The sequence below is a fragment of the Perca fluviatilis genome, chromosome 21, assembly GCF_010015445.1.
Source record: "Perca fluviatilis chromosome 21, GENO_Pfluv_1.0, whole genome shotgun sequence".
Classification (NCBI taxonomy): Eukaryota; Metazoa; Chordata; class Actinopteri; order Perciformes; family Percidae; genus Perca; species Perca fluviatilis.
In genome coordinates, this window is record NC_053132.1 from 29877703 (window position 1) to 30121495 (window position 243793).

The 243793-nt window shown below is 40.8% G+C and overlaps 5 protein-coding genes across 14 annotated transcripts; 1 reads left to right on the forward strand and 4 right to left on the reverse strand.

Moving 5' to 3' along the window:
• Positions 1–4111: 4111 nt before the first annotated feature.
• On the forward strand, positions 4112–12353 carry LOC120551450 (nucleoside diphosphate kinase A1-like). 2 transcript variants are annotated; one of them, XM_039788885.1, is made up of 5 exons: positions 4112–4260; positions 7425–7557; positions 8629–8730; positions 11291–11403; positions 11932–12352. In XM_039788885.1, exons 2-5 carry the CDS (start codon positions 7429–7431, stop codon positions 12044–12046), a joined length of 459 nt encoding a protein of 152 aa, XP_039644819.1. In that variant the 5' UTR covers positions 4112–4260; positions 7425–7428; the 3' UTR covers positions 12047–12352. The 2 variants fall into 2 exon arrangements, with proteins under 2 accessions (XP_039644819.1, XP_039644818.1); XM_039788884.1 differs by lacking the exon at positions 4112–4260 and adding an exon at positions 7223–7340 and having other exon boundaries at positions 11932–12353.
• A 15824-nt stretch (positions 12354–28177) lies between these two features.
• Positions 28178–55223, reverse strand: mbtd1 (mbt domain containing 1). Of its 3 annotated transcripts, XM_039788887.1 has the most exons (18): positions 55038–55221; positions 53885–53925; positions 52952–53156; positions 51792–51925; positions 51565–51679; positions 51367–51449; positions 51171–51288; positions 49187–49321; positions 48983–49071; positions 47794–48028; positions 45714–45769; positions 43484–43588; positions 43189–43336; positions 41919–42001; positions 40917–41151; positions 31716–31787; positions 30116–30271; positions 28179–28855 (listed from the first exon to the last, which is right to left on the reverse strand). In XM_039788887.1, exons 3-18 carry the CDS (start codon positions 53106–53108, stop codon positions 28737–28739), a joined length of 2040 nt encoding a protein of 679 aa, XP_039644821.1. In that variant the 5' UTR covers positions 53109–53156; positions 53885–53925; positions 55038–55221; the 3' UTR covers positions 28179–28736. The 3 variants fall into 3 exon arrangements, with proteins under 3 accessions (XP_039644822.1, XP_039644821.1, XP_039644820.1); XM_039788886.1 differs by lacking the exon at positions 53885–53925 and having other exon boundaries at positions 55038–55222; XM_039788888.1 differs by lacking the exons at positions 30116–30271; positions 53885–53925 and having other exon boundaries at positions 28178–28855; positions 55038–55223.
• Positions 55224–55653: 430 nt separating this feature from the next.
• On the reverse strand, positions 55654–84115 carry tdrkh (tudor and KH domain containing). 4 transcript variants are annotated; one of them, XM_039788892.1, is made up of 14 exons: positions 83993–84115; positions 76570–76730; positions 74368–74459; positions 73976–74177; positions 72199–72338; positions 71177–71507; positions 67070–67236; positions 66058–66233; positions 64560–64624; positions 64237–64388; positions 61584–61694; positions 59848–59902; positions 56323–56404; positions 55654–56211 (listed from the first exon to the last, which is right to left on the reverse strand). In XM_039788892.1, exons 2-13 carry the CDS (start codon positions 76697–76699, stop codon positions 56349–56351), a joined length of 1677 nt encoding a protein of 558 aa, XP_039644826.1. In that variant the 5' UTR covers positions 76700–76730; positions 83993–84115; the 3' UTR covers positions 55654–56211; positions 56323–56348. The 4 variants fall into 4 exon arrangements, with proteins under 4 accessions (XP_039644826.1, XP_039644825.1, XP_039644824.1 ...); XM_039788891.1 differs by lacking the exon at positions 83993–84115 and adding an exon at positions 80445–80551; XM_039788890.1 differs by lacking the exon at positions 83993–84115 and adding an exon at positions 80151–80287 and having other exon boundaries at positions 56323–56401.
• Positions 84116–88543: 4428 nt separating this feature from the next.
• On the reverse strand, positions 88544–142113 carry tmem94 (transmembrane protein 94). 4 transcript variants are annotated; one of them, XM_039788895.1, is made up of 32 exons: positions 142053–142113; positions 138294–138691; positions 130315–130434; positions 127841–127968; positions 125776–125912; positions 123471–123676; positions 121677–121828; positions 119937–120039; positions 119717–119803; positions 119287–119403; positions 118557–118613; positions 116652–116756; positions 115237–115410; positions 114888–115103; positions 114437–114749; positions 113073–113246; positions 111231–111333; positions 110850–111058; positions 110125–110306; positions 105834–105954; positions 104423–104538; positions 103000–103099; positions 102236–102344; positions 101088–101280; positions 100152–100229; positions 99272–99357; positions 99031–99112; positions 97647–97810; positions 95088–95182; positions 94880–94973; positions 93402–93572; positions 88544–89369 (listed from the first exon to the last, which is right to left on the reverse strand). In XM_039788895.1, exons 2-32 carry the CDS (start codon positions 138315–138317, stop codon positions 89297–89299), a joined length of 4089 nt encoding a protein of 1362 aa, XP_039644829.1. In that variant the 5' UTR covers positions 138318–138691; positions 142053–142113; the 3' UTR covers positions 88544–89296. The 4 variants fall into 4 exon arrangements, with proteins under 4 accessions (XP_039644829.1, XP_039644827.1, XP_039644830.1 ...); XM_039788893.1 differs by lacking the exon at positions 142053–142113 and adding an exon at positions 141435–141571; XM_039788896.1 differs by lacking the exons at positions 118557–118613; positions 142053–142113 and adding an exon at positions 141435–141571.
• Positions 142114–146830: 4717 nt separating this feature from the next.
• On the reverse strand, positions 146831–243050 carry myo15b (myosin XVB). The gene is made up of 61 exons (XM_039787626.1): positions 242956–243050; positions 242455–242548; positions 242212–242315; positions 242045–242108; positions 240726–240839; positions 240440–240601; positions 240176–240289; positions 240023–240081; positions 237883–238006; positions 237042–237137; positions 231749–231880; positions 230667–230792; positions 229952–230029; positions 228412–228560; positions 226589–226634; positions 226367–226491; positions 225909–226023; positions 225644–225819; positions 218962–219055; positions 210921–210983; positions 210720–210777; positions 209219–209343; positions 204907–205002; positions 204575–204810; positions 202021–202190; positions 201804–201876; positions 200207–200389; positions 199996–200105; positions 194582–194649; positions 194200–194272; positions 192477–192509; positions 192281–192343; positions 191046–191152; positions 189887–190189; positions 185685–185763; positions 184432–184560; positions 180499–180667; positions 177972–178062; positions 177312–177573; positions 176400–176512; positions 172000–172059; positions 171770–171845; positions 170514–170632; positions 167459–167574; positions 166497–166638; positions 166268–166379; positions 161989–162319; positions 161826–161889; positions 161095–161167; positions 160928–161004; positions 160742–160818; positions 160002–160132; positions 159160–159254; positions 158964–159041; positions 156862–156958; positions 155280–155428; positions 153848–153978; positions 151211–151344; positions 150377–150510; positions 148112–148252; positions 146831–147025 (listed from the first exon to the last, which is right to left on the reverse strand). Exons 1-61 carry the CDS (start codon positions 243048–243050, stop codon positions 146939–146941), a joined length of 7095 nt encoding a protein of 2364 aa, XP_039643560.1. The 3' UTR covers positions 146831–146938.
• Positions 243051–243793: the final 743 nt, after the last annotated feature.

Consider the following 243793-nt stretch of genomic DNA (forward strand, 5'->3'; position numbering starts at 1 on the left):
CGCATGCGCACGATGTTCACACGCTAGCCTCCAGCTGACGTTAGTTAGCTAATAGCTAATTCGGCGGACCGCTAGGTGATTATAGCGGTAGCTAATGGTTAATACGGAGCCTCCCCCGGGAAGCTAACGTTAGTTTAGCTAACGGTTAATTCGGCGGACCGCTAGGTGATTATAGCGGTCTGCCGTTAGCCTCCACAGTTAAGCTAACGTTGGTTTAGCTAACAGCTAATTCGGCTAACCGCTAGCTGAGACAGCATGTAAACTTTAAAAGACCCTCAAAATAAAACTTGAAAATAAACGTTAACATATATAACAGCTGTTACGTCAGTTCTACTTTACTTGTGCTCATTTAAAATACAATCACTCAATACTTGTCTTTATTGTTATTACTGTAATGTCTTAATTTAGCTGTAGCCTGCTTTTCCCATTAAGTTTGACTTAACGTTATTTTAGACTGAATCTAGCTGCAGAAACAACGTAACCAGTGGGGCGGTGCCTGTTATTTCGAGGTGGAATGAACGCAGCATTATCATCTGCGCCTACGTCATGGCATACGTGTCATCTTGCACATGCGCAGAACGGATTGTGCAGGTGGAACGGATCGGGTACTGACAACCCCCCCCCTCCTCACCAGCATGAGTTCCACCAATCAGAGGCATCACTGTGGGATTGTGGGATTGTTCAGGATTGTGGGTAATGGAGTACTTATCCAAGACATCGCGAATAAAAGACGTTTATCTCAAAACAAGGTTGGTGCCCCATGATTTTTGGCATCTATATGAGCATATACAATCGCTTAGTCACATCGGCATGCTGGTTTTAAGTCTATCATCGACGGTTAAGATTTTATGGCTTATAATCCTATTTTTACTTCTGGAACCCGGTGTGGGCGGGTTGAGCTCTATTAACAGTATGCAACTAAATCTTTTTTTTTTTTTTTTTTGATCAAACCTTTATTTAACCAGGTAAATCCTAAATAGATGAGATAATCTCTTTTTAAAGATACAGTGGTTCCAAACAACATGCACGCCAATGTTTAAAACAGTATCAGCTGACAGACTCATATGTCTAAGAAGACAGACAGGAGGAAACAGATCTAGCTAAGGAAGCAATTAATTCCAATAAGCCTCCAAAGCCTACATTTTTAAATGCCCTAATTGGGATCAGCCTATCTAGCGACACATCTGTCTGCAAGTGGTTTAAAATTGCGGTACAGAGAAGATGAAGGCCTGTTTGCCCATTTACAAACTATACATATACCTTAGGGGTGGTCATTTGAGCGCAAACAAAAGTACATGTACCAACCCCCTGAACCAATTCTGCTGAAATAAAAGCACACTTCCTGCTTTACACTCTGCAGGCTGCAGTTCTAAATGCACAATTCTTTTAAAACACTCCACACAATTCTCTACATGTGGCCCAATCTTCATGAATAAAATCTTTTGTGCTCACATGGAACAGACTGCTAATCAAAATGCTAAACTCAGATGTTCTCCTATCCACTCAGTTCAATTAAATTTAATTCAATTTTATTTATAGTATCAAATCATAACAAGAGCTATCTCAAGACACTTTACAGATAAAGTAGGTCTAGACCACAGTCTATAATTTAAAAATCCCAACAATTCCAGTAATTCCCCCAAGAGCAAGCATTTAGTGCGACAGTGGCGAGGAAAAACTTCCTTTTAGGAAAAAACCTGGGACAGACCCAGGCAAGAGCCTATCAAGAGGTAGGCGGTGTCTGACGGTGCTGGTTGGGAGTGTGATGAATAGTGGCAATAATAGTCACAATAAAGATAATGGAACTATGACTAGAAATAGTAGTTGTAGTAGTTCATGGTGTAGCAGGGCACTGCAAGGTGTAGCAGGGCGTAGCAGGACGTAGCAGGGCACTGCAGGGCGTAGCAGGACGTAGCAGGGCACTGCAGAGCGTAGCAGGACACTGCAGGGCGTAGCAGGGTGTAGCGGGGCATAGCAGGGCGCGGAGCAGGACCACGGCGATAGCTGCAACCATGATTTAGGGGCCACCCTAGTCCAAGGAAAACTTCTGGGCGACAAAAAAACATAAGGGCTCCGGGGAATAAGCTCCCCAGAGCCAGTGGTGGTGCCAGAGATGTTCTTTTGCTAGTGCTTTGGGGTTGCTGGACGTTTCAGTGAGGGTGCTCTGAAATTGTGAGTTTCCAGTGCGCTGTATAACTTTAGATTCGGTGATCCATTTATTCACATTTCTGTAAAACACATGTTTACTATAATGCTCTTCTACAATAAGAGTAAAGTTCTTGCATGAACCCCTATCAGCTGACTCACCCACTGTGGCCTGGCTGTGCGATCCCCCTGGTCTATTCTTTGTGAATACGTTACTGCGGAAGTAAGGTCAAAAGTTCAATGTGTGCTGCACCCTTTGGCCGAATACGATCACCTGTGTTTTTTAGCCTAAAAATAATTGGTTTGTTTTATTAATGTATTTATTCATTTTTCAAATATAAATTATACTATTTACACATTAATGATTTTTTATTTATTTATAAATCAACCACAGCAATTTCTTGGGGGTGCTATGGCAAACCTAGGGGAAGCTACAGCACCCCCTAGCCCCTCCTTGGCGCCGCAGCTGCCCAGAGCTAGGTTAGTGACAAGCATTTCTGGAACATGGATGGACACAGATGGAAAGAGAGAGGAGAGAGGAGCTCAGTGTGTCAAAGGAAGTCCCGGGTGTTATCGGGTGATGACTCAGAAATGATGTTGGGAGACTTCGCAGATGACGACCAGTCCGATGAATTCAAATCAAATGCAGCTTTATTCAAACAGTGAACAAACTCTCATGACAATGAGACAACCATGAGCATACAGACGTGTCTGCCCAAGGGTGACCCGCATGCACATCAAAATGGATCCTTTTTAAACTCTTTTTGTGCTCACACAACCCAAGATATCTATTTCAGTGCACCAGTTTACTCTTAACCTGTAGCCTACCTTTTATGGCAGATGCTCCTAATAGATTCCCACATTCCTGGCTCCAATTCCTCTGTGTGAAGGTTTGTACCCAAACTCATAATATATTTACACATGAGCTCTTCTGTTTTAGAGCAATGAATGCCAACATAGGAGAGAGGCATAGCAAAAGGAGTGAGAGTAAAAGGAGGAGGACAGGGAAGAGAAAGACAAAGAATCAGAAAAGGAAGGGAAAGGTAGCACTTATGAGGAATTTGCCTTGGTTGTTGATGCATACATCAACATTAATAAGAAATAAACAAACAATAAATACAGAAAAAATAGGCCTACCACATACATATAACTATTTAACATAAAAAGAGGCCGTATGGAATTTTCAGGATATGCAAATGTCAAGGGATGAGCAAAAGTTCAGGATATATAGAATGTGCAGAGGACAGGATGTAGGATTGAGAGTCAATGTCATTGGGGGCAAGGGCGTAGCGGACGATGGGTATGCAGAGAACATGCCCCCCGCACTTTACATGACGGTGCCCTCTGTCCCCCACACTTACAACAGTCTGAGTTGATTTCAACGCACCATAAGTAGCAGACATGCACGTTAATTAGGTTGCGTCAGTTGATTGATTGACTCATATCATCATCATAGGCAATAATAAAATAATATAATACAAATTTATACAAAAATGTAGGGAGGAAAACTAAATCTACTAAATATGCAATAATTAAGATCAGTGTATATGATGGAATAGTGGCATACTGTACATACAGCAGCCTATGTAGTAAGTGTGACACTGAACAAGCAAAAGGCATAAGTATCCTGATAAGGCATTCACACTTTTGTTTTACATTGAGCACATCAGTGTTCAATTGGTTCTTAGAAAGACATGTTTGTATCATTTGTTGAGATTGTTGTTGAGAGTTTGTGTGTTTTCGGATTTCTGTGTTTTGTAGGCTGTCAGAAACTTTCTTTAAAAAATTGACTGTAATAGGCAGCACTGCAGCATTAGGCTACAGATATTCTCGCAACACCAGAACTAAAGTTTGGGACTCATATGGTGCAGTCTCGCTGCTCTCGCATTGCCAGACCTATCTCTACAGCGCTGATGCAGTGTAGGCAATAACCTCTTTGCTGTAGGGTGGGGACTAAACTGATTTTCATTTTTGGCTCCAGTGTCTTGCCGTAGCGCCAGTCTCCGCCTCCAAGGATAAAAAGCGGCTGCGCAAACTCTGTCGGTCTTCTCCCACGTCAACCAGGGCAACAGCTACCAGAAATCCACCACTCAAGCCTCAACCGAGTTTCATAATGTGAGCATGCTATTCCTCTTTTTTACGTCTATATTGATATAGGCCTATGTCTAATTCCCCCTGTTGTTTAAACGCCCGAGTTTGAAGCTAGCGTTCAAGTTTTCCGAGGTCGGTATTTTCCAGCATGTGTGGTCTAACGAAAAGTTATTATGTCCGATACGTTCTCCGTAATGCTGTGATTTCAGTAGTTACGTTAACTGACGGTATAATGGGGTGCCTCTGTATTGGTGATGCTGCAGTCCTGGCGGATTGAGGCTGCGCCGCTGTCCTGACATGGCAAGTCAGTGCAGCAGCGCGAACAAAAGACCATGCGGATGTGCGTGAGGCCTAGGCCTGTGCTGCTATCCCCTTAGAACAGGGTGGAACAGTTACTCGCTCTGTGGCAAAAATGAATTGGCTACTTGGGCAGTAACGAGGGGTCGCTCAGCAAGGTGAAACTCCCTTCTTTGGCAGGAGTTAATTGTTATCAGGGTTGAAGCCCGGCTGTCAAGTGCAGCCGGCCGCAGACCAAACGTCATTGACTCCAGTGAGCTGTCGGCTGAACGAGCGCACGTGCAGTGCAATGTCTTTCAGACAGGCACAGATGTGCTTATGAATAAGCGTGCAGGGCTGACTGAACACGAATTATGACCCCACATGCTATGCTAATGTCGCTATGCCTCAATTTGGCCAAGCGACTAGTAACATTAACGTTGCACCCAACTTATTTGAGTAAATGTTAACTGTAGCGACTAACGTTTGTGTCATAATTGTTGTACAGTAACGTTATAGTTGCTCCTAACACGACATAGCTAGTCGTTCAGGAGTTGTGCTAATGCTCGTGATACAGCAGTCCATTAGACATGTGTTCTTTCATGTAGGCCGGTTTTGCAGATGTGTCTGGAACCTCTTTTTGTTCCAAGGGAGGAGGTAGACCTAACTTTACGTGTCGGCCATTAAAAAGTGCACTTCCTTAATGTGCAAGCTCACAGTAGTCGTGTATTGTAGGCCGTTACATCAGCCTGCTGCATGTGTGACTGTGATTTGGAATAACGTTATCGGTCTGTCTGCATTAGCTGTGGGCAGTGATATGATTTGACCTGCATCAGAAAGCCGGCGGTGACGTTTCGAAAATCTGTTTCCTCTACTGTTAGAATCAGCGTCGCGCCCACCTTAGTAGTCGGGTATGGTTCAGATGGGGGAACTGAATTCTATGCTAAACCGGTATTGTTGGAAACCCAACAACTTGTATCTACTCTTTCTGGGGCTTTGTCATTGTCAGGCTTTATTGGCCTTTTGATATTCGATCTTAAAGGACAATGATGCTTCTGCCAGTGGATATAATTCTCAAAGGCTTATTTTCATGTTAATCTGTAGTGTCCCCGTGTCCTCTGTGGCTTAATTTTTGTTTATTCCTTTTGTGGGAATAACTTTAGTTAATGCTCCCCTTAGCTGCACAAAATGACAAATCAAGTTTTCTGGAAAACTATAATTGAATCAAAAGTGAACTTCTTTCTTTTAAGATATTTCTTTTTTTGGGGGGGGGGATTTTCTACCTTTTAATGAACAGCTAGCTAGGCGAGAGTAGGAAGACATGCAGGAAATAATCACAGGTTAGACTCAAACCCTGGACCTCTGTGTCGAGGCATAAACCTCTGTATATGTGCGCCTGCTCTACCCACTCAGCCACAACTTACTTAATTCTAATGTTTTGAATGCTTATCTGTAGACGAGATAAATTTACTCCGCACTAAGAGTGGCTGCTACTATCAATAATTTTCATTATCAGCCATATGTTCCCTTTATAATTTAGTCTGTAAAATGTTACACCCTATAATTTCCCAGAGCTCAAGTAGATGACTTGAAACTATTTGTTTTTATTAGACCAGCCGTTAAAAACAAGCTTATGAAAAAGAACCTTAAATGTTCAGATTTTAGCAGCTGGAACCAATGTCTAGCTTTTTCCCTCAAAGTTGCTGATGTTTCTGTCAACTGACACAAATAATTGACTTATTGTTTTAACTCTAGACTTTCTGTGGTTCACCAGTGATTGATTGGAAATTTGTGTACCAACTAAGCACTATCACCTATAATTGGTACAAAATTACACTATGGGAAACTTCAGTTAGACCTGTAACTATTGACATAATTGTGTAATTGTCAATTTGTTTAATTGCTAACATTAACTAAGGTCTGAAGATGTAGACTGCTAAGTTTTTGTTTAGAAAAACAATCTATTACAAACTATACTATGAATTTTTATCCATTTTTTCCAACATGCTAAACTGACTTTTTGACATGCTATGACTTGACTTTTTTTATCACTTTTTTTCAACGTACTATACTGTCCTTTTTTATTTTAATATTTCTTGGGGGCTTTTCCATTTATTGTGAAGGGACAGTGGATAGACAGGAGAGAGAGATGGGGGGGGGGGTGGGGTTGACACGCAGCAAGACTCGGCCAACATGGGGCAAACGTTCATACTGGGTGAGCTAGAGGCTGCCCCATACTATAAATGACGTGCTATACTATATGCCAAATTGTACTTGTATGTGATAATTGGTGGGACTATATTTCAATTGTCAGTTGTTTGCATTTGACCCTATACAAGTCATAACATAAATGACAAGGGGATACATTGACAAAACATGTCTTAAGGATAATGTAGAGGTGTGGTTTAGTCGAAATTTGACTGAAGGAGACAATCGTATGAATTGGAATTATTTCTGAGACAATTAATTGTAAAAAAAAAAAAAAAAAAAATTTTGAATTGTTACAGCTCTATTCCCAGTAAATTTATATGGAATTGGTAGTGAAGTAAATATTTGTGAAAATGAAGCGTTCCCTTAGATTCTAGTCTCTTGACTTGGTGAAACTGACAGTAGAGTTGGTCCAGTGCACCATAGAAACGGTGAGGATAAAAGTCTTTACTGTGTAGGCGGGGCTGGAAGCCAAAGTCACAGTAGTTCACTTTAGGTGATCTGGCTGTCAGATCCACACTGACCGGAGCTGCGTGTTGTCTATGTGTTCGCTGTACAATGGGGTCGGGGGCCTCTACAGCCCGCCCCACCGCTGACTGTGCCAAATGCAACCAAGACCCGTGAGTGACTCTCCAGCTGTGTTCCTCCTACAGAGTTTTTTATATTTCATTAATCTGTTTTTTTTTTTTTCTGCTTTGTTGTAGAATCATGGCCGAGCAGAAGGAGCGCACATTCATTGCCATCAAGCCCGATGGTGTGCAGAGGGGCATCATTGGAGAGGTCATCAAGAGGTTTGAGACCAAAGGCTTCAAACTTGTGGCCATGAAGATGCAACATGTAAGTAAACTATTATTTTTCTTAAGGCTTTGGCTTAGATTTACATTATGACAAAGTTTAAATTGGCAGCTTTCATAAGTCAGTGGTATTTTTAACCATCTACAGTGTATGCACTTGATCTTGTGAGTGTGCCGACTGACCGACCTCCGGTGAGCTTAACCTGCTGCGTGTCTATTCCTGACTGCAGCATAGATTAGCACAGTTTAAGGGTCTCCTGATCCTCTAACACTTACCATGAAGCATGCTTCATTTATAAACCTGCATTATGTGAGAACTCATACAAAAAATGTTGTATAATGGTGGTGAAGTAGATTAACCGTAATTGCTCAAATTAGCTCCCGGTGTTAGTGGAGAAGTCGGAAGTGAAATGAGAAAGGGAGCCAAGTGCAGTCTGGAAGAAGAGCACAGCCTGAGAAACTGCAGATTATTCAATGTAGAGCAGCAAGTTTATTTCATTAGTTACCAGAGCCCCAAATGTCCTCACTTATTGGCTGACATCAGAACAGAAAGCGCTTCACTAAAATGACTCCTACTGAATTGGTCAGATTTGACTTTGAGTAGTTGGATGTGTGCCTGTTTTGGTCCTGCCGTGTCGGAGCAGTCAGATCAGGATTTCTGCTTATTCAACTTGAGGGACTAGAGTTTAGTATTGGAGTAGAATGGATTGACCATGTTCCAACGGTAAACAAACGGTAGGGGAAATCGATACAGCATAGTATAGCAATACTTTTGTGCTGATACACGGGCGCCAAGCATTATATAAATTGCACATGAAAATCTCGGTTTTTGGAACTAATGGCGTGGACAGGTTTTTTTTCAATGAAACGGATGTAAGGTCATTGAATGCATCACAAGACTGTAGCATCGCAGTAGTCAGTCTACATTCTGACACTTATCAAGGCAGCTGCTGCAGTGTACTGATCGGATGCCAGTGCCCCACCCTCAATTGATGTTAGCATGGGGTCAGGATTTGCTGTAGTAGTTTAAATTTTACAATATGGACCAATAATTGGTGAAATGGTTTCACATGTCCAATGCTTGATGTCTGTCCACGCTGTCTCCCTGCTGCAGGCCTCTGAGGACCTCCTGACGCAGCACTACCTTGACCTGAAGGACCGGCCCTTCTTTCCTACCCTCATGAAATACATGACCTCTGGTCCAGTTGTTGCCATGGTAAGAGGAGAGACAACAGATAAAATAAATTCCTATTTCACACTTTTTTTCTTTTTTTTCAATTCTAACCGTGCCAGTCAACGCGGGTTGATCCCTGGTTATGACATTCAGATACGACATGGTCACAACCCGGCAACGACGCGGACCAAAACACTAACCTGCTGGTAACGGGCGCGGGGTTTACACTCATTCAGTAAACGGCTAACTTTGCAAACTCCAGTCCAGCTAGAGTTGGAACTAGGGATGGGCATTCGATTACATTTTCTTAGTAGATTGTCGGTCGACTATCGCTTAATCATTCATATTTTTATATTAAAATTCATTATTTAACTTTTAATATATTAAAAATGCAAAAATACAGTTTTTTTCCTCCTGAGATCTTAATTACAAGAACAACTTGTGGCAGTGAAACTGGAGTTTATAGATGTATGCGGTGCTCTGAAGCAGCAGAACCTGCAGCTGCGAGCCGGTGTTCTTAAACATAGCCTCTCGTTTGTTCCAAAATAATAAATAAAAAGAATCATGTTGAATAATAACTTAACCAAAAACGTAATACTTGGATCTGACTCAAAACTATCAAAGGCACGGACAAAGCCTAATAAAAATAACCAGTAGGCTAATTCACATACAACTTCTGCACCTGTCTACTGAGGTTTGTTGAAAGATAAGCATGTTGACATGATCTGGGGTAGGGCTTTGACTCCGAACTTCGTTATTCAAATATTTAAAAAAATAATGATATTCAAACGAATATTAGCCAGCCCTTGATATTCAAAGCTGTTATGGCCATTATTTTTTGTAAATGAGTTTGCTTGTAAACGTTTTCAGTTCAGATTCCGAGGCTTTTTCACGCATTTCAAAATGTAACTACTGCTCGGTAGCGTTGCATTTCCCCCTTCTTCTCAAAGAAGGCTGGCTCTCCCAGCGCCAGGCCAGCGCCAGGCCAGCTCAGCGGCGTCTTTCTCCCGTCGCGTTCCGCTGTCTCTCCTACCTACACCGGCGCCGCACCCTGTCCCTTCTCCCCTTCCTACCTGCCTGCTCAGTGCTGCTGCACATGAGAGAGCACCGAGGGGAGGGGGGGGCTGCTCCTCACTCACACAACAGAAGAGAAAGTTGACCGTTTTGGCGGCCACAGGAAAGAAATGCATTGCGTGCTCGCTGGACAATACTGGCGACTCTTTTTATTTTTTTATTTTACAGAAAGTCGCGGTCTTTTCTACAGAAAGTCGCCAGATTTGTCGCTAGTCGCTTTTGTAAAAAGTCTCTAAGTTGGCAGCACACGAGTATAAACATCAGACCACTTATGTAGGCTACGGTGAAAGCTCTGAACTTCCTGTTGAAAGCCTACGGTTGGTTTAATCCACGGTCTGACTTTTTTTTTTTTTTTTAAACTGAAGGCATTTAATGGTCAAAATTACTAAATTATTATTTTCAAATATGTTCGAATATTAATATACAAACGAACTTCAAATATGATTTTTGGGCAAAAATCAAAGCCCTAATCTGGGGTCAGACAAGACCGCTACCTGGTGACAGTCAGTCCAGCCACCCTAAACAGCCGCGTTGCCGGGATGCACAGGTACCTCCGCGCTAACTGGGCCAGCCCGGGGAACCTTACTCCGTCCTTCGTAGTGAGTTTCTACCAGTCTGACGGTACATCGTGACCAAATGCTGGTTCCATTATCCATGTCAATGAACTTGCAGGTCCCTTGGGTCATTTCTCTGCTCGTTGTGCATCGCAGCTCCTCTGTGCTAACGCTGAGTTGATGCTAGGTTGAGACTGAGAGCAGGATGCACCGCGGCCGCCACGTCATTAACCAGGGTCGGGTGCACTTTGTTTAGTGGTAGGCTACATCATTTGAGTCGTGGCCGCGTTGTACTTATACACGGCATCTCAGTATTTGCAGTGATCGAAGTCTTTTAAAATAAATCAAAATCGTCCCACGCCACACTTCGCCGTGTCCTCTTCATGATTACTTTTGAATTCAAAACAGAAACTCTCAGCCAGGTAACTGAGTATGGAGTCAAATATTGCCCCCGGGTGGTCAAATGTTTAATTGCTGCCACACTGTGAAGTTAATTTCATTGCTTCAAGACTCTCACTACACAACGCAACCAGCATTAGTTTAATCTAACAAATTAACATGATTGAAATTCTTAATCAATTATCGATCGTCGAGTAATCATGCCCATCCCTAGTTGGAACTGCTGCAGAGATGTTGCGAGCTTGTGCGACAAGAGCAAGGCGGACCTGTGAATTGGAGAAATAAGTGTGTGTGTGTCCCTCTGGACCCAGATCGCGACGCGGAGTCGGTCAATGTGGTCAATGTGGTTCACCCATCAAACGCAAAGTGAACCCTGGTTAAACCCTCAGTGTGGAAGGGGTACAAGACTGGTGTTTTTGCCCAGAAGACAATTTATGGAACATTAAACCTGCTCTGCTGTTGTACAAAATAATACCTGTAATTTGTCAGCTGTTTGGAGAAATGTGTTCCTTCGAGGAGTACTGGGACAGGGCTAACAAAGCAGCTGGCTTCATCCCTCGGTTATTTTATTCCAGGTGTGGGAGGGCAAAGGTGTGGTGAAGACCGGCAGGGTGATGCTGGGTGAGACCAACCCTGCCGATTCCAAGCCCGGGACCATCAGAGGAGACTTTTGCATCGACGTCAGCAAGTGAGTGATTTTTGACCTCGGAGGAGCCCTTAATCAGTGGTTCCCAACCTGGGGTCCGGGGGGGCGGCAAAGATCACAGGGGGGGGGGGGTGGTGGTGCAAGTCTTTATCTGGTTTGAGGTTGGGGTAAAAAACATTTTTGCACATGTTAAATTATGATAATACACTAGAATATATATATATATATAATGTATACAAAAGTCTGTATGAAAACTATATATTTTGTTGTATCCTCGTTTTTCCATCACTATTTTATAAATGAAACATTACAGTGCTGATAACTCCTCTGTATCAAAAAAGTAAGGATCTAGCTTGAGAGTTACCTCAACTTCGGTTTCGGGGGGGCTCAGCTTTTCTTAGACATGAGTAGGGGAGCGCCAAGGAAAAAAGGTTGGGAACCACTGCCCTAAAACATCAACTCTGTAGTCGGGACAGAACTTTGTGGGATATTAAGTTTGTTTCTTTGGACCAAATTCTCTCTGATGCGTTCTAGTCATTCCTCACGGTTTGCTTTGTCCTTTTTCCACAGGAACATCATCCACGGCAGTGACTCCGTCGAGAGTGCCAACAAGGAGATTGCCCTGTGGTTTAAAGATGACGAGCTGGTCCACTACACCAGCTGTGCCGTCAGCTGGCTCTACTGAGCACTCTGGGTCCTGCAGCAGTCCTTGCGCTGGTTGGAGACCAGTAAAACATTTGCCTCAGATTTCCCTCTTTTCATCCATAGCCTAGAGGAGAAGAACTGAAGTTCTCATGCCTCAGTTGTCCATTCCCCCTGCCCCCCCTACTCATCATACTGTACTTGGATCTGGTCCCTGCAGAGATCTATGTCTAGTCTGAATTCATTCCTCAGTCCCATTCCTTTAGGGAACATTCCATCAATCCTTACATGTACAGTTAATGACTTTGGCTGTTGGTTTTGTTAAAGGTGATCTGCTTTCCAATAAAATGCACACAATACCCACGGCCTCTTCATTCATGAATCCTATGTGACCCTCTGAACTCCAATGGAAGGGTCTAGTTATGATAGAATGTATAATGTGGTGGTTCATATCTGATGCCTGGCAGGATTGGAGGGAGCATGATTTTTTTTTTTTTTTTAAAAGTCTGTTCTCAGAATCCACTTTTTGTTATTTACTAAATCTAATATCTAATCTAATATTTAGCAGTCCAAATGATTAAATAAAGGGAACTTGATTTGACCGCAGCCAATAAACGTGCATATGTGCAGTGGTATTACTGACTTAAGTAGAAGTAAAAGTACTACAGTGTAGATCTTTTACATATAAAAGTCCTGCAGGTCAAAGTATTGGCAAGTACTCCTGAAGAATGAATTATTGTATCACTTTAATGTTGCAGCTGGTAAAGGGGCGGCACAAAAAATGTTAAAGTACTTAGATTTTTTTTTTTTTTTTAAACTGGTTCCCAACCTTCCACGTCGGGGGGTCCACCCCCCTCCCCCCAAAAGCCTTGTGTGAAACTCACACACCCCTTCATCAAATGTCAAATGTATAAAACTATTATATAGAGGACTTTTTTATTTTATTTTTTTTATTTTTAAGTTTCTCATTCCATTGAACTGTAAACTTTTTTTTACATTTAGCTAAGTATTTCTAATCGTTGCATTACTTTTAGCTACCAGTTTAACTTCTGTTCACTTGCTAACTAGTTTTCACACTCTTACATAACTGCAACATTTAGGTGTTAACTTAATGTTAACGTGGATATATTTTCTTCAAATTAGTTAAGCTACTCCACAATCTTTCCAAGTACCCCTGTTTTGGAATCCCTGCTTCACACCACTGCATATAACCCAACCGGGGGTACTGCTGCATATGTTTGAGGAAAATAAAGATGCAATAGAACTATACAATGTGTGATACTGACACAGGTTAAATGAACTAACTACATTTACTCAGGTATCGTACTTAAGTACAAATTTTAGGTTATTTGTACTTTTCTTTTCATGCCACTGTTTACTTCGCTTCATTTCAGAGAGAAATATCGTACTTTTTACTCCACTACGTTCATCTGTTACAGCTTTAGTTACTTTACACATTAAGATTCCCGCACACAGAACACATGTAGTTTTATAAAATCTGAAGTTTTATTCTAAAGTAAACTAGCCAACAATATAACTGCTACAAGTCCAGCTGACATGATTAGACCATTAAACACACAACTGTTTGGATCCTTTACACTTTCTAAAATAGGATTCTTCTGCATTAAGTACTTTTAACTACATGTTCCTGATGTTGAAGGTGAAGTAGTGAGAATAGTTGGAAAAATGGGAGTGGTTTTAATTAGTATGAATATCATTGAAATGTTGAATTATGCCAATAATGTATAAAAAGTGGAGTATTGTTTTTTTTTGGAAAATCTTAAAATGTGTATGAAGAAAGATGTGAAACACTTTAAGGTTTGAATGGAGTATGCAGTAGATACAGTTGAACATGCATGAAAAAGCAGCTGAAGCGGTATGACATGATATATATTTGAAAGTGGGAAATGGATGAAGGATGAAAAATATAGAGTAAACAATGAAAGAAGTTCAAATGGGAGCTTCACTTAAGCTATGAGCTTAAGTGTACTAACAAGAAGTCAAGGTGTCCTTATTTTGTCTTTGTGAAGATAAGGATAAAACATAAGATGAGGTCCAAGCCCTGACAAGAGTTTAACTATTACCACTTTGAAAAACTAAGTCCATCCGTAGTTTTCTGTTAACACATTGGGGGCTTTTATTTTGAAAAAGGAAGCCTCATCTGAGCTTCCTGTAAGGATACAGTTACTTTCTAGTAACTGGAATATCAGAAATGACAGTGTGTGTGTGTGTGTGTGTGTGTGTGTGTGTGTGTGTGTGTGTGTGTGTGTGTGTGTGTGTGTGTGTGTGTGTGTGTGTGTGTGTGTGTATGAAATTGCACTATTTTTTTTTTTAAAGATTATTTTTTGGGGCTTTTCTGCCTTTGTTTGACAGGACAGCTAGGTGAGAAAGGGGGGGGAAGACATGCAGGAAATCGTCACAGGTCAGATTTGAACCCTGGTATAAACCTCTCAGTATATGTGCGCCTGCTCAACCCACTGAGCCAACCCGGCCACAAACTGCACTATTTTGCTCATATCGATAAACTCCGTTAATGGTTGCCATGATGTTTTATAATCCACCCATCTGCACATTTTAAGGTTTGAATGGAGTATGAATCACTAGAAACAGTTGAACATGATGAAAAAAGCAACCGAAGCAGTAGGTATAGTCGAAAAAGTGGAAAAGTGATCAAGGATGCACAATATAGATTAAGCCAGGGATCTTCAACAGGGGGTCCGGGACCATTAGGGGGTCATCAGCATCACTGCAGAGAGGCCTCTAAATTATTGTTAAGTTTTTTCAAAAATTAAAAAGTCCTAAAATGAATCCTACATGTTATTGTCAAATATAACTCCCCACTGATGATAGGCTTACTGCCCTATGGGTAAGGTAGTCACTAAGGCCATCCACAGATACAGTTCATCCTGAGGATTCCCTGTGCCACATGTATGTTTAACATTAAAACATGATTTATAAAATCATAACAATTATTAGGCTTTTTTAATAGCTTAGTATTCTATGCAAAAAAGGTATGTATAAAGGCTTTAGGCCGCCCTACACCTTATTGTAGGCCCAGTTTAATATGCAACTACATTTCATACAATATATGTAGTAGGGGGTCCCTGCTCCATCTCTCCTTCAGTTCATTGACTTAAAAACGTTGAAGACCCCTGGACTAAGCAATGAAAGAAGTTCAAATGGGAAAATGAGCTCAAGTGTGCTCAAGAGAAGTCAAGGTTTCCTTAAATTATCTTGGAATGTGTTGGAATAAGGATAAAACATCCGATGAGGTCTAAACCCTGACAAGAGTTGAATTATAAGCACTTTCATTTGAAAAAGTAAGTCCATCCCTAGTATTCTGTTACAGTTTTTCTCAATTGTTTACACACAATTACTGGTACTTGAGACACAATGACCACAACATGTAACTCATGCACCAACCCCCTTAACCAATTCTGCTGAACTACAAGCACAATTCCTGCTTTACACTCAAATTGCTGTTCTAAAACACACTTTTTTCAAAACACTACACACAATTTCTCTGCATTTGGCACAATTTTCATGCAGAAAATCTCTTGTTTTCACAAGAAACACACTGACATTCAAATATGAACACTGACTCATCACATGGGCAAACACCCATCACACAGTTTTACAATTAGCAATCAGAGCTTTAGCATAAAAGGGCAACAGGTGTGCTCTTCTGTTTTGGAGCAATGGATGCCAACATTGGAAACAGAGGCAGAGCCAGAGGAGTGAGAGTAAGAGGAGGACGGGGAGGACGGGGAGGACGAGGAAGGGGAAGGCCAAGGACCGTAATCTCTGATGAGATCCGAGCCACTTTGGTTGATCATGTGGTCAACCATGGTCTAACAATGAGGGAAGCTGGGCAAAGAGTACAGCCAAATTTGAGCAGGTACACTGTAGCATCCATCATCCAGACTTTCCGAAATGAGAATAGGTAAGAAATACTCTCACCAGAAAATTGCAATACTACATATCAATACAGTACTCAGTGAGTACAGTAGTACAGTATTGCCTGTGGACTGTTCTGTAGGACTGTAAAAATAAAGTATGTTTCAAGTATTTGGGAAATGTATTCCTACTTTGTTTGGCAGAACTGAAAGATTACCAACACAAGGTGGTCGGGAACGTCTTCTGTCTCCTGAACAGGAAACTGAAATAATCAACATGGTCCTAGAAAATAACGCCATAACATTACGGCAAATACAAAGAGAAATCCTAGAAAACAATGAGATGTTTCAAAATATTGATAGGGTAAGCTTATCAACACTGGACCGTGTCTTGCGCAGAAATAATCTGAGGATGAAGCAGGTCTACAGGGTGCCATTTGAACGCAATTCAGAAAGAGTCAAAGAATTGCGACATTACTATGTGCAAGTGAGTCCTATACAATCCCACAATTGATGCATACTCTCAACACTGTATAAATTATACATATTTCAGTATTGTAATCATAATGATTGTGCTCCACAATAGTGACCACTCCATGTCTATTTCTGATATTGTCATGTGTGTTACAGAGAGTCCTCGAGCTGGAGGTGGCTGCAGTGGAGCACCAGTTCATCTTCATTGATGAGATTCAACCTCACAAAAAGACGGAGGGGAAGGAATATCATCGGCCAGCGTGCCATTGTTGAAGTCCCTGGCCAGCGCGGAGGGAACATCCCAATGTGTGCAGCGACTACCCACCAAGGCGTCATCCATCACCATGCTACCCTTGGCCCCTACAACACTGCCCATCTGATCACGTTCCTGGACACCCTACACCACACACTCATTCCACCAGATCAGGTAGATGGCCCAGAGCAGCTCAGGTATGTTGTCATTTGGGACAACGTAAGTTTCCACAGGGCTGCTCTGGTTCATAACTGGTTCACTGCCCACCCACGCTTTTTAGTCCTTTATCTCCTTCCATATTCTCCATTCCTCAATCCTATTGAGGAATTTTTTTCTGCCTGGAGATGGAAAGTATATGACAGAAATCCACAAATGTGTATACCTCTTCTCCAAGCTATGGAAGACGCATGTGGAGATATAGCAGCTGATGCTTTTCATGGCTGGATTCGCCATGCTAGGCGATATTTCCCCCGCTGCTTGGCCAGGGAAAACATTGCTTGTGACGTGGATGAGGTGCTGTGGCCAGACCGAAACAGAAGAGAGGATGCAGCATAGTTTTTTTTGTTTTTTTTTACGGTATTATTTTATGTAACTGTATACAGTAAATTCTTCTGTTTTGTATGTAGACCACTGTATGTGAAACTTTGTGTTGGTTTGGAATGGGATGTACACGGTGTACATTGTTTTTGTGGGAAAAATATATTTGTTACCGTGTATTTGTGTTTTGAGTATAAGAACAATATTCTCAAATTCTTTTACAACACACTTATGTACTGTCTGTAGCAAGTGTAACACTGAACCAAAAAAAAAGGCCTAAGTCATTATGATGAATGGAGAAGTGTTTTCAGTGTTTTACATTGAGCACATCAGTGTTCAACTGGTTCTTATAAATGTCTATTCATATGATGGTTTGTGTGTGTCATTTGAAAACAAAATACCCTTTTGAGAAGAAATGACATTATTTTGAATGTAAAGTTTAATTTTGCAGGAGCATTGAGGAGTTTTGCCCATTGTGTGTGTGTTTTTTGGAATTGTGTGTAGAGTTCTGAGAATATGAGGCATGCTTTCAGAAAATGTGTGTAAACAATCGAGAAAAACTGTAACATACTGTGGCTGTTGGTTTTTTTTTATTTTTTTTAAAAACACAAAAAAAAAAAAAACCTCATCCTTAGCTTCCTGTAAGGATACCATTCATACGTGTGTAATTATAGGCTGGGACAATAGGGTAGAAATAACACAGGAGTCAATGACAAGTTAAGAAGGGTATGTTGTTGCTCTGAGGCAGATAATTCAAAAACTCAAAAAAGTCATATTGCTGAAATGAGCACATTGGCTGAAAATAGACAAGAATATCATATATTCATATAAATTGTGTGTGAGAGCCAGTTATAGAGAAGGTTTTAAGATGACTTTTCCAAGGCTCCCCATTCTAGTGATGTCATCGCCCACTCTAAAACCAGCTCCATCAGGGTGTAACCCAGGTTGACTGTTAACCCTCCTCCAGCTTCTCGGCTTCGCGACCCAGATCGCCAGGTGGGTTTGATCAGGGTGGGCTGGCGTCGATTTCAATGTGAATTGCGCACGACCTGGGTCGCTAGCAGCCGGGGCGGGATGAATTATGGGATTGGTTGGAAATGACAGTGGGGCAGTCGTCACATTTTGTCTCAGTGTTCTTTACGCTGGGTTTTCCCTGTACGCTGTATAAAACTAGGATCGCCACAGTTAGCTTCAACAACAGCAAGCGGGGCGCTTCACTTTATATCCGAACAGTCTGCTGGCAGCGGGTGCCTGGATGGTCACTAGTCTGGGTGGTCACTAGTCTGGGTGGTCACTAGTCTGGATGGTCACTAGTCTGGGTGGTCACTAGTCTGGATGGTCACTAGTCTGGGTGGTCACTAGTCTGGGTGGTCACTAGTCTGGGTGGTCACTAGTCTGGGTGGTCACTAGTCTGGATGGTCACTAGTCTGGGTGGTCACTAGTCTGGATGGTCACTAGTCTGGATGGTCACTAGTCTGGATGGTCACTAGTCTGGGTGGTCACTAGTCTGGATGGTCACTAGTCTGGGTGGTCACTAGTCTGGATGGTCACTAGTCTGGGTGGTCACTAGTCTGGATGGTCACTAGTCTGGGTGGTCACTAGTCTGGGTGGTCACTAGTCTGCCTATCAGAGCGGTAGCCGAGTTCTGTTAAACCCAGCATTTGAACGTAAACGTATGAACATTAGTTTTGGTTAGTTCTATCAGCACCTCTCTTAGGCCCTCTCTCTGGCACCAGACACCCGTCTGCAGACTGCGGTTGAGTGATCACTTTTTTCGACCTGATATACTATAACTTTTTTCGACAAACTATACTATTACTTTTATATAATTTTTTTCGACATACTATACTATGACTTTTTAATATCTTTTTTCGGCATACTATACTATGACTTCTTCGACATACTATACTATGACCTTTTTATCACTTTTTTCAGCTTACTATACTATGATTTTTGATCACTTTTTTGAACGAGCTATGCTGTGTCTTTTTTTACATACTATACTATAACTTTTTATTCACTTTATTCGACATACTATACTATGATTTTTTTAATTACTTTTCATCATATTTTACTATAACTCTTCATCACCTATTTTGACATACTATACTTTTACTTTTGACATGCTACACTATGGCTTTTTTCGATATACTATACTATGACGTTTATCACTTTTTTCCTCATACTATACTATCACTTTTATATACATTTTTTTCAACATACTATACTATGACTTTTTATCTCTATTTTTGACATGCTGTTCTATGACTTTTTTTTAACACTATACTATGACTAATTCATAACTTTTTCTATACTATAATATACAATTAACACTTTTGCATTTTCCGCATACTATAAATATGCCTTTTTATTACTTTTTTTGACTTGTTATACTATGAGACTCTTTTACAAAAAATAAATTTAAAATTAAAAAAAAAAAAAATTTAAAAAAAAAAATTATTTTATTTTAAAATAATAAATAATAATATTTTTAATAATTTTAATACACTATAGCTATGACTTTTGAAACATATATGACTTTTTTCGACATACTATACTAAGACTTTTTATCACTTTTTTGAACATGCTATACTATGACATTTTTGGACATACTACTGTATACTATGACTTTTTTATCACCTTTTTCATCATACTATACTCTTACTCTTCATCACTGTTTTTCTTCATAAATTTGTTTATTGGAACACACCCAATCAAATGACAAATTGTGTATGTTTACATGCTGACCATCATCAGTGAAGAAAGAAGACAACAACAATAATAACAATCAAAAAAAGAAAACATACAAAACTCAAAATTTCTGTTTACTAAATTCAGAATGGTTCAGGGGAACTCCAAATATGGCAATAAGTGGACAGGGAGTGATACCTGTATCTAGAACCTCAGATATTATCTTGAAAAAGTTCTTCCAGAATCCTGTTAGCTTTGAGCATAGCCAGAAGGTATGGCCTAGGTCGGATGGGACAAAGGCACATCTATTACAGGCCTCGCTGGTGCCAGGGAAAAACTTCGCTAATTTGGCTTTGCTGAAATGCATTCTGTGTTGTACTGCCCAGTAACAGAACATGAAATTAGCTAGGCCCAGGCCACCCTCTTGTCTTGCTGCCTGCAGAGCATTTTTGTTAATCCTGGCAACCTTGCCTGCCCACAAGAATGGGAGGATAATTTGGTCAAGCTTCCTGAAAAATGATTTTGTCAAGACATTCTTTTTTATAATTTGTACTCTGCTTGCTAATGACATTGGAAACCTGGACCATTTCTCTAGGTCGGCTTTCACTTTAGTAAATTTTTATGTAACCCCTGAAATGAATCGGTAATGTTAATCCCTAGATATTGAACACTTTCTGGTGAAAGATTGAAAGGAATTTGTTCCTGTGTGAGTGTTTTGGCTTTAGAGTTTATTAAGAAGCACACTGTTTTTTGGACATTGATTTTGTAGCTTAAAAATGTACCAAATTCCTCTAGTAGCTGTATGATTTTAGCACAGATGATGGGATCTGTTATATAAATGAATAGATCATATGCATATAGGGAAACACAATGCTCAATATTTCCCCGTCTGATACCCTGCAGATGTGTTGATGTTCTCACCAGAATGGCAAACGGTTCGATAGCAAGGGCGAACAGAAGAGGTGACAGTGGACACCCTTGGCGGGTTCCACGAGACAGAGGAAAGTATGTATAGGCAGTACGCCTGTTTGTGTTAACACGGGCAAAGGGCGATGAATAAAGAAAGCGTATCCATGCTATCAATTGTTTCCCAAACCCACATTTTTCCAGCACCTTAAACAAGTACCCCCATTCTACCCTGTCAAAGGCTTTTTCTGCATCTAATGAGAGCACTATTTCAGGCTTTATCGCATTGGATGGGGCAGAGATAATATTTAATAGACATCTTGTATTGGATAACTGATGACCTCTGAAGCCAGTTTGGTCCTCAGAGAATATTTACGGGAGACATGTTTCCAATCTTCTCGCCAATGTTTTTGCTAGTATTTTTACATCAACATTTAGAAGTGATATAGGTCAATAGGAACTGCATTCAGCAGGATTCTTATCCTTTTTAAGGATAACTGAAATCGACACCTCCGTCAAAGTTTTTGGCAATGTTCCTATAGACAGGGAATGGTTAAACATATCTAGTAATAAAGGGGCTAAAAGAATGGAGAATTATTTGTAAAACTCAGACAGCAGACTGTCAGGCCCTGGTGTTTTTCCACTGTTCATTTCCCTAATTTTTTTTTAATGTTCACTTTTTTTCAACATTATACTATGACTTTTTTATCACTTTTTTCAACATACCATACTAAGACTTTTTTATCACTCTTTTTCGACATACTAAACTATCACTTTTTTCGACATACTATACTACGACTTTTTTTGCTCCTTCCAGGCAGCGCTGCAACCGCTGCCTTCAAGGCACCTAACCGTAACCTTAACCCTAACCCTAACCATAACCCGTTGCCCCCAAAGGTGCCAAAAATCACTGATAAACGACTTTTTTCAACATACTTTACCATGGCTTTTTAAATCACTTTTTTCAACATACTATGTGAGTCTGAGTAAACACATATTTATTGATGAAGAATTGTATGAAGAAGCTCAGGTATGCCCACTGGTCCTTCAAATCCCCCTGTCTGGTACTGCCTCCACTTGTCCTTTAAATGCCTGGATTAGAGCCAAGCTGCCTGTGTTCATAGGACAAAGTGTCTTTGAAAAACTCAAGTGCTGACACTGAAAAAACGATTTCCACAGTGTTTGAAGTCATAAGCCTTTTTATTCAGTGTAAAAGTCAGATCTTACAAAAACCACCAGATAAACTTTCACAGCCATGCGGAAACAGTTTGCAACGCTTGTAAACAAAGAAGCCATCCATTACAACCAATATATGATCCAAACATTTGGCTTTATTTACAAAGTCTATCAAAGCTTGATCACAGCACAAATTTACCATATGAAAGGAAAATGGTATACACTATCAAAAAGATGTACAAACTTTAAACTGCAATCTAATAATGTACCTCAGGGGTCAGTGTTAATATCAATAGATTTATAACTATTAACATAGATTTTTTTTCATTTGTATCCAAAATAAATTTTGCACCATAACCCTCTAAACTCACAATTATTTTCAGACAATAGTAATCCCAATACATTAAGTCATTTTTATCAAATATATATAGCACCACAATATAATGGTTTAATATAATCAGGGGGGCTATCACATACAAAAGACCCGTGTTAGTATCCAAGAAAACAAAAAACAAATATCCAACTCCAGCCTGCTCCTCACCACTGCGCACATCTGGCAGAACCAGTTCAGGTGCAGGAGGAACTCTGCAACCACAACAGAGTCCTTCTACGGAAGCCCATTACTCCCAGGGAAAGAAAAAAAAAAAATACTCATGGTGAGTCAAAATCATGAGAGAGCAAAGTCAAAATATAGTTTTCAGTTATGAGATACCTCAACTCTTGACACCGAAATTATGATAATACATACATCATGAAATCATCAAATGTATGATAGTCAAAATTGTGAGGTACTATGTCAAAATTCTGACCTACTAAGCCACAATTTTGACTTACTATGCCAAAATTAAGTTAAATATGAAAATTTGGTCAACATTGAAAATAGTGAAAAATGTTTAATTGTGTTTGAATGTTTCATTTAAGTAGACACTATTTTGACTGTTATACTTTTGCATTAGCAAGTCAGAATTTTTAATTAGTATCTCATACCTTTTCTTAAAAGTGTGGGTTTTGCATGAGTATTTTATATCAAGCCCAACTTTAATATATTTTCTTTCTATTTTTGGCGGAAATGGGCTTCCACACATTGATTACAGCGGAAGAGGAAAAACACAGACTGAAGAACAACCAATGACGGTCACAACAAAAACAAGCTCAGCACAACATCGGCACAACGTGTTCTGTTCTACATGCATTAAGTTGATCAGTGCACCCACTCTCACATCAACTCATCGCTTCGACCTCCAGCTACTGATGCCCAAACACTTAAAATACACAGCTACCCGTGGATGGAGGACAAACTTGTTCCATTTTTTAGATTTTGGGGATCAAGGTGAAACAATAAAGTTCAATATCTACAAGGAAACATGAGAAACAGATCCAAAACAGTGTTGATTGTGCATTTGATTATTTAGGGTTAATATAGAAGAGGGTAGCAGCAGTTAGTCCATAGAACAGTCTTCTTTTTCTTTTTTGTACTAAGATATTAATGCAGTTTGGTCATGAAGTACTTTTATGTGTCTTTCTGCCTCCAACATCAGAAGAAAAGAACTCCTGTGACAGATCCTAACCTGAAACCGGTCTGCTTCAAATGATTGTGAGACACTGTCTTTTATTGCTCATTTGGTCTTAGAAGCTTAGCGTTTCAGCTGAGCTTTGTATCCAATCTGATCAGGAGACAAATTAAAAAGGAAAACTGGTAGAAAACAAATCTTATATCCCGTTAAGAAATAAAAGAAAAACCGGAAGCCACAAAAAAAAAAAAAAAAAAAACAAGCTACAAAAAGCAACAAACATCCATGTGTTTGTGACTCATTTAAATGTAGAATTTAACATGAAGACAGATTAAAAAAACTACAAAACATGGACAAAAATACACGAAGTAGCTAGTGAGATAAGACCTTTGTTGTTTGAACAGTATGGAAGTAAAAAATGGGCCTAATAATTAGTCTTGAAAGCAAACGAATACCTTAATGTGAAATGTAACCACTACAGGATACTTAATTTTAAATACCACTGAATTGAGAGTATTAATATATACATACATACACACACGGTGCTGCTCATGAGTATAGGAACCCATGCTAAAAAGAGGAATAAAAATATCATCTTTTAGAAATTGATCTTAATGCCTTAATTGAAAAAATTAGGAAAATCCAACCTTTGAGAACACCAATTTTCTTTGTGAATGAATAAATAAATGTTCTTCCTTAAAATACAGGGGGCATAAGTATACACACCCCTATGTTAAATTCCCATAGAGGCAGGCAGAAGGTTGGATTTTTCCTCATTTTTGTAATTAAGGCATTAAGATCAATTTCCAAAAGATGATTTTTTTTTTTTATTCCTTTTTAGTCAAATTTAGCATGGGTTCCTATACTCATGAGCAGCACTGCAACTCTGAAAACTATCCATTTGAATTGCTGTGATTTGAATTGTTGTCTTTAAAATGTATTTCAGGTTCATTTAAAATGGTGCAAACATTTTTTTATTGATTTTGAAAGAGTCGAATGCATGTCTAAAACAATAGGAAGAAATCCTCATAGTCAGGATGAGATATATAATTAACTTGTTCAAGATGATAATAATTGCACACAGGACTTCAGATAAAAATGAACTAAACTATGTATCATTTTAAAGGAATTTCTATCTGAATTTGTGCATTCAACAATTGAAAAAAAAATATGCACCACTTGAAATGACCTACTGGAAATGTCAAAGATGGAAATTAAAACCACCAGCTGATTAAATAGCTCCTATGAATTCAATGGTATTTATATTATATTTCAGTTGCTTAACAGGTTTCTAGTTATTACGACACGTATTTTCTTTCACCATAAAGATGCACATGATGCAAACGCCTTTGAGCTTTTCAAACCCAGCTAATTCAGACTTGCAGTTACGACCCTTACAACCAAAACAGAAAAAAAAGAAGAAAAAGAAAGAAACAAACTTCCTGAGAATCTAATCATGAACCTTACTGGTAGAAAGAGAAATGATGGATCTTTTACCGTCACTGAGAAGTTTTAAATCTGCTCTGCATTTCAATACAGCCTTTGGCCATACAGTGAGTATTCTGTATGTGAACCCATGCTCACAAAAATCACAGTTATACAATACCATTTTGTTAAATTATCTCATCTGTTAATTATATTAATGTAGTGATCATGACATTTGAGGGTGCTATACGATTTATTTAACATAGCAAAATAATATGGGATCTATTATTATTGCATATCATTCTAATTAGAAGACTACCTCATGTGCTGTGATAAAATTCTTTCCATGTTTGGTGTCTAGTCTTCAAGTGGATTGTTTTAGGTAATCATCTTCATTTGCATATGCTAACACAATGCCATAGTCTATTTCACACTGTTTTTATTTTTTCTCGTTTTAGCTAAACGTGGCTAGCATCAGGAGGTAGTAGATAAACAGCTGCAAAGATTTAGCTCTAAGAAGAATGAAAGGAGTCTAGTCTTTTCCACAGCCAAGCATGGATTTCTGACTAATCAGGATTTGTAACTCCATACCATCATAGTTATGAAGCATATATATATAGAATCTATGTATTTATGCCACTTTTAGATGCTGTCGTGTTATGTGAATGCTGCCCTCAAAGACTATTGGAAAAGCAGTGCATTTTCATGTTTCATTATTGACAACAAACCTGTTATTCTGTGGCTCAGGTGAAACATAAACTAGCTTGCATACATATGGCTCTGACATGAAAACAACCTAAGCAATAAAAAAAAAAAAAAATCATGAATGCTTTGCATATTACCCTAACACAATATTTAACATTCTTTTTAGCAGATGGACAACTAAACTGTTTGATGAGTCCAACCTCTTATTTTCAATAACAGAAACCAAAGTCTGACGCTACACTTGCTGAAGTATGGAGTCTTAAGTGTGCCACTTTTTAATTGTTTAATTATATTCATCAATAAGTTAAAAAAAAATTTGAAAAGCAATTATATATTAATTGAATTTGAATTTAAGTAATGCATTAAAAAAAGAAATCACAAAATGATTTCTCAATTTTACTTTGCTTACACATCTTTAAATTACTTATTATAAGTAACTAGAATAACAGTGTTACTTCAATATTACATATGGACCTCAAATCCACAGGCCGTCCAGCAAACAGCTGGCTGTAGAGAAAGGCACTATGTGGGTTGTATGTTGGGATTTCTTTAAATAAAAATGTTTTCTGCCATTGCATTTTAAAATCCAACTATCAATACATCATTTACAGACAAAATAAGGATATTTTTATGTAATGTTCCTTTTTTTTCAATTTCAATTTGTAATGCATTATCAAAATAAAAAATGAACTATTTCTATTTGCTTTTCTAAAATGTATTAATTGACTATAATTTAATACTGAATAAGTCTATAAATCTGATGGCATACTTCAGACTCCATAGAGGTGAGGAGGAGTTCCAGATGGAACTTTGAGCTTTGTCCTCCTCTGGGTATATATATACAGCAGACATGGTCCAAAAGACAACAGAAACACACGCATCTGCAGTCTCAAACACTGCTGTAGTAAAACCTTTGACAGTATGTAAGTGAAGTACCTGCCAGCATCTACAATATTTGAATATACTGTACTGTACGGTTTGGCTGACACTTGAAGCCAACATCGGTCAGTGCGTCTGTCTGTCCGATAAGACTGAGGTTCGTCCCTGACAGCAGCTACATCCAAACTGTAAAAGGTCAAAGTACATATTGTAGGGTTGGACAGTGACAGTGAGAATAACATGTCAGAGTGTACCCTATCATACCAGTAAGGTTTCGCTTTTATACAACATACCCTGCAGCTCACTTACAGTCACCCAATGCCATTTGTTTCTCATTTAGCATTTCTTTAAAACTAAGATGATTTCTTTTTTTTTTTTTAAATGGAAAAAAGCTCATCTCCACAGCTTCATCATTTCTGTTCAAAATTACAGCACAAAGATAGTGAAATACTCCCAATGACTCATACATTTCAGCGAGGGCCACTCCAGGGCTCATAAGCACGGCTGAATTCTTGCTACAGCAAGTTAGTTGCATTGTGGGAGCTCTGATTTCTGTGATAGGTCCCTATAAAACTCCACATTAAGGTATCAAGCCACCGTACACTGTTGCCACATTAGATATGTGCTCTCCTGATTAAGCTTATCCTAATGCAATCTACTAGAGTAATCTACAGGCAGGTTTACCAGCTGGACAGTAAAGGAAATGTTGTGCGAAGGTCACAGTTTTGTGACATATAAGTAGTTGTAGTAACAAAAACCAGATCTTCCCCACGATGCACACTTAATATAGCTGAAGGATATTCAGATATTCAAAAGGGCAGTGTTAGTGAAAGCCCAATGGAATGTGCGAGAGGATTTCTGTAATTAAATAAAACAATGGTCATGGATTACTATTTAAAGCTGCACCATGTCCATTTAAATTTTTCATATATACACACACGCCATAAAATCAAATTGGTTCTACAATAGAGAGAGAATGTTAATGTCACCCCTCAGACGCTGTCTGAGAAATGCCACATAACTATATATTTCAAAGTATTAATCAACATATAAACAATTAGTTGCAGAATCTATTTAATTACGGTGACTTTGATTAATCATAGGTGGTAATATATATATATATATATAAAAAAATAATTAAAAAAAAAGCCCTAATATGAATGATATTGTTGAAACTGAATAAGATTTTGCCTCTGTAATGGTTGAATCAGAAATGACTGCAGCTGTGGAAATCTTCTGGCCAATATTGGAAGAAAAATAAGCAACTAAAAAATGTCAGTAATGCTGAGCAGCACTGTACTAAGATCTCTCTTCAAATCACAATCCTTTATAATTATACTCTGTAGTTCTATCTGAATAGGTCTCCACATTCTATATGAATATAATCACTTTTATGGAACAAAGCACATTATGTTTTCCACACAGCCACCAAAAATGTAAATGAAAAAAAAAGAAAAAAAGTACATTAAGACAAAAACAAGTCCAAAATCATTACAAAATAAAAAAAAAAAAAAAACTTCAAGTACTATTAACAAAGTATAAGTCCACCTGGCAATATTGTTCAGAAGAAAATAATCAAAATATACACAACTGTGTTCCTCTTACTCCCAGCCTCTCTTTTCTCCTCAGGCCGTTCGTTCAGTGGCTGACTCTCTGACCTGAAAACAAAAAAAAACACACACAAAAAAAACAAAAAACAAAACACACACACACACACACACACACACACACACACACACACACACACACACACACACACACACACACACACACACACACACACACACACACACACACACACACACACACGACCTGGCTCAATAAATGGTTCTCACAGTTTCTACAGGTCTCTGTGCGCGGCCCAGATTGTGGCAGGGTGGGCTGGTGTCGACTTGCAGGACTCCCGTTTCTGTGAGAGAAAGGGTTGATTTTTGTTTTTTTAATCCATCCAAATATATCGTCTGATTGGAAGTTCCAGACAGGAGAGGAGAGAATGATGTTGCGTCATCCATGGGTGGTAGGAAAGAAAATGCCCAGGTTTTGCGAGTGATTATGTGCACACACAGCTACAAGGTTAGAAAATGGTTCAGAGGGATGTTCCCTTCAGGATTTTTCAGAAGCATGAAAGTGCCCCCTTCTGCTCGTCATCGGCATTTCTCCTGTACTGACTCCGTAGAAGGCCTGTGGCGTTGGTCTGAGTGAGATTTGAGACTAGTTTGACTCTCCGAGTTCCTGACCTTGCTGGGGTTTTCCAGAGGTGTGTCCTGTTCCGCCCCGACCTCAGGGCTCCTGTTTGATGTAGTAGCTGCCGGAGCCGTTGCTTTCCTGGTCGGAGGTGCCCTGTGAGAAGGTGAACTCGTCCACCTCAGCCGTCTCCTCCTTCATTCGCAGGAGAGACTCTACAGACAGGGCAGAGACAGATGAGAGACAACAGCGGCACAGGTGAGACAGTTGTGTTTGCGTACTTGGGAGTAAAATCCTGGATGGGCCTGTCTTTGTTCCAGGTGTTAATGTTAACTTCCCATGCACGATTAGCATCAAGATAACTACTTCAACAAATATCAAATGAAACAAAACATGCCATATGACTGCTTGAAACTTAAAGTGCTCATATTATGCTCATTTTCAGGTTCATAATTGTATTTAGAGGTTGGACCAGAATAGGTTTACATGATTTCATTTTCAAAAAACACCATATTTTTGTTCCTCTTTTCCCCCTGTGTGTTGAGCTCTCTGTTTTAGCTACAGAGTGAGACATCTTAATTCTGTTCCATCTTTGTTGGGAGTCACACATGCTCAGTACCTAGGTAAGGACTACTAGCCAATCAGAAGCAGAGTATGAGTGCGTGCCCTGACAGTACCTAGGTAAGGACTACTAGCCAGTCAGAAGCAGAGTATGAGGGCGTGCCCTGACAGTACCTAGGTAAGGACTACTAGCCAGTCAGAAGCAGAGTATGAGGGCATGCCCTGACAGTACCTAGGTAAGGACTACTAGCCAGTCAGAAGCAGAGTATGAGGGCGTGCCCTGACAGTACCTAGGTAAGGACTACTAGCCAGTCAGAAGCAGAGTATGAGGGCGTGCCCCTGACAGTACCTAGGTAAGGACTACTAGCCAGTCAGAAGCAGAGTATGAGGGCTGCCCTGACAGTACCTAGGTAAGGACTACTAGCCAGTCAGAAGCAGAGTATGAGGGCGTGCCACGCTAGCAGCTAGGCGAGCATTATAACGTGTGTTCCAAAGTGACCACGTTTGTCTCTGAAGTAAAGGCTGGACTACAATAGAGCTGTTTGGAGCAGTTTGTGAACAGTGTTTTCTGTTGGAGATGGTAAGTCCCTTTGGGGGGGACTTTGGGCTTTTTCACTTTGTAAACCTATAATGTGCATAAAAAAGATATATAACAAAATAAAGGAAAGGGAAAAAGCCAAAAAGCATAATATGAGCACTTTAAACGAACAGACCTTCACCGACACAAGGAAATATTCATGTGAAAAACAACGACAACGAGGTTGGTTTAAGAGTAGAACATGCAGCATCAGCAGCATCCAGCTCCACGGCGAGGCCCTGTGCGCTGGACTCAAGAGGACGGTCTTCTGTTAAAAATGCTGCCGAGCTTCAGAAGGCTCGGCGCCGTGCTGGTTTTATCGTTAGTGTGACGTTACCTGATTTGTGGGTTTGGTGGAGGTGGGTTCGGGGTCGGGGCCGAGAGGGCCCCTGGGCAGGATAAGGGGGCGGACTCTGTTCTTCGTCCCCCGAGAAGCTGCTCCTCCTCCTGCCTGCCTGACTGAAGGGCCGTCGACCAACCGGAATCTTCCTCTCTAAACACCAAGCCAGACTCGGGTAAGCTACCAGGGGCTTATTACACACAGGGGTTCAATTCAACCGTTCTTGTTGTTTAGAATATGTATTGTTAAAAAAGGTTAGGGTGATATTTTTTTTATTTAACCTCACACTGTTATTACTTGCATCGATATGCCCATCTGAATAAGCCCCTGGTTAGCTGTAATCAGACTGCCAAGCCCAAGTAAGCAAATACACTGTTAGCTACCAAGAACAAGGCTAAAGCAACTATAACAAATGTATGAAAGTCTGTGGCTGCCAATATTTAAATAATTAATAATTCAATTAGCATTTTCCATTTGCATGGCCATGAGGTATGGCAACATAAAAATCTAAATTTCCATTTTCATGTCTTAAAAAATAAATAAATAAATCACAATTAGTGCCAATTAAAAATTTAAAAAAAAAAAAAAAAAAAAACTTCTTAGTGTACACCTAAGCATAACATTGCCAAAAGAAAAATCTAATTGAACAAGAGAGATAATTTTTATTTTTAAATTGAAAGCGTAATGTGCAACCTAAACTATATGCAAATTACACTGTTATATTATCTCCTGATGTTTGAGTGACTTCTAGTAAAATTGAAATGGAAATGGCCGTCAGTGGTTATTTTCATTATGATCATCTTCATAATGCTGGACTTCCACAGATTTGACAAAAGAGACCTGGGAGGATCCTTCTATTACAGAAAAGTCATTTTCATTTGTACATTTTGTAATGGCAGTTCTCCCAAGTATCTTCAAAAAATAAATGAAAAAGGTTACATTTGAATGAGCCAAAATCATAATTCCTTATAACTCAAAAGTTCAGTTTGCAATAATATTTTCAAGTTTAGCTTGCACAAGTCCATTCCACATGCAAATGCATTATCATTATTGGGAATGGTAAGCTTACGAGTACACATGAAACTATTTGTCAGTGAAGTTTTCATTAATTCATTTGGATTTTGTCATACATTCTGTACACACAAATGGCATTTTAATTTGATCAAAGTACTTCATTTTTATATTGGCAGCCATAGACTTCCATATTACTGCTTAAGTTCAGTAAAAAATGTACCAATTTAGCATTAGCATCGACTTTTGTGTGTGAAAATGTGGACCTCGTTGGGATGCAACACCAGGCCTTCTGCTCTTAAATACCTGAAGTATCTCAAACACTTTGCACCCAAGTGTGCAGGCACTGTTAAAAACTATCCCACTCAAAAGGGAAAAGACAGAACTTTCGTCTCTCTACAACACCCAGCAATGTGACACAAGAGGTCCGATGAAAATACCCCTGACACGCCGAGCAGATGGCCAATCTGACAGCAGCAGAGTTTCTACCACGAGTGTAGCCAGTGGCAGTTAGAGGAACAGGATAAGGAGAAGGAAGGAGTGAAGCGAAACAAATCGACAGTGCATGATTATGCAGATTACTCACTTTTCTTTTGTCCTTTATACTGCTGGGCCTTTTTCTTCTGCTTGGGTACAGATTGAGGCAATTCTCTGTTACCTGAAAGAAGACCATCAGACAGGAATCTATAGCACATTTGTGGACAGTGAGGTAAAGTGAGGTGAGGCACAAACCAAGTAAACAAATTGTATCATAAATAGAGCATATACTAGCACAACCTACAATTAGGGACGCCTCGATCCAATATGTCGGATCGGTATCGACGCGGATACTGGCCTTATCATCGTAAATGATTACTTGATTGTCCCAATAGTTGCCATAAAATTTACTGGTGGACTAATCGATGAAACGTTGTAGCTCTACTCCTCAACAGCTCAAGACTGGCTCATTCACAGTAACTATTGTTTTAAACAGATTTTCCTTTCTTTGTGTAGCTATAACAAACAATAAATCATACATGACATGCATTTTATACATTATCTCTCTCTGTGTATTTAACCTTTTCTGGTAATGTGACCATGTTGGTAGTATTAAGAACAGTTATCTAGAGACATTGCCATTGCAATTTCTACAGAAAACCGACTAGAAGACATGCTCAGACACAAGACTGACATGGAAAATAGTAGGGATGCACCGATATGAAAATTTTGGCCAATAACAAAGATTACAAGGTATTTACCGATGGCGATATGATCTGTATAAAACAGGTTTCTATGATAATCATGTTATAAATACTGAAACATGTGTAAACACTGTACATTTAGAAAAGCAATGTCTTTCTTTATTTGCACAACATTTGGAGAAGCCCATAAATCATAGATTCACCGCATTGTTTCCTCTCAACAAGTTATAGCCAGCATTAAAAACACAAAGCTTTAGGCTACTTTTACAACTCATAGAAGTGTATAACTGAATGAAAGTCTAGTTCAACTGCAGCAATTAAACCACTGTTGAATAATCTCACCATGACATTAGGGCATTATTGTGTAGAAGAAAGTGATTTAACACAAGGCTCAACACCTAGACAGTTTCAATACACTATTGCAGAGACATGAATACACAGTGACTGAAACCATCACTTTTATGCAGTATGGAAGGATGCTGCATCACATAATGCTACTCCAAATTCATGTAAAACAATAGAAACTCACAACAACCAGTCACATTCACTCTAGTCTCGCTTTGCCAGACCTTCCTCCACAGCGCTGCGGAGGAGGGTCTGGCTAGTCCACACAGCATTACATGATGGAAAAATGTGTTCTGGTTTATTGTCATTTCTATAAACCAATCACAATCGTCATGGGCGGTGCTAAGCACCCAACAAGCCTCGCAAAATAGTCTCGGGAAGGAACTTGTTTCAGTGGAACGTGTACGTTTAAAAGTAGTTTTAGTCGTGCAACAGAAAACTCTGATTGGACAGACAGGCTAGCTAGCTGTCTGGATTTACCGTGCAGAGATCTGAGGTGCAGTTAACCATAGTCGTCACAAATCCACAGGAGTTTAGAACGGCAACACAGAGAAAGAGGAAGGTGGCGGATATCCGGGCGAAAAGAGCGTGATCTGGTGGAATTTCCAACAGCACAGGAGCAAACCAGGAAGGGGAACATTGTGGTTTTAGACTACATCCACTCATACAACGACCACAAAGCAATCAAAAATTCCCGGTAAACACAAATTACACAATCAGGAATCAAACAGGCTTAAAATGCATAAAAATCCCTTAAACTTGCTCATCTTGCCCATCATTTGAAGAAAGAGTCCATTCTCCTTTCTTTCAATAACTTTACATCTAAACAAACTTGAAGTAACGTTACTGCCTACGGTATTGTGAAGCTAGCTAGTCTTGCTTCAGTTGGCTAACTGGCCCAAAAAATGCTGACATTGTTGGCTAGGCCAGCTAGAAGGCTCCTGACTGTCAAAGAATACGCCCAACATAGCAAACATGAAATTAGATATGACAATCAACAACACTGTCCCTATTTGCTTAAACAGGAGAGGGGTTTAATCGAAATTCTTGAAGGCCTTAGAGTAGATTTTCACTCTGAGGCAGCACACAGCTAATCTGATTGGATAAAAGGTCTAATTTATCAAATGCACTGGAAGCAGCACAACCGAGAGAGTAGCAATGAAATTACAGCACTCAGACTCATGGGTACAGACATACAAATATGATATTTTATATATATATATATATATATATATATATATATATATATATATATATATATATAATAAAAATAAATAAACTTATACAAATATAGTTGCTGATTCTGACAACCTCTGACGGCCCACCTCTGTTTAACTCGCATCTGTGAAAAAAGTTTGAATCATAAATCAATAACTAAGGAACATAAAACAAAACATCCTGTTTAGGTTTGATGACTACTGTTTTCTTTTCCTGGATTGGCGAGGGAGAGATCACTAAAGCAAAACTTGGAGGAGCAGCTTAAAGGACAATTCCGGCGCAAAATGAACCTAGGGGTTAATAACACGTGTACCGAGTCGACCATTCTCTGGGATATGTTTTCATGCTAATCAAATGTGACCAGTTTTAATCGCAAACCGCTAATTAGCTTATAACGCTAGTCGTCGGGGCAGAGGGTAAAGTAAAAAGAAATCTCTATTTCTACACCACTAACAAGGCTCAAAGGGGAAGCATGTCGGTCCCACGCAGGCAGGTTTTGAGTTCACTTACGCAGCGTAATGCGGTTAAAGTAGCCGCTGCAGTGAGTGTGGAGGAATGTTGTCTTGCTATTGGTGAGGTTGTGGGGCATGAGAGCGTGTTATCCGCCTCCAGAATGAATGGTGCCGTTGTGGTGTTTCTTAATAGCGTTGATAAAGTCAATGAAGTAGTCGAACATGGAATAGTCATTGGTGGTGATTTTGTCTCTGTTCTTCCGCTTTCATTGCCAGCTAAGAGAGTCACTTTATCAAATGTTCCACCGTTCGTAAGTGATGAAATGTTGACGCAAGCTTTATCTCGCTATGGAAAATTGGTATCTCCGATCATAAAGATCCCAATCAATTGCGGATCACCGTTGTTGAAACACATTGTTTCGTTTATTGATTTTTCGAAAATTGAGCATCATATCTAGCTAGATATGACGCTCAATTTTCGATTTGACAACTTTGAATATGTTATTTTTGTCACTACCGCGAAATCAAAGTGTTTTGGTTGCGGTAGAACTGGACATTTAATTCGCAACTGTCCTGACAAAGTTTCAGACAGGGAAGCAAACGCAGTGAATGGGAACACTAAAGGCGATGGTGGTGCGGACATAGTTGAGGAGGTTTTGCCGGGGCCGAGCTCGGCTGTGGCGGTGACGGCTGCGGGTGTTCTCGGTGAGAGTGTGGTTGCGTCGACTTCGCTGCACTGTGAGCACTCGGAGACGACACACACCACTACACTTTCAGAGGCTAGTGTTGAGGATTTACCGAGCGTGGCACCGGTTTCTAAACGTGATGAACAAATAGAAAGTGAGAATAGTTCAGTGACTCTGAAGGAGGCAGGTGGAATGGATGGTGTGGAGAAAGAACTTTTTTTTAAAAGTACCTTCTAATAAAAGGAAGATCATTGATAAAATGGTTGATGCCAAAATAAGTAAAAAGGAGTGAAGTGCAAGAAGATGTGGATCAGGAAACGGAAAGTGATGGTGGGTCTTCTGACTCTAGTATGACACTTTCTCAGGGGGATCTTAGTGGTCGGGATTATGAACTTGATATTAAGTTATTCCTTAGATCAACAAAAAATAAAAGATGTGCGTGTGCAGGAATATTTCCCTGATGTTAAGCAGTTCGCTGAAAAGGCAAGAAGCCTAATGGCAGAGAGTTGCTTTACTAATAAAGAAGTCTATCGACTTAAGAAAATTGTGAGGAGTCTCAGTACTGATTTAAACAACGATGTCGGTTAAATGTGAAAGTAGAATGGCTGATGTTTTTTTTTACCTATTTGGGTGGCTTTTCTTTTCCTTTTTATTATGAGTGAAGTTCATGTAGCTACTTTGAATGTTAAAGGGGTGATAGAATGATTATATAGGGTATTTTACACTGTTCCTTAAGGTCTCCTAATGGGGTATGTAACATTGGTTGGGCTGAAAATTGCCCGAATGCTATTTTATTAGGCCCTTAACTACCCTGTGAATATGGCTCTATTTGGAACAAGAGCTTTTCTTCCAAATATGGTATGCTAATGAATATTCAGAATGAGCTACGCGCTGATTGGTTTGAGCAAACTACATAGAAACACATGGGAGACTCGGCAGCAGGCCTCATATTTCAGACACTGCAAAGTTATACATTGTTTGTCGGGCTATTTCATTATTAAATTCACTTCTGAGACTTTTTTAAGCGAGAAATCAACTATATAAAGCTCAAATATGGGCCATTTTACGAAAATTGATGGCTAATTGCAAATTTGGTAAGACTGTGTGTCGGAGTTCAGCCGCTGGTGCTGCCTCGCCGCCCCCCGGTGCTGCCTCGCCGCCCGGCCTGCCTTCCTTCACTGACCCCGGCCTGCTATGAGGTACTTGGAGCTCCGTCACGGCTGGCAGCCCACAGCAGGGACTACCAACACCGCTGCCCTGACAGAGCTCCAGGGCCTTCAACTCCCCTCTTCCTGCTAGCGCGTTGTCACTCTCACACCGTTGTGTGAGAGTGAGAACGCGGTCAGCGAGCTTGTTACACCAGCAATCTCTTACCACATGTTACACACATGTCACGCCACTTATACAAAATCTAACTAAATGTCTTATAAACCTAACAATGGTGTCCGATTTCAAGTTAATTAATATTTGTGAAGACTAGGTGTTTCGTTAGCTGCGACTGTCCCTTCAATCCTAGCTACAAATCACGGATAGTTAGCTTCCTTTTCGCCTTAATTTGAGTATATTTACAGTTTGAATTTCGTCACGCCACTTACACAACATTTAACTAAATGTCTTATAAAGCTAACAACGGTGTCAGATTTCATGTTAATGAATTTTTTTGAATTCCAGAGGAATTCTAAGAGGAGGCTAGCTAGCTAGCTCTCATTGATAGAGCTCCATCCAGCCACAGGCTCTATCAATGAGACTCACGGACAAGCGGCGTTTATTTCCCCAATCGTTTGTTTAAATAACTCAACACATTATAATTACACACATTAAAAGAGTAACTGGAACCTGTGGTAAGAGAATGCTGGCGTAACAAGCTCACTGACCGCGCTTTCACTCACATACACCGGGCATTTAGCTAGCAGGAAGAGGGGAGTTGGAGGCCCTGGAACTCTGTCAGAGCAGCGGCGTTTCGTAGTTCATTAGCCCAAAACGGTGACTTTGCGCGGGTATGAAGTGCTGTGGGTTGCCAGCCGTGACTGAGCTCCATCTACCTCACAGCAGGCCGGGGTCTGTGAAGGAAGGCAGGCCAGGCGGCGAGGCAGCTACACAGGCAGCACCGGCCTCTGAACTCCGACACACAGTCGGACAAAATTTGCAATTAGACATCAATTTTCTTAAAACGGCCCATATTTGACCTCTACATAGTTGATTTCTCGCATAAAAAAGTCTCAGAAGTGAATTTAATGGTAAAATAGCATATGAACAATGTATACAATTTCTGAGATCTGCACGACCTAGATTCAGAAGACTAACTGATCTCAGGTGGGTTGTGTAGCCTATGCAAATGTTGGGGCGTGACAAAGAGAGAGACTAGAGCCAAATGAGGAGGAGCCGCAATAGTTGACGTCAACTATGGGCCTCGTTGAGATTCGCCCGTTTTCAGAGGCAGTTTCAAATAGTGAGATTTGCAGAGAAAAGAGGTGTCAATGGGATTTAGAGGTTCTATGTATGTCCTAGTTACCCACTAAACTGTCATTATTCAACTATGACAAGGTAAAATCAGTTTTGCATTATATCACCCCTTGAATGGGGCAAGGGATTCTAGAAAAAGAGCTACTATATATGAAGTAATTAAGCAAAAGAAAATCAATGTTTTGTTACAAGAAACTCATAGTGACTTGAAAAATGCTGCCGACTGGGCGAGGGAGTTTGATGGCATCCCTGTGTTAAGCCATAACACTTCAATAAGTGGGGGAGTTGCCATTTTATTCACAAAGAATTTTAGTCCTATCTCTTATGATGTTGATGAAATAGTAAAAAGTAGGCTTCTAAAAGTAAGAGCTGTTGTTGAAAGTTATGTGTTTATTTTTATTTGTGTATATGTTCCAACTGCACCAGTTGAAAGAATGTTTTTTTTTTTAGACATATGTTCAACTCTACAAAACTGTTGCTCTGAAGATTTCTTGTTCCTAGGTGGTGATTTCAATTGTACTGAGCATAATCTAGATCGGAATCACATGGAGCCTCATTTGGCTTCGCGTAAACGCTTAATTCATATTAGTAAAAATAATGATTTATGTGATATTTGGAGATCTTTAAATGGTAATGATAGGCCGTACACTTGGCTTCACACACGTGATAATGTTATGTCATTAGCTAGGCTGGACACACTTTATAGTTTTAATCACCATCTTAGTATTTTCAATAAATGTTATATAACACCAGTAAGTTTTTCAGATCACAGTATGGTGCATTGTAAGCTTATTTTAAGCTCAATAAAACCAAAAAGCGCATACTGGCATTTTAATACTAATTTGTTAAGTGATAATTTTTTTAAGGAATCATTTAAGTACTTTTGGGAAGTTCACAGAGAAAAGAAGTCTTCTTTTTATTCATTGCAACAGTGGTGGGATATTGGTAAGATAAAATCAGACAGTTTACTCAACAGTATACTCATAACGTTACTAAGGAGTTGACTCGTTCTTTAGAGCTTTTGGAGGGAGAGATAATTGAATTTCAAAATCTGGCACAATCTACCGGCGAGACTCATTATTTAGAAGCCTGTTCAAAGAAGAAAGCTCAGTTAGCTGATCTACTGAGCCATAAAATACAGGGGGCTCTGGTTCGTTCACGCTTTCAAAGCATTGATCAGATGGATGCACCGTCCCAATACTTTTTCAATTTGGAAAAAAAGAATGGTCAGAAACGGCTTATTCATGGATTGTGCTCCGAAGATGGAGTATTAGTATCAGATCCTGCTGGTATTCGGGGAAGAGCAGTTAATTTTTATCAAAAATCAATCTGGGGTAGCATAGAGGGATACATGATGGTTTTTGAGCATTTCGGTGAGGAAATAAGTTCTTGGTAGTGGTGCGAAGTCCAATAAGAGATGCCGTTTTAGTCTGCTCAGATCTGAACGCTATGCGGAAAACGAAGTGGTTACAGATTCTGAAACGCTGGAGTTCATAAGGAGCTACGAGCCGGAGGGTACGAAGAAATGATGGTGAAACGAAGAGCGGGTGATCTTCTGAGCCGCCGTATCCTGTTGGTTATGCGCAGTTTCAGCAACGCCCGGTACGTTTGTCTTTTGAAGAAATGAGTTCCAAATCTTTTATCGTCCTGATCCGATCTTGAAGATTAAATATCTCCCATTTAGATGAGAGTGATGAAAGAAACTTTGAGAGTTCCGGAACCTGTTGATCCATGTTCTCGAAGATCCGAAACGATCCGTTTGGTCCTCGATAACGTAACGCCGGTTAACGCCAACCTGACGATCTGACGAAGTCGGTGAAATATGCGCAGTCTGGTATGGCTGGTGGAAACGGTATCAGCCGCGTTATTTCGTCTTCAATTCCAGAGAAACGGTTGGTCCTGAAGAATAACGTTAATTTGCGGAAATGCATTTTCGTTTTGGTTAAGATGAATGCGAAATAACGAAAGTTGAGGGGAGATATTGGTTTTGGCTGGTTGCGGCAGCGATGCGAAGATTTGTTCGAAATTAGTCCTGTTAATTAATTCGCCGGAAATAATACGACCATCTGAACAGTACGCCAGACGCATTGTTGACTGTTGAAGGCGATAAATATGTTTTTTCGCCGCCAGATGCCGCATCATCTTGTGGTTCTCCTTTTATCTTCCAGTATTTCCATCCAGCGTCCGGTGGTTCGATTGAAGCGTTACGCGTTTTGGAGCGTCTGATGAAACCAACTGGTTATCTTCCATGCAATCCGGCATGAATCTTTATGCCGTCATCTTCGGTATTTTGGTAGAAGATTTCGGTATTTTGTATTCCTTTTCGGAAAGCGCAGTAGCGGGTTTTAGTGAAACCTTCCACCGCCTTCAGTGGCGCGGATGATGGAAAGAATGGCGAAGCGAAAGATTTGTTGATGAAGGATTTTGGTATTCGATTTATGAAAATATTTTGAGTAATGGAGCCGATTCAACGCCCATAGATTCTGACGAATTTGAAACGGATTCGAACGTTTGAAGTATGATTCTGAATTGAAAGCCCGCGAAGAAATCGATATTTCGCCGGATATTGTTCGAAGTTTCGTTTCTGGCGAATCATTTATAATCCATTTTATTTCAGTAATTATTCGAAGATCATTGGATTTGAAGGTATCATGGATCGATTTTCATCGATTTGATTGAATGATCGTCCCACCTTCCATTCTAAATCATCCCTCGCCCCAATTTTCACGTCCCAGAACCCGGTATCGCTGGTCTGAAGATCCATCAACACGCCCATGATCCTGTCGGTGAAACACGCGACGAGTTAGCGGCTTCCTGTTTTACGCCCGGAAGCGAGATTCAGCGCAGCGAAATGCCGCTGGCGGATGGCGCGAGCTGAAGCAACCCGCCTTTGCGCTTATTTTACTGGTGTCTCGAATGCGATGTGCGGAGCGAAAGTTATTTAGTATTTTGTGCGGGGTTGGCGGCGGTATTGTAGGAAGAAGTAATTGCCGCAGCGAGGTATATCCGCCCAGCGTTTACCGAACTTTTTTATTGGCTGAAGCCGGATGGAGTGCGGAAGCGGAGGGGGATGCGCATATCAGACGAAGAGAATGTCGGCATTAGATGAACGGGATAGATGATGATGACGCTCTGGCGCCACCTCCCGCATCGAAGGATCGGCTTCGCGAAGGTTCGAATTGTTCGTTCATCACGACGCGATCCCAGAGATAGGTTCATGACCACGCCCAGCGAATCCCTCCCTGCCCGAACGTCGCCCCATCTTACCGATGCCGCCAATGTATAAAAAAATAAATAAAAAGACTAACATCGTCCGATACCGATGGGATTGCCGATATATTGTGCATCCCTTGAAAATAAGCATTAAAATTACGTGAGTGTTATCTAAAATGCAATAGAAATAAATTCTGCTACCCAGTTGAAAGTGTGTTCGTGTTCTTACTCTGTGAGGCGGGGGGTTGGAGCTGGTAGTCAGTCAGCTGACACCAGCCCACGGGGTAGAGGTCAGGTGACTCGCAGTCCACCCACTGGTCATACTCATCCTCCCAGCCGTCAAAGTGGATCCTCAGTAGCCGGTGCACAATCCTCGTCACCGTGGCAACACACACCAGCCGCGGCTCCATCAGATCAACAGCCTCCAGCTTCATGCCTTGCCGGAAACCGTGATTGGGAATCTCCTAGAAGACGCGGGACAGTAAATAACTTACAATTTTACTAATTTACATCGAATCAAAGCACAAACATTAGTAAGCACTAAGCTACTGGTGAAAATATATGTTCCTGCAAACAGTGGAGGAGCACTCATAAATCCTGAATCCCATTAATCAGACGGAACAATGGAAAGAAATATGGGGCTATATGAAAAGGAGAGGGTGAACACAATAGCTTTCAGCAATAAGAACTCTAGAGGTACCTTTCAAAGACCCTACCAGTGGTTTTATTAACTTTGACATCAATTTCCCAATTCATGCGAGGGACTAGTTGTTACAAGTGTCATTTTTGAATGTGTTTCCCTACCAAAGGCCCATCGGTTTCAATTAATTTTATGCCAATAAAGAGGTCGGAAGTGTGGTTACACTTCCTCTAAGATGTGCACAACAGCGTTCTCTATGCCCTGGTGACAGACTGGAGGTTGTAGGGATGGGTTTGGAAGGTAAGAAGGGTGTAAGGAGGAGTTTTATTTTGTGTGGTGTGTTAAATGTTCTAAATAAATTGACTGAAATCCCTAATCATAAAGATTTCATCCAATGCAACTAATCATGGTACTCTGTTAAAGCTGCTACTTTTGGTTTTGAGATGTAGTGGTATAATACCCTGTTGCTTTTTTTGATTTCTTTATCTGTTGCTGTTATTAATAACCAGAAAAATAATACCAAACACATTAAAACTCAGAATGATAAGAGCTTAACACAAATACAGTGGAGAAACCATCAATGAAGCCTACCTTGTTAAAGAGCTTGACAGGAGCAGCTATTGAACCTGTTTCTCTGAGGTAGTCAAACCATTTAAATGGCAGTTTAGTGTACCCTGGGGAAGAGAACCAGTGTTGAGACCAGAACATTACAAAACCATATGCAAGAAGATGTTATCAAACTACTTCTAACCATAACAAATTCACCTAAAAGAGAAATGTAGTACAGTGTAGAGGCTATGTATGAATGCCTAAATAAAATTTGTTTTCTGCCTAAATATCATTAGTTTTCATCAGGAGATGCAAGGGAACATGTTCCTTTTTGAGATGGAGACACATTGTTCATGCCAAAATCAACTGTCCAATCACAGCTTGGGGGCGGAACGATGGACAAAGCTTTTCATCGCCAACACAATCGGTTTGAAGCCATGGCAGACAGCTTCTCACATTCAAACTGTTTCCTGTGGCTAGCCAGCTGGAGGGACATTACTTTTAACTGGACATTTAATTACATTTGTGATTGGCCCTTTTAAGGAATATCAATAAGGCTTGGTGCGAGTATACTGTGAAAAAGAGAAAGCTCCCTTGCATCTCCTTATGAAAACTAATGCTAGTGTCTAATAAACTTTTATTTATTTGTTGTTATTAGATTTTATTATGGCATGAAAACTTATATCATTTAGTTATTAATAGGGTTGGGTACCAAAACCCGGTCCCATATACGACCGAATAGCAACGCACTTAAATGCCTGCGCTGTCCTCTGGTGCTGACAGCTAAACTGTGGCTGTATTTCACTCAAAAGGATTCCAACACTGGGGCGTTCAACGATCTGCAGCTAAAGACACAGTTTAGCCTAGCTCCACTTTGAAACACCAAGGCCACTGCCAGAGTCACAGAAACAACACTGACGGGACTCCATGGTGCATTCAAGTTCACCTCTTAAACTTAAGGTGCTTTCACACCTGCCTCATTTAGTTCTGGTGAATCCCACAAGAGTTTGTTTACCCCCATTGCGCGGTTTTGTTGGCAAGTGGGAATGCGGCAATTGCACTCAGATGCGCACCAAAATTGGTAGGCTTTCAATCGAACTCTGGAGCGGTTCGTTTGTGGCGAGAACGTGATTGGACCTTGAACTGCACCAACTGTGTGGACTGAGCTAGACAAGTTTACAAACTCCTTAAGTGATTTAGACACATTTAGGCACTTTAAATCTTCCATACCTCTGTGGTCCTCTCAATAGGATCAAATGCTTATTTTCATTCATGAAGAGCTTAAAGAAACAAAGACATGAGTGTCAAGTACCTCTAGGGGGCGTAAGATCAATGTTGTTGATTTCACAGAAGCCGACGGGGTAGATGGAAGGGGAGGTGCCGTGGTAGCAGAACCAGTCTGATCCATCCACTGCCTCCGAACCATCGATCCCGATCATGAGGTACCCGTCTGCCAACACCTACAGAAAACCAAAATGGCTGAAGTCAGTCTGGAGCAGTCGAGTGAAAGACATTTTAACATAAACAACAAGAACTAATCCTTCTTTTACTCCACAAAGCAAGATTTCATCACATTTCATTAATGTGGAGTCCCTAAACACACGTACCTTTCTTACAGTGGCTACACATATAGCTGAGAGGTTTAGGGGGTCAATGGCTTCTAACTTCATTCCATCTTTAAACCAATCACCACTCTGGTCCACATCTTTTACCTGAAACACATTCAGATAGAAAAAATTCAAATTGGGGATATTTATTAAAATATGGTTTAATCAGGCATTGTATTAGCATGCCATAATAATGACATCAGTTGGACATGTTTAAAAAGTGTAACATTGGGGAAGTCTTGCGTTTTTTAAGGACAGTGGAAACCTGTCATTTAGATGCATCAATTGTCACTCAATATTAGATCTAAAAGCCCACCAGGCCTTCTCCCTCAGACACTGTTACGTAAATTACAACAGATGGAGGTGAACCCCCTTCATTATTAGATGGTATGGTTCTTTTCTGACAGACTGGAAGCAGCAGGTAAGAGTCAACTCTACTCTTTCTGATACTCTGAACATAAGAACAGGTGCCCCTCGAGGCTGTGTAAGCTTTCCTTTACTTTTTACGATATACACAAATGATTGCAGAAACATCTATAGAAATAACCACATTATTACATTTTCAGCTGACACGGCCATACTCAGTCTACTTACAAAAGATTCAGACATTGCTATCTACAAACAGGAGATAGAGGAGGTAGTGAAGGGGTGCAACATGCATAACCTGCCACTTAATGTAAATAAAACCAAAGAAATGATTTTTGACCCCAGGTCTATAGGAGATCAATGCACACTCCAAATTGAAGGTGTACTTGTTGAGCAGGTAACAACATATAAGTATTTAGACATACAATTAGACTGTCAGTTGCAGTGGTCCCATCAAGTGGAGTATGTTTGCTCAAATATAAGTCAGCTTCTATATTTTTTAAGACGACTTAGAGTTTATGGAGTGGACAAAGATATCACGCAACCGTTTTAGAAGGCAGCCATTGAATCCATTGTTCGTTATGGCATTATAGCTTGGTTCGGTAACCTGTCCATTAAATTCAAATCACAGCTCCAAAACTTGATAAAAGGGCTGTAAAAATATTGGCCATATATAATATTATGCAATTGAAGTTACTGACCACAGCACGAGTTAACGGGATATGTGCAATCATTATCAAAATTAAGTGCAATACAAGGGGGAGGATGTGTTGTGGGTTCTCTTCTGTGATTGTGAGGAAAGGTAGGGGGGTATGGTATGAGGTTTATTAGATGTTCATTGAAGCACTGGATGAGATAATGTATGATCATTTTTCTATGTAGGTTAACTGTATGTTTATTGTGTGTTTATGCGCGATGTGTCGCCATTTCGTTTCTCTCGAATGCCCAAGATGAATTTCTCCTATAGGAGACAATAAAGGCTTATCTTATATTATCTTGTACATGATCATGAAAAGCAACACAGCATCAGTTGAATATCAGGCCCTGTTGGCCCAAATGTGGTTTAACTAATCCAGACTAACATGCTGTTATCAGGCTAAAATAATCCTGTTGATTCTGATCAATATTAGGTTGTTCTTTGAACACAGTTTGAAGATTGATTTGTTAATCCTGGATAAAGGATATCTATTGAAGGTTATTTTGAATAACCGTGTGCTCTTATTTTGAAATAAAGGCAACATGTGATTGCAATACATAAAGTAGGGTAGTGTCTAGATGGTAACCCAAGATTGGAGAATCTCTCCCGAGATGGTGGAGGTTAGTCACTGACCTCGAACCATTAAGGTTAGAATAGGTTGCCGTGTGGCCCCATTAGTCTTAACAGTCAATGTTTTTGGTCTTTTTGCAGTATCTCAATCTGCAGTAACTACATCCGAATTGGTTCTTTTATCATGTATAGTATAGGTAACTTCATTTATGAAAATTTAATTGTGATAGTACACCAATGGATCATAATGACTTTTCAATGACCTACATGTTGGCAAGCCATTAATATCAATTCATGTAAGGGGGTCGCCGTAAAACGCCGGGGTCATGATCCAGCTAACTGTCAACAAGTCTGCCACCTTTTCAAGTTCTGGGGTTAAGAAATTGTTGCTCTGACAACAGTTGCTGATGAACTTTAAGTAGCTTTGAAGAACCGAAAAATCCTCAATTTTCTATTCAGGATAAATTAGCTATCCATGTACGAATAACAGGGCCCAGGTCTGCAATGACTGATTATCAATTTAAAAACAACAGCTGTAGGACGGTTTCTAAAGAAAGGCTTTTAGGATTGCAAAAGGAAAAAAATGTTTTGTTTTACCTTATGGAAGAACAGTGCAGGAGCATCAACTTGACCCTCAATTTTCTTTGTAACATCTGAAAAAAATTAATTGATACCAAAATTACTTGCCTGAGCTGAAGATGCTTCAGCAATATAAACCCTAAAAAAAAGAACTCCATGACCATTAAATGGTTTAGAGAATACAGACAGATGAAGCTGAGAATGAGCTGGGCTTCAGGGAAGTGGCCAGTGTGAACACAACATTTTAAGAGTAACTTTCATTAATGGACAGCATCCACATTGCTTTTTAGTTACAGTACAGATTTAAAACTGCAGCTAAAAATAAAGTTTTTTTTAGAAGCCAGTCAGTTTACTCATCTGTACTACTCAGAGTAGGGTTGCAGCTATCGATTATTTTAGTAATCGAGTATTCTACCGATTATTTCATCGATTAATCGGATAAGAAATACTTTTGTTTTATTGAAGAGCAATAATATACAATAGTTTGGTTTAATTTTTGGAAAAAGCAACATTTTTATTGCCTACATTGTTTACAAAATCATCTCTCAAAAGACTTAATGCATTTAAGTGCCATATTACATTGTTTTTAAGGAAAACATTTTCTGAAATGCAATAACAACCTCAAACTAAGGCATTAAACATACATAAACATTACCCCAAGTTGTGCAACTTAACTTTCAGAACTAAAAGTTTCAACCTGAGACTGATCTGTATATAGGCCTATATGTAAATATTAGTTATACTCAACCTATTTTCATTTATATATTTGATTACAATGTCACACAGCTCTGTTACACTTATGCTATTAGATCGTTGATCAGCTGTTTCTCCGTGAAGACCGAGAGTGAGAGAAAATGGTGCGCAACAGATCAGCTGTTTTTCCGGCTCTTTAGATCAAACTGTGGTCACCACTACGTATTTTCTTGTCTTTGATTTTGGTAGTTGTGTTTGGTGTAGTTTCATCGTCCATATGACTCTGTGATTCACTTTTGTCTGGTCCGCTTCGTGGAATGGAGGATTCATTTAGACTCAATGTTTTTCTGTTGAGATGGTGAAGCATTGACGTTGTGCTATTATTGTGGTAAGCTAGTTTGATTTTGCAGTAGACACACTGTACAGTTTTCTCGTTTTAATTACGTTTCAACTGATTCCATACTTTGGACCCTTTCTGTTGTTTTCTCCAGCCTGTCTCTTCTCTTAGCCCCTTACGCTCTTTCTTCCTATTGTAATCAGTCTTCATGGCATGTGTCGCCAGCAGCGACAGTAATAATCCTCCTTGTGGAAACACTGAGCGATACAACGTTGGTAACATTAATTAAAACGGAGCTTCGAGGCAAATCATTTCTTTTAAGATTGAATGATACTACAGTAGTGACTAAAAGTTAGGATAAAGGCCTCTGCTGCTTTGATTTTGCCCATACTTTTTAAAATCTGTCTCCCAAGTCCCCCCAGCTTTATGAAAGTGCAAAACTAAATTAGTTCAAGTAAAATCTTTCACCATTTTCCATAGCTTTTTTATCTAAAAGAGTCTGACAAAATATATTTCTATACATTTTCTTCAACAAGTCTCATTATTATTAAACAACTCAATGTAAACCATCCTGCTACCTGAAAGCAACCCCCAACAAATGCACTATTTCCTCCTTTTTGAGTAAGGTTTGTTAAAAAACGAATCGATTTTAAAAGGTTTATGTCTTGGTACATTTTCTGCTGTGGCTGAGAGCCACAGGGTAGGGAAGTCGGGAAGCATTGACCGACAGATTAACACACTCTTGGTTTTGGTTTATGGGATTTGTTGACAATAGCAAAAATATAGAATGTTACCAGGATTATCCTTTAAAGCTTTTCAGTATTAAACTTGTTACATGCTGGGTGATCAACACATTAAAAGCCCTCAAATAGCAAAAGATAGAAAACAATACAGATTTTAGATATAGTATACAACATCTTCAATGTTTTGCATCCTCAGTGTTTATCACACCCTGCTTATACCAGTTATCCTGAAAAAGGAAATCTTTTTTTTTTTTTTTTTTTACACAATACTGTACACACACAGACCACCTAAACTTAAGTGTAACTGGATTTTTTCCAAACTCACCGGATCGTTTGAAGCGGTGTCCGATGCTGCGCGACCAGCCTATATTATGGATGAGGGGGCTGTACATGTGGCACCAGAAGTCATCCGACCCGTCCTGGCTCTCCTCATAGACCAGCCTGAGGCGACCTCCGATTACCTGCTCCACCAGCGCCACCCGTGTCCGGCACAGGTAGTTCTTATCAACCACCTCTACCCGCATTAGCTTCTTGAAGGGGTACTGCAAGTTCTCGTGTACCTATGGTGACAAATCGTACATTGATTTAACAAAGGCAAAACCACTGTTCCATCATACCCACTGCTATAATTACTATGAATCATATTTCTCTATATCTGTATATCCAGGGTGCCATTTGTGAAAAAAGTTCTTTTTTTTGATCATGCACAACAAAACAAAACATGCAAGAATGAAATCCCCCCCTTGCAATACAATGGATATAGTGCCAGGTATTCCAAACACTTAAATTTGCACTTCAATAGTTAATGGAAAATACAGCGCTTTCAAGCCAAAGTCACTTCGCGTCGGGAAAAAAATACTTACGCCGCATGACGCTCACTTTTTCTGGCTAAACTCCACTACCACGGCCCCTGAAAGGAGCGTCATCTGGCGGTGCCTGTAGCCGGCTCACAGTCACCTATTGGCGGCTAAAGAACTGCTGCTGGTAGCAGCTAAATACAACCAGCAACTGCTGCTCAGATTTTATCTTTCTATGGCACTATAGACTGTTCACGTTACTGCACTTTACTTAGTTTTAAATACTTCTATTTTAGGTATATAATATAATGGTCTATTGGTGAAGTAGCATTGATGGGGGATTGTTGGGTCTTTGTAAGTTACAGTGTGTGGTCTAGACCTACTCTATCTGTAAAGTGTATGTAAAGATAACTACTCTTATGATTTGACACTATAAATTAAATTGAAAACCAGAAGATGGAAATATGTAACTGATTCATTGTTGTTCATAGTTGTTATATTTATTATGTATAGAGTGAGTTTTAGAGTAATGCCATGTCCAACACAAATGAACATTAAGAGTAAGTACTTTTGTCCAATCATTCCTGAAATCCTTATCAAATTTGGAGAGGTTTAATTAACATAAAAACATCAGCTTCCAGATTGTTCTGATTTAAAGATATTGGCACTGGCCATCAAAAACAGTCTCATTAAAACAAAGGCATTTGTGAGTCTCACCTTGGCGTTAAAGTCAGGTGGCAGTGTTTTAGCTCCAGTGAGACGCTTCACAAGAAAGGCTTTCCAGTTAGAGTATTTATGATGTATGCCTGTAAAGGAGATTACAAAAATAACAGTAACAACTGGTTACAGCAACAACACCGACCATCTAAAAACACAGGCATTCAAGAACAAGACTGTGAACAAATTTGGCACAAGACTCACTTTTTGGAGGTACAAGGGGTTTGCCACTTGAAGCGCACCATCCCACCGGGTGCACTTCAGGGATGCAGAGATTACACCAGAAGTCCTTACTGTTGTCGTTGTCAAAGCCCTCATACCGCAGGAGAGCCTTGAACCCTGCATGACGACACACAGCAATGCCCATTGGCCATTTACAGTACTTGCTTCTTCCAGACTTTTAACTCTAGCACATGGTCTTCATCATCAAATGAAGTGTGCTCTGTTGTCATGGAACTTTAGACATAATGGAGAGCAGCCTGCACGGCTCTAAATCTCAGACAGTGCATCGGGTGCAGGGCAGTGACAAGGATAAAAGAAAACAAAAAAAAAACTCCGGCACTCACAGATAAGTACATTAATCGTATTAATTGTGGGTATATATATATATATATATATATATATATATCCAAGATTGAAAACACATGTCAAAAGAGTATAAGGAACAATAACCTCCAGATTATTAAATTAAAAAGCACATAAATACTGACTAACTTCCTAACTTTCATATAAACCGACTTGTGGAATGTCTCGGAGGTGAGGTTTTGCAGTAACGGCCAAACGAGCAGTGAAGTAGTATCGTTACGAGGCACAGAGAGCCAGCCGCTAAATTAGTGAAATTTAACAACTTCATGCTTCATCCAAACACTCCGACAACTTTGTTCGGCTCCCTTTTTGTGACCAGTGTGGCACGGGGGCATAGAGGAGTTAGCAAGCTAGCAACTAGCCAGCCACCCATTGGTTGGCCGCCTGGCTTTCTGGTTCCGACATGCTTTCATGCTGCATTGGTTACATAAAATGAGTCGAACAGTGGGCTGGTTCGGCTGTGTTTTCACATGAACCTTCCATAGCGGTATGAGCGGAGTCTGCTGACAGCGGCGAAGGTGCCTGGAGTTCAATGCACTGCATAGTTGCAGTTGGAAAAACGGGGGTGCGTCAGGAACAAAACACCAGCAACAAATACACACAAAACTGCCAATACAAAGAAACCGATGTGATTTGGCTTGGTTGATTCGTATTCATTTCAGCTGAATTTAAGAATGCTTTTCACACAGGATGACGACTGTGGACTTTGTCTCCCATCTCTAACAGTGTAGTTGCACTTGGAATTGGATCACCTCACGGCGAGTATGAACAGGAGGAATGATGAAAGCTACCAATAACTCTTACAATGAGCATAAAGCACTTTGAATTGCCCTGAAATGTGCTATACAAATATAGCACAACTAAATAAAGCTGCCTTGCCTTGTCTTAAATGTGCATGTGACTATTGTATTAAGGTAGAAATCCTAACCTGTTCTTTAATGATTTATGTCTGAACAGTAGGGATGGGTACCGAAACCCCTAAACGACCGGTATCTATCTACTGGACTGAATAGCAACGATTTCGGTGCCAATTAAATTCTCTGATGCTCTGAAACGGACGTTAGAGGCAACAGGAGCATCGCTGCATGTGATGCTAGTTAAGACTTCACTTGACAGCAGGTAAAGTTAGCCTACCGTTAGCTAGCAGCTGGATTAAACACGGTTAAAATGCTGAAAGCTAAACGGTGTAAAGTATGACTGTATTTCCCTGTAGAGGATTCCAACAGCAGGACGTTAAGCAACCTGCAGCTGCCGTTGTCGGAAAAACAACACAGACGGTGCGTTCACTTGAAACTAGTAAGCCTCATGGTGCATTCACGGTTATTGTAAAATACCCTATTTATCGGTTCAGGCACCTTTTTAGCACCAGTATCGTAAAAAAAAAAAAAAACGATACCCAACCCTATTGAACAGTGGGGGGGCAGCTCACTGTATTGCACCTCAGTGGGATTATTTTACATGCGAGTTTCTATGCATTTGCTATATTGTGATACATCCGTATTGGAACAAAAGTACTGTGATACTCATTTCAACCAGATCAGCTACTCCCACCAATGTTTTACAGAAATGATAAATAAATAAAAATTGGGAGAAGTAGTCTTACCTGCTAGCTTAATGATTTCTGCTATCCAGTACACCTTAGTGGAGAGGTTGGAATCAGTGTTGACCACTTCAATCCTCACTCCTTCTTCTATGTCTCCCCAGCATTTCCCCATAGGGGCCTGAAGTAGAACAGAGGAAGCAGTGAAGTGATTCAGTCAAGAAAGGTCCCTACCTACTCAACTCCAGTTTTTACTTACATGCTTGAAACAGCTAACTGGAGCTCCAATCGTGTTTTTGCTACAGATATACCGACCCCATTCAAAGGTTTCTGCAGGGACCACTGGCGGGCACAAAAAAAAAAAAAAAAAAAAAATGAGTGTAAAGCAGGAGTATATCTAAACCGAGAGCAGCACAGTTACCCTATTAATCTTCGTTACTGCTTTTTGATAACATACCAGCTTTCGATTTGGCCTGGTTCTGCTGGCTTGCTTGGTACTGGGCGTAAGCGGCCAACTTTGCCATAAGAGGTTGTTTCTGCAAGACTTTCGCCTTTTTTGTTGGTGGCTTGCCCTTGCAAAACAAAGCACAAATCAATATTTCTACAATAATATAGGTTTGATCTTAAATAATTTGTTGTAGAGTAAAACAAAAAGAAAACATTTGTTGTAGTAGGCATACTTACCTGGAGTCTTGCCAAGATGCTAGCTTTCTTGGAATTTGAGGAATAACTCCTAGAACAGGACACACTGCAGAAGCGCTTGGTTTTGGAATAAAAAGCATCTCGTACTCCAACCATCCCACACATCTCACAAGTGGCTGTGGAACCACAAAACAGACACATATACTCCGTTAAAATGATCAGACTACATCATGCTGGCAAATCATTCTTATCCTCACACACAGGGTTATATTCCAGAGTAGGGCTGGGTATCGTTCGAAAAATGTTCGATTCCAATACCGTGACTTTGTTCACAAACGATACCTATTTCGATACCAATTTTGGAGAACAAAAAGAAATTACAACATTACGGCACGAATCGTTTTATATATTTTTACTTGAGCTCCGTCTCTGTGTAACGTAGAGTTTTTCCTGCATGTCTCTACAACGTGTAACATTAGACAGCCAATCACAGACATTATCAGATCTTGGTAGAAGCATGCTGCATGCTGATTGGCTCACGGACTAGCTGATGAGATTTACTCCTTAGGGATTGAATGACGAGGCATTTTTCGATACTTTTGAGGCAATTCGGTAGGTGCCTAAAAAGTATTGAATTCGGCACCCAACCCTAGGGCTGGGCGATATGGAGAAAATCAGGTATTACAATATTCTTGACCAAATAGAGTGCTAAACATAAGTGAACATACCCATGCTTAAGTTGACAACTTTAGCATGGGTGTATTCACTTATGCTTAGCACTGTACATCGATATCAACATTGCGACGATATTGTAGGGTTGACAATGGGTGCTTTCACAAAATATTTTTTACAATAACATTTTAGATAAATAATCCATCAATAATGTGGTTTCAAGTTAAATTATAGAGGACAAATTTATATATTTTTTCCAGCTATGTAAATGCATGCACAAAAATAGTGTTAAAAAAAAAAATCTGAAATTCTTCAAATGATATTCCCTCAAAATGTTTCACAACAGATTTTCTGAGACAATTTAGTTAGTATGTGCTTGTTATCAATTTAGGCAATGTATTGTATATCACGATAAATGATTTAATCACGAAAGGATTCCATTGAAATGATCATATTGAATTATTGCTACCCAGCCCTATTCCTGAGCACCACAGGAAGCATACATTTCAAACACATTTCCATGTACTAACCCATTCCAGCCTTGCCATCAGGGTAAGTGTAGACTTGACCATTGTTCTTGATGATGGGCAGGCTGGCAGGGATGGAGGGCACTACCTCATCCTCGCTGTCATCCGAGCTGGAGCTGCTGGTAGACTCCTCGCTGCAGCTGTCATAGCCATCAAACATCCCGAACGAGTCTCTCCGCTTTCGCTCTGAACGCGGGGTGCGTTCAGCCTTTACAATCAAGGAAATGACAAAAAGGCATTAGAGTCCAAATGAACGGAATACTTTAAAAAGGCAGCAACTAACAATTTTCTTCGTCAACAATTCACCTTTTGGTTATGTTCTGATGTAATTTATTGTTGGGTCAATTAGGGCTGCACAATTAATCGCAATTTTATCAAAATCGCAATATGAACTAGTGCAATATCCAAATCGCAGAGGGGGGCGCAATATTTGTTAAAGGCAAAATATGTGTCAAACCATTCTAAAATAAAGTATTGTGGTGCTGCAGAAACGTCCCGGCCAACAAACCCTATCCTACAGACTAGAGAAAAATATTTTGTTTGGTACAGATCCTCACAAAAAAAAAAAAATCACACTGTTTTTAAATTATATTTTTCAATGAAAATGAGAATAATGACACAAAAATGATAATTCCCTCCAATATTGTGAATCATATCGCAATATCAGTCAAAATAATCACAATTAGATATTCTCCGAATATCGTGCAGCCCTAGGGTCAATACAATGTCGTAAAACTGTGAAACGTCCATCACAGTTTCCCAAAACCAAAAGGGACATCAAATCTTTAAATGTCTCCTTGTGTCCGAAGACCATCCAAAGCCCAAATATATTCAGTTTACTTTCATCGAACTCAAAAGGTAATCAGCCCATATTTGCATTTGAGAAGCAGGGACCAGTGACTTTTTTTTGCAATTTTTGCTTAAAAATTTACTTACACTCTTGTTTCAGCTCTCAGATGGTTGTTGTTTTTTTAATTCTGTTTATTAAATTTTTTTAAAGACAAATGTACAAACAAAACATAGTAAACAAGCAATTAACAGACAGTAGTGCTGCAAGACCAGTTGATATTGTAAAGGAAAATGTGATATTAATAACAAATTAGGGCACTGTATTGCTTTTGCAACAATTACAACAACAATAATAATAATAATAATAATAATAATAATAATAAATCTTTATTTCAGACTCACAAGTAGGTCCATAGCAGGAAATACACAAACAAAATATATACAAATATACATACAAACTACAATTCATCTGTCATTTTAAGAATGTGTGCATGCTGTCATGCCAATAGCCCATATATATATATATAAGTCAACCATTGTAGTTATTTTCAATTCACAATTGTTCCCTAGATGATATTCTGGTCTCGTTAAAATGTTTTGCAATGTGACCGGGGAAGCTGGCTGTAGAAGCCTATGAGAAATTGCTATAAAAAAATAAAAAAAGATGCTCTGCAAAGCTAAATCTAATTATAGTTATTGCCGTGAATACCTGAAAATTCAAATACCTCTTACTCATTAGGTGTGCATGATCCTAACCAGTGTTAAAATGTTTGTTGACATCACATAGCCTGTCTAGCGCTACTTCCTCCTCAGAGCATCACAGGTGACACCCGAACTGGCTGCGCTAACAAAAATCATTTAGCCAGCAAGAAGGCTGAAAGAAAAAAAACACAATGCACCAGCCAGCAAAGATTTAACGTTACTATGCTGTATGTAAGATATACAATATACATACAAAGCTAATACATAAGATAAAATAAGGGGGCGGCCTTATTGGAAATAGCTCTTAATGCTAACTAGCCTTAGCACAGCTTGCTAGCGGAAACCTGTTTTTCCAATTTTAATTAGCAAAAGCATACCACAACTGTCCAGCAAACTACACATATGCAGTATAATCAGTGTATGCTTATTTTATTTATATACCGGTTTTGTTCTTTTTGAAAACTTGCTAATATTTAACGCTGGCTGATCCACTAGCTAGCTAATGTTACCATAAACATAACAACAAAGGAGCAGCGCTAGCCTTAGCAAATCCTCTGTAACAGGAGTCGCGGCCCTAAAATGTTTCAAATGTACTCACCAAATCCCTTGTGTCTTCCATTAGCCCTTCATATAGATAACGTTCTAGTTAACTTTGCTGCCAAATGCAAATAATTAAAACCCCGAGGCTGGGGATAAATTCGGCTTTGAAAAACCAAAGTCTAGCTAAATGAATACTACCAAGAAGGATATCAACAAATTACTCTGCTGCATCTGCGCATGTGCGACGTAACCTACTTTCATGTGATTGGTCAATCCGGAATGGAGGTCATCGACCCCCACAGAAACAAAACAGTAGGCTCGGCAATGGAAATGAATGAATGGCCACTTCAGTTTAATAGGCTACAACATAATACATTCAAATTTGTCCATATCACTGGTGTCAAACCAACACCCATATAAATAGAGTTAATATTCATTTTAGAACTAGTTGTTTTACATTAACCTCAGTCGTATCAGTTTGATATCGCTCAATAACATGCATGCTATAACTTTAAGGTTGGTACGCCTGAGAATCTGCCCTTCTCTAAGTACAAAGGTAGCGCCCGGGGAAAATGAGCTTAATTTTTTCTCATTGCTCCTCTTAATGCACTATAATTCTGAAATAAATATTTATAGTATGAATAGCATTTCAAAGTAAAAGACACAGAAAATCCTTGACATAAAATAAATCCTTTATTATATATTGTGCAGTCTATTACACCCCTGAAGACAAACTATTATTTTCCTTCGTCCTTAGTTAATTATACAGTAGATGCCACATTTGTTTATACTGGACATAATCTGCAGACCTCATTCAATACTACTATGGTTTTTATTTCCAAAATATAATAACTTGTGAAGCCCAATATTTAGGCCATTAAATCTCAATAAGCATACAGGTAGAAAACAAAAGTAGACATTAGCTTAACAGCTGCCTTCTCAATCCACTGACTCAACACAGTGCTTCAAAAATAATACTGGCAATTTGTTTTTTTTGTTCCTCTCTTCATGTCTTGAACACAAAATATAGTAACAACACATTTAAGCAAAGCAGCATTGGGTACAGAACGGAACAGCTTAAAGTTAAAACATAAGAATTGTACTCAACAATAAAATTTATATGGCTGAAAGAACTGTTGGTAAGGCTTCACGATGAGGATTTATGCGGTTGAGTTTGGGTCAGACAAGGAAACATCTTATTTGAGCTAATGCTGAGGAGTGGGTGGTCAGTGCTGGAAGAAAAAAAAGAGGAGAGGTCAGTGCTTTCACAGACATAACGGTTCATAAATACATTCTTCAGAGAATGTTAAAACTCATTCAGTCATCAAGCCAGGAAACAATACCTTGATATTTATGTACATCTTTGGACTCAGAGCAGCTCATCATCTATGACATCATCAACGCTTCCTGAGATTGAAGCAGCTTCTGAGGTACAAAAAAAAAATCAAAAAAAGAAAATCATTCTACCAACAACATTACAACTGGACTTTCTTTTTTATATTTATTGGCACAGAATCACAATGTAATGACTTACAGAAAGAAGACATGCCGTTATTTATTCCGCAAGGGGAAATTCACAATTTTCACTGTTAGTACAGTTGCACACACACTAAACACACTGAATTACACACATGCTCAGGACCTATACATGCTATACACACTAATAGAGAGATGTCAGAGTGACGGGGCTGCTCCTTGGAGGAGCGCCCCGTGCAGTTGGGCGTACGATGCCTTGCTCAAGGGCATCTTGGTAGTGCCCAGGAGCTGAAATGGCACCTCTCCAGCTACCAGTCCACACTCTGTATTTTGGGGACTTGAACTGGCGCCCCTCCGGTTCCCAACCCAACACGGACTGAGCTACTACCACCCCAGATAAGTAATAACAAAGCCCCTCTAATTTGACTGAAAATGTAATACAATGAGATAATGTTCCTTTTAGCTCTTACTTCCCAGTTTAAGTCTCCACCAACTCCTCTGTCTCTCTGGCTGCGAAATGTTCCACTCTGTTCACCAGCTGGTCTCTAACTGTGTCTGTCTGCTGTTTGCTGCTGAACAGGTAGAGTACAGAGGGTTTATCAGAGCCTTTTCACTGAAAACAGCTGCCTGGAAATGAGGTCGATAAGCGCTGTCAGACTGAACCACAACAGTAAAAGTGAAGGCGTTAAAACCAAAACTATGAGCTAAGCGATGCTAAAACGCTCCGTGGAGCTGAGGGGAACTGCAGGGTCAAGTGGAGAGCTTCCTTGTTTTCTGCCCAAATCATGGTAATTAAAAAAAACTGATATTCAAACTTGCACCAATAACTTATGTGGCAGGTCTGCCTTATTTTAACGTCTTCATTCACCCAAAGCATGTTAATTAAGTATAATTTGATGTAAATGGGCAAGGGTTAATGCTGAAATCTGTTGTCTGTCCTGTTTGCCTCTTGTCTGTAAAAGTGTTAGTCACACGTTTCTGTTCCGTTAAGAGTCTTGGCTGGATGTCCCATCACGCTCAGATGAACGATCCATTTCCTCTTCTGGTTCTGTATGAAATGTTTTACCTGCTGTGTCAGAACAGGGTGGTTTTTATCTTTATCCAACATTTTCCCCAAAAAAACATTGTTTTCTCATCCAATCTAGCTCTATTCAGGTCATCATTTGCCTCCCACGCCTTCTAGCATCTTCATTTCTGCTGTGAGCACACAGCAGTGGTTCAGTGTTTTTTTTCCCCAGCTCATCCTGCTCTCCGTCATTGGGCTGAAATATGTCTCCACGAGTATTACTGAGTCCCATGTAAATAAGATCACAGCAGCTTCCTTACTGACAACAGCGGATGCAGCAAGCACTCGACACAATCACATTGTTATCTCTGCCGTCATCTCTTCCTTTATCCTCCTCATCTCCTGGTTCACAAATGTTCTCTCCGTACTCCTCACTTTGACAGTCCCAGCTAGTGTGGGCGTGGGCAGATGTGGAGGTTGTGCTGATGCAGAACTGTCAGGATAGGAGTGAAAGCTTTCTGTGGTTCTGTCTGGACTCAACATTTCATTCTCGGGGTCTCCTTTAAGCCCAAAGATTCGCGATGAGACGAAAGCGTTTCACAACGTCGCAGAGAAAAGTTTCAGCGGTCCGATGGTGACGCTGCGACTCAGCTGGTCGAGTCTCCAGAGGCTGGTTTTAGAACGTAACGCCACTTGTTTCAACAGCCAATAGAGAAGTCAGCTGGTAAAGTCAGCTATAATAAAATGATCCATAATCCACTTTATTTCTGTTACAAACTGTTAACGGAGGCTCAACGTGCGCCAGCGAGCACGTACAGTGGAGCGAGCTAGAGAGGGACTGAAGAGAGGGAGTGCCTAGGACAAAGCTGTGAATCAGAAAAATAAAATGTATTTCGCCGATTCATCACTAGAAATGTAACTCTAGCGAGCATCTCACTATCACAAACGTCATCCACATTCATATTTTGGCGCAACAAATATTATATTTTGCTACAAAAAGCATGGAAGTCGGAAGTTAGGACCATAGACAGTTAAATAAATGGTCACACCGACACCATATACTTCGACGGAGACCAGTGAAGTCACTTTCCCGGTGCTGGCTGAGCGTTACTGCGCAGCCTCAAACTGAGCTTGACAACATAGATGTGATGTGAGCAACCTGTCTGAAAGTTGTAAGTCTTCTGGTAGCTGTGCCAAGAGAAATCTCAATCATTCCCAATAAATGTTACTTCATATGAATTCACTTGCCACATACCGAAGTACTTCCAATCCATCAAAACGTTGCTGAAATATTTTGTTCCGATGCTTTCATGGACTCTCTATGGACTTCCACGCTGCTGCTTCCTCAAATCCATTCCACTTGGCTCAAAAAAGTCCATATTAACTAAACTCAATTCCGTGTTTTTTTTTTTTTTTTGTGCCTTCTGCACTCCTGCTGTTGTACCAGTGCTATGTGTTGATATTAGGCCTGTAACAGGCTTCTCCCTTCCCCCGATCGCCTGCGAGCTTCTCCGGACTATACGGTAATTTCTCTACTGTGCGACAGAAAGTCGTGTGGTTATGACACAAACCTATTTTTACAACAACGGTTGCTACGGAGCCATAACGTGAGATACAAGGTAATGGAGCCTTTTATACATTGTCGTGTTTCTTTAGAAATAAACAACGGACAAACAGAATCTTTAAACGCTTCAGATGTAAAGTTATTCGCTGTCAAAGTGACGCCAAAATGAATGGGAGTCAATGGGATGCTAATGGGAGGTGATGGTTTGTTAGCCTCAGAATCTTCCCTTAGGAGATACGCTTTCCAGATGCTCGCTTACCCCCTTGGTTAGGACGGAAGTACAAAGAGCCGTTGCTATGAAGATGATACACCGTCTCGTCGCATTGGTGTGAACTGGCAGGTTTCAGAACGCCGCAGGCCGACACGTTGCAAGTATTTGCAAGTTTACAGTCGTCTCGTCGCAAATCTTCGGTCTTGACTGGGTTTCATAACTACTGCCTTCTAAAATGGTGTTGTCCCCAATCATCTTCTCACTGGTTAAGAACTCACCAAATATGAAGTTAGGAGGGAAAGGGAAGTTGTGAGTTTGTGAGCTGCAGCACTGGCACAGCGACATCAGAATTAGGGCAGCTGGTGGTGTGGGTTAGTGTGAGTGATGACTCAATAATGTGAATAATTTTTTGGCTGGGCCTGAGTGGGCAAAGCTGAGGGACTGTGTTTCACGCTGACTTCATGTTGCTCTTCAGATCTCAGGATATGTGGATAACATGAAGATGACACTGATCTGCTCAGACAACCAATCCTCACTGTGTTGCCAAGCGCCTTTTAAATATTTGCATTGATTTAGTCACTTCTTGGCTAATTTCCCGATACTGTGCTTACCTGATAAGCTAATACAGGAGAGACTTTTCTCTGATGATGCTCCTATCACGTCATCCTATAGGAGGACAAGAAACAAAGATGTTGGAGTGTTAAGAGCATGTTGTAGTGACAGTATTGAGTAAGCGACATTGTGTTTGGTAGGGACAACATCAAAAATGATCCATTTCTAAATTTCAACTACGAAGATCATTACAAGATCCTCTTAAGTGAAGTGAAGTTCATCTGTTCATGCTGTAAGGTGTTTTAATACACCATATAAGAGTTACTGTGCTGCCCTCATAACTTCAGATAAGATCTAGCTAATAGTTAACTTTGTTATGTTTCAAACCATCGTCAGTGAAAAGTAGTGACTGGATGACAGGCTCACTTCAGTTTAGAGAAAATGAATAATAGTCTTCCCATTGATGGAAGTTATATGAGGCTCTGCAGCCATCTTTACTCTAGCTCTACTTTTTGATAACATAATTTCATAATGGCCATCTTATTTCAGAATGCAGCACATTTTTCATTTTTTGTTTTTAAAAGAACCACTTTTTTACTGCTTAGGGTTGACCTTTTGCTCAAATGTGTTAAAGATCCAGTCTGGCTATTTACCTTTGTGCTGATGTTTCAGATTCCATACCACAATGTGTGGTCTGAGAGTAAAATAAAATCTGAACCACAGATGTCATTGTAAGGATGTTAGCATGTCGACATTAGCATTTGGCTCAAAGCATCACTGCCTCAGTTCCAGAGCTGCTAGCATGGCTGTAGACTCTTGTATGTTTATGTATGCTCTGCGCAATTTTTAGCATCTTCATTCACCTGAGAAACATACTTTGATTTTGCTTGAACTATTCAGCATAAAAATACTGTAGTCATACCCTTCTGTCCAGTTTTCATTTTCACATCTTCTAAGTATAATTGTCTTGGTTTGATAAACGTTTAAAACAGCTGTTTCACTAACTGCAATAAAAACAGTTAATTAAAAAGCAATTAGAGGATATTTTCAAATTGTTCAGTCTAGGTTTAAACTGATTTAGGAGGCCAATTCACCATTCAGATAAAACCTTTTGTCTGATATGACATAATGTGGTTAGTTGTACACATAGAGAGAAAGAGAGAGAGAGAGAGAGAGAGAGAGAGAGAGAGAGAGAGAGAGAGATATTCATTGCCAATTCTCATAATTTGCAATCATTCTTATGTAAAATTTTGATCAGATGAAACTTGCAGATGAAAATTATTTTCATCATTGGTTTACTGTTGATTACTTTTTTGATAAATCAATGTATCGTTAGTGAAAAAATCAATTGAAAGTTCTCGGAGCCCAATGTGATGTCACATGCCCTTTTTGTCCAAATAACTATATAATATAACATTTAAACATTTAAATGCCATAAATCAGCAAAAAAGCAGCAAATCCTCACATTGGAGTCTTGACTTATAGGAATATCAAAATTCTTGCCAAATAATTTTCTGTCAATAGATGAAGCGTTTCAGCTCTATATAAAATTCTGCATAAACATTTAGGGTAAAAATGATTCTACTTATTATAACTCTGGTTTTAAATAAAAATAATAAGTGTTTCTTAAATCTAGATTAAAACCTGACCAGAATGAAAATCTGGTTAAAAGATATTAAACAGTGGCATAAAATATTGTCCAGAAATAAAACTATAGTCAACAGTTTTTCGTTGATCCTTTTCGTCCCTAGTGTTAATGAAGCCAATAGAAATGTCGCTGTGTTGAGTGACTCACCAGCATCCTCTGTAGACAGTCCAGATTGTCACCCTCAGTCTTCCCGTTCACCACTTCCTGGAAGCTGACAGCGTGGCCCAGGCGTACGAGCTCCTCGCCAATATCTACAGTCTAGAAAAGACAGTTGTTTTATAAGGGTGTGACGAGATCTCGCGTGACGAGATTTCTCGTCGAGGTGAAAAGAGTGAAAGAGTGACAGACAAGACGAACACAATATGTAAACATTGTAAGAAAGAAATGCCGTACTACTAACTACTGTAGTTAGTAGAGAGCTGTGGTGGTGCTGTAAGTGTTTTTGCATAGTGCTCATGTTAGCCGCGGTATACGGCATTTCTTTCTTACAATGTTTACATATTGTGTTCGTCTTGTCTGTCACTCTTTCGCCGTTTATTATTTCCGCAGGAAAACCAAAATGTTGCCACACAAATGATTTAAAAGTGGCAGGGGGATTTTCAATAGTAATTCCACGCTCCATCACGCTGACATCACATCGCCTCACGAGACAACTTTTCACCTCGACGAGAAATCTCGTCTCGTTCTCATGAACCCAATCTCGTGATGTGTTTCGTCTCGTGGAGTAAGCGTCTCGTCACACCCCTAGCTTGTAACCTTGGTTCTCTGAGTAAAGACTATTTTTCCCAGTCATATTTCTTAACTGAAGTTTTCTTTAAATTAGTGGTAAAATCGCGTCTCGCTCTCGTGACCCCAATCTCGTGTCTCGTCTTGTCTCGTGAGCGAGTGTCTCGTCACACCCCTATTGTTTTACAAGATGGCAAGATGGCAAGGGCCATGGGCGTCGGAACCATTTTACGTGGGTGGGACAAGACCAGGGCTTTACATTGACACCCAGCAACCTGCCAAAGGCGAGTAAAAATGAACTTTGGCGGGTACCATTTTAAAGTTACTAGCCAATTTGGCCGGTGATGAATGAAGCGAAGCGTCTGTTTGAATCGGCCGGCTGCAGAAATGATGCGACAAGTCAGTGTTTCCAGATCGGCCTGTTTTCTGCCAAAACATTTGGGCAGTTTTGTGTGTCTTTGGCTTGGAAATCTTTATCTGGAAATAGGGCTGCATGATATGAGGAAAATATGCGTTCATCGTTGTTGAATATCACGATAATGATATTACTTGCAATAAATAAACAGATATTATGGTATACTCAGTTCTGCATTTCTGCTGCTTTCAGTATTCTTCTAAAATACAACCAATTGCTGGTTGATTTTGAAACCAACAAAAGGAAATCATTTCTAACATTCTTTTATTGAACAAATTGAACATCGAATTAAACATAAAAGGCAGAACTAAAAAAAGAACGACCGTAACATTTTAAAATGTTCTTTCAACTAACACAAAAACTCTCTGAGTGTCTTTTGCGATATGTTGCAGCCTTTTGCGATACGTATATTGCGCCAGTTGATATCGCGATGACGATAAAAAACACAATATATATTGTGCAGCTCTATCTGGCAACACAGCTTGTAGCACTAATCCTACATTTCCCATGAACACTTAAGTCGTGACGCATCAGACAACCGTCGGCTACGTGCCTAGTGTGCATGGTACTGATTACGAGCTACGCTAGACGAACGGAGCCAAACAAACCGGAGGAGCTGAAATTAAGACATAAAGTTAGTTAGGAAAGAAAAACAACATGGCTAGTGGAAAATCTGATTGGCTGGTAACTTTAAAAATCTACTAGCCATGTTGGCTAGTGATCAAAAAAGTTAATTTAAAGCCCTGGACAAGACCCACACACTTTTTAAGACCGATGATATCAGACCCACTCCCTTTTACCGTCTCTAATCCAGCGCATCTGTCTGTTCACTTTTCAGAGCACCGTCAGTCAGATCCATTCCACTTAAGGAATGCCCAAATAAATTAAGCTCCATTCCGCGTTTCAGCTACAGCCTTGACTTCCATGCTGCTGCTTCCTCAAATCCATTCCACTTGGCAAAAAAGTCCATATTAACTAAACTCTATTCCGTGATTTTTTTTGTGTGCCTGCTGCACTCCTGCTGTTGTACCAGTGCTATGTGTTGATATTAGGCCTGTAACAGTTATTTCATAATTGTCATTTTTTTAAACATAATCGCAGTTTCTTTGTTTAACTGCAATTAATTGCTAACATTAGTTTAGCTGTTAAAGCGTATGACTGGTAATTGTTGCTTTTGTTAAGATATACAGATAGATATACAAATTGTAATTATATAAGTGATTATTGGTCGGACTATATATTTTTATTATTATTTCAACTGTTAGTTGTTGGCAAATGTCCCCAAACATGCTCATAGCAACAAAAATGACGATAGGGGAATACAGTTAGAAACAATGCTTTATGATAATAAAGAGAGGTGGTTTACTTCATAGGCTGTGTACCTCTGTTACTACATTATCTGTGTCACATAGCAGCGATATAACCAAAAGCTGTATCCTGGGATCCATTTAAAACTTTATTTTGTTTAAAAATGAATTATAAATAAAGAAATATTTTTAAATTTGACTGAAAGAGACAATTAAATTGTTATTCGCAAATACTTCTGAGACAATTAATTGTACAGACATAGCAGACAGGATGAGAAACAATCCAAACAGATAATATAATATAAAACAACTCCAACACAATATAATATTAACAGATAGAACGCTAGCTGACCTTGCCCTCAGTGTTGTTGTAGAGCTTGACAGTGGGCCAGGAGGAGACCTCAGAGTGGGAGTAGCTGCAGAGTTTGGCCTGCAGGGGTCTCCAGGAGGCACAGCACGTCAGCTGCTCAAACTCATCCAGGGCTGCCTCGGTCCACACCTCTCCTGAGGGAACAGGACATTTAGAGAATTAAAAAAAAATTAAGGGAAAAAAAGGCCATCAATCAATCAATATCAATCAACATTATCAATCAATCAACATTTTTTGACTTTCACCTCTGTCTTAGTTATATGCCTTTGTGCTGTGTGATCAAGTTTTTAAGAAAAGAGCTTTACCTTTTGGTCTCACTCCTGCTAAGTTGCACTCAATAGCTTGGAATGGTAAGCTGAGGAAGTCACTCCTGAAATATTCATGCAGAAAAAGCAAAAGCTGTTAATAACATAGCTGTGCTATTTCATAACTGGTGCCACATTCAATAATATGCACTCTGTATGTCAGAACCATACATTTCCTAAAGACACAGATATCTTCTTCAAAGGTAAACACAGTACGATTCTCTGATTAGCAGAAAAGCTTATAATTTTTATTTATTTAAGTTTATTGTTAACGTAAGGAGGTTATCTTTTTGAACTTTATTTTGGTTTACATATTTAGTTTAAAATGAAGTGTTCAGATTTGTTAAGTCTCTCTTATCCTCTTTGTGACCTCAATCAACTGTGTTTTCTGTGCCATCTGAGCTCTTGCCACACGTTTTGTTGGACAGTGAAACTGTATACTAAGTGTGAATATCCAACGAGGACTGATTACTTTGTTTCTTTAATAATTGTTTGTGAACCACACCCTGCTTGTTTACATTGTTTTGCTGGCAATACATTTCCCCTTTGATTTAAAACTGAAACAGATTTCTGTATGCGGTATTTTATTGCGGTGGCATGTGTGACAATCAAGTATTGGGTACATCCTTTGTGTGGGCGACTCTGTGACAACTATTTTGTCAGACTAATCCCTGGCTGGCACGAACTAAGATGAGCACGAACTAAGAAAAAAAAACAAATCTCTGAAAACTAAGTTGCACAAGGATTGGCCACACAAGTGGCTCCTTTTGTATTGTTCTCACATTGTCATTTGATGCATTGTCATCCCAAACATATCGTTATATAGCCACTTGAAGCACTCAATGCTGTGGTGTGGTACTTTCCACATATTAATCAATGTGTGATGCTGTAGATCTTCTACTGAAACCAGAGTTTGTCTTCTGACTGACTGGATCTTCATTATATACATGTTACAATAGTTACGACAGGAACATCTAATGGAAAGAAAATGCAGTGGAGGGATTAAGCGGGATTTATGGTTGTGCGGAGGCTCCACGCAGAGCTTTCTCCATAGTCTACGTAAGTGGTCTGAAGTTCGTTACTTGTGCGTTGATCTCTTTAAGAGAATAGCAGGGCCGGCATGTGTGTCTGTGTATGTGGTAGAGCGAGGGAGAGAGTGACTGATTATCTTCAGAGCGAGTAGCGACTCTAGAGTCATAGTGAGAGAAACAAAGTGTCTCCCTTGTGTTTTCTGACCACGGTGGGAAATCTGGAGCAGTTAAAGTGAACCCTCTCCTTGATTTCATGTTGTTATGGAGAAGGAGAACCAGGAAATGCAACGCTACCAAGCCACGGCCCAGTCACAGTTGTTGCGGTCTGCGTCAGCAGGGGTGAGAGGTGCACGTCAGGCTACGGCGTAGGGTCGGTATCTCCATGTACCTACGTACGTACCCACGGCGACGATTTAACGCAGAAGCATAAATTGGCCTTTACTGTCATCTATGGACTTGTCTCTTACCTCATACGACAGAGGCTTTCTCTGGGCAGCTCCCCGTTGTCCCCAAAGTCGACATAGTAAAGGTCCACCAGTCCAGAGGCCAGGACTCCCAGCACCCTGGCCCTGTTCCATGTGCCATGGTCGTGGTACGGAGCCGCCACAATGTCCCCCACCACAATGGACTCCACCCTGTGTTCCTAGAGACGAGAGAAGTGACTTATTTCTAAAAAATGTGGGGTCCAAGAGGGACATGTTGTTTTTACTTTGACATCATAAAGCAGGGGGTTTTAAACTCTGACACGGTCTGACTTTGTTTTATAGATCTATTATTGAGTCCATTTTAACTTTTTCCTTCATCTGTTGGTTTGCTTTTCTCAATTTAAAACAGAAAAAATGCATGAACAAAAGGGACCAAGGTCTGTAGCATTATCACAGGAACCCAACAGAAAAGTCTAAGTTGCTTAAAGGTGCTCTAAGCGATGTCACGTGTTTTTTAGGCTACAACATTTTTTGTCACATACAGTAAACATCTCCTCACTATCTGCTAGCTGCCTGTCCCCTGAACACAATGTAAAAAAAAGCCCAGGCTCCACAAACAGCAACAAAAACAAACTGCTCCAACCTGCACCACCAAACATAACAAACAGTGTTCCAGCCTTCCAGCCAATAACCAACAAGGATATTGGGGGTGGGGACGGGATGAGGAGGAGGGAGGGGCGAGCTAGTCTCGTTTTGTTTGAAAATACTTTGAACGTCAACAAGAAGTGACATCACCCAACATCGCTTAGAGCACCTTTAAGAATGCAGAATCCATCCATGTCTGACAGCACCCACCCCCTGAGTTTCAGACCTTGTCTTCTGGTTCCTAGTCAAAACCAACAGATATAAAAAGTCCTTCATACCCTCACATTGCTGAATTGCTGTATGTTTTCACTACTTTTTTTATCATTATATGTTGTATTTAATTGATCTTGTGGTATTTTCTGTTAACCGATTGCCCCTCTTGGGACAAATAAAGTTCCCCTTGACTTACGGTTGGGTTGCCACTGTTGTAGAAGCGGCTCATCTCCTCTGTCAGTTTGTCCAGCTGAAGGGAACGAACACCCAGGATCTGGATCCAGAAGTGGTTTGGGTTCTCCGATGCAGAAACATAAACCTCCAGATGTTCATCAGGCTGGAAGCTCAGGTCTGGGCTGGGAACTTGACGACAGAGAGAAATAAAACCTTCAGTATAATCTGACTGTGATTAAAAACAGATTGCACTGAGGCAGTTGCAGTGTGATAGGGTTGGGTACCGAAACCCCGGTGCTAATATGGCACCGGGGCCTAAACGGCCGAATAGCAGCATGGATTTCGGTGTCTTATTTAGGTGCCACTGAAATGCCTGCGCTGCTCTCTGATGCTCCGAAACGGACGTTAGAGGCAACAGAAGCATCGCTGCATGTCACTCTAGTTAACATTACACTTAACAGCAGGTAACGTTAGCCTACCGTTAGCTAGCAGCTGGATTAAACACAGTTAAAATGCTGACAGCTAAAAGGTGTAAAGTGTGACTGTATTTCACTGAAGACAGGGTGGCTACAGGTATAAACAAGTTAAATTTAAGACTTTTTAAGACCACTTCTAAATGAAATTTAAGACTTGAATGCGGTGCGTTTGTAATTATGTTCAACGAGACACTGAACCGGACAACCAAAAGCAAACAACTGGACTTGCATGTGCATTATTGGTTAAATGACCATGTCCAGTCAAGATTATATGGAGCAGTTCATGGGCCATGCAACTGCCCAGGATCTACTTCAGCATTTCAAAGTAAGTGTGCCATAAATATATTTATTAACTAACCTCTTGTATGTTGTGTATCATATAGTTAAGCTTTACTGATTTGTCAAGTGAATAACAACTATGGATAGGGCACTACATGTTAATTAGACAAATTAAAATGAATGAAGTAAAAACAGCCAAATTGAATTTTAGAATGGTATTAGAGTGTGCTGTTTACCTGCCAATATTTATAAATAGTATACAGTGCTGCTCATAAAAATAGCCCCACATCATCACATACCCTTCACCACACCTAGAGATTAGAATGGTTTTATTTCAGTTAGCCTCATAGCTGGTTTGATTGATTGAGAGATGATTTTATTGAAAGTGCCCCATATCTAGGTATGGTGAAGGGTATGTGAGGATGTGGGGCTATTTTAATTCTAAAGGCCAAGGGAACTTTATCAGGATGCATTGTATCTGTAGCCCCCTGTATTTTAAGGAAGGGCATTTATTTATTTACGATACATTATTTATTCACCAAGAAAATTGGTGTCCTTAAAGGTTGGACTTTTCCTACTTTTTTTAATTAAGGAATTAAGATCAATTTCCAAAAGATGATTTTTGTATTCCTCTTTTTAGTCAACTTATCATGGGTTCACAGACTTATGAGCACCACTTGTCATTTAACCAATAATGCACATGCATGTCCAGTTGTTTGCTTTTGGTTGTCTGGTTCAGTGTCTTGTCGAACATAATTACAAACGCACCGCATTTTTGGACTTAGGTGATGAGTTATTTTTTGATATATGGCGCCAGTCCAAATTTAGCGTAACGTATCTGGTCTTGTCCTTTCCACAGGTAAATGACTGTACAAGCCCCGAATCTGGAAACATTGCTTTGAACACTTCTTCAATCCTGTCATTATACCTGTAGGAATTGTGGCTTGTCACAGTCCTCAGCACCCAAATCACCTCTGCTCGGAGAGTTGGCATAGAGCCACAATTTCTCGGCGGTCAGCTGGCATTGTTGGCTGTGGATTTCCCATCCTAACATCCAGCGTTGTAGCGTTGACATCGTTGCTAGCGGTAGAAATGGTGTAGCAGAAACTAGCAATTACGGGCTGCTGGCGAGCCTTTACGTAGTACGTAGTTTACCAAATTTGAAATTCTTCCGACGCATAACGCAGTTCGCTTCATAAACATTCCCAGGCACCGACCTTAACCAATAATACTCGTTCTTTTCAAGCAATTTGTAATTGAACAATTATCAACCATTGCTGTATTACCTGTATGCGGCGAAATTGCAAATCCCACTGACTATGGCCACGCCAAGACCCGCCCACGAAGCAGCTCGATTGGTAGGGGTTAGGCATTTGACCTCGGTTAAGGTTAAGGTTAGGATAGCCGATTGGTGAGGGGATAGGTCATGTACAAATGGGGTTACCTTGCGTAAAAAATATTCGACCTGGCTGGCAGAACAGATTGCCTGCATTTTCGCGGTTGCATGACACAAACATATTTAAGACCTATCCAATCTGAATTTAAGACAATTTAATACTTTTTAAGGCCTTATTTTTAGGGAAAGTGATTTAAGACTTTTTAAAACTTTTTAAGGACCCGCGGCCACCCTGGAAGAGGATTCCAACAGCGGGACGTCCAACAGTCTGCAGCTGCCTTTGGCTGAAGAACAACACAGCCGATGCGTTCACTTGAAACTGGTAGCCTCGTGGTGCATTCAAAGTTATTGTAATATACCCTTTTCCCTTCTGGTGGTTGTTTTTGTCGTTTAATAGCAATTCACTGATGAAATAAGTTATTGTTATAAGTTATTCTTATTTTTATTATTTTATTATTATTACTTTGTGGTCGGCATGAAGCTGGACTCACTGATGACGGTGGCAGAGAGGTGGACACTGGACAAACTGCTGGACATTACTGACAATGCCAGCCACCCCCTGCACACCGTCATCAGCAACCAGAGGAGCGTGTTCAGTGTAGGACCAACAGACTCAAGAACTCCTTTGTCCCTCATGCCATCATACTCTACAACTCCTCACTCGGGGGGAGGAGGAAATAGAGTATAAAGTAAAGAGGACAGAACAGAACAGGAAGGAAGGGAAGGAGTGGTAGCCACTCATTCACTGTGCAATTAATTAATAATCTACTCACATACATACCCGGACACTAACTGCTCTTAACTGCTAATTTATGTATGCTAAATGTCATTTATTCACTATATAATAACACAATGCCATACACAGTCCTATATATATTTATATTTATTTATCTGTAGTTTGTTTTTTTACTGTTTATTTACTTTTTGTTTACTTCCTATATTTAGCTACAAGTTTTATTGTTATTCTTATACTGTATTTTCTATTCTGTTTTTTTTTATATACCTCTTTATTTTCTAAGTGTTTTGTAAGCCGAAATCTGCTGCTGGAAATCTAATTTCCTTGCGGGAGTCATCCCAAAAGGATTAGACTATTAGATTATTAATAAATAATTTCATTTTGACCATATGGCCTTAGCAATAAACAAGCCGCTCTTTAAAGTGCTCATATTATGCTCATCTTCAGGTTCATAATTGTATTTAGAGGTTATATCAGAAGAGGTTTGCATGGTTTCATTTTAAAAAAAAAACAATATTTTTGTCGTTCTGCACATTGCTGCAGCTCCTCTTTTCACCCTGAGCTCTCTGTTTTAGCTACAGAGTATGAGGGTGTGCCCTGACTGTACCTGGTAAGGACTACTAGCCAGTCAGAAGCAGAGTATGAGGGTGTGCCCTGACAGTACCTAGGTAAGGACTACTAGCCAGTCAGAAGCAGAGTATGAGGGCGTGCCCTGACAGTACCTAGGTAAGGACTACTAGCCAGTCAGAAGCAGAGTATGAGGGTGTGCCCTGACAGTACCTAGGTAAGGACTACTAGCCAGTCAGAAGCAGAGTATGAGGGGGCGCCCTGACAGTACCTAGGTAAGGACTACTAGCCAGTCAGAAGCAGAGTATGAGGGCGCGCCTGACAGTACCTAGGTAAGGACTACTAGCCAGTCAGAAGCAGAGTATGAGGGCGTGCCCTGACAGTACCTAGGTAAGGACTACTAGCCAGTCAGAAGCAGAGTATGAGGGCGTGTCCTGACAGTACCTAGGTAAGGACTACTAGCCAGTCAGAAGCAGAGTATGAGGGCGTGCCCTGACAGTACCTAGGTAAGGACGTTGTTTTGTGCTTCTCTTTTTATTTTAATTTATTTTAAGTATCGGTTCAGGCACTGGCACGGTTTTAAAAGTAGCGTTTTAGTATCGGAAACCCAAACAATACCCAACCCTAAGTGTGGTTAGTCTTTTTAAGAATCAATTATAGAGAAAGCAAACTCACTTTCAAACTTGGAAATTTCAGAGAGAGAATCTGTGGAGACACTCTCCTCTTCCTCCTCCTCCTCCTTGTGGTGTGTGTTGGTGATTTTCAACTCCACAATCTTGTCAAACTGATTTTCAGGTTGTCCTCTGGTCCCATTGACATGGATGAGCCCGTTTTTCTCTGTCTGGGAGTAGGGGCCGTTGTTGTTCAAGCCCACTGGCGCCTCAGTCTCTGTGCCGCCCGGCCTCTGATTCGCAGCCGTTTGGCCACGTTTCTGCCGCAGGGCAGAGGACTGGGAGATCTTTGCTCTCACCATCATGTCCTCGCGGACCTTTTCTAGAATCAGCTCCTGCAAACAGATCATGAAAGTTACATTTATTCTCAACAGCATTTAAATAAGTGGACTGACCACCACGGGTAATCAAAATTAGTACTCAACGATTTGAGGAAAGAATCTAATTGCGATTTTTCTGCCAGATATTGCAATTACAATTCAAAAAGCGATAATTAAAAAAAAAGTTTAGCTTAAGTTCAATATTGTTTGTTTAACAGATAAAAATGTCATGGAACATTATAACATGACACCATCAAAACTGCTCTATATCTTATGCGAAGAACACAGATATGAATTAGTGATATGTAACATTATTCCAGCATTTATCTTATAAAAAAGAAAACGTAATTATAATAATAAAAAGAGGATTAAATAATGTTAAAGCAAATGTTAGACCATTCAACTAAATATTGCACATTATTGGTAGAAGCATGCTGTGTGCTGATTGGCTTACAGACACTGATGAGATTTACTATGCCTAACCCCTACCAATCGAGCTGCTTCGTGGGCGGGTCTTGGCGTGGCCATAGTCAGTGGGATTTGCAATTTTGCCGCATACAGGTAATACTTATTGAAATTGGGTACTGAATGATGAGGCATTTTTCGATACTCGATACTAAAGAGGCAATTCGGTCGGTGCCTAAAAAGTGTTGAATTCAGTAACCAACCCTATCATCCCTAATCGAAGTGACTCAGTCCTACTCACCTTGGCCTGTTCCACCTCCTGTCTGGTCCCTGTGATTGTCACGCTGCCCTTGGCCCCAGGGCCGAGCGTCTTCTCTTTGGAACAAGCCACTTTGGCCCCTGTGGTCCTGGTGATCAGTTTCAAACTTTCTCCACCACGGCCTGCAACATTAGCCACACAAAACCAGTTCTAGATTTTTCTCACCGTCAACAAATTCTGAGTGCAGAGCCAAACCAAACATTGAATTTATCCTACTGTGTACTTTGTGTGCATCTAAAGCTTCTGGGCCCTATTTTAACGATCTAAGCGCACGGCGTAAAGCGCCTGGTGCAGGTGCGTTTAAGGCGTGTCCAAATCCACTTTTGCTAGTTTGACGGCAGACAAAAGGGTCCGTGCGCCGGGTTCAAAAGGGTTGTACTTAGTGTCTTCATTAACCATAGGTGTGTTTTGGGCGTAACATGCAATAAACCAATCAGAGATCATCTCCCATTCCCTTTAAAAGCCAGGCACGTTTGGACCTTGGAGCACTGCTATTATGATGGAGGATTTGCACCGTCATTTTTTTATTTGTAATCTTCTGCATGTGTGTGTGCTGCTGCGCTTCCCTGTGTGTGTGTGTGTAACAAGCATAGTGTGCGTGCGCTGTGCACAAGCCTAGGCACATTTGACTAATTTGCGGTTAAAATAACAATGAAATGCTACGTTATTGACTTTAGACCAGGTTTTTCTTGGTCAATGGCGCGATCACTTCCCGCTGCCTCAAGATAGCAATATGCCAAAAGTGCACCTGAACACACCTCCGTGTAAGACCAGCACGCCCATGGGCGCAGGTGCATTTGCTATTTAAACGACGCGGGCGCTGAATGGGAAACTGACAACTGCGTTGTCTTAAACTAGCAAAGATACGGGTGAAAGATAGGGCCCTCTATATATCTATTGTATTCCTCTGTGCCATTGAACTTCATTATTGTCCTAAAACTATTCAGAACACATCAATGACCATCATTGCCACTCAAATCTTAAAGCTGCATGAACAGACTTTTTGGGACAGTTGGAACGATTGGAAAACACAAAATCACCAATGTCATCACCTTGTAAAGTTGATATGGCCAGCATGTTAGCAAACAGTTGTTAACACATCTAGCCCCCTCTCTTGGCATGCTTCTGACATGAATGACAATGCGTGGCGCTTTTCACATATTATCACATATTAGTTCTTGTTAGCTGAGCGAAGACGTCTCTCCCTCAGTTTCTGTAGGATCCGATCTGTTGAGTTGTGTTTGTGTCCACCTGATGAATGTTCACTCTCCTTTTATCTCCGTTTTAGTTTCCACTAACCGTTAGGGAGAGATATCTGTCGCTTTAGCTGCTAAATGCTCCACTATGTTTACCAGCAGATGTCTAACTGAGTCCGTCTGTTGCTGTGCACTGTGTTTATCAGAACTTATTTACTGAAAACAGCTACCTGCTGCTGCTGAGAGTAGAGCTTACAGCCCAGAAAATGAAAACAATGAGCTAAAAGAGGCTAAAAAGCAGTGAAGGGCAGAGGGGAACTGCAGAGCTGGGTGATAAATCTCTGGAAGATCTTCACTACATGTATAAATGACATCTTTCACATTGCCATTTGATCCACTGCTCATAATGTATTGATTAGTGGAGCTTTTAGCATGCAAATGAATGCATGCTAATGTGACGAATATGCTAAAAATCAGTCTACAGCACTAGCTCAACACCAGTGTTGAAAGCAAAAAGCTTGCGAGGGCAAATGAATAAGGTCTAGGAAACATTTCGAAGCTACCTATTATACGTCCAAAGGCGGTCTGGGGAACTTCCAAAGCTTCGGTCACCGGCTCACAGTCAGTGACCAGGTTCTCCAAGACACAGCGGGCCAGCAAGACCTGCTCCTTAGAGCCCTGCAGCAGGAAACATACAGTCGTCTTACATCCAGGCTCCCCGGAGTCTGGCAAAACCCTCACATGAGCGCCAGACTTCTGGGTCACCTGAGAGAGAGAGAGAGAGAGAGAGAGAGAGAGAGAGAGAGAGAGAGAGAGAGAGAGAGAGAGAGAGAGCAGGAGAGCAGAGCCTGAAATTACTATTTTTATTACTATTTTAGAATCCCATTATATAATACTGCACACTACTTTGACTATGAGCAGATGAAGAGTCATTATCTAGTATTGAGTTACTCACCATGTCCAAAAACTTGGCTTGGTATCTGGATATGTTCCTATAAACTTCTACTGGAAGGGTCATCTTGGACACCTCAGCGTTGGGCTCCTGACCTGTTAATGGCAAAATGGACACAAAGTCAGTCGCAGATAAGGTCATCAGAGAAAGAACTAAAACTCTTAGTTTGTCACATACACGCAAATATCAACAAAACTGGCAAGGGTTCAAATTAGGGATAGACCGATTATCGACCCGGCTGATTATCGGGCCTTTTTTTGGGCAGTTTGCAGATCATCTGTATCAGCGTTTTATTTGCCTGATAACCGATAGAGTTAATGAATTAAAAAGTGTTCTACTTTGGGTCTGCTACAGCTCTGTGTCTGTCCCTCTGCTTCGGTTTCACTCACCACTGAGTCCGACTTAATGTCCTGCCCATTGACTCTCTGTTACTGGGTATTATAGAGTTGGGCAATATATCGATATTATATTGATATTGTGATATGAGACTAGATATCATCTTAGATTTTGGATATCGTAATATGGCAGGGTTCTAAAGGCTGCATTACAGTAAAGTGATGTCCATTTTAAAGTGCAGTTTTCTACTGATAATCTATTTCAACTAACAGAAAAAAATCTCTGAGTGTCTATCGCGATATGTCGCAGCCTTTCTTGATGTGTATATTGCGCCAGTTGATATCGCGATGACGATAAAAAAACAAAATATATATATTGTGCAGCCCTAGTGAACAGTTAACAAATTAGGGCTGGGCAATATATCATTATAATCAAGATCATGATATGAGACTAGATATCGTCTTAGATTTTGGATATCGTAAAATGGTGATATGATATGACACAAGGCTGCATTACAGTAATGTCATTTTCTGAACTTACCAGACTGTTGTAGCTGTTCTATTATTTGCCTTTACCCACTTAGTCATTGTATTCACATTACTGATGATTATTTATCACAAATCTCATTGTGTAAATATTTTGTGAAAGCACCAATAGTCAACACTACAATATCGTTGCAGTATCGATATCGAGGTATTTGGTCAAAAATATTTTGAGATTTGATTTTTTCCATATCGCCCAGCCCTAGGGTATTATGTGTAACGTTTCTCATTAATTAAATAATTGCTTAAAGCATTTAAACAAAGTTTTGTGTTGGAGTTTGTAACATTCCAAAATCTTAATTTTGACTTTAAGATAGTGATGCACCGAAATGAAAATTCTTGGCCGAAACCGAAAACCGAAAAAAGAGGAAACCAAGACCGAAAACCGAAACCGAAACACCGAAAGAAATTAAGCCAATTATTAGTACCATTGCATTTATGGCTATGACTGTGTACTAACTTTACTAAAATCAAGGCATTGCAATTGTATAAATTAATATTAAAGTTTAATTAAAAAATATCTAGCAGAAATATGGCTACAATCTGATAGTCACATACAGTATACAGTAGCCTAAGAACAGAATAGCTTACCTATTGTTATTATTATTATTATATTATTATTAATTGAGGCACTTTCTTGCAGGATTTCACTGAACATATCAGACAACGAGGGTGCATGCCCCTCATCTGGTGCAGAGAGAGCGTCTTTTTTTCTGCGCTCTGATCTCCTCCTGCGCTTGGCGCTCCGCTTCGTCTCCGTCACGCGGGTTCTCCGCATCCATCGCGGCCTGGATCATTTCCTCGTGCGCCCCCCGCTTTATTTCCGCATCCAAGTAATGGTCTTTATAACGCGGATCAAGTACAGTCGCGATGAAGTGCAGAGGATCCGAATAGATCTCAGTGAAACGTGTGCTGACAGACTCTAAGAGCACTTTTCATTGTTTTCACTCCGTGGTCCGTCTCAACCTCTTTGTTTAGGAGACGCTTTGCAGGTGGAACGGATCGGGTACTGACACACGTGCAGGTCGCGTTTTCTGTTTGCGTCATCACAACATTTTCGGCCGTATTGTTTCGGTGATAAAGGTATTTCGGCCGAAAACCGAAAATGCCCTTTTGGGCCATTTTCGGCCGAAGATTTTCGGTGGCCGAATATTCGGTGCATCCCTACTTTAAGATTTTCATTTTCACTGTAAATGCATATCGATTCCAAATATCGATTATCGGTTTCACTAATCGGTATCGGCCTTGAAAAAAACAGTATCGGTCGGTCCCTAATGGAAATAGTTGTGAACACTGGCACAATAACTTTTCCACGCCAGATACTCACTGGTGTTGGTGCTGCTTATGTGGCGATAGACGATGTAGCCCACTGTGGCCCCGACGGAAAGCCCCGCAGCCAGAGCCACCATTTTGCCCGAGCTCAGGGTGCTCTTGTGACCCTCCTTCACTGCGTCCATGACACCCCGTGCACCCAGCGGGATGCTCCACCTAAACACAGACACAATGAGTCTCCTTCCCAGTTGTCCTGCAAGTTACGGCTCGTTTTCCAGTCCTGTTTCTCAACTCCTGTCTATGAAAAATGTCTTCACAACAAATCAGGCCTCTGTTATTGCTTTTGCAAAAAACGTGTTATGCAATCAGAATGTATTAGCTGGTGTTATGTACAATCCTGTATGTAAAAGTGGGCAACTGTACAGTCATGCAGCACAAAGCTTAAAGCATTAGCCAGCCTCAATTCAAAACAGCACATCAGTGTTCTCAAACATCCACATTACAGACCACTTATAAATTAGATTTCTCTGTGGAAACCCAAATAGGTTGGCTTCGGTCCCACCGTTTAACTGTCTTGGTAACCGCATAGGGTAGATGGCAGTTTACAGGGAGGTTCCTTTTTGACCTTGGGAACAGTTGCTTGGCAAAACAAATTAGCCTAATACATTTTGAATCAAGATCCACTTACTCGCTTTTTTTTTCCCCATGAAGCTTTCAACCATGAGCGGACCTTGGGATACATTTTTTGTCAAACTAGATGATAAAGTTAATTCCTAACCTTGAAAACAGAAGCTGAAAAAACATTTCACCCAATAGTCCATTTAGTAGCTGTTCCGGGGCTCAAGTTGTGGTGAGCACTTAAAGGGTAACTACCGTTATTTTTTCAACCTGGACCCTATGTTCCTGTGTTTTTGTGTCTAAGTGACTGATGGGAAAAACAATCTTTGACATCGGTCCAGTATTAAGAGAGATCTCTGCAGTCGGCAGTCAGCGAAACAAGCTACAATGTAAGTTAATAGGGCAGTTGTCCAGCTTGTATTTACCTTCCCAAATGTTTCTCGTTTTGCCGCTGACAGACTCAGATTAATATTCTAAGTGTCTGACAACATTATGGAAAGGATTTCTAAGGAGGTCGACCTTTCTGTTAAAGAGTAAGATCCTTTTTTTAAACATAAAAACATCCGCGAAATTGCAGACTCCATGTAAATAAACAGTAATTTCAGCATCGTAAAATACACTACATTTAAAGTCGACAGAAACAAAATAAAACTATGAAAAACTAGTTTTGGTTGAAATAAACACATAGTTTACAGATTTGCATGTGAAAATATGTTGGCTCTATACACACTAAAAATATTGTTTATATTGTTTTTTAGTCTGGTGGGTTTAGCATTGCTGTTTCTGGTTAAACAGAAATGTCTCAAAGAGGTTTTAAAAAGGTCTATCTCTGTAGGGATCCTTTCCATAATGCTGTCAGACACTTAGAATAATAATCTGAACCTGTCAGCGGCAACATGAAGCACTTTAAGTGGACCAAATTGACGATGCACATTTGCCCCATAGGGTTACATTGCAGCCCGGTCTGTGGCTGCCGGTTACAGCGTCCACGCTTAAGAATGGACCAGTTTCAAAGATTGTTGTTCCTATTAGTCACTTTCACACAAAAACAAATAAAAATAGGGTCCAGGTTTAAAAAAAAAAAAAAAAGGTAGTTACCCTTTAAGGACTTAACATCCATGTTGCTGGGGCTCAAAGACCATTGCTGATCTCAGAAACAGCAGTTGAGAAACCATCAGCACAAAAACATCTCCATCTTTTAATGAAGATCATGTGATAAGGCTGAAAGTTACAGAGCAGCTACTAAACTGACCTTGTGGTGAGATTGTTTTCTCAACTGCATGGTAGTTGGAGAGAGTGAAACTCATTATTTCAGTAGTATATAGTTATATAACTGAGACACTTTCCAATTAAGTAGCCTAAATTTTAGTGAACTGTAAGTGTTCCTTGTTTTTGTTAGGGACCTCCATGAGCGTACTCAAAAGGTACCCCGGGAGATCCCCAGACCCCACTTTGAGAACCACTGCAAGAGATTCTTGTGATGTAGCCCTTCACTATCTCAGACTACATCACTTGCCAAAAATAGATAGCCTGCAAAAACATGCAGAAGCAGTCACATACACCCAATAAAGTCCCCTAAATGATTGAATATTTAGTGTATATACTGTACATTAGGGCTGCACGATAAGAGGAAAATATTCAATATGCAATAACACTGTTAAATATTGCGATAATGATATTACTTGCCATAAATAAACAGATATTAAAGTGTACTGTTCAGTGTAAGTAGGGTTGAGCATCGTTTTGATTTTAAAAATAGTGATTCCAATTCAGATTCCTCCTTTCGATTCCGGTTCTTATCGATTCTCGATTCTGATTCTTTGAGGGGTGGAGTTGAAACAGGTCACATGCCTATTTTCACAAATAAGAGGAACGTTTTATGGTGGTTTGCAGTTTGACGGGGCTTTTTCAACAGAAAATAAAGCCACACTAGAGCGCTGCTTACTGTGCTCCAAGGCTGCAACACAACAAGCGCCTGGCAACGGAAACCAAAACTTGCACATATTAAATTGGGAAGTGATGATCGGATCTGAAACCAAATCCTCTGAACGATTCCAATAAAGAAACGGTTCTACTGGAATCGAAATTTTTGAAACGATTCCAAGTAGGAATCTGTTCTAGATGCCCAATCCTAAGTGTAAGGCATGACTAAAAAAAGAATGACCGTTCCATTTTAAAGTGCAGTTTTCTACTGATAATCTATTTCAACTAACTAAATCTCTGAGTGTCTATCGCGATATGTCGCAGCCTTTCTTGATGTGTATATTGCGCCAGTTGATATCGCGATGATGATAAAAAAAACAAATATATATATTGTGCAGCCCTAGTGAACGGTTAACAAATTAGGGCTGGGCAATATATCATTATAATCAAGATCATGATATGAGACTAGATATCGTCTTGGATTTTGGATATCGTAAAATGGTGATATGATATGACACAAGGCTGCATTACAGTAGAGAAATGTCATTTTCTGAACTTTCCAGACTGTTCTAGCTGTTCTATTATTTGCCTTTACCCACTTAGTCATTGTATTCACATTACTGATGATTACTTATCACAAATCTCATTGTGTAAATATTTTGTGAAAGCACAAATTGTCAACCCTACAATATCGTCGCAATATCAATATCGAGGTATTTGGTCAAAGATATTGTGATATTTGTTTGGTTTTTCCACATCGCCCAGCCCTATGTGCAGCCCTACTGTACATACACAAACAGCACTGAGCCAAACTGCAGCGGCTGTTACCCTGGCTGCAGGACGCAATGCACTGAAAGCTGCTGCTCCTGCTGCGCATACTGCATATCATTTAGTGTAATTGGGCGACCTCCAGCCATTCCATTACCACCAAACACTTGCAGCCAAATTTCTTCGGAGGCTTTTTAGTGTCACACTGCTAAAACTACCACTCACACACAGAAACAGAATGCACTGGAGGTAAGCCAACAATCGAGAGGATCGGGACAACGCAGGGCCGAGGAGCACACAGCACCACCATGCCGATGCGTGTCTCACTGGGAGAAGAGGGCTCTGGGGCTGTAGTTGAGAAACACATGGGACTTGGACACCCCAACGTCCATCTCAGAAGAACCGCGACTATAAGACGCAAATCTTCTCCAATCCTGGCTCAGTTTGTTTTTTGTGTTTATATCCACGTTCAAGACTACTGACAGACAGGTAAAAGGAGAGGAAAGTTTCAGCATTTCAAGTCACTACATGACAGCAACTGGTCAGTCTCTTTGCACTTTGATGTCATTTTTTGGAGAGCAAAAAAAATCATCAATTCATCAGAAATCATCAACAACTTACTTAATGCAGTTCTTCGCTGTGGTATGCTTTGCAAACGGACATAAAGTGGCCCTAACAATACAGGCTGTACAAATAGCGGGAAACATAAACATAACTTCTAAAATTGTAAAAGGACAAATCCGGCGCCAAATGAACCTAGGGGTTAATAACACACGTGTACCGAGTTTGACCGTTCTCTGGAATATGTTTTCATGCTAATCGGATGTGACCAGTTTTATCGCAAACCGCTAATTAGCTTATAACGCTAGTCGTCGGGGCATGGGTAGGCCTGTCACGATAGTCAAATCAATGAATCGCACGATAAAAAAAATGAGCTCAATAATTTTTATGGCCGCGATAATTTCCATTTGCATGCTTGTTTGTTTTCCTTCTCTCTCTCTCTCTCTCTCTTTTCTTTTTCTCTCTTTTTTTTTTTTTTTTTTTTTTTCTCTCTCTCTCTCTCTCTCTCTCTCTCTCTCTCCCAGAGAGACTGGAGGACCACTCTCGGTTCCTTAGCGTAACGAGGAGTCAACCCTTTTTGTCAGGCGCATGGTCTTTGTGTGGGCGGGACTCCGGACGGAGAGAGAGAGAGAGAGAGAGAGAGAGAGACAGAGAGAAACACTAGTTGAGAGTTGGAGCAGGGTCACTTTGCAGTTAAGGCGCCGTCAAAAAAAAATAAAAGTATATGAGCGATATCAACTGTGTTACTCGGCGTCCCGTTTTCTCCCTTTCATTCCAAACCACACAGCTGACAACCTGCAGGTGGAGGTGGGGGGGGGGACAGGCTCGGATAAATATCGGGTACTAGGCTCGGACATACACACCGCTGTGGACTTGTGTCAGTCTCGCAAGCGGTTTCAGGAAAGTGGCTGCATGTGTTCGACAATGCACAGAACATTAACCGGTACAAGCCTACAGCTGTCCGCGGACACGGAGTGTGGAAAGTATGTCAGAGTTGCGCTATTGTGTGTGTGTGTGTGTGTGTCGGCCCGCCCCCACGAACCTCCGACCTGCAGAGGAGCAGAAGCCGCACCTTCGCCAAAATGAAGACTGAAAAACAGAACTATTTTGCTACAAACATTTACTCGCCGTGTGGCAGATAGCCATATAGATAGATTTAATTTATTAATTATATATTATTTAAATGTAATATTTAGTGTTAAATAATTGTTAAATGTAGTACAGAGTCTGAGGTCTATCGCACACAACACTCGAGGAATGCAGCAAACTTTTGACAGCCAGTAGGCTATGAATTGCCTGGGAGAACATACGGGTCACAAACGGCAAACAACAGCGTGAAAGACGACATACTAAAGAGATCAGAGACATATTGTGGATATTTAAAATGTCTTCCAGTTCCAGTGTTAAATATTCTTTAGAAATAAAAGTTTATTGATCTTTAAAAAGGTGTACCTGCATTATTATGCCATTATCATTATATTAGATGAAAATGGTCTCTCAACGACAATATTATAGTTTATCGCAATAATTTCTGGGACAATTTATCGTCCAGCAAAATTTCTTATCGTGACAGGCCTAGACACTAACACTACTACTACTAAAACCACTAACAAGGGTCAAATTAGCACCACACTTCCACGGTAGCATAATGAGGGTCCCTACATGTAAACCCAAGCATTGAGAACTTTGTAAGTGGACAGTTTATTAAAAAGATAGTTTATAAACACTGTACCGTTCACGTATACATGCAGGCGCCATCATGGGAAAACAGTCATGACCGACGAACGCCGTGCAACGTGAGCTGAACCGTCACTTGAAATCTCCCATGGTCCGTGGTTTCCCAATGGGTCGATCGGAATTACGTTTGTGAAATGTAATTACATGGAAATGCATGAATTATATCGGTTTATTAAAATATATGCACGGCGTTCAACGTTCGACTGGTCGTGACTGTTTTCCCAAGATGGCGCCCGCCTGTATACGTGAACGGTACTGTCTTTCTAAACTATCGTTTTAATAAACTGTCTGTCCACTTACAAAGTTCTCAATGCTTCGGTTTACACGTAGGGACCCTCATTATGCTACCGTGGAAGTGCGGTGCTATCTTTACCCGTGCCCCGACGACTAGCGTTATAAGCTAATTAGCGGTTTGCGCTAAAACTGGTCACATTCGATTAGCATGAAAACATATCCCAGAGAATGGTCAACTTGGTACACGTGTTATTAACCCCTAGGTTCATTTTGTGCCGGATTTCTCCTTTAAGATATAAGTGGATTTTGGCATTTAATAGATATGTCAAACAGCAAATTGTTTTAATAAAAAAGGCCAAATGTCATAAATGGTTATGCTGCTTGGTATCGCCGCCAACAAGTTGTGGTTTAGTGGAAATAGCTGGATAGCTGATAGATTTTTAGCCAAACCATAATGAAACCGAATGGACAAGCTCTCCCACTCATACGTACAGCGGCTTCAGTCCTAGATCAAGAAGCTATGTTTGAGGATAACCAAAGCAACTTTAGAGTAAATGTTGAGATATTTTAACTGAGGTTGGCATCACGTCAACATTTTATTACATTTTAATGGTCACTAAAGAAAAAAAAATCTTGAATAGGTTATATGACATTTTTTTAAGAAATCCTGTTAAGGATGAGCCTGACTGTGTCCATGTAAAATGTTGTGAGATTTTACTGTACAGGTTTTAAGAAAAATATGAAATGGAAAGTTTACCGAAACCACGTAGCTTGTTTCACTCCTGTGAATATATATATATATATATATATATATATATATATATATATATATATACACATATATACACACACATATTAATTCACCCATCACTAAACACATTAAAAACACTTATAAATTCCTAATAGTATAATTTTAATCAAAAACTCTTTAATAGGTTTCTAATATGAGGAAATTATAAATGTTACATAATGTAATTTGAGGTGACTTTCCCTTTACATTTCTCAAATACTGTATACTAGACAGTAAAGTAGAAGAACTTCAAAATGTATTATTTTTGTTTTTATTGAATGTTATATAACGTGCAATATGTTGTGTTTGATTTTTACTTGGTATATTAAATGTGAGAAATTACTGAATACAGGTCTTTCGTCCTTTTTGGCCGCTCCAAGCACCCGTACCGTAACATCACGAATAGACTAGCATCATCAAAACCCAAGCGGGCGGCTGGCTTGACCAGTTTTCTTTGATAACGACCGCAGTGCGACAGGCTGGCTAACCTTGGCTTTTTAAACTCTTTAAGGCATATAATTGTGGACTTATTAATGGTATTGCGTCAACACAAAACCACGAACCAGTATAGCTTAACCTCCAAATGGCCCAAATGTAGCTATTCTCTTTCTAACGAGCTGTCAAAACGACCGCAGATACACTTTCTCCTTTGAGCTAGCTAGCGGTTAGCCAAGCTAACAATAGCTAGCTGCGGGTTGACACATGCAAGCAAGTCATAGATTTAGAAAAGTGAACCAAACGTCCTTATCACTCGCACATATTCTGATAATGCAGCTTTTGTATGTTTTGAAGGTCTAACCTAATTCAAAATAAACAGTAATTAAGTGTTATAATGTATGACACTTACAGATACACCCTCGCTCTTTTTCGAATTCGTAACACCCGTCAAGCTCGCCGGAGGAAGCGTTAAGTACTAACGTAACGTCCCACCGGAAACTACATTTACGTTTAGGGTTACAACCACAACCTATGGTTACAACAATATGTCTGTAAGACTAATAACAATGTGAAACAGAAATAGGGTTAATGCCACTAAACAGACTATTCTCGAAACAATGTACATAGATTTATTTATGGAGCCTACAACTTAACATTTACTTTGAAAGGTCAACCGGAACTCTACTTCTTTGTTCTACCTTGACGCGCTTATCCCAATCACGCTTGGGACGTAAACATCCATGTCGGCTGCGATTGGTTTAAGTGTACACTACACTAGGCTAGACTCGCCCCTTCCTCGTGGAGTTTTATCCGAGTCTTCCATGAATATTTTATGATAATATAAACCTAGAACAACCGCGGTGTGTGTGTGTGTGTGTGTGTGTGTGTGTGTGTGTGTGTGTGTGTGTGTGTGTGTGTGTGTGTGTGTGTGTGCGTGAGATGAAAACACAAATTTGTCTGGTATTGAGACTTACTCTTCCTTAAAAATTATAGAATTTTTTATTTTTCTTCCATTCATTCCTTCTTGGAACTTACTGTACCGAATTGCTGTGTGCAACAATATTTCAACAAAACAATCTCATAAATAAAAGAGCGTCTTTATTAACATGGCATAATCAATACACAAACATTTGTCAAAAGTCCTGAACATAGACACTTTAAAAAATACAAAATATACATTTACGTATCTTGTGAACAACTGTATCACAGTCCATCACCCCCATCCCACCCTACAAATCAACTGACAGAGGCTTCAAGCTCAGAGCATGTGCGTGATAATGTTCTCAAAATGCCGAGCGTCAACCGGTTGTACCAGAGGCCTGCTGACATACAGCACACAAGTCCATGCTTGGCTGAGTCCATTTGGGTTATGAACAGAACAGTAGAACTATAGATAACATGTACATTGATCAAGACAGAGCATTCACTGGATCTTATTCATGCAGCATAGTCCATATGTGTGTCATGATATAAAACACAAGTATGAAACGAGGCCAATAAAAATAAAACCCTAAATGCTTTCCTTTCCTGCATTGTTGACGTTTGTCTCAAAACCATCTTCAGTAGTTCCATGCGGATTATTTTTGTGCCGCGAAACTAAATTGTGCTATTGCACTTCTTTGCTTGTACCTTTTCACATACGCACCCCACTTTAAAATGTGAAACTGAAAAAAAGCATTTGTAGCAATGGAATCACTAAAACAGGCACACATAAAAAAAAAAGTTTAAAAAAAAAAAGTGAACAAAGGTTAAACAGGGCCGTAGCCAGGATATCAAAGATACTGAGGCTACGAGCCCCCCTTCCCCATCATGTTTGATGCACTCTTTAGAAGATGAAGACTACAAGTGGACGAGTATCGAGGCTGAATAACCAAGCAACAGATCTCAGAACCTTAGGGTCCCAAAAAGCCCCGGGTCCACTTTGGCCGTCATTTCATCGGCTGCAAATTTGTTTTTCGAATAGGGGATAAGCGATGTGGGAAAAAAATCTTTCAGAAGAAAAGATTCTAAAAATTGAGTAAAAATTGTAACGCAATATGTAAATGTGACTTAATTCCCACATAAATAAAATCTGGGGGGAAAAAATAGAAAAGAATCCTATATTACAGTATATATATTTTTATATTACAATATCAATATAAATATCAAGATGTAATTAATTTTCTGGAAAATTAATTGGCTCATTTTTGCCCCAGGACCTCCTAGCAGTTAATCCAGCACTGACAAGACTGACTTTCACTGTTCCATATTTTACAAGTGACATGAAAGCGTGGTATTTCGCTCTGAAGTCATGGGTTACCAACAAATGCCATCATCCCACTTGTATACAGCAGCAATATTAATATTATGTCCATCTGAAAGAATGACAGCACCACAAAGAAGGCTGGTCTGATTGAAAAAGACCATCAGTGATACAGACGTCTGCTGCTGATGCTGCACATTAACTGTAGGAATCCAAAAGGCCTGGACATAGCAGATCAATGGGGACACTTGAGGATGATCAGGAAATAAATCCAAATCTCTGGATTATGATGGTCAGCAGATCAAATTATGAAAATCTGGTCTAACTATTCATTTTCTATACTTTAAAACAAACAGTACCCTGAGCTCCTGTCTGTCGAGGTGTTGCGAGCTGAAACAGCCAGGCAGGCTGAGAAGAAAAGGCAACTGAATGTCATGAAGCACCCTTCAGAAGACTCTGGTATGTTAACACACCAGAATAATCATCATTATATATATATATATATATATATATATATATATATATATATATATATATATATATATATATATATTTTCAGTAAAAATCCATCGCTTAGGGAGGGACTGCACAGCTGCGTGAGTTCAAAGTGGCATGCTGGCACATTCTTCAGTTAGATAGTAGCATACATTTAAATGTAGACGTGTGTGTAGAAAATGTGACCGATCCAATTGAATCAACAGGATCGGCTTCACTCAGGAATTTAGTATAACAACAAAGAACATTTAATTTAGTAACAACAAAGAACATTTGTTGCCAAACACAATTAAATATTAAGGAACGTTGTCTTGCAGGCTATCACAGTGAATATTACATGTGGCTCAAAGGTTGAATGACAGAATGGTTCAGAAAGCAAGCAAAGAAAAGTGTCTGTCACATTCTTTCAGAGGTAGTGTTACACCCTATTCTGTAGATGCCAAGTAATGGCCAAACACCCTGTTACATATGGAGCCCAGAAGTGTTTAATATTAAATCAATAAAAAGGCAATATGAAATAACCATGAATAAATTGTGTAAAATATATAAATGAACCAACAATTTGTGAATAATAAAAAAAATATATATAATTTTTATGGTAATAACAGTTTCATTTGAAATGTTATATATAGAAATGGCCCTATTCAAAAGTCTGTTGTTACTCCATAATGGCATTTTCCCTAATAGTATTCTTATTTCATGTCAAGTTTTTATTCTTTTCGGTCACTTTTCAGACAGTGGTGTGGTCACTACCCGATGTGAGTCCAGTGCAGATGTGAGTTGCGCATGTGTCACTTTGCGACAATGACGCGGCGACATCTACACGCTTGGAGCAGGTGTTGGAGCCTCGCAAAGGACTACTTGTGAGGCTTGTTCAAGTTATACAGATATAACGGTTGGATAATAATCTTTGAATAATATTTACATAATTAAAGACATTATTTTATTAGCACAAGCAGCATATGAGAACATTATATAATTGCAACTAATTAAAAAACATTATTTTCCAGACAAGTGTGGTGGTGTTTCGGTAAAAAGAAAAGCTGGAGGATGCGGGCATCGATCCTGCTACCTCTCGCTGTATCCCGTCATCTTCGCTAAAGTAAGCCCAAAAGAAGCCCACATTAGCCAATCACGTTTCTCCCCTGTGACTTACTTTTGACCAATCACATTCTTCCCCTGTGGCTTACTTTTCAGCCGTAAACCGTTTAAATCTGAGCATGCACAACTCACATCTGCACTCGACTCGCATCGGGTAGTGACAGTGTTCACCTTTTAGGTAGCCCCCCTGCCGCTTAAACTAGCAAACTCAACAACTGCTACCAAATCATGCCTGTTGTCAATGTGAATCGATTTACTAGCTGCTGCTGTAAAATAAATAAATAAAAAAAAAAAACACAGTACACAGAAACTAAACCTCTTTAGCCTCTTCAGCTCTTAAGCCGCTCATAGTACTTTTTTGTGTGTGCTCATGCTACCTAGCTAGCTGGCTAACCAGCTAGGACTCCGTGTGTGAGTGGAAAGCCATGGTTAGCTGTAGCAGCTAGCTCCTGTGAGACTGCCTGCCATTCTGTGCTTTTTCTCAGGACCACCTTTCGAACTAAAATGTGGCAGAAGTTCCTCTGAATTAACCGGCTAACGTTGGCTGCTGCCGTTAACACCGTCTCATGCACAGTAATAAAACAAAGCTCACAACCCCACCTAGCTAGTTAGCCAATGCAGCCAGTAGCATGAGCAGCTATGGATGAGCCAAATACAGACCATTCTGAAAAACCGATGGAGTCTGCAAAGACCTGAGACTGGGGAATTTGTCTTCCAACAAGACAACCAAACTAACAAAATCTACAATGGAATGGTTCACAAATAAACATATCCAGGTGTTAGAAGGCCAAGCAAAGTCCAGACCTGAACAATCTAGAATCTGTGAAAGACGGAAAACTGCTGTTCACAAACGCCTCCCCAACCTCACTGAGCTCGAGCTGTTTTGCAAGGAGATGGGCAAAATGTCAGCCTTGCACGACACCCCAAGCACTTCAGCTGTAATGCAGCAAAGTGGCTCAAGTCTAAGGGGCTGAATAATTTTCCCATCGTTTTTATTTGAATGCTAAATTCGTTCCACTTCATGATTGTGTCCCACTTGTTGGTGACCACAAAATTACAGTAATTATGTTTGAGGCCTGAATGGCAAAGGCAAAAGCAGGGGCGAATACTTAAGGCACTGTAAATAAAAGGAGATGGTAGTTAATGTGTCTGTGTATTTTACAGCAGCTAGATAATTTATTCAGAATTACTTTGTTGTTGCTTTAGCTAACAGGAGCTAACTGGCTACATCTGGTAGCTGTTGTTGAGCTTGCCAGCTTAAGAGGCCGGGGGGCCTTGTTTATTTCATATTGAATACTTTGGGGCTCCGCAGTTACTATGTGCTTTTCCTGTGAATGAAGGCTGGACTGCTCAAATGATATGACAATTTTATTTGTGTCTCACTGGGTGACATTAAAAAAGGAACTCCACTAAAACATCCTTTGTGTGTGGGCCTGGGGTGTTCCTGGAGATGAGAGTGTTGAACAGAAGTGTTCGTGAGAAAGCATAAACCTCTTTAGAAAACATTCCTCATGCCATTAAAACGAACATAACCAGACAATTAATATTTGCCTATTTTTTGACTCTTTTCTATTACGGTAAATGGAAATGAATGCTTTGGAATTTACCCTGTCCTTCAGATAACTGATTTATTTGTGTCTCATTGGGTGACTGTTTTCAACTGTTAGAAGAAAACAGACCCAGGAGCTTAAACAGTTGTGTCATAAAGCCCCCACCGTGACCTCTGGTTGATATCTGCTCCAGCTGATGGTTGCTGTGCTGTTGGGTTGAAGTGTTAACAGAGGGTTCTGCAGGGTTTGCACCCTGCCCTACCCTGGTTCCAGAACCAGTGGTTCCCAGTATTGCCACGTCACCAGTTTCCTCAGAGGGAACGCATCAGAATGGAGAATTCATCCCCAGCTTTGTTTCAAACTGCAGCTTCTGTCTCTTCTGGTAGCGAACTCGCACCCTGAAAGTGACAAGAGGTGACAAATCGGAGGTCACGATCAAGACAGGGATACAAACTGCTGCATTTTTCCTGCTTCACAATACAGTCCCGTTCTGCCTAACGAGAGAAAATCAAAGACTGGTCTGATTACTAAATAATCCTGAATAATCCACACTGATCCCCTGCTTCTTACTGCTATTTGTTGCTCAAGAATCTCCCACGAGTCCAAGTCATTGAGTGAACGGGTTCAACCCATTTCCAATATTCCACTTTAATTCCTCTTTTCCATCCCTATTCACCCATCTAGAACTGCTTAAGGCCAATTTATGCTTCTGCGTTAAATCGACGCCGTTGGTACCTACGTGGAGATACTGACCCTACGCCGTAGCCTGACATCACCTCTCCAGAAATGTAACTACACATCGCGGTGACGCACGTTGCTCGGCCGTGGCTTGGTAGCATTGCATTTCTCCCTACTCATTCCCTGGTTCTCCTTCTCCATAAACAACATCAAATCAAGGAGCGGGTAATCTTTTCCTGCTACAGATTTCCCACCACGGTCAGAAAGAACCGCCTCTAGAGTCGGTACTCGCTCCGAAGCTAATCCCTGTCACTATCTCACCTCCACAGCGAGCAATCACAGCCATTCAAGTCAATGCTTGATATGCCACCAGCCGTGCCGCAGATCCTTTTTATCAGGACAACGCCAGAAAAGAGAAGGCATGGAGTCTAACTGCAGGAGTACTTGGAGTGGAAGGTAGATACTAGCTTAAAGCTACAGTGCGTAGTTTCTGTCGCCCCCATGAGGAATTCTAAGTAATGACAACAACACTGTTGGCGCGTCCACATGATACAAGCCTTCCGTTAACGCGCACCGACCCTCCACAACGCAGTTGCTAGTAGCCAAGGAGGACACGGAGAATTAAAACAACATGATGGACTCTTCAGAAGAGGTCATAATCTTCACTCGAGTTTCTGCGCGGGAAAGTCGCCGGACGCCACAATCTTCTGAACATAGTCCTACTGAGAGATCCAGAGAGAGTTGTGTGGAGCTGATAGTCTTCATTAGCTTTGTAGCAACTCGTTTGGAAACAGCTTGAATGTAACGGACGTTCATTAACCCTCATGCCCTCCTTAAAAAAACTTACTCTCGACACCTTCGAGGCAAAAATGTCCACGCACACAAAAACTGTTATTAAATCATCATATATCAATATTTTTTTCTGCTTTTTTTTCATAAATCACTTAAAGAACTTGTAACCTAATCAAAACTACCAAACATTCAATCATTTTCAGGATTTTAACCCTTTAAATGCCAGTTTATGTATTTGAAGTATTTCATTTTTTATTACAAAAAAGATTTTTTTTCCATATAATGAATAATATCTAGATTTGGCTTTGGTGGGGATTAGAGGCTTGGATATGTCAAAGATAAGCAACAAAATTAATTTGATTGCATTAGTATATTTTACATAGTTCCAGATACTCCCTTTGGACACCTTCGAGGCAAAAATGTACATGTCCAAAAAACTGTTATTAAATCATCATATATCAATATTTTTTTCTGCTTTTTTTTTCATAAATCACTTAAACAACTTCTAAATTGCTCAAAACTATCAAACATTTAATCATTTTCTGGATTTTAACCCTTTAAATGCCAGTTTTAAATCTTTGAAGTAACAATTATTTATGAAAAACCCAACAAAACATTAATTATTTTCCATAAAATAAATCGTAGGGGAATGGGGCTTTGGTGGTGATTAGAGGCTTCGATATGTCAAAGATAAGCAACAAAACTGATTTGATTGCATTAGTATTTTTTATGTAGTTCCAGATACTCCCTCTGGACACCTCGAGGCAAAATGGCCCCATTGACTTCCATTATAACCACATGTTTTGATCTCACTGCCTTTACAGTATAAAACCATGCATTCTGTAATGTCAGCATTTCATTTGGAAGAAAACTAGTCATATTTGACATTTTTACAGTATTTCACCAGATTCAACCATTTTGCCCCTTGTAGGCCGATGCATGAAATTATAGTTATATTATGGAGCGGTGTGTGTGTGTGTGTGTGTGTGTGTGTGTGTGTGTGTGTGTGTGTGTGTGTGTGTGTGTGTGTGTGTGAGTTTGCGGGAACCTGTAAGCAAGCAATGATCTTTTTAGGGATGAAAAAGGCATCTTTTGAAGGATGCATTTCATGTGTCTTTGAAGACGTGCTTGAATAAAAACATTGTCTCCTGCATTTGCTGTAAACTGGCGCTTATCATTTCAAATCGTTTGTGGGACATGGTGGCCCTGAAGACGGGTCTCCCACTATGGACAACAAATGCAGGAGACAATGTTTTTATTGCAATCACCCAAAGAACTAAATGCATCCTTCAAAAGAAGCCCTTTTTTTCACCCAGATTTACACAAACTCTCTCACACACAGACACGCACACACACACACACACACACACACACACACACACACACACACACACACACACACACACGGCTCCATAATATAACTGGCAAAAGTAAGGGGCTTTTTTCACCACTAAAATTATCATTGTTTGTTTACAGATTTACACAAACTCTCTCTCACACACATGCATGCGCACACACACACACACACACACACACACACACACAAATATACATATATACACAGACACACACACAAATATACATATATACACAGACACACACACACACACACACACACACACACACACACAACACAGACACACACTCACACATATACACACACACACACACACACATATACACACACACACACACACAAGCACGACTTGATGCTGGCACACACACACACACACACACACACACACACACACACACACACACACACACACACACACACACACACACACACACACACACACACACACACACACACACACACACACACACACACACACACACACACACACAGAGAGCTCCATAATATAACTATAATTTCATGCATCGGCCTACAAGGGCAAAATGGTTGAATCTGGTGAAATACTGTAAAAATGTCAAATATGACTAGTTTTCTTCCAAATGAAATGCTGACATTACAGAATGCATGGTTTTATACTGTAAAGGCAGTGAGATCAAAACATGTGGTTATAATGGAAGTCAATGGGGCCATTTTCCCCCGCGGTGTCCAGAGGGAGTATCTGGAACTACATAAAAAATACTAATGCAATCAAATCAGTTTTGTTGCTTATCTTTGACATATCCAAGCCTCTAATCACCACCAAAGCCCCATCTACATATTATTCATTATATGGGAAAGAAATCATTTTTTGTGTTTTTTTTTTTATAAATAATGACATACTTCAAATACATAAACTGGCATTTAAAGGGTTAACATCCTGAAAATGATTGAATGTTTGGTGGTTTTGATTAGGTAAGAAGTTGTTTAAGTGATTTATGAAAAAAAGCAGAAAATAATATTGATATATGATGATTTAATAACAGTTTTTGTGTGCGTGGACATTTTTGCCTCGAAGGTGTCCAGAGGGTACAAAATGAATCATTTAAGTATAAAAGACATGTAAGAGTAAAAAACACTGGATTTAAAAAAGTTGACTGAAAAGAAGGATTCCTACAAAATCTCATGCCATAAGAAGTAACACAGCAAAAATTATCACAAAATGAAAAAAAAAACTTGAGAAAAATGTACAAAAATGACCGAAGAGGGCATGAGGGTTAATATAAAAAAGTTACGCACTAAAGCGTTAATAAACATGTGATTGTCCTGTAAAGTACTCGTAGAGACAATATAATCTGCGAATCGGGCAGGCAAGACGCTCTGCTTCTGAGTGTGGTATGGCGCGTGGCGGAGGACGGAACAAAATCGGAACGCAGCACAGACGTGCCCACACACTCCCCATGCACACAACCATGCCGGCCATGCTATTCTCTTAAAGAGCTCAACGCGCACACAAGTATAAACTTCAGGCCACTTACGTAGGCTACGGCGAAAGCTCTGCATGGAGCCTCCGCACAACCATATATCAAACTTTAGTTGCTTCAGTTCCCCGTGTCTGGGTTCCTACCGTATCTCGTGTAGCTTCACCACTTCGTTGACCACCACCACCAGAAGCGGGGACAGAGAGACCAGCAGCCAGGCCAGCAGGGGTATGTCACCCAGGTTAAAGGTCAGGAGGCTGCTCCGGTCGCACCACAACTGGTAATCCACTGTGGCCTGAACAACCTGACTGAGCAGACTGCAGGGGAGAAAAGACAGTGAGGGTTGAGGCAAGGTTATTTGATTTATCGTATATATATATATTTTTTTTTTAATATGTATATGTTGTAGTGTATATATTTTATATTCTATTTTATTTGACTCTATTTTATAATATTGTCGCTGTCGGGCAGAAACTTCATATCTCCATATTTCGTCATTTTAATTTTCTTCTTTTTTCAGCAGTCTGTTTGAGGGGTTAATAAATATTTAAAACCTGAAGAGACAATTTTGTCTGAGGTAAACAGCTCAATGAAATGTTTTCAAATTAGCTTTTTTTTTTATTTAATTTTACTGAAAAACAACGGTTTTGGGTTAGCGACACTATTCTATTTTATTCATTTATTAGTTTAGTCTTAGATTCTCATTAGTTTTACCGGTGTGATTTTCTTTTTATACATTAACAGCATTGTTGGACGAGACTGAGAACTAAGTATTTTATTGCCAACGACTGCTTCACTGTAATTGTTGTGCACATGAAAAACAAAGGACTTCGAACTTGATCCTCTGTGGTGACGACTGTAAGATTATTAGTATAAATACAGTTTCCGTTACATATCCAGCAGGACTGTCCACGTGCACCTATATAGTGTGTTGGCGCATGAAATTGCATTGAATTGCGTAAAATGTTGAGCCAAGTTCAAGGCTTTTGTTGGAGCCCTCTGTGTCACCACCGCTGCTGCATCAACACAGTGGTCTTATTGAAATTAATAAGGAGGTTGCAGATTCAGAGCTGCAGGTTAAGTGCTTTTAGTGTAGCTATGGAGCTAGTCTATATCCATGACACTCCACTTCCAGGATTGCTCCGGTGCCACCAGAAATTCCGCCGGATGTCCCTGTTTTCGGCCGGATGTCCGCTACCTTCCTCTTTCTTTGTGTTGGCGTTCTAAACTCTGGTGGATTTATGAGGACTATGGTTAACTGCTCCTCAGATCTCTGCAGGGTAAATCCAGACAGCTAGCTAGACTATCTGTCCAATCTGAGTGCTATGTTGCACGACTAAAACAACCTTTGAAAAACAAGTTCCTTCCCAAAGCTTTTTTTGCAAAGGAACTGTGGCTCCATCCAGTGTTTAGCGCTACCAAGACGCCAATAGAACGCCAATAGAATGCCAATAAACGAGAGCACGTTTTTGGACATTGATGATCGTTTGAAATTTTAGCAGCGGCGCTCACCATTCCGTGCCGGCGATGCGCCGTTGTAGAATGAATATGTGGGGCAAACTGATATATACGCACAGATGAACTCTAAATCTGTAGAGCATACAAATGACCAATGATCACTTACACCACAGGAACAGTGAGACACCACCAGGTATTGCTGAGGGGACTCTTTCTCCACAGAGGTTGAGAGCGGTGCACATAGCTGAGGGAGATCACCACTGAGAACATGAGACCAACGACACACAGAAAAAAGGGATTGATTTTTTGGTCAAAAGATGGGTGACGTGGACAATCATTTATGCTGCATACTGTATGTTAGAGTGGATTCCTACCCGTGTGTAAGACAAGGAACCCTGTCATGACCTTCTGAGTCAGCAGCAGGCCATTGGACAGCTCACTGTACCAGTGAGGAGAGTCAACCGAAGAGCTGCAGTCACACAGAAAGACAATTGATTTAATGGATTAATAAAGTCTGGATTTTCTCCACTATGTCTTCTCCGGTGTTTGGTGTTTTAAGCCCCCAACGTTGTCTTGATTCAAGAATCTTGAAGTTGACGTTGGGGGCTTAAAACACCATCGAGCGTCTTCTCCATTAGATGTGACTTTCAGTGAGCTGTACACAACCATTTCATCATTTTCATAATCAAATCATCCTGAAATTAACTATTAACATTAGAGCTGTGAGAATTCCAAACTTTTCTATACAATTAATTGTCTCAGAAATAATTGCAATTAACAATATACAGTCATTGTCTCTTTCTGCCAAATCAAAGAAATTTAAGTTTTTAATGAATAATGAATAAAATATGTATCCCAGAATATACAGTGCCTTGCGAAAGTATTCGGCCCCCTTGAACGTTTCGACCTTTTGCCACATTTCAGGCCTCAAACATAAAGATATAAAACTGTAATTTTTTGTGAAGAATCAACAACAAGTGGGTCCCAATTATGAAGTGGAACGAAATTCATTGGCTATTTCAAACTTTTTTAACAAATAAAAAACTGAAAAAGTGGGCGTGCAAATTATTCAGCCCCTTTACTTTCAGTGCAGCAAACTCTCTCCAGAAGTTCAGTGAGGATTTCTGAATGATCCAATGTTGACCTAAATGACTAATGATGATAAATAGAATCCAGCTGTGTTGTAATCAAGTCTCCGTATAAATGCACCTGCTCTGTGATAGTCTCAGAGGTCCGTGTAAAGCCGCAGAGCATCATGAAGAACAAGGAACACACCAGGCAGGTCCGAGATACTGTTGTTGGGAGAAGTTTAAAGCCGGATTTGATACAAAAAGATTTCCCAAGCTTTAAACATCCCAAGGAGCACTGTGCAAGCGATAATATTGAAATGGAAGGAGTATCAGACCACTACAAATCTAAACTTTCAGCTCATACAATGAGAAGACTGATCAGAGATGCAGCCAAGAGGCCCATGATCACTCTGGATGAACTGCAGAGATCTACAGCTGAGGTGGGAGACTCTGTCCATAGGACAACAATCAGTCGTATACTGCACAAATCTGGCCTTTATGGAAGAGTGGCAAGAAGAAAGCCATTTCTTAAAGATATCCATAAAAGTGTCGTTTAAAGTTTGCCAAAAGCCACCTGGGAGACACACCAAACATGTGGAAGAAGGGGCTCTGGTCAGATGAAACCAAAATCGAACTTTTTGGCAACAATGCAAAACGTTATGTTTGGCTTAAAAGCAACACAGCTCATCACCCTGAACACACCATCCCCACTGTCAAACATGGTGGTGGCAGCATCATGGTTTGGGCCTGCTTTTCTTCAGCAGGGACAGGGAAGATGGTTAAAATTGATGGGAAGATGGATGGAGCCAAATACAGGACCATTCTGGAAGAAAACCTGATGGAGTCTGCAAAAGACCTGAGACTGGGACGGAGATTTGTCTTCCAACAAGACAATGATCCAAAACATAAAGCAAAATCTACAATGGAATGGTTCACAAATAAACATATCCAGGTGTTAGAATGGCCAAGTCAAAGTCCAGACCTGAATCCAATCGAGAATCTGTGGAAAGAACTGAAAACTGCTGTTCACAAACGCTCTCCATCCAACCTCACTGAGCTCGAGCTGTTTTGCAAGGAGGAATGGGCAAAAATGTCAGTCTCGATGTGCAAAACTGATAGAGACATACCCCAAGCGGCTTACGCTCGTAATGCGGCAGCAAAGGTGCGCTACAAAGTATTAACTTAAGAGGGCTGAATAATTTTGCACGCCCAATATTTCAGTTTTTTATTTGTTTAAAAGGTTTGAAATATCCAATAAATTTCGTTCCACTTCATGATTGTGTCCCACTTGTTGTTGATTCTTCACGAAAAATTACAGTTTTATATCTTTATGTTTGAGGCCTGAAATGTGGCAAAAGGTCGAAAAGTTCAAGGGGGCCGAATACTTTCGCAAGGCACTGTATATTTTGGTTATATCATTGTCATGTGACCCATATAATGTAATAACACAGGTACACGCCTATGAAGTAAACCATGCCTCTTTATTATCACAAAACATTGTTTCTAACTGTATCCCCCCCCCCTTGTCATTTTTGTTGTTATCAATGTGTATTGGGTCAAGTGCCAACAACTATCATAGCTTTAGCTCAACAGTCCAACCAATAATCACTTATATAATTACAATTTGGCAAATCTAAACAACATCAACAATTACCATCAACAGTCATACCTCTTAAGAACTTAGCTAATGTTAGCAATTAATTGCGATTAAACAAAGACCGCAATTATGTAAAACAAAAAAACTGACAATTAGATAATTATGTCATAATTGTTACAGGCCGAGATACCATTAAATGGCTGTCAACAAATGAGCCCGTGAAAGGAAAAAATGGTGGCCTTATGACAGCGGACTGCTTCTCCTACCTGGCTGAGAGTATATAAAGGCAGTTGACAGTGCTGTTGTCAGCTAAAGTGGAGTTGCTGCTCCTGAGGCAGATCTCCTGCAGGGTGAACCCAAAGGCCAGCAGGTAGGCACACGCTGTCAGGCCAAACTTCAACAGGAAACAGCCAAGGAAGTAGTTCTGGGTCTGGTCAAAGAGGAAAACATGATGAGTAAGTCAGACTAATTCAAATTACAGGCTTTCAGATTGTCCAGCCTCCTAGTCTATATCGACGACGATTAATTTACGGGATTGCTCCGGTGCCGCCAGATGTGCGTCACTTTCGGCCGGATGTCTGTCACCTTTAGCTTTCTTTGTGTTAGCATTCTCAACTCCAGTCGATTTATGGGGACTATGGTTAACCAGACTATCTGTCCAATCTGAGTTTTCTGTTGCACAACTATAACTACCTTGGAACGTACACGTTCTACTAAAACAAGTTCCTTCCCGAGGCTATTTTGCAGAGGCACCGCTATTGCGTCCGACGCTTAGTGCCGCCCAAGACGACTGTAGTCGGTTTAAAGAAATGCCAACAAACCAGAGCATGTCCCATCCCGGAATGCTGTGTGGACTAGCCAGACCTTCCTGGAGGTGGAGGAAGGTGTGGCAATGCGAGACTACCAGCCTCCAATCTATTTAGTCAAAGATCCATCAGTGGCATTAGCTTCTTATTTATTCACATCCAAGTCAAATCCCTTGTTGTCCTTTGCATTAAAATGAATGTTAATGATTCCTCCTGATAGATTTTATTACTGTTGTGTTTATCAGCTGCGCTTTACACTGAGTATGGTTTTATATTATTGTAATTGCAACACCAAAGCAATAGACCTTTTTCCCAGCAGACATTTTGACTTTGTCATAGTACAAAAAGCACAGGTGTTAATAATAGCATTAGCAATGTCTCTGTTCCATTAGGTGTCCCAGTAAGCAAAGCCAGTGAGCCATCATGTGTAATATCAAAGCCCTGAAAGCTGCACACCTAAAAAGGAACACAGCCGTGATTAATGTTTTTAATAACACCTGTGCTTTTCCTGTCAAAATGTATGCTGGATACAAAGGTCTATGAACTGAGGTGTCACACAAATCAAGTAAAGAAAGAATCTTGTGGATTATCATTTTGTAATCATCACCACTTAATGTCCTTTTCATTAGATAACCCTGTACAGTCTAATGAGATCTAATACAAAAGCTCTGCCATAAATTCCACCTTTAATGAATCTTGTGTTTTATTGACACCGTCCACTACTATAAAGGTTGTGGTTAGTATTAGTATGTACTAGGTAACCCATCCACCGCTGAATGACAGACTAAAAAATGTTTACACATCAGTAAGTAGTGTGAAAGATGTGACTGATATGTGACCCTACCTTCCTTGGAATTGCATCTAGGTTCTTCCCTGTTGCAACGTTCATGACTGAACTGTCTGGTGGCTTCCCCAAAAATGACACACTGTCAACACAACAAAAACCGACCATAAGCGTGACATGCTGTATGGCACAGCAACATTGTATTATTAGTGTCTAGATTCCTACTATGTTCTGTGTGTGTGTGTGTGTGTGTGTGTGTGTGTGTGTGTGTGTGTGTGTGTGTGTGTGTGTGTGTGTGTACCTTAGCAGTGGGCAGCTGAAGCAGGACAGCCAGAGGATGTCAGTGGTGTTCATGGGAGGAGGAAGTTGAGCTAGACAGGCTAAGAACTGCAGAAAAAAAACCAGGGTACCATTTATTTATACAATATAATAAATGTGTGTTAATAACTAGTGCTGTCAAACGATTAAAATATTTAATCGCAATTAATCGCATTAATGTCATAGTTAACTCGCAATTAATCGCACATTTTTATCTATTCTAAATGTCCCTTGATTTCTTTTTGTCCCATTATTTTTTCTCATTTTAATGCTCTTATCAACGTGGAAAAGTGGATCGCTGTGTGCTTGGCCATCAGCTGTGTGCTTGGCCATCAGCTGTGTGCTGCCATCAAGTGGCATTTCAGACTGGACGTGCTGCGATGATAGCTCAGTTCACAAACGACAAAACACACACATCACTTTGGTCTTGTCAATGGAACCATTTGGCAACTTTTTAAAAAGTAAACTTACCATTCAGAATCTTATTGGCATCCATTTCGGCTTCTCACGCTCGCCATCCACTCAAAACGTAACGTTAGCCTGCTACTCTTTGGCCGGCTCCAAGCCCAAACAAGTGTGTGCGGCGTGCCTGTTGTGTTTCCGGTCTAGCTAGATCCGGTGTGGTGTTGTAGTTTTTCTAACGTTACTAGTTGTTGCAACAGCATGTGAAAAAAACTACAAAGTTTGCTAGGCCAAAAAGAACGTTAATCTCGCAATCAAATAAATTGACGCTGTTAAAATGGGTTTGCGTTAACGCCGTTAATAACGCGTTTAACTCACAGTACCATTAATAACACATGTATTTTTACATAAAATGTTAGCCTAGTGCAGTGTAAACATCCATATGAGGTCTCCTCCCTCACCTGGATGATGACCAGACTGAGCTGACACTGGAGCAGGAACAGGAAGCACTTGCGGATCCCGTAGATTGTGTGTCGTGCCTGAAACAGATTCACCCAAAGGCAGAATAATTAAAGAGCACCTATTATGCTTTTCTTTTGTGTATGTAATAGATGTATAAAGAACAAAAAAAACACATTTCACTCCAAATGGAACTTTCTCTCCCACAGACAGCACTTTTTCTCAACTGTCTAAAATCTGCCTGTTTAACATTCTTTAATTAGTGAGGTTTGTTTGTTTATTTATTTGATTAGGACAATGCACATTAATGAACATTTCTGTAAATGTGCCAGTGTTAGCCAGTCGGCTAATTTTCAACTGTAGTCCTAGTTGCCTAGCATGCATGTCTTTATGGTGGGAAGAAACCGGAGCACCCGGAGGAAACCCACGCAAACACGGGGGAACATGCAAACTCCACCCAGAAAGGCCGAGACGACCTGGGTTCAAACCCAGAACCTTCTTGCTGTGAGCCAGAAGTGCTAACCACTGAGCCACCGTGCTGCATGTCATTAATTGAGAATGCCAGCCCAGTTTATCAAATGTGCTGCCTGAGCAAGCACATCCCACCCAGTGGCTTGTTTGAATCTGGTTAACCAATCACAACAGAGTGGGCCAGCTGACCAATCACAACAGGGTGGATCAGCTTCCCAATCAGAGCAGACTGGGTTTTTCAGGAAGGCGGGCTAAGAGCTCAGACATAGTGTTTCAGACAGAGGAGCTGTAGTAATGGGCAGTATGGGAAACATAATATGTTTTTTGAACATCAAAGCATGTAAACCTATTCTATTAGACCCCCAAGAGTACAAATATGATGCTGAAAATGAGTATAATATGGGCTCTTTAATACATTTGAATACTCTCTCTGACTTAACGAGTGTGCGAGTGCTTGCGTGTCTAACCTGCTCTATGAGCTTGACCATGCTGACACTCTCTCCTTGGTGGAAGGTGACGGAGCAGCCCAGACTGTTGAGCTGTCCGGAGAGCCTCAGAGGAGACAGGCCTTCAGCGTCTCGGTCGTTAAATCCTCCTCCAGTGGCATAGCCGAACGTCTCCCAAGAACACTGAGAGGGGTACAGAGGGTCCAGAGCGATGCTGTGGAGGAAGGAAGTTGAAAGTTCACATATGGGCCAATCAGGATCATAATACTGCGCCCACAAAGGGTCAATATAGCCAAGTTACAAGAAGCGTTTCTTCACTAACTTCTTGTAGAATCTAACCGTGAAGATGTTTTTTAACCAGGTTCTGTCTCCGCACAAGTGCAATGGAGGCAAATGTAGTATCATTTGTACTGAAAAATGACACTGCATATTTTCTATAGCTACATTTCTAAAAAATTATATGAAGCCACGCTTGTATATTAATAAAATAAAAAAATAAAAAAAAGATGAACGTGCAAGTGGGGTAAGTGTGATAGTGGCTACAAGCCTGTGAAACTTACTTAAACTTATTTACTGACTTGCAGGATTTGTTGTAAAGATTTAAATTTCTATCCTTAAAAGAAGACCAAATTGACTGGGATCCAGTACTTGCTAACGTGAATGTGGATCTGCACTGAACACTTAACTGTTCCTTATTCCTTCTATTTTTCAATACTAATTGGTGACAACTAATTCCCTATGTAATGAACTGTACCTGTAAATTGTGTGATCAGTGTTTAATGAACGACCTTAAGCCACTGACGTTCTGTGGATCGTCCAAAATGGGGACACTGACTTAATTGAGATGTGGCTGTTGTATTTTTGAATGTCACTCTTCAGTGCTGTGAGTGTATTGGGTAGGTAGAAATCTCAGAGAGAGATATATCTCAAAACCTGAATAAGTCAAACTAAAACTAACTGCATGGCTAGATACCACAAGAGGTAGCATTTAGCTGGATTCCACAAATTCTACATGCTGCTTCAGTCTTTCCCAATCCGCTAAGAATAAACATTTAGTGGTTCTAATTTTTTTGGTGATAAAAAAAATCAAACATTAACATTACAAATCAACACCGGTCGAACCCCTTAATCCAAAGAACATCAATTTACACATAAAAAAAAAAAAGTACCTGAGGTTACTCTGTAGAAACAGGCGGCTGTTGCGGAAATTGGCGGAGCTTCCCAGACAGCATGTAACCTCCCTGTTCTCCTGCATGATCTTTATCATCTCACACATGGCTGTCAAGAAAATAAACATTAGTATAAATATTACTATCATGTTAATCTTACATTGCCAGACCTTCCTCCACAGCGCTGCGGAGGAAGGTCTGGCTAGTCCACACAGCATTCCTGGATGGGAGAAAACGTGCTCTGGTTTATTGACTTTTCTTTAAACAAATCACAATCGTCTTGGGCGGGGCTAAGCGGCGAGTGGAGCCACGGTGCCTCTGCTAAATAGTCTCAGGAAGGAACTTGTTTTGGTGGAACATGTGTACGTTCAAAAGTCGTTTTAGTCATGCAACAGAAAACTCAGATTGGACAGATAGTCTAGCTAGCTGTCTGGATTTACCCTGCAGAGATCTGAGGAGCAGTTAACCATAGTCCTCACAAATCCACTGGAGGTTAGAACGCCAACACAAAGAAAGAGGAAGGCAATGGGACATGCGAAAACAGACATCCAGCAGAACAAGAGCAGTCCCAGAAGTGGAACGTTGTGGATATAGCCTATCATATCATATCATATTATTGCCATCACTACTTTTCCTCATTAGAATCTAAATCACTCTTGAGGGGCAAATGAAGACAATGGGGACAAAGGACAACTTGAAAAAGAAATACAAAAAGTGTAGAAAACAAAGTGGAATTACGCATTGTGAGTGTGAAAAAAACTCACTGTCAGGGGTGCAGTCAGTGAAGAGTGGCACCAAAAGAGGCACATTATCAATGTTCTTCAGATGAGGACGAACCTGGTGAATGCCACGAGGTAGCTTGGCCTAAGAAAGAGCAGGGACAGAAAAACAGGAACAGTCAAAAATTGGAAATTGAAATAGACAAAAAAAAAAAAAAACATGTTTAGACTAAATGTCAATAATTTGAGTTCTTTATTAGACAAAATATCAGCAGTGCATCTTTCTAATAAATCAGGGAATCTCTGTATGTGTGTGCGTGCATGAGTGTGTGCGTCTGTCTTTGAAATATCTCATAAACTGTTCATCCGATCTACTTCAAAGTTGGTTTCCTGGGTACCCAATGAACTTTGGGGTTTGGAATTTGGAGCAGTTTGGATAGCGTTGGATATCGGATATTAATAAAATGTGAATTGAACTAAACAAGCTTTACATGAATGAACTGTGAATTGAACTAAACAACCGAACAATAAAGGTTGAGGAAAAAGTTTGATAAAAAACGCGCTGCCATAACTGGCTCTTGCTTCTGTGCAGTTTAAGCACAGCTTAAATTCACTCAGCATTTTGCTAAGAGGAAACTCGATAAAAAAAGCTGTCTACCCTTCACAATAAAAGCCCAACTTAATTTCACTCCGATCATTCTCACTCCCTTATTGGGAGTGTGAGTTTGTCTGCCCGGTTCTGGTGGTTGATTAACGCAGATTTTGTCATAACGGGCCAGATAAGTGTCACATGGCGCAGCGCCATGAGTCAATAAGGCAAATGTCTGCGATTACTCCACATTTTAATTGTGATATTTAGTAGTACAATGTTTTCCTCTGAATTAGAAGTACAATGTAAGTCAGTAGTAGACAACACAGTGTGGTTGCATATAAAGTGCTTTGGGGTCCTTCTGTAAGTATTTTGGGCTACAATGGATTTGGAGTAAGCTACAAGCAGCAATACCATGGCTATGTCCTCCGGGATGTTATGAGCCACCTGGAAGGCTCTGGTAACGGCTGTGTTGTATCGTAGTCCTATTGATTAGTTCAGTGTGGCTGTACTTGTATAAATATACACCGACAGGAGACCTAGTAGACGCTGCACAATCGCGCGCCACCATCTTTGTTGACATTAGTGAATGTGTAGCGTTCCAATGCGTGTTTTGAAGTGTTTTTTTCTAAGTAATTTAAATACTCGCTAATGTCAATTTGCACATCGTTAACACAACAATGACGATATTATTGTAAACAATATATATCGTCCACCCCTTATCTCCTGCTGGTTCAGAAAGCAAAGGACAGAGAAATCCATCTGTAATGTAGGGGTTGACATCAAACAGATAGTGATCCTTCCTCTTTTGTAAAGAGAACTGAGCAATAGTTTCATTGGTTTTAATAAATACCCTTAATACCCTTTTATTAAAATTACCCTGTTGCAGTCCTCCAGAAAGCTGGGCACGTCGCTGTCTGTGGGCTGGAAACTGGCCAGGTCAGAGTGGGCTTCCTCCTCTGGCAGCAGTGGGCCTTCGGCTTCATCCCGGGAATCTGGATCACATATGAAGAGAGACTGTCAAACACTCACACATTTTAGAACTAGCTTTCACAGGGTTCACTTGTTGAGCCTTAATTTAAGGAACATGTTTTTGACTGGAACACACACCGTACGTAATTAGGAAGTCTAATTAAAACAACCCAGAGGCTTAGCAAACATGGAGGGGAGGATTTGGATTTTTCTTTTGGCTCCAGTCTCTGCTCACATCTGATCTGATAGCCAGCTCACTGGACAGGGAAATGTCATGATTTGACAAGATGTGATTTAAAATGTACATGGGTTTGAAAACTCTCCAACTGATACTATTACTGGTATTTATATGTGTATTGAAGAGCATCTCCAAATGCACCAGTGTTTTACCATGCTCTACCCTACAGATGCACATAATAACCATGTATTAATTAGTCTATATCCTTGATGTTACACTTGTGGGATTGCTCCGGTTACCTTCCACTCTCTTTGTGTTGGAGTTTTAAACTCTGGTGGATTTGTGAGGACTATGGTTAACTGCTCCTCAGATCTCTGCAGGGTAAATCCAGACAGCTAGCTAGACTATCTGTCCAATCTGAGTTTTCTCTCGCACGACTATTTTGCAGCGGCTCCTTGGGGAGCTTAGAGTCGCCCATGACGATTGTGATTGGTTTAAAGAAATGCCAATAAACCGGACTATCCAGACCCTCCTTTGCTCTGCAGCGTGTGGATGGTCTGGCAAAGCGAGACTTTTATTAATAAGCACGAGACTTTAAAAGACTACTCCACTGATTTAGCATTGCACTCCTATAAGATTGTCATACTCAGGATCAAAATGAATGCAGCTGAACCAGAGAACTGTTTTTATTCCACACATGCTTCTTTCTCGTCATAACCTAGTGCCTACATTACCTACAATGCAATTCACCTGCCTACAGTTGGTTCTGAGATTTGGGTGCGTTATGCTAGCAGCAGCCTCGAGCTGCGATGAGGAGCGAGCTACAGGTCTGGTAAACCCTTAGATTTTTTCAATTTTCAAACTTGTAGTCTTCGCAAAATGCTTTACATTTATTTTTTTCATGTATGCTGTAGTACTCCCCCACACCTGTAAACACACTTTGATGCATAAAATTGGTGAAGGTTCCCTTTAAGAATTTAATTCCTGAGGCCACACAAAATATAAACAGTAACTCTAAAAATCCATACTGATGTACAAATCAAACCTGCAGTCAGTAGAAGAGACATGTAGTGCATCCCTAATGTAAATTGAATACAAAGAATATTAAGCTGAGTTTGTACGAATACGTGTGGTACCTACCTTCATGCAGGGAGCCGTGACTGGGGCTGGATGGAGCTCCATCACAAGGACCGTCTCCGTTTGGAGTCAAAGAGATGTGACAGTTCCAGCCTGTCTCTAAACCCATCTTCTCTGCAAAAACCTGCATAGACACAAAAGTAGCCATTTAACTCAAGCACTCACACTTTTCTTCTGATGTGCAGTACACTGCTTGTGACATCTTATATCTTTTGTGTATTTTCTTCATGCACACATTTTTCATTTATTTATTTGTCCTAATATGTGCCATTGATGATTTTTAGACTACGTCTGAGGAGTTGCTGAGACAATGTAATGTCTATTCTTTTTGAAGGATGGGATTTTGTCATTTTTTGCTAAGAATAATAGTTCTACTGCTAAGAATTATTGTAGTGTTATGTAGCAGTTACTGCAACGACAACAACAAAAACAAAGACGGGCCCTTGGTGTGTCACAGAGTGTGGACTGGAATCAAATGCATGCTGGGATATACATTATATACATTTATTGGATGACCATGATGCTGCCGGCAGAGACATCGAGAGACAAAAGATAAGAGTAATTTCATTTCCTGAGGAAAGAGTATCATACTCATACCCAGGGCCTGAAATTAACACCCGACCACCAGCCAAATGCGGGTGAATTTTTCAATTGGCGGGTAACACTGTCAATCTACCTGCCACATTGGCAGCAGCAGTCCCACGTGCAGCCACTGACCAAGCGGGAGTGAGAACGGGTCAAATTAATTTCCTTGTTTCGGTTATGAAGACGAGGTGTGTGTGACTCGAATATCTCACATTTACCAACAAAGCGTACAGCGAAAGACAACATTTCAGACAGTCCTGCCAACATGTATACATTTTTACATCACTGTACGCTCTAACGATTTTTCACTATAAATTGCTGTTTCCATCCTGTCGGCTCTCTGCAGCGGGCGGGTCTGCTGCTCCGTTCTCCCCGCGATATGACACACACACACACACACACACACACACACACACACACACACACACACACACACACACACACACACACACACACACACACACACACACACACACACACACACACACACACACACACACACACACACACACACAGTGTGAGACGTACAGGACGACTTAAATTGAGGACAGCTACGTTATTGTAAGTGCAATGATAAGTTAAAGTCCAATAAGTACTTTATCAAACCGTATGAATCAGGGATGGGACGATTCGTCGACGTAGTCGACTACGTAAATGCGTCGACACAAAGCAAGTTTGGCAAAACTTCGAGACTGTATGGCTGCAGCCTGGTGCCGACCCCGCCTCGAAAACGTCGGTCTTCGGGTCAGTTCCAGTAGTAGGCTACAGTTGTTCAGCAGTTGTTGGGTATGTGAGTGGAAATACATCTAACATGCTAACGCATATCCGACGCCATCACCTAGATGTCCCAATTACTGGAACGAGACAAAAAAAACAGTCCAACTTCTCCTCCCTACAGTGCTTAACCAGCCTTTAGATACAAATAATTAGTAAAATTAAAGTGAGTAGAGCTTTGATGTTAAACAAGAGCTTATTCGTTATTTTACCTACTGTTAAAAAAAGCAAATACAGGCCACTCTTTTTGCACTTGCTCTGTTTACTTTAAGTTTTTATTTTTGTATTCCTCCTAAGTGACTTTATTTTGTGGTTGGATTGATAGCCTACATCTGGCTTCAGTTTGCACTACAAATTCATTTTACTTGAACAGTGCAGTGTTAAACAATTTTAATAAATAGAGATTTGAACCTTATTGAAATTTGCAGTGTTTCCTCTATGCTGATTTGACTGTGGCGGCCCCCCACGGCAACATTTCTGCCCCCCACGGTATCAGAAATAAGGCTGCATTGTTAGAGTGCATGTCGGAGAATAGCGTGGACACACAAGGATAACTAGCCAGTTGAGATTGTGTGTGTGTGTGTCCTTGAGAACTGTAAGTCGTATAACTTCTGTTGTCAGTTCATTTAAGCCTGGTCTTGCGAATGTAAATTAAGTTAGCTGGTGATTTTCGTTGTTTGTGTTCTTCACCTGCGAGCTAAATTACACGTGGCTGTTGATTCGTTAGCGATTGCTGAACGCCCTCGCCCACGTTTGTATTTTAGGTGCATTATTTATATGCTGAAGTAGTTGCACTGCATTAAGATAATGTAATTGTGTGTGTGTGTGTGTGTGTGTGTGTGTGTGTGTGTGTGTGTGTGTGTGTGTGTGTGTGTGTGTGTGTGTGTCAGGCCAGGATAGGAAATTAACAATGTCAAGATCAACAAGCCACTGACAGATATGTTCATATTTGATTTATTCAATAAATTATAATTTTTCTTGTCTTAAATCCACCAGCCATTTTCATATTATACCAACATTTGCAGCATCCTGAGCCTTTTTTGGTAGGGTTCCTAGGAAATCTCAGCCAGAGTAATTCATAATGTAATAAAGTAATAATTATTTGCCCCAAAACAAGTTTCCTTTTCATTTTTAAAGAACTATACAATTTATTTTTTTACTTTTTGCAACTTTCACTGTCTATGTGAATCCTATGCAGGATTATCAGTAGTAGGCTACCATGAATAGGACAGGATGGGATCATATCGACACAGCAAGTCCTGTTTTTCACCTTTATAAAGGCAAAAAAAAAAACTGGCTGGTAAAAAGTCACTGTGGCAGGTGGTGAAAAAAGTTAACTTCAGGCCCTGCTCATACTCATTATAAAGAACATGATTTATCTGTGTGCCATGTAAACATCATATCCCAAATATTATTAAAAAAAATGGTATAAGGGCCCTATCTTGCACTCAGCGCAATTGCCTTTGTACACCGACGCATGTATCATTCCTATTTTGCACCCGACGCACAGCGGACTTTTCCCTCCACAGACGCACGTCGGTAAATTAGGGAATGTATTCGCGCTCCCGGGGGCGGTTCTGCGAAAAGAGGAGGAGTTTTCCGGCACAAACATTACGTGGTGCTATTTTGCAGTTTCAGAAAACAATTCCGCCACTGACCAGGAAAAACCTGGTCTAAAGTCAGTGGTGCTAGTCTAAAGTCAGTGGTGCTAGTCTAAAGTCAGTAGCGCGTTATTCAGATGCTATTTTAGGGGCACATGCTTGGCCATAATGTAGCGTGTGCACAAGGTGCATACACTTTGCTTCCCTCATCTACACTGACGCAGCAGTTCCCATTTTTGCAAACCATACATAATTACAAGGAAAAATTTTACTGAAAATGCGCTTCAGGTGTTTGGAGGCACTTTACAGTACAGTCCTCAAAAAGTCCCAGCATTCTTTGTGGCTTGTTGTGTTTTACACAACATTTCCATGAATCATGGATGTGTTGATGACATAAATGAGGAAATATTAGAGGACTTAAGGAGACGTGATGTTGAACTACGGTGGGATTGGACACTCCGGCGGAATCTGGTCCGGGAGTAATGCGCGATGCGCTCCTGGTGGAGCGGGTGGACGGAGATGGAGTGGGGGGAGGAGGAAGGGGCACAACAGGAGCAGGTGGTGGGTTTGGAGGCCCACGCTCCATGGTTGCAGCAATCCTCTCCAGACTTGAGGAGACGCGCCCGAGAGGCCGCAGCAACATCGCCACCCAGCCAAGACAGGCATTTATTACTTTGCCGCATCCCGGACAGCTCCTGCTGGCGTGCGCCAGGCAGATCAGCCATCATAATCGCAATCCACCATGGAACAAGCGCGCCTGCTCTTAAAGGGAATGCGAGATGACGCTCTGATTGGTTATTTTCACGTTACGCCCAAACCACACCTAGCTACTTCAGACCAACCCATTTTAGATTCATTTATCCCGCCGGTATAATAGCAACAGCGCCCGAGATCCGCCCACAAAGCTACTTGCATTTTGCGTTTCATACTTGCGTTTCAGATCGTTAAAATAAGGCCCTAAGCCTCATAACTGCAATATTCATGTCCATGTTGACACACATGATTCAAACAACATGCTAGCTCCATCCGTGGGTTTAGCGATACTCAGCATCCAGTTTATCTACGGATCGAGTCATAAAAATTAACTTTATGATTAATAGTGGATGGGTTGTTGGTGAAATAATGCATATTTAATGGAAAAAAATAGCACTGTGAACAGAGCAGAGAGGAGAACATAGTTGCTGTTGGCTGCTGCTCCTGTGCGCATTTAGGCATTGTTACGCATTAGATGCGTTGCATGTCTCACAGTGCGTACAGGATTACGGCTGCCAGCGCCACCGTAACCAACTAGATAGTGTACTATCGAATGTTCATTCAAGCTCATGAGTCTTCACCTTGCTGCGGAGCTCGTCCTCCATGGAAAAGTAAACAAACCGGATACAGGCGGTGACGAGGGCATCGATGAGCCGGACGGTGTCCAGCCTCGCCTGGAACTGGGACGATACCATGCCCATGAAGATCTGCCCACTGAGGGCCTGAACACAGTCGTCGCGCTCCACACCCTCACCTATACCCTCTGTAGACGTGAAGGGAAAAGACATCGAAAGGAAAACAGAATGAGAAAAAAGTTGTATCATTACTTTAACTATACGTCCTTCTAGGGGTGGCTATAGTGTACATATTCGATACCTGTACCGATACCAACACTGTGACTTCGATAATGGTTCCTGAACAATGTTTTTTTTCTATGCTAATTTTACTAAATCCATTTTAACAAAAAGAATTTTAAACATTAACACATTACGGTACAAATCTTTTTTTATTTATTTTTCAGCTCCTACTATGTGAGGCCCGTCTCTGTGCGTGACATAGCGTTTTTCCTGCGTGCCTCTACGCCATCTAACACTAAACAGCCAATCACAAGCATTGTTAGAGCTTGGTAGAAGCATGCTGCGTGTTTATTGGCTCACTGATGAGATTTACTCCATAGGGATTGAAACTGGGTATTGAATGACACTGTCATTTTTCAATACTCGATACTAAGGAGGCAATTCGGTCAGTGCCTAAAAAGTATTGAATTCGGTACCCAGACCTATGTCCCTCTGTCAATAAGTCGTACCGTCGGAGCTCCAGCTGTTCCTGCAGGAGTTGTGTTTGATGGGGGTGGTGGAGGGCAGCTCCACTCCAGAGAAGAGGCAGGGACCACAGGTCAGCTCCACACACTTCCCATTCAGTTGGCTGGACAAGGATACCTGCATGGGCTTATAGGCAAATGCAGAGCAGTAACCTGACAGACAGGCACGCTGGTAGAAGTCCAGAACCTTCTTTCTGTAACAGGCAAAGGGACGGGTTAAACAAACAATAGGCGGAAGACTGGACAGACTGCTAGAAATATGGATGATATCGGCTTGTGATTAATATTGTGAACTCTTTTTTTATACTTTATGTTTGACTTAAGATTTACAGCAAAGTGAGAATGATCAGTGTGACTGTACTGCACCTGTCTGAGCCTGAGAGGGGATAGATATCAGTTCCATCCCAGAAGTCAGTGCAGGACTCCAGGATAAGGTCGGCCGAGCCATGAGACAGCATCTGGACGTTATCTGCAACAGAAAGGTCAGAGGTCATGACACAGAGTGAATAATGCTAGCAATGGACCTTTTTCACAGCAGACATTTTGACTTCAAAGTAGGAAAAGCACAGCTGAAATTGATAACCTTAACGATGCCTCAATTCCATCAAGTGTCCCAGTAAGCTATTTCAGTGAGTCAGCATGCACAATACCAGGACCTCTCCTAAGTGGAATGCAGCCATCAGTAATGGTTTTGAATACAACTGTGCTTTTCCTACTATGACAAGTCAACATGTCTGCCGTGAAAAAGGTCTATTAAACAAAGAAATGAATTCTCTTTTTAACTTACTCTGCTCTTTGGGCAAATTCGAAGAGAAAGGGAAAGGACAATTAACACAGTAAAATGCAACAAATACATTTAAGTAAAAAAGGGCTTACCACTATTTTCCACCAGGCGCGTCTGCGCTGCGTTCCAGAGGTGCCGCGACCCCCGCGAGCATTAGCGGCCATTCAAGTCAATGCTTGATATTCCACCAGCTGCGCCACGGCACGTCCCAGAAGTGTGCGCGAAGCGGGTCCCCGCTACGCTAAAGATACGCACCAGGTCTATTCTTACGCAAGCCGCGGGGCGTTCAGCCAGCCGGGCAGGAAGATAAACAAGCGACTTTATCCAAAACACATCCCCCAGTATTGTATACGTCTCCTCTACAACACCACGGACGACAAAAGATTCATCTTAGAGGTGAAAAACATAATAGACATCACAGATGCTTTTTATAAGGACAACGCCTGAAAAGAGAAGGCATGGAGTTTAATTACAGGAGTGCTTAGAGTAGAAGGTAGTAGGGATGTCCTGATCAGTATCTATAGTATCTGTATTTGCTCAGATAATAGAGCTGCACACCGTGTTTTGTTTACAAAAGAAAACAAGGTAAGCAAAGTAACTGAAATATGTCTTAAGCTTAATGCATTTAACTTTAACACCAAAACAGTTCTCTTTAGGATCCCAGAAAACCTCAAGTCTCAAGTTCCCCACTGGACAACGAAAACTAACTTGTGCTTAACAGTTAATAGTTTGATTTTCTTCTTGTGTTTACCGATGTCGGCTCCAGGGAATAACGGCATGAAAGCGTGGTTTCCTGGTGGAATCACGGAAGAAGTGTGGAGAATTACCATAATCCACTTCTGTAAAAAACGGGTGACTAAAAAAGACAGACTTTTTAAAATTGTTGCCAAGGGTTGGCAAGCTACAAGACAGCGACAGAGACTCTGAACAGACACTGGTGAGTGGCCGCGCCCATCTTGGTTTGAAAGTGCCAGCATCCAGGCAGTCTGGCGGTGCGTTTGTGGAGCAGGGCGTGTGTGACTAAAGGCAGCGATTGTTACAAGCTGATGTACATGATTGGGGTAAGGTAACTTGAGTGAATGCCGATCCCCGATCAGGTAAAAAAAAATGCCAAAATCAGCTCCGATCCGATCCGGTGATCGGGACATCCCTAGAAGATAGATACTAGTTAATAAATACGTGATTGTTTTTTCAAGTAGTTGTAGAGACAATAAAATCTGCAAGTCGTGCAGGCAAGATGCTCTGCTTCTGAGACGCTCCAGGTGTGGTACGGTGCGTGGCGCAGCCGGAACGCAGCACAGACGTGCCCGGTGGAAAATCAGGGTTAGCTTTTATCATTTCATTAAAAAATCTAAATCAAACAAACCAGACTAGTGGGACAGAAACCTGGGTAGATTGAAGGGTGTGTGTGTGTGTGGACTCACTGGAGGAAGAGTCTCGGACAAACAGGGAGATAAGGTGGGAGATGGGAGGCTGGCGTTTGGTGAAGTAATGAAGGCGGCGGGAAGTGAACTCCTTTGTCTTTTCTCCAGATGGCAGTTGGTACAGAGCCAAGTGGTTCTCCTGTTTAAACAGCTCCCTCGCACCAGGAGTGAACCCTGAGACAGACACACACACACACACACACACACACACACACACACACACACACACACACACACACACACACACACACACACACACACACACACACACACACACACACACACACACACACACACAAACACACACACCCAGAAGTTCAGTTGATATAAAACATTTTTAAGGATGTACATCCATTTTAGTTGGACTTTTATTAGAATTATATTCTATTAGTTAGGCTCTTATCAGTCAATAATCCCACTGAACAATAAATCGGTTTACCACAATTAACAGGTTTTACATCATGGAAAGCCCTTTCATTTATTACCTTTCTGACCAGAGAAGAAATTTTTGCTCCCAAGTGACTTCATAAAAGGATTATGGTTCTCTTGCCATTTTGCCAGATGAAATACTCCCATTCCAGTACAACAATTCAACAGCTTGTGGGCTTACTCTAACTTATTAAAACCATATAGGGGTAGATCTTTGCTCATAGTTGCTCAGACATTTACTCTATGGATAGGACTTTCTTCTCGGATACAGTCCTCTTTAAACGAACCAAACTCAGTCCTCTTAAAGTTAACCAAAAAGTGGACCAACAAAAAAAGAGACTTCTTTTTGCATTCACACTCAGTTTACTTGAAAGAGGACTCAGTTCTCAGAGCGTGCCGCAAACAACAAACTGCGTCATGGAGCCGGCTCATAATTTGGTCATAAACAACCAAGTCTCTTGCCGTTCCAGGAATTTGTCTGACGATTTGGGCCTCAGCCCTTACCGACAGAAGTTCCTGAACGTTGTCGTCTCTCCAGTAAGACATTTTAACTGGCGTTTTCGTGTAAATCCCCCTCCTTCTTCACCCTCGGATGTTTGTTTTTGTTGTGGGTTTGCGCGCGCCAATTGAAAACGTCATCAACACTCCCACTCGCTTGCTGTTAATTCTCACAGTTTTGGCTCAATCAGAGATAACACAGACTTTGTACAAGGGAGCTGACAGAGTAACGACCATTTGATATCCGATTGGACTGATTTGGATGTTTGCGTTCTCACATACAGCTCTGCCAGGTAATGTCTAGATAATTTCAGGTTTGCAAAGCTTGTGTGAAAGGGGCTTAAGGGGGAAAACCAGGCCATGGTATAAAACGCTTGCTCTACATTAACTAGATGCAAAAGCAGCCCTAAAAAAAAACACCATCATTGCATGCTCACCTATGAGCCTGGAGAGCTCACAGAGCCCCCAGGGGACGCAGACGGGCAGCACGGTGCCATGGCTCTCCTGCAGAGCCAGGTTGGACAGGTGGTCAGAGAAGCGGCAGAGCTGCTGGGTGACGCTGGCGTTGCAGAGGTTCAGCATGATGTTGAGGCCCAGCGGCTTGAGGGACGGCAGGTGGCACTGCCAGGAGAGGTCATCGAACTGGATGCTGGCTGGGTTCTGCTGGTCCTGCGACAGGCTCAGCATCTCCAGGTGGTAGTCGCACACAAAGTCATCGGCCTCCGCCTCCGGGCAGCCCATTGCAAAGTCCTGGAGACATATGGGACAGAAATGACACAAAGAAAACAACATCACAACACAGCAGAGATTGGGAAGTCAAAGAAGTCTTTAATTTGAACTTTTTTATAACTATTTCATACAGTTGATAGGTTCAGTTCCAGTCTTTACCTGGGCCTGGTCATCCTCGCCTCCCTCGACGTCATGGCTGAAGCTCACATTGGATCCCGAGTGGTGTTTGGTGCGAGTGTGTGCAGGCTGGCAGGTGCGCCGCAGCCGGAATGTGTCAGACGAGCGAGCAGTGTCATGGGACGTCTCACTGGGCTCCGGCCCGTCCCCCAGACGGGGTTCTGCTGGTAGACAGAGCAGAGCCTCCGCCTCCTGGGCCTGTGCAGCAGTCACGAGGAGTCAGGGATGGATACAATACTGTGCATTATCAGGTAAAGGATTCTTGACTACAAAATAACACCATCAGGCTGCTACACTGTATAAGAGAACACACAAACACACACATACACACCTCATCCCTGTCGTCATCTGTCTCCATTCGGCAGTAGGAGCTGACAGACAGGTCGTCTCGGAGATCATCCTGGCTGTTGTGAGGTGGCTCCACTCGTCCACTGAAGAACAGCACAGTCTCTGGACTGGGGTTAGGCCATGACAGGATCCCCTGCTTGTCCACACAACACAGCACCTACATACACACAAATACGTACACGCATGAAATAGTTTCTAATGTAAGTACATAGATAGTTGGTATATTCATGTTTGTCGTTTGTAACTGAGCAGCTACTTTAGAAGAACTACTTAAGAAACAGAGGAGCAGCTCGCGTATCTGTTTCCAGTGCAGCCAGACAAACACTGTAAGAAGTCAGTCAAAAATAATTGCATCCTCCTTCTGATTTCATGCTGCGAGTAGTTTTCCCACATAGGACACCGCAGATAGGGCACAGTAAAAGAAGCTAGTTAGCTCGCTGAAGAGTTGGAGGTGTGCAGCCCTTTAAAGGGTAATTTCGTTTTTTGTCAACCTGTACCCTATTTTCCGATGTTTTTGTGTGTAAGTGACTGATGGGAGCAACAATCTTTATTATTCTTAGTGTCTGAAAACATTATGGAAAGGATCCCTACAGCCGTTTTAAAACCTCTTTAAGACCTTTTTGATTAAGCAGAAACAGCTCTGAAGTCGCTAGCGCTAAACCCACCAAACTCCATTCAAAAAGACAATACTTTTAGCGTGTATAGAGCCAACATATTTTCTATGTGTTTATTTCAACCAAAACTAGAGTTGTGATGGTTGGAAAAGTGGAAAGACGACCCAAAACGGCTTTTCATAGTTTTATTTTGTTTCTGTCGACTTTGAATGAAGTGTATTTTACGATGCTAAAATTACTGTTTATTTACATGCGGTCTGTTGGCTTTAGCAAACGCAATTTCGCGGATGTTTTTATGTTTAAATAAAGGACCTTACTCTTTAACAGAAAGGTCGAGCTCCTTAGAAATCCTTTCCATAATGTTGTCAGACACTTAGAATATTAATCTAAGTCTGTCAGCGGCAAAACGAGCACTTCTGTGAACATAAATACAAGCTGGACAACTGCCCTATTAACTTACATTGTAGCTTGTTTCGCTGACTGCCGACGGCAGAGATCTCTCTTAATACTGGACCGATGTCAAAGATTGTTTTTCCCATCAGTCACTTAGACACAAAAACACAGGAACATAGGGTCCAGGTTGAAAAAATAACGGTAGTTACCCTTTAAGTGCTTACCCTTAAAAACAACATTTTTACTTGGTACAAGCTTATGTTCTTTAATGTATTATGTAACAGTCAACGTGGACCTGGATTTTAAGTTACGGAAAAAAATAAAAAAAATAAAAGTCACAATTGAAAATTGCCATTAGATATCTGTCCCCTATCTCCCCCATAATACTCACAGTGACAGATCCTAGAGTGTGTAAAAGGCTGGAAGTATAACAGAGTGTCTGCGACTCTCCCTTCAGGACGCCGAGCAGGTGTCTCCACACACAACGCAGCAACTCCTGCACAAATAAACACACACACACAAATTAAGTTAAAGGATTGCTTTCTATTACGTACTAGAAGACAGAAATGTGTCAATACATACAAATTATGAAAATAAAATTCAAAAGTAATATTTAAGTCATAAATATAGTGATTCAGTAAGTAAAATAGACATTTAACAAAAAAAAAAAGAAAGTAGATTGAGCAAACCAGCTATAAAAAACAAGCTCTGTGATTGGGCTGTAAAGAGAGATAAAGATTCTATACTACAATGCTAGTGGCACAAGGCGAGGAGGGGAGTGGTGCTAGTGCAAGCTGCAGCTATTTGTGAGTGGTCTGAAATAATCCATGCATTTTGATTCTTTTGGATGGAATCCATGACGACCGCTTCAGAGAGGTACAAACTGAAAACAATCCCAGCTTGCCCTTCATTGCCTCCTTTGTTTATCATCAGGCAGCTTCCAAAATGAACTTTTCGGATCTTTGGCCGAGGGCTGGTTAACCAAGGAAACATGTACATTAGGGGTCTAACACAGAGCTAGTATCTGTATCCAACAATCACTTTGGTTAGTTTGATGCTAAAAATGTCAACTGTATATATTTGTATTCAGTTACATCCTGTACATACATGAGACCAACCAGCTAAAATTATCAATTTCAAAATCACACAGCAATACCACTTTCCTCAGTCATCCAACTCTGAAATTCCCATGAAGGGCCTGGAAATAATGTGACAAATAACTGAGATAAATTAACCAACTCGACACAAATGTTGCACACTACTATTAGAGTATTGCAACAGGCATCAATGAGGAGCATGTTGGATATGATTGGCTCAGTCCAGTCGGAGTGTACAGCAGGGACAATGTCTTAAAATAGGTCAAAATCTGTTCAAACCAAAAGCATTCGCAATACTAGCAACAGCAGTATGGTGAGTGACTATTACGAATTGATCTGCCAAATAGAGATTTCAATCATCATTTGATGCTGTGACCAAGTCAAAAATAGTTTCATTATAATATCAAAAGGAGATAAGGAAGGGAAACTAGGAGAGGAAACCATAGAGAACTACCACCATAGGGCCATATTTGGGCTGATGTCCAGACATGCAGTGCAGGCAGACAAGCAGAGGTGGAAGATCAGGCACAGATTCAAGTAAAAGTCCATCCCAGATCATCTTCCCTACATCTAACACTTGCTCTGTATTCATTTGGAGCAACGCCAAAGCCAGAAATAAAACACTGATGTTTTCATAAAGGCAGATCGGTGGTAATCTGCTGATGACTTTTCCTTTGAGCACTAAGCCCGGCAACAATGGAGGACAATGATTAGGTTTGGTCAGGAACTGTGAGAGTTCGTGGGATTATAAAGTGGTATCCATGAGGTGAGAAAATGATCTTAAAGAGACAGGATTGACTGTTGAGATAACATGTCAAAGATGACCGGAGACATCTGAGTGTAAACTTACATCCAGAGGTGCTCGGTCAAGACATGTTGACGAGATGAATAAAAAAACAGAAAGCAAAGCAAAGGGCTCGTACTAAAGCAAAAAAAAAAGGTTATGAATATACATGGAAAATCAGAGAGGTGGTCTGATCAGAAGATGTCCATGAAGATTTCAATGGCGAAGAAATCAAAGATGTAATGGAGACTGAGGGTGAGAGGGTGGAGGTGGGAGGCTAGCGAGGGCTGTATACGGGAGTTCCAAAGAGGGAGTTGCAAAAGGGCAAGGACAGCAAGCGAGTGAAGACAGGCAGGTTCAGGTGGGAGAGCCAAGCGAGTGGAGGAGGGGAGAGCGAGACAGCGAGAGGTTATACCTGGGAGGAAACCACTTCGGTGTAGCTGCTTAGAGTGTCCTCAGAGAACTTAGCAAGCTGGAGCAAGAGAAGAGTCTAGTTAAAACCCAGAGGGAGGCCTTCGCTGTGTCTCCTCTGTGTGTTTGTGTGTTTGTGTGTGTTACAGTTAGACCCATATGGGTTTCAGGATCTCTATCATTATTTTTTAAATGGAAGGTGCCAATAGCCAGCATGGAAAAACATATGAAACAGCATCAAGTGTAGTCAGTAAACATTAAGTTCTAAAAACAAATATTCTGTTCTTTTGTCTCTGTACTCAAACCCATAGCATGTGACTAAAAGGGAAATTAGCACAAAAACACTGTAAAAACTACTGGCAATGGTTGACCACTGACTGATTGTAGTATTTCTAAATGTTATACCTGTGTAACATTTATAATGGTAATGTTTAACATGCAATTCTTAATCACACTGTTTAGCAGCATATCACAGATGGGAGTACACTACTGTTGGTATTTACCTTGTAAAATATCAGATGTCACATATCAGTCTAACCTTACAGCATGTGTGTCTGCAGTTATTAATTAAAACATAGAACACAATCCTCCATGTTAGTAACTACATCTGTCTTTTCCGCCATTTGTGTGTGTGTGTGTGTGTGTGTGTGTGTGTGTGTGTGTGTGTGTGTGTGTGTGTGTGTGTGTGTGTGTGTGTGTGTGTGTGTGTGTGTGTGTGTGTGTGTGTCCCTCACCAGACCAGCTGGTGTTGCGCGGCTGAACTCCGCGAGGACCCTGGCCTCTCCGAAGGCATTCAACAGCACCCACATAACAGGGAAGAGCAAGGGCAAGATGGGCAAAACACCCATCAACTGCAAATACAATTTCACACAATTATATCTCTGTCCAGTCATCTCCTTTTCATGTAATGATCCCTTTTGAACCACTGTGCAAAATGTGTCATTCAGTAGGTTTATTACCATTAAGAAGTGTGTGTGTGTGTGTGTGTGTGTGTGTGTGTGTGTGTGTGTGTGTGTGTGTGTGTGTGTGTGTGTGTGTGTGTGTGTGTGTCACAGCTGATTATAATTCAAATATCACATTACTAATGCCAACCCAGGAAACGTGATGGAAAAAATACTGTATACACTCCTTGGTTAGCTGCACACTTATAGTTTTGAATTGTACCTGAAGCTGAAAGAAATTGAAGCAGGCGGGGGTGAGGCTGGGTGCATCACAAAAGTAGCGGACAGTATTCACTAGCAGGAATGCCACCTAAGGGGAAAGATTATTAAGATACCAGAGCGGCAAAGGTGGCATACATTACATCTGGGTTGTTTTAAGTAGAGAAACGGTGATTCCAAATACAATGCAGAGACAAATTAGAAACTCCATGTTAATTGCTCACCAGAACGACTGGACAGACCAGCTTGGCGATAACTGACTGCACTGTAAACCTCTCATTATCTAGCACTGTGATTGGTCGAGCCAACGCCAACTCCAAACTGTTCCTGTTGGAAAAAAAGACATGGGACAAAAACGTTATTTTATACCATCTTCATAAGGAGCTGATAACGTCTAGGTGTTGCCATTTAGTGCCTCAACTCTAGTCAAATAACTAGAGATTTATTTTATTTTAAACTAGATATGTTTTCTTGTCATGTAACTATGTAGCATTCTCTACCTGTAAGAAAACTATTCATCAATATACTCTCTCTGGTCTGAGAACGGATGTCTGTATACAGGAAATATATAGAGATAATATAGAGCCTTCACTGTGTTATCTTTGTAAACCCTGTGTGCAAACCACATGTCAAACAAACTTTAATGAAGCTTAGCCAAAGTTCAGTCATGAAGACTCTTTACGCTCTCGTTCATTCACAATCTCTCTGTCTCCCGCTGTCCAGCTTCTACTTCATCAGCCGACTATGGGCGTTCACTCTTAGTTTAACCAACCAGATTCTCCCTAACCCTATCGTACCATCTCTGTCAAACTTTAAAGTGCTCATATTATGCTTTTTGGCTTTTTCCCTTTTCCTTTATTGTGTTATATATCTTTTTTTCTGCACATTATAGGTTTACAAAGTGAAAAAGCCCAAAGTCCATCTCCAACAGAAAACACTGTTCACAAACTGCTCCAAACAGCTCTATTGTAGTCCAGCCTTTACTTCAGAGACAAACGTGGTCACTTTGGAACACACGTTATAATGCTCACCTAGCTGCTAGCATGGCACGCCCTCATACTCTGCAACTGACAAGCTAGCAGTGCTTACTGGGTATGTGCGACTCCCAACAAAGATGGAACAGAAGTGAGATGTCTCACTCTGTAGCTAAAACAGAGAACTCAACACACAGGGTGAAAAGAGGAGCTGCAGCAATGTGCAGTACAACAAATTGATGGTGTTTTCTGAAAATTAAACCACATAAACCTATTCTGGTACAACCTCTAAACACAATTATGAACCTGAAAATGAGCATAATATGAGCACTTCAAATCCTCTTATCCTCTCTGCTGCTGTCAGTTGTCTTTTCACTATGAACCGATGCAACCCTCCTCCTAATCACATCATCCCTACCCCCCTAAATATACCACTATTGGGGTCTAGTCGCCAGACTCTTCACAGTTCACTTTATTTTGCACAATGTAATACACTTATTTTTCATTCTAATAAAGTCTCTCCTGATTGAAATGATTTAAGGTAGTTGTCATCTGTGGAATAGGTGACAAAGGCCAGCTGTTCCCAAATGTTTTCATATCAAGGAACCCTAAACTGACACATTAAAACCACGGATCCCCATTTGATTAGATTTTGTCCCAGGCTGCCTCATCGGATAGGATTTTTGCTTTAAGATGTTTTATTACAGTAAGTGTATGAAACCCATTACTAACATAGTCATACATTCTGCCATTGTGTTATTTATAATGGATTTTAGTGGAAAAAAAAAAAAAAGTATTCCCCTTTTTGCTAGGGACCTCCTAGAACCTCTCAACAACCCCACTTTGAAAACTGGTTTAGGCAATTGCTTAAGACGGAAATTCATAGGGGGCGCATTTTCTAAATGAATTTGCCTCTCATAGATAACACACCCAGGTAAGCCACACAATCCATTTCTCAACCACCAGGCCCACTGTGGGCAGGTTCCCTACCTGACTATGTCCAGTACTGGAGTCCGTACCACTCTGAAGAGACGGTGCTGCTGGGGGCTCTGGGGTCCTCTCTTCTCATTGGCCAGTGGGGAAGGAGGAGGGGAGAAAGGGGGGAATAAATCTCCTGGCTCCAACACAATGTGCTCATCATCCTGAGGAGAGAAGAGTAGATTAAAAGGTAAAGTAAGGGATGTTAATCCAATACACTTTTTGTCAATATCAGTGAATATCTCCTCACGGTCACCGCTCTCTTTATTTTCTGTGTGCGCTGAAAAGAATCTGCTGTTAATACCCAGCCCCGGCTGTGTAAGAGACAAATAAACCTTAACCGATTCTGGCTCAGTGGGATTTTATTTTGAAACAACTGTCTCATGTGTAACTATTCTTATTATCAACCATTTCCCTCAGCAGTGAGTGTTAATGCATGTACGTGCTAGCAGGGCCGAGGACAGCATGTTTCCTGCCTGCCAGTGTGAAGCTGTGAGCTGTAGGACAACAACACAGGATTGGGAGTGTGTCCATGCGTTTGTGTTGTCGATACCTAAATATTGGCTTTCTGTACCAATAGCAGTTCTGGTATTTGGTACCTTGATATCAATTTCAACAGAATATCTAGGACAAATAACGGATAACATTGTACTTTGTTATTTCCCAAAAGATACATTTATAAAACATTGTACAGAACAATAGGGTTTTTTAGGTTTTTGTTTTCTAGGATTAATATTTCATAAATCAAAATTCAACTCAGTCTATAAAAGGTCACGTCAGTATACATTTCTGAATAAAGAACATCCTAAAGTGAATTTTAAATGAATGAGAAAGTTGAATTAGGTGTATATAAAAAAAGGTTGTTGTTGTTGTTGTTGAATATCACTGTTCAAGCTCATTTCAACATACACACAATACGACCAGAGGAGTACTGACGTTGGGCGAGAGGGGGGATCTTGTGTATCGACATAATTATTGGGCTTTTAAATGAAATTTTGGGCACTCAACTGACGTTTTCTCCAGATTACATATAAATCCCACCCTCCTTCTTTCCCAACTCCCCTCAAACCACTCCATGCCAAAATAGTGACAGACAGTTGAGCTAGAGTGGCATGACACAAGTGTTATTCTTGTAATCCTTGTACATGAAGACATTATAGTAGAGTAAATGGGATTTACTTTTTTTTTTTTTTTAACCATGGTGTCGAATTGGGAATCAAGAAGTGTGGAATTTCACGGTTGTTGGTATCGACTACTAAATTCCTGGTATAGTGTATTCCCTAAGCTGTAGTGGAATCAAATTCAGTTAATCCAATACAAACCATTATGCACATTTCCCTCGTGTACCAAATTATACTTCCTCTGCATCTCAAAACACACGTGCACATACAGTACACCGGGGTTTCCCCCAGTGTATTAGAAACCTGGTGGCCCACCTGGCCTAAGTTGCCCCCACCAGGCAGGCCTAAGCAACTGGGAATTATTTTAAAGATGTTTTTTTTAAACTACAGTTATAGTGGGGCTGCTCGGTTGAAAACTTAGATGTAGTCATATTTTCTAATTTTTTTATGTAGGGCCCTGTGGAATCTGTCTAATAGCTTTTTTAAATTCTCAATATCGCGATTCCGTCCATGATTCAGCGATCACAGAAACTACTGGGCTCTACATGAATGCTGCCATCAGGTTGGGACTGGCCCCAGCCGGACCCTCGTCGGAAAATAAAACAAAGACACTTGCCACCGGGCTAAACAATTTTTCATGGGGAAACCCTGGCACATATATATGTGTGTCTACACACAGACTAACCTTAATGCCTCTGAGGGATGCAAACGCCTCTTGGCCAGGTCTCAGAGCGATGATGTCTCCCTCCACCAGCAGACTGACAGGCAGGTTAACCAACTGGGAGTCACGGTAGGTCCAGTGCAGGGACCATGATGTGGACGAGGGTGTGTACAGATCAGGGTACATAGATGGAGACCACCGCACGTCAGCCACACACCCTGATAGATAGTCTGGAGTAACAGGCAAAGAAAGTGAGGATGCAATTAGAAAGAGGAAGAGAAGAGGGGAGGGGAGCATGACAAGTTTGAATATAAAGACAGCGAATGTCATGTAATTATGATCTATAAATGTCAGTAAGAAATATGTTTTACGAAAAAATGCGGAGCCCTCCTTGAACTGATCAGGGTTATTTTGGAAATGTACAATCAGGGTTCATATGCATTTTAACCAATACTTTTCCATGACTTTTTCGGCAAATTTCCATGACTATGTGTTCCTGAAAATGTCAGTCGACATTATACAATAAGAATAAAAATCTGTGTTAAAGTTTACCCTCAGAGGTTTAACAATAAAATGAATGACAATTTATGTGGTTCATAGTGGGATTCGTAATATCGCTCCCCGAATAGAACGTTGAGGTTAAGATGACGTGAAAATACATAGGACATATTATTATGCTGTGTTAAAAAAAAATCCATGACTTTTCCAAAACTTTTTGGGTCTTTTTATGTTTCCAAAACCTTTCCAGGCCTGGAATTTGCATTTTTCAAATTCCATAACTTTTCCAGGTTTTTTCAAAACATATGAACCCTGTACAATACTGTAGTGAGATGCATCATCTCTTAATTATCAGTGGTGCTTTAGATACAGCACCCCACAGTCTAGTATTGTCACACTGCCAAACCAATCAGTACTAAAGACTGACATTTGTATTGAGTGAGGTTGCTGGTGGCTGGAATTTATTATTTGTTCACGCTGCTCCATGGTTCATTGGCTTGCAACACTAGTAACTGTATCGGAATCAAAGCAGCCGTATTGATACTGGTATCATTAATAGTGGGACGATTCCCAGCCCAAGTGAGAACTGGAATAGAAACAACAGTAGAATGTGTTTGTTTGTTTGTTAGCCAACTGTTGCGTATATTCACAGGAAGATTAGCCCCATTGCACAAAGTACTGTGGACCCGTAGTGCTGAATTTGACAATCCGACTAACAAACAACAGGCCAGCAAGGATGTTGCAACAGATTTCATTGTGGATGTCAACATGAATAAGAAAAGGGATTATCTTGTATAGGAAGTACAAATTGGACTTAATTGCACTACCACCATGACACATACAGTACAGGCCAAAAGTTTGGACACACCTTCTTTCACACTTTTTAGTTAAGTACATAATTCCATATGTGTTCATTCATAGTTTTGATGCCTTCAGTGAGAATCTACAATGTAAATAGTCATGAAAATAAAAAGGAAACGCATTGAATGAGAAGGTGTGTCCAAACTTTTGGACTGTACTGTACTCTTATAGAGCACCTTACCATGCAGACTGAATCACAGGGTCAGTCAGTCCCTGCCCTGTCATCATCTTGTTTATGATGTATGTGATGTCTTTAAGCTACTGGGATCTTGAATTTCCCCTTTGGGATTCTCTCTCTCTCTCTCTCTCTCGTTTGTTGTTTGGTACTTCTTTCGGGTAGGCCTTCATTGATGTGGTCTGTGATCAGGCCTACCACAGCTCTGTCATCAGCAAACTTGATGATGCTGTTGGAGTCGAAAGTGGTTACACAGTCGCGTGTGTGTACAGGGAGTACTGGGGGGGTCCTCGGAACATAGCCCTGTTGTGCTCCAGTGTTAAGGAAGAGGTGGGTCCACCCACCCTTACCACCTGGGGGTCTGCCTGTCAGGTAGTCAAGGATCCACAGTGAGGTGTTTAATCCCAGGTCCTTGAGCTTTGGGACGAGCTTGGAGAGAACTATGGTGTTAAACACTGAACTGTAATCAATGAGCAGTAATCTCACAGCTTTCTTCCAGGTGGGATAGGGTGGTGTGGAGGATGTGTGCTATGCTGCTTCCATTGATGGGTCCACTCACTGTGCTGGGTAGTGAGGAGCAGACGTAATCCTTGACCAGTCGTTCATAGCATTTCAACACTACAGAGGTGAGTGCCACTGAGTAGTCATTCAGGCAGGCTGGTCTTGTTTTCTTGTGCACAGGAATGATGGTGGACTTCTTGAAGCACGTTGGCATGACACACTGAGCCAGTGACAGGTTAAATATAATTAATTAATACCAGCGCTAGTAGGACCCGTTCAACAAGCCCAACTCACCGCTCAGCTGTGTGATGATGCCTTTGAGACGCCGAACCATCTCGCACCTCTTCAGCCGCTCCTGGCGCCCGACCAGCAGCACGTTCAGCATCAAGAGAAGGAGGAGGGCTGCAGCGTTCACCAGCTCTATACCAGAACTGTGGAGGTGCAAAGGAGATCGGCAGACATATATGTGACAAATTAAAAAGAAATGCAAGCATTCAGTCTTCAACAGGTCCAGCACACTCAGAGACACATTTCTAAACTATCTTGCACTGATGAAGTGGTGAAGTTACACCAAATATTACAACAAGAATTTGGTGGCCCACCGGGCCTAAATTGCCCCCCACCAGGTCTAAGCCACTGGAAATTATTTGTTTTATGTATTTTTAAACTACAGTTCCAATGGGGCAGCTCGGTTGAAAACTTAGACTTAGTCATATTTTCAAATCTCCAGGTCAGCTTTTAGCAAAGACTTTATGTAGGGCCCTAAGATATCTGTTGAACAGCTCTCTCAATTTCCCGATTCCATCTATGATCCTGTTATGAACACAGAAACTATTGGGCTTGCCATCAGTCTTGTGACTGGCCTGAGCCGGACCGACGTCGACACGTGCCACCGGGCTTAACAACTTTTTTGGGGGAAACCCTCTACAGTTGTAGCAAATGCATATATCCAATTTTAAAAGCAAATCAGTGTTTAATTGGTCAGTCAGTATTGGTCAGTTAGTACACATAAAATAAAATACTTCAAGTTCATGCAAAGATATAAACCATTAAAAAATAAAAAATAAACTTTTCCCTGTTGACCAATCAAATGGTATTAGACAGGAAGGAGAACAGTCCAGGCAAATGTAAGATGGCCTGGCACAGAGCAACAAAGACAGCTGGTGTTTGTGTAGCTGCTAATTCATTACAGTTTCTCACTTTTGTTCATCTTGAACATGTTCAACATGTACTTTTACTTTTTTGCAAAAAATAAGTTACATTTGTTCCTGAGTTTGTTGTATATATTTCCGGTATGTTAAAAAAACAAAAAAAAACATTTAAGATGCGTTTTGAACTCAAATGTGTAGCAAACAGTAGCATGTGTACAGTATATGCTATTTGTCAGTAAATAAATGCTACAACTCCTTAAGAACCAAGCCGAGTTCCTGTGTCTTGCTAGCCACGTAAATTCAAGCAAAGGGGTTAGCCCCGAAGTTAGCAATAACTCGCTTACTGGTTCACTTAAGGAGGAGTGACCTTTTAAAGGTGCTGTAGGTAGGATTGTGAAGATCCAGGACTTAGCCAAAAATGTTTAACATCGACAAGTTCTCAGTCCCTCCCCCCTTTCTGTTAAAGCCCAAAACGGTCTCCTAAGCCCCTCCCCCCACAAGGGAGAATAAATGTGTGTGCATGAGCAGTGATTGACACGCAGTTAGACACCCCCCCTGGCCATGATTGGTGCATCTGAACAGGGAGCGGTGGATTTTTGCAAATCGCACTACAGGCTGTAGGTGGAGCCAGAGGAGCTGGATTTATTTTAAATGACCTGCTTCATGTAGTTCTACTGGAACATAGGGTCAGTTTCAGCAAATATGACAGAAAGTTAGTTTTATAAGTCTTACCTACTGCACCTTTAAGTGGACCAACAATTCTCAGTTTAGTGACCAGCCACTCCCCCAAGATTCGCTTAGCACCATTTATCTCCGACTGACGGCTATAACCTATAGACTGACACGCGTATTCGGTCAAAAATTATCTTGGAGGTTCTGGTGACATCCCTAATTTGACATCAGAATTTAATATGTGGCATTTCAAGAATTTCCTAATTTTCAGATTTCGTCTATAGTGTCCTCTGAAAATAATTTACTTTTACAACAATGGTGGTGTGACTGTTGGATAATGTAGCCTCAGACACGATGGTAGTGGGGAAACTGTAGACAGGGCAAGGCCTTCTCAAATATTCTAATAATTGCCTAAGCATAAGACTTTCCTAACCAAAATAATAAATGACTGTACAAACATTTTTATTGATGCTGCGCGTACATCATCATCATAGATGTTCCAGAACAGGACTGTTCAGCTAAAAAGGGGCACCTACCTGCCCTTTGGCTGGCTGCCATGGCAACAAAAGAGTCCCAGCACCACCAGTAGAGTGAGGGCAGCTCCTGGCCAATGGAGACAGGAGTGACGGTTGCCATGGTAAAGGAAGCTATTCACCCACTGTTCCTATAAAAACCATGACAAATCAACAATGCAAAACAATATGCAGTGTGTTATGTAAGCCTTTTAACATGTGACAGATAAATATATATATATAAAAAAATAAGAAGTAAAATAAAAGTCTGAAAAGTGGCTGGACGCACATCTACCCTTTCTCCCTCATTGAGAAATCCTGGATCTGGCCTCGCCCAGCCGATCCTGCTTGTGGGTGGTTGAATCTCGTTCGGTTACTACATTCTAGCATCTACCTTAGGTTGTCCGTTAAAAGAGCGCCGCACATCTAGATGACTAGAAAACATTGTAAAGATTCAGCCTTGATTCTCATGCTGGGTTCAGACAGGAGGCAGCAGAACAGCAGTGTTGCGACATGGCCGCCTGCTCGGTGAGCCCGCTTGCTCAGGTTCACGAGCTCACATTCTGCAACAGTAGTTTGGGCGTCTGAACCTCCCCGTCAGACCCAGACTCAGATGAGGAGTCTGTTGTGCATTAATATTGCACAACAGTAGCAGAATGGTAAGAGTAGTTAGCATCTTTTCTGTTGTTTTTTTAGCTTGTAACTGGCAGTGGCTGAGAGTCCGCTTTGCGATGGAGGTTTCAGGTTTCTTTGCTGGCTTTTAAGTACTAGACAGCGATTGGTTTATGGATTGGTGACGTACCTAATCAAGCTCGCCCCGGATATGTTTGAATCTCAGATTTCAGAGAAGTGCACAGACATGTCCACCTTTAGAAGAGGAATGTGAAAGCACCTCTCTAGTTACAAACTTTTCAGATACCAGTATTTAATCCAGTGTTTTTAAATTAAAGCTTTGTTGAAATTTTCACAGATACAATTCAGTATAGTAAAGTTCAGACATAAACATAAGAAAATCACATGTTGGAGTGGAGGGGGGCTTTAAATAATGATCAAGGAACTGTGTTGCTATTAGGGGATGGGATCAAGGCCATGTGGAGCACATACAGTATCTCACAAAAGTGAGTAAACCCCTCACATTTTAGTAAATATTTCATTATATCTTTTAATGGGACAACACTGAAGAAATGACACTTTGCTACAATGTAAAGTATTAAGTGTACAGCTTGTATAACAGTGTAATTGTGCTGTCCCCTCAAAACTCAACATACAGCCATTAATGTCTAACAAAAGTCAGTACACCTCTATGTTAAATTCCCATAGAGGCAGGCAGATTTTTATTTTTAAAGGCCAGTTATTTCATGGATCCAGGATACTATCCATCCTGATAAAGTTCCCTTGGCCTTTGGAATTAAAATAGCCCCCACCACATCATCACATGCCCTTCACCATACCTAGAGATTGGCATGGGGTACTTTCCATAAAATCATCTCTTTATCAGGATGCATAGTATCCAGGATACTATGCATCCTGATAAAGTTCCCTTGGCCTTTGGAATTAAAATAGCCCCCCACATCATCACATACCCTTCACAATACCTAGAGATTGGCATGGTTTTATGTCAGTTAGCCTAATAGCTAGTTTGATTTGCATTGAGAGATGATTTTATGGAAAGTACCCCATGCCAGTCTCTAGGTATGGTGCACATTTACACTGTTATACAAGCTGTAAACTTAATACTTTACATTGTAGCAAAGTGTCATTTCTTCAGTGTTGTCCCATTAAAAGATATAATGAAATATTTACTAAAATGTGAGGGGTGTACTCACTTTTGTGAGATGCTGTAGCTTTCTGTATGTCTTGTGTTTTCACACTCATGAGGAGCAAACATCCTCACAAGTAGGTCATGATGACAAAACTCTTATTTTGTCAGTCCTCACTTTGCTAATTTGGGTTTAGGTTTAATAATAATAAATATAATTTTTAGATCAGGGTAATTTGAATTAGGATTTAGATTTAGTTTAGGGAGTAATTGTACCTAATTGAAGACCACTGATATAAATGTGTATACATGTGTATGTGTACTAGGGCTGTGCAATTAACTGAATTTTGATTGCGATTTCGGCTCGATGTAATTGAGAAAAACTATTATTCTGCACATTCAGTTTTGCAAGTAAAACTCTTATTTTGTCGTGTGTTCTGAATGACAAGCACACTTTCACCCCTCCCAAAGGCTAAACTCACTCGGCCAACGTTTGAATATATTTTTTATTTATTTATTTTAAGGGGAAATCAAAAAGTTCAACAGGAAAAGTATGAAGGGAAACTTCACAGTTCAAGGTGTTTCCACTGTTGACTTGTTTAACTGTTTTCAAGTTTAATAAATGCAACATCTTTCCAAAAGTCAACGAGCAATCGTGTTAAAGAATCGGGATTTCAATGTGGTCCAAAACGATTGTGATTATGATTTTTTTCCATAGTCGCGCAGCCCAAATGTTTACCTGCGCAGAGGCTCGTCTGCGCGCAGCCCTTTGGTGCTGCTCCAGCAGGCTGCTGAGCTGGTCCCGGAGTTTGACCAGAGCCTGGCCTGTCGACAGGCCCAGAGTCCCAGCATCCTCTTCCTACAAACACACACAAAACAACCCTTTCAGAGCCTTGGCTGACCCACACAAAAAAAGAGTCATCAACAATTTGGCTGGCAAGATAATGACAAGTACTTTGCTCAATAATGAATAGTGAATAAAATCCCCATGATTTGAAGACTTAATATTCGATTATTTCTTTGACTCATTTTTAATTAAAAAAAAAATTATTAGATTTTAACAGCATTGTTCTATGACCTGGGCCACTGACACAAGCTGTCCTTGCATAACATGGGTGACAGCTGTCTGTATTCAAGGATTCTGCAGAGTTATTAAGACCACATATTAATACCACTTTGAAGGCAAAATAAAGATTATTTTTTTGGGGCTTTTTCTGCCTTTATTTTGATACGACAGCTAGGTGAGAAAGGGGCGAGAGAGGGGGAAGACATGCAGGAAATCGTCACAGGTCGGACCCGAACCCTGGACCTCTGCGTCGAGGCATAAACCTCTCAGTACATGTGCGCCTACTCCACCACTGAGCCAACCCGGCCACAAATGCAATTTGACACCTGTTCCACTGTATGAACGTATGGTGGAAAACCAGTGATGATGATATGACCTAGAATTATTCATTATTATATCACATGCAACCCCTCCGTCCCAGCAGTATGTAACAATAGTTTTTAATTCAACACAACCTGGATGTAGATAAACAGCATCAAATGGATAGATAACAGGGCTGCACAACATATCGTTTTTTTAATCGTCATTGCATTATCAACTGGCGCAATAAACACACTGCGACATATCGCAAAAGACACTCAGATTTCTTGTGTTAGTTGAAAGAAAATATGAGTTGAGAACTGCACTTTAAAATGGAACGGTCATTCTTTTTCTTAGTTCTGCCTTTTGTATTTAGTTCAATTTGTTCAATAAAAGAATGTTGGAAATGATTTCCTTTTATTTGTTTTAAGCCCAGTTCAGATCAAAGATTTGTGACGAGATTACTGTAAACTTGCAACTTCTTGCAACGCGTCGGTCTGCAGCGTTCTGAAACCTGCCAGTTCACACCAATGAGACGAGGCGAGACGGTGTGTCACCTCAATAGCAACGACTCTTTGTACTTCCGTTCTAACTTCCGACTTTTAGGCTTCTTTGTAGCTGGATATATCATTCGTTTCATCTAAATACGAATGTGGATAACGTTAGTGATAGTGAGATGCTTGCTACAGTTGCATTGCTAGTGATGAATCAGCAAAAACACGTTTTATTTCTCTGATTCACTGCTTTGTTCTAACGCCGCTGGGCACTCCCTCTGGTCAGTCTCGCTTGACCATAAAACGTTACCGTGCTTTCGGCCGGTCGTTGAGGCTCTGTCTGAAACTCTACCACTTCGACCAGCTGTTTGTAGCATTAAAATAAAAATGTTATGGATAATTTTATTTCTAGAGTTTATAGCTGACTTTACCAGTGACTTCTCTATTGGCTGTTGAAACAGGTGACGTCCCTTACGTTCTTTTTATTTTTTAAAGATTATTTTTTGGGGCTTTTCCCTTTATTGGACAGTGGATAGACATGAAAGGGGGAGAGAGATGGGGGATGAAACGCAGCAAAGGGAAGCAGGTCGGATTCGAACCCTGCACCGCTGCAGGACTCAGCCAACATGGGGCGAACACTCTTACTGGGTGAGCTAGAGGCCACCCTGTCCCTTACGTTCTAAAAGCAGCCTCTCGAGACTCGACCAGCTGAGTCGCAGCGTCACCTTCAGCTGGTTTGACGGGCCGGTTCAGACCGCTGAAACTTTCCCCGTCTCGTCGCAAATCTTTGGTCTGAACTGGGCTTTAAATTCAACGCTACAGCGACATTGTTTGCTACCAGGACTGAAAAGTAATTAAACAGCATCCTGCAGCACAATATTGTGACATGTAGGTGTATATCACGTACCGACTCATCTCATAACTACCATCACTGCCTACAGCAAGCAATCAATCAATCAATTCTAAGACTGATATTGTTGTGCTATATTTGCTTTTTTGAGCAAACTGAATTCAACCCATTTTTTTAAGTTTAACCTACAAATACACTGGTTTTGTCAGCAATAAATCAGGCATGTTCTCTCATGTTCTCTCTGTTCAACACGGCTGATTGAGATTCTTCAGCTGCTTCTTACACAATTCAGTGTAGCATCAAGCTTTTTCAGCATTCACAACGCAATACCTTCAGAAATTGGGTTTTCTAGTTTGTTTATGGTAGGGATGCACCGAATATTCGGCCACCGAAAACTTTCGGCCGAAAATGGCCCAAAAGGGCATTTTGGGTTTTCGGCCGAAATACTTTTATCACCGAAACAATACGGCCGAAATGTTGGGATGACGCAAACAGAAACTGCGACCTGCACGTGTGTCAGTACCCGATCCGTTCCACCTGCAAAGCGTCTCCTCAGCAAAGAGGTTGAGACGGACCACGGAGTGAAAACAATGAAAAGTGCTCTTAGAGTCTGTCAGCACACGTTTCACTGAGATCTATTCGGATCCTCTGCACTTCATCGCGACTGTACTTGATCCGCGTTATAAAGACCATTACTTGGATGCGGAAATAAAGCAGGGCGCACGAGAAATGATCCAGGCCGCGATGGAAGCGGAGAACCCGCGTGGAGACGGAGACGGAGCAGCTCCCAGCGCAGGAGATCAGAGCGCAGAAAAAAAAGACTCGTCTCTCTGCACCAGATGAGGGGCATGCACCCTCGTTGTCTGATATGTTCAGTGAAATCCTGCAAGAAAGTGCCTCAAAAAATAATAATAATAATAATAATAATAACAGTAAGTTAGCTATTCTGTTCTTAGGCTACTATATACTGTATGTGACTATCAGATTGTAGCCATATTTCTGCTAGATATGTTTTTAATTAAACTTTAATCTTAATTTATACAATTGCAATGCCTTGATTTTAGTAAAGTTAGTACACAGTCATAGCCATAAATGCAATGGTACTAATAATTGGCATAATTTCTTTTGGTTTTCGGTTTCGGCCAAGAATTTTCATTTCGGTGCATCCCTAGTTTATGGTGTTTGTTAGCTTGTAACTGGCAGTGGCTGGTAGCTAAGATGACAGTGTGTTTTCGCTCTCTGAAGTGACATTTAGCTCTGCGCTGGAGGTTTCAGGTGTCTTTTCCGTAGTTGCAGTTTTTCCCACACATAGACTTATTTGTGGTGGTGCGCCATACAATCAACACCGGCCGCCAAATATTGCGCTTCGTTATAAAATTATTTTTAACGCTATTCAAAACACGTAGCGTATTCATTCAGCTGCATTTCCTTTCCCTGCTCTCCTCCATCTCACACACACACACACACACACACACACACACACACACACACACACACACACACACACACACACACACACACACACACACACACACACACACACACACACACACACACACACAGTCTCCATGAAAACGAGAGAAGACAGCTGGCGAAATTCACAAGTTCACGAAAGGTTGGTATCTCGTGAACACCTTTACACAATCACTCTGAATACAATGTTGTCAGTGTGTTAATGTTAGAGTCCCCACCCGACTCTTAGCAAACAAGCGATTGTGCCCGCTTTAGAAAGTTAACTAGTCGCAAGTTTGTGGTAAAATGCAGTTGGGTTGTCGAGGTCAAAACACTATACGTAGCAGCTGTGAATCAAATAAACTTATCATAAATAATGTTATGTCATTTTTTTACTCTTACACTGTAGTATTTTCCGCAACTGAAAAAGGCCCGTGTTGAGGATGAGGAGCAGCCTGAACCGGAGGTATCAGTCTGAAACAGAGCTTAACAGTCCGACCAGTGGAATTAGTTATGTTATTAATTTGTTTCCAATATTTTCAGGCTTCAACCAGTGCTGCTCACGCAGAAAGAAGGGGTCAGGGAGAGAAAGAGATAGAGATAGATTCGTTAGACACTGAAGAAAGAGTAGGAGAGGAGGACAGCATCCAACAGCGTGTCCTCCTCAGTTTTTGATACTTGATTGTTAGGAAAATAAGTATTCCCCGCCCCCCCAGGTCTGACACGTGGCAACCCCCCCCCTTGCCACAAATTGCTTTCTAATCTGTGGGTAACACTGAGCTGTGTCAAAATCGTTCCCAATATTAGACAGCAATTGATTTCCGCATAGGTGACATGCCTAATCAAGCTTGCCCGGGATAGGTTTAAATCCCACCTTTAGGAGAGGAATGTCAAAACATTTCTCTAGTGACAAACTTTCCACATAATGGCATTTTTATAAAAAATGCTGTCTTTTTTTTCTGACAACTGCAGATTTTTTTTCAACACTTATGGCATTACCTTCACAATACTTTATACTGCGTTAAAAAGCATGTTGATAATAGAGAAAGGGAAACAGAGCCTTATCTAATGTCAGTGGGAGACCATGTCACTGTGAGGATGTGTGTGTCTGCAAAGGCCTGCACATACGCAAACAGAAAGACGTACACAAATATGAAAACTCACACACATATACACACAGGGTTCAGCTTTCAAGCTCTGCATCCCACACAGTCAGGCTATAAATATCCTCCCATTTCCCCACAATAACGAAGCCTTAACAAAAATCCTCCAGACAGACACAGAGCCACAAGGAGCCTTAACAGCCTTAATAAATCAGAGCATGCCCATATCCTGGGAAGGATCATGATTAACCTTGGGTGCTCACCAACAAATCAAGAGCATTATGCCAACATGCAAACATAAACTCTAAATACCATAACTACAGTACAGTAAAGCCATTCACTCAAAGAGGCAACTAACAGTCTTGTAACATTTGTCTTCACTCAGGGGAGAATGTGTTCAGCTACAGACAGACAGAAACAAGCACGACAACTTACAAGGCTCTTCTTCCTGAGGAAGATCCCTTCTCCCATCTTCAGCACCATGACAGCTCTGCTTCACTGAAATCTCTATTACTGCTGCTGGGCTACAAGGGCAATATCCAACGACAGCCGCGCTACGTGACGTAAATCATTACATTCCAAATTACTTCTCAAGACGTGAATAAAGTCCTAACTGGAGCTTGTTCATGTCTACTGTCGGGAGGGAGCTGGAGATGCTGCAAAACCTCACCCCAAATTTACCTCGTCACTGGGCTGCAGACAACAGAGCCCTGCCAGCTGGACTTTAATTCAAAAGCACCAAGTGTGGGTGGCTCTCTGGCAGGGACTGAGCCTCATTCAGTTCAACTCAGTTCAGCAGCTGGCTGGGAAACTATGCAACAAAACCCTGACTACAGAGAGAAGGGGGAGGGGGCCAGACATAGTGGGGTGGGGGCTCTTTTGATGCAAGGAACAATGCCAACCTGGCCTGCACAACGCTGTTTATGCTATTTTCCATTACTACGAGCTTAGCGTCGCAGCAGTGATGTAGAGATGCATAGTAGGGTTAGGTGATGTCTACCGAATTGGCATTAACAATCTAAAAACTCATATGAATATTATATATAATATTCAGGCATCTTATTCCCAGTGTGCTTATGATGCACATCTGTATTGGCCTATCTAGGGCTGGGCATCGTTCAAAGAATTTCGATACCGGTACAGTGACTTTGATACCAGTTCCTGAACGATACCAATTTCATAAAATCCATTTTAACAAAAAGAAATCACATTTTCTCACAAGTGATTATTTATTTTTTCTCTTTATTACACGTTACGGCACAAAGCTTCTTTTTACCAGCTCCTACTACGTGAGCCCCGTCTCTGTGCGTAACGTAAGTCTTTCCTGCGTGTCTCTACGACGTGTAAAGTTAGACAGCCAATAACAAGCATTATTCAATCTTGGTAGAAGCATGCTGCATGTTTATGGACGCTGTTGAGACTTTTTCGGTAGGTTCTGAAATTGGGTATTAAATGACGAGGCATTTTTCGATACGTGATAGATACTAAGGAGGCAATTCGGTGGGTGCCTAAAAAGTATCAAATTCGGTACCCAGTCCTAGGCCTCTCTGTCTTTCCTCTCTGCTGCGCTGCTTGACTGGCTGCTAAGCACTCAGACTGCCAACGCGGTTTGTGCGAGTCATCCAAACGGAATCTGAAATCACATGGGCACAAAACCTGCTACAGGAGCGCTACATCCAACACCATTGAGAAGAAGAAGAATCTCTCTCTTATTCTGGTGTGTGTGAATTTTCTTTTGAGCTGCTGTGACAAACGAATTTCCCCAGTGTGGGATTAATAAAGTCTAACTTATCGTATCTAAAGAAGTTTGCTCATTTGACTGTTCAGATGGGTTTAACTGAAATGACCAGAAATGATCAAATGAGATTCAATGAGAAAAGAATCAATGAGAGTTCAGGTGAAATAGTGAATAAGGGAAAACGTGAAGTGATGCTGTGTTTTACAATGTGGACAAAAAAAAAAGAAGCAAATCATGAGGCAGTGTAGCCCATAGATCTAAAACAATGCAATACAATTATTTTATATCTAGAGTATAGCACTTACATTTCCTTTGAATTGGCGATTTTTAATATTTTACCATATGCATTATTAAAGGATCATGGTTTATTGCAGCTTGGATCTTATTTTAGTTTGTTTGACTTTTGTTTCTATCGGTTATGACAACACTGTGCTTTACCGAAGACAATCAGACATATTCTACACAAATCCCAAGCTAAACCAAGTTATTTGGAAAGTGAAAATGATAAAAATGCAAAATTATTACTCCAACTATCCATAGGGATATACAGTGAAACAGCCAGAATCTTAAAAAATACCATGATAAAAGTTTTTGGTCATACAGCCCAGCACTACAGAAATAAGGGCTTTTTGGATCATCTTGCAGCATCTGAAAACTTCTTTCTGATGGTAGAATCAAGGGGGCTGTGTCTGACAACACCATGAATGCCTTCGAAAAGAGATTGTCAAAAAGTGTGCGTCTTTATCGGCAGACTTTATGCCCTATTTTCGAGTGTGGGTATTTAAGACAGCTATAAACATTTTTGCCTTCAGACGTTCTTACGAACTAGCTTGTTCAAAACCTCTCTTGAAAGCAACTCTAAAATGTTTCTTAGTGAATGCGTCTCACAGTGTAATCTAGGACCACCTATTCAGATTGACAACTACAGATTTTACCATATTTATCTCAAGGCTGCAACTAACCATTATTTTCATTATGTCATCCTAAATTAATCGCTAACCTTATGAAATGTTAAAAAATATTTTTAAAAAATGGCATTCAACATTTTTTAGGAGCCCAAAGCGATGTCTTCCACAAACTTGTTTTGTCATACTAACAGTCCAAAACCTTACAGTATTCAATTTAATGTCACATATGACAATGAAAAAAGCTGAAATCAGTGGATGTTGAAAAATTACTGAAACAGTTGATCGATTATAAGAATAGTCGCCAATTAGTTTTCTCTTTCGTTCGATTGATTTTTTGGGGGGGGCTTTTCACTTTATTTGATAGTGACAGTGGATAGACAGGAAAGGGGGGAGAGAAAGAGAGGGGATGACACGCAGCACAAGGCCACAGGTCAGATTCGAACCCGGGCCGCTGCAAAGGACTCAGCCTACATGGGGACGCACACTTAACTGGGTGAGCTAGAGGTCGCCCCTCGATCGACTGACTTATTGCTGCAGCTCTACTCTCATAATTGCCACTGCTGGTCTGAGACAGCCCCAGATCGCAGTGTATAGGGGCCTTTAAGCAATATTTCTGCAAACACTCTGCTCTTTTAAGAGCAATTCAATTTATGCGTGTTGTTCCCTGGAGAGAACCGAAAAAAAACGGATGCTAGGAGACATAGCTAAACACTCTGTTCAGGGCAGTCTCTCGGTGGCCCTATCCGTTCAGTAAACAACTCTCCGCCTCAGGGACAGTTGGATAGTATAGACAGGTGCCGAACTCACCTGCTTCTTATCCTGCTGTTCCATGGCAACCGCAACCACTCAACATGCTCTGCTCCTCAACCAGCCAAAACCACCTGCCGGAGCCCCGTCAGTGCCGCTCTGCAGTGTCTAAATCTGGACACCGCACACTGGAGGCTCTCGGCCAGATCCCTCTCGGCCCGCTGCCTGTAGAAGCTGCAGATGAAGTAATTCAGATTCGGACGGAGGAAAATGGAGAAGGCAGAAGGGTGCAGCCTTGGTCCTCCACCTGGCAACACCTCCTGCCCCACCTCCTCTGCCAGTGTGACAGGAGGAGGGACTAGCAGAGAGAAGCAGGGAACTGTGGGGGTTTTGTTTGGAGGGTTAATTGTTGCTCAGGTGCTGCACAGGGATCCTCTTCATAACATTCATGTAGAGGCCTGTGAAAAAATGACAAATCACAACAGGTCTGGTACAAGTACAGTAATTGGAATGCTACCTACATTGACTTCAGGGTTTCCCCCAGAAAAGTTGTATAGCCCAGGGCTCCAGACTGCGACCAAATGGTCGCATTTTAGAGTGTGCGACTAAATTTTACATCCAGTCGCAAATGTGCGACCAGTAAATTTGCCCCCTTTTTAAAACGTTAAACGTGGAAATTTCGTTACCTGAGAGCGTGTAAGCACAAAGCTTATCTGCCCTCTCCTAATGTATCCATGGTCCTCTCTGCATAGTGACAGACGCGCACAAACGCGCAGAGGTGCGGACGGAGCAGACTCGTCGGCTCTGCAGTTTTGTTGAAGTCACAGTTAGTCACGGAAATGCCGATAAAGTTTTTTCGAGTGTGGTTGCGAAAGAGGTCGCGGGGCTGTTGACGTTACACTTCCTGTGAGTCAAGCAGGCACAACGTTGGTTTATCTGCCCTGGGGACTCACTGACAGGCTGAAGGCAGCTTGATTTCTACAGCACCTCTCAGCAACAAGGCAATTCAAAGTGCTTTACATTAATAAGAGCAATTAAAAGCGGTCATGATGAAAATAAAACATGCTAAAAAAGAATAATATAAATACAAGAATAGAAGTTACAGTGAGTAAGAAATTAATAATTATTCAATTCAAGGTTGTAGGGCAGGTTTGGGAGGAGAGAGGGAGGGGTTTATTTTTATTTTAGTTTAGTAGCCTAAACAATGCATGTTTAATTTTAAGTTGAATTCATTGTAATTGTACACTGGAGACCAGAGCTGGTAGGCTATATTTTTTAAATATTTGTACTGTCATGACAGCGATGGTGCTGTCGGTTTACCTTCTATGTTGCATCTTCAAAAGTGCAAAATAAAATGTGAAACTAAATTTGAAACAGCACATTGTAATTTCTGCATCTATTATCAAAGTGGTTATTAGTAATACAGTGGAAATTAGTATAAATGTGAATATTTGGTTAGCATGTTGATTTACGGTGTGTGCCCCTAAATGTTGTGGTTGCGCCCCTAAAATTTTCAGTTGGGGGCCACTGTGCTCCTAGTGAAAAAAGTTAGTCTGGAGCCCTGTAGCCTGGCGGTAGGTGTCTTTTTCTTCTCTCGAAAGTCACAGCCTGGTGGCTGCATTATTTTAGAGCCCAATAGTTTCAGTGATAACAGAATCATTGATGAAATCGTGAAATTGAGAATTTAAAAGAACTATAAGACAGACTTCAAATGGGCCCTACATTAATCCAGAGCTAAAAGCTAACTGGAGATTTGAAAATATGACTATGTCTAAGTTGGTTTTTTTTTTTTATTCCCATTGGCTTAGGTCTGGTGGGGGACAACGTAGGCCCAGTGAGCCACCAGGCTTGCAATAGATTGGGGGAAACCCTGGATCTACATTGAACCTGGTCTACATTGCAATATTAAGACATTGGTTGTGAAATACCATCATGGCTGGCAGGCTTTACTATTTCCACATTAATTTAAGCTGCTTAGTTAGCTTCAATGCTGTCATGTTGCATGGTGTCGGGGCTACAGCGAGAGCCCACAGATGTTAGCATAATAGCTCTATTGAAAAGCAGACAAACTGCTCTCACTCTGACCACATAAGCAGCTTCGTCTGGCACAAAAACCCACTGAACTCGAGAGTCAGCAGTCTCCATTGGCAAAGAGGTGACAGTGCTCAGCCAAACAGAAGAGAAAAACAGCCAGACAGACTGAAAGGTGAGAGGCGAGAATGTACTGACTAAGTAAGTCTGTTCGAGTAACATTAAACACCGAAACAGTCCTACTGAAGGGTCAGAAGTGTAGGTAATGCAAGCACAGTCAACAGGATTCAAGGGTCCCAGTAAAGACATGACAGTGAACTAGCGTGCACATTACCAAGAGCCTCAAACTAAATCAGATAAATGGAATTTAAGGTGCTTTTCATCTATCACCTGTCAAAATGTCATCAGAGAAAAGGTGCAACCAAGTTTTTAAAAGTAAACTTTAGTGACATGCTCACCGTTTGACAATAAATGGCAGAAGTTCGTGTTGTTTTGATGCTTATTATCGTCTTTACCTGGAATTGTCGAACTCCGATAATTGTGTTACAGCACCACAGCAGGCGTCTCCAGTTCAGACAACTAACGTTACGGTACTTTGGTACTAACGTTAGCCATGTTTACAACTGTCACCCAAATAAACCTTACTGCGTGGGTGAGAAGCAGTCGCGAATTGGTCTACTACTAGCTAAATTTAGCAAGCTAATCCGTGTCAGCCGAGCTCAACGGTTTTAAATTGCTTTGTTTTCCTTCCTACAGGCCGCTTGGAAATAAAATATAAGTCACAGTGCTGAAATAAAGAGTAGAAATTGCCTTAAAGACGTCAACTTTAAATGAATAACGTTAGCTGATATCAGGCAGGTGTTACATGTGGAAATGTCGCATCCAAGTGCAAATAATGTTCAAGCATTAGAACAAAAACAACACAACTTCAATTGCTCAAACTACTGCCCACTAATTACGTTGTTTTTTGTGACCGACTGAGGGAAATAACAAGAGAAGCAGTGGCTGGCATTGCTGCTAACGTTACGTCCTCTTCCATAGATGTCAAAGGCATAGCTATGCTAACGTTAACAGAGTGGAGCTTCGACCAAACTGGACTAACACTGTTGCAATATTCGCTAGAACAACACAGCCTGTCAATGTAAAGTATTAATTAGTCTGCAAACTCACCTCGTAATTTTTTAGGTCGTTATTGATATCCTTTTTGAAAATTATGTTTTTCTTTCGAATACAAATGCACTTCTGAGCCTTACTGTACAGCAGCAACAGCAGCCATGTTGGTGATCGTTCTGCCTGGAAGAAGTGTTTTGTAATTGGACAGTGCTAGAGTACTCTGTCCTCTGATTGGCTGAGACTAGAGTGGGCGAAGCTATATTTTGTAAGATTGTTTATGGTTCTATTTTGAAGTAGGAAATCTCACATATTTACTGTAGCTAGCTACCATTTCATGACCCTCCGTCATTGGAGAGTAATATAATAATAATATAATAAAAATAATGTAATAGCTATAACTACAACTATTACAAATGTTTTGTTAGCTGTCATACATAATTAAGTAGCCGCTACGTTTTAACCTATGACTGTATTCTTTTTTTACAGGCTACGGTTTAGCCTGTTTTTAGGCTACTCACCAGCTTGTTCATATTAACGTTAGCTAGCTACATTTTGACCAACATAACGTTACAGAATATTGCATCGTTATATACATATACCGAAACCACGATATGGCATGATGTTCAGTATGAATAAATCTTACACAACTGAATGTCAGTAAATAAAAGAACTTACTTTGATTGCTTCTTTGAGTGAACTGCACTGTATGTCCTGTTCAACCGGTATGTATTGTCCCATTTAAAGCAAAGGCAGCACTAGGAAAAACTGCATTAGTGGAGATATCATAGAGTGTTAAAAACGCTTGTACTTTTACTGAAGTAAAATCTTGATTTCAGGAGTTTTATATGTAATGGAGTACATTTACATTGTTATAATGCTATTTGTATTTAAATGGTCTGAACACTTCTTCGATCACTGTGTGATAATACTACACAAGTTAATCTATGCTAGACTGGCAGAATTCAGTTTTTAATGAGCTTTATACTCTTGAACAAAAATGTATGCGAATAGATCCGAAGTAAAGCAAATGAAAATAACATCTGTCTCTGTGTTTGACTGGGACCGCTGACAGATTATATTGTCAGCCTGGCACAGCTCCATAGAGAGCTCACAGTAGACCAGAAAACTAGACAGAAAGGAGATATGGTGCAGGATGGGGCAAATAACGACTGCCACTGTAGTGCTGACTGGCACACAGTGTTAGTCGAGTCACCAACTGTCGAGTCTGAGTCAAGTCTTGAGTCCCCAGTGTTCGAGTCCAAGTCCGGGTCACCAAAGATCTGTCTGAGTCTAGTCCGACTAGAGTCACTATCACCTGAGTTTGAGTCGAAGACGAGTCACAAGTCCAGAGAATAGCGACTTGAGTCGCACTCGAGTCCAGGACTCGAGTACTCCACACCAAGGAGATTTTTGATTGGATGCCATGGTGCATCATTTTTAGCTAACTAGCTTAGCTTGCAAATTGCTCCATGCTTTCATGCTACACTGGTTACAGAAAATGAGCCGAGCAAAGTTTTCACTCATCTGGCGATAGGAATGTGCTTTCCTACGCTGTGACAAGAGTATGAAGCACTGACAAATTCAATTTTACTCATTTAGCGGCTGAGTAGTTAGCTACCTTGCTAATTCCATGAGCCGAACACATCTAGGTCCCCCTCTCTTTGCTCTGTTTTTGTGTGTTCTTGTGTTTAAGTGTGTTTTTCTCTTTCATTACCATAATATGTGTGTACATGTATTGCACCCCAACCTCCCCACCCCCAACCATTTAGATCTGTTTTTCTTTTTTTTTAACACTCCCCCTACTGCTCCTTTACGTACCATACACACTCACACCTACACACACTTGAAATTCTGCACAACATCTAATACACCCCCATAACAACTACAAACTTGAATGACTGTTGTAAGCAAGGGCATAACTTTGGGTTCAACATTGGGGGAGATCGCCATTTTTGAGCATATCAAACACTTCATTTCCTGCTTTCTAGGGAAATTTTCTGCAAGAATTTGGGCCTTTTCTGCATTGTTATGGTGCAAATGTCTTTATTTGTGTAAAGGAAATAACAGTTTTCTACAATCACTTTGGCACTAATTTCAGAACCTTGACGTAATTTTTCATAAGTCTAGACACAAAAGTCACAACCAATGATCAAAATGCACATTTTTCAAAACTCTAACACTTGTTTCAGTTGCTTGGATACAATACACATAAACCTAAGATCATTTCTTCATTTAACAAAGATCACCTGTTCAATATGACACAACTTAACATCAGAGTACTACTATTTCAAAAGGCAATTCACACATTACATTTCAGATGGTTGTCTATTCATTTCATTACAATCATCTAACTATCAATTGATACAACTGCTGAAAATGATAAGTAACTGTTGCATTACTCTTAATGCATAGTTGTATGGAAACAGACAAAGAATATCCCATGTTTAGATCATGAAAGTTTCAAGATAACGAGATTCATTGTCACCAATTAGTGTGGAGCATGAACCAATTAGAATACATTATCTATTGATGTAATATTTCATCATCCTTCTTTATTGTAATGTACTACTGTTTATCAGACACTGTTTCTATGGTCCCATGTACCACCTTTGAGACTATTTACAGTATTGACAGTACTGTACTGTATGGATGCAGGCCTTGGAATTGCTTGTCCAAGTCTGCCAACTCGTTACTGATGATTGAGATATATAATTTATATAACCTTTATATATAAAGTACTGTATATACAGTATTACTAGATATTTGAGAGCGTTGCACTGGCCAGTTTTGATGTTGTAACCCCCCATCCTCCCTGTTAATTATGCCTATGGTTGTAAGAACCTTATATTAACAACATACTATCAAGTTAGAAACCTGTGATCCAGATTGTTTATTAAAAATGTGGACCCATTTCCCTTTAATAACAACTTGCTAATAAATAGAATCACACATGGTTATACAGTTTTAAGGTATTATCTATGACCCATTAGTACATGACTCATAAAACCACTGGTTACAACTTAGTCTTGTAGTCTTGCACTTCATTTTGATAGTCTTGACTCTGCATACACACACAGGCAGTTTGTCTCCTGTAACCTTCAGGCTGCGTCCCTGCAGTCACTACTGCGTCAACAGAAACTGAGGTCAGGTTGCCTGGCTACTTCCACAGCGTAATTTCACTCGGTTTATAAATCAATACCTGTCAGCCCTGGCTGGACCTGCTTTCCAACTTTCCACTTTCCAAAGATAACCGTTCCTCCTAAAGGGGCTTTAATATGAGTCCTGTTTGTGGGATCCAATGAACAATGGGGCCTAGATATAATCAACCTGAAGTCCACCCTGTGTTCTTGAAAATGAAATATTAAAAGTGAGGATACAGACTAGGTTTAATGACAGCCGACTGGAGAATTAGTGCCACCGACAGTTTATCTTGATGCACTCCACTCCTAGTATGCACATAATGGTAGTAGATGGAAATGCACATTAATTCAAATTTTGTTTTGTCAATTTTCTGAAAATTAAATTTGGATAGAAACCTGTCAAGTGTCTTTATTTTACTTTGCTCATTCACTTCCTGTTGAAGAAGGCCTTTGACAGAAACCTTCACTGATTTTACACATCAAAGTGTGTTTCCAGTAGTGGAACACATTGCAGTATGTACAAAAGGTGTATAGAGCCTTTTCTGTCTCTAGAAGGAGCTGTGTGAAGTCTGATACAGGTCTATGGAGCCATTACAGTTTTCTACAATCACTTTGGTGCTAATTTCAGAACCTTGACATCATTCTTCAAAACTCTAGACACAAAAGTCACAACCAATGATTAAAATGCACATTTTTCAAAACTCTAACACTTGTTTCAGTTGCTTGGATACGAAACACATAAACCTAAGATCATTTGTTCATTTAACAAAGATCACCTGTTCAATATGACACAACTTAACATCAGAGTACTACTATTTCAAAAGGCAATTCACACATTACATTTCAGATGATTGTCTATTCATTTCATTACAATCATCTAACTATCAATTGATACAACTGCTCAAAATGATAAGTAACTGTTGCATTACTCGTAATGCATAGTTGTATGGAAACAGACAAAGAATATCCCATGTTTAGATCATGAAAGTTTCAAGATAACGAGATTAATTGTCACCAATTAGCTTGGAGTATTAACCAATTAGACTGCATTATCTATTGATGTAATATTTCATCATCCTTCTTTACTGTAATGTACTACTGTTTATCAGACACTGTTTCTATGGTCCCATGTACCACCTTTGAAACCATTTACAGTATTGACAGTACTGTACTGTATGCTTGCAGGCCCTTGGAACTGCTTGTCTAATTCTGCCAACTTGTCACTGATGATTGAGATACAAACGTTATATATACTTTATATATACTGTAAAGTACTGTGTACTATTGGGGAACAGTTTTGCAGATTACTGTGATAGATATGAATGCACAATGCAATGTTTTGAACATTGGACAGCCTCTGTTACAAGTGAGGACTGTTTTGAGTTTTGTGTCTAGAGTTTTGAAAAATTACATCAAGGTTCTGAAATTAGTAGCAAAGGGATTGTAAAAAACTGTTTTGTAGCAGAACTATTTGCAAATGTGTGTGGAGAGTTGTGTCACTGTATCTCGATCCATGTGTGCGTAATAAGATTCATAAATGTGTAAAAGAATCTCTAAATCTGTATGTAGATTTGCAAATGTATTGAGATTTGTAAATGTGTAGACAAATCTGTAAATGCATACATAGATCTGTGAATGGATAGACATACATAAACATACATAGATCAAGTCTAAAAATAAGGGTATGCCTATTTACAGTAACATTGTTCCTCCAACTGTCCATACTTGTAAGAAAATATAAAAAAATAAACTCATGAGACTAAATTAATCAACATATTTTTTAACGTTTATAAAGTATTCACATATTACATGACATCATTACAACATTATGTTCCAATAATGATTAACAAACTTAACATTTCAAGAATTATGTCATAGAATTTGAATGCGCATAAGGAATAATTTTAAGGCATTGGTTTATTGATACAATAATTACTCTTTAATCAGAGTAGTACAGTTCAGCTACTTTCCTCTCAGATAACATTATGCTTGAGAGAAAATCAGCATTGAGTGTTCATATTTGGGTTTTTATCCGGTCCATTTCATCATGACTCTTTATGAAGTTACACAAAAAGAAGATATAAAGATAAATTAACAAAAAGGGTAAACACAAAAGTCAGTTACAGAAGCCAGTGATTAACAAAAGCTCTCAATACTGTGTGTGTGAGTGTGTGTACGTGTGTGTGTGTGTGTGTACGTACGTGTGTGTGTAGGTGTGTGTACGTGTGTGTCTGTGTACGTCTGTGTGTGTGTGTGTGTGTGTGTGTTTGTGTGTGTGTGTGTGTGCGTGTGTGTGTACGTGTATGTGTGTGTAGGTATGTGTGTGTGTGTGTGTGTCTGTCTCTGTGTGTGCGTCTGTCAGTGTGTGTGTGTGTGTGTGTGTGTGTGTGTGTGTGTGTGTGTGTCTCTCTTTCTCTCTCTCTACTGGTGATTTGAAATGGAGCTGGTGACTGATGGTCGGATCAACTCTTCCATTATCAGAGCAAGGATGTGGCACAACTCCTTAGCCTGAAAGAGATATCAACAGATTACATCAGATATGACTGCATACATCTCCAGGATTATTAATAGATTATGTTTGACAAATGATTTTACCATATACCAGAATTCCCAGTATCTAACTGTAATAACCTAACCCTGGTGTTTTGATGACATTTCCTTCCTTTCACATTGTTTGGGGTCCAACAGACCCCACTGCTGTATTTGTAAAAAATACTAATAAATTCAAAATTCAGTTTTAAAACCCAGTAAATAGAAAATGATTGACGTAGTAACATTACCTTTTGCCACAAACTGAAATTGCACATTTAAGAAAGGGGACAGAATGATCATGAAACGAGCATAAAGCACTTATAGTACACCAAAAAAGAAAGATGTTTTATTGGCTATACATGATCAAACATATACAGTTAAGGTTAGTTTGTAAGTTGAAAAGTCTATATATGCATTAGTTGTAAGGGACATTCCCGGCATGGACGTTATTACATTTTCATCATTTTTATTTCTGGTGGACATATGCCTCAAAATGTGTCTGTTTGGTCGCCCGGATAGCTCAGTTGGTAGAGCGGGCGCCCATATATAGAGGTTTACTCCTTGACGCAGCAGGCCCGGGTTAGACTCCGACTTGCAGCCCTTTGCTGCATGTCATTTCTCCTCTCTTCCCACTTTCATTTCTTCAGCTGTCCTGTCAATAAAGGCCTAAAAATGCCCCAAAAATAATCTTTAAAAAAAAAGTGTCTGTTTACATTTGTACTGTCTGAAGACAGAGCAAAGAGCCAACCTACATTCTGCCAGAAGCTTGTCGATTGACGTGAAGGGCTAAGGGATACGTAACCACATTATAGCTGTACTGTATGTATATTTTGTTACAATTTGTTAAACCATATTTGTGAATGTTTTCTTGTGAAAAGGGAAGTGTGTTTCCAACCATTATATTACAAAAGAAAAACAAAGCTGCAGAAACAATTACAATCCCAATACCGCTTTAGCAGCTTCCCCCCTGATTTTATTTTGCATTAATATTATAAATCCGCAAAGTAACAAGAGCTTGGAACTACACAACGTGAATATGTAGACACAACTGTAAGTTGCTACCTGTTTGAGATGAAGCGTGACTGTTTTGGGTCGGCTTGGATCGCCATAGTTGATGTCCACAGCTGGCACTTTGCTTTGCTTCTTGGGACGGATGGTGCGCATGGACTGCACGTCCACCAGAGGAATCAGAAACACTCGCTCCTGCAGAACAAAGACTTGCACTATTATGCTACTTGCACATTGGTTACTTCATATTTAATATTATACATATTTCCTTTTGTCATATATACTATGTTTGTAGCTAGAAAAATCTATTCTACACGTGTACATTCTTTTTCATCCCTCTAAGAAGATTTTTTTCAGTAGTTCTGGCATTTTTATCTTTGCTATCTTATTTTATCTTATTTATTATTTCTAGTATATTTCTTGTATTTGCTGTATGTGTGTGAGTGAGTATGTATGTATGTATGTCCATGCTGCTTGTAACAGAGTCATTTCCCAGTTTTGGGATTAATAAAGTCTATCTATCTATCTATCTATCTATCTATCTATCTATCTATCTATCTATCTATCTATCTATCTATCTAAGAAACATTAATCAGGTGGCTGTATGTAAGGTGCCCGTGTCATACACTTCACTTCAGCTGCTGGAATATATCTGATGACCCTAATGTGTCATCAGATATTAAGGAAACATGCTTAGATGAAATACTCTCTTTTCTGACAACAATGCTTAATGCCAGTATTGTCTTTTTGAAATTTCCGTTCCGTGACGGAAATTCTGTTTATGTTTTGGCCTGTGTGTGGTTATCAACGGCCCAGTTTGACAGCCAGGCGTGGTTGCCAGATATACCTGTAAACACGTAAACCCAGCATGCTACAGCCGTAACGTTAGGACAGCCGTGAAAGCAGCAAACAAACAAACAGGATCAACGGAGATAGATTCTACCCGACCTAAAAAAAACAGCAGGTTTCTAACAGTTGCGTGACCGGAGACGTGACAAAACCCTGGTAAATATTGAAGATGTATTTGAAAGATGGAGACAGCTTAAGAGCCCAAAAGGATGGCGAGTTGGCTAATTTCCTCCAGAACAGGTAGCTAAACATTAGCTTCAGGCTAATTTATCACAGCCACTAGGGCCAGGCATTTTATGTCATTTCAACATTTGTGTACTCACATTGAATTATATAGCTAGAGTACCCGAGTTGGTTACTCGCTAAAACAATTGAGACACAGCCAGTAAAGTGATCCCGACTGGTCCTGGCTAACTCCGCCATGCTAACCCTGCTAAGCGCTAACGTTACCGGAGGACCAGGCAAGCGGGCCACGGCTGTTTACAAAGTGTAGCCTGTTCAGCAGCCGTAGCCGACAACGGTGAGTTATTTTAAGCCATGAGAGGGGGGCTGTAAATCGGGAAGAGAGTTTGCAGTGTGTTCAGCGACTGTTGCCGTGATTCTAAGCCAATAAAGTGTGTTCAGTCGGGTGGCGAGGACGGCAAGGTAGCTAACGTTAGTGTTATTTTTAGCGGTTCCCATCGTAAATCTAAGTTGAGGAAATGTGTCTGTAGGTCGGCTGGAGAGGACGGCGAGGTTGTGCTGTTTTTAGTGGTTCCTGCCATAATTCTAAGCCTAGGAAGGGTGCCTGTCAGTTGGGTACAGAGCTCCGCGTGAGCACGGGCTTTTATGACAATATAGCCAGCATCTAACATTAGCTACTGAACTTCGAGTCTGGGGAGGAGGGAGCGGGGGAGACGACTCTCTCCAGTATTTTGAATTTGTACTGCAGTAACTATTTTAAACACTAGCTGTCAGTATTACATATTGCACCTTTAAGGAAAGCAGGTTGGAAGAAAATTGTACCCCTAAAGCTGTTCTGGATTCATCATTCAAAAATGGTGCAACAAAGTACGGCGGTACATTGTGAACAAACTAAAATGTCACTGAAATATATAACAAAACACATAAGTGACATTGACATCCTTAAAGAGGTACATTCCTGCAGAAAAATGTATACCTTATAATAATGAATTACTTTACCGATTAATTAATAAACACATCAGTTTGAAAACGGTAACATTTTAATATCATGAATATGGCAAAAATGTCCAACACCAATGATGTCTATAGCAATGCTGTCAAAAAGTGAACTGGTCAAACCAGTGTACCCAGTCACACAGTCAACCAGATTTAAACGTGGACCAAGTATGACTCCATACAAATAATCTTTAATATTGATAAAATAACATATTTATCGCCATACGATTTTCTAGGATTAAAGTAGTAATTAGTAGGAGAGTGTTTGAGTGCTATGGCTGCTGAAAGTACCTGTGTTTTGGGGTGAAGGAACAGCACCCCCTCCTGGCTGATGCTGACCATGCATGGGGAGGGACAGCCCCGCTGGCTCACCTTCTGGGCCAAGAAAGTGCTGGAGCCAAACAGAGGCAGGGTGCTCAGAAACTCTGAAAGACAGAGTATGCAGACAAATACAATTATCATCAGGAGAGAAGAGAAGAGAAGAGAAGAGAAGAGAAGAGAAGAGAAGAGAAGAGAAGAGAAGAGAAGAGAAGGTTTTTTTTGGTTTTCAAAGTCCCTTTATTGGACCATTTTCAGAGAAGATTCACAATCACAGAAATCAAAAACAAAAAACAAGACAAAGACAAACCTAAACAAAATTTTAAAATTTAAAAAAAAAAAACCTAGTAAACAAATATGTGCTTTTCTTAATCAAAAATTAATACCAACTCTCCATCCTCCCCCACGGAGCATAACACCTCTCCTACAGCCCACAAATTACTGAAATCCAGCAAATTGTCCATCATCTGGTAGTAGGAATGTTCCACCCTCAATCGGGCCTTGACCAGTCCTTCCAGAACCGGCACTGGCTCTACACTACCAGCACCCTGAGCCCGGTTCCTGCGTGTTAGCCAGATGGCCAACTTTGCCGTCGTAAAAAAAAAAGTTCAATAAAATGTGAACAGTCTCTTTTCGCTTTCTGTATTTTGGACCAAAAATGAACAATTCCAAAGAAAAAACCTCCCCAAGCTAGTGTTTCCACCTGAAAACAAAAGAAGAGAAGAGAAGAGAAGAGAAGAGAAGAGAAGAGAAGAGAAGAGAAGAGAAGAGAAGAGAAGAGAAGAGAAGAGAAGAGACACTACCCACCAATGAATTGTATTTTGGCGTCTTGAGGGCTGAGGGTGTGCATGGCAGCTATGTGGGCCAGACAGAAGGAGTGGATCTCTTCGTGTTTCTTGCTGAGGCCGTCCTGTGAGGGCAGGTACTCCTTCATCTCCGGCCTGGTACAGAAATACAATCAGCACTTAGACCACATAAAGAGTCGGCATATTAGTCAACTTGAATGAATGAATGAATGAATGAATGCTTTATTTAAAAAAAAAAAATACAATAAAAACTAAAAGAACAAAAACTAAAACTAAATATTAATTTAACATGTATGAAAAGGAATAGGAAGAAGCAGAAGCTTGTTTAATCCCCCTTTTCTCCTCCCTGAGCCCCCCTGTATAATAATCATCATGAATGGCTTCATATTTATATCATATATTTGACACATTTGTTACTATTTCCTACATATGTATATTTATTTTTAAATAAATTTATATTTACACCATAGAGTGTATAAAAAAGAAAACATACATATTTACCCATGTATATATATTCACCATAGAAAATAAATAATGTAAGTAAACAAATAAATAAATCATCTGTGAGAACAGAACCCCTGTTTATTGCTTTATACATTGTTTGTTCCCATTAAAAATGAATCAGTGAATTTCAGTTATTTTTATTTTGTTCTCTGTAACATGTATTATGAATTATCCTTATGGCTCTTTTTTTTAATATAGATAGTGATTACAGTGTACATTTACACAAGTATTGCCCCCAAACCTCTGCACAGTAATTCAAATATACCAATGAACAGTAAAGAATGTGGTGTGATTTGTGGTCCAGAACCTTAACTGAAACTTAGGCGTTCAGTGATGACAACAGTAGGGCTGTGTATTGGCAAGAATCTGGCGATATGATACGTATCACGATACATGGGTCACGATTCAATATATTGCAATATATTTCGATACTGTGCTTAAGGTGATATATTGGGATGTTTTTAAAGTATAGTTAACAGTGGCATTTACTGCATTTATTTCACTTCTGTGACAATCTTCCCTGAATATTTGAAATGTAAATCCAAAACACAGATAATGCTAACAAAATGACTAACATCGACATGTATGGCTTTTTGTATTCTGGTCAAAATGAAATGCAAATGTTCTTCATTTTAAATTATGAACACTTTTTTTAATTAATAAAGTAACACCTTAATATATAATGTCCCTTTATGTCCAGGACCTTTTAGGGAAAATAAATTTATCATATGATTAGACTATTTGCAAATCTTAATCTTCTCGAAAATAATAATAATTCTTTCAAAATAACACTCCAATTAAAATTAAGCATGCGATTATTTGCATAGTATGGAACCCTCATTAACGGTGCTGTAGGTAGGATTGCAAAGATCCAGGACTTAGCCAAAAAATTTGAACATCCGACAACTTCTCAGTCCCTCCCCCCTTTCTGCTAAAGCCCAAAACAGTCTCCTAAGCCCCTCCCCCCACAAGGGAGAATGAATGCATGAGCAGTGATTGACAGGCAGTTAGACACCTCCCCTGGCCCTGACTGGTTCATCTGAACAGGGAGCGGTGGTGCCAGATTTTAAATGACCTGCTTCATGTAGTTCTACTGGAACATAGGGTCAGTTTCAGCAAATATGACAGAAAGTTAGTTTTATAAGTCTTACCTACTGCACCTTGAAACATGAACAGTATTATAAATAGAACATAAATATACATTTATTTTTCATAACAATGTAATCTGCAATATTACAGTATAGCTCCAAAGAATATTGGAATTACAAGCAAGTAACAAATAAGCTGTCTGATCAAACGTGATTTTGCACTAGCACAAGACACAATAGTACAGTTACAATGAGAAAGTTGGAATTAGGTGCTTCTAACGTTACTTCGGGTCACTTTTCCCAGGTTGTAAACAGTTAAGATGGATGTTAATAAAACAGACCGATAAGAAAAGATTCATTTCTAACCATTAGCTCACATAACGTTACTGTCTGAATGTGCAGTTAGCCAAAAACGGAGGCCTTTGCTTAGCTTTAACGCTAGTTTGGGCTGAGCAATAAATCAATAAATTAAATTTTAAATGAAGTTAACTGTTCACACAATTCAGTAACGTTAGCTATTTAAATCAGCTGGAATGTAACATTTACGCATTAAAATGTCTACAACTAGAACTGTACCTCCAGCATGGAACTCCCTTAAAAACTACTAACTGTTGTTTTTACATTTCTGTTTGTGTGAACCAGTGAATTTTAGAGCTGTTGGTAGGTGTTTTTTTAAACTTTGGACAGAGCCATCTTAGCTGTTTTTCCCTGAGAAGTTGTCGATGTTCAAATGTTTTGGCTAAATCCTGGATCTTCTCTTACCTACGGCACCTTTAAACACAGTTATCCTACATAAAGTGGTTCAAAAACGGAGTAACCTGGGCTTAGGCAATTCACATATGTATTTGTGGGAGGAATCAAAGAAGCCACTATCTACACATTTGATTGTTTGAGAGTTTAGTCAGTCACTAAGGAATGTGTGTATTTTATATCTTAGTGGTACATTAGTTGGATTGATTTCTGTTGAGCTGTCCAGTCTCCCGACGTCTTCCGTTTCTAAACTGATCAGTGTTGTGTTACTGTGAGTGTCAGTGTGTGGGACTCACAGTGAGGGCAGATCCTTCAGTCCCTGAGCCACGTGCTGCAGGGCTGCCAGCTCTGCTATCTGCTGGACGGATGAGGAACCACCTGCAGCAGATGCAAGCGACAGCTGCCCACTCAGGTAGTCACCCAGGAGCTACACACACAAACACGCACGCACGCACACACACACACACACACACACACACACACACACACACACACACACACACACACACACACACACACACACAGAGATAACAATGAGATGGACCAGTGGATGTACTAATAATGCTCCTGTCACCAGGCTATAAGTCAGGAGTGTCAAACTCAGTTTAACTAAGGGCCACACTCGGAATCAAATGAGAATCACATCAAGGGCCAGACCAGTTTATTGACAGGCTTTTATTTCATCGAAAATTCTAATATCTTTGACTGTATTGTTGCATGTCTCATATAGTCTTCTCACTTACAGTTTGGTCAACACAAAGTCCTAAAAAAGTCAGGAGAAAAGTTCCCCAGCCAACATAGAAAAGAAGTGCCCAATAGGTCGGAGAAAGTGACAAAAATGTCGCATAAGTGACATAAACATTGGAAAACGCGGCAAAAACTAGATGGGCCGAAATTGATTGTGAACCTAAATTGATATGTGGGCCAGATCAAAATCTGCACTGGCCCGGCGTTTGACACGTGAAGCCAAAACATCTGGATCGCCCCCTGGTGGCTGGCTGCAGTAATAGGTCATAAGCCATGCCCCCTCCATGTTAGCGGATGGGACATGGGCTAAAAACAAAAAAAAAAAAAATCTAAGTACACTTCAAATAAATGTTTTCCAAAGATGGTTTCAGTCATTTTGGCGACCAATGGCGCCCCCTGTTGATGCTGTACAGACGCCGGTGATTAACGGTGAGAAATAGAAATAAATAGACAACATAAAATAACATTACACATCAAAACAATACACATACCATTGTGTACTACTACAGGTTATGTTTATTAAATGAAGCCCAAAATATGTCGCCGACTAGAAATCGCTAGTATCAGCTAGCGCTAGCTATCGTCAACGTTAGGTAGCTGCTAGCTAACGCTGGCTAGAAGCGGTTTGTCGTGACTGTGACTGGAACGCTACCAAGTCGTGAGTCGTGACTTGAAGTTGTAACTTACGGGATAAAAATGGTGTCTGGAACGCAGCATTAGAACGCCATCACAAAGAAAGAGGAAGGTGACGGATATCCGGCCTAAACGAGGGACATTCGGCGGAATTTCCTGCGACAACGAAGCAATCCTGGAAGTGGAGCGTCATGAATACAGACTACTACAGCGCAGACTCTGGCTCCAAAAGGAATAAAATTAAAGATGACAGCGCCCATATTCAGGAGATTTGGGCTTCACTTTTTGTACAGTGGGAGGAAGTGTAGACTCCTTCCTCCATCTTTAGTTCCAGTGTGTGGTTGTCACCTGCTGGTAGTGGAACGCCACGTAGAGGTCACTGTTGAAGGACAGAGGCTGACTCCACAGCACTCTTCTCAGGGACAGGAAGATGGAGCCGTCGTCCAGCAGGAAGTCAAACAGATACTCCTCAGCATGGAGGGGACGGATGATCCCATCTGACAGAGGATGAGCACAGGACACTGATCTGTTCATCTGGCTCACTTCTCATCATTTTATCTGTTTAACATGGACCTAATATGGCATATAAGAGGTTCCCTCAATTAATAATGTTCAATATCTTTAAAGTGTCTAAAGGTTTCTCTTTGAGATTTCTGCTGCCACCCCAACATAATAAAGGTGAATGGTTTTTATTCTACGTATCTGTATTTTATGGATTGTTTTTAACAACCTACAGTTCATGTACGTATTAGCCACTGTTTAGAGCCTTTATTTATTTATATATTTAAGCATATATATTTTTTAATGAATTCATTTTTGTCGATTTAGGGGTAGGTGGGTGAATGGGGCTGGGGGGAGGGATATTGTGTTATGTGTGTGTGTGTGTGTGTGTATGTTTGTGTGTGTGTATGTGTGGTGGGAGGGATACTGTATGAAGCACCTTGTGCTACATTTACATGTATGAAAAGTGCCATAAAAGTAAAGTCTGATTGATTGATTGATTGATCCACTATGAGCTCAAAGTGTTGATAGGTTATTCAGAGTAAGGGGGACACTGTTTTCAGGGAGGAAGGTTGCTGTTAAATTTAATAAAACAATGTAAATGTGTATTTCCCCATCAAAATTACAACATTTCAAAACAAGCCTTGGTGTGGTATTACTGTCGTCTGTACAATCATTTGTCATTTCTGAGCTGGATGTTTCGCATGTTAGAATGTGCTGATCACATTCACATAGTTCCACATTCATACCTGGAAGCTGCCCAGTACCACCACAGTCTGATCTGCTGGCCACTGAGCAGCTGCACTGGAGCGGTTGGGGTTAAGGGCTTTGCTCAAGGGCACCTCAGTGGTGGTGATGAGGGAGGGACAAGTGCTGCTCTTTCACTTTCCCCACCCAGATTTTATTTATTTGGGGAGTGAACCGACGGCCTCCCGGTCACAAGCTCGGTTCTTTAACCTTTAGGCCACTGCTGCCCCAATTGCCACTTCAATTCAATTCAAAAAGTCAGGTCAGGTCTTTTTGATTTTGTCGAGTCTTAAGTCATCAGATACAAACTTAAATCCGACTCGAGTCCAAGTTGTGTGTCTTGATTCCACACCTCTGATAGGTACTACTAGAGCTTAGTGAGAAAATGCAAAATTATGTAATTTGGATGACATGACCCTTTATATTTGGCTAATTCACACAAACAAACAAAAATCTTTTTAGAGTTATATGTTCTGGAAGTTTTGTCAGTGGAAAAGACACTGAATCTACCTGTAAAACTAGGAGGAATCACATTTAACTCAGGATAGAGACTTCTTATATACAACTAGCTAAACAAAGCCTTTTTTAATCTAAAGTCCAAAGACTGTCTCACATCTACAAATCATTGTAGAGTCTAACTGTACATTCTATATTCATTAGAAACACTATCAGTTTGATTTACCTCCATGTCGGTTGGCGATGATGGAGAACTCTTTGAATTCTGCGAGATTTGAGATGCCCATTTCTTTACAGATCTCTGTTACCACATTGGCTGCCATCTGGAGGAAAATACAAAACCACAGAGATATTGATAATACACAAAAGAACTCTGGTTTTGTTCATAGATCAGTAGTAGAGCCCGACCGATTTATCGGCGGGCCGATATTAGGCATTTTCCAACTATCGGTATGGGCATTTTTTTATATTTATTTATCAGAATCATTTATAATGATAAATAAATTATTCTGATAAATTAATATTTATTTAGAAAAATATGCACAACATTTAAACATTATACATTGTATACATTAGATGCACATTCCGAAAAAATTTAATAAAATATAAATAAAGCAAATGTATAAAACAAATCAGCAGACACCCTACACCCACTAAACTTAGAGTTTGAGTTGCTTCCATCTGGCCGTAGATTCAGGGTTCCAAGGGCGAGTCGAAACATTTATAAGAGATGTTTTATTCCCCATGCCATACATGAACTTAATTTAAAATTTGAAATGTGTTAATTGTGGATCGAAACTTACCTTATCTTAATCGTCTGCACTGTTTTCCATTCTGTTGTTGCATGTTGATGGTATTAGTGTTATACTGTTAACTGTGTATTTTAATGTAATTTTAAATTGGTGTCATTGATGTATATCTGTCGGAGAAGTCGAAGACAAATTTCCACTAAGGTAGACAATAAAGTCTAATCAAATCAAATCAATCAATCAGAATGTTAACAGTAGAAAAAGTCTGACCTTGTCTACATTATTTCATTTATTTTCTCTAATAGCTCTGACCAGCAATCAATATTCGAGGTTTTGGCATCATGTAAACGTGCTGTAGAGAGCTCTAGCTGAGCAATATCCCGGTAAGAAGAAAGCCATTTCTTTACTAACAATGTATGTGGTGGTTTCCAGCGACAAGCTATCATTCTTTTGGCGGCTGTCAAACCAGCCAAAAGAAGACGCCTATTGTTAATAGTTAGCTTTAGAGACGATGTGTCATTGAGCAGAAGCAAATATGGTAAGAAAGGGATGGGTCGTTTAATGATACTAGACATGATAGATGAAACACTATGCCAAAATCTATTGACCTCTGGACACTGCCACACCATATGGTAAAAAGTAGCAATGGTATTGTCTGGGCAGAAATCACAGTATGGGTTGTCTCTGAGTTTCAGTAGTGTATCATTTGATGATCAGGATTTCTAGTTGATAAAAGATATATTTGACCAAACCACGCACAAGTTTCATATCTTAAAAGGTCCCATGGCATGAAAATTTAACTTTATGAGGTTTTTTAGCAACAACATGAGTTCCCCCAGCCTGCCTATGGTCCTCCAGTGGTTAGAAATGGTGATAGGTGTAAACCGAGCCCTGGGTATCCTGCTCTGCCTTTGAGAAAATGAAAGCTCAGATGGGCCGATCTGGAATCTTCCCTTTATGACATCATAAGGGGAAACGTTACCTCCCCTTTCTCTGCTTTGCCCGCCCAGAGAATTTGGCCCACCCATGAGAGAGAGACATCATGGCTTTTAAACGAGCAAAGTGGCAGTTGGTCAAGGCCACACCCCCCCCCCACAAACGAATTGACAATTTAACTAATACAATAGGCACAACAAAAAAACAATACATAACAACTAATAAAGAACTTAGATACAGTATTAGGACATAAGCTATATAAAAAACTTAATACAGTATTAGCCACTAATATAAAAACTTCAGAATGACCACAATATAAAAAAACTCAGATAGTATAGGCACAATATAAAAAAACAGATACATATAGGACACTAAGCAATAAAAAACTTCAATAGTATTGGCACAAAAAAACAGATAGTATAGGGACCACTAAGCCTAATAAAACCAGATACAGTATTAGACCACAATCTATATAAAAGAACTCAGATACATAGACACTAAGGTCTATATAAAAACTAATACAGTATTAGGGACCACTAAGTCTATATAAATGCATCCAAAGAGCATCAAAATTTGTATCGATATTGGCCTTAAAAATACTTTATCAGTCAGGCTCTAATCAGTAGGTATGAATAAATCTTACACTGAAGCTGCGTATCTTGACGGGGAAATCCACTCCTCCTGGCAGCTGGATGGGAAAACGTCGAGATGTTTTGCCAGCCTGCAGAAAGCCAAGACACTCAGAATCAGTTGGGGTTGTAAATGCAGATAATGATGATGGAATGGGACAGTTGAAATACACCATGATTTTATTTGCTTGAGTGTGTGGGTTAACTTGCCAGAATGGCCTCCATCTCTACGTGTGAGGGGATGTTACGGCGGCCGCCAAAACGGAGCGATCGCTGAAGGTTATCCTGACACACACACGCCAGCTCTGAGGACACACGCGTAGACACATGTTATAAAGAGTGGGTGCACTGAAAGACACATCTGAATAAAGCAGGCTTTTTTTCAACATTACAATGACTTGTGAAGAACTTTTGTGGTATTGTGCAGGGTGTGATTACAGCCTTTCTGGTCTACATATCCCTGCTTCTGCTGAATTATTTGTATCCCCGATGGAGACAAAATGTTTCCCCCCCTCAAAGTGATCAATGCTACTTTACCAATAGACCATAAATTATATACCTAAAATAGAAGTATTTTTAAACTAAGTAAAGCGCTGTAACGTGAACACATAGTGCCATAGAACGATAAAATCTGAGCAGCAGTTGCTGGTTGTATTTAGCCACTACAGAGCTCCAGGACTCTGTCTACCAGCAGCAGTTGTTTAGCCGCCAATAGGTGACTGTGAGCCGGCTACTGGCACCGCCAGATGACGCTCCTTTCAGGGGTCGTGCTAGTGGAGTTTAGCCAGAAAAAGTGAGCATCACGCGGCGATGACATTTAAGTTTAGGCACCAAATCGACTAAGTTAAGTTTAGTAAAAAAGATTGGATTTGGATTAAAACACTCCCGAGGAACAAACAAGCGTTTCCTGGGTGAAAGTATTTTGTTTTCGCTGCGAAGTGAACTCAGCTCTCCGGCTTGAAAACGCTGTGTTTTATGTTGAGACCACGTTGTGCTATTTCATTCATTTCACACCCTGGTATTGTGTATGTATTGTCTTGTGTTTCTTCTACCTTGGTATGGATGTTCGTAGTCCTGAGAGATTTCGCGTAGGTGACGCGCGACATACGGCTGCAGAGTACCAGAGCAGAGGAAGAAGCCGGTCGTCACGTTGAGCAGCCGCCAGCCGAGGGTACAGGAAGATCTGTGAAGACAACACATCACAGAAAATAACATTTTGAATTCGAATTAAACCCTTACAATGCTAAAGTTTGTATGAGAGTGTGCTCCTAGCGTACTTTTATAATATAATAATGACCATATCATGAAAATATTTGACTAAAGCGTTTCGTAAGAGAGAGAGGTGGATGCACTCAGAGCAGACAGCGGTCGGTGAGCCTGTACACATATAAATAAAATTATTTATGAACAACTTTCAAATCTACCTCTACACTGTCATCTGTCCAACTAAAATAAGAATAATAAATAAATAAAAGCTCTGTGCAGCTGAGGGAGTTGGCGATAAGTGTCTGTCACTATAAGCGACCACGTTCCTATTAGCCATAGTCATTTGATCCATAGTTAACAGCTTTAAAGCATGTCATACTTTTGTATGTCATGAGCACAGAGGCATTTGCAAGGACTTAAACCTATTTCATTTGTTGAAAATATCAGTTTTAACCAGTTGCCTACTAAGACTGACTTACTGATATTTGGTTAATTTACGAATTTATTTGAATTAATTTATTTCCTGTTAATACTCAGAAATAACATGTATTGAAACGGTTACCTACAACCTAAATAAATGACTTACTTGGTTGGGTTGTTGGTGGTTTGCTTGATGACCTGGCAGTAGATTTCATCTCTCAGCAGCTCCTTTTCCTTCCCTAACTGAACAGAAGAGAGAAACTCTATAAATGGCATCAAAGTCTATTTGAAGTTTGTCAAACTCAGAGACACTCTATAAATGCAGTCGATTAGACACACTGTTTGAACTGACCAGTAAGATGTGGCGCATGCAGTCTAACTGGGTGTTATTCTTCTTCATTGGCATGTCATCCATGAACTGCATCAGGTCTGGAGGGACAGATAAATGGGAGGATGACGGAGGAACAGAATAGCAGTGGTTTCAGTGTGCATTAGTGTGGTTAGTGTGGATGCACTCACTCATGAAGCACTGGACAGATAAATCATTGATTTCAGGATCATTGTACAGAATGAGAGACTCCTGTATGGGAACCTGGATGAACAAAACCCGATGAAGTCAGAGATGTATTTATTTAGGAAGTATAATTGACATCAATAAGATTAATTATGTTCCAATATAATAATCCAATTAGAATGTCTAATTTTGGAGTGAGGTGTTCAACATGAGATTTGTAGGATAATCTGCTATTTAACCACATTTCTAAGTACATGGGTGCCACTATCAGCTTTCCAATAAAGACAACATGCACAAAAATAATCTTTACAAAAAGAAAGAAAATATTTTAATTTTATAATTTCAAGAGTTTGGATCAGAGTAAAAATATCAGAGCTCGAAGCTCTTGTGAAATTCTGATATTTTATATATCATTTTGAAGTTTATAACAAGCTTTAAAAGGAATAAAAGTCTGGAGGTAAAAAGCAAGTGTTCTGAAGAAGGCCTGTTCTATAGTAGATCTGATAGTATCATTAGTATAAAATGTTAGATTGGAAAATAATTATTATTTACAGTATGTTCATAGTAAATTGTGGAGGGCCCTAATATCGATCCTTGTAGGACACCTTTAACAACCATTTGGGGACTTGATTTGAAACCACGGACAACTGTTGTAAGCAGAACCATTAAAACCAATTGACAGCACTTTATTTAAAGAGGTAATATATATGATGTTAGAGGGATTGTACAGTCTTACCCCTGTGTGTTGAACCGCCTCTGAAAAATTCCTTCCAGTTACTGGCAGACCTGTAGTCCCCGCTCTTTAATAAACAAATAATGGTAGCCCAAAATAAGTCACGAAGAGTTATGAACTTAAACCAAGAAAATCAACAACAACAGTTATCATTCTTCTATCATACCTAAAGTACTTCATGGCAAATTCAGCCATGCCTGAGAGGATCTCCAAGTCAAGGACTGAGCCCTGGAGTGAGCTCTGGACTGATCTCTGAACCGATCCTGGGGCCGAGGCCTCTCTGCGGGGTCGCCCTGAATCAGTGCTGCCCGTGTGTTTGCTGATGAGACCTGGAGACGGGCCCCTGGATGGACTGACAGGTCTAGTGCCCCTCATGCTTTTCCTCCTGTCATCTCGTCGTTCAAGGTGTATACAGTGGTAGTCTGGGGCCGCAGATGGCTGGGTGAGGTCCTCTGGGAAGAGACCAGAGCGACCTCCTTTGGAGCCAAAACACCAGCCTAATGGACCGCACACAAAAATGTTATTTGATGTGATGGAGATTTTGATATCCATTAAACAACAAACATAATAAGGCATATTTATCTAAAAACTTAAAACTAAAAACTAGAATAGGGTCGATTTCTGGTTACACCGGTCCGGTCCAGTGTACGAGGCTAAACCGGTTAGCTTTTATGCTAACCGGTTGAACCGGCATTTGTCACGATTTAATTTTGCTCAAGCGCAGCGGCGCTTTCTGCTGCAGTCTCAAATAAAACTGCTGAGAATCACTGACCCCACCGCCATACACAGACATGTATTGTTATATGGATTTATAGAAAATTTGCTAGGAGTAAACTACTTTTTACTTACTTACTAATGTTAGCTTTAGTGTAGTAAAGCTTCATTTAATGTATAGTAACTGGTAATGTTAGCTTAGCTCACTAAACTTTCCAGGTAGCAGCCCAACACTGGTAATAAGCAATATGACAATGCTTTTGGTGCACATTTGTTCCTTTGTTTGGTCGGTAATTAACACGTAGCATCGGTGTAGATGCGTGTTTATGCCAATCAATAACTTGTTGTCCAAGAGTTCAAACTTAAAGTTGGATATGACAATCCATTTATTTTAAATAAAAAAATAATCAAACAAAATAATAGTTCTTCTTTTAGTCTTACCACGTTATCATATACCTAACCACGTTTTCACCATACACCTAACCACGGTCAAAAAACTGTAACCTTGCTGTGCGCAACACAGCTGAACCAATTACGACACATTAAAATAAACTTTTTCCACCCCCAGCGTCACACGCTGGTTGCCAATCAAATGGCTCCAATTTTATATGGCTATATAAGACATAACAATCAAACAAACACATACATGGAGCCATATAAAACTTAAATGAAACATTTTCAAAACTGCAAAATTAGGCTACCTTAAACAAAATTCCATTATTCAAAAAATGTTTTTAGAGTCTGCTTAGCATGTCAACTTTTTATGCTGACAATTCATTTTCTACTAATAGACACAATTTTGTCAATGGTCTTTCAATAATGTTTGTTTTTGTCTGGAGATCTGTACATGCCGGACTTGTCAGGGAATGTTTTGATTACTTTTCCAATTATCCAGGAATTTCGTGGGGCTGTGGCATCTGCAAACAAAACAATGTCTCCTGTTGCAAGATTACGTTTTGTTTTGTTCTACTTTTGCCTTTCCTGTAGCGAAGCAAAATATTCCTTTGTCCATCTTTTCCAGAATAAATCTGAAATGTACTGTGCCTGTTTCCATCGTCTTCTTACATACTGGTCCTTTTGATCAAACAGTCCCGGAGGCAAACTTGGTTTCCTTTTCAATGTAAGAAGATGGTTTGGTGTCAGAGGTTTTAAATCGTTAGGATCTGCAGAGACTTTGGTAATGGGTCGATGGTTTAAGATTGCTTCAGCTTCACATAAGACAGTGACCAAAGCTTCATCAGCTAAAGTTTGTTGGTTTAAAACAGATATCAGCACCTTCTTAACCAGCCTGATCATGCTTTCCCAAGCACCGCCATGATGTGAAGCTGTTGGTGGATTGAAACTCCACTTGATGTCCTGCAGTAAATACATGCAGCAAAGCCTTTTCAATTGTCCCATTGTTCAATTCTGCAATTGCTCTTTTTAGCTCCGTCTCTGAAGTTTGTGCCATTATCTGAGCGGAAATGTGACACTGGGCCTCTCCGACATATAAATCGACGAATCGCACTGATGCAAGAGTCTGTGTCTAGTGAATGTGCCACTTCTAAATAAACGGCTCTGCTTGCTAGAGGTGTGAATCTTCACTGATCTCCCGATTCGATTACGATTATCATGTCAGCGATTCAATTCGATATCTCGATGCATCACGATGCATCACGATGCGTCAAATACATTTTTACTATTAAAGCCATATAGGATATTTAATTCATAGCTTTTCAAGCTTCAAAAACAAAACATTCTGCAGTGCTCATTAGAGCACTAAATAAATTGGATACATAAAACTACAGCACTGAGCACATGGCACTTCCTGAATGTGCAAAACATAACAGAATATGTAAACAGAAATGTTGTTAGGCATACATTAAATTGTAAACAGAAATAATCGATTATGGCCCAGCCGATTATCGATGCAGCATCGTCCATGTCCATGATTCGATGATTCGATGCATCGATTATTTGATTAATTTCAACACCTCTACTGCTTGCCATGCACGTAAAGATGACTCCATAACATTTCACATAGGAATGGCCTTGCTTTACCTCAATTGGTCCAAAGTAATCCACCCTGACATTTGTGAATGGAGTTAAGTCTGGAGTAGTTCTTTCTTTGGGCAGGTCAGCCATCTTTTGATCACACATTTTTCCTTTGTGACGCTTGCGAAAAGCATAACTTGACAAGATTTTTCTTGCAGCTTCATTGGCATGTGTGATCCAATATTTTTCCCCCAACCTGGAGAGGATGTGATTTCTCTCTCCCCCCATGCCTTATCTGTTCATGGATATGTCGGAGGATTAACATGGAGATGTGCTGATCTTTTGACTGGATAATTGGGTGTTTGCTTTCTTCTGGCATAGCAGCCCTGGACAGCTTTCCACCAACTCTCAGCAGTCCGTCTCCTACAACAGGGTTGAGCTTGTAGATGGGACTACTCTTTTTCACAGATTTTCCAAACAAAGCACAAATCTCATCGTTAAATCTTTCCTTTTGGCAGAATTGGATGATAGCATTTTCTGCCATCTGTCATCTGTTGACAAATCTTGTCCCATTAAGCTTCTGGCTTTCGATCAATCAATGTAATTGAGATGCAGAGGAGTATCCAACAGAAGTTTTTTCCTTTTATCGACTCAATTCCAGCAGAGCCTTCTTGATTTTCAATATCCATGATACTGCAGTTTTCAGTCTCTTCCAATCAGAGTAATACTTGATCAGCTGACTGGTTGCACTGCTGTTCTGTAGAGATCTCCTTCTTGACCTCTGGATCAACTTCATCAATAGTGGACTCCACCTTGCAGTGCATCCATGTTTCCTTTGCTTTCCACAAGATAATTCTTCTCTTACCATCTTGTCTACCCGAACAGCTAAGACAGCGGCAGTGAGCTCCAAACGAGCAATGGTTCCTGGTTTTAGTGGGGCCACTCTGACTTTTCCAAGAATGAAAGGTACATCACCTGGTTTATTCTGTAATCTCAGGTATGTTACCATGTCATATCCAACTTCACTAGCATCAGCAAAGTGGTGCAATTGGGCATTGACAGGTGGTCCAAAGTCACATGGTTTTAAACACCTGTTCACTTGGAACATAGAAAGCCCTCTAAGGTCAGTCAACCATAAACCGTAAAATGTGCTTGGCTGGAAGAGTAACTGATGCAAGGTACCCTAAGGGATCATACAAATGTGATGGTTTGTTTGTTTATTAACAGACAAACTAACGGTATGGCTGACGGAAATTTACTGCAGAGCTGAGCGGCCATGAAGGAGATCACATTTCAGTAGCGGTGGGAGAGGGAACGGCACATGTTGTGTTTGTTACTAGAACGTCCATGTGTTTTTGAGGTGATGGGATGATATATGGCAGAGTTAGTCTCAAAGAAAACCAAAACTGCGCGGATTTGGAAACATTTTCATCTCTTTCATCAAGCTGACAAAAGAGGTGATTTAACAAATACGATGCAAAGTGTAAACGCCTCAACACTGCAGGTAAAAAGTCATGGCTTGGAGGTGCATTACCGCCACCAAGTGGACTGGAGTCACTACACTCTCATTATGGGCTCTCTCATCAGTCTCACTTGGTAGCGGCTGAGACAAGTGCGACACCTAGTGGTAAAATCCAGTATACCGGTCTGGTCCAGTGTTTGGCTTGATATTAAACAGGTTTGAAAATGTAAACACCAGCCCAAGCCTACTAAAAAATACCATAAACATATGTCTAGCATCCAAGTAATGACCTCACCTGTCTGAAGTCCTTCCATTGGCTGCAGTTTGATGATGTCACCTTTGCTGAATCTGAGCAGACTTTTGTCATCCGTCATGAAGCTCTTCAGGGCAACCACATAGCCTGAGTCCTAGAAAGCAGGGATGGGGGTGATATGTGGACTAAAATGATGTCACGTGGCCAAAATATTCTAGAAAAGCATCAAATAGAAAGATGATGGCATGATGATTTAAGAGCGAAGAATTACCCTGATGAGCTCCTCGAGGAAGATGCGAATCATGGCGGTGATCTGCGGTGCTCTGGATGACTGCAGCACCAACTGTTCACTCTTCAGCTCCAGTTCCACTCTGTCTGCACCCTGCAGGTCAACGGACAGCAACTCTGCAAAACTGCATTCATGCAGACCTGAGTTAACATTCTGTGCAAGAAACATGAGCTGAAAGTCACTACAACTGATAGGCAGTACAAAGCAGAGAATGAGTAGTAGACAGTGTCCATGACAACTTAATCTAAAATGATAATAACAGAATGTGTGAACAATGGCCTTCCTGTCTGTATTCATTTTTATTTATTTTTAATTAACAGAAGGTAATTATAATTGTGACAGTTTTCTATCTTTGAAACTAGTAAAGTGTGGACTAATGTAAATATAGATGCGTATCAGTTTTGGGGGTTAAATTATGGAATGAACTTAATAATGAGTTGAAAAAGTGTACGTCTCTGTTGAGTTTCAAAAAAGCTTTAAAACTCTAAAATAATGAAGGGTTATAAAGTAACTTGATTGTAATTGTATATTGTACATCCAATACAATACACGTTTTCTATAGGCTCAGTCTGCAACAATTCCAGTGCTGGTTCTGTTATATCAGAATTTTGGATAGTCATCATAGAAACCCTAATTGGTCATGTGACTAGGTCTGTGAAGTACTCTAATCCAATGGAAATCACAGTTATCAGATTGACAGCACTATAGCCCAATGGATGGGGGAATCATAATTCAGGGAGGACTGTCACCACCCCATGCCGCCTTTCTAGCCCTGCCCCTGAAGATGGGCCAAATATTCAGCATGACACAGAAATAAAAACTAACTAACTAACTAACTTCCCGTCTTGGAGATAAGACTTGAACCAGTTTACATGGAACCACGGATGAAACCGAGAAGGGAATGACGTTCCAGCTGTGTTTGTGTATGTAGGCTGCATGTTTACCTGTAGCTTCTGAGCAGATGGAGGTGTTTGGGGTTGATGCCTGATGCTCTGACCATTTTCAGGAGACGAATCCCACGATAAGACACACCCAAAACCTGAGCATCCCCACTGTCCAACTGCAACGCATACACAGAGGAGATGCTTGTTAAAATTCGTAGGTGGTTTGTGGTCCGGCAACAACTAATTGACCTTAACGCTTGGAACGAGACAGCTGGTAGCCCCTGGACATATTGGATATGTTGTCACAATAAAATAACCTTGTCACTTAATAATTCTGCAGCACCGCACTGTAGAATTTCCACCATGTTAGCAATTGTGTTCATTATATACACATATTGTGAGGTTCGTTGTTAAGATAAATCACATGAGAAGATGAGTCTTCCGTTTTAGAAATTACACACTTAGGAACTCTTCTCACAAACATTTGTAAGAGCCCACAAAACACATATTGTATATAAGTTACATAACGATAGAATGATTTCATTAAGTGTTTTCCCCCTTCTGCATAAAAGTGTAGTTTGTAATTGTAGTGTAGTTTTTTTGTGTGATTAACATTTATTTTTTATTTGTTAACAAAAGAAATAACTCACAAAATGAACAAATCCACCCCCTTCCATCATCACCACCCACCCAGACAAAAATCAAGAAAAGATGACACAAGTTACTACAACATTTCAAGAAAATAGTAACAAAATAGACAATAAACCAAATAAACATAAATGACAACACCGTAAGCCCATCATACACACATCTCTCCCCAGCACAAAGCTTCTTAGGAGTCCTCCAGAAAGTTCAGCTACTTTCTCCATTTTCTAGTCTAGACATCCAATCTGGCAAACCGTTTATATGACATTTTTTCAAACGCCCCCACCCTAGCCCTCTCACAAGCCCACTCCTGGATTGACGGCACCCCTTCATTCCTCCATCCTCTTAAAATAATCTGTCTGGCTATCATTAAACTAGTCTGGACAAAGCTTCTTATGTGCCTATCCATCCCTCTTAGGATTGACCCATCTCCCAGAACATGAAAAAATGTATTTTTAACCTCATGATGTACAGTAGATGGCAAAAAGAAAGTACACTCATGGGCTGCTATTATTAAACCTGTACATGCTCCATCTAGGTCAAATCATACACGACAATAATGTTGCTAATCACAGCTATGCAGACAATTAACGATGCACGTAGCTTTTTTACCAAGTGACTATGGTCCTTTAGACTCACTCTCTCAATGCTTAGAGCAAGTAAATAGCTGGACGCAATTAAAATCCCTTCAACTAAATAAAGAAAAGACAGAAGTCATTGTATTTGGCAACAAAAAGCAAAGAATGTAAGGTATTGCTTAGAGCTATAAAGATAGAAATCTTTGTGTTGTAATGGACTCAGATGAGCTTCAGCTGCCACATCAAGGCAATAACTTCATCAACATTTTATCATTTCAAACACATAGCAAGTATTAGAGGTCTCATGGCCAGACAAGCTTGAGAGAAACGTATTCATTTCCAGCAGGGTGGACAATCGTAACGGTCTCTTCCCATTCTTCCCAAAAAGATCTCATTTAGAACGCTGCTGCCAGAGTTCTAACAAAAGGACCTTACACCTGTTCTTAAATCTGTACACTGTTTCCCAGTTACTGGTTGAAGAGATTTTGATTGTGGGTGGCAGTTGCTCAGTCCGTGGGGAGCTGGGTTGGGAACCGGAGGGTCGCTGGTTCAACTCCCTGCACGGACCAAAGTACGGAGTGTGGACTGGTTGCTGTAAAGGTGCCAGTTCACCTCCTCGGTATGGCCAAGGTGCTCTGGAGCAAGGCACCAAGCCCCCAGCAGCTCGGGGTGCCTGTCCAGCAGCCCCCTCACTCTGACATCTCTCAAATAGTGCAAGTATAGGACCTCTGTGTGTGTGTGTGTGTGTATTTCAGGCCTGTGTGAAGTGTGTTCTTAGCCTGGTCCTACCAGACTCTCGTACATTTCATTTGTACAGAGAGTCATTTTGACAAGTGTTAACTTCCTTGAAGGCGGGTACTATTGGTTCTGCCATAACCAATCGCTAACATTTGGTCGTGACGTCGGCTTAGCATCGCTAGCGTTAGCCTTAGCCAACTCCTTCACCACTAACAGAGCGAACTGGAAAATCTAACTTTTCCCGAACCCCGTGGGGAGGAGGGCCACAACATCATGGCCACCAACACAACTCAGCAAAAAAAGTTCTTGCTCGGGCTTTAACTTCTGGATATTCGGCAGCGTTGTCACAACGGACCGAATGGCTTCGCTCGCATCTTTCTCCGCCGCAATTACAGAACTACAGCTCAAACTAGAGCACGTCACGACCTCAACGTCATCGTTCTCAGCTGAGTGGAAAGGTAAAAAACTGACCGGAGAAAACCCGCGAATATACTGCAACCCCAGGTGTAGTACTGAAGGAAAATGAAAATTGAACGGAAGTACGTAGGAGGGCGGAGCCAGGCTAGTGTTCTAAGAACAGAGTAAAAAAATTGATTTAATTCAGTTTTTCATTGTTTATCGCTTTTGACTGTTCTAATGCTTTTATTTTCCTTTGTAAATCACTTTGAATTGCTTCTGTGTTTAAAATATGCTAAACAAATAAGGCTGCAATGCCATGCAATGTCATAAAATTATTATATATTATATATAAATAATAATTATCGCATTGCCAGACCTTCCTCCACAGCGCTGCGGAGGAGGGTCTGGCTAGTCCACACAGCATTCCTGGATGGAAGAAAACCGTGCTCTGGTTTATTGGCATTTCTTTAAACCAATCACAATCGTCATGGGCAGGGCTAAGCGCCGGACAGAGCAACGGTGTCTCTGCAAAATAGCCTCGGGAAGGAACTTGTTTTGGTGGAACATGTGTACGTTTAAAAGAAAGAAAGTGGAAGGTGATGGACATCCGGCCGAAAATGAGGGACATCCGGCGGAATGTCGGCGGCACTGGAACAATTCCCTAAATGAAACGTCGTCGATATAGACTATGAAATTAGATGCTTTACACTCCTCATTATCTCCAACTTTGACATATCTCTTTTTGTCATGCTCACCTTCACAGGGAACAGGCGGGTGAAGTAGTTCTCCCAGTTGTCTCGAGCAGCAATGACAATCCTCTTCTTCATGATGTCGTTCTGGATGGTGCTTATAGTCATTCCCACATTGAAATTTGCTAGAGTACAAATGGGAAAATGGGATAATGTTCAGAAAACTAATGCAGAAAGTAGGGCTGGGTTAAAGTAACTGATTCTCCAATTAAAATCGACCTTTGTTTGAATGATCTAATATCGATTAATAAAATCCCGATCTTTTAAAATATGCCTTTTTACCTTGGATGTGGTGAATGGACCCCCTTTTTGGGAGTCAATTCTTAATGTAAATATTAATTAATATATAAGAAATATTTGAGGGTTGCTTCTTTGCTTGTATAATCTACAGCACAGATTTTCTGAGAATCTCTTTTATATCCAAGCAAAAATGGTATTGTAACTGAAATTCCCCTAACCTAATGGATATCGAATCAATTTGAAAATGTAATTGAATCGGGAAATAATTAGGATACAGTGTACATTCAGTGATTAAAGGTGCTGTAGGTAGGATTGTGAAGATCCAGGACTTAGCCAAAAAATGTGAACATCGACAACTTCTCAGTCCCTGCCCCCGTTCTGCTAAAGCCCAAAACAGTCTCCTAAGTCCCTCCCCCCACAAGGGAGAATTAGACACCCCCCCTGGCCCTGATTGGTGCATCTGAACAGGGAGCGGTGGATTTTTGCAAATCGCACTACAGGCTGTAGGTGGAGCCAGAGGAGCTGGATTTTTCTTGTTAAATGACCTGCTTCATGTAGTTCTACTGGAACATAGGGTCAGTTTCAGCTAATATGACAGAAAGTTAGTTTTATAAATCTTGCCTACTGCACCTTTAAATGCCCTGAATACCCACACAGGTGTTTATAGTTAATGTGGCTGATTGGACCTTTCCAGGACTGTGTGGGTGGGGTTAGACTGAGTGATTGACATCTTCCTGAGTCCACTGTTAGTGTTGTTGCACGTGTTAGGACGGGACAAATGACACCTTTATCATCCTAATTGTTAGAAATTTGTGACCTAATAAGTTCCCATCAAAGCTATGGCCCACCTTCAACCTGAACAGAGTCTACTCAGCCAGAATAACTGGAAACACCTGTGTGGGTGTTCAGAGGCTTTACGTTTTTATACCAACCGCTTGTGAATGACTTTAGTCTGAAACATTTTAATCAACATTGCAACAACTTAAGCACCCAGCATTATGATGATGGGTCAAAACTCTCACCCAGCAGGTCCTTCATCTTCCTCCTCTCCTCTCTGCTGATCCTCACACAGCTGTCAGAGTAGGTGTCCCTCATAATCTAAAACACACACCACACACTGACAATGTCAAGAGTTCGACGTCTACTGCCTATGATGTACAAGGCAGATAATGAGCAATGATCAGAAGGTACTGTAGATAAATACACTCCAGTACATCAGGTTACACATGATGACACCTGTAAACCCACTAACCTGTTCACATAACAGATTGAGAAGGTAGGGCCGGTTGAACATCTCTCGGGGGTAAAACACCTGCACACAAACACATGATACTTGAGGGTAGTGACGGGGGCATTTAACCAGAAGATTTCCAGTTCAAATCCCCTGTGTAGTGAAAGATGCTGCGTAAATCTTAAAGGTGCTCTAAGCGATGTTGGGTGACGGTGCTTCTTGTTGTCGTTCGAAGTATTTTCAAACAAAACGAGGCTAGCTCCCCCCTCTCTCCTCCTAATGCCGTCCCCTCCCCCTCCCCCTCCCTTCCGTGCTTCCGCGCACCCCCAAATCCTTTTTAGTCGGTTATTGGCTAGAACACTGGAAGACGGTTATGTTTGGTGGTGCAGGTTGACACAGGTTGTTCTTGTTGGGGTTTGTGGAGCCTGGGCTGTCTACAGAGACCATGTTTTTTACAGTGTGTTCAGGGGACAGGCAGCTAGCAGATAGTGAGTAGATGTTTTTTACAGTGTGTTCAGGGGACAGGCAGCTAACAGATAGTGAGAAGATGTTTGCTGTATGTGACAAAAAATGTTGTAGCCTAAAAAAACGTGTGACATCACTTAAAGCACATGTGTAAATCTTAAGCACATATGTGCAGTGTTGTAATGTAATGTACAAAAAGTACAAATATTTTGTTACTGTACTTAAGTAGAATTTTCACATATCTGTGTTGTACTTGTTATTTATATTTCTGGAAACTTTTACTTTTACTCCACTACATTTCCTAAATAAAATGTATACTTTTACTCCACTACATTTCCTAAATAAAATGTATACTTTTAGTCCACTACATTTCCCTTAAGTATCTTAGTTACTCGTTACTACAACATGAAATCGGAGGAAATTTGTTACAAGCTTTGCAAGTTACTGTACACTCCATTCCAGTTGGTGACGCCCAAGCAAAAAAAAAAAAAAAAAAAAACATAGGCCAAAACTAAGGCCTCCTGCACACTGGCTGCGTGGCGTGTCCGTTTTTTTTTCGGCTCCCATGTTAACAGGTTACAGCTTTCACACTGCCTGCGTGACACGAAAAAGCGTGCATGCTAGAAATAGGACCAACGGCCTTTTTCACGCGACATGCAAGCGTGTTGGAAGCGTTTCCAGGCAAATAGAATACGAAAAGATGTTTATATGTCATTTTGGCATCAATACATTTAATAAATGACATTTTGATGTTTGAAAGTCTCTAGGTTTTGACATAAATGCAGATATAAATGTAATTTGAAAAAATTATAATAAATAATCATCGATTTTCAAATGTTGCACCTGTCAGTACAGAAGGAAATATTCTGTAGCCTATTTTGCCGTCGATACTGCCGACGTTGTCTTTGCTGTAATCAAATTAGTATTATTTTTAACTTGAAGTATACTACTGCTTGAGTGCCAATAAATCAATGGGAAACATCCATGTGTACAGATAACACCTTTGGCCATAATCAAAAGTTTTTTTTACTTTTACCTCTAATACTAAATACATTTAACAACAGAAAATTAATTTTTATACTTAAGTACATACTTAAAGGTGGATAAAGTTAACCATTCATTCATTCATGTTTCTTTCCAATCACTTCAGTGTACACAACATTTTAGCTACAATATGTAACAACATAATACACATTGCATCATCAAAAAGGAGCAGGGAAAAGAAAGAATATAATAAAAATGTATAATATATATCAATATTTAATTATATAATTGGGAAAAGTGATATAAAATCTCAAGAAAGTAGCTAAAATCCTTTCTCAGTAGCTACCATTGAGTTGCCATTTAGCCAAGCGCTAAAACTTTTGCACTGGGCAGCTCCTAAAGCTGGAATTATGTGTGTGTAAAGCTACACAGAGAGGGGTGTTATGGGTAAAATGTAGGTCGCAGAGGAGCGTTCTCCCAAATCGGCAAACCTCCTAAATCTCTTCTATGTGTTGTGGATGGATGTGTGTGCGTCATGCAAGTTGGTTGGTTGATTCAACTCCCGTCTGGAGGCGAGTTTTGGTAGGGAGACAAAAACAATTGTAGACGTACTGCTTACAAGTAGAAACAGCCACGCGCCCGCTAGAAGCTCAAGGAAGCATCATTCCAGCTTAAGTTGTAAATGTCACAGGCCTGCTTCAAAGCTTCATTCATACCGTTGGCATTCAGATTCTAAATCAACATTCGAAGGCTGAGCTAGGGTTGGGTCATAGGACAAATATATCGGCGATACGATGAGTTAACAAGGCAATCAAGAAAAATGTGAATTCAGAGGGTGTATACCAGGGGGGTCAAACTCATTTACACTAAGGACTGGAAAAGAGAATCACATCAAGGGCAAGACATGTACAGTTTATTGACATGCTTTTAAATACATACTGTATAGTCAAATAACTTTAAAGGTGCACTATGAGTTCCTGCATGATTTCAGCGCAATTTCATTTTTGTCTCAAATCGTAGGCATCTCTCCTTGATCCGCTAGCTGCCTGTGAAAAAGCCTGGTCTTGTCGTGTGCGCTCTACCAGGTGAGCTACCCAGGCGCCCGCAATGATCATTTTTGCATCATTATTCTCATTTCCACTGAAATACGTTAGACTTACAAAAGGAAGATCCTGCACTCTGCTCTGGCTCCTGCATCACCATTTAATGAAGAAACTAACGTTTCGGTCTCTCTGGACCTTCATCAAGAGTATTTTTTCGAAAAAAGTGATTACAACAACAATGCTCTTAAATACTTTATGCTCCGCCCATTCTGTGTCCCATGGCATGAAAATGTCACTTTATGAGGTTTTTTAACATTAATATGCGTTCCCCCAGCCTGCCTATGGTCCCCCAGTGGCTAGAAATGGTGATAGGTGTAAACCGAGCCCTGGGTATCCTGCTCTGCCTTTGAGAAAATGAAAGCTCAGATGGGCCGATCTGGAATCTTCTCCTTATGAGGTCATAAGGAGCAAGGTTACCTCCCCTTTCTCTGCTTTGCCCGCCCAGAGAATTTGGCCCACCCATGAGAGAGAGAGAGAGACATCATGGCTTGCAAACGAGCGAAGCATGGCAGTTGGTCAAGGTCACACCCCCACCCTCAACCTTGTCCCCCCTCTCGCCTCCTCAGTAGCATTTAAAGCTACAGACACAGAAATGACACGTCCTAAGGAAAGCTCATTGTGGGACTGGCTCTAGTGGCTGGAATTCTGCACCAAGGCTGAATTTCAGGAAATAGACTTCAGATACAGTATTAGGGGACCACTAAGGTCTATATAAAAGAGACTTCAGATACAGTATTAGGGGACCACTAAGGTCTATATAAAAGAGACTTCAGATACAGTATTAGGGGACCACTAAGGTCTATATAAAAGAGACTTCAGATACAGTATTAGGGGACCACTAAGGTCTATATAAAAGAGACTTCAGATACAGTATTAGGGGACCACTAAGGTCTATATAAAAGAGACTTCAGATACAGTATTAGGGGACCACTAAGGCCTATATAAAAGAGACTTCAGATACAGTATTAGGGGACCACTAAGGCCTATATAAAAGAGACTTCAGATACAGTATTAGGGGACCACTAAGGCCTATATAAAAGAGACTTCAGATACAGTATTAGGGGACCACTAAGGCCTATATAAAAGAGACTTCAGATACAGTATTAGGGGACCACTAAGGCCTATATAAAAGAGACTTCAGATACAGTATTAGGGGACCACTAAGGCCTATATAAAAGAGACTTCAGATACAGTATTAGGGGACCACTAAGGCCTATATAAAAGAGACTTCAGATACAGTATTAGGGAACTACTAAGGTCTATATAATAGAGACTTCAGATACAGTATTAGGGGACCACTAAGGCCTATATAAAAGAGACTTCAGATACAGTATTAGGGAACCACTAAGGTCTATATAAAAGAGACTTCAGATACAGTATTAGGGGACCACTAAGGCCTATATAAAAGATACTTCAGATACAGTATTAGGGGACCACTAAGGCCTATATAAAAGCATCCAAAAAGGAGCATGTCATAGGACCTTTAAGGGTATGATTTTGTGTGATGATCTGTACCAAATATGTGTTTTTTGTTGAATTTGAGTGCTAATTCAAACACATATTTTGCATGAGATTTTGGAAATTGCACTAGTCCGTTTGCGATTGCAATAAATTCTGATTAACAGTTCAGCCCTACCTATCAGGTGTAGATATTGTCCTCCAGGTTGTGAACATAAACTGTAGCCTGTCTGTGTAAATCCTGTATAAGCTACAGCTGGACATTTTGTGCCCAGGGGTCTCTGCGTCTGCATCCATGCCGTGTGTGTGTGTCTGTGTGTGTGTGTGTGTGTGTGTGTGTGTGTGTGTGTGTGTGTGTGTGTGTGTGTGTGTGCGTGTGTGTGTGTGCGTGTGTGTGCACGTGTGTCTTACTTCTTTTCGCAGGAACAGTTTTCCCGGCATCTTGGAGTAAGAGAAGTAAACTCCAGCAGAGAAGCGGTGGAGCTGGGAGCGAATGCCCTCCGCATCTTCATCTTGCATCATATCTACAGTTAATAAACAGCAGATGAAGTTCACTGACAGCCATGAAGCTCCTCACATTAGATAACATTGGTTTCAATGCTAGTTAGCAGCAGTTGTCAGCTAAAATACATTACATAAGAGGTCTTTTAGTCATAAACATATACAGGGTGCGATTTGCCGGGGGGTGGGGGGTTCTACATATGCCTGTCTCCGAATTATTTTTATCCCCGGTGGGGACAAAATGTATCTCCCCCTCAAAGTGATCAATGCTACTTCACCAATAGACCATATATTATATACCTAAAATAGAAGTAATTTAAACTAAGTAAAGTGCTGTAACGTGAACACATAGTGCCATAGAACGATAAAATCTGAGCAGCAGTTGCTGGTTGTATTTAGCCGCTACAGAGCTCCAGGATTCTGTCTACCAGCAGCAGTTGTTTAGCCGCCAATAGGTGACTGAGAGCCGGCTACAGGCACCGCCAGATGACGCTCCTTTCAGGGGCCGTGCTAGTGGAGTTTAGCCAGAAAAAGTGAGCGTCATGCAGCGATGACAGTTAAGTTTAGGCACCAAAACGTTTGTAAAGTTTAGGAAAAAGACCCTGGTTTGAATTAAAACACTTCCGAGGAACAAACGAGCGTTTCCTGGGTGAAAGTATTTTGTGGCCGAGTGGCACTATATCCATCGTATTGGAAGGGGGATTTAATTCTGGCAGGTTTTGTTTTGTTGTGCATGATCCCCACTCTCTGCATTTTTTCACAAATCGCACACTGCACATAAACATAAAGGTCTAAAGAGAACATAATGAGAGCAAAACCCACTGAGAGACGGGGCGGCCATGGGAGGCGGGTCGGGGATGTCCTGAAGGATGGGTGCTGGGTGTGGAGGAGGGGGCGGCGAATCGGGAGGAGCAGGCGGAGGGTGCTGGGAGCGCTGCGAGCCGAACAGGTCCTCCAGGGAGCGCTGTTTCTGCTTCATGTTGCTGGAGATGACGCGGGGCCCCCTGGTGGAGGGAGGAGAGGGCTGTGGGGAGGGGGTCCTGGGAGGGGGTGGGGCCCTCTTAGGCGGGGCTGGCCCCCACTCCTTTGCAAGCAGTAAGAAGTGGAAGATTTAGCACACGGCATATCCCAGACAGAGATACTCAATATGAAACAGAATAATTAGTGTTACTGCACTTTAAGAATTCTCTTCCATGTTTGCAATGCTATTGGCAAAAGTACATTTACAACATTTAAAATGTATAATATCATGTCTCATCTGCTGAGTCTGTAGATAATGTTGATAATGTTAATACTATTGTCTATTTTATTTGAATCTACTGTGTGTGTTTGTTGGAAGCCACTGACCTATGTTTCGTTGCACGTGTGCTTGCACTTTGTGTCAATGATAATACCATCGAGTTGAATTTTACTGAATTGAATAGAAATGTAAAGGTATTTCTTATTTGTTGTTGCGGTTAGACTTTTCCGGACCATCCTGACCTTTTGTTGTGTCACTGGTGCCATGTTTTTGAGTTTGGCCAGAGCTTCCTCTTTGGGGTCATTCTTCTTTTTGAAATGCCGTGCAGGAGGTCTGTGAAGAGGATGAAAACAGTAAATCACAAACACATTGTAGAAGTTATTATTTCTAGTGATTGAGGCCATTGTTGGATCCTGTCTGTGGCGCCATAGTATGAGGGGAAAATACATTTATTTCATGTACAACCCTAGACTTCCATGGAAAGGAAAAGCCTAGGGCAGAGATCTTCAACAGGGGGTCTGGGAGTTACTGTGGGGGGGTGGGGGCAAAAAATTATTGTTCATTTTTTAAATTTAAAAACAAAACATGAACAAATTGTCTCAAGATGATGGGCTTACTGGCCTATAGCTAGTTACTAAGGTAGCCATCCACAGTAGACCGGGTAAATCCAGCCCCATCTGCCGGCGATTTGATTTCTCCCTCCAGCTCAGGCTGGAAACCTGTACGTTTATCTATTCTGCTTCCGTTACAAATCTGCGGGGACCAATCACAAACTGGCTTATCCACCTGCCGCGCTATTGGCGGGTTTAACACAATGTCAATAGAGAAGCGACCAACCAGCTTCTTGTTTACATTCAACATGGCGGCCACCGAAGTGCAGAAACCCGTTGATGCCGTTGTCACTGCTGTTATAAAGGTGCCCTGGTCTGCTGTTCAAAATATTTCAAAGGCAACATCACCCGGATCGTTGGTCTGATTGGTTGAAGGACTATCCAATTGCGTACAGAGTCATTTGAATATGCCCGTTGATCACGCCTTTTGTGCAGTAGAAACTACAGAGCAGACTCCCCAGACTAATGTTCAATCTTAAAAGATTGAGCTGGGTCTGCTGATAGCCAGACTAATCCACAGATACAGTTAAGTTTAAATGTATGGTTGTGAGGAGGCTCCACGCAGAGCTTTCGCCATAGCCTTCGTAAGCGGCCTGAAGTTTATACTTGTGCGTTGGTGTGTGTGTCGAGCCGGCATGTGTGTGTGTGTGTGGGGAGTGGGTGATAGAGCGAAGGAGAAAGTGAGAGAGTGAAGGTGACTATCTTCAGAGTGAGTACCGACTCTAGAGGCGGTTCTTTCTGACCACGGTGGGAAATCTGTAGCAGGGAAAGTTAACCCTCTCCTTGATTTCATGTTGTTTATGGAGGAGAACCAGGAAATTAGTCGGGGGAAATGCAACGCTACCAAGCCACGGCCGAGTGACGTGCGTCACCATGACGTGTAGTTACATTTCTGGAGAGGTGATGTCAGGCTACGGCGTAGGGTCCGGTGTAGGTTCATGTCTCCACGTACCTACGTACGTAGCAATGGCCTAGATTTTACGCAAAAGTATAAATCAAGTTTTAATCCTATAGGGATTCCCTGTGCCACATTGTTTAACATTAAAACATGATTTATACAATCATGCCAACAATTATTATTTTAATGAAAAGGTATGTATAAAGGCTTTAGGCCCCCCCACACATTATTGCAGGCCCAGTTTTATATGCAACTCAATTTTATACAATATATAGTAGGGGGTCCCTACTAGTCGTCTCTCTCAGTTAAGGGGTCCATGACTTAAAAAAACATTGAGGCTCAAAACATGTACGGAAAACAAGAACTGTGTCTACTTGTGCTTCATTGGGGGGGTTAAAGAACACAACAGGAGCGTGAAAATGAGTTGAAAGTGATTTCATGTCTTTTATGTAGATTTTATGTAGAAACTTTGGAGCTTCTGGCTTTAACACTGTCACGCCTGCCCCGCTCTTATGGTGGTTTTGTGTGTTTGGACTTCCTGTTCTATTTAGATGTTTTTCTGTTCCCCTTAGTATTTCTTGTTTTATCCTTCCTGTTTTTTGGTTTTCCCGCCTTTGTTATTGTCTGATGTCTTTCACCTGTTCACCAGTCCTTGTGTCAAGTTTCTTTGTTTTAGTTGGTCTCATGTTTCTGTTGTGGGATTATTATGTTATGTTTCTGTTGCTGGTTGGGCCGCTTTGTGTCAGTTTGTGTCTAGCTCTGTGCTTCCTGGATTTCCCTGGTTTTTGTTCTACCTTGTTTGGTTTGGATTCCTTTCATCATTTCTACACTGGATTAGTTTTTGCCTGCTCATCTCAGGATTCCCTTTGTTGTTAAGTATTTTGTTTTGTTGGTCTAATAAATTCACTACTCAAACTTACTCCTGTCTGCCTGCCTGCTCTCTGCATTTGGGTCCAACCTAACAAACACAGTCTCATTCTCTAACAGATTTGTTGCTGAGATGTACATGATTCCTAAAAAAACGGAAACCTGTGTGATGTACACCATAAATTGTTGCATAAAAAATCATGAAAATACAGGAAATTAAGTGTTTGACGCTCAACATTTTCTGGGGTTCCATGTGTGTCCCCAATATTTCCCCACCCAATGTTAAAAACCAAAACCTACGTCCTTGCAAGCAGGAAACAGCAGGATGTAAGATCAGAAGAAACTTTTGGGGAAGTGTGTAGAGACCTCGTAGGGAGCAGCGCTGAAACTGACCTGACAGGCTCAAAGGGTTTGGGTTCTGGCTGGGGCCGGCTGTTATACATTTTGATGATTTCCCGAATGTTGGAGGTGGGTTGGGGCTGAGGCTTGGCGAGAGGAGCCGGGGCAGGTGTTGCTTTTGGGGGGTCTACCTCTCTGGCTGGAGGGGTGTGGAGACGCTTCACTGTGGGAGATAAGACAGAAACTCTTTAGCTCTTCATTCAATTCATTTTCTGCATAATCAGTGTGTCTTCTCACACAAAATAGAAATGTCAGCTGTGTGCTCATTTTCCTTTTGTGATCTACAGTACGTACTATATGAACAGCTCAACGCATTCTCCCGAACTGGTCCGTATGATTACGTACGAAAATGTACGCACACCAAAGTGTATGATATCCTACGAAATTAGGAGACCGCCGGCTGGTCACGTGACGCCGGCTGGCTACGAGCTCCATGACGCCGAGCAGCAGTTGCTAGGTGTTTAAGCCGCTACAGAGCTTCGCGACGTGGGCTACGGACCTCGGTCGTATCAGCGGCAGTTAGTAGATGTGTTTAGCTGAAAATGGGTGACTTTGAGCCAGGTTTAGAGCACCGCGAGTTTTTTTGTGATTGTTGCGGGCAAAAATCCTTGATTATGCGGCACGTTTTCTAAAAAAATGCGATGGAATATGCGGGATATTTATGCAATTTTATGCGATGAAATTGCGGGAACTTGCAAAAAATGCGGGAACTTGCAAAAAATGCGGGAACTTGCAAAAAATGCGGGAACTTGCAAAAAATGCGGTTTGATGAAAAAGAGAAGAAGAAGTGATTCCCCCAACACCCTGCTTTTTTAAAACTTAATTTCCAAAAATTGTTTACAGATATTCAGTCATTGCAATAAGTAAACAAATAAGATACAAAAATATATACAAATAATATAATATTAAAGTAAAAATAAAAGTAATAGTCCAAACTGAGGGAAATAAAAGATACAAAAGAGACAAACTTTGAAAAATCGTTAATAATATAGACCGCAGGAGCACTTAAAGAAATTTGAGTAGACATCAGATATTAAGATAGCTTTCTTATTGGATACCAACTTAAGAGACTCAAAGTCCATGTCAAATTCAACCTCCAACACCCTGCTTTTCGATTATGTTCACGTCGCGTAATTACGTCACTTCATAACGTTCCCATGGCAACAGGGGAAAATGGCTGCTCTTGTGTGAAGTAAACGCAACATTTTTTCAACTTTCTGCTAAGATATATGTGACTTTTTTGCAACGAAAATGCGGGGATTATGAAATAATGCAAGCATCACATATTTTGCGCTGAAATCGGCAATTTATGCGGCGAAAGTGCGGCATATTTGAAAAAATGCAGCCCCCGCATGAATATGCAGACTTTGGCTGATTATGCATTGAATTATGCGATCGCATAATCGCGTTTTTTCTGGAGGGACTGTATTACGGTTAAATTTAGTCCACAAAATATGAGTGTTTTGCCGCGACGAAAGTTAAAGGAACACGCAGACTTATTGGGACTTTAGCTTATTCACCGTATCCCCCAGAGTTAGACAAGTCCATACATATCCTTCTCATCTCTGTGCATGTTGTAACTCTGTCTGACGGCCCCAGCGCTAGCCTAGCTTAGCACAGATCCTGGAGGTAACCGGCTCCATCTAGCCTACTCCCAATAAGTGACAAAATAATGCCAACATGTTCCTATTTCCATGTTGTGATTTGTATAGTCACAGGGTGTACAAATAACAAGGTCACATGACACACAGCCATCTTCTAACCGTATACATACTGGGAACTATATTCTCAGAAGGCGAAGCACTGCTACTTCTGCTACTTGGGCGGAGTCATATGCTAGCAGCACCTGAAGCCCTGTGGTGAGGAGCAGAGAGTTGGCCTGGAGTTGGCTCAGAGTTGGAGTTACAAGATAGTAAAAGCGTAGTGACCTTGTTATTTGTACACCCTGTGACTATAGAAATCACAACATGTAAACAGGAACATGTTGGCGTTATTTTGTCACTTATTGGGAGCAGTAGGCTAGTTGGAACCAGAGTTACAACACAAACGGAGATGAGAAGGGACTTATGGACTTATCTAACTCTGGGGGTTAAGGTGAATAAGCTAAAGTCCCAATAAGTCGGCGTGTTCCTTTAAGATAAGGCACCAAAAAGATCGTGGTTTGGATTAAAACACTCCTAAGGAACACACATTTCCTGGGTGAAACTCTTTTTTTTTTTTTTTTTTTTTTCCAGGGAAAGTCCTGTGTTATAACACCCACCCACCCCATTTCTTTTTTAAATAATCGTGGCTTCTTTGTTTAACCGCATTGAATTGCTAACATTAACAAAAAAATAGGCGTGGTTTACTTCATAGGCTGTGTACCTGTGTTATTGCATTATAGCAGCGATAGAACTAAAAGATGGATCCTAGAATTCATTCAATACTTTATTTTGTTTAAACAAGTAATAGATTAATCCATCTTTTTAACCCTTGAGATGTCCTTGGGTGTAATTTGATTCTATATCAGAAATTTGGGTTTATTTCAACTAAATTGCCCCCAAAGTAACATGGATGGTTCCATACAACGCTCTTCGCAAGTTAAATGAAGAATTGGGATTAGGACTTTCATTGAATTCTGGGTTTTTTCATTCAATTTTATAGCATTTGAAAAAAACGGTTTAAATGAATTCAAAACAGTATCCTGACAACATTTTGACCAAACTTTTCTTCTGATCTTAACTATTAGTCACAATAATTCACAATTTCTGCTTTTGAACTCCAAAATCAGGTATAATTCCATATAAATTAGGTTTATTGACCCTGAATTCCACTACATACGTTTAAAACTAGTGGTAATAAGTTGGTGTAAGTGGTGTATATATTGGTGGTAGTGGGGAAAAAGTAATTAAAAAGCACTTAAAAAAGCGACAAAAAAAGTGTTCATTTTCAGTTTTGAACCGGGAGGACAACACAAGGGTTGACACTGAAAGAGACAATTATATTGTTAATTGCGATTATTTCTGAGACAATTAATTGTACAGCAAATAATTGGAATTGTTACAGCTCTAGTCCAGCACTAAAAGTCAAAATAAACAAAAAAAAACAACGCACCATAGCAGAGAGGCACACAACACATGAACATAGTACAACAGTGGCTTACAGATCTAATGTCACAATACATAACAGCTTAACGTTTTCCTCCTGACTCTGCCATGATCCACTCACTAGCAGCAGTCTAAACTTCTTCTTTGTTTACAACTCTGTGCAGTTTGGGCTAGACTAGAGTAGCTACGCATCACTTATCCCGCATCAATCATTATCATCACTATAACATTATTGTCTAATTGCAATTTTTTTACATAATCGCCATTTCTTTGTTTAAACGCAATTTAAACAATTTATTTATTAAGGGTTATGCCTGTTGACGAGAATTGTCAATTTAATGGTCATTTAAGAAACAAATTCAATGTTTTATATGACAAAGAGGCGTGGTTTACTTCATAGGCTGTGTACCTGTGTTATTACATTATCTGGGTTACATAACTGTGATATATAACTGAAAGATGTATCCTGGGATTCATTCAAAACTTTGTTTGAAACAGTAATAACTCAATAAATCTTTTCAAGTTTGACAGAAAGAGACAATTATATTGTCTCAAACTATTTATGAGACAATTATATTGTACAGTAAAAATTGAAATTGTTACAGCTCTACATGACATCATTATTTTTTGTTTTATAATTATTGGCAAATTTATTGGCAGTATTTTCAGATGCATTTAAATGTTTTTGGATTCATCAGAAATATTTTTAATAAAGTAAAAGAAAAAAATCAACCGATAACACTGCCCCCAGCCACACAGTAAGTGCCTCTCAGGAGCAGGCAAAGAGCCGCAGGTTGCCCACCCCTGATCTAGTCCATTGAACCATTGCTCATCATCTTACCCTCAGGCTTCGGTGCTGTAGGCGGGGGTGATGGAGCTGGTAATGGCGGGGAGGGTTGCTGCTGTCTGGGCGGGCTGGAGGGGGCTGGCCGAGGCTTTGAGGTTTTGGATTCACCATGGGGCTGAATGCCTAGAGGACAGTAGAAGAGAGAGATGGTGAGGAATGAGGGAATTGGGGAAATGATTAAAATTATAAGCATAGTCTCGCATTGCCAGACCTTCCTCCACAGCGCTGTGGAGGAAGGGAGAAAAAACGTGCTCTCGTTTATTGGCATTTCTTTAAACCAATCACAATCGTCTTGGGCGGGGCTAAGCGCTCGACGGAGCCACGGTGTCGCTGCAAAATAGCCTCTGGAAGGAACTTGTTTTGGTGGAACGTGTTTACGTTCAAAAGTAGTTTTAGTCGTGCGAGAGAAAACTCAGATTGGACAGATAGTCTAGCTAGCTGTCTGGATTTACCCTGCAGAGATCTGAGGAGCAGTTAACCATAGTCCTCACAAATCCACCGGAGGTTAGAACGCCAACACAAAGAAAGAGGACGGTGACGGACATCCGGCCGAAAAGGAAGGACATCCTGCGGAATATCCGGTGGCACCGAAGCACCACGGAAGTGGTACGTCATGGATAAAGACTATTATAAGCATGATTTAAAGTGTGGTGTGGTTGGGTTTAGGAAAAGAACAACGGGGAAATGAAACGCCACATGCCGGGACACAATCCGTGGTCTCTGGGGGACGTGCGACAACAACGGTACGGTTGGGTTTAGGAAAAGAACAATGGGATAATGAAACGCCACACAGGCCACGATCCCTGGTCTCCGGGGTGAAAGTCCTGTGTTGTTTGACCCATCCACCACCTCGGCAAACTGGCATTTCATACTACTCGCTACCGTAGTCGTGCTGTGATTATTTAAAATACATTATTTAAAATGCTGACCACCACGAAATAAACGACATTAACATAACCGTGTACACAAATCAATAGATTAAATAACGTGACCATTTCACGAACTACCGTGAGACTGGATTGCCTTGCTTCCCGATGGCTATTTTGCCGTGGCACTGGGGCTCCGTCCGGTGCGTTGCGCAGCCCAAGACGATTGTGATTGGTGTAAAGAAATGCCAATAAACCAGAGCACGTTTTTTTCCCATCCTGGAATACTGTGTGGACTATCCACACCATCTTCTGCAGCGCCGTGGAAGAAGGTCTGGCAATGCGAGACTATTATATTACTAATCGTTGCTTGTCACTCACCAATCTTCTGGAAGTATTCCGTCTTGTCTCTGACAGAGTGCAGGTCATCTGGATCTGGTAAGTCCACGTCTCTCTCTGGCTGTAGAAGCAATGGACATGAGCACACAACACGTCATTACACGAGGAGGAAACAGACCAGTGATATCAATGCTTCACATTTATGGAATGAAAGTAGAAGGTTGCAGTATTTTTTATCTTTCTGTATTATCAACAAATCCCATGTGCAGGTCCAAAACAACAATTAATATATTGTTAACTTCAACTAACGAGGGATATTCGGATGTATACAGTACAGGCCAAAAGTTTGAACACACCTTATCATTCAATGCGTTTCCTTTTTTTTCATGACTATTTAAATTGTAGATTCTCATTGAAGGCATCAAAACTATGAATGAACACATGTGGAATTATGTACTTAACAAAAAAGTGTGAAATAACTGAAAATGTCTTATATTCTAGTTTCTTCAAAGTAGCCACCCTTTGCTCTGATTACTGCTTTGCACAGTCTTGAAGGAGTTCCCAGAGATGCTTAGCACTTGTTGGCCCTTTTGCCTTCACTCTCCGGTCCAGCTTACCCCAAACCATCTCGATTGGGTTCAGGTCCGGTGACTGTGGAGGCCAGGTCATCTGGCGCAGCACTCCATCACTCTCCTTCTTGGTCAAATAGCCCTTACACAGCCTGGAGGTGTGTTTGGGGTCATTGTCCTGTTGAAAAATAAATGATGGTCCAACTAAACGCAAACCAGATGAGATGGCATGTCGCTGCAGGATGCTGTGGTAGCCATGCTGGTTCAGTATGCCTTCAAGTTTGAATAAATCCCCAACAGTGTCACCAGCAAAGCACCCCCACACCATCACACCTCCTCCTCCATGCTTCACGGTGGGAACCAGGCATGTAGAATCCATTCACCTTTTCTGCGTTGCACAAAGACACGGCGGTTGGAACCAAAGATCTCAAATTTGGACTCATCAGACCAAAGCACAGATTTCCACTGGTCTAATGTCTATTCCTTGTGTTTCTTGGCCCAAACAAATCTCTTCTGCTTGTTGCCTCTCCTTAGCAGTGGTTTCCTAGCAGCTATTTGACCATGAAGGCCTGATTCACGCAGTCTCCTCTTAACAGTTGTTCTAGCGATGTGTCTGCTGCTAGAACTCTGTGTGGCATTCATCTGGTCTCTAATCTGAGCTGCTGTTAACTTGAGATTTCTGAGGCTGGTGACTCGGATTAACTTATCCTCAGCAGCAGAGGTGACTCTTGGTCTTCCTTTCCTGGGGCGGCCCTCATGTGAGCCAGTTTCGTTGTAGCGCTTGATGGTTTTTGCGACTTCACTTGGGGACACATTCAAAGTTTTCGCAACTTTCTGGACTGACTGACCTTCATTTGTTAAAGTAATGATGGCCACTCGTTTCTCTTTACTTAGCTGATTGGTTCTTGCCATAATATGAATTCTAACAGTTGTCCAATAGGGCTGTCGGCTGTGTATCAACCTGACTTCTGCACAACACAACTGATGGTCCCAACCCCATCAATAAGGAAAAAGATTCCACTAATTAACCCTGACAAGCCACACCTGTGAAGTGAAAACCATTTCAGGTGACTACCTCCTGAAGCTCATTGAGAGAACACCAAGGGTTTGCAGCGCTATCAAAAAAGCAAGGGTGGCTACTTTGAGGAATCTAAAATATAAGACATGTTTTCAGTTATTTCACACTTTTTTGTTAGGTACATAATTCCATATGTGTTCATTCATAGTTTTAATGCCTTCAGTGAGAATCTACAATGTAAATCGTCATGAAAATAAAGAAAACGCATTGAATGAGAAGGTGTGTCCAAACTTTTGGCCTGTACTGTACGTGCAGGAGGAAGTATTACTCGGGACAAGAGTAGAACGTTTTATCTTCCTTTACTATGGAGGATGGCAATATTTGTAGAACGCTCTAACTCCGGTGCAGACACACTTTTTGAGTCCACACCAGAGCCAGCGAGCGATCACAACAACAGCAACATCTACTAAAACGGAACTAGAACTATACTGCCACTTACGTAGTTCAGGGAGCAAGGTAACATTACTATAACAAATTATCCTTCATAGTGTAATTATCTCAACATGACTGACATACTAACATGGGGAAGAGAATAGGGATTAACCGGCATTGGTTTTTCAGGGCCGATACTGATTATTAGTAGTTGAAGGTGCTCTAAGTGATGTGACGCGTTTTTTAGGCTACAACATTTTACATCTCCTCACTATCCGCTAGCTGCCTGTCCCCTGAACGCACTGTAAAAAAACGCGGTCTCTGTAGACAGCTTAGGCTCCACAAACGCCAACAAAAACAAACTGCATACTGAATACGCATTGTGGAAGTAGCCTACGTGCTAACGCTGCTGCAGTGATGGCTCAACCAGCTCCTTCTTGTCAGTTATTGGCTGGAACACTGTTTGTTATGGTTCGTGGGGCAGGTTGGCGCGGTTTGTTTTTATTGCCGTTCGTGGAGCCAGAGCTGTCTACAGAGACCGTGTTTTTTTACAGTGTGTTCAGGGGACAGGCAGCTAGAGGATAGTGAGATGTCTGCTGTATGTGACAAAAAATGTTGTAGCCTAAAAACGCGTCACATCACTTAGAGCACCTTTAATGAAACTGATAACAGATATTTGGAACCAATATGCAGTTACAGTGAAAATAAAAATCTTTCAGTCAAAATTTAGATTTTGGAATGTTACAAACTCCAACACAAAACTTAGTTTGAATGATTTAAGAGATTATTTAATAAATTAGAAACTTTCAACATAATACACAGTAAAAGAGAGTCAGATAGTGTTGTGGGCGGGACATTAAGTCAGACTCAGTGGTGAGTGAAATTGAAGCAGAGGGACAGACACAGAGCTGTAGCAGAGCCAAAGTAGCACACTTTTTAATTATTAACTTTATCAGTTATCAGGCAAATAAAATGCAGGTACAGATAATCTGCAAACTGCCAAAAAACGGCCCGATAATCGTCCAGGGCCGGTCTATCCCTAGCAGAGAACAATAATGTACCAGTACTACAATATCTATTAATACGTATTGTATATCCAAAAACACAGCAACAATGTTGCACTGGCTGACATGTTCCTTTATTACCATAAACACACACAGTAGTTTACTTTGACTCATGAACACATGTAAAATAGTCCCCAGCCTATGCACAATTTCTTCCTGTTTGCTACTATAGTGACCAGGTTTTTTAGGGAATTACTGACCCTTTAAAAAAATGAAACTTTATATTTGTGAGCTGTTTTTAAAGATGTATGTCATCAGCAGGAACCAATGGGCTTGGGGCTGGGAGCCACAGACAAGGTAGAGAAGTCAGACAGTAGCCTATTGAGAGGCGGGCTAACACATTGTTGGCTTTGGTCTTTTAATGGAATTTGTTGACAATAAGAAAGAACTTTCTCTGATGGAGACAGTAAAAAAAAAACGCTCTGGGAATTACTTGGTAGTAAGCTTAAGGATTTTTGTAAAGAAAACATGGAACATCATCAGCGTACAACTTGAGCACATATCCCCATGGCGGAAATGGGCCACTGCAGCAGTATCAGGTAAAACAGTAGAGATGTTAGAGGTTACAACAAGAAGAAAACAACAACCAAATGTGAGGGTATACACCTGAACATAAATAAAAGGACTCTCTCCTCTATCTTTCGCAGTTTTCCTTGGATTATGGTGGCACCTAAATCATGGTTGCATCTGCCGGCCTGCCATTCCCTGCTACACCCTACTACGCCCTGCTACGCCCTATTACGCCCTATTACACCCTGCTACGCCTTGCTACGCCCTGAACTGCTACAACTATTATTTCTAATCATAGTTCCACTATCTTTATTGATACTATAATTGCCACACACTAACTGCTATATTTATTATGAATCACATTTCTCTATATCTGCATATCTGTATATCTGTATCAGTGTCTCTGTGTCCCAACCGGCAGCCGGCCCACTAAGAGTCTGGGTCTGTCTGTATTGAAATTGTTGGGTCTTTATAAATTATTGTGGTCTAGACCTACTCTATCTGTAAAGTGTCTTGAGATAACTCTTGTTATGTTTTGATACTATAAATAAAATTGAAAATTTAATTGAATATATGGTGAAAGGAAGAATCAGGCATAGTAGGAAAGTAGAGAAAAATGGAGTACGCTACAAAAAAAAGTATATACAGAACTACCTCTGGCTCAGGCTTCCTGTAGCTGGAGGCAGGTTTAGATACAGGTGCCTTGGGCTTGGCAGGTGGGGGTGATGGAGTTCGACAGGAGGGGGAGGGGGAGGGAGAGGGTGAGCGTGAGCGTTCCCTTGACCGTCGCTCGGACTTTCGTCTCTGCTGTCTCTCCTTCTCCTTCTTTCTCTCCTGCTCCTCCTGCTTTCTCTCCCACTCCTTCTGCTTCTTCTCCTGCTCCTTCTGCTTCCTCTGCTGCTCCTGTGTCTGCTGCTGGGACAGAGTCATGGCCTGCATGGTCATCTGCTGGGCCTGCAGGGGACCAAGAGAGAGGACATGACAGTACACAGCTGGAGGGCAGGTTGGAGAAAGAGCTAGGAAATGAAGATGTGGGTGGAGGGGCAAATAACCAGGGTGCGATTTGTGAAAAAAACAGAGGGGTGGGGGAATGTTTTTTAATCATGCACAACAAAACAAATCCCCCTTCCAATACCATGGATATAGTTCTACTCAGCCAGCCATGCCAAAAGACTTATTTATGAACCTCAATATCCAATGGGAAATAATCTCAGAATAAAATAGCACAACGTGGTGTCAACATAAAACACAGCGCTATCAAGCCAGAGTTCACTTCGAGGAGAAAACAAAATACTTTCACCCAGGATACGTGTGTTTGTTCTTTGGGAGTATTTTAATTTAAACCACAATCTTTTTCCTAAACTTAACTAGTCATTTTGGTGCCTAAACTTAACTGTCGTCGCCGCATAACGCTCACTTTTTCTGACTAAACTCCACTACCACGGCCCCTGAAAGGAGCGTCATCTGGCGGTGCCAGTAGCCGGCTCTCAGGCACCTATTGGCGGCTAACAACAGCCGCTGGTAGCCGGAGTCCTGGAAATCTGTAGCGAGCTTAATCAACCAGCAACTGTTCACGTTACAGCGCTTTACTTAGTTTGAAATTTTATTTTAGGTATATAATTTATGGTCTATTGGTAAAGTAGCACTGATCACTTTGTTGGGGGGTGATACATTTTGTCCCAACCGGGGATAAAAAATAATTTAGCAGAGGCAGGGATATGTAGACCAGAAAGGGGGAAATCCCACGCATCCCCCCCAGAAAATCACACCCTGCAAATAACAAAAGTATGCTAAGTGAGCTTGTCCTCACCATGAGAACGGCCTGCTGGTTGATGAGAGCCTGCTGTGATGCTGCCATCTGCATGGGGTCAGCGACAGGCGGGGCAGGCATGGGAGGCATCTGAGGCATCATCATGCCTGTGTAGGGATGAAAACCACAAACTGTTTTTCAGGTAATCAACTACATTGAAATCACAAGCAAAGGAACTAGTAAAACACAAAATTTAAAGAGCCCCTATTATGTTTTTGGGGGATTTTTCTAAGCTTTTAGAGTGTTTTTTTGTGTATGTAATGTATGTATGTATACAGTACAAAAACACATTTCACTCCAAATGTAGCTTTCTCTCCCAGAGACAGAACTTTTTCTGAATACACCTCAGTTTTTCATATGTGTTTCAGACAGAGGAGCTGCAGCAATGGGCAGTATGAGAAACATAATGTTTTTTGAACATCAAAGCATGTAAACCTATTCTTGTAGACCCCCAAGAGTACAAATATGATGCTGAAAAGGAGTATAATAGGGGCTCTTTAACACATGCAATACATTTACTATGAGAGCTATTTTGGGGGCTGTAATATCCATACTCAATTAAATTAAATTGTATTTACTATGTCAAATCATATAAGAAGTTATCAACATGTGACATATCACAGATAAAGTAGGTCTAGGCTACACTATAATTCACAGAGACCCAAAGGAAAATGGAAAAACTTCCTTTTACAGGTAGAAACCTCGGACAGACCTACTGTACATATCCTTCTTCCTATATCAAATCATGTTTCTCCTTGCCAATTACAGTTTATATGCCCATATTTGTGTCCACAAAAGAATTTTTTCCAGTATGACTTTGTTGGGGGGGATAATAAGCTGCTTGCTCCATTGCTAATAAGTCCTTCTTTTTCTTTTTAAACCAGCACTCTTTTTTTTCTGTATTTTCCAGTTCATTAACATTGTCCATTTTGCTGCCAGAAATGCAGATGTAATACTGTAGGTCACTGTGTTTGCTTTTGCTTTACATTCTCCATTTGTTTTCCAGGTAAATATATGATTGGACATTAAGAAATCTGCACATTTAACAGTGATGACAAGTAATCAATTACATCTACCTAAAACCGCTTCACATAAAGGCAAAGTTATAATATGAGCATATATGTGTTATTAGATTTCTTTTTCTTTCATGTGCATGGTGTTAAATGAGCTTTATGTACCATTTTGAATTGTCTCAGCATTTTCTGAATTACCTGGATCAAAGATTCACATATTACCTGGCATGGTTGGCATCATGGGAGTTGCACCATAGCTGGTCATTGAAGGGTTAACCGCCATTCCTGAGCAGAGGCAACACAGTAATGTTAAGATTAGAAAACTGTTTTAGCCAGTCGATATGAAAAGGATTCATGGCTTGAGGACATTTCTCCAACAGGACACAACATTTGTATTCTTGGTGACCTTCTCACTTACCCATAGGATAGCCTGGCATTGTCATGGGCATTCCTGAAAAACGGAATGATCAGATATAATTAACAGTTTACAGAGACTAAATCATGTCATTCCAGAATGAGACCGGAAAAGTCCAAACCGTCTTACAAGAAGAAGAAAAAGTTACGAAAAGTTACTTTGCAATCCTTATAGTTGTTCTGTATTCCTTATACTTTGTAGCATGGCTAATTTGTATTTCTTGGTTGTTAACTATATTACTGTGGTTGTGTTTGCAATTGCATATTAACATACTGCATACTACATAATACTCAGTAATTTATGTGCTTGGAAAAATAATTTTGTTGTGCTTAAAATTTCCCATTGTATGCTCACAAATGAGACACAAGTAGCCTTTCATAGACTTGACTGACTTAAAACTCTGAGCACTTACTGACAAAACATTTATCTACAGGTCAAAAGTTTTTTTAGACAAGGATCCCTCAGCTGAAAAAGAAACGGAGCAGGGACCCCTTACTACATATATTGTATAAAATTCACTTGCATATTAAACTGGGCTTCCATTGTCATGGTTGTGGTTTTTCCTATTTTATTTTGTCAATAAATTCCAAATTCAAATGTGTGACTGTCTCCCTGCTATTTGTTTCATGGTTGTGTGTTACCCGTGTTCTTTCGGTGTTCTCTGATTGGTATAGTTCCATCCTTGTGTATGTTTTCATGCTTCAGTTTCCTGTTTTACTTTGTAGTGTCTGTTTCTCTTGTGTTGTTTCTAGTTTTACTTCCTGCCTTGGGTGTTTTTCCGCCTTTGTGATTGGCTGCCCCTTCCTGATGTGTTCTACCTGTTCATCAGCCCTGATGTCACCTGTCCCTCGTTACTACCCTTGTTACCTTGTGTATCCGATCGTTGTCATTACGCATGTCTTTTCCTGTGCCTTTCTGAGTCATTCCCTGTGTCTCTCTCTGTGTAGTTTTGTTCCTAGCGTTTTTGGATTTATTCCCTTTGGTAGTTTTTTACCTGCTTGCTTCAGGAGACTTTTTGTTGTAGCCATTTTAAGTTAATACACCTTCGAAACCTTAAGCTCCCTCCTCTTAACGCTGCATTTTTTGGGGCCAAGCCTGCACAAATCCTGATAACAATAACATGTAGGGTGGCCTAAAGCCTTTACGCATACCTTGGTATGGTGCCTACAATACTAAGCTTTTAAAATAAAAACTGTTGGCATATTCATATATTTATACATCATGTTTTAATGTTAAAATGTGGCACAGTAAATCCTTAAGCTTTACTGTATCTTTGGATGGCTACCTTATGGCTACCTTCGCTTACCTTACCTAAATAAATATGTATCTTTACTAATAATATGTTGAATTCATGTTGATGTATATTTTCAGACATATTTAAAAAAAAATTAAACCATCAAACAATAGGCCCCCCTAATGCAACTCTGAGGACCCCCTAGGAGTTACGGACCGCCTGTTGAAGATCTGTGCTCTAAGTTATAACACGCACCTGCGGCCGGACCTACTATCAGAATAAAGAACAGCCGTATCTGCACTTACTGCACTATAGCTTCACATATTCAAAAAATGTTTTTGCTGCTATATTAATGTTCTAAACCTTGAGTACAGCCCATTTAAGAATGCTTTATAATGCATCATAGAGTACACTACGGGAACATCATTTCTTTTAATAATAATTTTTAAAATAATAATTTTAAAGATGGAGCAGGAGATCCAGCTTTCCTACCAGATCCATACATGGGTCCAATCCCTCCTCCTCCTCTCATCCTGCGGTTTAGCATGGCTACTCTTTCCATGTCCTGCACGCACATGCACGCACACACACACACACACACAAACACATACACACACACACACACACACACACACACACACACACACACACACACACACACACACACACACACACACACACACACACACACACACACAAACATTCAGTAATAAGATACAACCAGAGATACACAATCCACCAGAGACTAATGAGCATGCTCAATACACCCTATGTTATAAAACTTTCTCAGGACAGGCAAGTATAGCCTTTACATTAATTACAGTTACAGTTTAATTAAATATTAAAATACTGTAAATCCGATGACATCACTGACCGGAGGTCCTTGGTCCAGTACAGGGTCAAACAAGTCATCAACGTAGGCATCCATCTGTCTCCCACGGCCTGCAAATAGGTGCAGAAGAGAGATTAGAACAGCTGGACAGGGTCAGAATTACTCATTAGTGGGTCCTGGGACAAAACAAATGTGCCGTGGAACCAATACTACCTCTGTGTGTATGTATCCTGTCTCTTTTTATTCAACCCTTGTGTTGTCTTCCCGTCAATCATGCAACTTGTTGTTCTACCAGGTAAAAATAACCCTTTCTTTCAAGGTTTTTTTGTAGCTTTATCCTGCGCTTTTTTTCCACTACCACCAGATTCACCACTAACATCAACTTATTACCACTAGGTTTACACTTATTTTTGGAATTCATGATAATAAACCTAATTTATATGAAATTATACCTAATTTTTGAGTTTAAAAAATCTGACATTGTGAATAACTTCGATAAGTAGTTACGATTTAGTGGACAATCACAAACTGTCAAAGTTTAGTCAGGATACTGTTCAGAAACCATTTCATTTTACAAATGCTATAAAAATTAAATAAAATACCCAAAATTCAATGCAAGAAGTGAACTGATCCTAAATTGGATTTGCGAAGAGTGTTGTATGGAACAATCTGTGTTATTTTTGGGCAATTTGGTTTAAAGAAACCCAAATTTCTGATGTAGAAACTTTGAAAATGGGTCAAATTTGACCTGAGGACAAAAGGAAGGTTTAGAAAATGCATTGTCTGAGAGAGGGTAATATGCTTCAGTAACTAATGATTAACTGTGTGCAGTATGTAATGTATTTTGTTTTGTGGACTTGATTTGCAAATAAATGAATAAAATGTCAAAAAGCACTGTACGAATGTACTATAAAACTACATAGTAAAAAGTATTAAAACTAGTTTTTGATAGCATAATGATTAGTCTGAATTGGTAAAAAAAAATGTATTTAGCATGACATCTTGTTCTGGCCCTCATCTTTGTATCAGGCAGCGTTTTCAGCAAACAAGCTCAGATAAAATGGCCCACAGACAAAGTTAGCACCTAGCTAGTGCACATAGTGGAGTATTTAGCAAAAAAAGTTTTCATTAACGCAGGTTATGCAATTTCTTTCATGACAATCAAAGAATTTTGACCATTTAATAGCAACACTGATGGGCAGTAACGCGTTAGAAGTAACGCGTTACTGTAATCCGATTACTTTTTTTAAGTAACGAGTAAAGTAAGGGATTACAATTGCAAAAACAGTAATTAGATTACTGTTACTTCCCCGTAAGCAGGCTGCGTTACTTAACCGTGATTTTGTTTCGTGAGACTGTCTCGTGAGTGACAATGACGTTGAGCGCCGCGACGTCAGTGGTAAACACCGACATGTGTAGTGTTGAACAAGAGACAACATGGGGCGCGGGAGAGAGCAGGACCATGCAGCGTTTAATGCTTGGAAGTACCGACATTACTTTGAGTTTGACTCGGTTAAAGGTGACAAAAACATCAGCGTCCGCTGTACACTCTGCGTGGGAAGAAAACTTTTATCTACAACGAAAAATTCCACCTCAAATCAGAGCAAGCACCTAGCAAGCCGGCACAGGAATGTGAAACTCAGTGGAAAAAAAACCTGAACCCCCAACTGACATGACTACATCCAGCTCTACCGGGCGAACCTCCGTGGGCCCCTCTCCTGCTAAACAGGTGGAAATAGACTTAAAAGCGACAGGACTTAGTGCCGCTGAACTGAAGAAGCTCGTCGCTGGCTATATTGTCGAGGACATGCTGCCAATTTCCACTGTTGACTCTGAATCGTTCCGACGCATGTTTTTGAAAAGTAACTTAGTAAAGTACAGTAACTAATTACTTTTGAAAATAAGTAATCAGTAAAGTAACTGGATTACTTTCTTGGAGAAGTAATCAGTAATCAGTATCACAGGTGTCAAGATCATCTACACTTGTAAGAGGTCTCAAAACCAAGACAATCTTGGAACCCTTCGGCAATCGCTCTGGCGGCAACAGCCAACATTTAGGGATTACCTATGTAGCCAGCGGATATCCGGATAACTGATAACGAATATCCAAACCAAGACTTCCTCTTCCGGGTGCTGGTTGTTGTAATTTGAATAAAAAAAGTGGGCTGGCCCTCTCTCACCATGCGGAGAGAGCAACATTGTTTACTGTTTATTTACAAGACTTTATGTGGCAAGATTCCCTTGTATCTGTCTTCACTGCTAAATGTTTCCAACACAACATATCAGACACGCTCAAAGACACACATTAGACTTATTAGAATTACAATTAGGAAAGAGCGCTTTTAAAGCGCCCATATTATGCTCATTTTCAGGTTCATAACTGTATTTTAAGGTTGTACCAGAATAGGTTTACATGGTTTAATTTTCAAAAAACACCATATTTTTGTTGTACTGCACAGCTCTCTCTCACTGCTGCAGATCCTCTTTTCACCTGGTTTCTGTTTTAGCTACAGAGTGAGACCTCTTTTCATCTTCTTCTTCTGTACTATCTTTGATTGCACTCACACATGCTCAGTAGTTCAGATGTAGAGCATGTCAGCTAGCTAACTCTAGAGACAGTAAAAGAAAGCCTGTTTCTCCAACTTTGGTCAGTTACAAGGCAGTATTAGCTGGGAGACTTCTAAATGAGGGCGCACATGTAAGTAGTTCTTTTGTAGATTATGGTGAACTTGTGTGTGTTGTAGCAGTGCTTTGCTATTGAGAACGACGTAGCATGCTAGCGTTAGCATTAGCGTTAGCATGCTAATGCTAACGGTTAGCATGCTAACGAGCTAACGGTTGTGGTTAGCCAGCTCATTTCGGACTGTGACGTCACAGTCCGAGTCGATTTTGAACAGCTCACCAGGAGACTGAAGGCAGGACACATTCAGAAACTGTATCTCACTCAAAACAGCATGGATGGATTTTTTTCAAAGTTTGTATGTGTGTGGAAGCACCAGAGACACAAAAGAACACCCCAAATCCCAGAAAAAGTGATTTTTTCATAATATGGGCACTTTAACTTTTACGCTCCTGACAGATGGAACTGGCTTCAGGATTCTCTCAAACTAGAACAACTGTTTCCATTGGGATGTTCAAGATAATGCTTGGAAATGTGTTACATAGGGACCGCTCTTGCCCTCTTATTCGCCTGCATCAGTGATTCTCATTTGTTTTTTTATTGTTTGTGTGTACTGTCATTTTGTGATTGTTCCTTAATACTTCTTAATATTTCACATATTGTAATTTGGGTATTGTTTTATGATGAGATTATTTTGATGATCATATTATTTATTTGTACTGTAATTGAGATGGCCTTTTTTATTACTCTGTAATCAGGGCGTCACTGGAAAGGAATGGCCCTTCCCTGAATAAAATAAAGGTTATAATATAATTGTTTACAGCCTGATTGGCAACTTTAGACGCAAGAATGGAGTTGGAGTTGAGAGACGTCTCTTTAAATAGATATCCAAATAGATATTCAAATCACAACTAAAACACATCTGTTTTAGCATACCCAACATAACTTCCACCATGTCCACTTTGATTTTATTATTAAAAGTTTTTAAATAGTCACCTTGATTTTACTATTGATACATTTGTTGTGCTTTTATTAATGTTTTTATCAATTTTTGTAAGGTATCCTTGGGTGTCTTGACAGGCGCCGACAAATAAAATGTATTATTATTATTATTATTATTATATTATTATTATTATTATTATTATATCTCCTTATGAATGGAGATTTTCTTTTTCAAGCTATAAAAAAACTAAATTGTTAGATATGTTCCGAGATTGGATTCTGCCTCGTTTGTTCTCCACATGGAATGTTTGGTTGCATGCAACCAAAGCCCGCTCAAACGTGATTGGTCAATACTACTCTGACTACAAACAGAAAACCAAAACGCTTCTGATTCCAAAATGCATTCATATGCAGAATCTGTTCATAGAGATTAGGAACTACTGTAGGTTACTTCTACATAGGGTTTCTGCAGGTTTCACCAAGTCAAATTTAAGACTTTTTAAGACCTTTATAAATTAAATTGAAGACCTTTATCACAACATAAAAAATTTTTTTTGCTAAACTTGCACTTCCCCATAGCTGAAGAATACAATCTGTAATCTGTGCAAAAGAAAGAACTACAACACCACGGAATGAAATACAAAAACTGTAAAACTAAACATTTTTAGACCTGTTTAAAACGTAGAACAGAATACTTGTGAATTTAAGACTTTTTAAGGCCTAAAATTTAGATTTCTTTTAATTTGAGACTTTTTAAGACCCCACAGAAACCCTGTCCACAAGACTGGGCTGGGATCAGATAATATTGCAGGTCCCAGTTAACAACCCTTGTCATTTGAGTTAATATTTAATGTTGTGGTGCCAAACAAGTTTACAATTAATCGAATGACCACAAACCAAACCAAGTGTCCTCTGAGTGGCTCTGAGGGTCGAGGGCCTCTGGGAGCAGTTGTCTGCTTTGCCCAGTTGGTAATCGAGCCTTGAGTTAGGACAATGCAAAGTCACTTGATTACATTTGTGCCTGAGTTCTAACCAGTCTCAGTTACATGACCATGAGTCACTTGAAACACAATCAAGTGAAAGTAAATCAAGAGTAACTGATTGACCAAAAGAACAGCTTTATATGCTCTATTTGGAGAATGAATGAGGTGAGACTTCTGCTGATAAGAGAAGTCTTTTAGTGGGCGACACGACTGAGTCATCATTTGCCATTGATGAAAAACGCCTGAGAGATGCCAGGAGAGCAACAGATCTTACGGGGTTCAGTACAGTACGGGGTTCAGTACAGTACGGGGATCAGTACGGTAAAGGGATCAGTACGGGTTTCAGTACGGTACAGGGATCAGTACGGTACAGGGATCAGTACGGGGTTCAGTACGGTACAGAGATCAGTACGGGGTTCAGTACGGTACAGAGATCAGTACGGGGTTCAGTACGGTACAGGGATCAGTACGGGGTTCAGTACGGTACAGAGTTGAGTACATGGTTCAGTATGGTACGGGGATCAGTACAGGGTTCAGAATGCTTTAAACAACTTTGTACGAAGTGTTATCTGAACACTTTTGTTCTGGGGTGGCTGTGTAGGGTGTTCGCCCCTCAACCACAAGATTGGGGGTACGATCCCAGGCTCCTCCGACCACATGTCAAAGTGTCCCTGAGCAAGACCCTGAACCCCAAGTTGCTCCCCGGATGCTGTAGGTATAGCTATCCACTGCTCCTACTACTTAGGTTAAATGCACTTATTACATTTCATTACATTGTACTATCAATTGTACGTGACAAATAAAAATAAAGTTTGTTTTGTTTTTGTTTCTAAAGGCAATAGAACAGAATGTCCATACTCTGTTTAATGATCCAATAATCCTTTTTTTAAGCATACCCATTTCGCACCTACCTTCCTGAGGATAATCCCTTCCCCAGGGGTTTCCCTCAAAAGGAGGCAGCCCAGGAGCTTGCATGGGGGGCGCCGGTGGAATGAAGTCATCCAGATCTGTAGCTGGCATCCTAGAAGGAAAGAGAGGCACACACATGCGCATTGCATTAGTAAACTCTTTAAAACAATCCTGGATTGGCTCCAAAAACGAGTCCCTTGTTCAGTGCTGTACCTGGCTCCCTGGCTGCTGAACAGGTAGTCGGAGTTTGTAGAGGAGGGAGTCCCTGGTGGTGGCAGCACTTCAGCTTCAGCGCCAGCCAGAAGATCCATGACAAAGTCCGAGCCAGCCAGATCTGACCAGCCATCATCGGTCAGAAGAGACACTGACCAGCCCTGCACTGCCTCTGACACACCTCTATGACACACCAACACACAGCGGAGGGATACTAAACTACCACATGTAGCAGGACAAACCAGGATAACACATTAAAGAGCCCCTATTATGCTTTTTGGATTTTAGTGTGTTATATATATATTTTTTGTATGTATGTAATATATGTTTAAAGTACAAAAAACACATTTCACTCCAAATGTAGCTTTATCTCCCACAGACAGCACTTTCTCAACTGTCTAAAAACGGCTCGTCCACATTCCTGTTTGAAATTCTTCCATTAGTGATTGATTAGTGACCACTGATTGAAAATCCCAGCCCAGTTTTTCATATGTGCTGCCCATTGGTGCTGCCTGAGCAAGCACAGCCCGCCCAGCGGCTTATTTGAATTTGGTTGACCAATCAAAGCAGAGTGGGCCAGCTGACCAATCAGAGCAGACTGGGGTTTTCGGAAAGGCGGACCAAAAGCTCAGACAGAGTGTTTCAGACAGAGGAGCTGTAGTAATGGGCAGTATGAGAAACATAATATGTTTTTTGAACATCAAAGCATGTAAACCTATTCTAGTAGACCACCAAGAGTACAAATATGATGCTGAAAAGGAGTATAATAGGGGCTCTTTAACAAGTAAATTGCGGTAAACACTAGTTTTATCATTACTATTTATTACTATATTTGCTAATATCACAAAGTCTGTCACGATACAATTTCAATTTGATTCAGTTCAGGGGCCCGCGATCGGTGACATCGATTGATGAGACAATTTCATATGCCCATTTAACACAATCAGTTATCAACTCCCAAACAGCAACTAAAATATGATTTGATAATTTGATTGAAGAGCTCTTCCAGACATTTAAGTGAAAAACAAAGTATTCTTTTCAATAAAAAGAAGAGAATAAAAAGAAGAGATTTTTAATAAAAAGAACAGATATAAGTGGGAATTTAAAAATAAAGGCGCGTCTTAAAAGATGATATGTATTGCTACTTTTACATTGCATCCGTTCAGTTTCACTTTATTAACACGTCATTATCGTATCATTAAAACACAATTTCAGGCGGTACAATGATCATATGTAGGCGGCGTGAAATGGGGAACCCCAAATAAGCTGCTAAAAGCTTTTCGGAGGGGGCCCAATAACAATAAACAAATACAAAAGAGAATATACAGACACTAAAAAAGTCAATTCACAATACACACAACACAGACAAATACCCCAAAAATGACTGAGACGCGGGGGTAGATTGGGGGCCTCTGTGCATCGAGTGTGTGTAGAACGGCAATAAACTACCTTGGAAATCAGTAGCTCGGGCTTTCGAGTGATTCTTTCCACGTAGCTCTCCACAATATAGAACACAGACTAATACCGCAAATAAGGAAACTAAAAAAACTCAATCGATAGATGATGATCATTAAACATACTGCATGTTCAGAAGTACCTGAAATGAAGGAGCCATGAGGCTAGCTGCTCTCCTGTAGTCCAGGACTCCACCTCAGTTGTCAGCTTCTCATCTGAGAAAAAAACAAAAACAACCAAGGGTTTTTTATGGTTATGTCAAAAGCAGATCATTTTTACACTGCAGTTGCCAATAACGCAATTTTTCCGTTTCCATGGTAAAGTAGTTACTGTTTTTCCGAAGAGTCAGTCGGTCTCACCGTTAAAGGTGTGCACGTCCAGCAGCATGGTGCCCTTCCTCTGGTTAGTGGTCCACTCCAGCTGGGTGGGGGGGTAGATGCGGGCAGTGGGAGCCGGGAGCCGCAGAGATGTCAGTAGTTTGTGTTGGCACAGTGAGCGGTACTCCCCCGGCCCGTGGTCAGACACGTACCTGCACAGGGAGCATGTTCAGACAGACAGTGGTTTCCAGGCAGCGGACAGTTTCTCCGACAGCTTCGGTGTCGCACTGACCGCTAAAACAAATCATTCCTACCACAGGCAATACAACTTTTAACACATTAAGTCATACATTTTTATTCTCAACTTGTATATACGTTTGTACATTCTTTCCTTTGTATTTGTTTTATCTTTAGAATATTTGTGCTTGTATTCTATCCTATTTATTATTTCTTGTATATTCTGTATGTGTGCTGTGTGTCTGATATTTTGCTGCTGTTGCACTGAAATTTGGGATCAATAAAAGTATATCTATCTATCTATCTATCTATCTATCTATCTATCTATCTATCTATCTATCTATCTATCTATCTATCTATCGTTAAAAAAGGTTTTGACCATATACTAGGTCAAAACCTAGCAATAATACATTTTATTTCTATAGCAATTTTCTTAACAAGGTTACAAAGTGCTTTCCAGAAAAACAGCAGATAAAAACCAAGAACAACACAACCGACAACAATTTAGTAAAATACAAGAAACAGAGATATTATAAACTATAAAACACCTGAGAAGGAAAAAATATCATATATACATATACGTTCGTTCGTTCTTGGTGTGGACGGCCCTTAAGACTAACAGTGGAAGAGATTCAATTTAAATCTGCCCTAATAATTTTTTTTTGCCATTAAAAAAAGAACGCGTTTGACAAATAATAACCTTGTAAAGTTGAAAGATATCTAAAGCATCTTGAAAGTGATGGGCTGCATCTCCTAACTCTTGTTTGATAGCTCCTCGACTCCTCGGTCCTCGGCTGAACCGGAAGTTGTTCTGTCCCTCCTCGGTGAAGGCCGTCTCAAAGCTCTTATTCCTGCCTCGAGGAGTGAGGAGGGATCATCGAGGAGGGATCATCGAGGAGGGATCATCGAGGAGCTATAGGCGAGGAGCTATAGGTGAGCATACACGAGAGCAGCCTTCCTGGAAGCCGTGCAGGTAAAGGTGTTGCTAACTCCGCCCAAACAGCTGACAAATTCACGTGATGCTTCAGAGGAAAGAATGTCTCATCTCTCTAAAACACATTTGCTCGTTTCCTCTCTCCTCCCATGATTTCTTCGCGTCTCTCTCGTGCCTCCTCGGTGGGAGGGACTAAGAAGGGAGGCAAGTGGAGGAGTCGAGGAGGCTATTTAAGGGCTGTGAGATGCAGCGCTGGTTTCAGTCACTGTGTATTCATGTGTTCTGCAAAAGTGTATTGAAACTCTCTAGGTGTTGATCCTTGTGTTAAATTACTTTATTCCACACAATAGTGTCGTGGTGAGATTATTCAACGGTGGTTTAATTGCTGTAGGATAGTACTGATGGTCCAGGTGTAATATACACGGTATATTGGTGGTGCTAAATGTGCTGGTTTTACTGTAAAGTGTGTTTGAGTACCATGTAAAGCGCTATATAAAAACATGTAAAAATGTATTATAAGGTTAGCCCAGCCTATGGTGCACAGTATATCCTCCACTAGTCTCGCTTTGCCAGACTGGAGGAAGGTCTGGCTAGTCCACATAGCATTCGGGGATGGGAGGAAAACATGCTCTGTTTTATTGGCATTTCTTTCACAATCGTCTTGGGCGGTGCTAAGCACCGGAGAAAAGCCGCTATGCCGCTGCAAAATAGGCTCAGAAGGAACTAGTTTTGGTGGAACGTGTACATTTAAAAGTAGTTTTAGTCGTGCAACAGAAAACTCAGATTGGACAGATAGTCTAGCTAGCTGTCTGGATTTATCCTGCAGAGATCTGAGGAGCAGTTAACCATAGTCCTCACAAATCCACCAGAGGTTAGAACGCCAACACAAAGAAAGCCCAAGGCAACAGATATCCGGTCTAAATGAGTGAAATCCGGCAGATTTTCCGGCGGCAACGGAGCAATCCCGGTCAAAGATATAGACTAATCCTCCACAAGCCCTCCAGCTAATGGCTACACTGTTAAACTTTTCACCGTAAATTTACAGTAATATACTGGCAGCAGCTTCGCCAGTGAACTACTGTTTATTTACAGTAACCATACTGTTTTTTTTTTTTAATTTTGAAGGTATTTTACTATAAATATACATAGTTTCTTACCATATTATTTGAATTTACAGTAAGTAATAAACTGGCAGCAGTGTAATTCCCGCCTTTTACTTTATTTTCCCAAGATGCATTGGTATCAACAGTAAATACCTGTAATCTGTAACATTCACAGATTGTGCTGTAATATTATTATTTTCTCCCAGAATGCATTGTCATTTACAGTATGATCCTGTGTGACATTTAAACAGTAAGATAATGTGAGATTGTAGCTGTAAATTTACATCACAGCTTTACAGTGTAACCAAAGCGGAGCACCTACTTGAGCAGGGGTTTGTCCAGTGTTGGTGAGGGGGTGAAGGCACTGAGGCAGCAGGCCAGCAGCAGCCAGCCCCTCCGACTGTCCTGCTCCTCCTGCAGGCCCCACATGTGGTAAACCAGCTGGGCCAGGATCTCGTCCCGCAGCGCCGGCCGGCTCTGACCCCTCTCCACGATGAAGTTACCCAGCATCTGCTCCTGCCAGCCGCTGAGGTCCGACTCACCTGTAAACCGCAAGATCTGGGGAGAAATGGATTATAAATCATTAATGAAAGAAATGAGAATGAAACCAATGTTATGTAATCCACACAATCTAATCTAATCACACCCATATACCAGTTTGTAAATCTCCAGGGCAGTCCTGGCGTCTTCAGGCTCCAGAGGGGTGAGGGATCTCTGGAGGGGGTAGCCCTGAGGCTGGCACCATGTATCCTGAGGAGGACACAACATGGGGAAACTCACAAAGAAATAAGAAATACAATCCATCTTCTCTCACCCATTCAGCTGTGAGTCTGTTGAATGCTTTTGTATGAGCATTGTAAAGGATAATAAGCCTTTTAAAGTCATCTTAATGTATTCTATTTCTAATCTAATCTTCAAGTTTGTTTCTCTTTCTTGAAACAGGCACCATTTCCTTATGCTTGTGAGGTTATCTATATTTTTTCTGCGTTGGTTCACAGTACTGACACACATCTCATCCTATGTTCTTTTTTGAATGAATAAATGAATTAATCTTAACATGTCTCTGTATGCAACTGATTTAGGAAATTATGAAATGTAAGTACATCATAAGAATAGAATGGTTCATTGAAAAATGTTCCAATATTAACAAACAAACTAACGTAAAGTCTGCTTTAAGGCCCTGGTAGATTGGCTAACACTAAAGGCACAATTTCATAAGCAATAACACGCTACATTACCTACATTTAAAAATGTGTAAAGTTTCAATGACACAGACAGTAGATTTATACTTCGAAACATTGAAAATGTGAAAATTAGCAACTAGCTGGTGAACATAGTGGAGCGTTTAGCAGCTAGCGAGACCGATATTTCCCCCAGGAGTGAATGGAGACCAGAAAAAGCTAAAAGAGAGAGAATATTGGACTCGCATTCATCTGGTGGACACAAACACCTCTCCTAATGAATGGCAATGTTCCTCTGTGTCAGCTGAATGCGTAAACTGATCCCAAATTTCAGTGCTACAGCAGGAAATATTTGCCACAATAACTGATATAGCTGGAAAAAAGGAGTCCTGTTAGTGTTGTGTTATGCAGTAACTTCCTTGGCTTGTTTTTCAACTTATGCACCTGAGACATCCCATTTTTCAGGAAATAAAGAGTGTGTGTTTCTCATACAAGCATGAGACTTCAGAGCCATGGAACGACCAGGGTCTTATTCATGTCTTTGTGTTCAGGGGATCGTTTCAGGAAGGAGGTTGAACGTAATCTCAGACTAACTCTGAACTCTGAGTTGATTTACCCTGAGATGAGTTTTGCTGCTGCAAAAGAGCAAGAATTGGCGTGGGAGAAAACTGCTGCTCAACTCACTGCGTACGCTCCAGCCTAGTTGCAATCCTGCGGGCGAAAAAGTACTACTGATCCCATTCTGAGGCTGCAGCACCATGTCATTAACAGATTTAGAATTTATAACCATTTATTTCAAAGGGTTTCACATAATTCACCTGCAATCCTGTGGAACTCCTTTTAAATGTCTCTCACAGGTTTGTGTCCAGGGAACACTACAAAAATGTTTAAAAAACGTTTCAGAGCGAGGCACCCTTTTCTGATGGCTCTACACACAGTGGCTTTACTAATATGCTCCGCATCACCAATGGTGTAAAGAAAACTGCCGGTTGCAAAAAAACATAATGCGACACAAATAATGTGCTGGGATGTAAGAGCATGTCCACGATGGGTGAAGTTAGTGATATGAGGACACATAAGGTACAGTGCCTTGCGAAAGTATTCGGCCCCCTTGAACTTTTCGACCTTTTGCCACATTTCAGGCTTCAAACATAAAGATATTAAACTGTAATTTTTTGTGAAGAATAAACAACAAGTGGGACACAATCATGAAGTGGAACGAAATTTATTGGATATTTCAAACTTTTTTAACAAATAAAAAACTGAAAAATTGGACGTGCAAAATTATTCAGCCCCTTTACTTTCAGTGCAGCAAACTCTCTCCAGAAGTTCAGTGAGGATCTCTGAATGATCCAATGTTGACCTAAATGACTAATGATGATAAATAGAATCCAGCTGTGTGTAATCAAGTCTCCGTATAAATGCACCTGCTCTGTGATAGTCTCAGAGGTCCGTTTAAAGCGCAGAAAGCATCATGAAGAACAAGGAACACACCAGGCTGGTCCGCGATACTGTTGTGGAGAAGTTTAAAGCCGGATTTTGATACAAAAATATTTCCCAAGCTTTAAACATCCCAAGGAGCACTGTGCAAGCGATAATATTGAAATGGAAGGAGTATCAGACCACTGCAAATCTACACGACGCCCGTCCCTCTAAACTTTCAGCTCGTACAAGGAGAAGACTGATCAGAGATGCAGCCAAGAGGCCCATGATCACTCTGGATGAACTGCAGAGATCTACAGCTGAGGTGGGAGACTCTGTCCATAGGACAACAATCAGTCGTATACTGCACAAATCTGGCCTTTATGGAAGAGTGGCAAGAAGAAAGCCATTTCTTAAAGATATCCATAAAAAGTGTTGTTTAAAGTTTGCCACAAGCCACCTGGGAGACACACCAAACATGTGGAAGAAGGGGCTCTGGTCAGATGAAACCAAAATCGAACTTTTTGGCAACAATGCAAAACGTTATGTTTGGCGTAAAAGCAACACAGCTCATCACCCTGAACACACCATCCCCACTGTCAAACATGGTGGTGGCAGCATCATGGTTTGGGCCTGCTTTTCTTCAGCAGGGACAGGGAAGATGGTTAAAATTGATGGGAAGATGGATGGAGCCAAATACAGGACCATTCTGGAAGAAAACCTGATGGAGTCTGCAAAAGACCTGAGACTGGGATGGAGATTTGTCTTCCAACAAGACAATGATCCAGAACATAAAGCAAAATCTACAATTAAATGGTTCACAAATAAACATATCCAGGTGTTAGAATGGCCAAGTCAAAATCCAGACCTGAATCCAATCGAGAATCTGTGGAAAGAACTGAAAACTGCTGTTCACAAACGCTCTCCATCCAACCTCACTGAGCTCAAGCTGTTTTGCAAGGAGGAATGGGCAAAAATGTCAGTCTCTCGATGTGCAAAACTGATAGAGACATACCCCAAGCGACTTACAGCTGTAATCGCAGCAAAAGGTGGCGCTACAAAGTATTAACTTAAGGGGGCTGAATAATTTTACACGCCCAATTTTTCAGTTTTTTATTTGTTAAAAAAGTTTGAAATATCCAATAAATTTCGTTCCACTTCATGATTGTGTCCCACTTGTTGTTGATTCTTCACAAAAAATTACAGTTTTATATCTCTATGTTTGAAGCCTGAAATGTGGCAAAAGGTCGAAAAGTTCAAGGGGGCCGAATACTTTCGCAAGGCACTGTATCTACATAGGCTATCTGATGGACTGTGAAGAAAAACCATACCTCTCAAATAGGTAGGCTAGTATCTGGAAATGAAAATTAATCTATAGTCGGGGCCTCAATATCATCGTTTAACTCTCTGTGAAGTAATACAGCTTCTTTATCGACGGGATCGTTGACAAAAGGAAATGCCATGTTCAAGAAAAAAACGTTTTATAGTCTGCCTAACACAGTTAATAAACCAACCCTGTTTTTTTATTCATGCAGATAACAAACTAAAATGTGCCTGATAGAGACTGAATGAATGAATGAGGAAATGAAAGAGCGCTGGGTCAGAGGGAGGAGACAGAGAAACTCGAGGTCTACTGAAGAAAACCTGCTCCCGACCAGGTTAAACGTGCGGTTTACTCGCCGCAGCCGACCTGTCGAGCGCCAGTGTGACGTCATGGGAGCGCCGTAACTGTTTATACAGTGGCACTAATGAGGAAAGTCTACCGACGTTGCTATTTCTACGGACTAGAAGAAGAAGAAAAAGGTAAACAACGGCAGAACTGGCAGCAGCATTGACGTCAATGCTTCGATTTGACTGGATGACCTACTTTCGGATAAAGCCTTTCATTCACCATAAAAGAACTCATCCTGGCGCGTCAGCGAGATCTACGTCATTTTGATGTCACATTGGCGCGCGCAAGCTCGGATGCGGCGGCTGTAAAACGGCCTTTAGGTTCACCGACTCCTAGTTCCCTCTCTTTCTGAAAGGGGCTGGAGTTACCTCTCTTTCTAAGGTTTGATTTATCTCCCTTTCTGAAACGGAAAAGCCAGAGTTTCCCTCATCCCAGGGTTAACAAACTCAGAGTTTTCACTAAACTGCTTTCTGAAATGGTCCTCAGATCACTCAATAAGTTCAACTTCACAAAACAACAGTAGGCTATATACAGCAAATATCAGAATATAACTCTGAATAGTTCAAACGAACGTTTTTGCAGTATGTGGGCAACCATCTAAAGTGTGAGGAGGAGCAGGATTTACAGTGTAAAAAACCTGGACTGGATTATGAATGAATTATGTGCATGTGTGTGTCCCAAACTTGCTCACCTTTAATATGGACTTGGCATAGCGAGAGAATGGGTATCTGTCTACATCCAGAGGCAGGCTGAGCTTGTGTTCTGCCTTCACCTGTGGAGGGGCCACCTCTGTGACCCCTGATGCATGCTGCTGCCCTGGTGGACAGAGACAAAACAACAATCACAAACTGAATATGAATACAAAACACTATGGCAGCAGGCCCAGTGCTCATTTGTAAAGTGGGAGGTCCTGGAGCGCAGAGCGGGGGTGGATCCGGCGACTCAAAACGGAGGTTGGAGGTAACGGAACAAACAAAATTAAACTGATCCACCAAGCGCACCAAGATCCGGTGGAGGTTGGTGCGCAGAGAGTTGATGCGCTCATAAAAGTTCAAACATTTAGAGGCCGACATCCCCGTTAACATTCACTTATGGGTATTTTTATGAAATATATAGATTTTCAGCAGAGGGAATTATGCATAGGCTATTTGTTGGCTTCTTGAGCCGTGTGTTGCCAACGCCACACATCGGTTTGAATTAGGTTTTTATATTTTTTATTTGCTCCCACGATCGCTTCCCACTGCCAGGGTTGCAGCTGAAATAAAAGGCTAAAGCAACGACAGTTTATGGAAAGCACCAGTGTAATTATGGTCAGATATTGGTCCTGACTGATGGGGAAGTGATATTGATAAGAGTTGTGATTTAAGCATTTACAGCGTCGGCTATTTATTTTGCCAGCTTTCCTTCCTGTTTTAGGAAGCAGTGACTGTATTGTGTTTTGCCTCTAAAACATGTCTGTGTTCTTCATATTTATGTAGAATTATAGTTTGCTCTTCTTATGTAAAATATGCGGCTCTGGTAGATGTTTGCGATTGGTCGCGCTGTGCAAACCCCGCCTCTTTTATGTGAACGTGCGCGCCGCTGGATTGGGAAACCCTGAGTTGACTGAACGAGTTGATAACCAGCGTCGTGACACAGCTTATGTGGGACCGCAGTTGTTAGGTTAGGTGAAGCCGGGGAACTGAAAGAAATCCAGGACATGTTGATCTGGATTCGTAGTACAGGCCTCAGGTGTGTTCCACACCGTTCCCTATCACGGAAATAGTGCACTATATCTTTGCCATATTGTAGTGGTGTTCGAAATCTCCGCGGTTAATTTCATTCACATACCCACAATGCACAGGTAATTTGAGGGTACATACAACGCACCCTACATTTTACTCCCGTTCACGATTTAATTAGTCTCGCATTGCCAGACCTTCCTCCATAGCGCTGCGGAGGAAGGTCTGGCTAGTCCACACGGCATTCCTGGATGGGAGAAAAACGTGCTCTGATTTATTGGTATTTCTTTAAACCAATCACAATCGTCTTGGGCGGGGCTAAACGCTGGACAGAGCCGAGAGGTGGAAAATGTGTACATTTCAAAGTTGATTTAGTCGTGCAACAGAAAAGATTGTCAGATTGGACAGATAGTCTAGCTAGGGTTACTTTATAGGGACTGTATATAGACTGTAGGATTATAAGAGTCTGACCTGCTGCACTGCGAAGTCTGGCTGACAGCTCAGCAGGGATCTCCAACAGCCCCACATCCTAAACAGAAAACAACATGAAGCAAACATTACAACATTATATATGGCCACCACAGGAGAAAACAGACGTTTTTTCCCCCTCTTGAGGTTGATTTCCGTATGCTCTGTGAAATGTTACAGCAGGATTGCATTGTATTCCCTTACCATTCCTAGAGAAACGGACTTAGTCTTTGCCACTGCCTTTTCTTTGTTCTTCTCGTGAAATTCCTTAAAATTGACACACACAAATACGCAGCCAGTTAGTCAATTACACTGCTTGTTACACTGTGACCATCATTTTACTTTTTGATTTAGCGTCCTTCACCTGAAGCTGATTCTTGTTATCTAGGTACATCAAGCACACTCAACACTCCCTCATCTCAGCCTGAGGCGTGTGTTCGATCAGACCTATTCTTAGATACACGTCCTGTTATATACTCCTGGAACACCCACAGTCCTGTTGCCCCGCCTCATTCAACAAGACACGCAGTTCCAAGAGTCCAGAAAGTTGTTGTTAGTTTTTTATCAGGAGGTTTACAGCTTACAGCAAGGCGTCGCCACAAAGCAGCAGGGCAGCGTCACTCACATATGACTTGGATCAAAACCATCCCATGCATCTCTGTCCTCCCAAGTATTTACAGCATTTCTACATTTGTAATATATTCCATGGTCAGTACTTTATTCTGCTGTTGATCTTCCAGGATACAGCTATCAGACAAATGCCTATACTTGTGAAGTATGCAGTTCAGATTAAAAATGCGTGTGCACATGGTCCTGTGATAAGGTCCAGGAATTTTGGACCGGGATACATGATAAACTATGTCAGACTGCAGGGACCCAGGTTCCATTCAGCCCGAGATGGTTTGTTCTGGGAGATGGGTCAATCCTAAGAGGGATGGATCAGCACATAAGAAGCTGGGTCCAGACAGATTATTTTAAGAGGATGGAGGAATGAAGGGGTGCCGTCAATCCAGGAGTAGGCTTGTGAGAGGGCTAGGGTGGTGGCGTTTGAAAAAATGTCATATAAACGGTTTGCCAGATTGGATGTTTACAGTAGAAAATAGGGAAAGTACATACGCTTTCTGGAGGGCTTTTAAAAAGCCATGTACTGTGGAGAGGCGTATACTGTGTGGTTATTGTTTTGTCACATATACATGTTTTTTTGGTTGCCAGTTGTCTATTTTGTTATTATTTTATTATATTGTCTTGACTATTATAGTAGGTATAATAGTATAGAGTATAATATAGGGGGGGATATGTTCATGTTGTAAATTTGTTTTGTATTTTCTTTGAAGAAGAAAGAACAACTGATAATCACAATGAAACACAGCCCAACCCTGCTCTGCCTCCAAGGGAGGATTTACAAAGGCTGACCCTCCCAAACCAAACAAGTGTGTCACAAAAGAATAAGTGATTAAAACGCACCCTCGGGCTCACTGGCATCGTTTAATAATTTCCGAGTATGTTTACTGTAAAAACTATGTAATTTGGTACTAACTTTAGGGAAAATAGAAACAATGTTTGGAATCAGTGCACATAGTAAATATCCCACCCATTCATTTGAGAAGTGCCATTCTGGCCGTGGCTCTATGCCAAGGGGTTAAACCGTGGATTTGTTGTTTTTGCATTGTTTACTGGTGGGGTTCTCTTATATTTACTTAATTGACAGGGACAATGCACAGCTGCTTAGCAGTACCAGAGTTAGCTATAAGCTCATTTTCATCAGTAGTCCGTGGGCAGGAAACCGAGAATAACATCTCTGTCAAAAGGGAAACCTAACAACGGAGTATCAAAGTGCAGTAAAGCAATAAAGGACAATCAAATTTCACAGTATTAAAACTCGGCCACAAAAAAACACCACTCCGACAACAACAACCACAACATGAAGACAAGACCACAACAACACTACAATTTTAACAACATTAAAACTAGGGATAGACCGATTATCGGCCCTGGCTGATTATCGGCCCTGGCTGATTATCGGCCTTGGCTGATTATCGGCCCGTTTTTTGTGCAAGCTACAGACCCATTTCACTTGGTAATGTTGATGGGAAGATATTAGCCAAAATACTTGCAAAAAGATTGGATCAAATACTACCTACTATTATACATCCTGACCAGGTTGGTTTCATCAGGGCTAGATGCTCAGCAGATAATATGAGACGATTATTACTCCTTTTGTGGAGCTCTAGAAATAACACTGACCCTGTCATAGCCTTCTCTCTAGATGCAGAGAAGGCCTTTGACAGAGTTGAATGAGGGTTCTTATTTCAAACACTTAAAAGATTTGGCTTTGGACCTTTATTTACTAAATGGGTAAATTTACTTTACACTGAACCAGTGGCATCAGTACTATGTAACGGTGTAATGTCGTCGGGTTTGAGCTACATAGGGGCACTAAACAAGGGTGTCCCCTCTCCCCTCTTATTTTTGCTCTGGTCTTAGAGCCATTAGCTATTGCAATACGTAATAATCCAAATATTAAAAGGTGTTATAGTGGGCCAGCAGGAGCATAAATTACTTCTATATGCTGATGATATATTACTTGTCTCCAGTAATCCACAAATGACAGTACCTACAATGTGCTCTTTAACTGACGATTTTTCCCAGATCTCAGGCTACAAAATCAATTGGACCAAGTCAGAAGTAATGCCGTTGTCTAAAAATTGCCATGGGATAACAAGGGACCAGTGGCCTTTTAGATGGGTCTCATCAGGCATGGTTTATCTGGGAATTAAACTCATACCAGTATTGGAGAAAATGATGCAGATTAACTTTCAACCAATTATTCAGGAAATCCGAAATTTGTTACAGAACTGGAGTAAACTTACATTATCCATTATGGGTCGAATTAATTTAGTTAAAATGATAATTGCACCTAAAATTAATTATCTATCATACATGCTTCCACTTGTGCTGCCACCATCCCATCTGAAAGAATACAATGAATATGTAGAATACTTCATCTGGCAAGGGAAGAGACCCCTCTTTAATCGTACTAAATTGTACTCTGCTAAAAGTTCAGGCGGGCTCTCTCTGCCCAGAATTGACTGGTATCATTGGTCATTCTCGCTCTCGCAGCTGGCTAAAAATAATATGACATACAATGAAGCCCCTGCTTGGGTGTATATTGAAAAAGAACTAATTGCCCCCTTTTCATCGGAGGCCTTCTTGACACAGTCTGCCCGACCAATACCAGACCAAAACCCAGTTCTTAAATTCACTAGGGAAAGTTGGAAATTGTATCACCTACATTCAAAACAAACCCCTTGGCTAACAACTAGAGCCTCAGTTTGGCACAACACCAAGCTACGAATAGATAAAAAGGCTTTCTGCTGGATACAATGGGCTAATAAGGGAATATGGTATTTAGATAACTTATATGAGGGTGAACATGTGGTTTCATTTAATTACTTAAAACAAACTTACAGGCTATCGAACACTGATTTTTGGAAATACCTCCAAATAAGACATTGTCTCCATGCAACTCTAAAAAATGGTCCTGATCCACCAACGGATGTACAGATTATGTATGCTGCTAAAGGTTACAAAAAGGGGTTGGGCTCAGTTTTTTATGCCTATATTAGAGGTGCTAATGCACCTAACTTAAATAGTCTTAAAGTGGCATGGGAAAGAGATTTAAGGTGTGCGATCAAGGAAGAAGCTTGGAAACAGGTTGTTTCAAAATGGCATGCTAACGTTCGTGAAACTCAATCCCAGCTGATAAATTATAAAATTCTTAATAGATGCTACTGGACTCCAAGCAGATTGGCTAGACTTCAACTACTTTTTATTTTATATATATATATATATATTTTTTTTTTTTTGTATTATTATTAACGGGTAGAAAGAAGTAAAGAACTTCTCTAGTCCTACCCCCTCTTAATTTTCATTGTTCATAATATAAATTCAAATTGCATCCATAAGTATCAATGTTTGACTCAGTCGGCTTCAACAGATCAGCTGTTAGAGTCAAAAACAAAATAATGTGGATGGATGAACCGAGAAGCCAAGCAGTCCACATAAAGGAAATCACCGGTCCAGCTCATAGCCATTCAATATTGTGTTTCTGAATAGTTTTTTGAAATTTGGAGAAATTAAATTAAATTAAACATCTAAAGACAACCATCTCACATCTAAAGACAACCTGTCATAGTGTCACAGAGTTTTTAGTCACAGACTAGAAGATTTTAGCCTGACAAGCAAGACCCACATCCAGATGTTGGGTCTGGGAACTCACCATTGACGGAGCTCAATCTGAGGGGCGGGATAAACGGTTGTCTTTCAAATTCTCTCTGCACGCAATAGGATAGCGCTACAACCAGGCAGAGCAACGAAGAAGGTAGCAGAGCTAGTTGATAGATTAAACTTTTGCCGTATCCGGTCGGCAAAACTCCGAACACTTATTCCTTTTTTAAGAATGCACTTCAGTGCCGTTCTTTTTTCTTATCTCAAAGAAAAGCTGAACTCCAAGTCTTCCAGAAGACCGCTGTTCCCAGCAGCAGCAGCCATAAGCCCGCCCACCGACTCTATACACGATGTGATTGGCCTGACTAGAGTGTGGTTTTTCCAGCTCTCAAGTCAACGGAGAGTTGCTACACTGAACCTGGCTGCAAAATGATTTTGCTGCCGCTAGGGCGTGTCTAGATTTCTAGGCTAAGAAGATTTAGCAAAGACTGGGGATCTTGCAGGGTCACAATTAGCAAGACTACTATTTGACTTCACTACAAAGACGTAAAGTTCTCATATTATGCTTTTGGGCTTTTTCCCTTTCCTTTATTGTGTTATATATCTTTTTTATGCACATTATAGGTTTACAAAGTGAAAAAGCCCAAAGTCCCCCCCAAAGGGACTTACCATCTCCAACAGAAAACACTGTTCACAAACTGCTCCAAACAGCTCTATTGTAGTCCAGCCTTTACTTCAGAGACAAACGTGGTCACTTTGGAACACACGTTATAATGCTCACCTAGCTGCTAGCATGGCACGCCCTCATACTCTGCTCCTGACTGGCTAGTAGTCCTTACCTAGGTACTGTCAGGGCACGCCCTCATACTCTGCTTCTGACTGGCTAGTAGTCCTTACCTAGCTACTGCGCATGTGCGACTCCCAACAAAGATGGAACAGAATTAAGATGTCTCACTCTGTAGCTAAAACAGAGAGCTCAACACACAGGGTGAAAAGAGGATCTGCAGCAATGTGCAGTACAACAGTTTTTTTTAATTAAACCATGTAAACCTATTCTGATATAACCTCTAAATACAATTATGAACCTGAAAATGAGCATAATATGACCACTTTAAAACTTATGATAATATCAAACATGAAGGACGTCAAAACAGGAAAAGGGACTAACTAAGGACAGCTCGGACTGAGCTTTATGACCACCTTACAACAAACGATTGAGACGACGGGAGCACGCCCCAACTCTAGCAAGACTCTCAGGATTTCATTCCCATATTGGAAATGTGTCCGTGACAGTGGAATCGCTTGAAAAGTTGTTTGGTGTCAGATCGGCATTAGAAAGAATGTTCAAAATCATAGCAGCAGAGGCCGACATATATTGACTTTTAAGCCCCCAAAACCCTAGACAACATTTCCCATAATGCAACTCTATACCTTCTTATGTTAGACCCTCTCTGCCTGATAAAAGACAACATCTTTCAAACTCCACATGCACATATTATAACATAGGCTATCTGATAAAATATTGTACTCTCCAAGCCTAAGATGAGACAACACTGATATCATCACTATGATGTCATCTGGGTTGTTTTCTCAGCTCCTCCAGAGCCCTTTAATGCCCTTTAGAGATCCATTTAAAGTCCATATTTATGTATTATTGCTCATATTTGAACTGTGTGCCTGTCTGTTACATGATCCACACAGAAAAACTAATTTGACCTGCAGTGCACTGACCAACTCTCTGGATTACACTAGCAATTCATTAAAAAAATGTAAGTGTACCAAGAGAACACTGACTTCATTTGCAGTAATTAATGCACCACACAATTACACAATAATATAGGAAGCTTCCTAATAAAGTACACACAACACACAGATCCTGTGTGTTACCTATAGGACTTTAAAGCTAAAAATAAAAAAATAGGAGTGTACATTCGTAGACCTTGAGTGGAATTTGACTGAATGTTAATTCAGGTCATAGACGAGAAGTGAGAATGAATCAGTTCTACTAACAAATATGTCATTAGTCAAACTGCATCATTTATATTGCATCAGAGGTAGATGACACTGACTAACTGATGTCACATTAAGGCCAAAATCTGTCAAACTCCAAATATTGTTGTTTAGTTACTTACACTAACTATTCTAAGGTACAGCTCATGACTATTACTATTACTGTTACTATTCTAACCCGAAGCGCTGACATAGGCCTGTTAGCCTGACAGCTCTACTGTTCATAGTCCAAGCCTCATAAAACAATAACACCACATAGAAGATGGCACTGGGATACAACGGAAGAAAAAGGACTAACAAAAAGAACGCAATTGCCAGTTTAGTTGACAGCTGAGGCGAGAAAAGAAAAAAGAGATGACACACAGGAAGCAGCAGCTGGAAGAAGTGTCCCCAGACTGTTTTGAAACCTGAAACGGACTACTACAATCCATAGTTTCCACTGTATTCATGGTGCAAACTAGTTCCCCAACAGAATAAACTAAAAGGGCTGAAGACATTTTTTTGCATCTGATCTGATACAGAGGGTAAAAGAAAAAGGCAGCCTACCTGTTAGAGCTGTGGAGCTGGAAGTTAGATAGACAGGTTTCAGAAGGCGGAAGGAGAGATGCAGTGCTGCTTCAAATTTCACTGAGAGGGGTTGAAGTCCAAGACCGGAGTGTGGCTGAGGGTGTGTGCGTGCGTGCGTGCGTGCGTGACATGATTAATGCAAGATAAGGAAGCTATTTAAAGGAATGGGATGAAATCTTATAAGGGAAACGGTTGCCAATAGTAAAATATGTACAAGAATGAACACACCCAGTGGTTCATTCGCACAGCAGTCACACATTTACCTCTTCAGCTTTCATTTTTCACTTGGGTTTTTGTTTTTACACAATCCAATGCCGTCAGAAGAAAATTTGGTTACACTTTACTTGAAGGTATCTACATAAGAGTGAACGTGTCATAAAAATTATAAACAAGTCATAAACATTTATGACATAATGCTTCTTTTAGTAAGTGTCATTCGGTTTTTCAAGTTACGGTTCAGGTTAGGTTAGGGTTAAAACACAACGCCCGGAATGGCCGCTGCGAGGGGCACGGGCACAAGGGGACCACTGGTAGGGTTAGGGTTCATGTGTCATGACAGTGTCATGTGTTCATGACACCATGCCGGGCGCAGTGTTTTAACCCTAACCTAACCCGACCTGTTTATGACACGTTCATGACAGTGTCATGTCACGCTTATGTAGATACCTTCAAGTAAAGTGTTACTGAACTTGACCTGGTTGATATGATTTAACTTGAAACTTGTCTATACTGTATACTAATAATTTGTTAACTGAAGACACCCCACATATCAACTGATTTACAGAAATGAAGAACACGAACAATAGTGCCGCGTCATCATCTAACTGTATAAACGTATCTATTTACAAAGACTAGACAGGGCAACATTAGCATGTTTGTAACCACCTAATAGGTAGTAAGCCCAACACTGACTCTACTTTTAGCTCTGGTTTAGTCTTTGCCAATTTGGGCGACAATATGAGCGACACCTCCCACATTACACAGTCATTTGATCCATTTTTATATGTGAAAAATGTTTTGATAAGTGCCGCTTCAAATATCATATTTTAAATTTTTTGGATACCACAAATTAAATTCCATTCACAAATATTGTATTGAGTTGGTCGATACTCGAGGTAACAAGACAAACTGGGAACATAATTGGGAATTATTTATACAGACCATTGCCACAACAATACAGGCAACACTACAGGTGGATCATTTGAGAGGAAATGAAAAAGAAAGGAGATCCTAGTAGAAAAAAAAATTACACTTTGACCCCAAACATGGATGTGAGGGCGTTATCGCTGAGTATGGATACATATTTCCTATTACAAGTCATGCTGTAGTGTTAAGCTGCTGGTATTGTGTAATCGTGCAAAGATTTATAGCACAATAAAGTCGACAAACATGAGGTTGCCAAGCAAACCCAACCAACTGTCTTTATCTCTCTCATATCTACCTTCCTCCAATGGCGTCTCTTGATGGTGTCCCTCGTTATCATCATCACCGCCCAGAACTGTGTGAAGGACTGCCTCAGACGCTTGTACTGCTTCCTAGAAAAAGAGACGGGGCAGCAACACACAAACACATCTTACTCTTACTTAGTGCTTCACGTTAGTGTATCACTCTCTGACTCTCTGACCTGACCTCAGTCACAGCTACTCACCATCAGAAACACCAGTGAAACACACTTTGGTTCATGGGAAAAAGCACCAAGAGCAGATTTTACCTTTAGGCAAAGATAGGCAAACTGCCTGGGGGCCCGTGGTAAAGGACCCTGAACAGCTATACACTGTAAAAAGTGCTTAGTTGTATCCATAGGCGTAATTTTCAGCAATTTACAACCACCAGCATCTGCAACCGAGATTACAGTTTTCCCTGATGTTAGCATGTAGCTACATGTAGCAGTGTATGTAATGCAAACACTGCAGCACGCTTGCCTGGAGCAGATGGCCATCTATCTATCTATCTATCTATCTATCTATCTATCTATCTATCTATCTATCTATCTATCAATTACAGAAACGTCTGTCTGTCTGTGTGTGTGTTATTCGCATATCTCTCGAACTGTTAGTCTGATGGATTCAAAATTTACAGGTGTAAACAGGCCAAGTTTGACGTTGTTTGGATTAGAAATGCAAAAGATATTGTTATATATATATATATATATATATATATATATATATATATATATATATATATATATATATATATGTATATATTTATTATGTTACTATCGGTAAGAGAAGCACAGATTGGCACATTTCCACAAATGCAAAGCACAACCAGCTACAGACAACAAGTGGCAGACAGAGCATGATGCCACTTATAGGCAGGCTACCAGACACTTTTTGAGTCACATATTTAATAGGGGTGGTAAAAATAATCGATTCATAGATGCATCGCAATTCTCTCTAGAACGATTTGATGCTCGATGCAGATAATTGGAATTTTAAAAATTAAATTAGTTTGCCTGCTGCAAAATTCTGTTTGCCTGCTGCAGAGCGCTACAGAAAACTCTCCTTTCTGCCTGCCGGTTCTCTGCTATGCACACATGCGCACCAAACACGTGCAAGTTGTTTAAGTGGTGACAAAATGGCTACAATGGCGAGTAACAAACCTTTACGACCTGCACCGGCTACTTTAAAGCTGCCATATGGCAGCATTTTGGGTTCTATGAGGTCGCGGGGAAGCTGGACAAGACCTGTGTAAGGTGTGTGGAACTCAAATCAAATACTTCGGAAATACAACAAATCTGAGAAACCACATTTCTCGATACCACTCAGAGTTGGAATAAAAGCGACCTGTTACCGTAACCGCACATTCCATCAACGATGATTGGCAGCTAGTGTCACTTGTGCTCCAAACAAGAGCAATGTACGAGCAAATGTGGCCGACTTGTTGAAGAGGGTAGCAGATGAATGGCATCTGAATGACCACGACTTAGTTTTCGTAACAGACAATGCTTCTAATACGGTTGTTGCTGCCCAACATGGAGGATTTATGCATGTGAGACTTCTTCCAAGAGGAACTTCATAGTGATTATAGGCACATGCTGAGCAAGACCTCACTGTTTGAATGTCCTACATGCTCACATTGTGGTGCCTATGTATGAATAGAATAGAATAGAATATACTTTATTGTCCCCTAGGGGAAATTTGTCATGGACTCAAAAGTGCGTAGTGCATAGTAGTAGCTGCCATTACAGACAATAGATACACGTAAAAATACAAATAACATACACATAGGCTACATACACACAAAATAAATAAATTAAATAAATAAAAATGCAGAACACCGGGTTATTGCATACTTCTCAGGCCTATTACAAATCTTACAATCTATTTAAAATTTTGATTTAAAATTTTGATGGAGACTGGTACGAAGGAGTATTTAAAACGGTTCAATTTAGTTTTAGGGATTCTGTACCTTCTGCCAGCAGGCAGGAGCTCGTATTCCGTTTGAAGGATGTGGGACGGGTCCAACAATACTCTCCGCGCCTGCCTAAGTACAGACCACTCATAGATGGACTGAAGGGAGAGCTTATCAGTCCTCCCCATTACCTTCATAGCAGTCTGTACCAGGCGCTGCAACTTTGATTTGGACTGTGTGGAGAGACTGCCAAACCACGCTGTCATCCCATACCTGATAACACTCTCTATCACTGCCTGATAAAATAAAAACATGATGTTCTGGCTGACACCAAACACCCTTAGTCTGCGGAAAAAATACAGTCTTTGCTGTAAACGGGAGCATACATAATCTACGTGGTCACTCCAGCTTAAAAGGTTATCCAGGTGGATGCCCAGATACCTATAAGAAGTGACCTGTTTGATATCCTCCCTATGAATAGACAAAGGGGTATGATCCCCCACCGACCGAGGGTCAAACACCATCTCCTCAGTTTTTTTAATGTTAATGGTGAGATGGTTCTTGTCACACCACAGAACAAATTTATTGACTTCCGTGAATGGAGTTGTAAGTGGCTCTCTTTTCTCTAAAAACACACACAAAAACAGATTTTGCACAGGCACTGTAGAAACCCGGCTCTGTATGATGTGATACGGGGCCGAGAGTAGAAAAAACTGTTGAAACCGAAGAAAAGAAAAACAAACCGGAGCATAAACCACATTTAACATTAAAATTCAACATTGTAACATTACAGACAGAAAATATGGAAAAGCATAATAGGTCACCTTTAATAAAAGTGTGTTGGCCGCCTTGGTTCATGCTGATTCCGATTACGGAGTCCCTGTGTTTTAGTTTTATTACCCTCGGCTACAGTAGTTAGCACGCATTAGCTCAGAGGGCTAACTTGGCTTGTTGACTTAATTTACATTCCTTCTTTTATAGATAAATGAGTCTGTTAAAGGTACAATATGTAACATTTTTGCATTAAAATGTCTAAAAACAGCTATACCTATGTTATATATTTTGCTGAGTTGTGTACTTACACTACCCCAAATGTTTCCTACAATGTTCAAACCCATTTTATTTTAATGACACGGGACGTTTCGTTTACTCGCCTGACAGTGGCGTTATAAAACCTTTGACCCCTCTGGTTCCTCTAACTTCCGTCAAAACACGGGCACCCAGATGATACGTTCGAGAGTAATTGTAAATCATACAATGTCACAAAAAGATATACTCATTAACCGTAATACAGCTTGGTTTCTGCCACACAGCATCATTTTGTCATTGATTACATGCCACTTACAACACAGTAATACAGCAGAGACCTTATTTATTGATACATTTCAATATTGATCGATCCAGCTTAACGTTATGTGCAACGTTGACAAGTAGCTCATGCTAACCCTTGGTGGGGAATGTTATAACTTATAAGGTTACAACATCGTTCAACACGCGCATGAAGTTATTTTAGGTATAATTGTTTTGATCAAGGTAAAGTTAATGTTAAACAGCACTGGGCTAACCCACGATTACGTTCGCCAGCTAGCATTAATGTTAGCTGTATAGATAAAGGACGAATCGCATGCTAATTAGCCAGCTATCCCACCCTGGTTTTTCTGCCTCACTCCCCGCCGCTAAGGGACTTTAGTCTGGATGAGAGCGGACAACAGCACCAGGGACACAACACATCCAATGTTAGCCAGCAGCCAACCACTATCATTAACTTACAGCAATCCTAACCCAGCCAGCACAAACTCCAGCGCTGGGTGATAACGATGCTAATGGCAGTAACAGAAAGCTTTATGTTCCATTGGGGAAACAGGCAAAATCGCCCCCAGGCGTAGGAGACTGGCTGGCCGTGGTGTTGTGCTGAAATTCTCCCCCCTTTAGCATTTAGCGGTGTTCTTTACAGTTAAGATTGACCGACAAATGGTGACTGTCCTGCAGGCAAATGGTGAAGGTATGGGGAGTTCGATAGCAACATCCGGCAGCCATCCTATTGATGTAGCTAGGCGTATCCTCGGCTGTTATCTCCGGCCAGCCCTGGAGATACTCGGCGGCCAGTCCCAGCCGCGAAGTGAGTCTCTCAGCATAGTTGAGTAACGTTACAACAAACCCTTTCCCCCCGGTGCTGTAAACATCCAAATAGTCACACTGACTTATATATATTGTGATATTGTGGTTTTAGCTGAGTGGCTAATGTTAGCTTGCTTGCTCGCTAACCGGTCAACTAACGTTAGCTAACTAACATTACCAATACAAATCAAATCAAGAAAACGTAATTATCTGGGGGAAACTGCCGCTATTTTATCAGAATGACATGAATAGACGTTACTAAACGTAACGTGGATAAAACTGTAATGGATAAACCAATCCGTGAACAGATATATTTTAATCGGCAATTGTGTTAAACAATGAAAACTACAATTCCCATAATGCCACTTCACGACATTATCAAAAGTCCGTGTTTACCAAGGGGGTAAGCGAGCATCCGGAAAGCGTAGCTCCTATGGGGAGATTCTAGGCTAAGCAGCCATCACCTTCCGTTATCATCCCATTGACTCCCATTCATTTTGGCGGCATTTTGACAGCGAATAACTTTACATCTGAAGCGTTTAAAGACTCTCTTTGTCCATTGTTTATTTCTTAAGAAACACGAAAATGTATAAAAGGCTCGATTACCTTGTATCTCACGTTATGGCCCTGTAGCAACCGTTTTTGTCAAAATAGGCTAACGATTGTGTCATAACCATGCGACTTTCTGTCGCACAGTAGAGAAATTACTGTATAGTACAGGAGAAGCTCGCAGGCAGTTTCAACTTACATTAGCTGTTTAAGTTTAATTACTAATGTTAACTAGCATTTTAGTTAGCATCAATTAGCCTGTGCCTATGTTATCTCCTTATAGCTACGCTCTCCGTCTCTGCAAGATTGGGAATGATTGAGATTTCTCTATGCACAGCTACCAGAAGACTTCCAACTTTCAGACAGGTTGCTCACTCACATCTATGTCGTCAAGCTCAGTTTGAGGCTGCGCAGTAACGCTCAGCCATCACCGGAAAAGTGACTTCACTGGTCTCCGTCGAAGTATATGGCTGAAGTGTGTCCATGTATGTTACTGTCTGTGTGTTTACATCCATTGTTTTGATTGAGAGACCCAGTGTTGGGATTGTAATTCCACTACTTTTAGCGGTAACGAGCATGTAACTAAATATTTTTTTCATCAAGTAACGCAATTACAATTGCTGAAATTTAAATGAGTTCGTTACTTGTGTTACTCTCTTTTGTGAAAAATGAACGCTTGCAGACAAGACAGATAGGTCTACTTTAGCTGCTTCTGATCTAACGTCGCAGGACCTTATGGTGGCGCAATGATACACCAATCGAACAATGAGCATTAAACCACAGCATGGCCAGATACAATGAGCTTTCTCTCCTGGAAGTATTGACATTGCAAAATGATAACGAAGGAGGCAGTTTATCATTTAGTCTTCTTTACTCTGAACTCCAGATGCAAGTAACAAGTGAGCAGTGACACACACGTTTTGGGTGTTACCCTATATATCACAGTATATGCGCAGGCACATTTTAACTACCGTATATATCACAGTATATGCGCAGGCGCATTCTAACTATATGACAGACATTACTTTTCGCTCATCGAAATTAAAGTCAAAAATTTAGTGGTGAGTTGTCAATTATGTGCAGTTGTAAAGAACCTATCCACGTCTAACAGTAGCAATTCAAATCTTATGAAGCACCTGTTGAAGCAACACGCTTCGACAAAGCTAGTAGCGAAAGAGCCCCGCCCTACGGTTGCTGAAGGTGCCACTCCATGCAAACAACCACAGCTAGATTTTACACGGACTGCAGTGCAGCCGATAAGCCAGGCAGAGCTGAATAAATTGATTGCTAGGTATACTGTAGGCCAATCACTTTTATTTCATTGGGCCTAATGTGGAAAAAAAAAAAAACACTGTTAAATGATTGAGATAGTTGCTATTTCGTTTCAAGTATTAAAAGGGACGTTTGTACTGCTTGATTTGAAGGCCTGTTGCCCTGTTGGCAGTATTACAATAAATAGGTCTAAAAATTATATTTATTGGGTTTGACTGTTCAGTACTGTTCATATTTACATTTAAAAAGGAGACTTAAAAGTTACTTCTCCTAGTAACTAATTACTTTTGATATGCAGTAATTGGTAAAGTAATTCAATTACTTTTAAAAGAAGTAACTAGTAACTGTAACTAATTACTAATTTTCAGTAACTTGCCCAACACTGGAGAGACCCCTAGGCAGAAAATTACACATTGTACGTTTAACATCTGTACAACAGCGTGCTGTGTGGGACATTTGACTGTGGATACACTTGTTTACTTTTACTTAAGTAAAATCTGGATTTCATGACTTTTTTTTTTAGATCATTATTTTTTGGGGCATTTTAGGCCTTTATTTAATAGGACCGCTTAGACATGAAAGGGGAGAGAGAGGGGGAATGACATGCAGCAAAGGTTCGGTTGCAACCTGCGGCGAGGACTGAGCCTCTGTATATGGGTGCACGCTCTACCAGGTGAGCTACCCAGGCACCCCAATTTCACGACTTGTTAAGCAGTGTTTTCCGTATTTTATTATGTTGTTTTGTCATTAAAGACACCTAGAGTATATTAAAAAAGTTGAACATTTGGATTGGATACTCTTCTCCTGTCTGATCTTCCTCCTTTCCGTACCTGGCCTGGTGTCCCCGGATGTGGCTCTGGATGACGATGGCTTTCTCCTTGAAGAACCTGAAGTTCCTCCTGCAGATGAAGCCTCTGATGTTCCTCTGGATGGTGATGGCAGCCCAGGTCTGGGTGCTGTTCCACTTTTCCTCCAGCTGCTGGTACAGAAGCTCCTTGAGGAACAGCTAACAAAGATACACACATACATCTAAACATGACGATGGAGAGTACACACTTTTTAATCAGTAGTGTCGCGAGTGGGGCAGTTTGGCACCTTGGTGAGTCCCAGCTGGTACTGTCCCTCCTCGGCACCCACCATGTCCAGCAGAGCCAGTGACTGCTCTTTGTCTGACACCTCACTCAGCCGCTGGCTCAGCAGAACCCCGTATCTACCAAACACAACACACACTGACTTCAAGCTTTTCTCAGGCTTCATTTACATCGCTACGTTTTGTTTTTCAAGCAGAGTTTTGAACCAAAAGCGGATGGGTGGAATTTCCCCCTTTCTGGTCTACATATCCCTGCTGAATTATTTTGATCCCCAATGGGGACAAAATGAAGCTCAATACTGAACATCCTTCAACTAGGCCGCCATTAATGAAAAGCAGTAGGTGCGAGAAAAGGCAAGGTGAGGAAAATAAGACAAGAGAAGTAAAAAGTGAAAGCAAATTAATAAACATTAAAGTACTTTTGTGATAGTGCAGACAGAGAGTCTTTGTATGTTTGCAGCACCTCTCGATGAAGTAGGAGTACTGTATCCGTATGGGGAAACCCTCTTTCCTGATGTGGATGGTCTCCAACATCCCAGCATGCCTCAGCTGGGCCAACACATAGTCCACGTCAAAGATCCCAGGAAGCTGACAGATGACGTGCGAGAGATGGTACATGGTCATACATTTTCGACTGATGTTAGGATAGTAGCCTATAAAGTATCTGGGGGTTATCTGGGGTTACCTTGACGTAGTTTGGCTTCAGACAACGAATAAAAGTGGTTTTGCATCTAAGAGTTAAAGGACAAAACATTGACACAGGTTATTCGTCAGGAAATATTATTAACGGTGCAGAACAAACAGGCTAAAGACAGCAACGCTGCCTACGGCAGTCAGTTTGGACATCAAAGCACTGAATGGAACAGCGAGCTGAAGTCTCTGGAGTTTGCTGTTGCCTGTGCAATGTGCTGTAAATTATGCACATTTTATTTATTTTACTGTATTTAAGGCACTTACATAGACCAGTGGGTGGCTTTTTTTTTATGTGTATGTGAGCATAAATGTATGGGTGCATACTGTATGTGTAATTGATATGTATATTTATTATTTTATTTTTCTAGGGCTTTTTTTTATTTTTCTAGGGCTTTTTATTTTTCTAAACTGATGCAAATTCTGGTTTTTATTCAGTTGTTTAACTGTGAACATGAACTTAAACTCAAACGTTAGACCCACATGCATGTGAAGAAAGGTTGAGAAGCATCTGTGGCTCTTTTATAGAAATGGGATATTTAGATTAGATTAGATTAAATTGACTTTATTGATCCCAAATAGGGAAATTGCAGTGTTATAGCAGCAAAACATCAGACACACAGCACACAACAGAAAATACAAAAAATAATACATAGGATAGAATACAAGAACAAATATTCAAAAAATAAAGATAAAACATATACAAAGGAAAGAATGTATGCATATATACAAGTTGGGAATAAAAATGTACAACTACTTAAATAGTATTTAAAGAGGCATTGTGAATTTCAGGCATCTGGAATGAGTATTAACCAGTATGTGTGATTGACGCTGTTATTATGGAACCCACTGCAGTTCTAGGCAAGACCCGCCCTTCAATAGCATCTGCACGCTACGATTGGCCAGGCGTCCATGCTCACGCGAGGTAACGGAACCCGATTTCATCAGGTCCTGGTATCGGCAAGTACTGCAGTGCACTGCACCGATCAAACGGTCAAACTAGATAATAAAAGAAAGTTCTTTGGCATTCTTTGTTTGTGTTTGTTCATGTTTCACAAAAAGTTTAACCTGAGCCAGACCGACAACAAAGAGAAATCATAGCACAGCCTTGAGCATGAGGAAGACCCAGCAGGGTTGAAACATTGCAGCACAATAAACGTATTGGGAGAATTAGAGTGCAGGCATCTCATTATTTTCAGTTGTATCATAATAACACATCCATACAGGGTTAGTAGTATACTGCTGTTAAAACATAATAAAATACATGACACACTGGTATCGGGTCGTTCTCGGTATCGACCGATACGCAAGTTCAGGTATCGGGAAGCAAAAGCTGGTATCTAGTTTCACATTGCCAGACCTTCCTTCACAGTGCTGCAGAAGAGGGTCTGACTAGTCACACAGCATTCTGGGATGGGAGAAAAACGTGCTCTGGTTTATTGGCATTTCTTTAAACCAATCATAATCGTCACGGGCGGCGCTAAGCACAGGACGGAGCCACGGCGCCTCTGCAAAATAGCCTCGGGAAGGAACTTGTTTTGGTGGAACATGTGTACGTTCAAAAGTAGTTTTAGTCGTGCAACAGAAAACTCAGATTGGACAGATAGTCTAGCTAGCTCTCTGGATTTACCCTGCAGATGGGAACGCGACGGTGGAGCGTTTTTAAGATTTCCACTCTGGAGGGTGGTTTAACTTTTTTGCGTTTTTAAGCTCCAAGATATTTTTGTCATTTTCACCCGCGAGCGATGTCGTGTAAACAGGGCCTCAGTTGGATTTGGTAATGACAGCTCGGTATCAGTGTGCTCTGTGTGTTGGTACCTGTCCAGGCGAGCGGTGAGCTCATTCAGCGACTGAAGGAAGTGGGAAGCAGCAGTAGAGGGCAGCTGGCGGAGACCCTTCCCTCTCCAGCCAAGCTCTCGCTGCTGAATGTAACCATCCTGAACCTTCCGGAACAGCACCGACACCATCTGACGAACATGCAAATTCACAGGTAAACTGTCAAAATGAATGAGTTCACATCAGTAAGTATGTTTTTGGAGCAACTGATATATTTTATGTTGATATATGCAATATCTTCAAACTGATCCATTTTGTATTATGTACTGGCCAGTGGTGGAAGAATTATTCACCACTAGCAATGACACACCTAATAAAACATTTACACTTTTATATTTCATTTTCTTGTGCTTGCTAATTGTTTTTTTTTTAATTGTATAGTGACAAAAAAGGATGGACGCACACTGCAATCACCAAAGCAAAATAAAAAACAAACCTGTATCTCATGATTACAAGGAAAGATCTATTTCTCATAATTAAAAAATATGGGTGTTTCACCACAGAAACCAACATCATGCTGTAATTATAACTTCTGTTTCCCATAACTGTGTCGTAGTCTTGTAATTACAACAAATGATGCAATACAGATTTTACACCAGAGAAGAAGAATTTGTCCTTTTTCCCGATTTTGCAATGATAAGATAATTACAAGATACAGAAGTCACTGTTAAGACATAACATCATCGATTATATGTTCTACATTTCTGAGAGAGCTCAGCACACGGCAACTTTCCTGGGAATATTTAAAATTGGTTAACGTACCTGGATGTGCAATTTTCTTAACCCTTGTGTTGTCTAACATTCAACCATGCACTTGTCGTCATCCCGGGTCAAAAGTGAAAATCAATAATTTTCTGACATTTATTTTACACTTTTGGCGCTTTTTCAATGTTTTTGGCACTTTTTTCATTGCCATGTATAAACACTACTAACATCAATTTATTACCACTAGATTAGCACTTATTTTTGGAAATCATGGTCAATAAACCTCATTTATAGGAAATTATACCTAATCCTTGAGTTAAAAAAGCAGAACATATGAATTATTTAGTCTAATATTAAAGGAAGAATAATCACAGAAGGGTATATGTCAACGTTCAGTGAGAATACTGTTTCGATCTTTTGTTGTACTTGCAAAGCGCGTTGTTTGGGATCATCCGTGTTATTTCTGGGTACCTCTGATTTGTCTTTAATATAATGTCTTGGTTTATTTTATTTTATTTTACTTATGTATTAGTTTTTTTCACATTTCAAGTCATATTTTATAGTTTGTGGATTAGTCTCCTATTGCTCTGCTGTTTATAAGTATTAGTAGTTTGTTACAGCACTGTAAAATGCACTAACTTAACTAAAGGTGTTATTTAGTTTGAATGATACACAAACCTGTGTAATCTGATCAAAATCTCTTGCTTCAACCAATTCAAGCAAAGGGCTTCCTCTGTGGCTGCTATGCAAATTTGGCTAAGCTATGCAAAAAGACCCATAATAGCACCCTATATGGGTCTAATGCCAGTTGGTTTACCTTTAGCCGACTCCTGGCGAAAAGCTCCACCACTTCTGTCCTGAACTGGTCGTGGTTCTTATTCAGGAAATTATGAACCTGGGGAAAAAGACTCAAAGAGTTTATTTTTTAATGACATTGTTCTGGCAGCACTGGCTGCTGTTTGACAGATCTGCTGTATATAGCAGTGAGCTCAGGGGCGGGTCAAGAAGGGGGGCACAGGGGGGCACCATCTATGGTGGCACCGGCCCCCCTGAGTGCCCGGCTCCCCCCCCCTCCCCCTATTCCACTGGACTAGAGTGCTGTCAATCTGACAATTGTGACTTCCATTGGATCACAGTACTGTTACTTGGCTGCCTGTTCTGCCAATCTTCCACCCAGCCCTTGTTACATGACCAATTAATGTTTCCATGACGACTATCCAAAATTCTGATACCATGGAACCAGCACTGGAATTTTCTTTTTTTAAAGTGGCAGACTGAGCCTATAGAAAATGTGTATTGTATTTGGATATACAATTTGTTTAAAATGAAAACAAGTGAAATTAAAAATGAATGTGATATTGTATGTGATGTTTTATTTAGCAGAATTAAATTGTTGTTATATCCTATCCAATATTTACTATATTTCTAAGCAGATCACCCCCGCCCCACCTTACTGGTTATTGGTCCCCCTGTGCCCCCCTCCCCCACCTAAAAAATCCTGGAATCGCCCCTGAGAGAGCTGTGCCTGATACCTGATAAGTGACAGCTCCAGCATAGTGATAGACAGTGAAGACTGGCAGTGGGTTCTTGGGCTTGGCATAGAAAGGGCTGTTCCCATGGTGATAGTGGCACTTCTGGAGGAAGGTGTGATCAGTGGCCTGATGAAAAAAACCAATACTGACAATACTGAAAACACACACACATTTACTTTCCGTTACACTCCCTCAAGGTCCAATGTAGAACGAAATAGAAACATGTTGTCTTAACACTTCTGAATCTAAGCAAAATCTCTGGTTATATGCTAATAACCATTAGCCTAGAAATCTAGACGCACCCTAGCGGCAGCAAATTTATTTTGCAGCTAGGGGGGTCTAGGCACTCTACGTTGACTTGCGAGCTGGAAAAACCAAAATCTGGTCAGGCCAATCACATCGTGTATAGAGTCAGTGGGCGGACTTATGGCTGCTGCTGCTGGGAACAGCGGTCTTCTGGAAGACTTGGAGTTCAGCTGTTCTTTGAGAAAAGAACAAAGAACGGCACTGGCAAGTTATTCTTAAAAAAGGAAGATGTGTTCGGAGTTTTGCCGACCGGATACGGCAAAAGTTTAAAGTTTAATCTATCAACTAGCTCTGCTACCTTCTTCGTTGCTCTGCTTGGTTGTAGCGCTATCCTATTGCGTGAAGAGAAAATTTGAAAGACAACCGTTTCCCGCCCCTCGGATTGAGCTCCGTCAATGGTGAGTTCCCAGACCCAACATCTAGATGTGGGTCTGGCTTGTCAGGCTAAATAACCATGGCACACTGTCATATAAGTAAGCAAAGCCATGTCATTAAACACAGGAGAGCTTTTCCTCTGCTTATCAAAGTGTTGATAGAGGATGTCAAAAGTGAGAAAATTATATATTGTCCTGTTTTTAATAACTTATCACAATGCCTGGCAAAGTTACAGGTTACTATCTGAGTCTTGGTCTTTCTAGTGTATGTTCCTGTTTTCTGTTCTGTTCTGTATGAAGGCGCAAACGTGTGTGTGTGTGTGTGTGTGTGTGTGTGTGTGTGTGTGTGTGTGTGTGTGTGTGTGTGTGTGTGTGTGTGTGTGTGTGTGTGTGTGTGTGTACCTGGGGGAGGCAGGTCTGATCGTCCAGTATGCGGAGTATGCCGTGCGGTCTGGAGGAGATCAGCTCCAGACAGGAGTGTAAGTTCTTGAGAGGCATTGGATACCACTGGATCTGTTCTGCACTATACTCCTCCTGCAGGCAACACACACAGTAACATTGCAGACTACACTCAGTATAAGTGTGTGAAGGCATTTATTGAAGGTGCTCTTTGGTTAAAGGAATATAAGTTATTTGTTCTAATTGCCTGATTATTAAGAAAGAAGCAATTTCTTTCTTTGCTTGTATGCTGCACCAGGGACGGACTGGGGCTAAAAAACAGCCCTGGACTTTCTCCCAAATAGGCCCATCATCTGGCCATTCGCCCCTAGCTGTGCGCGACAGACACTAGCCAGGAAGTCCTGATACTATAGAATAGAATAGAACAGAATAGAATATACTTTATTGTCCCCTAGGGGAAATTTGTCATGGACTCAAAAGTGCGTAGTGCATAGTAGTAGCTGCCATTACAGACAATAGATACACGTAAAAATACAAATAACAGCTAAAAACATACACATAGGCTACATACACACAGAAATAAAAAAAATGCAGAACACTGGGTTATTGCACACTTCTCAGGCCTATTACAAATCGTACACTCTATTTAAATTTTGATTTAAAATTTTGATGGAAGGAGTATTTAAAACGGTTCAATTTAGTTTTAGGGATTCTGTACCTTCTGCCAGCAGGCAGGAGCTCGTATTCCGTTTGAAGGATGTGGGACGGGTCCAACAATACTCTCCGCGCCTGCCTAAGTACAGACCACTCATAGATGGACTGAAGGGAGAGCTTATCAGTCCTCCCCATCACCTTCATAGCAGTCTGTACCAGGCGCTGCAACTTTGATTTGGACTGTGTGGAGAGACTGCCGAACCACGCTGTCATCCCATACCTGATAACACTCTCTATCACTGCCTGATAAAATAAAAACATGATGTTCTGGCTGACACCAAACACCCTTAGTCTGCGGAAAAAATACAGTCTTTGCTGTAAACGGGAACATACATAATCTACGTGGTCACTCCAGCTTAAAAGGTTATCCAGGTGGATGCCCAGATACCTATAAGAAGTGACCTGTTTGATATCCTCCCTATGAATAGACAAAGGGGTATGATCCCCCACCGACCTGAGTTCTGATGAAGCAGACTAAGAATGGCAGTGTCATCAGAAAATTAAAAAAAAAACAGGTTACCCGGGAGACTATTAGTGCAGTCGTTAGTATAAAGGGTGAACAGGACCGGTGAACTTACGCAACCCTGAGGTGCACCCGTACTGATGCATTTTGATTCAGAAAACGAGTCGTTAATCCTAACATTTTGGTTCTATTTATCTATTAAAAAAGAATAAAACCATTTAATAATAGAAGGATTAACATTCATCTGAGTCATTTTCTCTAAGAGCAGATGAGGCCGTAATGTATTAAAAGCAGAACTGAAATCAATGAACAGAAGGCGTGCATAGGCTTTGGGATCCTCCAGGTGCTTAAGAGTTAGGTGGGTGATGCTATTAATTGCATCATCTGTACTCCTCCCCTGCCTATAAGCAAACTGGAGTGGATCTAATTCAGTGTTGACTTCAGATTTCAGTATGGATACCATGTATTTTTCAAAACATTTCATAACAACAGAAGTTAAAACCGGTCTATAATCATTGTTTTCTGTAGGACAGGGTTTCTTTGGAATGGGAATAATGGTAGATTTTTTCCAGAGAGCAGGAACCAGATGGGAATCTACAGACCTCTGAAACACAGGGCACCACGCAGGGGTTAGCTCTGCAGCAAAGGTCTTAAGGAGAAAAGCAGAGATGCCGTCCGGGCCTGCAGATTTCTTTTTACATACATGGCTGAAAAGTGACTGTATTTTGAAGGGATCAACTACTAACCTAGGACAGAGGTCAGTTGTAAATGACTGTAGTACATTATTACATTCCAAAAAGTAGTCCTGTGTATCAAACCTCAGAAAGAAATCGTTAAATTCATCTGCTTTACTCTGCTCATCATATATTATGCGGCCCTTTCTGTGTTGTCATATTTGTAACGGATTTCATGGAGACCCAAAGTTTTTTTAGAGTCCATAGAGGCAAAATTCTCTTCAATGACATCCCTAAGTTTCTTTCTTGCATCCCTTAATAACTGATTAAGCTCCCTTTGAACTGATTTCAGCCCCATCCTATCATGATTCCTAAAGGCCATTTATTTCCAGTTGATACAGTCCTTTAACTCTCTGGTGATGTATGGCTTGTTGTTAGGGTAGATTGTAATAACTTTCTTGGTGGCCACACAATCCTCACAGAATTGAATATAATCCATAATAGTGTCAGTGGCCTAATCAATACCCAAACCATGGAAAATGTCCCAGTCTGTACAGAGAAATGAGCCCTTCAGTGTCTCTATACTGTCTTCAGACCATACAGTCACTGTCTTAGTTAGTGGTTTACTGCTCTTCAAAACAGTCTTATATGTAGGTATTAGATGGAGTGTATTATGGTCAGAGTTTGACAAAGGGGTCTTTGTCACTATGCCACAATACTGTAGCCAACCAGACAAGGTATTCACAGCAAGTAACATCTCAAAACCAATGATGATAATTGGGGTTGTGTTTATTAGCCATTTGCGGTTGGTACCATCTTTACAACTAAACACTCTCTGTAGAGACGGGTGTTTAGGCTTTTGCTGAGGGTGGTAAGCAAAAAATAGTTCCAGGCTGTGACTATCTGACTTGGGCCATTTGAAATATTGTGATGTAGAGCATCCTGGTACATCCTGGCACTTCCCTGCAATCTCCCTTTCATCTTTTGTGCTGCAACTATCTTCAACCTGAATAAACAAATGATTTTAAAGATAGGTTATTAGCTATTATTGATATAATATGTGTTGCTTTGTGTTAAAGAATTAGCATTGAATAACCTATTTAATATTTTGTCAATGTCATATTACACTTTTGATTCATATTAAGACTGGGAAATTGTCAGTCCATCCCTGTGCTGCACACTTTGACATGTTGACATGCGCAGGTCTAAAACAACCTGGTGTCTAAACTGGTGCAGGCAGCTGGTAGTTTCCTTGCCTGCAGGAACGGATTGGACTGGAACTGATCCAGTATTAAAACTGCTGTGGCTGCATTGGCTTGACCAGGTGATTCATATCCATGACACAGTGTGTCCTTGTTAATTTATAAACCTAAAACTCATAGAATTACCAACCATTAAAAAATACTGGAAGTTTAGCTTTCTTAAATTTGGACAATCCATGTAGTCCTCTATCGGTCAATACTGCATACTCAAGTGTTAACGGGGAGCTATGGAACTGTTGTTGACGGGGTGTTAATGAACTGCTGTACAATATGTCTTCTAACTTCTTTTTCAGTGTGATTTTGGTTATTTCTTAGAAAGACAGTGGTACCACTTTCTAAAAAGTCACCCTTAATAAAGGTGTATAAGTTGTAACTAATATCCTCCGTAATTGTTAATAAACCACTTGTCAATGCTTTATAGATCAGTTATAAGCCATTTATAAGGACAATGTTGTGAACAATTGCTTTGACTGGTGAGTCATTAAAAGTCAAGTCAATAATCAAGCTAAGTAATAAATAAGACCTTAGTTAGATACTTTAGGGGAACGTATTTCCTCAATTTCTAATAAGCCATCAAGTGTACAGTTACAAATGTTAATAAGTCATTAGTTATAAGGTAATGGGTCTAATTTAATAATAAAAAATCAATCCTGCAGTTACAAGTTTGATAAGGTCATGAATAAAGGCGTACATGTTTCTCACTTACTAATAAGCCAAAAGCAAAAGTTAGTAAGTCATCTGAAATTATAGATTTTAAAGAAATAGTTCAGCATTTAGAAAAATATCCTTATTTGCGTTCTTTCCAAGAGTGAACCATATCAGTGTCAGAGCTGGATTCGTAGCTTAGCTTAGCATAAAGACTGGAAGCAGGGGGAAACGCTTAGCCTAGCTCTGTCCCAAGTTCAGAAATACGACTACCAACACCTCTAAGGGTGATATGCTATCATTTTGTATCTTGTTGGTTTAATACACACATTTTTTTTTTTTACAGTGAATTATGTGCTGGAACTTTTTCGTGTACCGGTTTTGGTATTGGCTGTTGTACAGGCACAATGGCACCAAACCTGGCAACTTCACTATGATGACAAGACTCTGGGAAGCTGCGCAGTCACAGCGCCCAGCTGATGTTCACCAAGAAATAGTTGCAGCACATAACCCAGCCTAAAACCCAGCCTGTTTGTGTACAGGCCAAACAAGAAACAGCATGTTAATTTCTTCTTCTTAAAAGTTCCCAGTTATGTCATCATTTTGACAAATTTTATTGATGTAATGTAATCTGCCTGAATGTGTGCTAATGTTTTTTTTTTTTTGTTGATATTGTATATTGTTATATTCTTTTGTGTTGCATTATCTTGTATGTTGTTGTCTTCATGCCTCAGGACTACAGGTGAAAATTAGCATTTATGCTATAACCTGGCTCATTTACAGTTTGTACAGAAATGTTAGATTGTTCATTAATGTGCACTGTCCCGAATAAATAAATAAAAAAATTGGTGAGTTTTAGAGGTGTTGAGTGTATTTTTGATCTTTTGGGAGAGCCGGGCTAGCTTCTCACCCCTGCTCAAGTCTTTATGCTAGGCTAGCATAATCATCTCCTGGTTGCGAATTTACGAATCCTACTATGGCCACGGCCAAGACCCGCCCTTCAATAGCAGCTCGATTGGTTGGGGTTAGGCATTGACCTCGAGTGGTTAAGGTTAGGATAGCCGATTGGTCAGGGGATAGGACCTGTACAAATCGGACGCCTGACCAATAGTACTGTGTGTGAAGGGCAGGTCTTGGCGTGGCCATAGTATGATTCGTAAATTTGCCTCCTGGCTCCAGCTCCATACTTAACACATAGACACGATTAGTATCAATCTTCTCATGTCACTCAAGCAAATACACATATTTATCAAAAGTAATTAATAAAGGGTTATTACACTAATCCACTGTAAATGTTAATAAGTCAAATAATAATAGCTACAAAGACAAAGCTACTCAGCTTTGTCTTTGTCTGGAGGAGAATGCGGTCAAAGGGACTTTTCTCAACCTGGCAACGCAAAAGTTGTTCTTAGAAATGTCTTAGAACTGATGTATAGGGTATTAGTACATGACTCGGCAACTCTTGATAAAGCCATTTAGTCACAGCTTATAAAAAGAAGTGTCTTGAGGCTGGGTGGATCTTCATGGATCCCACTGACCTGCTCCTGGGAGATCACTGCCTTGTTGACAAAGTGCTGCAGCTGCTCATTGGCAAAGTTGATACACAGCTGCTCAAAGCTGTTCACTCCCAGGTCCTGCAGAAAAACACAGTAGTACTGTGACATTATTTAGATGTTTTTTAATGGATAGTGATAGCTTGTAGAATGTAACCAAGTACATTTACTCAAGTACTGTACTTAAGTATTAATTTGAGGTAATTGTACTTTACTTGAGTCTTTTCTTTTCATGGCACTTTCTACTTCTACTCCGCTACATTTCAGAGAGAAATATTGTACTTTTTACTCCACTACATTCATCGGTTACAGCTTTAGTTACTAGTTACTTTAGTTACTCCACTACATTCATCTGTTACAGCTTTAGTTACTAGTTACTTAACACGTTAAGATTCCTGCACACAAAACACATGTAGTTTATCAAATCTGATGTTTTATTATAAATGAAAGTAGCCAACAATATAACGGCCTACAAGTCCAGCTGAGATGATTAGACCATTAAACACACTGTTTGGATCCTTTACACTTTCTAAAATAGGAGGATTTTTCTGCATTGAGTACTTTTACTCTTAATACTTTAAGTACATGTTCCTGATGATACTTACATACTTTTACTTAAGTAACATTTTTAATGCAGGACTTTTACTTGTACCAAAGTATTTTTACAGTCTGGTATTAGTACCTTTACTTAAGTAAAGGATCTGTTGCTTGTAGAGAAAATGGAGAGGTAGGGGAGAGAGAGAGGGCAGCAAAGAGCCCGGGCTGGAATCAAACCTGTGCCGCTCCGGTAAGGACTTAGCCTTGTTACATGGTGCAGAATACCAACCTCAAACCCGTAGATGTCGACTACGCCCACTGTGCTGTCCATCTCTGTGGGGCTCAGCCAGTCATTGATCTGCTCCAACAGCCAGTCAAACAGCACTGAGTACAAGGCTTTGGCAATGGCATCTCTGCAAGAGAGGACAAGGGGGAGGAGGGGGGTGGAGGGGGGGGTACCTTTAAATGCAAATGTTTTACAGAAAAAAAACTTTTGTTACAAACTGGAGTTGTGGAGTTTGAAAGTCCTTCCTGTTGTGTGTGTGTTTTCCTGCCTTTGTGATTGGGCCTTTCCCAATTGCCGAATTTGTACCTCCTCGACTCCTCTGTCCTGGAGTCTCTTTCTCGACTCCTCTCTCCTTAGATGCTTCTCATGTCGCTTAAATTGCCTTCTTGACTCCTCCACTTGCCTCCCTTCCTCGCATCTTAGTCCCTCCTACCGAGGAGGCAGGGGAGAGACGCGAGGAAATCATGGGAGGAGAGAGGAAACGGGCAAATGTGTTTTAGAGAGATGAATACGTCACATGAATTTGTCAGCTGTTAGCGGCGGAGTTAGCAACTCTTTCAGCTGCACGGCTTCCGGGAAGGCTGCTCTTGTGTATCCTCGCCTATAGCTCCTCGATGATCCCTCCTCCATGCTTGCTCCTCTCTTCTCAGGGCAGAAATAAGAGCTTTGAGACGGCCTTCACAGAGGAGGGACAGAACAACTTACGGTTCAGCCGAGGACCGAGGAGTCGAGGAGCTATCAAATAAGTGACATAAGATGCAGCATTTGAGTCTCTTCCTCGACTCCTCGCCTTGAATCTCCTGTGGGCGGGACTAAGACGCCAGGAGGGGAAGCGAGGAGAGGAATCGGGGATCCCCAACTAGGAATTGGCAAAGTCCCAGAGCCTGCCCCATCCTGATGTATTTTTAGGTTGAAAGTGCACATGTCAGACTGTAAGGTTATTTTCATCATTAAATCATTGAAACTCTCCCTGCTACCTCCTCATCTCTTCTTCTGCGTTTGGGTCCAAGCCTGCAATTCTTGTAACCGTGAAAAGTTGAGGTAGTTTGGGAATGTTAGGCCTCCTAGGTGGCTCCTATTGGAGGTAATCCAGGTACATCCAGCTGGAAGGGAGATGTTAGGGCAAACCCAGAACCTCCACTGTAGTGATTACATATCCTATTTGACCTGGGAGTCTCTCAGGATGAGCCAGGAAGAGCTAGAGCAGGGGTCTTCAAAGTTTTTTAAGCCAAGGACCCCTTAAAGGTGCTGTAGGTAGGATTGTGAAGATTCAGGATTTCCCCCTTTCCACTAAAGCCTCCCACAAGGGAGAATGAATGCGTGTTCATGAGCAGTGCTTGACACGCAGTTAGACAGCCCACTCCCCCCCCCGGCCCTGATTGGTGCATCTGAACAGGGAGCAGTTTTTGCAAATCGCACTACAGGCTGTAGGTGGTGCCAGAGGAGCCGGATTTTTTTTAAATGACCTGCTTCATGTAGTTCTACTGGAACATAGGGTCAGTTTCAGCAGATATGACAGAAAGTTAGTTTTATAAGTCTTACCTACTGCATCTTTAACTGAGAGAGACGGAGCAGGGTCCCCCTACTACATATATTGTATAAAAGTAAGTTGCATATTAAACTGGGCCTACAATAACGTGTAGGGCGGCCTAATGCCTTTTTACATACCTTCTTAGTGCATAGAATACAAAGCTGTTAAAATGATTTTATAAATTGTTTTAATGTTAAACATACATGTGGCACAGTGTATCATTATTTACTGTATCTGTGGATGGCTACCTTGGTGATTATCTTACCTACATACCTTTTTTCACAAATAGGCTAATGTTCATGTTGAGACATTTACATTTTGGTAAAAAACATTCAAAATATTAATAACAATGATTCTGAGGGCCCCTTAAGGGTCCCGGACTACCTGTTGAAGATCTCTAAGCTAGAGGACATGGTTTGGGAGGACACAGGCTACTGTCTTTAGTCTGCTGCCACTGCAACGGGACAGAAAATGGATGGATGGATCACTATATGGATGGACAAATGGCAGGAAACAAGTGATTCATTTATATTTTGGTTTCAGAGACTTGTCTGCTAGTTGTGCTTACATCCAGTCTGTCATCCAGTCCACATTTTAAGGATATTTTCTTACCTGGATTCTATGGCACTTTCCACAGACAGAGGGCAGTAGATCCTGTCGTAGGTCGTCTCCTGTGGACGAGAAGGCTTCTCAGTGTGCACACATGCAGAAAATATGGATGATAACTCAGCAGGAGGCATGACTGGTGCATGGAAGGCTACTGACTGTGACTCTGTGAGTGATGACAGTCTGCAGGGCCTCGGAGGAAATCTGCAACAAGGAGCCAACCCTCCTGGTCTCAGTCTCACTTAAGATACAAGCCACCTCGAATGACTCGCTCTGAAGCAAAAAACACCAACGGACGTATGATATCATGTTTGAGGGATGTCTGATCAGTGTCATTTTCACTCTTATCACACACACACACACACACACACACACACACACACACACACACACACACACACACACACACACACACACACACACCTCGTATGAGCTAAAGCAGACATTGCCGAGCTGCAGGATGGAGGAGAGGATGGCCCAGACGGTGGAGATCTGGTCAGCATGCAGGCCGATGGTCTCAAAGCAATGAACCAAAAGCTGGAAGTCCTGCTTGTCCTGCTTCCCCTTCAATTCACAGGCACCACCCTAGAGCAGCACGGGTACAAAATAAATGTTTAACATGCATAATGTGTAAAGAGGAAAGGGAAAACATTACAAAAACCAGAGATGAAAAACAGTTCTGTGTTCATTGATGTGTGATATACTGTACTTGGTTTAGGTAGTAATAGGTCTCGGCTCCTTGTAGGTAGACCTCCTGTTTGTCCCAGTCGTTCATACCTGCCAGCAGCTCATAGAACACATGGTAGTTCCTCTCCTCATTGGCCTACAAGGGATTTGAGACAAGAACTACACGGTGACATCAACTGAGTTCATCACTGACAGCAGAGACTATCTTGCCAGAAGCAACAACATAATGAAACAACCGCACATACAAATCGCTGGCTGTATTGTTCACTTAGTTACACTCCACACCAGTGGAAAAGAATGTAGAAAATAAGATTAAATGTAACAAAGAAACTAGATTAGATTCTGTGATGCTTTAATTAGGCACAGTTTTGATTGGACCTTAAAGCAAACAACAACATGCTATCATGCTCACAATGACAATGTTAACATTTTGATAGCTGCTAATGTTTATCGTGGTCACCATCTTAGTTTAGTGTATAAGTATGTCTCAAGAATGTCTTTAGTTTTTTTAGGTATTTGGTCATAACCCAAACTATTGGACAAATTACAATGTTGTCCTGATGATGGTACCAGAGAAAAAGTCAGGGGCTCATTTAAGTTATCAGAATTTATCCTGTGGGGATCATGAATGTCTGAACCAAATTCAGTGGCAATCCATCAAATATCTGTCAAGACATTTTACTTAATTTGCTAGCTAGAGGAAAAGTCAGGGGATCACCAATTTCATTCAGATTCATCCTCTGGGAACCATGAATGTCTGTACCAAACATTTGTTGAGTTACTTCATCCAAAACCCAAAAAGTCTACCTCATGGTGTAGAGATATAACACTTGATAACTGAATTTTTTGATCTGCTGGTGGCGCTAGAGGAAAAGTTAAGGGATCACCCAAGTCATTGTAATTCCACCTCTGGGGATCATGTTGTCTGCAATATTTCATGGCCTTCCATTTGACATTATCCCTGGAGCCACGGCTAATAACTTGGGATTGAAAAAGCTATATAATCAGTTTTATAGATGGAGGTATCCTCTATCAAGCTGGGAAAGCTGAGCTTCCAAACCGTTCATTTTCCAAGAAGCAAAAACACTCAAACAATAAAAGACTTTTTCCTCCAAACCAACACAAGCGAGCCAAATGTGATATATTAGACAACTAGCCGATCAAACAAGCATAGCAGTGACAAATTGTCTAGCAGCTATTCACGCTGTAGGTGCCAAAGCAAAGTAGGTGTGTGTTTTTCCCCTCAAAAATGTGTCTTGTAATAGGTTTGAACCTGATGAAATATGCCTCTCCAGTAAATGTAACGTTGAACCCACAGCACACCTCACTCAATGTCCTCACCTGAAAGACAACCCTGGACTTCTCAAGGAGATATTTGGACAACGAGGTCCCTACAACAACTCCACTGTCAACCAAGATGAGAGACAGTCGACAATTAAAACAGCTGTAACCAATCTTTCATCAGGGGGAGAAACATTAAGGATATTTCTAACATCAGGTGGACTCACTGGAGTATGTGGATGTGGAGGTACTTGCCAAAGCGGCTGGAGTTGTCGTTGAGGATGGTCTTGGCATTTCCGAAACTCTCCAGGATGGGAAAGACCTCCATTGGCTGGAAGAGAATGAAAGCGAATCAATGGCAAAAGGGTGTGGAGGACTGAAAGATGCACCCGCTAACGGTTTTCAGTGTTGCTAACTGATCAAATCTTACATTAACAAAGGTATCCTTTGTGTTTTCCACAGTGAATTACCTGTCGCAGGTTGTCGTTTCTGCCCTGATACATGGAGCTGAGGTAGTGCACTATCAGCTTGGTAGCTTCAGTCTTCCCTGAACCACTCTGGCCGCTACACAAGAAATAAAAATCATCTGAAATATGACGCAGCTTAAAATTCAGATAACATGCAACAAAGGCCCTTGCTGCGGTTCGTGGTTGATGACATGGCTTTTTATTTACTCCAAGTAAAATGAAATATGAAAAAAGGTCTACAGTGAGGCTGTCAGGTTTACATGGGCTTTCAAGGTTTTCATGGACTTTGAGTTTGTGTTCCCCAGCACTCACTCCTCTCAGCCGTTCATTACTGATTACACGCCCCTGCACTGCATTACGCCAGATCATCAGTTCACCACCTGCATCTCATCAGTGACCACCTACATAAGCAGCACAGACACACTCACACTTTGTCTAGTCTCGTTTGTTCACGACACTCTGACTTGCTCTCGTATTTCTAGTTTATTCCCAGTACTTATTTACCTGTTGTTTGTATCCTGTGGTCTGCTGCTGCTCTGAGCCTTACCTCGTCTCCTGCCGGTATCCTGCCTGTTCACACTACTCTCTGTTTGGTTCATTGTGAATAAAGCTCACTGCACTTACTCCAGTCTGACTCCTGCTCCTTCCGTGCGTGACAGAAGACTAGACCAAAAAAGGACATGGATGAGGACGCCATGGACGATCATCTCTTCAATCAAAATGGAGACACTCTGGAGGACTTTGTTGCAGTTTATCTCTGTTATTATCAAGATGCGGGCTGGGAGGAGGACTTTTTTAAAATATCAGTTCTGGAGCGGATTAGATGACCCACTTGCTCGGATGCTGCTACTCGAGGACCTTAAACTGCCGTTTAGAGAGTTTCTGGACCGAGCCCTTTGGGTTTGTGGTTTCTCCCTCACGGTAGCGCTTGCCGATCCAGAGCCAGCCGATCCGTTGCCAAAGTCCTCACCTCAGGCCCACTTCAGCAAGGAGCTTTGGCGCCCCCGCCGGCAGAGGGACACAAAGACCCCCCCCCCCGCCCAAAGACTGCCCCCCAGAGTTCCCCCCCCCCCAGCCCGAGATGCTCACGCTGAGCCAGCCGAGACTGCTCACCGCGACTGCCCAGCCGGACCAGAGCCAGCAAGCGTCTGCCCAGTCGACCAGAAGCCAGAGACTGCTCACAGCGACTGCCCAGCCGAGACTGCTCACAGCGACTGCCCAGCCGAGACTGCTCACAGCGACTGCCCAGCCGAGACTGCTCACAGCGACTGCCCAGTCGAGACTGCTCACCGCGACTGCCCTGCAGAGACGTGCAACCCTTCTGTTTCCGAGCTGACGTGCG

Bases quoted from the DNA above. Each gene is read 5' to 3' on its own strand.
- tdrkh (XM_039788891.1), bottom strand. From the start codon at position 80,536: ATGTTTATGTTTCCCGCTATTTGTACAGCCTGTATTGTTAGGGCCACT. The intron at 66,234-67,069 runs GTAAGTCAAGGG...TCTCGTCTCTAG, and splicing joins ACAACAGTGGCAACCCAACC to GAACACAGGGTGGAGTCCAT. The intron at 56,405-59,847 runs GTAAGCACAGTA...TTTGTACCTCAG, and splicing joins CTCCTGTATTAGCTTATCAG to AAGCTGCTTCAATCTCAGGA.
- myo15b (XM_039787626.1), bottom strand. From the start codon at position 243,050: ATGAACCAAACAGAGAGTAGTGTGAACAGGCAGGATACCGGCAGGAGA. The intron at 184,561-185,684 runs GTGAGTGACAAG...ACTGTCCTCTAG, and splicing joins GGAATACTTCCAGAAGATTG to GCATTCAGCCCCATGGTGAA. The intron at 147,026-148,111 runs GTAGCAACTTAC...TATCTCTTTCAG, and splicing joins TCACGCTTCATCTCAAACAG to GCTAAGGAGTTGTGCCACAT.
- LOC120551450 (XM_039788884.1), top strand. From the start codon at position 7,279: ATGGGGTCGGGGGCCTCTACAGCCCGCCCCACCGCTGACTGTGCCAAA. The intron at 7,558-8,628 runs GTAAGTAAACTA...TCCCTGCTGCAG, and splicing joins TGGCCATGAAGATGCAACAT to GCCTCTGAGGACCTCCTGAC. The intron at 11,404-11,931 runs GTGAGTGATTTT...CTTTTTCCACAG, and splicing joins TTTTGCATCGACGTCAGCAA to GAACATCATCCACGGCAGTG.
- mbtd1 (XM_039788886.1), bottom strand. From the start codon at position 55,058: ATGGAAGACACAAGGGATTTG. The intron at 48,029-48,982 runs GTGAGACTCACA...TTGTCACCATAG, and splicing joins CACCTGACTTTAACGCCAAG to GTACACGAGAACTTGCAGTA. The intron at 28,856-30,115 runs GTAACGTCACAC...CCCTGTCTGTAG, and splicing joins CCACCAAACCCACAAATCAG to AGTCTCTCCTGCGAATGAAG.
- tmem94 (XM_039788895.1), bottom strand. From the start codon at position 138,317: ATGGAACAGCAGGATAAGAAGCAG. The intron at 127,969-130,314 runs GTAAACATTTGG...TGGTTTTTATAG, and splicing joins GCAGACGAGCCTCTGCGCAG to GAACAGTGGGTGAATAGCTT. The intron at 111,334-113,072 runs GTGAGTCCACAC...TTTCTGTTGCAG, and splicing joins TGTCCGAGACTCTTCCTCCA to ATAACGTCCAGATGCTGTCT.